Genomic DNA, 288,358 nt, shown 5'->3' on the forward strand with positions numbered 1-288,358 from the left:
CTCCGCTGCCCACTCCCTTCCACTGAGAAAATTGTCCATTTAATCCTACTCTCTGTTTGCTGACTTTTAGTTAGTTTGTAATCCAGAAAAGGACATCACCACCTATCCCATGACTTTTTAGTTTCCCTAGAAGCCTCTCATGTGGAACTTTGTCAAACACCTTCTAAAAATCCAAATACACTACATCTACTGGTTTACCTTTATCTACATGTTTATTAACTCCTTCATAAAAGTGAAGCAGATTTGTGAGGCAAGACTTGCCTTCCATTAAACCATGTCTTTCTACAGTTCTGTGATTTTGATATTTAGAACATTTTCCACTATTGTTCCTGGCACTGAAGTCAGGCTAACCAGTCTGTAGTTTCCCAGATAGCCCCTGGAGCCCTTTTTAAATATTGGGGTTACATTAGCCACCCTCAAGTCTTCAGGTACAATGGATGATTTTAATGACAGGTTACTAATTTTTATTAATAGGTCTGAAATTTCATTTTTTAGTTCCTTCAGAACCCTGGGGTGTATACAGTCCGAGCCAGATGATTTACTACTCTTCACTTTGTCAATCAGGCCTACCACATCTTCTAGGTTCACCGTGATTTGGTTCAGTCCATCTGAATCATTACCCATGAAAACCTTCTCTGATACAGGTATCTCCCCAACATCCTCTTCAGTAAACACAGAGGCAAAGAAATAATTTAATCTTTCCACAATGGCCTTAGCTTCTCTAAGTGCCCCTTTAACCCCTCAATCATCTAACGATCCAACTGACTCCCTCACAGGCTTTCTGCTACGGATATATTTTAAAATGTTTTTACTGTGAGTTTTTGAATCTACAGCCAACTTCTTTTCAAATTCTCTCTTAACCAGTCTTATCAATGTCTTATATTTAACTTGCCAATGCTTATGTATTATTCTATTTTCTTCTGTTGGATCCTTCTTCCAATTTTTGAATGAAGATCTTTTGGCTAAAATAGCTTCTTTCACCTCCTCTTTTAACCATGCCGGTAATCATTTTGCCTTGCTTCCACCTTTCTTAATGTGTGGAATACATCTGGACTGTTCTTCTAGGATGGTATTTTTTAACAATGACCATGCCTCTTGCACACGTTTTACCTTTGTAACTGCTTCTTTCAGTTTTTTCCTATTTTTCTCATTTTATCAAAGTTTCCCTTTTGAAAGTTTAGCATAAGAGCCATGGATTTGCTTACTGTCCCCCTTCCAGTCATTCATTAAAATTTAATCATATTATGATCACTATTGCCAAGTGGCCCTACCACCATTACCTCTCTCACCAAATCCTGTGCTCCACTGAGAATTAGATCTAAAATTGCTCCCTCTCTTACATTTTGGAGCCTTCTCTGCCTTCTGGACAGCATATGATTTCTGACTTGACGGTGACATCATTCTTGGTAGAGGGGAAATCCCCTATGGACAGAGGAGAGTCTGTCCCAGCTGGGGAGGAGGTTTCTCTGAGCCCTCTCAGTGTTTGGCTGCCGCCGGCTCATCATGATCAGGACCCGGATGTTGCAGAAGCAGTGGGAGAGATTGCCACTTTGCAGCCTGCTTCGGAGGGAGCATTTGGGTTCTCTTGGGTCACCGCTGAAGAAGGGACCTCTCTCTTGGAGAATGTTTGTACACCACCTGCTTCTTTACAGGATGATGGATTCTGTATTGGTGAGTCTGGAGTTTCTACTATTTCTCCAGGGTTCGTTGTCCCCGATAAACTGGCTTTGGAGGCTCTTTGGGACTTGATAGTATCCATGGGCCAGGATTGTGCTGCGTGTTCCTCAAAAGTGGATTCTGTTTCCTCCTGTTTGGATCTACATGTTTTTTCATGCAAAGCATCTCAATCTCAAATGTTTTCCAGATTTTCCTCTCTTGAAAAAAGGTCTCTAATATTGAGAATCTTCAACCTTCCTTTATACAAGAGAGGATCAGTGTACAGTGTAGAATTGAGTTTCTTGAGAACAAGTCTCATCAGCTTAACTTGAGATTCATAAATTCTCCCAAGGTTGTGGCCGAGCTTCCCGGAATGACTCTATGTTGTTATCTCCTTCAAGTCTTGAAAATAACCTGAGGAAACAATCCCTGCTTTAAATAAAGTTTACTTTATTTCATCTAGGAACACTCAACTTCCAGCTGCAGAGCTGACCTTATCCACTCTCCTTGAGACTTCTAACCTTGGTGGTCTCTTATTTCTCTGAATCAGATTTGAGTTACATTATGAAGTACTATTTTAAGAATATTGCTGTTTCTTTCATGGATTCAGCTGTTGGGGTTTTTCCTGACCTTCCCAGTGCCACCCAGGTTAGGAGGAAGGCTTTTTAGCCTTTGACAAGGATGTGCTAGCTCTTGGAGCTTCGTTTATGTTAAGGTTTCCTTGTAAATGCTTTATCAAATTAGCAAACGAGAGTTATATCTCTTTTGCTTCTGAACTGCTCCAAGCCTTTGTTAATTCCAGAAAGCCTTTAATTTCGAGTGCCTTTGACTCATCTTGATTTATGATGTTATTGTAGTCATGTAATGCTTTTTCCATAATATTTTTTGCCTTCTTTTTCTCCTCTCTTCCTTTTTTTGCCCCCCTTGATGGTGGATAAATTGAATATAAATTTGCTTTGCTATAATATACTATGTATTATCCTTTGGTATTGTGGGCGCATTTGTACTACTGATAGCCTTGATGTGCCTGAATATTTACGAACTTTAGTTTCTAGTGTTGTCATTTTGATAGCTTTGCAGATAACTGTAGTACACTAGAAAATTCTTATAAACGAGAAGATAGACATAAAATTGTCTGATCCCATTACTGCTCTAAGTACATTTTTTGTACTGTATGAAACTCCCACCTCAAATGGAGACACCTACGTGCAACCTCCCTTTAGGCAATGCAGCAATGATAGTATTTATTATGAAAGAGATGACGTAGCCACATTTTTGGAGTACTGTGAAGAGATATTTTTTGTAATATTATATCAAAATTATTCAATGAAAAGATGCTTATATTAGTATAAACATCCACACCAATAAGAACCTAAGCAAGGTTAACAATTATAAAACAATTGCTCTCCACTTAGTGCCAGATTCATTAAGGCTTTTGCTCCCATTTTGTGTCTATGGGAAAAACCCTTAATGAATTAGCATTCTGTGATAAAGCAGGTAAATAAATTACTTTAGAATACTAGATTAAAGATGAAGTAGATGGCTGTAATTTTCTCACAAGAAAAACAAGTCACCAAATGTTTCGGTATGTTTGTAAATATCTGAGTTATAAGTTCTGTTGGTACTCAGACATTCTCCTGAAAGATTTCCTTTTTACATTGCATTTTCAATCTTCCCCTAGGGCAGCACAGCTAAGAATGATAAAAACCTAGGGGACATGGGGCATGTTCATTTTTTTTCTAAATTCGTGCTTAGAGCTTGTTTTTCTAGAGGTATCTTGTTCTCATGCTGAGCAGTTTGCTGACTTTGCTATTACTTTTCCATATTGTCCTTGGTATACTTTAATGAATATGTATAGAGTCTGATAAGCACATTGAAGTACTAACTATAGTAACTCTACTAAAAAACAATAAACAAAAGTGTCAGATGAATGGAACATCATGTTCATTTTAGAGATGAAATGAGTATGGATTAAGCTCTTTATACTGAAAAATTACAAAAAAATAACGTCTTGTCTTGCCAGGGAATAGCATACATATTTATTGAACTAGAATACAGAATTTCACTTAGAAAGTTTGAGGTACTGTAGCATTTTACATAAAGACTCCTGATCAACATTGTAGTAATCAGTATAATTATTCTGCTTATGGCAGTATATTATATGGAATGGATATGCTGTATATTACTGGTTACAATAATGTCATTTTTACCAGCTGCTCTTACATTTTCAGTAATTATTAAAGAATAGCCATGGCGATATATTACACTGGTTCATTACACATTCCCCAATATAGTAATGGTACTAATTTGTATTATGACAATGCATGCTTTGGATCTTGTGTTACCCCAAGCTAGTTGTTGTATTAAGATCTCAGAAAGAAGCATATCTGGTAACGTTGAAGGATGCAAGAAACATATTATGGGCCTGATTCATCAAGGTATTTTTCCATAGACATAGAATGGGAGAAAAGCCTTAGTAAATCAGGCAGGTAGTTAGGATGGCAAAGGCGCAAATGGAAGAAAAGATAGCTAGTGAGAAAGCAAGATGTCAAGACTTTCCCAGTATGGCATTGGAAGGAGGAAGGACATAGGTGGGGTTGTAAGACTAAAAAGAAAAAAAGAAGGACTGTAGTGAAGGCGACAAAAGTGAAGGGATTGGAGAAGGACAGCCGGTTATTGGCAGAGGTACATATGGTAGTGGGGTTGAAGTCACACCATTTACAGAAAACGTGCTTTGTGTGGAATTAGCAGAACTGGAGATGGACAAAGTCATGGAGCCTGATGAAGATATATCCTAAGATATTGCGGGAGCTCAGAGAGGTTTGTGATTCTGCTGAATTATGCTCAGCAGATCTTAGTGATGGGAGTGGTTCTACAGGACTGGAGAAAGGCATAGATCGATATTTACCAAGCAAGAGAGACTGCAAGGTGGGATGCTAGGGTACATATGAGAGGTACAAACTAGGAGAAAAGAAAAGAAGTGATATATGTTTGGAGGTAAGGACCTTAGAACTGGCCTTAATAGTATAGGTGAGGTCTCGTCAACACCATGTGGGGTCTGGACCCCAGAGCAGATGTTTTTTACATTTTGGGTGTCTCAGTCAAGGCCTTGGCATTAGGGCAGGGCCTCTGCTGAGATCCCAGTGTCATGTTTGGGCCTATGTCGCGGTTCATGAGTTGGGCTGCAGCCTATGCCTAGGCAAGGCCCTGACTTTGGACATAGGCCAAGGCCCAGGCATTGAGGTCTAGCTCTGGGTCAGGTCCCTGCATCAGGCCTGGGTCCAGGCTGAGGGCCTGTCATCAGGACATGGTCTTTGGACTAGGTCATGGCACTGGGCCTGGGCTTGGGCCCTGGACTAGGCCAAGGCCCAGGCATCGGGACCCAGCCTCTGGACTGGGTCATGGCATCAGGCATCAAGAACTGGCCTCAGGGTCAAGTTCTGGCATCAGGCCTGGGCCCAGGCCATGTCCCCACCATCAGGACCTGGTAACTGGACTGAGTTGCAGCATTGGGCGGGTCCAGTCTCCATCCTGGGCCGAGACCCAGGCAACAGGAGCCTGGGCTTGGATCACAATGCTGGATCCTTGGAGCAGATAAGTTTTTTACATTTTGGGAGTCAAGGCCCAGCATTAGGCCAGGGTCTCAGCTGAGACCCCGGTGTCATGCTTGGACCTAGGTCACGATTCATGCGTTGGGCCGCAGCCTATGCCTAGGCAAAGCCCCGACTTTGGGCCTAGGTGTTGGCACAGGCCCTGGCGTTGACCTGGAGCCTAGATTGAGGCCCTTTCTTTGGGATTCAGGAGAATCCCTAGCTTTGGACATGGAATTAGGCCCTGCAGATCAGTTTTCTTTCAAAACGAAGCGAGAAATCCAATGAAATTTTGTCAGATTTTCATCTAATTTCCTATTCTGTTTCCCCCAAATACTCATCCCTAGTGTGGATAGCCACCTCATTTAGGGCCTCATTTTCTAAAGTATTGCAGGCCTGCGATACTTTAGGGAATGAGGGGCGGGTGGCCGAAATGGGGGGCGGGCCTGCGCTAGCTGGCAGCGATCGCACCGTCGCGGTGCAATCGCTGCCGGTTTCGCACCCAATAGCGCCACCATAGAAGGTGTAGCTATTGGGCGCGAACTCGGACGCGAAAAGGGCCTTACCTTTTCGTCGTCCGCAGCGTCTTCACAGAGTCGGCCCCGGTGAAGCCCCGACTCCTCCTCTTCCAGGGCCAACTCCACCCCCATTTTGGTATCGCACGCGATAAGGGACTTTTCACATGTGAAACGTCCCTTATCGCGTGCGATCCGGATGGAAAATGAGGCCCTTAGTTACCTTTGCTGTAGCACGTGACAGGCTACCAGAGCTCCTTTATTCGTGCTGCTCCCAACACATAAGTTAAGTCTCATCCAGTGCTCTTATTCAGCCTGGAATAAAATAGAGGCTTGAAGAGCTCAAAGACAGAAAAGGTGAGGTATGTGTCGCTGCACGAACCGGGTCCCAGCTATCCATGCCCTGCATGCTGCTATAAATTACCATACTCCAGGACTCGTGCTGTAGCTAGGAAGAAGAGCCATGCATGTTAAGAGCCACCACTGGTGTCTTCTTTTGCTGCAAGATGCTGAGAGCAGAGCCCAGGCGGTGGCCTGGATCAGAGCATCAGGCAGTGGTGACTTTTCCGTGGCACATTTGATCAGGTCTGATGGCGCACTGGTTGGGAAATTCAGCTCTGATCTCTTTATCCTTTCTTCATCTCACAATCTATACTCACAAATATGGCACTCTCTGTGAATGCTATTCTTTTTTTTTTTTTTATCTTGAGGACGTCTGTCCCAGCTAAGCAATTGTTTTTTCAGATTCTTTCATCTTCAGCTGCTACAGACACCTCACCATTTTTTCTTTAAAGCTCAGAACTTCTTACTGTAGGCATTTTTTTCTTGCAGTGCTCTCCTGGAGCAATTTAAGTGTCAGGATATTTATGTCACTGAAATCCCTCTTTTTTTTTTTACCGGAGTCTTCACTGTTATCCTTTCACATCAGTTCTCATAAAAATCTCTCTATTCAGATACAGTTCTGTGACCACATACATCAGCTTTCCATTGTGCCAGTAATGGTTTTACCTCACAGAAGTTAGTGACGCTTGGACAGTGGACTTTTAAATACTTTTTTTCCCCACAGCTGTTTTCATGCACTTGCTTTCTCAGAGGATCTTCCCTTTTCTCAGTCATACCCTGTGTATTAGCATTTTTCTTTCTCTATAACTCTGTACTCCCAACCCAGCTGAAAGGGGAAGCTGCCATCCCCGCAGGCTCTCCGCCCTCTCCGTTCTCCAAATTCCCCTCTCTGGTTCACGCACAGCTCATTATCATCACTGCCCCATTTCTTCCCACACAAGCATTCAATCCCCAGCTCCTCTCGTCGTCGCTCACATTGGATCCTCGGCAGCCTTCCTGCTGCTGCCCTCTGCTCCTTTCCGTCCCCCCGGATACGTGGCAGTGGCTCTTCTTCCCTATGGAGGCCCCCTTCTCTCTCCCATGCCTCTCCTCAGCTGCTCCCCAACTGGATGTGAGCCTCTCGGTGTTTATTTTTTGGGCCGCTAGTGTTCAGCTTAAAACCCGACCCCCTTGTACGTGAGAGGAAGCACGGTCTTCCCAGCACCATTCCCCCCTCCCCCCCAAGCCTCTTTCTGTCCTGCATCGGTTCTCTCTGTGCTTCCAGGTTTGCCATGATCTTTTCCATATTTTCTCTTGTCTCATAGGGGTGCACAGCACTGAACATATAGCAATATGTGACCTCTCAAAAGATAAGACACACAGAGGTCAGAAAAAATTAGAAACCTTTCAAAAACAAGAACAGATGAAAAGTTAGCTGTAATCTTTAAAAAAATTAAAAAAATCCATTCTGTGGCCCTCTCCCCCCCTTTGGATTGGCCACTAGATGTCCCTATCATCTACAAGAAATGCCACTTTTCAACTCCTCCTCTAGGCAGCCTGAGTGGGTGGAGCTTGTTAGTAACTAGGGGATGAGAGGAGAGAAGGTGTGGTTTGATGAGGAAGGAGCTCTGTTTAGTTTCTGCCTGAGGCCTTTACCACTCATTAGGTGTGCGTTTTTGTGAATGGAAATCCCTGCCAGGTGGGGTTACCCTGAGGGGTTATAGAGACACTGTTCCAGACTTTTGTCTAAATTGAGGATTTTTGAGACTAGAAGTGAGATCTTGGAGTTCTCTTGGAAAAGGTCATGCCTGACTCTAGATACCTGGGAACCGAAGACCTTTAGTGTCCTATCTGAAGTGACAGTGCTTACTCCAAAGAAGATTTTTGTGCTGAGTAACCTTTGATGCAGATTTTGCTTTGAGGAGGTTCTTTTTGCTAGCCCTCCTCATTGATTTCTTTTCTTTTTTTTTTTTTTTGCAGGGGAGGGGGGAATCTGTACTCCTAATTGAGAAGGGGCTGGGGTTCAGCCTAACATTTCCATCTCTCACCGAGATTGACATTTTTTAATAGATCCTTGACATGACTCAGAAATGCCCGGTCAATAAGGACTTAGAGTTCACAGCCTTGTTTTCTGACTGATTACTGAAGCAATCCATTTTCAGCAGGCGCTTTACCTGCCACTGCTGCTATCTCATTGCTGTAGCTTCGTTGTGCTGCGGTGTTAATGAACTGAGCCTTCATCAGGCTGCCTTCAGTGCCAGGAGTTTCCTTGCTGGATGCGGGAGCCCAGCAGCCCCGCCGCACTGCCAGCGATGTCGTCAGTCCATGAAAAGGACAAGCCTACATGTGAGTCCGCCATTGGTGGGCCACCGGTCATGACAAAGAGCTCTGCAACTCTTTGAATGCACCATGCACGTTAAGATTGTCTGTAAATGTATTGTTTTTAATAGATTTATTTTGGACTATTAACATGGTTTCTCCCCTAGCTTTTGTGGCGAGCGTTTCTACTATTCCAACCGTAGTAGGTATGGGCATATATAATGACTTGACCATAAGACAAATGCCCTGCTCTGTCTTTAGGCCTCGAGTGTTAATTCACCCTCATTGTTTAGATAAATCATAAAGCAAGGTTTTACCCTGTCACTTTTTGTCCCTCTATTAATGCAAGCTCAATGTGCAGTAAGGGAAATATTTTTATCCTATTTCTTGAAACTCATTTTGATTTATTACTGAATCCTGGCATCTTGAAGAGGTTGATATATTATTACATCTGTTATGTTTTCATCAGCCTAGGGTAGATAAGCTTGGAGGAGATTTTGTTCTTCGCTATCATTGCTAGGAAGTGAAGGGGTGTTAGTTCTTTTTTTATTCTTGTGCACTGTCAATTTATTTAATTTGATTTCATTCTTTACTTTGTTACACTTACGATTTGGCAACTTTTTCTTTACTGGAGATTTTAATTTACATTTTGATAGGTCTGACTGATTTTAGAGTTTACATTGGTTCTATCTGATCTTGGACCGGTGCAATTAATGGATAGTGCTACACATCGTACTGGTTTTAAATAAGAGCTACTTTGAGGCTGCTAGGAAGTCATATTTTAATTTGTATTTATAGTCTTCTTTAAATTGTTCAGGAGTTATTTCACATGATTAGAAAGCTCATATCACCTCCAAAGTGAGGTTAGGAATTTGTTGAATGTTTTTGCAACATTTTGTATTGAAAAAATCACTAAGCTTGGGAACTTTCAGGCCATCCTCATGATATTGAGCCTGAGCCTGATATTAAAAACGGCACTTAGCCGGCTAGGTGGTGCTGCTGAATAATGGGCTACAGTCAGCAGGTTTAGCCGGCTAAGTTTTTAGCTGGACAAGTAGGGGCAGGGAATGGGCGGAGCAGGAAGGAGTCAAGTTGGCTGATTTATCCAACCAGTTCTGGTTGGAACAAAGAGCTGCCCTAAATATAGCCAGTTAATCATAGCCAGCTAACTTTAAAATAGGCATATTGATGTGCCTGCATCACTGAATATACAGAGCTCGTTAGCCGATTATGTATAACCGAATAATTAGCAGAGCCGCACCTCGGCTAAAGATGGACCTCACTGTGATTTCTGATGTTGAGAATCAAGAAGTAGCTACAACTGAAGTTGAAACATTTTAAATGTTTATTAAAACTCATTTAGTGCATTAGATGTTTGCTCTTTCTGGGTTTTATGTACTCTTAATCTTTTTTTTTCTAGAGGGACTTATCCAGTTTGCCAATCTTTCATTAAAAGAGGATGTGGTACCTAATGACTTAAAACACATAGTGGGTCATTTATCATTGAATCTACCTGCCAGTTATAGGCCTATTTCTATTTTAACCTCTTTGGGAAAGATTTTAGAAAAACTGGTTTTATCACAGCTTTGGATGCCAATAACTTACTCAGCCCCCATCAGTGTGGCTTTCATAAAAGCCACAGAATGGAAATCATTTTGGCATCGGTGTCTAATAGGTTTCTTCTGAGATGGTAGATGGGTTATTTTCATGATGATTTTATTTATTTATTTATTTATTTAAGGGTTTTGTATACTGTCATTCGTGGAACACATCACGACGGTTTACATCATACGAAATCATTAAAACAATAGTCAAAATAAAATAATAATTAAAATACATTAATGTTTCTAGTATCAAATAAAATTAGTTAATAAAACAAAGTAAAAGAAAATAAAATTGCATTTCCTCGTACTAGTTGTTCCTTTTCTCAAGATGATCAGCATAGGCCTGCTCAAAGAGCCATGTCTTCAATGCTTTCTTAAAAGCTTTAAACTCTGATTCTATACGTAATTCAACCGGCATTGTGTTCCAGATACAGGGACCAGCAATCGAAATTGACCTATCTCGGACTAGTATAAGGTGGGCTGAGTTTACTGATGGAATTTGTAGTAGTCCTTTGATCGCTGATCTCAAAGATCTTTGTGGAATATGTAAACGAATTAATGTGTCAGTAGCATTTGATTCTGTAGATCATGCTATTTTATTATAGTAATTGTAATCTCTTGGATTGGGTATGGGAGTTTAAATCATTCCTTGCAAATCAACAACAGCAAATGAGGTTAAGTGCCTGGTAACCCATAGTTTGCCTCAAGGGTCTGCTTTGTAGGGATGTGCAATACAGGATATACAGGAAAAAAGGATTCATCAATTGTTAGTATTATTCATGGGTATTTCATATACCGGACATCAAAAATGCAATGTTAAAGACTATCATAATACTTGTAAGCATAGAACTAATTGGTTGCTCATACGCATAAACCTGGTCATGTATAATCATTGGTCTCAAAATGCTTTATCTAAGGTATTTATTTTGCAAATGAAATAAATTGAATGGGTTAGATCACTTCCCTCAAGCACTTCCTTTTTCACTTATGCAGAAGGAACAGTGGTTCATTCCACCTTGGAAACTTCAAGTGGCAACCCAATATAACTATATTTTGAATGATTTCTGCATGTTGCGTTTGTGCCTGTTCTCACCCTCGCTCCACCCTCTCTACCTTAGTGGCAACTCCCTTCGGATCTGACGGACAGAGCTGCCACGGCTTCTCATTGCTGCTTCTCCCCGGAATCCCCGGGCTGGCTTGACGCTGCGGATCCGCCATGTTTCTATGACATAAGGGCGCGCGCGCTCCAGAGTTTGTACCAGCAAGGGTACGAACCTCGGGGGCGTCCCCCGTAGTGACGTCATCCACTTCCAACTTAAAAAGTCTTTGATTGTAACTACGAATTGAGTTAGCAAGGGGATTGCTTGCGGGGATCATTCCGACCCGCTTCATTCTCTGCTGCTCTGCCTCCACAAACTTACCTAGGGGTACCCGCTCCTCAGGTACCCCTAGGTACCTCTCTTCTTGATTTCAGATTGCTAAGACGGGATCCAGTACTCGCTCCACGAGGGCCTACGTCCCTGAATGCTCAGAAGACTCCTTATTGCCTGGAAGCGATCGCAGATGTGAACACTGTGAGTTCTATTACAGATGGGAACTGGTACTTGCTCCACGAGGGCCTATGTTCCTAATCTCTGAAGACTTCCTTCTGTCTAAGACGTTATTGCAGGTACGGAGATCGTGAGTTATTATTGCAGATTGCAGATAGGAACCGGTACTCGCTCCACGAGGGCCCATGTTCCTAAAACCCTTCACTTTCTCTCTTCTATCTCAGAAGCTATCGCATACCTATATCTGGTACATTACTATTGCAGATTGCAGATAGGAACCGGTACTCGCTCCACGAGGGCCTATGTTCCTAAAACCCTCCAAGGACTATCTTCTATTCCAGAAGCCATCTCATACACAGATATTGTGAGTTCTTATTCCAGACTGCATATAGGAATCAGTACTTGCCTACGGCTCCTGTTCCTGAATATACTGAAGACTCTCTGTTGCATAGAAGTCATTACAGATATCTACAATTGTGAGTGTATCATCTACTACTGGTTATGTATCCAGCATACCCTGTCTACTCACTACCTATAGTTTCTCTCTACAGCTCAACAACCCAGAGATCACAGTTCCAGTATCTGAAGGACTTCAGCCCTGCCGGGCACCTCAGCTCACTACTGCCATCTCTGGTGGTTCTACTTCCTGTCTAATAAAGAACTGTGTTTGTCTCCATACTCCACCTAGCCGATGGTCCCTCCTGGGGGCACTGTCATCTGCCATCTGCCCAAGGATTCACCAATTTCTATTAAGTGTTTATTCTTTACACTACTAGAGCGGTATCATACAGACTGCCACTCTGTGGGAGCCAACCCACAACAGATCATTAACTCTGTCCTTGGAGTATTACATATTCTAAGCTCCTCTCATTGGGGGAACAGCATTAAACAGATTGCTAACTCCTAGCATCAGATCGCTAACATATTGCTGGTTCCACCTCCCTGGTGGGGTGCTCCATAGCAGATTGCTAGCTCCTCCCCTCTGGGGGAGTAGATCTACAACAGTTGCTACTCCTCCCCCCTGGAGGGGGGAGGAGTAGCAATCTGCAGCAGGGGTATACATTGCAAATTATGTCACTTATTTTGTGGCATCAAGAACTTCAATTCATTCATGGTAGTGACAAATCACTAGTACAAGCGGGTTGCCGCTTGAAGATTTTAAGATTGTGGCATATTAGTTCTGATATCAAAGATTTTTTGACAGTCTCTCAAGAATTGACAGTTTGGTTCTTAGCTAGAGGATATCTTTGTATTTCCTCAAAAGTCCTTTTAAATGAGCATGTTTTGCTCAGGAGGAATTGTTGCTGGATTACCGCCATCCAGATTATGGAGGGAATCTTGTGTGTGTATTACCGTATTCAGGACGTGCATATGAGGTGGTTTCTATCATCAAAAAATATTGGCATGTTTTGTCTGTCATGCAGAGTTTTATGATTGCCCCTGTTTTGTTTTTACCAGGGGCAAAAACATCAGAGACTTGGTCATCCATTCTAGTTTATTACCTCTTCAATATCATTCCTCTCAAGTGATTGGATACAGTTGATGTGGTCACTGTTCATTTTGTACCCAAAGAATGGATGAGATTGAGTGGATACAGCCTATATCCCAGAAAAAATTCCATCATAACTCTAGTAACATCATCTACATCGTTTGTCCATGCAATCTTGTTTTTGTGAATTGTGCAAACATAAAAATTAAAACAAGGTTTATAGAGCACCATAGTTGTTTAAGCACCTCTAAGTTACAAGATCCTATAGTATCCCATTGCATTGCTAACAAACATTCTTTTGGGGATTTAAAATGGAGTGTTATTGACCACGTAGAGATACTGGTACAAGGAAGGGACATCATCTCCATGCTTAATTGCTAAGAACAGCAATGGACTTTCTTGTTGACTTTTTTTGTGGCTCCTGAGGGATTAAATAAGGAAATGGATTTGCCCTCCTTGTTGTAGCAACATTGTCCTGATTGGATGAATTCTAAGACTGTTCAAACAGGTTTGCCTCCACAAATTACATCAGACGCCTCGGCATACAGAAGATGGCTGTCTAGATTAAGCATGTGGTATTGAAAGTTCCTTGACTCAGATGTTGTAATACATCAAAACACAGGCAGTGTTGGACTTGAAATTGTTTGTGATATCATCAGGAACTTCTGCATGGGAATGCAATTCAACCTTTTGCTTGAAGGTACGTTTTATTTGATTTAGGTGTATAACAACATTTTTTTTTTAAATGAAAGTATGGTAATAAAACATATGTCTTTTAAGAATTTGGATTGATCTATGATTGAATCATTGTGTGTGATATCAAAAAGTATTACTGTGATATGCAGTTACGATATCAGAACAATATCCTTGTGACACACAGCTGCGAGGTCATAATATGTAAAGCACTGATGAACTATTGGTGGTGTAATTTTCCTATTCATTATATAACATCTCATCACCCTTACTGAGAGTTTTATTTAAGAAAAATGAGGTTACATCTCTACAAGTCTTGTCTGACTGTTTAGATTCCATTTGTGATTAGTTTATGCAAAATAGATTGATTTTAAATGTTTCTAAGTCTGACGTATTTATGGGTTAGTTGGTCTCCTTCTCTGATAGATCTCAGTGGATTACAGATGGAATTTATCTTTTCTATTCAGATTTTTTGTGGGATTTAGGTGTTTTCCATGATGTCATACCTTTAGTTTAAATCTCAGCTGAATGCAGTGTTTAGAACAGCCGTTTTTTAAGCTGCATGTGGTGAGACTTTTGAAGTATATATTATCATTAAATGACTTTTGATCGGTAGCTCAGGCTTATATCCCTGACATCCCTAGATTATTGTAATGGACTTTATAATGGCTTTCCACAGTGTCACTTAAAATTCCTGCAGACGTTGCAAAATGCGGCAGCTCATCTGCTTATTAAATGTGCTTTTAGAGTCCATATGACTTCAGTTTGAAGCCAGTTGCACTGGTTGCCAGTAGTCTAAAGGGTTCATTTGAAAATTATTATTCTTGTTTTTAAAGTTATAAAAGGTCACAATATCTATCTGACAGGCCGATACAGTACAATGCGCACTGTTAACCCGCGTTTGGATGCACATTTTTGACGCACTATCTTTACCCCTTATTTTCAGTAAGGGGTAATAGCACGTCGAAAACATGCGGCCAACCCCCCCAAAACTAATAGCACCCGCAACATGCAAATGTTGATGGCCCACGCAATTCAGTAAGTAAAATGAGCAGCCAAGCCGCACATTTTACTTTCAGAAATTAGCGCCTACCCAAAGGCTCCGGGAAACTGTACAGAAAACTGCTTTTCTGTGCACCCTCCAACTTAATATCATCATGGCGATATTAAGTCAGAGGTCCCAAAAGTAAAAAATAATTTAAAATAATTAAAAAAAAAAATTTAAAATCAGCCCGTGACTCGCGGGTTGAAAACCGGATGCTCGATTTTGCTGGCGTCCAGTTTCCGAACCCATGGCTGTCAGCGGGTTTGAGAACCGACGCCGGCAAAATTGAGCATCGACTGTCAAACTCGCTGACAGCTGCTGCTCCTGTCAAAAAAGAGGTGCTAGGGACAAATCTTTTTACTGCGGGCCCTCATTTGAATACTAAATTGCACGCACAGGAGAGTGGCCTGTGCCCGCTCTCCCGTGACTTTTACTGTATCAGCCTGAGAGTTAGGTTGTACTTATGCTCTTTATTTATTTATTTACTTGCTTTTTTATACCAAAATTTAGCAAGCTGCCTTCACTTCGGTTTACAGATACAACAACTTAATACATTATGGTAACTAGGCAATAGAACATGGTATAACAGAGAACAGATTGGATAACGTTTAACAGCGTAACTTAAATATCTGTAGTTTAAACATGAGGCAGATTTTATAAATTTGCGCGAGCGTGTACTTTTGTTTGCGCACCAGGCGCGAACAAAAGTACGCTGGATTTTATAAGATACATGCGTAGCCGCCCCTTTTACGAAGCCCCGGGACTTACGCGCGTCCCGGGGCTGTGCGCGCACCGGCGGCCTATGCAAAATAGGCGCGCCGGCACACAGGGCATTTAAAATCCAGCTCAATGGTTTTAAATGATAAAATCTTGGGAAATGGTGTTCAAGTAGTATAATGATAGCGCGATGTATATATGGGAACTAGTTTTAGAAAGCTTATGAGAAAATATGGTAAAATTCTTGCCAGTGATCTATTGACTAACTGATTTCAAACATAGTCTTGGTATTGTTCTATCATAACCGAATGTGGTTATGAGCTAACTATCTTTGTCGATCTTTCCGTTCTACTGAAGAATTGTTGCTGTTCGGCCTTTCTTTGAAAGAGGCACATCTTCAGGTTTTTTGTGGTCAAACTTCCTTTATGGAATATTTAGACAAGCTTTTTGTGTTATAGTGAACTTTTAGATAATTTTAGAAATTTTAGATAATTTTAGAAATACCTAAGAAGGTAAAATACCCTATGGAACTTAATTAACTAGACTTTTTTATCATAATCTTTTAATAGTTCATTAAGGGAATGTATAACATTAGCATTCCCTGCTTTTAGTAAGAAGATATAATAAAAAGAAAAACTCAAAATATATATCTTCAACATGACATTTTTCCTTTGATTGATCTCTGATAAGAACTGAAAATCTCCAAGCATGTACAGACATGCCATTTTCCTTGTCATTTTAGTTTGCTGCTGCTCAGATATCCTAACTCATGCACTCCTTTTGATGTTGTAATTAATAATCAGCAGAGGTGATGTTTAGAGACAGATTGCCACTGGTGTGCGGTTTTTTTTTTAATTCTTTATTTTTACCTCTAGCTGATTGGTAGAAAGTAATGCATATATTAAATCACATATTTATTTAGTATTTAAACTAGACTGAGAGCAAAAAGCTGTGAAACCAAGATATGGAGATTCCAATCCCCCTTTCATCTTTCATCTTTCATCTTCACTATTCATTTTAGAGGCCTAATTTCCAAAAGCAATTTGGAAAATGCAAATAGGCTTTTTGAAAATTGCACACGGGGTCGTGTGCATAAAAGTTCACCTGGAAGTGATTTTATGCATGCTTTCATGTATTCTTGAAAGAGGTGTTCCTGGGGGGGCACAATTGGGGCAGGGAATCTACTGACATATATATTTTGGATTTTTAATAGCATGAACTTTAAAAGAATTCACCTGGAACTGAGAAGGGAAGGGCCATGTAAGATCCCTGATCGGGAGATCTGCCCCCCCCCCCCCCCCCCCAACATCACTGATGACAGCGCTGGACCGTTAAAAGGCACCAGAACCCCAGGCGTCGTGCGCCGTGCTTCGCGCGCCAAAGGGGCGTGCCAAAGGGGCACCCCCCTTTGTGTACCCCTTCGTGCAATCCATAGTGCTAGTTCTAGTTAATATCTTTGTAATTGTAGGTCTCTCATGTGTGTTTAATATGCATCCTGTTATACTTTTTGCTCAATTGTTAAATGTATTGCAAGTTGAACCTTGTAAACCGTTATGATGGCTTTACTGAATGACAGTATATAAAACTCAACAAACAAATAAATAAATAAATAAATGAGCATAAATGTGTGTGTGCACATGTATATCTGCTCTCCAAAAGGGGTAAATCTGTGTGCATATGCCGCACAGGGTTCCATGTACACCCAATAATTTTCAAAGTAGACTTACGTGCATGTCTGCTTTGAAAATTTCTCTGGCTACCACTCTCCTCTTCCTACTGCAGACTGGATTGGCTTGGAAAAGCATCAGCAGAAGACAGAGAAATGAGGGACGAGAGAGAGAGAGATCTGTTTGCAAACCTGGCTCCCATAGTTCTGCAGGTGACCCAGCAATTCTGGGGTCTAGGTTTGATTTTGCAGCCCTTACCATGGCAGTGGAATCATGGGACACCAGAGGCCCTGGTTATAGGGAGCGGATATCTCCGATTTTGGAACATTTGCACTGACTTCCAATTGAATATCAATTGCAATTAAAATATTTGTTTCTCAATTTTAAATGCCTTTCATAGGATGGGTGCTGGATATTGGAGAGAGTGGTTGTTAGTTTATAATCCTTCTCACCAACTACGCACTTCTCTAGGTGCTATTTTAATAGTACCTTCTTTTAAAGAGTGGAGACTTGTTAGCACCCTAAAGCATGTTTTTTCCTGCATGGCTCCATATCTTTGGAACCATTTACCATTTGATTTAAGTAATATGTCGAATTATTTAGACAGTAACTTTTAAACATGCGTGCGCGCACACGTGGATGTGTTTTTCATCCCGCACCTAGGGATGGAGCCATTTTATAATGTACGCACGTACATGCACGTCTGTTATAAAATAACCTGAATGTGGACACGTGCACGCAATTTTAAACGGACATGCGCCTGTGCGCGCAAATGCCGCTTCCACTGCTCAAGTGGGGGGATTTAAATAGACACTTGTGCCAACACCATTACCAGTTTTCCCAGTTTGTTCCTGGTTTCCCAGGTAAGGGATTAGGACTTCCAAGCATCCCTTGTTTAATAACCTCCCTTCTCTCCTGTTTGCCCCATCCCTTAAAACCCCAATGATCTATTTATCGTCATTTTATTACGTACACGTCCTCCATAGCAGAAGTAAAGTTACGCGGCAGGCGACCCCGGCACGCGGCTGTGCATGTGAGTGCACAATAATTTGAAGTTGAAATCCAGGAATGCTCATGCCCCGCCCAGACCACACCCCTGCCCTTTCCCCCTTTTGGAGCTTTTAATTTTTGCGCAGTGGGAGGTACACGGAAACTCGGGCGGCGTTTAAAATCCGCTCGGAACATGTTGGGCTGACATATTTGTGTATCTCCTGGTTTTGGTGCACGTTGGGCTTTTAAAATTCACCTTTTAGATTTTAGGAAGTCTGTAAAGACTTTTCATGCAGTCTTTTTCTTGATTGTATCTGTTAGGGTTTGTTTGTTTTTTTTGCATTATGATCAACAGTGAGTATTATATTTTGTGGCTGGTTTTATATCTAGTTATTTTATTTTCTTGTTTTAGTTTTCTATTTTAGTGTATTTTTCTTTAGAAGATTTTTATTTCAGTTTATTTAAATGTTGTTACTGATAAATAGTTTAATTTTAATTTACTATATTATACCTCATTTATGGGTCAATGTAATAAGATGTGCTGATGCTGAAGCTGCTGGGGGTTTGTGCACACATGTATGAATGTTTGTTTGCGTGCTTTCCTGTGTAAAGCCCTATACAGGGATGTAATAAGGGTTTTGTGCATGGGAAAAAGCATGTACAGATGAGCTTACAGACCCGTGGTTTTTCCTGTGCGAATGCATGCTAATGGCATGCAAAGGAGATGATTAGCTAATCATAGGCAATGCAGGGAGTTGCGCTAATGCTAGTGCGGATTTATTAATGCGGGTTTTTTACCGCCATGGTCAGGGCATGACAAGTGTCAGCGCCAAATCGGGGGGCCTATGTCGGCATCTGAGCATCCTGAAAACCACCTAGCTGAGCGCCTATCTCAGCGTCCAAGTTTCCAGCTTAGCTAGGTGCCTTTCTGGGTGCCTGACGGCATACATTCGTGACCAAGTAAAGCGCTTAGCTACTATTGCCGCTCGGGCACTGAGCTAGGCGCTTACTTGATTGTGAATGTATGGCATCAGGTGCCTAGATAGGCATCTAGCAACTATTGCCACTTGGGCTCTGAGCTAGACACTTACTTGGTCACACCCAGTGATCAAAACCCATGCACATAACGAGCGCCTGTTTTGCCACAGGTCTTATTACATCAGCCCCTTAGAGTTTACCTTTATGTATTTTTAGGACTTATTAACTGTTACAAATAGAGTAATATTCATGTGTATACCTACTGTAATGTATATAAAACCTTTTAACACTTGGGTGTGGGCAGAATTGGATTATAAATGGTGATAGTAGCATTTTCCAAGTCATCAGGGACTTTCAGAGCCTTTTCAATGTTTATCCCTATAGCTTTCAATGTGGATAAGACCTGGACCAGTTCTGCTGTCCCTGATTAAATGGAATCTGTACTTATCCCACCTCCAGAAGATATATCTTGTATGTTAGGAAAGGCAGACGTATGTGGATGGTGACCTCATCATCAGAAGCCTGGATGTTTTATATTTTTGTCTTATCTTTCATTCATTAAACCTGTTTTTTTCCTCTGAAAAGAACATAACCTTAATTCAATTGCAAACTATCTCCTAGAAAATTTTATATATCAGGCAAATAGTTTCTACTAGGTGTATGTAGCTTCATCTACCCTACAAACTCTTTGTAGAGTAATTATTGTTTGGATGGGAAGCAGCAGAGGGAAATTTTAGTTCTGAACCTGCTTCAAGTGACAGCTAAGCTTTGAAGGCTTCCAACATAAATGCTTATGGATTACAGGTAGTGGAGGTGGTTGAGGGGGTGAAGTCATTGAAACAGCAAGGAGTTCCTGATAACTCACAGCTGGGAGCTTTTGTGTGTGAGCCTTTCAAATAGAACACTCCACAGAGTTCCTCTCCATCTTCTCCACAACTACTCGAATGGCATCTAGAGTCCAGCTTTCTTGGTCAGGAGCTGGAGTTCCTGCACCAGATGCTGCCTCTGCAACAATTCAGGGTGAAGGTGATTGACCTGCTCACCAATCTTACCCAGCAATGGCTGGGCAGCATGAGGACCTGATCTTGAGGTCTTAGAATCAAAGGGGTAGAAGGCCTTAAGGTGAATGGGAGAGGAATTGCCAGCAGTGGAGCCTGGTGCCCATGGTGTCCATTAGAGGGGAAGTGATATTAGTTGTGTTGCTGCAGAGTCCTGGGATGATGGTTGTGGTTGCATTTGCCCTGCATTGGTCACAGCTGCTGTTCCCACTGGAGAAGACAGTGGCTCTTGAGGGTTCTCCTCTTCCTCCTCCTCCTTTAAGTTGCTTTTTTCAGGGAAAATAGATAAAAGGGTCTGTTCATTCATATATTGGTATTATCTTGTATATGGCTATTTGCATGTTTGATACAGTTAGAATGTCATAAAAGTCAGTTCAAGTGTGTGTAATAACCATATTTGCTGGTCAACTATCTGCTCTATGGGGGTAGCTAGCCCTTATAAACATTCCTTGACATATATTCCCTTCGTAAATACATCCTTATCAGCATTCAGCCAAGGTATAGATAAGTGATATGAAGCAATCTAGTAGTTGAGAGGTATATGTAGGAGTATGCCTAGGATTGCAAGCCTGCTAAGTACATTAAGATGGCACATGGCAATGGGTACTTGCTGGAAGGGAGACACTTATGTAACCTGGATAGGGCATAAGGATATGGTTCTGACACACTTAGCTTCAACTTTTGTTATATATCCTTAACATATGTTGGGTTTCATGACAGGGAAGGCCATGACTCAATGATTTTTAAGGCTGTATGTCTATTTATATCAGTGCTTCTAGGTAATTAAGACAGAATTAGGGCCTTGTTGAGCAACAGGGCTATGTTAAGCCTACCCTTACCTAATCCTCACCCCCACCCTCATCCATGTCCAGCAACCCAATTTCCATCCACCACCACCCATCTAACCGACCTATCCCTCCATCCCCCCAATTTCATACAGGGATGGTAACGTTAAAGCAAGTGTGTGAGTACCCATATACGTGTATATGGTGTGTGAGAAGACATATGTTGGAATTTCAATTCATGTGCGCAGTTGTATACGTATTGTTTAAAATATGCCTACCTCACATAGGTGTGCTCCTAATTTTAAGCTGTTACTTGAGCAAACATATTTTGTGTATCTTCATTAGGACTTTGTTGGCTTTAAGGCGCACTGGCAAGTGGATTTTAAAAGATGCTTACGCAAAGGACATTCCCAGTTTACCAACTGGTTTACCTGTTTGCCCAGTCTATCTGGAGGTCATCCAGACTCTCTGGTTATTCAGTCTGCACTCCCCCCAGTTGACCTGGACATCTCACCCTGTCGTGTTAGGTCTAAAAAGCAATTTCTACAGACTTCCACCTCATCAGGAGCAGCAGTCAATATATGCAGTTAACAAGTCACCACGTGCTGTGACCTCTGGTTTTAAAATACAGATTATGTGTGTAACTGTTGGCCCCGTGCTGGAATGCACATACCCTGCTGATGCTCTGCCTCTTTTTTAGCTCACGCACATGCTTGGGATCTATTTCATGTTTGGGGACTTGCCAGGTACTTGTGACTTGGAAACATGATGCTGGGCTTGATGGACCCTTGGTCTGGCCTAGCATGCCATGTCTTATGTGCTTATGTTCATATATGTGCATAATTAACAGCTTTTAAAATCGTCCCTTACACCACATGGGTAGGAAGCTCCATGATTAAATTTCAATTCCAAGCCTCTCCTGGCCTACCTCAGAGTTCTGAGCTTTCTCCAAACCCCATGTACTGGTTATAAGAGCGCCTTATTTCTCACTACCAGTGATATAAGTCATGGCATGTCCCTGGTGGTGAAATTTGGCTGTCTTGCTGGGGGCACCATCTTGGAATGAGCTAATCCTGGAAGAACAAAAAGTTTGCACACCCATGGAAAAACACACACACATACACTGGCTATTTGCAAATATGCACATATGAGTTCCCTTATGTGGAAACATTTATGCAAATAGCAAATGTACATGCATATGTTTTCTATAATAGAGATGCAAAGTTTGTAATTTGCACAGATGCATGCATATAGATTATGTAATAGTAGCATACATTTTTGCGGTCCCATATTTGTGCATATATGGGACTGCATGCAGTTCTTTGAAAGTTATCCTTTCTGGGTCCAGAATAACCCAAATTGATTTCCTTATTCAGGCTTTCCAGAAGCTTACATATTACTTCATTTTTTGTTTTTTTGTTGACATCTTATTATTGCACAGTTTCAGCCTGTTTCTAGTTCCATGGCAAGATTTGATTTTCCTAAATATGCTGAGGAAAATCCTGTATATACCAAAATAAACTCACATTGTTCAATTGAATTAAAAAAAAAATTATTTTCAAAAAAATTATATCAGACAAAAAAGTCTTTGAAAAACTTTTGAAGAAGGAAGTGGTAGTTTCATATAAATGTGTTATAGGTACCATCCAGGTTACCCACTTTTTTGTATTATAATCATAAACATACCACCATCCCCCATTTTTTTTTATATAGATCAAATAAGACTAAAAAATGATGAACACACAAAATTAGAACTGTGAAAAGTGTGAAAACATTGTCCCAACATTGTCCCAAAATACCATGGTTTCTTATATGCCAATGTGCTTAATGTTACTTAGCTGCACATCAATGCTGCTCGAAAAATTACTCTTACCATTCCTCTTACCATGTTTTAAAAGTTATACATACAACTTGATGCGAATCATGGGAGAAATTCCAGTTATTTGGTGAGCCTGGATCCCTGATGAAGGATTGAATCCAAAACTTGGCCATATTGGGGAAGAGGAAGTGCTACCATGTAATTTTTCAAGTGATGAGGAGATTCAAGAAACAGTAACATTAAGAACATTGGCATATAGGAAACCATGGTATTTTGGGACAATGTTTTCACACTTTTCACAACTCTAATTTTGTGTGTTCAACGTTTTTGAGTCTTATTTGATCTATATAAAAAAAAAAAAAACAGGGGATGGTGGTATGTTTATATTACAAAAAAGTGGGTAACCTGGATGGTACCTATAACACATTTATATAAAATTACCACTTCCTTCATTCAAAAATTTTTCCAAGATGTTTTTTGTCTGATATTTTTTTGAAAAAAAAATGTTTTTTGTTAAATTGAACAATGTGAGTTTATTTTGGTATATTGTGGTATTTACTCACATTTTGGCATTTTTTGTGTTAGAGGAAAATCCTGTGGCAGATCTGGAAAAATATGAAGAGGATCTGAAAGATCAGATGAAATTCATTTTCCATTTTCTAAGATCCAAAGCAGATTTCCAAAACAGTGCTGGTTGAGTACAAGGGGTCTTTTCTCCCACACGTGGGAAGGTTGCAACCTTTTGATGCTATAGACTATGACCAGTACATGAGTCGTCATTTATAGCTTCACCAAGTAGTTGATTTCATTTTCTCTTTAAGGGAGATCAGGGCTATGATTCCCTTTGAATTTGGTGTTGGTGAATGAGGGTGCACAAGCTAAATCTGTACCTGCATTAGCCTTCTAAGGCTAAAATTAAACATGAAACTCCTTGAATGTTGCAGTTAACTTTTAACATTATTGGCAGGATAATGCAAGTTGTCTGGTGATGCTATAGACCAGTGATTTCCAAACCTCTCCTGGGGTTACAAGTTATGAAAGGTTTGAATGCATTATCTCCATTGCATGCAAATCTATCTTAACCATATTCATTGTGCAGCTCCTGAAAATATGCCTGCCTGGTGTTCCCCAGAACAAGTTTGGGAACCACTGCTATTGACTATGACCCATCAAATCCTAAATGGCACTGGTTGATCCCAACTGTTTCGAAAGTGGGAAAAAAAAATGATTATGAAACAGGAAAGTTTAGGAATATTGTTATTCAAAGATTAATGGGTAAGTTAGTGATGCTGTACAGAAATACAGTGTGTTCACTTATAGGAACTTATTCTAGGAATTTATTCATTTTATGACCAGACGTCATTACTATCTGAAAGCCATTCAGTAACATGGGACATAAATTTTCTAAGTCATACTGAAGTGGCATCCACATCACTTAAAACATGACACTGGTGCCTTGAAGACACACTTAGCAGAGAGTGGTAGTGTAGCTGATCTATGGATAAATCAGACTTCAGTTTTTCAGCTATCTATCCAATATCTTTCATGAACACTAAAATAGATTAAAAAAAAAAAAAAAAAAAAGGTGCATTTTGATGATCCAAACCTCTAACTGCATTATATTGGAATATACAAGCTGTTTACTTTAGTAATTCCACTCTAGTAGAATCTTTACTGAGAAACAAATTGATCAGCGTATGCATATAAAAGTGTGTGCACAGCAATATTTGTTTAAAAATCATTCTTAAATGATTGTTGTTAGGGAAGAACTGCTCTGTTGGAAAGACAGAATTTGTGTGCATAAATTGATAAATATCACTTAACAAAGATGGAGCAAACACAAAATACTAAACAGTTTAGAATTTTTTATTGTAAAAATTGACAGGTGTGTGTACTTCCTCTATGAAAAAGGTTTTCATATACATTAGACAAGGAGCAATTGATGATTAACAGTTTACAGTACTCCTGTCTGCCTGAAAATTCACTAAACTAAATAACACCAGAAAACTGTCTTCCATTCTCTATTTTAGAGTTGATTCATCTTGGTAATATATGATATATTTCATAACAAACCCAAGTCTGACAGCATGATTGGAGCCACAAGCAAACACTTTGTTGCATAAGGCGAATGACATAAGAGATGTATCTTCCAAACCCAATTTAAACAATTTTAAATACTGATGTACCAGTGGAATTATCTGCAACCTGCTGCCAGGTAGTTGTATGTATTGGAGGGAGAGTGTAAGAACAATTTGATACACAGTCTTGCAGCTTCATGGGGTAATTCTCCTTTGACACCTATAGAGTAGTCAAAAAAAAAAAAAGAGGAATTCTGTTTGTTGTACAATATTTCAAAACTTGTTATACAGATTTGCACTATGAGTAAAAATATTTTAAACTGCATTATTTATCAGTTACATACTGGGTCATTTATGAGAGAGAGAGAACTAATGTAGAGGATCAATATTTACACCACTGTAAAATAGGGCACTTTTAACTCGGGGTGAGGTTTGGGGCGTGGGGTAGGTTTTGGGGGGGCAGTTTTACATACACAGTCAGAGGTACGAACAGCAAAGTTGACATCACTGAAGATTTTCTGTCACTTGGAGCGATGAAAGAAGAGTTGGCTTAGCCATCACCTTGTCACATTGCTTTACCTTGAGGTCGCTGGACAAGATCACTTCGAGGTCTCTCTCCCAGTCCGTCTACATCGGTCTTCTCCCCACATCATGTACAGCTCCTTTGGGTTTTTTGACAATGTATTAGTAATTGCAGGGCCTGCTTGATCTTGGATTCTACACTTTTTATGGTATTTCTGATATCATAGCCAAAATAGGGGGTCATTTATCAAAATGCACTAAGGCGTTTTCGCATGCGTGAAGGGCTTATCGCATGCAATAAGCCCCGTTAATGCATGTGATAGCACCATATCATATGGGAGAGACAGAGAGAGAGACAGACTAGCCATAATGTCCTCTTCCTAGATAGGTATTTGTATCCCTATGGGAGGCCAACCTAGTAACTCGAAGTGACGTTTACATATTAGTGTAGGGGGTTATGGGCCACTTTGACATTCAACGTGAGACATATGAACAGAACAGTGCTCTCTTGTGAAGATTTGATGACCTACGGAGAGAGGAAACTCACCCAAAGATGAGATTGGTGCAATGTTCTCTCCACCTAGCTTGATGTACTCTCTACCTGGGTAACATCTACTACTACCTGGGTAACATTTACCTCTGTAACATCTACCTGGGCAACATCCAGGACTACTACCTGGAGATAATACCCTTATTCAATAAACATACACATGATTAATGTGACTCCAACATTGCTCTAAGCTTCAAAGGCAAGAGGAAATGTGAAAAAAAGGATTTGCATTCACAAAAATATGGGGAGTAGCTTGCTTGTTATGGCGGTTACTACCCCAAACCAAATAAGCCTGATACTTTACTTTCAATGCATATCAGCATAGCTCTCTGCTTCAACGGCAGGGGAGAAAGACTGATACTTCACGCATATCCAGCATAGCTCTCTGCTTCAACAGCAGGGGAGAAAGTCTGATACTTCACGCATATCCAGCATAGCTCTCTGCTTCAAAGGCAGGGGAGAAAGTCTGATACTTCACTTTCAATGCATATCCAGCATAACTCTCTGCTTCAATGGCAGGAATGAATGAAGAAAAGTGGATCTATATACAGACAAGGACTAAATTATAGTCTGGGTAAACAAATAAGCATGGGTGTAGCTTGCTTATTGCGGTGGTTACTATCCCTAACTAATTAAGCTAGATATTTCACTTAGATGCAGTTCCAAAACTGCTCTCTACATTAATAGTGGGGGTGGAAGAGAAATAGAACCAAAAGGTTACTAAGAGCCAAGAGTAACAGATAAAAAGTGCAAAGCTTGCTGGGCAGACTGGATGGGCCGTTTGGTCTTCTACTGCCATCATTACTATGTTTTCTATGTTTCTATAAGTTTCCTCTCTCTGAAGATCATCAAATCTTCACAAGAGAGCACTGTTCTGTTTGTATGACTCACGTTGAATGTCAAAGTGGCCCCTAACCCCCTACATTAATATCTAAACCTCACCTCCAGTTACTAGGTGGGCCTCCTATAAGGATACAAATACCTATCTAGGGACAGGACATTATGGCTAGGCGCTCTCTCTCTCTCTCTCTCATTGTATGCAGGAAATACAACGGGTCTGGCACGTATCGCAGTGTGAAAATGTTATTGCAATTTGTACTAACTTAGCTCTTCACACAGGGGTAGATTTTCAAAAAGCGCGCCTTCGCATACTTTTGTTGGCGCATCAGGCGCAAACAAAAGTATGCTGGATTTTAGTAGATATGCACGTAGCCGCTAAAATCCTGGATCGGCGCGCACAAGGCTGCCGATTTCGTGTAGCCAGTGTGCGCCGAGCCGCGCAGCCTGCCGCCGTTCCCTCCAAGGCCGCTCCGAAATCGGAGCGGCCTCGGAGGGAACTCGCTTTCGCCCTCCCCTCACCTTCCCCTCCCTTCCTCTATCTAACCCACCCCCCGGCCCTATCTAGACCCCCCCTACCTTTGTTGGGGGATTTACACCTCCCGGAGGGAGAAGTAAATCCCCTGAAACCACGCCCCCCGGGCCCGCCCCCGAAACGCCGCATCCCGCCCCCAAAACTCTGCGCCGATCCGACACGCCCCCGACATGCCCCCCTCAAAAAACCCCGGGACTTACACGAGTCCCGGGGCTCTGCGCGCGCCGGTAGGCCTATGGAACATAGGCGCACCGCAGGGCTCTTAAAATCCGCCCTATAGGTATTAGTGCAAATTGCGATAAACTATTTGCATAAAACATGCCCCTTTTGGTATCACATTTTGATACATCCAGGCCATAGACCCTATAGCTCCTATGTAATATCTTCTGATTTTTTTTTATAATATGGCTGCCTTCAATATATAAGAGGAATAGAAAGTTGCTTTAAGAATTCCAAGAATGTCATCAGTAACATTTGTAATTAATGAGAATGATTACTGTTTGTTCTGTGAGTTTTGGTACCATCTCTTATAATGATAGAGACAATTGTCATTATATTCTTACTAGCAAGTGGTAACTAAACTTGTTGAAAAGAGCATAAGAGAGATAAAAACAAAAAAATCTCTTTTTTTTTTTTGTGTGAAATGGATGACAAAACACCTTTTTCTTTTCTGGGGGAGAGAGAAACTCTGTGTGTTGCCAGTTGGGCTTTGATACTTGATGTCTTAGATCTTTGCCAGTAAAAAAAAATTGGTAGTACTTACATGAGCTTAAAGTTGCATCATTTTAATATCTTACACAGATATGGTCTAAAGTTTTGAGTTCTAGATGTTGCCCAGATTGGAAACTGTCAATAATTCATCCTATCATTTTTTAGCATTTCAAGCTTACCGGTAAATGACTTTCTATTAATGATTTCAGTCTATGCAATACTGAAAACATGTTTTAAACAAAAGTGCAGCATTTCAGGAGATTTCAGAAACAAACAATGGTGAGAAGTGTGTGTGTGTGTAGGTATACAATATAAAATTCTATGGCACAATTGATAATGTAGAGAAGAAAACATGAAGGTTTATTCAAAATACTGAATAATACTTATAATACTGGAAATAGAAGCTCTGTTTGACCCTCCTAGTTATTAGAAATTAAACGTTTGGGTACTTTCCAGGTACCTGTGATTTGGTTGGCCATTTTTGGGCACAGGATACTGGGCTTCATGGACTCTTGATGTGACCCAGTATGTCATGTCTTATGTTCTTATGAAAGTTCGCACTTTGGGGTAGATTTTCAAAGGGGTACGCGTGTAAGATACGTGCGTACCCCCCGAAAACCTACCTCAAACCCCCTTGCGCACGCCAAGCTATTTTGCATAGGCTCGGCGGTGCACGCAAGCCCCGGGACGCGCGTGAGTCCTGGGGCTTGCATGGAGGGGCGTGCCGGGGGCGTGCCGGTAGTGACGTGGCGTTTCGGGGGCGTGAAACGAGCGATGTGGTGTTTCGGGGGCGGCGCCGCGGGCGTGGTTTCGGCCTGGGGCGTTCCAGGGGTGTGGCCGTGGCCTCCGGACCAGCCCCCGGACCGGAACATGGAGCGTGGCAGCCGACAAAGGTGTGTGTGTGTGGGGGGGGGGGGTTTAGATAGGGCTGGGGAGGTGGGTTAGGTAGGGGAAGGGAAGGTGCGGGGGGGGGGGGAGGGTGGAGGGAACGGAGGCAGGCTGCGCGGCTCGGCAGCCTTGCGCACGCCAACCCCGGATTTTAATGGATACGCGCGGCTACTCACGTATCTATTGAAATCCCGCGTACTCTTGTTCGCGCCTGGTGCACCTGGTGTGCGAACAAAAGTACGCGTGTGCGCAGATTTATAAAATCTGCCCCTCTGAGAATATCTAATCAGTTTTAGTATTTAGAAAGGTTACAGTAGCTGGAAGTCTGCATACTAGTCTTGGGATGATTTCTCAATATATACTTACAATTTCAATTGGAATGGAAAGGGAGAATAGCTAACTGCTACAAGCATTCATAATTTTATAAGTCTTAGAGCTAGGTTGTCTCCATTGTTACATTATGCACTGTGGGAGAAAAGGGGAATGTTCTGTTTATGTATTACGTCAATTCTAAAACTAGAGCAGCCACATTGCTGATGATGTTGCTTTTTTATTTACACTGATTGCTGTACATTGAAACAAAATATCCTACTTTGAAACACAGCATGTCATCACCAGCTTTGCCACAGTTTTTGCAAATTAGGAAGAGGGGCTGTGCTGGTGGATCTTTTTAAAATTAATGTTACAATTTAGTAATAGTTTAACAAAATATGGGAAACAATAGCTGTAACAGTAACAGGCATTTGGGGGTGAGAGTGAGTATGATTTTTCTTCTATAATATCATACATGGCATTGATGTTATTTTTCAATTTTCATGCAAGAGATTAAGAGGAAAAATAAAAGAAATAAAAATAGAAAAAATGCATGTTTAATTAGCATTTTAGTTGCAGTGACTACAGGCAAAGACACAAAATAAAAGACATTACATTATGATTCTATACCTTTGCTCCATTTATTTTTACCCAAGAAAGTTGCATGCACTAGATTTTATGCACCACAAGGTAATAAAATATTTACAGCATTTTACATGTGCTCTCAAAGGGATGACAGCAAACTTTCTGTTTTCAAAAAGAAAATAAATTACTTCTAACCTGGTCTTATTTATATGACATGAAAACTGAATCTTCTGAAATCAAAGATAAAGTCTACAAAGGACAAAGTTGAAGCATATTTATAATTTAATGCAAATAAATTGTACAGAACTTCAATTAGGCATTCCAGCAGCCATCACTTGCTGTATGTGAGAAGTGACAGGATCCTGCAATTGAAAGTTCAAATTGCCATTTGTTTCTAGTGTTCACTTCAGGAAACAGAGCAGCATTTTTTTTTTTTTTTTAATTCCAGCCTTAAAACTTTTCAAGTGCTAACTTTTTAAAATCACAATAATCATATGGCATTTTATTTAGATACATGAGATGTGGATGAAATACTGGATTATGGCACTAGAGCAGAGGGTCCCAAACCTGTCCTGGGAGGGTGTATTCATTGTGGGTCTCCTGCAAATCCGACTGGCAGGGGTCCTCCAGGACAGGTTTGGGAAGTCAGGCCATTGGAAAGTGTGTCCTAGATACTTTTAAGTGGTAGAAAGCAGGACCATCATGATAGCAAACTTGTAAATACTGTAAGGCTCATGTCGCTCTTTTGAGTGGGTTTCCGCTTTCCTTAAAGGTAAAGGTAGGATACCCAGTACACCAGGTTAAACAAACAGAAGGCAGTTGGGAAGAAGATTCTGGAGTAGGAGTCAATTTTGGCTACCCGGATGTGTATTCTCCCTTGTTTCCATGCCCCTGTTCGGCAATCCTCAAAGCAGCAGAAGAAACTGGCACAGTCCTTGCCGTCAAGGCACTCATAGCCATATTCCTCATCTCGCTCTTGGAGGTGCGTGGCATTATTCATTTGAACCGTAGCTGATCTTGGCCGGATATCAATTGTAGGTGCCTGTCATTAAGAAATATGAGGGTGAGGAGGAGAAGAAACGCAAAGTTACTATATTTTGAATATCTTGGCTTCACCTGGTAGCTGGTCTTTGAAATAATTATCAGGGAGTGACTATATTCTAGTGGCATGAGTTAGCTAAGAAGATCTTGCAGTCATATCTTGTGATGCATCACAATATTCCATGCAGTAGCACCATTTTTATTTTGTGCATTTCATATTGTAAATTTTGGTTATGTTACTACGCATCATACCTTGGTGGCCCTACCATAGTAGCCCTACTGTAACCTGCCCTGATTCCAGTTACCTATGTAATGCTGTTATAATTCTAAATCATATTTTGGTTGTTAACATTTCGTGTTAAAGAAGTATTAAAACTATAATTCAGCTATACTGTATATTAAAAATATTAAAATTATAGAGCCTGATATTCAGACATCAGCTTAGCTAAGTGGCATGTGTGAATATCCAGATACTATCCACGAATACCACGCAGATTTAGCCGGACAATTTAAGGCCAGGGAATGGGCAGATCTGGGAAGAATTGAGTTAGGCAGTTAAGTTATCTGGATAAGTTTATCTGGCTTTCTAGCAGAGCCACACAGTAGGTGAATATGGACCCCATTATTTTCATTTTGATTGCCTTTCAGATCTCTAAGAAACTGATGCTTGCGGTGCATACATGTAGGGAGTAATTTTCAAAAGCATTTCATGCATAAAACATTGGTTTATATGAATAAATAGTTTTTATAAAATTGTATGAAGATTGTGTGCATGTATAATCTGATTTTGAGCAACCTTTTATGCCAACAAAAAACAGACGTTCTGGAGGGTGAAGTTGGGATTTACAAGCCTAGTTTTGATTTTAAAAAGTGTGCAGATTAACCTGTAGAATTTAGGCCCTATAAAGAGCAGGTGTAACTTTGCTTGGCTGTCCCTGGGATTCAACATTCCGCTATAAATATATATAAATATGTAGCGGAATGATGGCCCATGGGAAAAAAGGGGCGGGGGTGTGTGCGATAGTGGGCAGCTGACGGCATCGTGGTGGTGCAGTTTCGCCTGCTGTGGAGCAGCCGTGACACCCACTATTGCCCCCATAGCACTACGGAAAAAGGTGGTGTATTTCCTGTGGTGCTGCTGGGCCATAACCCCGCCCAAATGCTGCCCCCACTCCTCCCCTTCCCCTGATTTAAATGGTATAGCCGCGATGCGGCTGGTATCGCATGCGTTAGGGCCTTATCAAGTGCAATAAGGCCCTAACGCACGAGATAATGGCACATCGCAGTTTAATAAATGACCCTGTGAGTTTGTACACTTTCTTAAGGATAGTTTTCAAAATGAACTTATGTGCAGAAGTTCATTTTGAAAACTTGTATAACTTATGTGTTTTGGCAAGGCATACATCATGCATATTGTTATAAAATGACCCTTATATTTTACAATATTTGAACATAGCTAAGGTAACCAGTTTCAGATCATTGTTTCACAGTTGCAAAAATCCCCATGTGTCATGCTTAAAATCCAAAAAGCACACAGGATATGTATTCTCATATTCTGCTGAACCTTCTGAATGCAAATGATTATAGGTTCTTATATATGTAGTGTCCTCTAGAATGTTTGCCAACTGGAAGCATCCAAAGTTATTACTGCCTTTCAGCAAGTCTATAAATATTTTAAATATTTCATCCAATTAAGGGAAGTGCATGGTCAAAAATTTAGTTTCTGTGTCTTTCTTACAGTGGTTTTTTTGTTTTTCATTTTCAGGTCCTTTAATTGTTTTTAATTTTTTTTTTCCATTCGTTTTTGGCAAAGAATTGCAGAGAGTGCACACTATTTGCAATTCTTTGCTGAAAACAAATGAAAATTAACATTTTCATTTTTGCCCCGCTTTCCATTTTCATTTCAAATGAATGGCCATCCCAAGCCTCTACTCTGTGAAATTCAGAGATGTGCAACAGGATAGACTGAAATATTATATTTGCAGCACACAACATCCTGCAGGTGGAATATTTCCAGGTAGTTATCACTGCAAGCAAAAGATGAATTCTGCAGAATTAAGACCCTGATGAATATCTGAGGGATCTAGACAATGCATGTCACAGAAGCCATTTCATATTTCCTCTGTTCCAAAGTGATATATAAGCATACATGTAAGAGAGGTAAATTTCTAAAGGCAAATTTACAGGGGATTTTCAACCATAGATCCAAAAGAGGAAAAATCGCTTTGCAACTTTGGCATCTGTATTTCTTGTCTGAGAAAACACTGACATATTCATATGAACTATGCAACTTTCCCCATTTCTCATGCTATTCTACAGATGGAGACCGAGCACTGGAGATTGTATGCATTTTTAAACCTTTTCAAAACTCTGAGCTTGCCACCGGTGCATGATCAGGTAATACCTATATAAATGATTTTTGGCATATGTGATGGAATTTATTTTTTATTCTCATTTTTGGTTTATGAATACAATTTCCAGTGAGATATGAGCTCTGAAAAGGTATAATGATGGATTTTGGTGCAAATGGTGATCAACAGAAGGGAATAAGAGAAAAGCATCTACAGTATGTTAGCTGTCTTTTGCCCTCTCTGGGTGGCTTTTGAAGGTAACAAGGCCAACAGGATAGTGCAAGAGGCTGTCTCAGCTGCTGAATTAATGCAATACACTTTGTTTGGAAAATCACTAGCATTACATTGCTTTATAGCGTGTATTAATGTAGAAGGCTTGACAAAGAAAATCTCATTTAAGCTTCTCTAGTTTATACTGAGCAGTCACATGCAGTGAATGTCCATTCCAAAACAGTTATACCTTCAATGCAAACATCCGAAGAAGCTTTAGTTTTGCAGACAGAATAGAAAATAATTGATTTTTTTTTTTTTTACATACGAGGAGAAAAGAAAACAAACCAAAACATATATTTTAAAAAGTTCATTTGAAAAAACAAATGGCATTTCAAAAATGATGACCAACATCATAGACCTTATGTTAAATCCAGCAATATGAATGACTTAATGCTACCTGCTCCCTTCTATTTTAATTTGCATTCCTAGGGGCAGATGCAAAAAAAGAACACTGCCTGGGGCAGCTTTCCTAGCATGGCCCCAGGCACCTCTTCTGGGGGGTGCCATGATATTTTTAAACTAGGGGTCACATTATCAAGAAGCGCTAGGGTCTCTTGCATGCCCCTAGCGTCTCTGTGATAGCGGGAGCCCACGAGCAGTTGGCTATCAGCAACTGTCTGCCGGTTAGGAAAACAGATGCTGAATTTATTGCACTTTTTTTTTTTTTTGCATTTCGGGTGATTAACTAATAGCCTCATCAACATGCATTTGCATGTGATAAGCGCTATTAGTTTCGCCATGAGTTGGACGCATGCTGAGGATTAGATAACGCCTACACAACCCGTGCCCAACTGCGGCTTAAACACTGCACTCGGCTGAGCGCACTGTATTGCAGCGGCCCCCATGAGATTAACCTGGTTTTGTGTCCTGTGGGGAAAAGTACAGTGTAGGCTGATAAAATGCTGCATATTCTTTTGGCAGTCAGGAGGTGCAGTTAAGCCATTCCACCAATTTATTATGGAGTTGCCAACAGAGCAGCTACAGGAACCTCTAACTTGTAGCCATTTGACTTGCCTTGTGTAGTGTCTTCTTTTAAATACAGATCATGTAAGGCCAGGTTTTAAAAGGGGGGCCCCCATGAGCAACAGCGTGGGTAGGATCTCAGGCAATGGGATGGGAGGATCCCCCTCCCTCAGAAATAATGGTAGGATGCAGGGAGTGCCTCCCCCTTGAGGCTTTAAGTAACGCAGTGGTTCTACGCCCACTCCCATCCAGACCTTCCACCTCTCCAGGCATCCTCTCAACTCAGACTTGGGATGCCAGTCCTGCAACTACCTGGAGAGAAAATACAGCATGAGGCCTGGAAGCCCTCCTGCTCAGTGGCCCTGCCGCCAACTCCCTCGTGGATTTCCAAACAGAAGCAGGGCTCTGCTAAGCCTGTCCGTGCTATGGGGCTGCTGCTGCTTTGCAGTATAAGTTGGCACTGCGGTAGGGATAGGCCCAGAGAGCAGCCGTGCCCCAGCACCAATGAAAATCTGGCGCGGAAGGCAGCTGCCGACATTACCTATGCCTAAGTCCAGGCCTGAGAATATGACAGAAGATGGACCGTATGGCCCATCCAGCCTGTCCATCCGTCCGCATTTCCTGCTCAGCTTTATAATCCATTTCTCTGGTCCTTACTTCTTCACTGCATTTTACCTCTAGATAAAAGTCATGTTGGAGACGGGGAAAAAGAGTTTGGCTGCTATTCCACATCTTGGAGATGATGCTGCAGAATTGCACTGTTACTGGCAAGCAACCTGGCCACTAGAACAACAGAAAGCTCTTAATGTAAGGAGTGCTGTCTTGTGCTTTCTCATTTATTGATGCCTTAAAAGCTTCTCTTCAGCCAGTAATAAAAATCACTTTGCGGAGATGAAACCTTTGCATCTCATGCATGCATTTCTCTAGGATTTAGAAATATATTGCAATCATGTGCCTGCACTCTGCCACTGCACATTTAAATTCTTCCTGTGATGTTAATGGACGGCTAACATCAGACTGACATCTGAAAATAAAGTGAAGTTTCTTTTCCTGAGCCCTATTTTTGCTGTGTGGAACAGGGGAAATATAAATGTTTAAAAAAAAAAAAAAAGAATTTGCATTTCCAGCAATCAACTAAGAAAATTGAGCCCAAAATCTGAGCTGCTCTGACTCAGGTACACTAGGCCTGTGCCCAGGGTGGCAAAAATCTGGGGCAGCAGCCTGGCTGAAGATTTGCTGCCTTCCTGCTGTGCTGACTCTCTCTCGGCAGAGAACAGCCCTCTGCTTCCTGATTCAGCCTCTCCCTCTCCAGGCAGCATGCGGGGAACTGGAGAGGAGGTGGGGGTGAGTCCGCAACAGACAGAGCGTTTTGGGGAGATTAGGAGGGGCTGAACAGAGATCACTGGAGGGTGGGAAGAGAGGCTGGGAGGCGATAGGACTCTCGGCTGGAGAGTATGTCTGTGTGTGTGTGTGTGTGTGAAAGAGAAGGGAAGAAGGGTAGGGGGGGGGGGGGCGGTGCTTGTGTGGGTGTAAGAAAGAAAGGATTAGTGCCAAGTGTGTGTATGCACGTGTATGTCATGTTGGGAGGGATGTCAGGGAGGAGATGCAAGGAGCAGCAGGACTGGAGCATGGTAGAGACGCTTCCCTCCTCATCTCCCCACCCAATGCATTTCAGATCCTCCCTTTTATACCCCCCTAGATCCTGGAATCTCCCTTCCTTCCTTCCTTCCAATTTCTTCCTACTCTCCAGATCCTGGAACCCACTCTCCAAACCTCCCTTTCCTCAATCCAAAAACCTCTCTCTCCCTCCCTCTTTCCCATCCCAGATTCCTAATCTTTCCCATCTCTCTACTCTTCTTTCCTTCTCACTCTCCTCACCCTTTGGCTTCAGCCTCTTTCTGATCTTCCTCTCTTCTTCTCCCATCCCTGTACTGGTACTGTGCTGGTACAATTTTCATCACCAATAAGAATAACATTAATTATACTGTAAAATTAATTTATTTTTATAATGTAATGTAAATGTTTGCAAATTTGTTTCAGAATTTTTAAATTTTTGTCACAGAATCTATCCCTGAGCTACCTTTAGACTTTCTGCTCCCTGTTGTCCAACTCCTGGGGGGAGATGGAGGTAACAGCACTAACAGTACTAGCTAGGGCCACCAAAAATCCCAAATTCATCTCCGACTACAGGAATTTGGGTCCCAATTTGCATCCCAAGTAGTAAAATGGCTGCAGCTACAGTGGCAGTCTCTCCAGGCTAACCATCAGCACCAAGGGTGCCTCACCAGCTTTGGGATAGCAAGGGATTCCCGTGCTGCTCTAGGCCAGATTGGGTAAAGTCAAGCGGGGGAAAGACCTGGATGCTATAAAGCAATAAAAACAATCATATTTACAATCTAAAATAATAAAGCATTATGCAGTTAAGCGCTGACACTTCTTTGCAAGTAGCTATTATGCTGCAATACGAGCATACCCTAATGCAATAACACTGTTCCCTGGCTTCTATCTCCATAGACGTTTATGCTAATTCTGCCATTTATCATCTCTACATAAAATGTAAAATGCTAAATTCACACATTAAGCATTATGAGGGCAAGAATTAGAGCCCAAGCAGATTTTCAAATAGAAACTCCCTATGGAGTGTGGGCGTACAACATGTTAAACATAATGGTGCTGGCCTCCCCCGAGACCGGTGCAAAAGTGACATCAATTTGGCCCAACCTCAGGGCTGCTGGCACCATTTTCAAAAGAATCACAGCATCTCTCCTGCCCCTTTCTTTCTCCAGGACTCTTATAAAAGGGGTCAGTGGGGGCTGGGGAACTTCTTGGCCCCAGCAAATGTTTTTCCGGGGGCGGAGGGAGATTGAAGGGGCCCAAGCAGCCGGGCAGGTATGGGCCCCACCAATTCCTTGGAAGGCAGAAGAAGAATTGGAAGCGCTCAGGCAGGCCCTGCGGGAGCCCTGGAAATTGACGGTGGAGGCCTGTGGGGGCTCAGGAGGCCATTTTATTTGTAATGAAACAAAAATATCCAGGTATTTTCATGCAAAACCCTTTATGTTTGGATGTGCCATTCATTTGAAACAAATGCACATTCCTAATAGAGTTGCTCTTATCTGTAACCCTTCTCCACTGCCTCCTGAATCCGTGCTTTCTACCTTGCTATGCCGTATGCCTGGAATAGTTTCCCTGAGTTGGTACATCATGCTCCATCTCTGGAAGTACTGAAACAACAGGCTGGCCGCCCACAGACTCTTCTTTGTTTTGTAGATTGTAAACTCCATGGAGGAGGGACTATCTCCTGGGTGTACGTCTAGAATTGCTTTGCAAATGGTAAAGAACAGTGGTAGTAGTTGCGGTGTTCAATCCAATATAAAATGCAATAATAAAACCCACCAGAAGAGTACATGCAGGGATTTGAAAATGCAAATCCCATGCAACTATCCCTCTTCTGACCTAACCTTACCCTGTTTTTGCTACGCAAACTGTGGGGGGTGGGGTGTGTGTGTGTGTGTGAAAGTTTCAAACTCACAATTTCTGTGGATAAAATATTCTTTACCTGCAGAAATGCCTTTCCCATAGTGCTTGATCTATATTGGCGATAATCAACTCCAGTCCTGGAATTCCACAAACAGGCCTGGTGCTCAGAATGTCCACCATGAATGTGCATGAGATATGTTTGCATATAATGGAGGCAGTGCATGCAGATATACCTCATGCATATCCATTGCAGACCTACTGTTAAAATCGGACCTGTTTGTGGCATTCCATGTCCAAATTTTCCTACCCCTGAGCTATATATTTGTATTCTTTCTTTATTTGTTTAGATTAGGTGCAAACACTGTAGAAAATGCTCATCCTTATTGGTCAAACCTGAGCAAAATTTGTCACATCACACAATTCAGATGTGGCTTTGACTCATCAACACTCTGGGATTTTATCTGGGGGCTAATTTAACATGTGTACCACATATACAGTATGTAAGTTGTTTCAAACAGGATTTTACAAATTATGGCTCTTGCAAAACTTCAAATTTATGCTTCTAAGGAATGATTTGAGAGTACTTATTCAGGCCTTTTTGTTATTCACAATGGACTATGGCAATTCTTGTAGGTTTATCGACGTTCTGCTTAGGAGTGATGCAGCTACTCTAGCACGCTGCTGCTCGTCTCATCACTTCTACTCAATGGGATGAACACATTTTAATAGTTCTGGTCCAGCTGCATTGCCTACTAGGGATGTGAATCGTTTTCCATATCGTCTTAACGATAGAAATCGTGTGGCAGGGCAAGAAAATCGTCTTAGGCACGATTTTTTTGTTAAAAAATCGTTAAAAATCGTTTTTTTCCGATTAGTGCGCACTAACTGGGAGTTAGTGCGCACTAACTGAAAATGATACAATTTGACACTTTTCAGGTCAGTTAAGGTCAGTTTAGGAATGAATATGTATTCCTATTGGCTGCCCTCTTATTTATTCATGTTACCAAGTTTCCTACTGACAGTATATGGGGGATGGGAAATGGAAACAGTTGGTAGCTTGACAAAACAAGTAATGTGATCAGTCAATGTGACTAGAACTTGTGCCCTAACCCTGATACCAGGGGTATTGTGATCTTCCTGCACACAGTGCCCTATCCCTATTAATACCAGGAGTGTTGTGATCTTCCTGCACACAGTGCCCTATCCCTAATACCAGGGGTGTTGTGATCTTCCTGCACACAGTGCCCTATTCCTGATACTGGGGGTGTTGTGATCTTCCTGCACACAGTGCCCTATTCCTGATACCGGGGGTGTTGTGATCTTCTTGCACACATCCCGGTATCAGGGATAGGGCACTGCATGCAGGAAGATCACAACACTCCTGGTATTAATAGGGATAGGGCACTGCATGCAGGAAGATCACAACACTCCTGGTATTAATAGGGATAGGGCACTGCATGCAGGAAGATCACAACACCCCTGGTATCAGGGATAGGGCACTGTGTGCAGGAAGATCACAATACCCCGGAGGAGTGAGGGTCAGGCAGCTCCCCCCTGTCTGTGAAGCCAGCCTCTCACTAGTGATGCAGGGAGGGAGCTGTCTCAGACTTCACCATCCTCCCCCCCCCCCTCACCCACACACCATTCACTAGCTGGGACATGGGGGAAGTCAGGAGTGAGGGTCAGGCAGCTCCCCCCTGTCTGTGAAGCCAGCCTCTCACTAGTAATGCAGGGAGGGAGCTGTCTCAGACTTCACCATCCTCCCCCCCCCCCTCACCCACACACCATTCACTAGCTGGGACATGGGGGAAGTCAGGAGTGAGGGTCAGGCAGCTCCCCCCTGTCTGTGAAGCCAGCCTCTCACTAGTAATGCAGGGAGGGAGCTGTCTCAGACTTCACCATCCTCCCCCCCCCCCCTCACCCACACACCATTCACTAGCTGGGACATGGGGGAAGTCAGGAGTGAGGGTCAGGCAGCTCCCCCCTGTCTGTGAAGCCAGCCTCTCACTAGTAATGCAGGGAGGGAGCTGTCTCAGACTTCACCATCCTCCCCCCCCCCCCCCTCACCCACACACCATTCACTAGCTGGGACATGGGGGAAGTCAGGAGTGAGGGTCAGGCAGCTCCCCCCTGTCTGTGAAGCCAGCCTCTCACTAGTAATGCAGGGAGGGAGCTGTCTCAGACTTCACCATCCTCCCCCCCCCCCCCTCACCCACACACCATTCACTAGCTGGGACATGGGGGAAGTCAGGAGTGAGGGTCAGGCAGCTCCCCCCTGTCTGTGAAGCCAGCCTCTCACTAGTAATGCAGGGAGGGAGCTGTCTCAGACTTCACCATCCTCCCCCCCCCCCTCACCCACACACCATTCACTAGCTGGGACATGGGGGAAGTCAGGAGTGAGGGTCAGGCAGCTCCCCCCTGTCTGTGAAGCCAGCCTCTCACTAGTAATGCAGGGAGGGAGCTGTCTCAGACTTCACCATCCTCCCCCCCCCCCTCACCCACACACCATTCACTAGCTGGGACATGGGGGAAGTCAGGAGTGAGGGTCAGGCAGCTCCCCCCTGTCTGTGAAGCCAGCCTCTCACTAGTAATGCAGGGAGGGAGCTGTCTCAGACTGGTATCAGGGTTAGGGCACTGTGTGCAGGAAGATCACAACACTCCTGGTATTAATAGGGATAGGGCACTGTAAGAGATGACTGTAGTAGATTGAATAAAGATCTGATGTTTCTGCTCTCCTCACACCAAACAAAAACAACACACAAGCAGAGAAGCCCTTCTTACAAAGCTGAGCTAGTGAGTTAAGTAGGAGGAAAAGTAAACATACTTGTGCCAGTGTGGCTACTTAAAAAATACACTTACCAACAATCAATTACATATATTTGAACTGTGTACAGTTCCAGCCAGGACCACCTTTCTAAAATGCACAGTGATTGGCAAATTCAACATGCACTAGCATTTCAGGTGCCTGCTAACAAAAATAATAAACAAACAAGTTCTAGTCACGTGAGTGCTGATCATTACATTACTTTTTTTGTCAAGCTTCCAACTGTTTCCATTTCACATCCCCCCAACCATTACCTCAGTATTAGCCTTGGTAACATCAATAGATAAGAGCACAGCCAGCCAATAGGAATACATACATACATATTCATTCCTAAGTGACCTTTACTGACCTGGGAAGTGTGAACACTTTGTTTCATTTTCTGTTGGTGTTCGTTAGTTTCCAGTTCCATTTCCCATCCCCCCAACCATCACCTCAGTGGTAACCTTGGTAACATCAATAGATAAGAGGGCAGCCAGCCAATAGGAACACATATTCATTCCTAACTGACCTTCAGTGACCTGGAAAGTGTTTATTTGTATCATTTTCAGTTAGTGCGCACTAAATCGAGTTAGTGCGCACTAACACGATTTAACGATTTTTAACGATAAATCGTTAGAATTTCTATTGTATCGTGTTCTATAACGATTTAAGACGATATAAACATTATCGGACGATAATTTTAATCGTTGAAAAACGATTCACATCCCTATTGCCTACCTGTAGAACAATGTATTAAATTTAAAATATTGGTGCTAGTTTTTAATGTAATTTGGAGGTCTGCTCCCTTTCCATGTTTCTATAAAGATAGTGTCTTTAGAATCTGTTGACAATGTATCATCCTTCTTGAACGCTTCATGCTATAAATTTATTAACTATTCCTTCGATAAAGCAGATCTGGTTAGTAAAAACCCAGACCTGTGCATTTTCTATTATAGGGCCCACTCTGTGGCATTCCCTGCCCGGTGACTTTTGTCACTGTGTGGCTTTTGTTCGTGTAACAAACTGCCCCACAGACATAGTCCTATAAATTACTGGACAGCAAAGACTGCTGTTGCCTTTTTAAATGTTGGCAGCTGTTCTTCCTTTAAGCAGTTACACACATGCTGTGAGGGAACTTAACACCAAGTGGCCTACGCAGTGGTAGCCAACTCTGCTCCTGAAGAATCTCAAACAGGTCTGGTTTCAGGCTGTGTACAATGAATATGTATACGAGACATTTGTATGCACTGCCTCCATTGCATGCAAATATATCTCATGCATATGCATTGTGGACTGCATTCTAAGCCCTGAAATGTAATGCTTGTCTAGGATCAGGTGTTAACTGTTTAACATGCACATTATTTCAAGGACTCGGCTAATAGGATACATTACTGATGAGGAAGATGGGGCTGTTAGAAGAGAGATGTTGTGAGAGGAGTGGTTTTGAAAGGGGGGGGGGGAAGAGAGAGAGAAAAAGAGAGTGGGTCAGAGAGAGTAAAGATACCAACACATACCTCAGCACTTAAAATTTGTTTCCATGTTTATGCATGGATCAGAAAATGTTTGTTTTAAACCAACAGTTCACCAATGACAACTGTTTTTCAAATATTGTTTTAGACTGCATAATATATAAGGCTAATTATTGTAGCTATTGCAAATAAAGGCCTATCCCAGAAGTTCTAAGTTGAACTGCACGTGTTCTCACTCTCTTCCATGGTTTCAGATGGCATGAACAGTCTGCAAGACAGGAGCTGCAGTGGAGACCAGGCTTCAGCAGCTGAGCCATAAATCCCTCGCAGAAGGCACTGAATGGTAACTAGGAGGCCTACTCATGAAAAAGGCTTTCCCGCTCAAAGAGAGATCTCGCTCCAGCGCTTTCACCTTGGATTCCTGGCCATCTGAGATGGCTGCTCCAACCTGGCATGGACATAGAAGATGTCGCAGAAGGTGGGAGTAGTTTCAGGGTGTAGGGCATATGGAGGCATTCTCAGTCACTTGAACTTGCTTTGCTAGTGTGTACGGCGATGAACATTGCCTTCATTATTTTGTTCTTATTCAGTCTAAAGACAACAATAGGCATCCTAGCATGAACAGCTAACAATGTACTGCTGCTGCCCCAATGCTATAGGGTGACTGCAGAGAGAGTATGGTCAGATGCCAATGTCTGGCTCAGATTTCCTTCTCTGGTGACAAAGGCTAAGGAACTTTCTGGTACCAGTCCTTCTCCTCCTTGGCAGACTTCAGACATACATACATTGGCTCAGTTTTTCCTCTCCTCTTTTGCACTCTGCACTGACAACCAGCCCTATGTGCTAGGCATATAGGCTTGCAATGGGGGCTGAGCAATGGGGACAATGGTGATACTATTTTTTGAGGCAGCCTCACATTATTTAGTACATAGATGCTATTGGCAAAGAGATGCTACAGTTTATTGGCTAGCATCCACTCTAAGGTCTACTTTTGTGGGAGAGAACAAACATTTAGTGCATGGGCCATTAAGTGGCATTTTTGCATGCATGGCAAATTTTGAACTCTCTCACACAAGTGCCTTAAACCTATCCAAGAAGATCGGAAAACTGACATCACATGCCCAGGACTGGAGTTTGAGTTTTATAAAGCAATCAGGCTTAGATGGAAATTAACTATTTTACAAGCATTTAGGTAATAAGCACTCGTCATATCACTCTATAATTGGAATTTTTACCAGCTGTTTGTGTATTGGGACAAGAAATAGAGATTTGAGAATGGTGTTATGGAAGGCTAAGGCTTTATGTAGGTTTGCTTTGCAATTAGTCTAACTAACATACACAGAGGGAGGATAACTTTCAAACAACTGCGTGTGGCAGCATATTTGGCCCTGCATAGTTTTATCATAGTATTTTATGAACATGGGCATATCACATACTTATATATTATAAAAAATCACATAGGTTTACTCTACAGCATACATGCTTATGTAGGCCAACATGTGAATGCACTGAAAATGTGTACCTTACTCACCTATTTTAAATATATACATGTTTATATTTTATGTGTGAAGGTAAATGAGGACTAACTAGCATGAGTTCCAATTTACACATGTAAGTCGGCCAATTTTAAAACATGTGAGCATCAAGGTAATTAACCGGTTTCTTAGTCCACCAGTTCGTCCAGTCCTTCTCCAGGTCATCATGAGCTTTCTGGTTCTTAGCCTGAACTCTGCCCAATCTTCCCAGTCAGCACTACACAATAAATGTTTAATATCACTTATACCAGATAATTAGCAAATGTAAAAATATGCAGTTGGAAAATGTACGTGTCTTCTAAATAGAAACCAAAGAGGGTAACTTTAAAGTGAATGCACCCAGATATGCCTACATGCATGTACTTTATATCATCCCCTCAAGCGCACAGGCATGATATAAAATACACCTAGCGAACATATGTGTGCTCCTAATGTTAAATATTTATTTATTTGTTTGTTTGCTTATTTATCGGTTTTTATATACCGTTGTTTGGAACAAGCCTTCACAGCGGTTTACAGACGTAACAACTTATTACATATAACAGAGCTAAAAAATTGAAAAATTGAAAACATTATAAGTGGGTTACAGACGTAACAGCTTATTACAAATAACAGAGCGCAGGATTGGAGAACATTATAATAGTATGGGGGGAGGGGAGAGGGAATGTTAAGTTAACTCAAGGAAATGTTATTTGCGTATTTTCCTTAGGACATGGCTTTCACACTCACAAGTAGGCACATTTTAAAACATGCACGTGTGAGGAAAATTCCCAGTTTTACCAATTAGTCCATTTGTGCCCAGTGCATCTCTAGGTCATGCAGACCCCTCTGGCACTCCCCTCCAGTTTACCCTGAGCCCTCACCCGGTCAGTTTTTGGCTATAAAGAGTTTTATCCTAATAAAGAGCAGAAGTAAATGTGCGCAGGCAGCAGCCCTGACATGCACTGCGTTTGCAGGTTATAAAATTGAGATTTATCCGCGTAAACGATGGTTCCACCCCTGACCGCCCCAGTCGGGCCCAATGTGCTCTTTTTTTGATATGAACAAAGTTTTTTGTGCGCTGGCATTTATGCGTGTATGTGCAATGTTTATAAAATAGCATCACTTTGAAAATTCACCTTTATCTGTGTAAGTATTGGCCTCAGTCCAGAAGGACATAAGACCGCCCTTTGTTTACATACATATATGTGTGTGTGCAAACATGAATATATATGCATATTTTCTACTTGCATAAAATATGGAATATGTGAGCAGTGGCTACTCAAGCGCATATATGCTAATTTTTACATGCATAATATTTTGAAAATTCACTTTTTAGTCTATAAACTTTGGTCCTGAAAGTTTTGCAAGTTTTAAATACTGATTTGTGTGCAATTTGCTAGACTATTATTTATTATTATTTAAATTCTTTTACTATACCGATACTCAAGATGAGGTCTTATCATACCGGTTTACAATAGAACAAGGGGAAACCAATTAACAACTATGTAGAAGGTAAAGTTACATTAAACAGGGAGCGAAAACATGGGAGATGGAAGACAGGAAAGATATTATAACGATAACAACTGGAAAGTGAAACAATAATCAACGAAAAACAATAGGGTAGCGAGGCATAAACATAATATATCCTGTGGAAGGTGGAGACAAGGGGAGGTAAGCAGTGGGGTGGTGGTGTCAGGGCAGGGACTGGAGCGGGGGGGAGGAGTTAGGGAAGGGGTCGGAGGGTGAGAGTCAATGTTGGTTGATAGATGTTACTTCAATGGTAGGCTTGTGTGAACAGCCAGGTTTTCAGTTTTTTTCTGAAGGAGAGATGGCATTGTTCCTGGCGTACATCTGGGGGGAGCGAATTGCAATGGAGCGGACCCGCTGTTAAAAGTGCTCGTTTATGAATAGAGTTGTGGATCGAGGATTTGTTAAGGGGGGCCTTGAGCGAACCTTTGTAGGCGGATCTGATCGGCCTTGCGGAAGTATGTAATTCGAGAGGGATGGCGAGTTGGAGTGTGGATTCCTGGTAGACGGATTTGTGGATGATAGTGAGAGCCTTGAAGAGTATTCTATATTGGATGGGTAGCCAGTGTAGGATTTTTAGGATTGGAGTGATATGGTCCTTACGACATGTGTTTGTAAGGATCCTGGCCACTGCGTTTTGCAGCATCTGTAGAGGTTTAGTAGAGGAGGTGGGGAGACCGAGTAATAGAGCATTGCAATAGTCGATCTTTGAAAACAGTATGGCTTGAAGCACTGAACGGAAATCCTGGAAGTGTAAGAGCGGTCTTAGTTGCTTCAAGACCTGTAGCTTAAAGAAGCATTCTTTGGTTGTATTGGTAATGAACTTTTTGAAATTCATTCTAGAGTCAAGGGTGGCCCCAAGGTCTCTAACCTGGCTTGCTAGTGGAGTAATTGTATTATTAGCGAAGAGGTTGTTATCGCTAGGGGAGATAACCAGGAGCTCTGTTTTGGACGTATTAAGGACCAGGTTGAGACTCGAGAGAAGAAGGTTGATGGCGTTTAAGCAGTTGTTCCAAAAATTTAGAGTAGAGGAGATGGGGTCCGAGATGGGGATTATGGATTTGCACATCGTCCGCGTATATAAAATGGGTGAGGTTGAGGCTATTGAGCAGCTGGCATAAAGGGAGTAGATAAATATTGAACAGGGTGGGGGAAAGTGAAGAACCCTGAGGTACTCCTTGTTTTGAAGGTATAGGGTGGGATTCTTTGTCATTTATTTTAACTTTGTAGTGCCTGTTGTTCAGAAACCATAGCAGTGCAGAGCCAGAGATGCCTATTTCAGTAAGACGGTTGATGAGGATAAAATGGTTTATCGTGTCGAACACCGCTGAAATATCGAGTAGGACTAGGAAGTAGGATTGTCCCTTGTCTAGGCCCATCAGGATGTTGTCCGTTAAAGAAAGAAGGAAGGATTCTGTGTTTAGGCGTTTCCTGAATCCGAATTGAGATGGGTAGAGAATATTGTGCGAGTCAAGGTAGTCTGTGAGTCGGATGTTGACAAGCTTTTCCATTAGCTTGGCTATAAAAGGTAAGTTTGCAATGGGGCGGAAATTTGCAGGGTTAGCTGGGTCCAGGTTGGGTTTTTTTAGTAAGGATTTCAGGGAAGCAATCTTTAAAGAGTCTGGGACAGATCCTTGATTGAGGGAGCAATTTATGATGTCAGCCAGAGGTTTAGCAATGGTGTTAGGAATGGTGAGAAGGAGTTTGGTCGGTATTTGGTCCAATGGGTGAGAAGAAGGCCGAGGGGAAGAGCAGGGTGAGACCCAGGCCGGAAGAGCAGGACGGCGGCTCAGGAGAGAAAGGGTGAGCCTGGAGCGGTTTCAGCCCTTTAAAGGGCTCTGGGGAGGCATCATGGCTTCCGGGGAGGGCTTACCGGTTCCCTTCGATTTTGCTTTCACTTCCTCCTGCGTCCGAATTCTAAGGCCTTTTTTAATTTTTTTTTCTTTTGTTTGCTATTGCCTCGGGGGCCTCGCGAGAGGCTGGTTTGAGGTCCACCTCCCCTGGCCCCGATAGGCCGACGCTGACCGCGCGGGAAGGGCCGACCCAGGCCGAGGGGAAGAGCAGGGGACGGCGACTCAGGAGAGAAAAAAGAGAGACTAAACCACTCAAGACAGAATAATGTTAATGTCAGGTTTCAAGGTGAACTTACTCTAAGGCTCTGCTTGAAAAGTTCCTTTGCCAAAGACACAGAATGGGAGAAAAGAGTTAATGATTCAGGCCCTAAGCAAATCAATACTTTTGAACAACAAAACTGACAAAATTGGTCATATTTACTTTCTTGACAAAATTATGAGCTCCTTTCCAATAGCAGATCATAAATGTCTGAAAAAAATAACTAAAGAAAGAATAAGGTCATGAAAAAGCAAAGGGTGAGCCTACAGTCAAAGTCAAAATAGGCAGACTGATGGGCAGACTAGGCAAGCTATAACGGCCTTTTTCTGCCATTATGTTTCTATGTAGTTAAACTGCTTTTATAAAGATACACGGAACACTTAAAAATGTGCTTATTATGAGGATAACTTTAAAACCTATGAAAATTTGCGTGCTCATTTAAATAATGTAAGAGAAAGGGCTATTTCCATTGGAGGGCCCCAACTGTGGAACTCCCTACCACAGGAACTAAGGATGGAATCAGACATTAAAATATTTGAAAAGGGTATTAAAACTTGGCTAGTCGAACAAGCCTTCCAAGATTTTAACTAAATGATTTTATACCCCTTTTAATATTTATATTTAGTTATCTTATTACTGTTCTTACTGTTCTGCATCTTTAACTGTTTAAATTTTTATTGTTAATTATTTTACTACTTTAATTGTTTTTATTTATTATGAAACTTTATATTTATTTCTTTCATTTTAATTTTGGAAATGCAAATATTTTTAAATGAATATTTGTTAACAAATGTAAACGGATGTGATATGTTCTCATGAAACATCGGTATATAAAAATAAAAAAATAAATAGTATTTTATAAACTGTGCAACGGGTTGCTGCACATTTCATAAGCTACTGTGTAGTTCAGCTCTGAAAGTGCACGCATATATTTCAATATGCGCCAATATTTGCAATGTATGTTTTACAAACATATGCAAATATATTTTATGAGCACAAAAAATATGTATGCACAAAACCCTGATTTATACTAGGACGTCCATATATATTAAAATGTGTGCATGCTTAAAATCACCAGTTAGCCAATATCTCGGCCAGTGCATCCAGTCTATTTCCAGTTCACCAAGACCCTCCTAGAACTTCACCCTGAACTCCGCACAAGAACCCGCAACAGTTTGCTGAACCTCTTTTAAAGAAAGAGATGCTTGTCACTGGCAAAATCCATGCCAGATTCACAGAAATCTGCAGTGGATCTGAACTGCATATGGTATAGATTTCCATGGATGTATCTAAGATTTCTGTGGATGTACATTTCATCTTGAGTTCCGCATGAAAAAAAAATCTGTTGAATTTTTCCCAGGGATCTTAGGAGATGAGTTTGACTAAGGCAAGTCTGCACATCCCTATAACACATCCCTGCAATTCTACAATCACAAAAATAAGGAAAAGGACTCAAATGAACCATCCTAACTTTTTCTTTTTTTACCCATTTCTCGGTGTTGCAGTTTAAGCAATCACATCCCTAACATGGTGCTTGTGACCTTTTTCTTGGTAGAATCTCACAAAGATTTGTTATTGCCTTGTCTTTCCTGATGTTCCCCTATCCAGGGACTAGCTAGGCCTGCCCCTACTTACTTTCTCGGATCTGAGTTCAGGCTTTCTCAGGCCCGTGTTGCTGAGGTAGTGTCAGTCTATAAGTTTATTTCTTCCCTGGGACCTTAAGAGAAACTATGTTATTACTGTTTAGAAAATTAAAATAGATTTTGAACACCTCCCCCCCCCCAAGGAGGAAAATACTCCCTGAAATATGTTTGAAAAGGTCTGCTGCAGATACAGAATAAACCTAACATAGTTTATTCCACTCAATAATACTTCTACACCTTATAAAGGGTGGAAAATGGAAACAGAAAGAGTGAAAAAGGAAGAACTTTGCCACAAAATATATTTCACATTTCAAAAAATAGGGCTAAGCAAAGTACATAGGAGGAAGAGGAATACTAATTTTCTCTCTCTGAATAACTATTTGTTTTCATTTTGATATGTATCTTTTCACTGGATTTTTAACAAACTAAGGGGGTCATTTTCTAAGGAGTTACCGCAGGAGATAAATTCGCAAATCGCGCTAACAGCCGTTAACGCGATTTGCGAATGCAAATTCTTAAGGTAGTATTCAGGGGGCGGAGCATATGTAAAGTTATCGTGTGCGGCGAAACAGCCGCAGTGGTAGCGCGGCCAATAGCTACAACCCTTTCATTCGCGATATGTTGTGCGCTACAGGCCGGTAAAGGGTTATCGTGGGTCACGATATTCCCAGACAGCCTGTTTCAGTATCCTGGAGAGAGAGAGAGAGAGAGAGAGAGAGAAAGAGAGAGAGAGACTTGCTATTATATCTACTCCCTAGACAGGTATTTGTATCCCTATGAGAGGCTCACCTAGTAACTCGAGGTGGGGATTAGGTATGAGTGTAGGGGGTTGGAGGCCACTTTCACATTCCACATGAGACGTACAAACAGAACAGTGGTCACTTGTGAAGATTTGATGGCCTTCGGAGTGAGGAAACTCACCCCAAGATGAGATTTGGGCAATGTTCTCTCAAACTAGCTTGATGGACACTACCTGGGCAACAACAAGCTAGGTTGAGAGAACGTTGCCCAAATCTCATCTTGGAGTGAGTTTCCTCACTCCAAAGGCCATCAAATCTTCACAAGTGACCACTGTTCTGTTCGTACGTCTCATGTGGAATGTGAAAGTGGCCCCCAACCCCCTACACTCATACCTAATCCCCACCTCGAGTTACTAGGTGAGCCTCTCATAGGGATACAAATACCTGTCTAGGGAGTAGATATAATAGCAAGTCTCTCTCTCTCTCCCTCTCTCTCTCCCCCTCTCCCCCCGCCTGCAGGATACTGAAACAGGCTGTCTATTTCTCTACCAGGACAGCCATGCAAATGGTGTATGTAGTTTCTACAAAGTTTTTGGGAAAAACTTTAACCATACATCACTGAGGCATAGATAAAAGCTTTGCAAATTCACGTTGGCAAAGCTATTTCTGCACATAGTTTTACACTGTGTTTGCAATCAGTGAGCAGCTTTGAATAATTTTGCATTACAACAATTCATTAACTATGAATTCACATTAAGTTTTACAAGAGTAAAACTAAGCATGACATTTTGCAATTTGTAAAGCAACTAGCTACATTTTTCATGCTGAAATGGCAAATAGTGTGTGCTATCGCAAATAACACCTTGAGAATACTCAGAAAGATAGCTTATAAATGCTGTTAAAGAACATGCATTATTTGCATTTTAGCATGTAAAGTGGTATTTGTAAAATTTTGTTCTGTTTAGTACATCTGCCTCCTAGGAAGGTAGAAAAGGCCAAACCATCCTCCCCTCAATTCCCCACCCCCACTCCAACAAAAAGCAAACCAACTTGGTATGCCTGAACTGTTAAACATCTCATGCAATAAGGCAAATAGTAATTTTGCTGATAAAACCACAAAACATAAGCAATAGGGATTTGCAGAGGGGAAAATTCTGTTTCAGTACAATTCTGTTATGTTTATTGTTTTTATTTTTTGTACACTGCACTGGTCTGATTTCTGGAGTGCAGTATATAAGGTTTTATAAATAAATAAAAAATAATTTATTCATTTTGCAGGTCACAATCATTCAGTTGGTTCTTTTCAAACAAAAAAATTACCTGTTTTATTTGTTCATTCATTTCCCATTTAAGTCAATGAGGGAAGCAATGCAGTCTATTTTGGGTTCCCAAATTGTGGTTTTCTAAATATTTCTAATGAAACTTGTGGAAGACGTCATCAAAAGAGTGAAAGCACTCCAACTCATCAACTGAATCAAAAGTGGCATGAATATACCAAGGACCACAATGGGTCAAACCCACTATCAGCAGTGGCAGGAATTCTCCTAGACACCATCAGAGCAGAGCAGCAACAAGCATGGCCAGAACATGTTAAAGCTCCAAAAGTGGGACAAAGGACACCAACAATAGTGGCATGAAACCCCAAGGCTGCACAAGAAGAGAAAACTTTCACCAAGTGTGGCATGAACAGCACAAGGCACCATGAAGGAGGAAGAAAGCATTGATAAAGATCATAGCAGCTGAAAGAGTGGCATGAAGACCCCAAAGCATTATAAGAGGTGCAAAGCAGCCATCCATAGTGGCAAAAACACCCCAGGCCCTAAATGAGGGGCAAAGGGCACCAACAAAAATGGTAAAAAGCCCTAGGCAGGAAGAAGTCAGAAGAAATTCCTGGACGAGGCCTGATGTCATTTCTATATGGCATCATTAGGGGAAGGGATTGTCTGTTCAGACTTGGACTTTCCATTTGCTGTGTCTAATCTCATACGTCTCAGTATTATCTGCCTCCCCCACCTCCTCACTAGAGGTGACAAATTATCTTCAGCGACTAGCTGTTCAATATCCTGTGATTCAGGGAATCTTGGACACAGTTTTTCTGAATCAGTTTTTGCAAATACTGCCTCCATTACCTAAGAAACAGTAATAATAGAGGAGCATGGTCCTGGTTCTGGGTACTGAATTTTTGCAGCCCCCCATCTTTTACTATAATATAATCCATTAAAGTTAAATACTGGATAAGACTAATAGTCATAAGAACGATAAGGGAAAGGAATTTGAAGAAAATGTCCAAGAGGCATGAAACTGTTAAAAATAATTGAAAAAGTCATAAACCATCAGTTTACCAGGACAAGACCAAGAGTCAGCAAGTACTGTAAGGGAAGTGTAAGGAACTGTGTATGCATGATCCCCTCTTGCCATGACACAGCCTTGGTGGTAGAGTCCTGAGACCCTTGCCAGCAGTGGGTGAGCGAGTCTTGGCACAGGCTAGATTATGACTGAGTCCAAAAATCTATACAAAGACCAGGCAAGGACAAGGCTGATGGCTTGAAAGAAAGTTGAGGCTGAATCATAATGGAAGACTGCAGCAGAGCCACAGGCAAAGACTGAAGCAAAGCTGAAGGCTGAGAAGATGGAACCAGGCATAAGCTGAAGGCAGGAACCTGGTTGAAGGGCTTGAGCAAATCAGAAGACTGGAAACAGAAGGAGCAGGTACTAGGAGACCTTCTTGCTGAGGCAACAAATCCAAGTCCAGGCAGGCTAAGTAGTCTTGAGCATGTGACATGACCATCGGGGTGGGTACCCGACCCTCCTGTTAACATGAGCTGAATCATGCATACCAGTGCACACACACGCCCTAAGTGTCTGTTCACCAGATCCTAATGTGACATACATCAGAGTGTCTAATAGAAGCTCCCTGCCGCACAGTGAACATCCGCCACTGAGGCATCTGGGAAGGTAGCTGGATTCAAACAGGAAGGAAAAGGAATTTTGAAAGAACCTTAAAGACAACTGGAGCAGAGATGGAACCATTCAAAAGTACCAGAAGTGTCTTGGTGCTGCAGCAGATGTAACTGCAGCAGTGGCACTAAATATTAAAATCGCAAATTGTAGGTGCAGAGTAATGCAGCAAGAAGAGTGGCACTGCTTAGCAAGCAGAGTTGTGACTCTTTGTAGTGGCACACACTGGCTACTGGTTGGCCATCTTATGTAGTATACTACAGTTCCACAGTATAATACTACACCCAGCAACTCTCACAGTGTGTGCAAAAATGTCCCTCATACGCTGTATATGTGCACTGATTCTTTGTGCACACTTTCAGCCTGTGAGGCAGGGAAGATATAGACAAGGCTTAGAATGATGTTCACTGCAATCTGCTTCTGAAGTTAATAGTAGGTGCTACAAGACAGCATAATACAGATTGAGACAGAAAGAGAGAATGTCATCAATCCTCCCTCCCCAAAGCATATAGTGTGGGTCAGATATTGCAAACAGCATACCGACATCAAAACCCCAGGGTGCAGAGTGCAGGTGGGGATATTCCAAACAGCACTGGTATCAAAACTGGTATCGCAAACCGCATAGAGGAATCAAACCCGCCAAGGCCCTGTATTTGAGCCAATACCACTGCCTTCTTTTTGAAAGCTTGGCTTTTCTTCCCCTCTAACTTCTGAATGCACAACCTCTCTGTAAAATTTAACAGAGCAAATGGAGTTTCTCTGTACATGCTCAGACTTTTCAGTGGGAGGACATCAGCATCACTTAAACCAGATGTGATAGCTATAGGCTACTTAAAAAAAAAAAAGCTTCCTCTTTTGGTCCTCCATCCTGCCTTTTCCCTTAGGTCTCCCACCTGACTTCTATGTCAGAGGCAAGGGTGTGTTGCTAAAGTTACCCATTAGTCTCTGCAGCTTTCTGACTAGAGCAGTTTTCAATGGGAAGCATAAATGAATGAAATTCAAATTTTTGTTTAAACTCATGGGCACACTTCATTCATTTTGAAGGTCCAGAAATGAAACAAAAATGGTCTCATTCTTTTCATTTTACCAATTTGTTTCAAACAAATGTATATCCCCATAAACATTGCTGAATAAATGAAAGGGGCTTTAAACTATTGACTTTATTACTTAAATCTGCAGCTCGGGAGGTATATGTGGCCCTCTAGGTCCATCAGTAGGGCTTTTTAAAAATAATGAGCACACAATTTACAACACAGAATAAAATGATGTTTAAAAGTGTTTTAATATAAAAATGGGGCCAAGTGGGACTTTTGTTCAATACTTATTGCGGCTCTCTGAGTGCAGCTGTTGGCTACTGCCTTACAAATGTCAATCAGCACATCAATACATAGTTACCAGAAAATGAAAGTTCCTAATGATTGACGTGGTTTCTAGGGCTATCAATGCACAAGGCATCAATTGCATGGACCCTGAAACTAAGAAATCAATTACTAGACTCCCAGACATCTTTAATGGGTCACTTACTCATTTATGTGCCTGGATAAGCTCATGTCATTCTTTTCCTTTTTTTTTTTTTTTTAGAGGAAAAACTAGCAGAAAATCTCAGGCAGAAACTCGAAATCAAATGTTCACTTGAAAACAGTGTTGAAATCTGCTGCCAAAAGGAGGATATTTTGCAGCCTTGATTATGAAACAGTACTTACTGGATTTTTCTTCTTTTTTTCTTTCTCTTTGCTTGGCTTTCTGTTGCTCACAAAATAGTGCAGAGTCCCATATTCCATCAAGGCAGCAAAAACAAAAATAAAGCAAACGGAGACAAACAAGTCCATCGCAGTCACGTAGGAGACCTTGGGGAGAGACTTACGAGCAATGGTACTGAGTGTGGTCATCGTCAAAACAGTTGTAATGCCTGGAGGGAAAACAGGATTGACAAGGATGAATGGCAACTGAATTCATAACATGTACAATTTAAACAACAGTTCCCCACTTTCCAACGAATGTACCTAACTCCATGGTACATTGAGATACTAAGTCATTCTTCTCTTCCATCTCCCCCTTCCTATGCAGTCTGAGTCCTAGAGAATATGTAAAATAGAAATATGAAAAGACCTGACAGGAACAGAATAACCCCTCACGATGTCATGAATAAGGATAAGTAAACTTTCGATCTTCTTAGCACCCTTCTCTCTCACATCTGTATTCTTCCATCTATCAGACAAAAGCTTTCCTTTTTGTCTTTTCAAATCTCTCCTTCTCTCAAGACCTCTGTGCCTCTGAATTCATCATATTCATGCTGCCTCCACTTACCTGTTACAAATTACTTTAAATGTGCCCCCATCCTCCCCACCTAGCCTTCCAGTCTTCCACCCTGCACTCCAGTCTCCCCAGCAAACGATCCTGTTTTCACCTCACTCTTTCAACTGGTCCTCTCTCAATTCTCGGTACTATTTTGCCCTTATTTTCTCAATGTCCTTACACTGTACCTCAAGCAACTCCAAATTTCAAAGTTATCCCACCTTGCCCCTCTGATCCACCCTATCAACCCAAATTCCTCTTTTGTACCTCTGGAGTCTCCCTTCCTTCCACATTCTCCTCACTGCATTTTGTCAGCAATACCTCTCCAGCCTCATCTGCCATCTACAAATCCAACACATTCTGTCTTGACTTCTATTGAAGAGAAACTTAAGTCATGCAAACCTTTTTTGCTATAAACCACATTTCAACAGATACAAAGCACTAAGTCACATCTTTACAGGTAAAAAAAAAATAAATAGGCCAATACAGGTCCAGGTAAAAGCTGAGTGTCTCAAAGTGCTAATAAGTAGGGGTTTTACAATATTTTTTGTTCCCTTAGGAATGCCTCATGCTATCATTCTTTTAACATTCTTCTTCCCACTATATCCCTTGTACCTCCAAAATGTAATGAACTGTGTTTCCTTGCTACTAGATCATTATTCTCCAGTCTATCTGACTCTCTCTCTCTTTTTTTCCTCTGGGCTTATATCCCTGGGATATAAGAGCAAAATGCTTCCCTTCCATTACTAATGCTCTCTTCCATATTGGGCACCATCGCAGCTGTCTGCACAGCAAGACACAATGCCTATCCCACTTCTATTTTCACCAGTTTCTACAATTTGCCTGGCCTCCAATATAACTTATTCATTCTGCAGTTTATGAATCTATAGCAAACACCAAAGTTCATAACTGACAGAACTTCTCTGAGCCCAACAAGAGGTCAACAACCCATATCAAAGTAGGTACTAAAAAAATGAATGGTTTACCCAAAGACGTTCTGGCTGGAACAGCATCTTTGTTTATCCAGAAGGACACCCAGGACAAGACAACAATGAGAGTGCAGGGAATGTAGGTTTGAATTGTAAAATATCCCATCCTCCTGCTCAGATCAAAGTAGACTGACATTACCACATAATCTCCTGGGGAATAAAACAAAAGGAATGTCTTAAGCACTGAAATATTAGCTATAAAAATAACAGTAGCTCTATCTAGAATTATTAAATTTGATAGGGATATGCCTTTGTTAAAAGCAAATGGTAAAAATGCAGTGAATGAGGCCATTTTCAGTTTGTTCTATTTGGAATGAACTAAAAATGGCCTCCCATGAAAATACCCCATCATTTTTTGGTATCTGTTTTTATGACACAAAATAAATTAAAGGGCCAGCCACACAACATAATAACTCTGCTCGCACTTGAGTCAGGCACTAAAGTGACATCTCTTCTGACTGCTCTCTCTATGTGATTGGCGCCATTTTTAAAAGTCAAGTCTCAGGCAAGAGTGAGTTAGTTTCACTCCTGCCATTTTCCTTCCTTTTATCCAGATCTGCAGGAAGGGAGTAAGTGAGGGCCAGGGAGTGAGGTCCTTCATTGTCCTGATTTTTTCATTAAATATTCTTTACAATGTTAATCCAAACTGCATGTGTCAACTTCTTCCAGGTCCCATACAGACAACTTACTGCATATCTTCACAAACAAAATTTATGATGTCCAAAATTTATGATGTCCCACAACTGAAAAAAATAGGAAATTGACCAGTGTGTACTTATCTTATTTTCTAATAAGGTAGTGAAATATCTCGTTTTTATCAAACCACTTCCAGTTCATAGAAGTTCCTTTAAACAGAAAAGTTCCTGACAATGATCTGTTTCACAATTTGAAAACTATTTATGTTTCAGCACCTGGCCACTTAGACAAGGCAAGGCTTGGATATTTAGACTGGGGCAAGACCTGAATACTTAGACAAGGCAAGGCTTGGAAAATTGGAAACCAACAGTGCTTCCATGGGGCAGACACCAAGGGCACACTTAGTGCTGGTCCTATCAGATAATTGTAGGGGCATGTCTGATTCTCCCAAGAAACAGGACATATATATTAGAACTCCCGGGAAAACCAACAGCCTTTGCAGCCTGATGTTAGGTTCATGGTTTAGATATACCAGGGTTGCAAGGTCAAACTGTGTAGACCCTGTCAGAATGCTCTCCCCACACTCCTCACCATGGGCAGCCTCCAGACATCCCCAAAGTCCACAGGGGTCCCAGACCCAATTTAGAGAGGCACAGCCTTGAGCAACCATGAGTTCAAGAACAGGAACTTGGATTGACGAGATATCTGACATAGAATTTGCTGATGCAAAGGCAGACACTGGAGCTCTGATAACAGATCTTACGCCATTGGTGCAGAAACAGGAACTTGGAGGAAGAGGCGACACAGAGTTCACCAGTGTGGAGGCAGGCATTGGAGCTATGGTAACAGCTGGTTCTGATCTCACTGATGCAGGAACAGTCTTGGCTTGGCTGTCCTACAGCTTACTGGAATTCTAGTAAAATTGTCTTGTTTCCTAGGAGAGTCAGACATGCCCCGGCAGTCATCCAACTAGACCAGCATTGGGTGTTCTCTTTATTCCCAGCAGTATATAAAGTATGCTCAGAAGGCACACAGTGTTGGTTCAACAGCCATCTTGGTATCTGTCCTGTAGAGGTTTCCTAATTTTCAAGCCTTGTTCTAATCTGTTTTCAAGATTCCTGCACTTATATTTGTGTGCAGCACTTCTGCACATAAAGCTTCCTGACTCATAGTTCATTCCCCAGTGTCCTGCTTGTGTTCAGTTCCAGTGTTCCTGTTCTGTGTGCCTCTCCTGGTGATTCTCCAGCTCCTGACCTTGCCATTGTGTCTCTACCCTGGCTCTCCACAAAGCATCTTCCCTTGTACCTGATCCTTTTGGAAATAGGGTCATGTCTACTGCCTCTCCTTAGCTTACATTTGCCTGCCGCCTGCTCTGTACCTCAAAGATGAATTCTTCATGTCTGGAAGGATACTCGCAACACAAAGCTTCTTCTGAGGATTCTTCACAAGTGTGCTGTAACCTGGTTTACTTTCCTAGGTGTTTGTAGATGCTCCTCCCCTTGACCCCGGGTTACCTTTCGTAAATCTTGAAATAACGTATTTAATTTAATACCCTTGTAAGGCTTCTCTTTTCCAGCTGAACCAGCTTCCAAGTTTCTAGGTCCTTGTTATTATGTAACTTTTGGCTTCTCTGCTTTGTCTCCGCTAATTATAAAAAAAGTTGTTCCTTATGTTACGTTATGTTATACTGATTTACCCCTGTTCGATGTAAACCGACCTGATAGGGTATTCAACCTTGAAGGCCGGTATAGAAAAATGTTAAATAAATAAATAAATAAAATAGGTGCTCTGTTCTTGTAGATGATTGTGACTGCTTCACTCAGCTCAGACACTGTGGGTACTATGAGGGCTACTGTGTCCAGTCAGGAGATCATGAGCATCATGGCCTTGCTTATCAGAAATGACAGTTTGATGGAGTTTCTCAAAGTGAAGGCAAAAAACAACAAAGGGACAACCTTATACCGTGGAAAGATTTTATTGATATATTCTATTAGAGAGCCCGACTCCGGTCGAGTTTTGCCAAATGAGGCTGCATCAGGGGCTCAAGTTCCATTTAGTGATTATGAAACTACATAAACATTCTTTTCATGTAGTAACAAGGATGTCAAGCATTGACCTTAGTTTTGCGAGCCACTCACTCTGCTTTATAAGCGTAGTATGTCAGTCTGGATACTGAATTTTTGACGTCCCCGATTGGGAATGTGTAAACAATTACTTCCAAGATAGAAATTCACCCAAGGCAGAATTCACTGCTTGAAGTACATCAAAGTGATCCTTTCTTCAAAGTGATCGAGTGTTTGTGCTCTGGCCACCTCAGCTTGTGACAATCTGGTGATTCTTCCTACCTTGTCTGCTTTGTACTCATTCCTCTGGGGTGACCCAATTCTTTTATTACCAGTAGTTTGAGATTCCTCTGCCCCCGATGACATGGCACTCTCAGATACAGCTCCCCGTTGAGGGAATCCTTCCATGAAGTTCCCAAGACCCCTCCCCCCGCCATATGAGTCAATGCAAGTGGATACAACTCACTTGTGGGAACTGGGCTTAGGGAAGGAAATGGTTCCTGCAGTGGGGGGGGGGAGGTGTTTCCTCATAGACACTGGGTGAGGAGTTCAGGCTAGGAGGGTCTGGGCACCCTAAAAGACCTGCATCTTCTTCTTCTCACTCTCCCAGTTGCAAGCATACATGTGTACAAGTATTGACCAATGTCTCCAGGGAGACAGGTTGATTTACCCAAGCTAACTCATCCTTAATTTCTTCACGTAATTCCAAGCAGAACTGGTGCCAGATGGCTTGCTCTTTCCATTTGGTGTCTCCTTATAGCAGATGGAACTTGGTTGCTTAAGACAGAACCGAAGCTGTGCCTTATTTTAGCTGTAGGAGCCTCTGTTCTGCAGAGCTTTTCTGCTAGGAATCTGCAAACATTTACTTAAACTCATCATAAAATCTCTCCCGGGTAAACTCCAGATTTTGTTCTATGAGTTCAAAAAGATTCCAGTGTAGTGGTCTGGCAAAAAATTACCACTGGAAAAAGCAATTTAAAAATCCCTTTGAACACACAAGTACTTTTTTTTTCTTCCTTCTTCTGGCTGCTTCCTTGTAGCAACTCCAGCCAGTATGAGCTGGGAGCAGAATAAAAGGGGATCTGGTAGGGATGTACATTTGTTTTCAATGAATGTGTAATCTGCATGGATCTGCAAAATGAATAGCAATCTCTCCAAAAATGAAACATATCATTAGTTGGAAGAGAGAGAGAGACTAGCTATAATGCCCTCGTACTAGGTAGGTATTTATACCCCTATATGATATGAGGCCCATCTAGTTACTCCAGGTGAAGTGTAGGGGTTAGGGGCTATTTTGACATGCAGAGTGTGATGTACGAACTGAACAGTGCATTCTTGTGAAGATTTGATGACCTTCGGAGTGAGGAAACTCACCCAAAGATGAGATTTGTGCAATGTTCTCTAAACCTAGCTTGATGTTGCCCAGGTAGAGAGTCCATACGCAGAGTGGAGGAGTAGCCTAGTGGTTAGAGCAGTGGGCTATAAACCAGAAGATCAGGGTTTGAGTCCCACTGTCGCTCCTTGTAACTTTGGGCAAGTCACTTTACCCTCCATTGCCTCAGGTACAAACTTAGATTATAAGCCCTCTGGGGATAGGGAATCTGCTATGAAAAGTGGAATCTAAATAAAAAAATATATTTATAGTAAAGGAACTGGTGGAAAATTGTTGTTTCTGGTAGGCTAGGCACATTTTATAACCTTTTGGTGAGTACACTAGGACATTATTGGTGTTTCTGGTAATTACAGACATTATACAACCATTTTTTATTATAGAAACAAACCATTAAGCTCATTAAAACGGGCAAGGTGTGCCGGACAGAGCTGTCTATTCCGTGCAGTCACAGCTGCTCATGGGCCCGTTAAAATGGGCGAGATGTTCATGGCATGTCAGTCAGAGCTCTCTTCCACACAGTCGGAGCTGCTCCCTTCTGTGCATTCGCGGCGCAGGCGTGGCACGTCTGTGAAAGCTGTCTCATCCGCGCAAGTGCACACGTAGGTGAGAGCTGCTCTCTACTGTGCATTTGTGGCACATCAGTCACTGCTCAATTATATAGCTGATGATTAGGTAAGGGGTGCTTTTGGGAGGCTTGGAATGCATTATGGGTATTTCCATTATTTCCTATGGAAAAAACAGTCTTGACTTACAACCAACTTGAGTTACAACCAGTCCTCTGGAATCAATTGAGTTTGTAAGTCAAGGGTCCACTGTATTTCTACCTTAAGCAAGCATAGCAAACAGTGCACTTTCTTCTTGGGTTCTATCTGAGAAGGTTGTTTGCTAGACTACCTCCGCTCTGCCATCCTGTCTTGCCCCTATCAAAACCACAGGGACCAAGCTACCTCCGCTCTGCCATCCTGTCTTGCACCTATCAACTTTCTGCCACTCTGCCTTGCTGCCATACACCAGATTCTACTCTTTGTGGTGTTCTTTACACTATCATGGTTCCTCAGTGGTTTTTTCTGACACCCTTTCTGCTTGCTATGTTCCCTTTCATTGTGCTGTAGGATGTTGATGCCACTTGCTTGCCACTTTGCCTGTCATGCTGCCTTCGAGGGTTCATGCAACTATTATCGGTGCTCTCTTTTGAAGCTGTGGTGTGTTTTTGACACTCTCGCTCTGCTTTGCACTTCTGTTAAAGCACTCTTGCCACTCCTAGTACCCCTTTGCCCCTTTACAGTGCCTTAGGCTATTCATGCCACTTTGCCACAGTCTAAGTACCTTGGACCTCTTTTCTCGTTGTGATGATTGCTCCCCAGAAGTTTCATCAGAATTGATAAGAAAACACTAATTCTGCAGCCAAAAATACTTCCCCCATTGACTTTAATGGCAAAACGAAAAACGAATGAAACTAATAAACAAATTGGTTTTCTCCCCTATGAAACTAATGAAACAAATTTGGGTCCCAGCAAATCAAAAAATGAAATGAAACAAATGTTTTCCTTCTGCACATCCCTAGGATCTGGCAACCTTTTCAGGATGTGAACTCTCCTAGGCACAGATGACCCAGTTCTCCGTTGAGCTTGAAATAAAATACAAACATTCATTTACAAGACACAGGTGTCTTTACAAGACATCTTGAACCAGGTCCAATCAGAGGTGTAGCTAGGGTCTCCGGCTCCCGGGGGCCAATTTATGTTTATTTATTTAAATCGTATATTTGCAACTTCTTTGCAAAAAAGCATTCAGTGTTACCTCCTCTGCGGGGGACCCTCACTTTTCCTCGCCCTTTCATCCACCAGCGCACCACCACATGGGGCCTCTTTACTGGGGAGGGATGGGATCCCCGCCAGCGCATCACCACAGGGCGTCACCATACAAGGTGAGTTCTAACTTTTCTGCAGCCCTGTGCAAACACGAACTGGGCTGGCTCCTCCTCATTCTGTTTTTTTTTTTTAAACATTTAATTTGTATTCTTTAATTAATTGGAGCCAGTGCAAGGGTATTAAGCACCCTAAGTGAATCTTACAGCGTTGTGCCCAGCCTTCCCCTACCAAGGACCATCCAATGCTTTTTACTTATAGCAACATTAATCTGGGTTTAAGCATATCCCTGACTCGATTAGCAGGTGGTTACAGCATATGTGTTTGTTTATACACACACACACACACACACACACATATATATGTTATGTACTCTGTATCTAAAATAAATAAATGTGGATAGAGTTACAAGCTCCATCCTGGTATTCCCTTAAATTATCCTCTTTCTACATGCACACTTTTCTGTGCGACTACAAGTATGCACATACTCCTGCTGTTCTGAAAATGCGCTCACTGCGTACTCAGAGTCCATTCAGCCTAGGCAGGCTAAAGAAAAGCAGAGGCTTCTGGGGATTTCCTTCTCCATGTTGGTTTTCTATTCAGGCATACTTCTCATTTCCCTCTTGTGCCACTTACAAATGGCAAAGTGGCACACCCAAGTACCAGAGGTGAAGACAGAACGGTGGAAAGTGATTATGGCAAATGGGCTACATGTGTAAACTAACAACTAACCTTGTGTGTGTTGTTATCCCTCTAGATCCCCCCTAAAGTAAATGAGACTCATAGGCAGACACACACTCTCTAATTGATAAATAATAACAGCATAACTAAGTTTCACTAGGTAGCCATTAGCTCTATAGTGGAGCTGCAAGAATGGCTTCATTATAAAGAAAAGAAACCTTATGATAATAAGACTACACAGGCTACTTGCACATGTATACGCCAATTGTACATGCACAACCCCTCTTATGTCTTTGAAAATGACTATCTTAAAGTGCACAAAATGGTATTAGTCTGTGCTCAATGGTTGGTTTTAGTGCTCACGAAAACCATTTAGGGACAATTTTCAAATATCTGTGGCTAGCTGCAAATTTCAAGGGTACTTTTGCAGAAGGACTTTGCACCATTTCTCAAAAGGAAAGAGTGCGTCTACATTTCCTATTGAAAATTGCCAAGGGAAATTGTACCCACAGAGATTTGCATCTGTTTTTTTTCTGTGGGTGCTTTTCCCTGTATATAGTTTTGAAAATGCAAAACTACATGCATTCAGGGCTAGGACAAGGGATTTAGGTGCTCTGGCACAACCTTCAATCTTGCGCCCTCCTCCTTACACACCTACCTAGCAGCAGCAGCTCGAGCACGGCATCCACCTCTCCCTCTGCCAAGTTCTGTATCCCCTTCTCTTTGCCTCCTGTCCACCGTGCCCAACAACTGTTCTCTCTAATCCCCCCTGTCCAGCTCTCTTCCTTTCTTACCCCCTCCAGCATCCTCCTCTTTCACCCCTTCCCTCCCTGCTCAGCAGAGCAGCGTCCCCACAATCTCTTGGCCCCATTTAAACAGTGTCCAACATCGTTTCTCTCTCCTCTTCCACCTGACCAGAATCCTTTCTCTCTCTTTCTCAAACCCTACACTTACCAAGCACTTTTCTCACCCATCCAGCACCTTCTCTCTCTCCAAAATTTCCCCACCCGCCCAGCTTCCTGTCTGTCTCTCCCCCCACACCCCCACATCGCCCTGGAATCTATGCCCTTGTTTCTTGTGGTGCTCTGCCTTAAAAGTGGGCAGGCAGCACCTGGAATATTTTGTGCTCCCCCCCCCCCCCCAAAAAAAAAAAAAAGACCCCCAGCTTGTTTGCCTAATGGGAGAAGTGGTCCTGCATGTATTCCACGCGCTCTCCCTGTCTCCAGGGCTATCTCCTCTCAATGAAAGTAAAAGCACATGAGGTCCAGAATGCAAGTACCTTACTCACAGGTAGGCTGGGCAATGTTCACAGCCCTTTACCTTGATGTAAATGCCTTTTAATCATTTCTCACAGTGCTCACTGAAATGAAGCAAAAGGAAATTTCATCTGTTTTTTCTTTAGTTTTATATAAAACAAGTTCAAGGGCGCACAGTTAGCTGCTGAGCAGTTCGGCAAGTTAGCCGGGATATTGGGTGGTGTAGCAGCGCTAGCTTAAAGTTATCCATATAAGTTTATGCGGTTAACTTTAGGACAGCCCTGTGGCCAGACCAGAGTGAGCCAAATAAATTATCCAGCTAACTCGACTCCTCCCCAATTTACCCATTCCCTGCCCCTGACTTATCCAGCTAAAGTCACTGATCCAGCTAAGTGATGCTCACTCACCATAGCTGGATATTCAGCAGTGCCACTTAGCTGGATAAATCTATCAGGCAACCAGGCTCCTAGTGGTTTCTGGGTTATTTTCAAATGGAAGCACATCATTACTAGCAACCAAGTGAAGAATGCTCATTAGCATGCATGAAATGAGTTGTAATCTCAGGGCCATTCTCATGTAAAAGTGTCCACATTATTCACAAGCAGAATCATAGTTTGTATGTAATCTTTTAAAAGTGAACGCCTCAACCCGGGAACAAAAAAAGATGAGGGCATGTGAATTGCCTTGCCAAGACTGTACTTGCAAATATAGGATAAATACATTTATCTGGCTAACTTTACAAGGATATTCAGCGTCCAGGGGTGCTGCTGAATAACCCCAGTTTACCTTAAAATTATCTGGATACATTTATCCAGCTAACCTGGGCCTGTTTTTCGGCTGTCCTAAAGTTATCCAGCAAAACAATGCTGCAGAATTCTTTTGGCTGACTGCTCTTACATTGATCTAATTGGCAAGGCTTATTCTCAGGAATATCTGCACTCAAGTATGGATCAGAATTAGTTATATATACTTGGCATGGCTTATTCTCAGGTATAGCACTCATATATGCAGCAGAATTAGTTACACTTGGTATGGCTTATTCTCAGTTATAGCTCTCAAATATGCAGCAGAATAATTGACATGGCTTATTCTCAGTTATAGCACTCAAATATGCAGTAGCGCTGTGTGCATCCATTGAAAACAAAAATGCAAACGTGTTGAAATGAACCTGGTGGTTTGTAGTCCACTGCTCTAACCACTAGGCTACTTCTCCACTCTGATTAGCATTCACACTGCCCTAATAATATGCACATCTATTTCATATATATTCCTTAGGCTTATCCTAAATATTTGCATGGTTTCTGGCTCTCAAGGACCTATTTCTAGGGGTGTGCTGAAAATAATGTTTTTTGCCTTCATGTTGTTGGGTTTGTGTCATTATCCAGCTGGGAATGTAGGTTTTGTGGAGTTATAGGAGAGGGTCAGAGGAGTGATTAGGGTGAAACTGAGGCCTGAATTCACATGTCCTTTACACAGATCAGGAGAAAGTTCGAGCCCTTGAAGATCAGACTAGTTTGATCACCCATGCTCCAGAAGAAAAACGAAAAAACAAGACTTGCTGCAAACATTCAGATATCTAAGAAGCTTCAATAAAGTAAGTATGAAGTTCTAAAAGAATATATTTTTCTCTGAAAGTATGATGGACACTTGAAACAGATTTGAGATGAAAGAAGCCAAAACAGCAATGGAAATTAAGCATGCATGAGATATACACAGTATGTTCTATGTAAGACATTATAAACTAGTCTTTATTTTGTCATTGTATTTGTTGAAATGTGAACCGAAGTGATTAGTAACTTTGTTACCTGAACTGCGGTATATTAAACTGTTAAATAAAAATAAAAATGATCAATATACAAAGCCATTTATATGGATAACTCACAAGTTATCCATCTCAATGGTAATTTTTTAAATATTTGACCACTTATAGCCAGATAAGTAATTGGATACAAAAAGAAGTGTTCTGAGGCTATTTGGGGGGCATGACTAACATTCAGCTAACAGCTGATTTTCAGTTGTAAATTGTTAAGATACCCTGTTAAGTAACACTGTGAAATAGTAGTCAAATCACAAGAGGATGGTAGAAATTGCAAGAAGCCCTTGCAAAATTGGGAGACTGGGCATGCAAATGGCAAACGAAATTTAATGTGGACAAGTGCAAATTGATGCTCTTAGGGAAGAGTAACCCAAATTATAGCTACACAATGCAAGATTCCACATTAGGAGTCACCACTCAGGAAAAGGATCTAGATGCCATAATTGAAAATACATTGAAATCCTCTGCTCAGTGTGCAGCGGCAGCCAAGAAAACAAATAGTAGAGATGTGCATTGTTTTTAGATTTCAGATCGAGCTATGGGTCGGGCGCTTCCTGGGAAACTTCGTTTTCCAGCTGGTTGGTATTTCTTTGGCGATTGTCTAAAAAAAAACAAAACACCCCAACCCTTCAAATTTACTTAATTACAATCCCCCCCCATCCCGACCCCCCCCCCCCCCCCGCAAGACTTATTTAAAGTCCTGGTGGTCCAGCGTGGTCCCGGGAGCAATCTCTCCCTCTCGGGCAGTTGGCTGCCACTAATCAGAATCGCGCCGGTGGCCCTTTGCCCTTACCATGTGACAGGGGCTACCGGTGCCATTGGTCGGCCCCTGTCACATGGAAGGAGCAATGGATGGCCCACACCATTTTCTAAGTTGTTTTACTTCTTGGTCAGATCCTGCTCTTTGGATGGCTCTGCTTGGGGCGGGGCTGAGGAGGGGGGACTAGAGGAAGGGCCTGTGAGTCCCGTGTTTGCAGGACTGATGCAAACCTTGAGCCTCTTGGAGCATAGAATGTGGTTCTGGGGTGCATGTTAGGATGGCTATACGGAGTGTGCGTGTGTATATGTTTATGTCTGAAGGTTGTATGACAGCTGGGGGGAGGGGTCAGGGAGGGCAGGGGAGAAACCAAGGAAGACCAACTGAAGAAGTAGGGATGGCCACAGGAGCCAATAAGAATGGAATGTCTTTTTGTGCAGGCCGCGGCTCAGGCTGGGAAACGCCAGACCTACTGTATATTCCAGGATTACTATATCATTTGATAGGAGGATGGTACCCAACTTAGACAGCTGAAATGGCCACATTAATGCTAAACGTGATTGTTCCTAAGCTATTATATAAGCTGCATACGCTCCCTATTTGGCTATCTACTGCTGATTTACGGCGGCTACAGTCCATTTTCCAAAGTTTTATATGGGCTGGTAAGAGAGCACACATTAAGTACCAGGTCCTAATGAGCTCTAAGGAAGGGGAGGGGACTTGGACTCCCAGACTTCCGGAGATATAATGTTGCCTGCTAGATGCATTTTGTGGGAGAATGGATTTTAGATTCCTACTCTTATTGTCAGCGGGGCTTGCTTACTAATATGTTTGCCCCATGGTCTCCTTTATATCTTCTGCAAGCCAGTTCGCAGATGATTCAGACCATGGACACCCCAAAAGTGCTTATTCAACCTTGCTGGTGGGCTTGGCGGTGGCTACGGTGACAATGCAACATGGAGGGCTCCTACTCTTTATTGCTGCCACTAGTGGGGAAATAAAGACTTTTTGCCTGGACTCAATTGTAGTGCTATATTCCAAGTTGGGCCCGTAATGGTTTGCCATTTATTTTCCATCTCTGTGAAGAAGACAGCCCAGTGGTACAGGAGTTTGCCTCCATGGCTCACGCAAACCACATACCGTCGAAGCATTTCTTTGCATATCTGCAGATGTGACATTATCTCCACTCCTTTCGCTGGACACGAGCGATTTCAGCAAGAATCCTCCTTTGCTACAAACATATTTGACACCGCATACTCTCGCAACTCTATTAAGGGCTGGAACACCTTGAGCAGGCAATACGCTACAATCGAGTTCTTAGACACACTCGCTGCGTACTGGTCGGTGGTATGGACGGAGCCAGTCACTAAGCCCTATATACAATTCCGTTTTAAGACTTTGCACTGTCATATCCCAGATTTGGGACTGCGCGAATTACAGTTCAGAATCCTTCATCATACTATCTGTGATGATGTGCGTCGATTTAAAATGGGCCATCTGCCCACACCACTATGTATTAAATATATGCAAGAGCCAGGTACATATTTAATCGACTTTTCACCTGCTCCAGCCTGGAGTCTTTTTGGGCTACCGTATTGGAGTTCATCGAGAAATGTATTAATAGACAGCTCCCGAAATCAGGTAGACTCCTTAAAGTGGTGCTGAAAGGGACCTTAACACCATGCTTTGTTTCCCATGATCGTTTCGGAAGACTTGCTATTCTTTTAGCTTGCAGAGAGATTCTGGTGGGATGGACTGACCTTGCGTACCTCAAGTGACTGCCTGGTATCGTCGGATGGCAGCTCTCATGCAGCTGGAGTGGATGGACAGTGTAAAGAGTTGCACGAAACCTGATAAGGGATACTGTGAGAGTTGGTCCCGATGCTTCCATCTTTCATCTGCGGATATACAAACTGGCCTGGTGGCGGCCGGATACTGGGTGAACTGTCTGTAGTGTGAGTGGCCTGGCTCTCTGGGCTTGTGCCACAAATCCCCATTTTCCTGAGTTCAGAGGAGGAAGTATTTGGGGTCTGCAGTGAGGGCTCTGGTCATGTATTATCTGTTCCTGTGCTGTGTACAGAGTTGTTGATCTCCTGGGGATGGGGGAAATGGGGGTTAGGGAGTGGATAGTTAGGGTGTGTGGCTTGAAAGTTAGATGGATGAATGATGGCCGGAAGTGTTGGGTTGTCTGTGAGTGAGTTGGTGGATGAATGGGGGTGCTTTCACTGGTTTAAAAATTAAGATTGCAGGCTGATGATTCTGTCAGAGCGGCGGGGGGGACGGGACGGGACGGACGATGACACATGATGGTTGTTTCAATTTTCTAACTGAATACTCGCTGTCTCTGGTTTTGTATTTGTATGCTAATGTTCTGCCTATGAGCTGCATATCTCCTCAATACAAATGATTCTGCTAAAAAAAAAAAAAAAAAAGAACTGGGTAGGGTTGCAGAGTCCAGCAGCATCACAAGATTTAAATGTTTATAGAACCATAGTAAGGGTGATAAGCAGCCTAGAAATGTTTAAATAAATAAATAAATAATAACATAAATGAAGACGGGGTGGGCGGGAGGGCCAGCATCGAACTCTGGGACATTTTTATTGTATGGTAGGGGATGTAAAGTAGGGTGTGCAAGGCCTGATAGGTTTTCTGTGAAACTTGGAGGGCAGGAAGGAAAGAATCGGGTCGCAGGCCCTTTTACTTCTATTTTCTTTTTTTGAACACTGCTACTTAGCTGGATATCTTTTGAAGGTATCCGGTTAAGTGGCAAGTTTTCCTGACCACAAGAGGCCGAATAACTAAAACATCTAACCGGATATATTCAAACATAGGTTTTTTTTTTTCAGTTATCTGGCTAACTTTAGTTGGATAACTTGTCCACTAACTGGCTTATTGATTATTGGCCTGAGCGATATCAGTGACGGGGGTCAGGACCACAGCGTAGTAAACAAGCACGAATGAGGGGACGGGATGAGCCAAGTGATTCGCCAAGTGATTCTTAATTGCTGACAACTTATACGTTTCTAATTTGTTTGTTGACCTTTATTTCTACATGTCTAAGTGCACAAACATTGTAACAGCACAACTTCATTCAGGAAATTAAGTATCGGGAAAAAAAATAGATCACAATTCCCATTCGTTTTCACCTATTCTGCTCTTTTACAGTAGATCCTCTTCTTTAGATGTTTGCTTAGTCACAGAGAGGTAATTTTTGGAAAGTGCATGTAACTGCTAAGTGCCCACAGACCTTGACGATCATTTTGAAAGGGATGCTATGTGATTAGTTTACTTCTGAAACTGCTTTGCACCTGCGATTTCAGCCAACGGAAAATGGCTGAAAACAATGTGCGTAGCTTTTCAAATCAAATCAGTTCACATTGTTTCCTTAGCCTACCCTTTTCCCTTCCCTTAGGAATGCATCCCTTCAATCTGGCTAGATGTGCTTGCACTCTGTAAGCCTGTGCATGCTTTCAGATGGGCTGAGGAAAGCGATTTTCAGACAGGTCAATTTATCTGGGTAATCTGTTTACCAAGGTAAATGTTGCTTTGCAAAAGGAACTCACTGTTTTTATCCATGATCATTAATAATGGATGCTGCCACCCTTTTGAAAATTTGCTTACTGTGCATAGAGGCAATTTACGCATATATATGATAATTATACATTCACAACCCCCCCATGCAAGTCTTCAAAAATTCATCCTTTAATGTCACTTGTCAATATTTAAACAGGATATATCTTCTGTCAAACCTCCTCCTTAAACTGTCATAGCTCCAGCTTAGTGAGGTGAAGTGAGGTTTGACAGAAGATATATCCTGTTTGATGATTTGTTGAATATAATAGGGATGTGAATCGTTTTAGGACGATTAAAATTATCGTCCGATAATTTTAATATCGTCTTAAACCGTTATGGAACACAATACAATAGAGATTCTAACGATTTATCGTTATAAATCGTTAGAATCGTGAGCCGGCACACTAAAACCCCCTAAAACCCACCCCCGACCCTTTAAATTAAATCCCCCACCCTCCCGAACCCCCCCCAAATGAGTTAACCTGCGGGTCCAGCGGCGGTCCGGAACGGCAGCGGTCCGGAATGGGCTCCTGCTCCTGAATCTTGTTGTCTTCAGCCGGCGCCATTTTCCAAAATGGCGCCGAAAAATGGCGGCGGCCATAGACGAACACGATTGGACGGCAGGAGGTCCTTCCGGACCCCCGCTGGACTTTTGGCAAGTCTCGTGGGGGTCAGGAGGCCCCCCACAAGCTGGCCAAAAGTTCCTGGAGGTCCAGCGGGGGTCAGGGAGCGATTTCCCGCCGCGAATCGTTTTCGTACGGAAAATGGCGCCGGCAGGAGATCGACTGCAGGAGGTTGTTCAGCGAGGCGCCGGAACCCTCGCTGAACGACCTCCTGCAGTCGATCTCCTGCCGGCGCCATTTTCCGTACGAAAATGATTCGCGGCGGGAAATCGCTCCCTGACCCCCGCTGGACCTCCAGGAACTTTTGGCCAGCTTGTGGGGGGCCTCCTGACCCCCACGAGACTTGCCAAAAGTCCAGCGGGGGTCCGGAAGGACCTCCTGCCGTCCAATCGTGTTCGTCTATGGCCGCCGCCATTTTTCGGCGCCATTTTGGAAAATGGCGCCGGCTGAAGACAACAAGATTCAGGAGCAGGAGCCCGTTCCGGACCGCTGCCGTTCCGGACCGCCGCTGGACCCGCAGGTTATTTAACTCATTTGGGGGGGGTTCGGGAGGGTGGGGGATTTAATTTAAAGGGTCGGGGGTGGGTTTTAGGGGGTTTTAATGTGCCGGTTTGCGATTTTTAGATTTTTAGATTTTTCACGATTTTTCACGATATTTTACCCCCCCAAACGGCAACAATACGATTCCCTCCCCCTCCCAGCCGAAATCGATCGTTAAGACGATCGAGGACACGATTCACATCCCTAGAATATAATGCTAATTTTGAAACAATAAAGATTTAAATCATCTACCTTGATTGATTAATGTGAGCTACGTTTTAGTGACTGTCAGTTTGCAGTGTCCTGATTGTATATTGTGAGGACAGTTTCAAATGCTGGGTTGGGTGTTTGTTTTGAATTTTTAGAGGAACAGCAAAGGTATGTTTTTCTTTGGAAAATTGCATAAATTGCATGTGTTATACTTGCCACAATTGAAGCATATCCTATTTGATTTATTAGTTTAGCCCTCATAGAGTTCTATGGCTCATTAAAGTCTATGGAGCCAAAGGATTCAAAGGGAGGTCATGCAGAAGTCTCCATAGCAACCAGCCCTTGTCTGTGACTCATGTGTGACCTCAGAGCTTTGTCAGGATGTTTTGGCAAGGAGCCAGAATACCAATATATCAGAGTGAAGCATTTTTATAATTTAGCCTATTGCTGCTCTGTGGATACAGTGATCTTGGGCTCTGAGCATGTGCAAGGGGAGGACTCAGCACTGTGTATTTCTTCTTGGATTTTGTCTGTGAAGAGCTTGATTCTGGTTATGCTTTCACAGAGTGTTCAACTGTACTTTGGCTTTTGTTAAACTCTAGAAATGTATTGTCACACCGACTGAGAAAGGAAGGCTTGTGACAGGCTGCTAGCACTGACAATTTGGCACAGCACTTTCTTTCTCCTAGGGGAGGGTAAAGGGTAGGCGGAGTGGGACAGATTGGGGTCCCCTTGCAGTGGACCAGCTGTGCTACAGTGCCAATACAGAGTGGTTTTTTTTCTCTGTCTGGGTTTGCAGAGTGCAGCAAGAAAGCGGGCAGATGGCCACTATGTTTGCGGACCCCGTGGTTGTGGGTAGTACACAGAACAGAGCCATTTCAGCTGTGTTGTGTGTGCACTAGTGAAGAGGATGACAATGCATTGTCTCTGTGTAGTTCATACTTAAGACACAGAGTGATACAGTCAGTGGTGTTGTCTACTAATACCATAGACAGTCAGTTCCATTCACAGTAAAAAAAAAAAAAAAAAAAAAAGATAAAAAAAAAAAAATCCCTAACATCCAAATACCCGGTAGGCACTGCAGTAGCAAATTAAATCACATCATGTCTGAAAAAGACAAAGGCTGAGAGAAGAACGTAGGTGGCAAAGGAGGCCGAAAAACAGGGATTCCCCCATCTAAAATAAGGAGGGATTTTTTTTTTCCAAATTGTAAATGGCAGGAGAGGCAGGCAGTTCCAGCCAGGAGAAGCTGAAATTTGGAGAGGATGTGTCACCACCACCACCACCTGTTTCTCTCCCTGTTCTTTCATAGGGGAGGAAAAGGGCAGGCTGCAGCAGCAGGGCAGAGGGGGAGAAGTGCAAACCCCCAACCCACCAGCAGCGCAATCTTCCTTAGCGCTGAAGAGGCAGCAGAAGCAGAATTGGCATCAGCATAAGCAGAATCTCATTTTAAAGGATTCCCTGGAGAAGAAATGGGGAAAGCTTTTAGCTGAAAACAGTTTTTTGTAGCCAGCATCTTAGCCTCCACTTCAGCCTACTCTTAGACATTTAAGTACTTCAAGCCCATGTTCCTGCTTTTTGCTAATGTATCAGAACAGCCAACACATGGGGGTCAATCTTCATATGGCAACTGCGTTTTTTTCTCCTTTAAATCAGATATATCTTTTTCACACTTTAAAACTTGTGTCCCTTGTTCATTAATTTTCTCTGTATTTACACTTATCACAGCTGACAATGATCTATTCATAGTGGTAATATTATTATCCAAATTTGAAATTGCTTTCCACAAATCAGATAAAGTAACATTGTCTGGGGGCAAGTCCATGACAATGCTACGGGTAAGAACTGGTTTAGGATCAATAGTTAACACACTTAATAAAGATTTTTCAATCCCTTGATTTTCTGCTTGGGATACCAAGCTTACTTCTAAAGGATTAATTCCTACCAGTTCAGTCGCCAATTCAGTGGATGGACTCTTACTTGGCTGTGGTGGTAAAACAGGGCCTTCTCCAGGACTTAGGGAAGCCAACGATGACCTCCCCGACACATCCTCATTAACAACCCTTTGTCTTACGACATGCTGATCCATTGGGCCGGTGCGTTGTTGGGGCACTGGTGTTGACGTCAGTGTCCTTGCTTTTCTCTTCTTCCCCCATCCACGAATAAGAGTTTTCAAGACACAGACTTCCTGGCCAAACTCCCAAACTCACCCGGACTAAGCCGGACCAAGCCGCGCGCCCCTTTGGCGTCGCGCCGGTGTCGTCACAGCGCCGCGCCATGGACTGATTTAAAAGCCATGGCCAACACCCCCTGTGACGTATGCGGCAGCGTCCCTCTCTGCCGCAGATGTAAAATTTCAAGGGCTTCTTTAGGCAACAGGAACCTGCAAGTTCCGCCACAGATGGCAACAAAAGAAAGTCCTTTTTCTCCGCCGGGTCTCTCGGGGAGAGGTGGCCGACAGCCCTTCCTTCTGCTACTCTCTCCCCCAGGTACATCTTTTTAAAGGCTATAGCATTGGGTTTCCTAAATTCCTGCAATAAGAAGCAACCAGGCTTTATGACATATTGTTGAAAAGGTTATTTGGAGACACGATGTGTTGAGTTGTAGGAGGTACTTTAGGATCATGTGGAGTGTAAATTCATTTTTTATGATAATAATACACTTTTGGAATTAAAATTGTAAGGTATTATTAGGTGGGATATGGTATTGATGAATACCAATGTATTTGATAACGTTGACAGGGACATTACAAATAAAGTTTATTGAGGGATTCCTCTGGACTTTATGGCAGTGGTTAAATAATGTGATAATGGGTTTAAGGGCATTTAAAAAAAATATATGATGTAATCATGTATATGTTTGCAATATTTCAAAGTATAGGTATTTGTATAATTTTGCTGCATTAGATTCCATACATTTGTTAATGGTAGCAGCAGAGTTGTCTATAAAGTTCACTGAAGTTCCCCGGATGGAGCCTCTACATCATAAAAAATAGAGCATAACAATTGGTTGAAGGGAGTTCAAAACGTGCGTGTGAGGCGAGTCACATACACAACGTAATAGTGGGGCGATGGCCAGAGAGAAGATACTCTGAACAGATCGTTTGTGGACTGAATGTCAGCATGAAATATTGATGTGCCGGTTAGAGAATTTATCGACACAGTAAGTGAATTATAGGGGACTTTTTGTGAAGAATAGTTTTAAATAATAGGCACGTATATATATTCAACAGATTTGTTTAGATAATCCAGGGGATATGTGATATATTTCAGATCTGTGCAAAATGAAAAATGGTGATGCATCAAGCACAAGCAGTAGAAAATTCATCTGTTAGAAGATGTCAAGTACAGAAACCGTCAGAGGAATATCATTGGTCTGGTATGATGATGTATGAATGTTAAGCTGTGAATGTGCACGTATTATAACTCTCTCATAGTAGTTAATTCCAGTACTATGTATCAATGAAAAATTTTGAAAATTATTTCTGACATATTTGTTATTAAATTTACAACAATGATATACAAGTAGCTATGATAATGTTTATTGCATTATAGATGTAAAAAATAACAGCATCGTGTGGTGGATCACTATCACATTGTTCAATGTTACAACTAAGGCATTAAAGAATAACACATTGAGAAGTAAAACGTGTGATGTCCCTGAGGAAGCCCTAGCAGCAGGGTGAAATGAGGTGCTCGTTGGACCAACACAACAAGAACATCTGAGGACAGTACAATATAAATATAGAAATATGTTTCTTCCCTAAGAAGATATAAAAAAATTTGTTGTACAAATGTTAGTATTTTTGAAGGAAAGTACATAGTGGAGAAACCTAAGAAATAATCTATATTGTATAGACAGCAGTATGTTTGGAAAATAATATAGAGTGTTATTATTACATTAATATCATTATCATTACACTTGTGCAAGGGAAGTTTTAATATGATGGTTTTTATATTTTGGATGAATGAATGAGTGGTTAAGATATATGGATGGTATGATTGTATTGATTGGAGGTTCAAGCAAGATTGAGTATGAGGGGATAATATTTTTACTGCTATAGAAATTTGTGGATATAGGTGATATAGGATAGTGGTCTACTGGATGTTATGTGAAGTATTGATGTAAAATAGCTTCTTTAAAATAAAATTGATAGTATGGCATTAATTACTGCCTTATTACCTCTGATTCGTTAGATATTGTCTCCCCTGAAGAGAAAATCCAAGCTTAAACAGTCATATAGTATCCTCCAAGGATAGCCTTTGCCCTCTCCCTGCATGTTTGTCACTTTCTACCAATTTACTTGGTTCCCTTTGCCCCCCTCATTTTGGAGCCTTGAGGTACTCTTGCAATTCTAGGTGACAGCTTTACACCTCTTGATGCTTTAGTTTCCTCATGCCACTCTGCTAGTTGGTTTCACCCTCTATAATTGCTTTGAAGGATTGCCTGCCTCTTCTGATACTTTATTCCCCTTCTTTGCTTCAGTGTTTACTGAAGAGGATGTTGGGGAGATACCTGTACCAGAAAACGTTTTCATGGGTAATGATTCAGATGGCCTGAACCAAATCACGGTGAACCTAGAAGATGTGGTAGGCCTGATTGACAAACTGAAGAGAAGTAAATCACCTGGACCGGATGGTATACACCCCAGAGATCTGAAGGAACTCAAAAATGAAATTTCAGACCTATTAGTAAAAATTTGTAACCTATCATTAAAATCATCCATTGTACCTGAAGACTGGAGGATAGCTAATGTAACCCCAATATTTAAAAAGGGCTCCAAGGACAATCCAGGAAACTACAGACTGGTTAGCCTGACTTCAGTACCAGGAAAAATAGTGGAAAGTGTTCTAAACATCAAAATCATAGAACATATAGAAAGACATGGCTTAATGGAACAAAGTCAGCATGGCTTTACCCAGGGCAAGTCTTGCCTCACAAATCTGCTTCACTTTTTTGAAGGAGTTAATAAACATGTGGATAAAGGTGAACCAGTAGATGAAGTGTACTTGGATTTTCAGAAGGCATTTGACAAAGATCCTCATGAGAGGCTTCTAGGAAAAGTAAAAAGTCATGGGATAGGAGGCGATGTCCTTTCGTGGATTGCAAACTGGCTAAAAGACAGGAAACAGAGAATGGATTAAATGGACAATTTTCTCAGTGGAAGGGAGTGGACAGTGGAGTGCCTCAGGGATCTGTATTGGGACCCTTACTTTTCAATATATTTATAAATGATCTGGAAAGAAATACGATGAGTGAGCTAATTAAATTTGCAGATGATACAAAATTGTTCAGAGTAGTTAAATCACAACAGATTGTGATAAATTGCAGGAAGACCTTGTGAGACTGGAAAATTGGGCATCAAAATGACAGATGAAATTTATTGTGGATAAGTGCAAGGTGATGTATATAGGGAAAAATAACCCATGCTATAGTTACACAATGTTAGGTTCCATATTAGGTGCTACCACCCAAAAAACATTTCTAGGCATCATAGTGGATAAAACATTGAAATCATCGGTTCAGTGTGCTGTGGCAGTCAAAAAAGCAAACATAATGTTGGGAATTATTAGAAAGGGAATGGTGAATAAAATGGAAAATGTCATAATGCCTCTGTATCGCTCCATGGTGAGACCGCACCTTGAATACTGTGTACAATTCTGGTCACCGCATCTCAAAAAAGATATAATTGCGATGGAGAAGGTACAGAGAAGGGCTACCAAATGATAAGGGAATGGAACAACTCCCTATGAGGAAAGACTAAAGAGGTTAGGACTTTTCAGCTTGGAGAAGAGTCGGCTGAGGGGGGATATGATAGAGGTGTTTAAAATCATGAGAGATCTAGAATGGGTAGATGTGAATCGGTTATTTACTCTGTCAGATAATAAAAAGACTAGGGGGCACTCCATGAAGTTAGCATGTGGCACATTTAAAACTAATCAGAGAAAGTTCTTTTTCACTCAACGCACAATTAAACTCTGGAATTTGTTGCCAAAGGATGTGGTTAGTGCACTGAGGGTAGATTTTCAAAGGGGTACACACGTACCCCCCGAAAACCTACCCCAAACCCCCCTGGACACGCCGAGCCTATTTTGCATAGGCTCCGCGGCGCGCGCAAGCCCCGGGACGCGCGTAACTCCCGGGGCTTGCATGGAGGGGTGTGTCGGGGGCGTGACGTGAGTGACACAGTGTTTCGGGGGTGGGCCCGGGGGCGTGGCGCCGGCCTGGGGCGTGGTCGAGGCCTCCGGACCAGCCCCCGGGTCGGGTGATGGCGTGCGCAGATTTACGCCTGCTTTCTGCAGGTGTATATCTGCCAACAAAGGTAGGGGGGGTTTAGATAGGGCCGGGGGGGGGGGGGGGGCTGGGTTAGGTAGGGGAAGGTGAGGGGAGGTGGAAGGAAAGTTCCTTCCGAGGCCGCTCCGATTTCGGAGCGGCCTCAGAGGGAACAGGCAGCGCGCGTGCAGGTTGCACAAATGTGCACCCCCTTGCGCGCGCTGACCCCGGATTTTATAAGATACGTGCGGCTACGAGCATATCTTATAAAATCCAGCGTACTTTTGTTCGCGCCTGGTGCACGAACAAAAGTACTCCCGCGCTTACATTTATAAAATCTACCCCTAAGTGCAGTTAGTATAGCTGTGTTTAAAAAAGGATTGGATAAGTTCTTGGAGGAGAAGTCCATTACCTGCTATTAAGTTCACTTAGAGAATAGCCACTGCCATTAGCAATGGTAACATGGAATAGACTTAGTTTTTGGGTACTTGCCAGGTTCTTATGGCCTGGATTGGCCACTGTTGGAAATAGGATGCTGGGCTTGATGGACCCTTGGTCTGACCCAGTATGGCATGTTCTTATGTTCCTCATGGTTGCTTCGGCTATTCATACCACATATGGTGACACTTTGCCCTTCTCATACAACCTTAAACAGATTATACCAAACTTGTTAGCCCCTCTCTTTTAAGTCTTGGGTTGTTCCTCCCACTCTAGCTTTCCTCTTTATTGATTAGACTGGTGAGTTGTGTCCGCAGATCAGAATAAGAATGTCAAAGAATACATGTTTCTCCTCCCACGCCACCTGTTTCATGGTTCCTCATTTTTTTTCTACCCCTTCAGACCCAGTCCGGTTCTTCCACCCTGTTTGTTGATAATATGTGTGGTTCATCCACAAAAGCCCTCAGGAAGAAATATAAGCAGAAGAAAAAAATATAGAGAAAAGTCACCATTCACATGTTCTGAATGTGGTTAGAATTTCAGTCTGGCAGATTTAATTTATGCAAAACTAGAAATCAGACTATAGAACAACCAGATTTTTTCTAAACAGAGGATTACTCACCATTTTTCTAGGAAAAACACACCACACTTAATAGATAAACCATTTAGATGTCCTGCATGTGATAACAGGCTCCTTCAGAAAGCCCACTTTACAAGAAAATCAATATTACACCCAGCAATTAGATGAAGTTACAGAAGAAAATGTAATCAAAGCTAATTTCCAGAAAATGATACTTATCACAGTTCATTTTCTTGTTCAGATTCTGACAATTGTCAAATGTGCTTAAACAGAATGACTGGCATCTCTCCTGCCACTCTGCCTTACTGATATGTCCCTCATGCTACACCTTTGGGATCTTTGTGCCACTTAGCATGGGCTGCCATACCCAGACTTTAAACCCTGGGGCTCTCTCTGCCACTATGCCTTCCTGCCACACCCCACCCATTACACCTTGAGGTGTTCTTGCCTGGAGGCTTCTGTGCACCTATCGTGTTCTTTTGAAATCTTTATGCTATTCTTTCTGATGCTTGGTCCTTTTATCAGTGCTTTGGGATTTTTTTCTGACACCTTTTATGCTTCAGTCCCCCAGCATGGTGCCTTAGCATGCTGATGTTACTTTTGGTGCCACTTTGCCTCTCGTGATGCTGTTTAAGGGTTCATCTCACTATTGCTGGCCTTGACGAGTTCCTCCTCCTTCTGCTGCTTCTTGGCTTCTCTTGTGGTGTCTTAGAGTTAGGGATGTGCATTTGTTTAAAACAAAAATGCAAAACGTGACAAATAAGGCTGATTTGTTTCATTGGGTGGGCCCCCAGAACGAATTAGGAGCTCTTTTTGCCATCTTTGGTTCCACTTTGTCACAGTCTATGTACCTTGAAGTTTGTTCCCTCTTTTTATCATTTCTTCCACAAGTTTCATGAGAATTGATGTCTGGAGCCAAAATAGGCTGCATTGCTTCTTCCATTGACTTTAATGGAAATTGAATGAACTAATGAAATGAATAAACAATTTATTTCCTTCATTTGGAAACTAATGAAATAAATTTGGGTCCCGACAAAACAAATGAACAAACTGAAATTATTTTTTTTTCCCCTATACATCCCTACTTTGTGTAGGTTGTTTGAAAATTGCCCCTTAACATTATGAGAATTCATATGTTACAGCACAAAAAGGATATGTGCAGACTGTTTCTGTTGCACAGAAGTGTACGCTTATACAAAGAGGGCATTTCAAGAAAGTTCTGGGATGGGATTTGAAAGTCCAAACAATTTTGCATTTTATATACAGAATACTTGTATATTTCAACAAATATGCATGCATGCTCTAATCAAATCACAAAAAATTCAATCTGACTTCTTTTTAATTTACATTCTTTATTTTTTATTTTCCATAATTAAAAAAAAATCAAGAGAAACTTGATATAAGAACAATGATATGCTCACTGGCCTAGGCCCTGGTGTTAGGATCTGGCCTTTGTTGGATATCCAACGGATCAGGTATGGGTTTTTATTTACAATTTTGGGGACCTTGGCTGAGGCCCTGGCATTGGCCCATGCCCCCATTGAGACCCCAGCTTCACACTCGGGCCTAGACCATGGACCCTGTCTTGGGCCTTGGTAAAGGCCCTAGGCGAGGCCCCGGCTTCGGGCCTAAGTCTAGGCCTTATGCATTAGTTTAAAATGACACAAACAAATAAGGTTCATTTCATTTTGGATGGCCCCGATTCACTTCGGGGCCTTTCCGAATGAAAAGAATTAGCCCTATTCATCACATTTTGTACTTTTGCTTTAAATGACTGCACATTCCTACAGAGTGGTAGAATGGAGGCAAGCCTTGAGCAATCAGTAATAGCAAACACGGAGAAACCCGTTGGTCCTTTCCAAGGGTTTGAGTATGTTAGCTATGGCTTCAGCATCCTCATTAGATTTCCTTGCTATTTATTAAATTGTTGTGGCCATTAAGATCCAAATATGTTTCTGTCATCTCTTGGCTACATGTTGATAATGGGAGGATGGTTGAACAGAGAGTCATGCATGCCAGTTATTACATTGAGTATTCCTGTGTAAAATGGATAAACTGGAAAGTATAATTAGGAAACATTTCTAATTATATTAATGGCATATATCTCACTATTAAATATTTCTGTTAGCATACTAAAGAGAATTCCCAAATTGCATTCTGTAATGCTTCTCTAACGGTTAAATGAAGCATAATGCAAATTTATATATGCAGTAAACCCACAGATATCCTTATATTAAGCAACTTAAACCCATTTCCTTTATTCTCTTCTTCTGAGTCAAATGGGTAGGCAACAATATGGAGAAGTACAAGAAATGAATTCATAAACTGTAATAAGTCTTTTTTGAGGACATCCGGTGCATATCATTAGCAATCACAACCATCAAGTAACTCTAATATCAAGAGAATCAGTTCCCAACAAGGTTAAAAATGTTAGCATGACAAACCGGATTGGATTGGTGGTTGATTTTCACTCATCAGCACCTAATTACCACTTGAAATTATCTATTTGCAGTCAACTACTTCTAAAGCTAAAGTTTTCCATCAGCCGCTTGTCATATCTACTCGACAAGCTTCCATCTGTGTAAACTGCTGATATGAACTAAATTGGAACAATCAGTCATCAATCCTGGATTCATCTCTCAGGTTCCAAAATATGCACCACCTGCTGTTATTTCAATGATTCCCACATTTAAGTTCATCAAATAAGGCAAAGTATGCAGTACAGAAAGTATAATATTAACTGCACATCCCAAGTGTTAGGACCATATATTTTTATAACATATATTTATGTAAAATGTAATAAACAAAGATAAAAAAAATACAGCTGTCACTTATTTGGGATAATTTTGTAACATTGTGCATAAGTTACCTGGCAAATACACACATGGGTTACAACAATTTTCATAAGTCCACTTTGAAAATTAGCCATCCAAATCCACGCAACACCCCCCCCCCCCCCCGCACACACACACACATCTATTAAAATGTATACAGAGTTTTTTTCTTGAAAATGTACATACATACTAAAATCAAAAGTATGTGCTTAAAATCAAACTGTACCCTAACCCAGCCCTTGGGAAGGCCTCCGCTCAGTTCAGGTAAACTTACATGTGAATATGGCATACACATAAGATTACCTACACATGTGCACAGGTAATTTTGCAAAAGGCAACTTCTGCATGTAAAACACGGTTTTATCCACAGAAGTACCTTTGAAAATGACTCTCGCCTAGTATTTATGTAATGCAATGCCAGCATCTTGATATTAACAAGCAATACATAAGAAAAAAACACCACATGACACCTACAGCCCACTTCCGATATGCTGCCTGGGAAGGATAATTTTATACCTGTGCATGCTCGGATAAAGTCTACATGTGCTTTACACTTTATCCTGAATTTTCATAGTAAACTTATACATACAAATTTGCTTTGAAAACCTGCAAACAATTGCCCAATACACACACACATTAACTCGTACAAAGTTACACTTGGCTCTTTGGAGGGTATACCTTGTGCAGGCCAACTTATGCAGAGGGAAGGTAACTTTCAAACCAGCATAGAGGGCGCCCACTGGCACATGTGCGTCAGCGCCCACCCAGGGATGCGGCCATTTAATAACGTGCGCATGCATATGTTATAAAATAGCCTGACTCAGTGCAGATGTGTGCCTGATTTTAAGTAGATGGGCAAATCCTGCTGCTACTGTGTAAGTCAGGGGATTTTAAAAGTGGTGTGTGCCCTCGCCATTCTCAGTTTCACCAGTTTTTCCACCACTTCACTTAGTTAAGGGCTAGCTCCTCCAAACCCTACTAGTTTAATAGACTTCTCTCTGCAGTTAGCCCAGACTGTTAAAACCCCCTTTCTTTTTCTTTTTTACTTACACAGCCTCCATAGCAGAAGTAAACTCCCTCAGCACTGGATCTGGGCATGTGCTCAGTTACATAAGGATTTGCATGCACAGCTCTAATACTCACCCTAGAACATCCATTCCCCGCCCAGACTCCACCCAGACCATGTCCCTTTTTGAATCACAGCGAGACGTGCATGCTGAGGGAGATAAGCAAATATCTGGGTGGTTTGAAAAATACGGTGTGTGTGTGTGTGTGTGTGTGTGTGCAAGCCTGACTTGTTCTCACATGTCCTAGTTGATGCGCTTTTCACAAAATACGCATACTTTTACCCTGGAACATATGCGCATATGTATGCTTTCACATAACTAACAACTCAAACTCAGACGTGCATAATGTGGTCACATGTAACTTGCTGTTCTGTATAGCTATAAACATCAGCATTGCAAGGTCCTTTATTGCTAGAAGACAATGATACATCATCATCTGAAAAGAAATCTTGGGAACAATTGTTGGCATCTAGGAAGCGCCAAGTCCGGTCAGAGTTACATTCTGCTACCTTACTCCAGTATATTAAATCTGAGATGATTCCTCGAGGTTTGCGTATAAACTTGGAGCCATCTATATACGCGGATAACACCAAATTTGTTAAAAGGTGGATACAAATCCTTAATAAATGCTCTTTGGATATCATGTTGCTGTTGGTAGAGACTAAAAATCAAGTAGCAGAGACGGTAAGAATTGAATGTGAAGAAATCAAAAGTAGTTTGCAAAAATCTGAAGCCCTAGAGACGTATGATCAACAATTACATGAAATTAATAAAAAATTGGATAAATTCCGCCATGACTTAAAATTAGCTAAGATTGATAAATTTAAGCATGATGAGAAGGATTATGGAACTGGCCAAATCTATCCTTGGCAGAGGAAAGGTAACAATCCCCCTAAAAAAGTGGCATTTGCTGGGTCTTCAGAAGATTCGTCCTCATCTGAATCTGAAGAAGTCATACAAAGAAATGATGTGCCAAAAACTAATCAGTATCAACATTCGAGGAGAGGTAATTACCGTCCTCCCTATCGATCACAGGGCCGACGGTTTTTTCGGCAAACTCGTCATCCTATGGCACCAGACATAGAGCAGAGACCTTAGACCCTATCCCAGTCCAAGAATCCAATGTAGTTAATTTGCCTCAATTACAAATTTCTAAAGCTCAACAATCGGTTTTAGATAAGGGGCTTTCTTTTGTTCCGTTTCACATATATGATGCTTTTTCTTGTCGCAAACATCTATATAAATTTTTCAGGAAATTACAGCTTACTTTGTTTTTCTCAAAATGTGAAGCAAGTGTGGATATGTCAACTCAATAGTACATCCAAAATCACAATGGATGCCTTCTGGCCAAATTGATGCGTCTATAAAAACATTCATGGATCTTGTTTTATGGGACTTAGAGATAATTGAAAAGAATAGAGATGTTCCACGGTTCAATCTTAGGCGTGAAGAATTTTTGGCTTTGCAATCATTGAGAAAAGACCATTCTATAATAATTAAAAAAGCCAATAAAGGTGGATCAGTGGTCATTTTAGATCGAGATAAATATCTATCAATGGTCCTGTCCCATATACAGGATCCTAAGAACTATCAAGTCTTAATGCAAGATCCCACTCCTGATTTGCAAAATAAAATTGAGGAAATTGTTGAAGATGGATATATCTCTGGTTTTTTAACATCTTGTGAGGCAAGGTTTTTGCGAGTATAATACCCAGTTTCCCCTACGATATATATGGTTCCAAAAATGCATAAAGACGCTGTGAATCCCCCTGGCCGACCTATTGTTACTACAATAGGTTCATTGTTGGAACCTCTTTCAACCATCATTGATGTGGTGATTCATCCCACTGTAACAAAAGCTATGTCATATTGTAAGGACACAAAACACATGCTGCAAAAGTTACAGAATATGCACAATATTGAACAGGCTATTTTAGTGACATTTGATATTCAATCATTGTATACATGTATCCTGCAGTTAGATACTTTAAAAATCTTGTTTCAAGTGTTAGAAAGAAGAGAACGACTTCATCGGATACCAACTGAATTTCTACACAAGATTGCAGAACTAGCATTGTGTGATAATTATTTCGTTTTCCAAGAAGTTTGGTATAAGCAGATATGCGGGACGGCCATGGGAGCAACCATGGCTCCAAGTTTTTGAGGAAGAAAAAGTCTATCCAGCAGCACAATTTCATCATGTATCAAACTAGATTAGGTATATTGATGATATTTTTTGCCTATGGCATGCAGATGAAGTGAGTCTTCTGAGTTTCCATCAATGGTTAAATACCCTCAATGTAAATTTACAATTTACCATCTCTTATCATCACACTTCTATTAATTTTCTGGATTTACAGATTACGAAGAGAGAAGGGAGTTTGTCAACTTCACTGTATCGAAAAAAGAGTGAAAGAAACACTTTATTACATTACACTAGTTTCCATCCCTACCACCTTCGGACCAATTTACCCGGTGGGGACAGTTTTTACGTCTAAGAAAGCTATGCGACACTAAACCAGAATTTATAGTACAGGCGGAACAGCTCAAAAAAAATTGCTCTTGCTTGGTTACCCCTATAAATGTATTAAAAGAGCATATAAATGTGCATACCACGCTGAACGGCAATGGTTATTGTTGGAGAATGTTCCAGCTCAAGATGAGACCGCATTAGTATGTACTATACCATATTCGTTAAAAGCAGGCCAAATAGCTGCTCTTATCCGCCATTATTGGCCAGTATTAAAAATTCATCAAGTGTTTGAGAAACCTCCTATAATAACATATAGCCGTGGGAAAAATGTAGGAGATATGGTTACTCATTCTTTTATGTCCCCAATACCAGAAGGAAATCCAGTTGTAAATATTGGTCATTGGCAATGTAATCAATGCACTATGTTTAGGCAAACCATCGTTGGTCTGAATTGGACAGATAAATTTGGGAAGATACATTTGTCACGCTATTATACTGACTGTTCATCCACACGAGTAATCTACCTTATATTATGTCCATGTAATCTTTATTATATAGGACGGACAAAACGTACTATACGTGTACGACTCATTGAACACCGAAGCTGCATCACTACGGGAAAAATGTTAGCACCTATGGTGGCCCACTGTGTGGAAAAAAACCATTCTTTTCAGGATCTACAATGGCGTGTTTTGGATTGTGTTCCTTTAAATCCACGAGGTGGTGACCCAAATGCGGGATTAAATCTCCGTGAATAACAATGGATATTTTGGATGCATACGGTGACACCCATGGGTTTAAATAGTGTGATAGAATGGAATTCCCTTATTTAAAAAGCTGGGGAGGGGAGGAGCGATGTGACTGTGACGTAAGCAACCATATTGGGTATATGTAACATCCAGAGGTGACCGGAAAGGAATTGTGGAAAAACGCCGAGATCCGCCATGCCGTTGTGATAGTAAGGACTGTTCGGAGTAATCTGAGTAACAAGGTTGGTAACCGTATATTTTAAATAATGGATTTAATTTTTGTTTTTGACACAGAAGGAGCCCTTGATAAAGGACGTTTATAGGGTCGAAACACAGTACCATGTTGGGCAGAGAGACCGCAATTGGCTAACAGCATGATAAATTCGGGCATGGAAACAATAAGTTGCTGACAGCTTCATGTGAAATAATACATGGACAACTTTCCAGATAAGTTAACATTTAATTTATGAACTGTAATGAACTGTAATGAAAAGGAAAATTGATGGTAATTTTAATCTCACGGATGAAGTATTCACGGAGCACACAAAAAATAATTAAAAAAATTTTTTTGGGACTGACCAATGATTAAACGTAAGGCAGAGTGATAAAAAAAAGCTGTAAAGCAGTACACAATGATGCCTATTATGATGGTCAGTTAGTAAGCGTCAATATATTGATCTGATGACTGGGAAATTAGTGGTTGGTTTTTGAGTGTTGAGTGCTTTCACATGACAACATGCAATGCACTGAAAGAGAGTATCTCATTACATTGAATGCTCATGCTTTTGCAATATATGTAAAACTATATGCATGTCTATTTTACAAGCAAAAGTAAAGTAGGATTGTGTAAAATCCAATTTACAAACTTAAGTCAGCATATTTTAAAAACATGCACGAGTAAATGAAATTAGCCAGTTTAACAATTACTCCTCCAGTTAACCAATCCTTCTTTAGGTTATCGAGACCCTCCTGGCTCTACATCCTGACCCACCTCTAGTTCACCCAGACCTCCCACCCAGCCAATACTATACAATAAACAAGTCTGATATCAATTACATAAGATTAGGTGGTGTAAATTTATGTAAGTTGCCAAATGTAAAATAGCAACTTATGCATATAACTGTTGAACCTGCCCTAGAACTCCCCAGAACACGTGTGTGTAGTGGGGAGTGGATCAAATAACCACAATGCGAGTTACAGAATACTGTTGTTACTACAAATGTTTATTCAAATATGTACACACACAAGATCAAATGCTAAATGTTGATTATACTATCAATGAGAACCATTGAGAAAGTTAGAAAATTAGAAACAGTGTCTCACATTATTAACATCATGAAACATGTTATTTTGTGACTATACAATAATGAATCTAACCACATGAGATAATACACTTTGAATGCAGTTTAACGATCCCAAATATAAGAATACAAAGCTACATAGTCAAAATTGTACATGGGCAAAGAATTGCTATAATATCCAGTAACGTACAGACTCTCTGATTACTGCAAATTGGATGCTACTTTCAGAAACTCAAAATTAACCAACATGAAATTGTTATGTAATGTAACATTCATTCATAATGTGCTAACAGAATACTAAAAGAAGGTGTTCCTATTGGGTATGCTGTGATACTATAACAGTAACATATTATAGTAACTTGATACTATAACAGTAACATGTTTCATAATGTTAATAATTGGGCCGATACAGTATGGAGAGCTCGGCCGAGCGCACCTTTAGCCCCAGTTTGGCCGCACGTTTTTGACGCACTATTTTTTACCCCTTATATAGTAATAGAGATGTGAATCAGAACCGGAATCGGTTCCGATTCACATTGTTAATTTTTTTTTGTGAGGCCCGATCGCGGTTTTGTTTATCGGCTGTGCCCGAGCCGATAAACAAAAAAAACCCACCCGACCCTTTAAAACTGTTCCCTTAGCTTCCCCCACCCTACTGAACCCCCCCAAAACTTTCTACAAGTACCTGGTGGTCCAGTGGAAGTCCTGGGAGCGATCTCCCGCTCTTGGGGCCGTCGGCTGCCACTAATAAAAATGGTGCCGATGGCCCTTTGCCCTTACCATGTGACAGGGTATCCGTGCCATTGGCCAGGCCCTGTCACATGGAAGGAGTAATGGACGGCCGGCGCCATCTTGGGTAATAGAGCGTCGAAAACGCATGGCCAAACCCCCCAAAACTAATAGCACCCGCAACATGCAAATGCATGTTGATGGGCCTATTAGTTATTCCCGCGCGATACAGAAATTAATGCCTGCCCAAAGGCAGAAATTAATTTCGGCCAGCACAGGAAAAGTGTACAGAAAAGCAGAAAAACTGCTTTTCTGTACACCCTCTGACTTAATATCATAGCGATATTAAGTCGGAGGCCCCAAAATTAAAAAAAATTTAAAAATAAAAAAAAAATGTAAAATCTGCCTGTGGCCCGCGGGTTGGAAGACGGACGCTCAATTTAACTGGCGTTCATTTTCCGAACCCGTGGCTGTCAGCGGGTTCGAGAACCGATGCCCGTAAAATTGAGCGTCGGCTGTCAAACCCGCTGACAGCCGCCGCTTCTGTCAAAAAGGAGGCGCTAGGGACGCGCTAGTGTCCCTAGCGCCTCCTTTTACCGCAGGGCCCTCATTTAAATACTTGATCGCGCGCCCAGGAGAGTGGCCTGGGCGCTCGCCTCGGAGCGCCGACTCTCCCGCAGTTTTTACTGTATCAGCCCGAATGTGAAACACTGTTTCTAATTTTCTAACTTTAGCAATGGATCAGTAGACCAACTTTGTATTAGGTATATTTAAGTTCTCATTGTTAGTATATCAACATTTAGCATTTGATCTTGTGTGTTCCATATTTGAATAAACATTTGTAGTAACAACAGTATTCTGAAACTGGCATTGTAGTTACTTGATCCTTTAAGTGCTTTTGTCCCACTCCATCAGGAGTGTATTGTTTGTATAACAAGCACTGGTTAGTAGTACATATTGCCTAACTTTGTTTCTATATACACATGAAACAAAGTGCATGCATACGTTTGACTTTTATAAAATAGCAATTACTCAAGTTCAGGTTACTTACACGATTATATGCTAATATTTATGGATTTAACTCCTTCAAAAGTAGCTCCTTACTTTTTAAAAGAAACACATCTGGAGACTTTGATGCTGCCAGGTGATGTCTCCCAGGCCTGCACCGCATAAAAACGCGGCGTGCAGAAAGTGAGTGGGAGTGTGTGAGGAGGAGGAGGTTTCCCCATACCTGGCTGGCTGTCACATCTGGGGACTTCAATGCTGCCAGCTGATGTCACCCAGGTCTGTACTGCAGAAAATCATGGGATAGTGGTATCCCTGTGCACGTTTTGGGGTTTGTTTTTTTTTAAGTGACCTTGATCTCTTCACTGTTTCATGGCTCCTTGTTTGTGATGGAAATAAGAGGAAAGGTAATCTGAAATTAGTCCCACCCTCATCTCAGTCTACGTTATCAACTGACCCAACTAATTTTGGAGGCCTTCAAATTTACCAATCAAGGGGGGTCATTTACTAAGCATTTGTCCCATAGACACAGAATGGGAAGAAACGTTTAGTAAATAGACTCCAAGATTTGGGACATAGTGAACTAGGAGCCTATGGGAACGCAGACTTCATTCAATATGAGACTTTGGTCTCTCTAAGTCCCTTATGCCATATCCTCCACAGCTGCCCAATTTATCTCCACTGAGACCTGGTACCCCCTCTGGATGGGAGGTCCCAGTTGGTACCTTTGTCACATTCTCCTGTTGCTATGTCTAATCCTGCTATAACAACTTTGGATTCATTGAAGAGAGCAGTGTCATGCCTGAAGTCTGCTCTTTCTTCAAGAAATGATTCTGTTTTAGGATCATTAGGGAATTCGAGTGTGCAAGTTAATGATCACGCTGAGAAGATCTTGGAGCAAGCTGAGCAAATAGCTAAGGTGACTGAAATGTGATAATCAGTTATTACATAGGGAAACTGAAAGTATGGGTAATTACACCAAACGATTCAATATGAGATTTCTGAATTTTCCACATTGTTCTTTGATTCCTCCCTAGAGATAATTAATAGAACTGAATGGTTCTAAACGAGATGGAAGCAATGATAGAAATTTAGACTTTCTGAGAATCTCCAAAGAGGCTATCCCTGAGATTTCTAAGGCATACTATCTTCCTGAGATTAAAACCAGTATCTCTCAGACGTTATTGAGAAACCTAAAGATGTTTTCCTTGATTTAACTACATTTCTTGGAGAATCCAACTTGATTATCCAGGATAGGGCTACTTTATTAGTAATATTTTCTCCTGAGTATGATAAGCAATGGACTTTAAAATCATTTTCTTGTTTCAAAGTGTCTGCTTTCTTGGGACATAAGATTGCTATATTTCCAAATGTAGTAAAAGAGACACATGCACACAGGAAATTGTTCTTGATTAAAAAACCTAGGGTCTTGGCTTTGGGTGCCACATTTTGTTGAGATTCCCCTGCAAGCGTCTTGTTAAACTGCAGGGAAATTGCTCTCTCTTTTACGATCCTATTAAATTAGAAAACATATTTCTTACAGAATAGGAATTTTCCAGTTGTCATCACTGCTGCTAATTGAAGCTAGGATGAGCCTATATGAGGTAATTGCTGGATTTTTCTGTTTTTTTTTCTTTTTGATCTCTTCTCTTAATGTGTTTGGAATTGAATTGATAATGTGTTCCATTTTTCATTATTAAATGCTATGGATTTCTTGATTCAAGATTTTCTTGAAATGTTATGTATAAATTCTATAAAGAAAGCAAACAAATAAAGAAACACCTTCACTCTGCTTGGTTAAACTTATGTGCAAACATGATATATGTACATATGTTTGCCTGCATACTGGGCTGGCAATTTTATAAAAGATTATTTCTGTGCATAAACCACTGTTTTAACCACAGAATTCTCTTTTAAAATGATCTTCTTTGAGTGTCTTTTTCAAACATCTCATGTTACACCAGTTTTCAAGGCAGATAAGCTTGTAAGTCTGCTCTGAATATTATCCCACCAAATTTACCCTGCATGACTTACACCTGCTATTTGGTACAAAAATAACAGGTTAAGTTACCTGTGCATACAATCACATTTTAAGAAGTCTACATGTAAGTCCAAACCCTACCTCAGCTCCACCCCAGGAAGGACCCTCTGCTCAATCCCGGTGAACTTGACAAATATATGTAAGTTTTCCTGCATATCAGGTGGGCAATTTCACAAAAGGCCATTTCTGTGCATATAACACACTTTTACTAGGGTTGTCAACTGGCTTCAGATTTTCACGTTGATCCAGTCCTGGTTTTACCCCATTGCATGCAAGGAACTACCCTATTGCAGTTCCTATGAAAAGCAAGACTTCAAATCCCCATGTACAATGGGATAAATCCAGGACTGGGTCAACCTGCCCTGAAAATCTGGAGCCAGTCGGCAACCCTCACTTTTCCCTGCAGAAGCTCCTAATGAAAATTACCCACATGATGCAGGATTTACTTTAACCTTTATTGATATTAAAGGAGTATATGAAACACTCTGAGATTGACAGATATACGTTAAAGTGTTACAGAAAATGCTACGGATCACGGGCAAGTCTAAAAACAAAAATTCTAGGGTAATTAGCAGGGTTTTAGGGCTCAGAGTTAGAAGTGTAAAAGGGAGACAGGTTATGTAGGGGTTTTAGGAAGTCCGTTCCTTTACTGGAGCAGACTGGGAGAGAACTGGGAAAAAGCCCTACTGTGTTGCCGTGCGCATCTACTGACCCTCCCCCCCCCTCCACTTACACGTGCAAGAGGGCATTCACGCACACATGCGCATGCCGATATAAAATTGTGCACGCATATGCGCGAGTCGACGTGCGCATGCTATAAAATTGGCGTGTCCATGTGCGCGCGCCGGCAACCGTGCTCACATGGACGCCTGTGCGGAGGTTTGAAAGTTGCCGTCTTACTCTGCAAAGGAATCAAATTCCAGATAGTTGGATCCACCTTTTAAAGGTGTCCACCACATTAATTTTCAGAAGTGTCAAGTAAATGATGTTGGAATAATCTCAAATTGTGGGCTGGAATATAATCTTCCAGGCCAGGTCTTCTTTCCCTTGGAGCTTTTCTTTTTTTGAGTAAATTGACTTATTTTCTTGACCGTAGTTGATGGATACTGTCCAGATTGATACATTTCACTGTTTGCTTACCCCCCTATCTAGAGTTCCTAGGGATTATCATTACTTCCAATTCATTTTCATTCCCTAAAGCTTGGGCACTGTGTAAAAACATCTATACAAGCTGCTGTTTCATTCCAATTTATTTTAACAAGTAACAGATTTTTGGCAATAAAACTGAGTTATTTTGTTAAACCTTAGATCCAAAAGCACAGCTTAATTACATACCTATGCTGTAATGTATACTTAAAGGTAGGACTACCACATAGCGGATAAGTAGCTTATTTTATTACAGAATATCATCATGGCATGGCTGTGGCCTCAAATTTTAAGAAAGCATAATAGCATAATCTTTTTTAATAGCATGGGCTGAAACTATGAATTCATGCAAAATCTAAAAGTATCACAGAATAACTCAATCTGGAATGGGGGAAATGAGAATACAAAGTGTTTGCTTTTTAACAAATGTTTCCCCCATTAGCCTGCATTGTTGCAAAAATATGACCACGCTCAAGTCCAGCACACCTTGTACCTTACGTTCAGCGGGAAATGTGCCCAGGTAGTTTCCTTTTGAAAATTAACTACAAGGTACATGTGCTAAAAGTCCCCATGTGCTTTGCAAGTACTATTTTTGTGTGCAGCCACACGGAAGGAAAGCTGTCTGCTGCTTTTCTTCCCTTGACCTAAATATACCCCCAGGAATGCTTACTTTTTATCAGGCTAAAATTATGCAGGTTATGAAACCTGCTTTTGTTGCTGTGTGAGAGGCAGGGAAATGCACGATCAAAATGTTCCTTTCAGTTTGTCGTTGGGGGAGCCAATTCATTTTGGCTCATTTTGCTTAGTGTTTCAGCCATTTGTTTTGTTTCATTTGTTCCATTTATTTTCAGGAAGTAGTGTGCCCCCTTAGCAAATAAGGCACACTGTTTAGCCAATTTTATTTTAGCGTGGCTACATGACCCACGCATCCTCCATCCTGCACCCCATGTAAAAAAAAAACCAAAACCCTCACTGGGCTCTAGTGTTTGTTCCCTCCTCCCCACCAACCCAGTACAAAAAAATTCCTGGAATCTAGTGCCCCAGCCCACCAAGCTGGTACAAACAATTATTGGCATCTAGTGCCCATCCCCGCAAACCTAGTACCGAAGATCTTAGAAATCAAGTGCCCTTGAGGCTTACTACTGTATCCCTGTAGTCGAGTGTGAGCAGAAGTGATCCCTGCTTCCACCTGCTCTACCCATGACATTTTACAAAATGTCACTGGCTGATGTCATATGCTACTTTGACACTGTGTACGTGGGTGTGTGTGTGGGGTGAGTGTGTGTGTGTCAAATTAGCCCTTGACAGCAGCCAACCTCATACACTCCCTAGAAGGAGGACAGGAGAGATGGTTCAGAAATGTTTTTAATTTTTCAGCAGGTGGGAGGGGGATGTCCCCATCTCATGTCACTCTCGCTCGGTGTCTCTGTTTATTTTGATTTATGAACATCTAATAAAAAGAAGATTTAAACTAAAAGAGGTTTGGGCAAGTTCCTGGAAGAAAAGTCCATAAACCATTATTATTTATTTCTTTGAAAACATTTATTACTCGCCCTTCCTATGTTCAGAGTGGGGTACAATATAAACGCACACAGACAAATGAAAGGAGGGAACAGGACAATGCATAAATCTTAGGAGAAGGGGGAAAAAACAAACAAGCACTTAGGGACTAAGTTCATTTGCGGTTGGGGCCAGAGGTGAGGGGAGTGGAGGACTAAGTAGCACCCTCCAAGGAGGGGCATGTTGGCATAGTCCATTCTCATTTAGGTTGGGGAATGCTTTCTTGAAGAGGAAATATTTTAGGGCTTTCTTAAATAAATTTATTTCTCAGACACATCTTACTCCCTTATGTAGGCTGTTCCATAGGAGTGGTCCTGCAGAGAAGAATGCGTGTTCTCTGGTTTCCTCAAAGTGGGTGAGCTTTGGAGGTGGAGCATCTAGGAGCATTTGGTTAGCTAATCTGAGTGGTCGGGAGGGGGCGTGGATTTTTATTGTTGAGGAGAGCCATGAAGAGGTTAAGTTGTGTATCGAGAATCGAATGATCATATCAAGCCTATATTGTATTCGGTAGAAGATAGGGAGCCAGTGAAGAGATGTGATCGTGTATGGGAGTACTGGTAAGGAGTCTTGCTGCTGAGTTTTGTATGATCTGTAATGGATGGGTAGCATATAAACGTAGCTGTCAGGAGGGAGTAGTAGAGACTGAAGGACTGACCTGAATTCTGAATTTTCGAGAAGGGGCTTAAGGTGACAGAGTAAGCGTAGTTGGTAAAATTTCTTATATGGTTGTGCATGGAGAGAGAGGGGTCAAAAGTGACTCCCAAATTTCATACAATTTGGGACATAGAGATGGAATGGGAATCAGAATAGATATGGTTGGGAGTGTTAACAACTGGGTGGCGTAATAACACAATGATTTCTATTTTAGATATATTGAGAGCTAATTTATTGCTGGGCAGCCATTTTTGGATTGTTGTAAGACAGTTGGTGAGGAAAGATTGTCAGGGCCCATGTTTCCTTGACAGGAAAAATAATTGAATATCATCAGCTTAAATTTTATAGTGAACTCCAAGGTCATTGAGGGTACTGCATAATGGAGTTAGGTAAAGGTTAAATAGTGCAGCACAGAGGGCAGAACCTGGGCACTCCAGAGCTCAGAGCCATCAAGGAGGAAGTAAAAGAGTCAGTTTGGACTTGGTGGGTCCTGTTGTTAAGGTATGAAGAGAACCAGGCCAGCACCGAGCCAGTTATCCCAAAGGAGCACAGTTTTGAGAGTAGGATAGAGTGATTGATCATGTTGAATGCAGCAGAGATGTCAAGTAGACATAGGAGGAACGAGGAGCCATGGTCAAAACCACGACTCACCGCATCAAAGCTGGATAGTAGCAGTAATTCGGTGCTGTGATGCTTCCTGAATACGACCTAGTATTGGTTATGGTTGATGTGGGGAAATTCACTGCTTAGCCCCGGGATAAGTAGCATGTAATCTATTAACATTTTAGGGATCCTGCCAGGTACTTGTGACCTGGATTGGCTGCTGTTGGAAACAGGATACTGGGATTTATGGACCTTTGGTCTGACCCATACGGCAAATCTTATGTTCCTATGATGTAAAATCAGTGGTTATGCTTTAACCACTGTCTTTATACTGCTTTCAAAGTATATACATACATTTGTAAAAGTGACAACTCCTTACCCCCTCTCCCATGCAACCCACAGCCTCTTCATTCTCTTCACTCGCTTTTCTGCCCTCCCACATCCCATCACTTACTCTCCTTCCCCTCCCTCTGATCTCTTTACTCACTCCTCTCCATTCCCTCATTTACTCTTAGTCCTCGCTCTCACAAGTGTGGCCACCAGCAGTAGAGGTAGCAGGGTCCAGAATGACAGGGTGATGACCACTCAGGAGTGGCAGAAGCAATGGGGCAATGCCTGTCAGCCCCATTGCCTGTCAGCCTGTCAGCCCCATTGCCTGTCAGCCCCATTTGCCTGTCAGCCTGTCAATGCCTGTCAGCCCCATTGACAGGCATTGACCCCTTGTCTATTTTCTCTCACAGCCTCTTAAACTGTGCTGGGAAATTGCTCAAAAATCAAAGATGATAACTTTTAAACAGGTATACAGGTGCATATGTGTGTGCAAATCCAGCTTCCACCACATAAGTGGGAGGATTTTGAAAGGGGTGCATGTCCACACCATTGCCAGTTTCATCGGTTTGTTCCCAAATTCACCCAGGCAAAGGGTTGGGCTTCCAAATCCCCCTAGTTTAATAGCCTCCCTTTTCCCCTGTTAGCCTTGACTCTTAAAACCCCACTGCCATACCTAGGTTTTTTTTTGTGTTTTATGACTTACCTGCCACCTTAAAGTCATGTGGCTGCCCTTGTCTCAAGGTTAGCAGCTCCAATGCTCTGTTTTTCCCTGCTTCTTCCATAGGCTGGGAGGGGGCATAAATGATCCATGCAACTACTGGCTCTATTCTGCTTCTGCAGGGGAGCCAGAATGCTGGCTCTGCTCTGCTTTCTGAGGTTCCAGAAAATAGGTAGCAGAACGCCATTCTGGGTTGTTCTGCCATAAATTAAGCCCTCACCAATGAACACACAAAGGGGCTGAAGGAGCATGAATTTGAAAGTGCATGCAGTAGGGCCATTCCTCAAGGGCACGGTTCAAGCCTTGACAATTGGCGCAATTGCTCCCAAGTTTCAAACTTGTGCTAATTCCTTTGTATCTGTTCCTTGCTCTGTGCTGCCTGCTTCAGTATCACCCTTTCCTCTTCTGTTCCCTGCAATACAGGAGAAGAAATGGGGAAAGGGGAGTAAGAGGGGAGGGCCAGGATTGGGGAGCAGAGCAGCTCTCTGTGTGTGTCCCAGACTTGCCTCCTCTTTTCCCTTCATGCTGCCTGGAAGAGAGGGACTGCAGAAGAGCACCCCTGCCGCTGCTCTGCCTCTTAAGCCTTCCTGGCCGTTCCCCAAAAATTAAACTTCCATCTCCAACAGCCCCAAATACCACCCCAGAAAGGCTCCTTAGAAAGTTTCCAGGCAGCACAGGGACCTCCAAACACACTGTTACTAGAAACACACAGGTGCATTTTAACAGGCCAGCGTGCGCAAATACCGGGAGCTACATGTGTGGCCAGGCCTGTACATGCCAAGCACATTTTAGAAACAGCCTGGCCACACGCACATCGGGAGATATGCATGTATTCAGATGAAGTAAGTTCCAAAATATAAAAAAAAGGTATGGAAAGGGGGTTTTAGGGGTTTGGGAGGAGAAGGGAAAAAGGAGGCAGAGCAGGAAGGGGTATAGGGAAGACTTGACCAGGACTCAGAAGACACAGGAAGCAGGAACATTATAAGAGACCAGGAACAACACAAGAATGAAGACATGGAGGATCTCCAATGAAGAAACCAGGAAGAACCTTGTGAAGACAACAGGAAGCAATCAGAAGAGACCTTTCATGGCTGCAGGAAGGATGTCATCAGAAGGTGCCGCAGGGCTTTTCCCACTGCAGTCCCTTTAAAACTGGAGCTGAGGTACGTGCGCACGTCTACGGAGACGCTGGGTGCTCTGAGGTTGGTGGTGATCCAGACTGCAAGAAGACCAACAGTGGCAGCAGCAACTCTCCACTGCATGGACCAGTGGCATCTCTCCTGCCATGGAGAAAGGCAGCCAAGCAGAGGTGGCATTGGGCCATGTGGTGCTCCAGCTGTGCAGAGAGGTGAGATGGCGACCGGGAAGCCAGGAGGTGAGTGAGCCCCTCACAGGCCCTGGCCACAAGCGGAATCACAACATTTAACTACAATAATAATATCTTTAACATTTGTCAACTAAAGTGTGGTTATAATTGTTGTAAGGATCTAATGATTGTTTGTAGATTCATGCTTTTAGCAGAGGAAGGCTGTGTCAAAGGAATCTGATTTTTCTGATTGGGTGACCAGAGAATTAGATGGACGAGCACTTGAATTAATTTATCTAGATTTTAGCATGGTTCATTTTGGTCACGAACAAAATGAAAAGCCTGGAACTGTGTCCCAAGATGGTGGAAAAGATAACAAATTGGTTGGTTGACAGACAACAGCAAGTAATGGTAAACTGAACCTACTCTGTGGAGAAAGGAGTGGTAAGTGAAGTGCCCAAAGGATCAGTTCTGGGGCATGTTCTGTTTAATACCTTCATGAACATATAGCAGAAGGATTCAAAGGAAAGGTTTATCGTTTAGTGGATGACATTAAGATATACAATAGAGTGAACACACCTGGAGTAGACAGAATGAAAAGTAATCTAAGAAAACTTGAAGAATGGTTGAAGGTTTGGCAGCAGGGATTCAATGCCAAGTGCAGGGTCATGCTTTTGGAGTGCAGAAATCCCAAGGAGTTCTATGTGACCGCGAGGAGAAAGACTGATGTGCATGAACCTGGAAAGAGACCCTGGGTGATAGTGCAGGCAGCAAAGCAATGTGATAAGGCAGTAGCTAAGACCAGAGGATTGCTGTACTGCATGGAGAGAGACATGACCAGCAGGAAAAGGGAGGTGATAATGCCACTGTACAGGTCTTTGGTGAGGCCTCACCTGGAGAACTGTATTCAAGTCTGGAGACCGTATCTCAAAAAGGATAGAGATAGTATGGAAGTGGTCCAGAGAAAGGCAACAAAACATGGTGTGAGCTTTGTACCAGAAAACTTATGAAAGGAGACTGAAGGACGTAAATATGCATATTCTTCAGGAGAGGAGAGACAGGGGAGATATAATACAGACTTTTAAATACCTGAAAGGTATTAATAATGCACAAGAATCAAACCTTTTCCAATGTAAAGAAAGCAGTAAAATAAGGGTCATGATATGAAACTCCAAGGGGGTAGGTAGACAAGAACAATGTCTGGAAATATTTCTTTACAGAAAGAGTGGCAGATGAAAGAATTGCCCTCCCCCAAGAGGAAATGAAAAGGGTGTAAGATAAACAAAGATGATTCCTAGTGGCTAAAGGATGAAAATGAAGAAAAGAGGTAACCTGTGTTAACTGGGATCGTCTGCATGGAGCAGCAGTTACTACCATAACTTAGGAAAAAAAACAAACTTGCTGGGCAGACTGGATGGGCCTTTTTCTGTCATTAATTACTCTATTACTATTGATCTTAGCTATTTCTAATTTTTACATTTTATATATGTTAATGTACATCAAAGGTTGAGTTAATTATTTTTATTTACTTTGCTATTGTTACACATGCTTAATATAGAGGGTCTTCTCGTTTGTTGTAATCATTGAGGGGCATGTTCAATGATCCAATGGATGAAAAATCTAATTAATGAATGAATTAAGATAGAGAACATTGTTGTTGTTATTGCATCTCTTCCTATTGGAGATTTATGGATTAGATGAAATAATAATCCACTTACAGAGAAAAGAAACAAAATGGATTTCTTGATTGATTTACTGTTTTTTTTGAAGCATGGAAAATCTGTATATTAATCACTGGGAGTAGTTCCTGCACTCTATATTGTGATGTGTCTAGCAATTGTAATGCCAAACTTAAATGTATTGATGCACATTCAAGCAATTACTGCAGAATGGACTGCTAGCAGCAGATTCACTATTAGCGTTTTCTGCCTTGATCATTACTATCACTGTGGAGTCCATATTCAAAAGATTTGTGTAGTTAAAAACAGTTTTTCATTGCATAAATCCTATGTTAGAAATTCCTGCCCACACACACACTCACACTCACACACTCTCTTTCTCTCTCTCTTCCAGTTAAAATCTTTCCACACAAAATCACTGTGCACACATATTTAGCTAGAGAAAAAAGCCCAGGTTAGGGCTTATAAGAGACTTCACAATATAATGTAAATAGTTATACGAACTGCTCGGTTATCTTACTCTATTTCTCTACCCAGTTATACAATCCCTGTTGTAATGTAACTTTAAGAACTCTTTGCACTTGTCAATGTTCCGTTTCTGTGTTCACAGCCCCTGTTATATGTAAACCGGCATGATGTGATTTTTAATCACGAATGCCGGTATAGAAAAACTCTAAATAAATAAAATAAATAAATATCTGGGTTGGGAATTTTATAATTTAGCCAGCTAACACAATTTTCAGTTCTAATCAGCTAAATTTGTCCCTTCCCTCTCCTAACTACAACCACAAAAATCACTGCCTTAAATCTAGCTGCACAAGTTTTGTGCAATTAGCTTAAATTTGATATTCAGAAGTTTAGCCAGTCTAATTATTGATTTATTTAATAATGTATTAACCACTCCATCACCATTTCTAGGTAGTGTATACATTTCCATTCACAAAAGCAAATAAAAGCATTAAAAACAGGCAATTATTTTAAAACAGGAAACTCAAATTAAATAAACAATAATACAAATCAATTTAAAAACCAAAGAGAACTGAGCCAAGTTTACTGATATATTGAAAAGAACCTGGGCAGACCCACTGATATGAGTGTATTGAATGCAATCGACCCCAGGACCGATCCTGCAAGCAAGCCATTAATCATTCTTCTTTCTCAGGTGTTAACTCCATTTACTATCACCCTCTATCCTCAACCAGTTTCTAATCCATGAGACCAATTTTGGGCTCACCCCCAGGTTGCTCAGTTGAATTATTTCCCTCCTATGTAGGACAGTATCAAAATCTTTGTTGAAATCCAAAGATACTATTAGTCAGTGATTACCTATGGTCATAAAAGCAAACTTTTCAAAATGATTAGGGGTGCTAAACTCAACACAAAATAGGATTTCAAGACTCAGAGGTAAAGGAGGAGAAATCAGAATTGCTTATGTGATTAATTAACAGATAATTCTCTACTCCCTGTGCTTAAAAAAAATAGAAAAATATTTAAATTTCATTGGTAGGGGTTATTTGGGGCAAAACAGCATGCAGTAAGATGGCTGCTCTTAGGAACTACACTTGCCAGAAACCATATCAGCCAGCTCTTAGATGGGTTTCATTAGGGAGCAGCTGGAGGCAGGGTAGAGTCATCTATGCTTGCAGCAGTAGGCTGGCAGGTGAAATATATGAGGCATCTTGCCAGAGAAGTAGAGAGAAGGAACAACTGCCTCAATGTCGTTTAAGGCTTCTGAGAAGGCAGAAACAGAGCCAGGGGGATATGTCTGCATTCTTTGGCTGAGTCCATTTCACAATTCTAGAGATAGATTTTTACCTACCTAGAAACTGACTTATTTGGGGGAAATATAATACCTATGGGTCTTGTAACAATTTAAAAGAAGCAGTAGAAAAGGTTACGTTTGCACAGCACAAGTCAGGAAAAAGCAGAAGAGATACAGACCACAGTAAATGTAAGAGCCTTAGATTAGTGCCTACAGATCTTACAGAACCTTAATTAAATGAGCAGCAAAGTTAAAAGCAGAAAAGTTTGTGTTTTTCTCTATTTGGTTTAAGTTATTGACTAAAAGTAATTTCACTTAAAGAAATTAGGTTTACATGCTAGTAGAAAGCCTGAGAAACATACACATAAAAATCATAGGGAAAGTTGTCCTGGACTATGCTTCATCTTGCATGAGCGATAAATGGCTGAATTTTGTTCTGACACTTGTAACACTGTTGCTGTGGCTGAAGTTATGCTGTTAAAAAGTTTAACATTTGGGAATTGGTAATAGAAAGTTCTATGGGAAGCTGTTGCAAACTGTGGCTTTGTAAACTACAAATGTACATTTCAGCCTAGAGTGCGCAGTGTAACTATTAGCATTAATGTGTGCTGGACAGCATGTGTTTACAATCTAAGACTGGAATCCTTGCTTTAGCTAGAGCCTTAGAAACTTTGGAATGAAATCTATTTTGTTTGTATATGTGAGCTCAGAATTCCTAGGGTTACTGAGTCCTTCCTACCTTGTACTTTAAAAAAACTGTAGTACAATGCTGTTTTTTTATCCTTATGAGAAATGCTGAATTGAAAATGCTAAGGGGCAGATTTTCAAAGGCTACACGCGTAACCCGAGAAAATCTGCCCCGTGTGCACCAGGCCTATTTTGCATAGGCTCAGCAGCACACACAAGCCCCGGGACGTGCGTATGTCCTGGGGCTCGCAAAAAGGGGCAGACTGGGGGCGTGGCCGCAGTCCGGGGGTGGTCCGGGGGCATTCTGGGGCGTGGCAGGGGGGCATGGTCAAGTGCTCCAGCACAGTGGCCTGTGCCGGGGCATGGCGCACTGGCACCCTGCCAGTGCACGCAAGTTATGCCTGCCTTGGGCAGACATAACATTTGGAGTAAAAGTAGGAGGGATTTAGTTAGGGATGGGGTGAGTTAGATAGGGGAAGGTGGAGGGAACGGGGAAAGCCATCGGGGCTCCCATTGGGCTCGGTGCACGCAAAAAACACCCCCTTGCACGCGCCGAGCCCGGATTTCATAACATGCGCGTGGCAGCGCGTGCATGATATAAAATCGAGCATAGATTTGTTCGCACTGGGTTGCGCAAACAAATCTATACCCGCGCGTAGATTTTAAGATCTGGTCCTAAGAGTAGAGTGTTATATCTTTAGACATTCTTTAATATATGCTTAGAACCACAGCTGAATGTGAGGTAACAGATAGCAAATAAAAGAGAAAAACATAAGAATTAAACTGTGGCTGTGTGAGTCATTATTATGGGATGAGGGCCTAAATGTAAGACTTCTTAAAGGACATATCCTAGAACTGTTAATAAAAGGTTGACATGTGAAGAAGGTATCTATGTCACAGGGTCAAAGTTACTGTCCCATTATACTGAGAATGAGCATTATGAGGGGAAGCCTACTGATTTAAAGGGACACTCCACCTCTTTGAAGGTGTAATCCCCAAGAATGTAGAAATCACTTAGTTTGACCAAAAGTTTGCCCCCAGAGTCCTGGATCACATCAGCTGGTGAACCTTGATCATCACAATTAATAAATAACTGAACATAGTACTCCAGGTGAGGCCTCACCAAGGACCTGTAAAAGAGCATTCTCACCTCCTTTTTTTTTTAATTTTATTGGTTATTCCTCTCTCTCTATGCAGCCCAGCATTCATCTCTCTTTAGTTATTACCTGTTTCACTGCCTTCAGATCAGGGTAATAGAGGTCAATTTTCAAAAGCCACTTAGATGGATAACTCAGAAGTTACTCAGCTACTTAGCCATCTAAATTATAGCTGGATATGTAGCTATCTATTTGTAATTTAGACAGATAAAAGGGGGCATTTCAGGGGAGGGGCTGAGATATTTGGCTAACCTAACCAAATATTGGATATATCTGGTTAGGTTAGCTGGATAACTTTGGACCTGTTTCTGTGTGGCCAGATAACTAGCTACTGAAATTGATATTGTCAAAGATATCCAAGATCATAAGGGCCATATAACTATAGTTTGACAAGACTCAAGGTATCTAACATGATGCCTTCTGCTTCTCCTCATTCATTCAATCTGGGCAGTGATCAATAGATACTATGGAAAATAATTTTATATGATTTTCTCTGGGTGTTCAATGGCTAAAATAATATCATGTACAGCATGGTACTGTATTCGATGAAATGCTATAATCGGAAGAGTATCCTGCCCCCCCCCCCCCCCCCCAATACATACACATGTACAAACACTCTACCATGATGTCATTGCCTATAACACAGTACCAACCACCAATGAATGGAAAATGAGTCATGTGATTTTACAATGGTTTTGCCATGGCACTATGTAAATTACCATGAGTGAATAACATTGTTTCTACTTCCAGCCAATGTGATATGTTACAGCGTCTATGTGGCACATTACAATTAACTGTTAGTTCACATGGATCAGTACTGTATAGGTCATTGCATCAGATCACTTTCCTTTCCTCCTTCATCAAGGCTTTTCAAATTAATCTCTCAATATGTCGCATCCCCTGAATACCAATTATCTGAGGGTACGAGCCTTGCATGGTTATTGCCAATTCTGATGACTTTCTTAATTCTAAATTTCCTTTAATAAAAAGTGCTGTATAAATTGTTGGCTGTTCCTAGATGCCACAGCTTCCAGGCAACTCCTCGTTGGTCAATGGAACTTGAACATTGCCATGGTAACACAAAGAAATGCAATAGCATAGCAAAAGATTGCCAGCACATTTCAGCTGCCAGAACTTTCAGTTATGCACATTTGGGTTGTGCAGATCGTGTCTTGTTAAAGAAGAGGCTTATAAATATTGGCAATTTCCATCTTTTTCATGAATATTTACAACTGCAGGTTGAGTTTTGCTTGGCAAGTGTGCATTCATTCTGCATTCAGATTTACAAAGTTGAATAAATTATTGATTATAACTTTTAAAACACAACACAAGTAAAACATCAGTATGCTATTTGTAATGGCTGAAGTCTTGAGAATATTGTGAATAAATTTACAAGTGCCTCATGAAACTAGAGATGCAAGGTATGTTGAATATAGCAGGTTACAGAATCATATGCAATATGGGCCGGATTTTAAGAGAAACGCGTGGGCGTAGATTTGTGCGCGCAACCCGGCACACACAAATCTACACCCGATTTTATAACATGTGCATGCAGCCACGTGCATTTATAAAATCTGAGGTCGGCGCGAGCAAGGGAGTGCACACTTGTGCACCTTGCACATGCCGAGCCATAGGGGAGCCCCGATGGCTTTCCCTGTTCCCTCCAAGGACCGCTCCGAAATCGGAGCGGTCCTTGGAGTGAACTTTCCTTCCGCCCCCCCCCCCCACCTTCCCCTCCCTTCCCCACCCCATACCTTTGTTTTTAAAGTTGCGCCTGCCTCCAGGCAGGCGTAAGTTGCACGTGCGATCCCCCGTCACAGCCGCTGTTCTGGAGGCCTCGGTCCCGCCCCTGGATCGTCCCGCCCCGCCCACTCCCCTCCCCTTTTTTCAAGCCCTGAGACATGCGCGTGTTGCCGGACCTATGCAAATAGGCTCGGCTCATGCAGGAGCGGGTATTCGCGGTTACATACGTAATAGGGATGTGAATCGGTACCAGACTTGGGGGCAGATTTTAAATACTTGCGCGAGTGTGTACTTTTGTTCGCGCAGCAGGCACGAACAAAAGTACGCTGGATTTTATAAGATACACGCGTAGCCGCGCGTATCTTATAAAATCCGGGGTCGGCGCGCACAAGGGGGTGCACATTTGTGCAACGTGTGCGCGCCGACCCCAGCGCGGCCTGCCTGTTCCCTCCGAGGCCGCTCTGATTTCGGAGTGCTCAACAGATTGTTTAATCTTTGATACAAAAATGTGCAGACAGAGTCATGCATTTGTGAAGAAGAAATTCAAGGGAGAACTAGTATTCTGGACCCAGTAACATCCATATCCAGCTGCTGTGTGGCTTGTCAAGTTAGCTACTTATACTTATCCGGCTCACTTAAATATGAATTTTACAAAAGTTGTGTGTGTAAAAATGAGCACATGCATGCACAAATAGTGCAGAAATGCACAACTGCTATTTTACAAACCTCAAATGTACATGCTGAAGCAATGGTGTGCAAATAAATTTGCTCACATAAAAAAGGGGCGGGGACAACATTTACACATAAAAAGTGCTATTTAAAAACCGGCTGTTACCTGCGCATATGTGTGCCTGCTAATTATCAGGTGCAAGTCAGAATACAATTCTGTATAGGCAAATACTGACTGGGTGAGGGCTCTGGGTAAACTGGGGGGAATGCGGGCTGCAGAACCAGGGGAGACTAGGCAAATTGGTGGACTAATTAGTTTAACCCATAATTTCCTTCACATGTGCGTGTTACAAAATTTGATAATTTATATGCGTGAAAGTCAAGTGCTAAGAGAAATTTGTGAGTTAAATTTCCTCATGTCAATGATTAAAATTAGGAGCACAAATACATTTGCACAGCAGATGTCTGCCACTTATCCAGATAAGTCTTAAAAAGTGCTACATAACTAGCATTTGAAGATTTATCTGGCTGTCTATCTTACGTATCTGCCTATATAACATTTTTCTTTATTTGGCTATCTTACTTAGGGGGGTCATTTTCAAAGGCTTATCACATGTTGAGTAGATTTACACATATTTTATATAGTGTGCATGCATGATATAAAATACAAGTCCATGCACATACACGTCCATATAGCTGCATGTACAGGCACACTTGTGCATGTTTTAAAATTATCCTCCTTGTCTGTGTATTCAGTAGCACAGCTTCACCACTGAATATATCTGGCAATCCTAAAGGTCTATGGGACAACCAGGCAAGTTATCTGGTTAACCCAGCTCTTCCCAGTTACAGCTCCGGAATGCCCCTGACTTTCCAGCCAAATTTTAGCCGGATAAGGGTCCAAATATTCATTCAGCTGGATAACATCTGAGTTATCCGGTTAAATGCATCAGAATATAGAACTTAGTATTTTTCAGTGTGTAAAATTCACCTATACAGGCATGCATCGTCAACTGGTTTCAAATAGCTTGTAGAGAAAAGGAAACCTGTATGCCATTATAATTAAAAAGGCTTGCAAGGAAATTGTTAGAATTACAAGCGCTATTTAGCAATGCTGAAAACTATCCAAAGCATTTTGAAAACACAGGAACCTCATGAGCCATTCCATACTGAATGCTTTTGGACATTTCTCCTAGACTGGCTGGAACTATAGCCAAATGATTAAAGCACCAAATCACGCGCCAAAAATCTCCTGCAATATCATTTTGAATTCCAGCTTTGCCATTGACTTTGACCTTGGATAAGTTACGTTAGTTCCCCCTTGCTGTAGCTTACTTGACTATAAATGAATATTGCAACGTTGTTTCTGCTCCATCCATTCTCTTTAGAAGTGTTGTGAAATCCAGACACATGCTGTGATACACTCAAGAGTCATCTGCTCTGATGTGTCAGAAATGCGATTGTAATCTGCTTTTACAAAGGTCAGCATTTAAAGTAGTAGTGCCGTCAAAAAAAACAATTTTAGATACTTCAGCAGTTACAGCAAACAAAATCATTAAGATCCCCTTTTTAGTGATTTTATTTAATTTCTGAGAAGATATATTTACTAGAGTTTTTGAAAACACCTCTTACTTAGTCACACCTGCCTTTATGAACCTAAAATAAATGGGCTAACATATAAAGGAGCATATTTTAAAAGGGATTTCACATTTACAAGTAGTTTTCACTTGGGTAAGAAGCATGTACATGACTACATGCAATCTTATAAATGTAGAGAATATTACATATTTTCTATTTCACGCTCACATTTTACTAGGATGATGGAGGAGGAAAGGAATAGATTTAGGGGTGTTCCAGGATAGGGTTCAAAACTATACACGAGGTAGTTGCTATTTTATTATTTGAAATAGATGTCTATACATTTTTGAACTTATTTATACACTTTTACACCTGCTAATTTCATAGGATAAGTGAACTTGGACATGTCTGTTGCCTGCAGTTTTTGGGTGGAAGATCTGGGTGAACTAGTGGGGGCTTAGAGAGAAGTGCTAGAGGGTCTAGGTATACTGGCGATGGACGGGGAACTGGTGATTTAAAGTACATGTGCAACCATTTTCAAAATGCTGTAGATACATATTTCATAAAATGCATGCTTCTGCATATAAATTGGGATTATTACTTGTGCACATATTTTCATGAATCTAAAATATATGTGCATATGTTTATAAAATAGGTAGGGAAAGAATGTGCTTTCTTGCATTGGAAATATTTGTGCATACAGAAACATATGCATGTACTTTCATCGCAGAACTATGCAATAGTTTATAAACTGTACAGCTTCTGCTGCACAGTTTATAAAATATTAGCATTATTTTCCACATGCCCACTTATGCATGTAAGTGCTGTACCATGGCTAAGTTTGAAATGTAGGCTCAGAGAGGACAATTTTCAAACATCTTCACACTGCCGAGTGTATGCATATAAAGGGAGTTTGTGGATAATGGATATGGTATTTTAGAATCTGCATGGACCCATCTGCTCTGGTTTAAAAATCCACATATCTCCTCCTCCAAAAATATGCACATACTTTTCGGTCTGTGCACGGGTTCATGCACACTCATGAACCTTTGTACACCCACATTTTTCTACGCATGCACATGCACTTCTAGTTTTGTTAAGATGGGATCATTCCAAAATGCCCCCCCTCCCCCTGCAAGACATTCTAATTTCACTTCCAGGGGAGTCACCTGGCTGGCCTCTCTGGTGCTAAGGAATGAGGAACTCCTGTTCCCCATCTGAGGAGTGTGCCAGAATGCCGAAACAATACAGGGGACCTGCAGAGAACTTAATCACAGAGACTGTCTGAGGGAAATAGGAGGCTGGAAGCATGGGAGAGGCTTAGATAGGGGAAGGGAGGGAAAGGTGGGGGATCCAAAAAAAAGTTCCCTCCGAGGCCGCTCCGATTTCGGAGCGGCCTCGGAGGGAATGGGGTAAGCCATCAGGGCTCCCCTTGGGCTCGGCGCACACAAGGTGCACGTTTCCCCCCCCCCCCTTGCGTGCGCCAACTCTGGATTTTATAACATGCGCGCGGCAACGCGTGCATGTTATAAAATCGGGTGTACATTTGTGCGCACCGGGTAGCACGCACAAATATACCCCGCGCGCATAGGAATTAAAATCGGCCCCAAAGTCTATTCCGTGTTACTGTTGCTAGTAATAGCAGTACAGTAACAGTAGCAACAGTAACAACAGTAATAGCAGGTAATGGACTTCTCCTCCAAGAACTTATCCAATCCTTTTTTAAACACAGTTATACTAACTGCACTAATCACATCCTCTGGCAACAAATTCCAGAGTTTAATTGTGTGTTGAGTGAAAAAGAACTTTCTCCGATTAGTTTTAAATGTGCTACTTGCTAACTTCATGGAATGCCCCCTAGTCTTTCTAATATCTGAAAGAGTAAATAACCAATTCACATCTACCCGTTCTAGACCTTTCATGATTTTAAACACCTCTATCATATCCCCCCTCAGTCATCTCTTCTCTAAGCTGAAAAGTCCTAACCTCTTTAGTCTTTCCTCATAGGGGAGTTGTTCCATTCCCCTTATCATTTTGGTAGCCCTTCTCTGTACCTTCTCCATCACAATTATATCTTTTTTGAGATGCGGCGACCAGAATTGTACACAGTATTCAAGGTGCGGTCTCATCATGGAGCGATACAGAGGCATTATGACATTTTCCGTTTTATTCACCATTCCCTTCCTAATAATTCCCAACATTCTGTTTGCTTTTTTGACTGCTGCAGCACACTGAACCGACGATTTCAATGTGTTATCCACTATGACACCTAGATCTCTTTCTTGGGTGATAGCACCTAATATGGAAGCATTAGTTTTAGTTCGATTTCTCAAAATATCAACTTGCCTGCTTCCACCCTCCGTTGTTCTCTCTCTTGGTCCTATTTTCACATCTCCATGTTTTGCTCTAGCATTTTTTAATATTCATATATATTGACTATGATAAAAATGAAACAGACAGATCCATATCATAAGAGACAGACCGAACCAGTCCAGGTTATATACCATTATATCCATGGACTTGTCGTCTTGATTTTCTCAGTGGGGCAAAATCCATGACAAGTTCAGCCTATGTCTTGTGATATGAAATTGTGTGTTCACAATACATTTTTATACTTCTTGAATCAAAAGGTGTATTAATTTTATCCTGGTCATGCCCACATTTAGGGGTGTGTTTTGAAAACATTTACATGTGTAAAATTAGCACATGCATGAGTAAGTAGCTTGTAGTAGCATACATGCTATTTTATGAACACAAAAGTACACACGTGTTTGTGTTGCACGATAAACAATGTGGTTCAGCAGTGTTCTGGGCTGGGGCCAAAAGGTACGCATGCCAATTGCTATTTTATAAGAGACTGCATAGTTAATTTTGGCAACTTATTCACAAAATTATACATCTGCTAATTAACTTTCCCATTTGATGTCAGACTCTGCTATTGTGTACCATTGGTTGGGTGGAGGGTAAGGGTGAATAATGGGGAGTTCAGAGTGAAGAATTAGGAGGGTCTCAATGACCTAGAGCAGTGGTTCTCAACCTTTTTTTGGCCGGGACACACCTGACAAATGGTTCTCACATGCGTGACACACTGAACATGTGACCATCACGGGGCTAAATGTAAACATGCACTCTGCATCCTCAGGAATCCCCTCAACCCTCAGCAATGAGTGCAGAGCAGATCTAGGGCATAACCCGTACAACTCACCATACAAAAAAGATATTCTGGTTCTGATGACATCTCAGTAAATGCAAAACAAACTCCCTTTACTACCAGGCACAATAGCCTTCCTTATGAAAAGACAGTAATTTACCACTAATGCATATCCTATTGAGAAAACACATCAAATAAGATTGATACAAATGCCTTCATGCTAGTAAAATACCTCACCTCGGTCACACACCCAGAACTGACCTTCACCAAGTACAGAAAACCCACAAATTATAAATATGGAGACAGAAACCGGAATAGAAAACAAAAAAAGCCACTCTGCATGCAGTGTGAACCTGGAGAAATGGAAAGAGAAATATAGCACCTAACAGACTCAGGATTTGCAATAATGCACACAAACTAACCCACACAAAGTTACACCTGTATTATGGAACACATGCAAACAGTAACAACCCTATCTAAGAAATACAACTATTAAACCAGGCCCTAAACACTAAAACATTTCCTATTGGGAAAACAGAATTAGCCAAGCTGCTATAGAGCCCCACACAGAAATAATTGTAAAGCTATACTAAAAATGTTACAAAACAGCTGCTGAACAGAATAATATTCAATTAAATACTCATAAAAATTATTAAAACATGTCCAAATATCAATAAAATATTTCAAAACAGCAGACATCGCATAATACCCAATAATTAAAATGGCAGTCAATCAAGAAAAATAAATTTAAAAAGCCACCTTTACTTACCCTCTCCAGCAACTCTCCTACTCCTTTCCCTTCCAGGCCAATAGCACTCACCAGAAACAGCAAGGGCTGCTGAAGCTCTGTCCTCAATCTTCTTCCTTAGCACCCACAACACACACACCCCCAATTAGACCCCACGACCAGTCTCGGTCTCTTTCACACCAGTCATCTTCCTGACCAGTCTCTCTCTCACACAGAAACACATCACCACCCTGACCAGTCTCGCTCTCTCAATCACACTCATGTTCTCTTATATACAAGCTCTCAATCACACACAAAAGCTCTCACACCCATTCACACCAGCTCTTACCCAGGCTTCCATTCACACCCCTACACACAAGCTCTCACCCAAGCACCCATTCACACCCACAAGCTCTCACCCAGGCTTCCATTCACACCTACAGACACAAGCTTTCACCCAGGCTTCCATTCACACCCACAAGCTCTCACTCAAGCACCCATTCACACCAGCTCTCATCCAGGCTTCCATTCACACCCACACACACGAGCTCTCACCCATGCATCCATTCACACCCTCAGACACAAGCTCTCACCCAGGCATCCATTCACACCCTCAGACATAAGCTCTCACCCAGGCATCCATTCACACCCTCAGACATAAGCTCTCACCCAGGCATCCATTCACACCCTCAGACACAAGCTCTCACCCAGGCATCCATTCACACCCTCAGACATAAGCTCTCACCCAGGCATCCATTCACACCCTCAGACACAAGCTCTCAGCCATGCATTCATTCACAACCAATGACACAAGCTCTCACCCAGGCATCCATTCACACACAGACACACCAGCTCTCACCCAGGCATTCATTCACACCCTCAAACACAAGCTCTCACCCAGGCACCCATTCACACCCTCAGACACAAGCTCTCACCCAGGCATCCATTCACACACAGACACACCAGCTCTCACCAAAAATAACTTCTTCCTTCACTGCAGGGATGGGGTCCAGTTCCGCCGCAGCTTTAATCCAGCGGGCCTTCTTTTTTCGGTGCCACGGGGATGGGTGCCTCAGTCGGAGGTCGGGTTTCCTCTTCGCCGCTGGGGGTCAGGTTTTCCTCTTCACAGCTACGGGGATGAGCTCCCGTAGCGGCCTTGTACCATCGGAGTTGGGTTTTCCTCTTCACCGCTACGAGGATGGGCTCCCGTAGCGGCCTTGCACCGTCGGGGTCAGGTTTTCCTCTTCACCGCTACGGGGATGGGCTCCCATAGCGGCCTTGCACCGTCGGGGTCAGGTTTTCCTCTTCACCGCTACGGGGATGGGCTCCCGTAGCGGCCTTGCTTCGTCGGGGTTCTACACTGCTATTCCTCCCACCCCACTCCCGGGCAGTGCCATGCCTGCCTCACCGGACAATCAAAGGCTTCCTCCCTTCTTCCTACTTCCACTGGCAGGTAGAAGGGAGGAGGCTTCCGATTGGCCTGCGCGGGGGAAGGCAGAAAGAAGGAGGCTTCCCATTGGGCAGTGCGGGTAGGAAGAAAGGCTTTCAATTGGCCTGTGGGGACTGGAAAAAGGGAGAAGGAAAGTACAACGGGGCAGTGGGACCCGGGGAGACGCGACACACCTGCCGGTGTTTGACGACACACTAGTGTGTCGCGACACACCAGTTGAGAAGCGCTGACCTAGAGGAGAACTGTGTGAAGGTTTCGGAGAACTAGTGATTTCAATTATGCATGTATGTTTTAAAATATCACCAATATCCAATGACGGTAGAAAGATGTCCAACCGCCCTAGGCGGTGATGTCATCACGTGATCTCTCTACACCCTCCAGCAATGTGCCTCAAACATGCTATGTCTTATCTGACTTTTCAAAACTGCCTCTTTCTAGTGCACTAGGCCACCGCTTATCCCGCCTAATGCTTCTGCTGGCCCTGCCAATATCCACATATAAACAGGGTTTTAGATAAGGAAGTCACAACTTTTTGGCATACAAAGTGGGGCGGATTTTAAAAGGAGCGCGAATAGCCTACTTTTGTTTGCACTCCAGGCGCAAACAAAAGTACGCTGGATTTTAGTAGATACGCGCGGAGCCGCTAAAAACCTGGATTGGCGCGCGCAAGGCTATGGATTTTGTATAGCCGGCGCGCGTCGAGCCGCGCAGCCTACCCCCGTTCCCTCCCCTCACCTTCCCCTCCCTTCCCCTACCTAACCCACCCGCCCGGCCCTGTCTAAACCCCCCCCCTTACCTTTGTCGGGGGATTTACGCCTCCCGGAGGGAGGCATAAATCCCCGCGCATCAGCGGGCCTCCTGCGCGCCGGGACGCGACCTGGGGGCGGGTCCGGAGAGCGCGGCCACGCCCCCGGGCCGGCCCCCGGAACGCTCCCGACACGCCCCGAAAACGCCGCGCGGTTCGGGCCCGCCCCCCGACACGCCCCCTCCGAAAATCCCGGGACTTACGCGAGTCCCGGGGCTCTGCGCGCGCCGGTAGGCCTATGTAAAATAGGCTTCCCGGCGCGCAGGGCCCTGCTCGCCTAAATCCGCCCGGTTTTCGGCGGATTTAGGCGAGCAGGGCTCTGAAAATCCGCCCCAATATATGCATGCATGTTTTTAAAATAGGCAGGACTAGTCCATGCTTTCAATGCATTGAAGATATTTGCACATTAGCAAGCATATCTTAGTGGGTAGATATATATGTTTTATAGTGTGTACATACCTGATATGCACAGTTTATAAAATACCGTAGTAGATCTCTACGTATATGGTGCTGTGTGAGTTATTTGAAAGTTGTCTTCTTAATGTATTAATGTCCTTTCTCCAAGTCCACACTTCATCATCTTATGCTATATCTCTAATTTACAAGTTTTAGTATGATGCAGAGGGCACTAATGAGAGTCTGCCCAGCAGGATCTTGATTAATTCATATCAATTGGCATAACTAAGAATTTAAATCATTCCAAAGGAAACCTCTGAGTACTCAGGAATTAAATTAAAAAGGAAGAAAGAACATCATAATATAATAATTCAGTTGGTAGTTCTAACAAACACGTTTTTTTTTTTTTAGAACTTCTGCTTTAAAGGAAGCAGTGTGATGCATTTCTTACTCTGAATCTGCAGGTTTCAGTGTATTTATTTTAATTATTTTTAAAATGGCGCAATTACCTGCCTGTACTCTTCCCTTTCACATAGCCGTTTATCCTTGCATTATTTCGCTGCCTTGTCTTCATTATGATGTAACTGAAGTGGTCGCACACTCGCTGTCCTTAATATTTCAGGAAACCCCAAAAGATGAGGCAGGTTAATCAAGGCTGGCCAGGAGCAAATGCAGCCTTGCTAGCTGGATGAAGTTTTATCCTCAAATTGAAACATCGTTTATTTTTTTAAATGGGTTCTTTATGTCTCTTAGGGTCACCGGTTTTTGTGCTATCGGCAAGGGAGCAGTTATGTCAGAAAGTAATGTGGAAGAAACGGCTTCATGGCAGCACATTCTACTCTGTTACTTTAACCTGTGTAGGCAGTCGGCTACCAAGAATTCTGCACCTAGAGTTGACTTTTAAATCTGATGGACAATTATTCTATAATCTCGCACTCAAACTATAAAATAATACATTTTCCTTGGTCATAAATTACATTTAACCTCAAGCCTATGGAGTGAATTTTAAAAGGAGTTACGCAAGTAAAAGAAGCAGATATCCTAGCAGTTTTCAAAAAGCCCATTTATGCCTGTAAAATCTATTTACGTGCCTACATTTAGCCCCATGGAGTGAATTTTCAAAGGAGTTCTGAGCATAAAAGTAGCAATTTTCCAAAGACCATTTAAATGTGTTAAACCTTTTTGAAAATTACCTCCTTAGCTATCTGGTTTTGCTTATATGAGCTGCATTTGGGTTTCGTTTCCTAGGAGCTGTAGGTGCTATTTCAGCTGGGATCAGTTTTTCCTTCCTTTCTAGGTTTGACTTGCTGTCAAAAGAAAGCTTGAGTCGGTAGATAAAGATAATTCACATTGCTCACGCACTGACACTTGCTGATTAGCAGCAAGGGATGTTTGGCATGTCATCTGGTTATTCTCCCAGTGAGGACACTAGAGTGTCTGTGAAGAAGGAGCTGAGAAAGACATCACAAAGTGAAAAATGAAGGCTTTTATGAGGGTAATTTTTAGGAACTGTAAAGATGCAAAAGGGCACCGGCAGTGGCAAGAGTTCTCTAAGACACCATTAGAGGAGCAAAGCAGCAGCAAGAATGGCAAGAACACCCCAAGGCTGTAAAAGAGCAGCACCAATAACAATGCATTATCCCTGAATGTAGCATGAGAGAGGCAAAATGGCATCCAGAGTGGCATGAACATCCATAGGTATCATGAAGGTGGAATGAAGCACCGTAAGTGGCAAGAAAATCCCCCAAGGCACCAATAGAGGGATAAATCAGCACAAAGAGTGGCATGAGCATCCCAAAACCCCATGAAAGGTGGAAAGCAGCCATCTAGCGTGACAAGAATACCCCAAAGTGTAAGTCAGATGAATGACAGCAAGGCTGAGTGACAGCAAGACCTCCCAAGGTGGTATATCAGGGGTATGGCAGCAAGGCACAGTGGCAACAAGATGCCCAAGGTACTTCCAGTCATCCTGCTAATTGCATAGAATTTCTGGGAAACTAGGTAAAAGCAGAATGATTTTCAAGAAGATCAACTTTTCCATCAACTCTGCCTGATTTTCCTGGGAGTTTGTTTGAACACCATCAGTATATTCTACATCCTGCACTTCCTCACTGGAGGAAAAGATGTTACCAACTAAAGTTCGCATATTTTCTTTGGCTACTAGTTCTTCAGTATCAGGAAATCAGCTTTTGAAAACGCTGCCTCCATTACCTCAGAAGCAATAATCATGGAGGAGTGTGCTGCTGGTTTTGGATGCTTTTAATACAAAACTCTCACCATCCTACACAACACGCTTTACAAAGACATCCCTCCCTGGCTCGAAGAACCGCCACGTTTCTGACCCTCTAACCGCCCCACCAGAACCTCCCTTGCAGGCACCCTTCTCACCCCATCCCTCAAAACTGCACATCTTGCCCTCACGAGAGAAAGAGCCTTCTCCATTGCTGGCCCCTCCCTCTGGAACTCCCTTCCCACTGATCTCCATCTAGAACCATTCTTACGCAACTTTAAAAAAGGCATCAAGACATGGCTTTTCAAACAGGCCTTCCCAGATACTAACCAAACCTAGACAAGGCCCACCCTACCTCGCAGATCTCGCTTTACAATATATTTATGTATATAGCTAGCCAAGTTACTTTATGTTCTCTCCCAGTGATGTAAATATTGTAAGTTTCTATAGCTATTTTGGTTCCTCTCCACTCTCTCCTCTTTACTTCATTTCAGTTCTCTACTCTTAGTCCCTCTCGTTCCCAGCCCTTCTCCTCTCCCCTTTTCTTGCCTGCTCCCCTCGCCCCACCCCCCCGTTAAATGTAATTTTCCTTTCTTTGAGTTAATTGTAAACCGGCGTGATGTGTTCTATGAATGTCGGTATATTAAAAGTTCATAAATAAATAATAAATAATTATGTTTCGGGGGCCCACAAATGAAATGAAAATGGTATCATTTGTTGCATTTTACCCATTCCATTGAAACAAATGCAAATCCATTGTAAATTAAATGTCTGAAAACTGCTCACCTTGTACTCAGTTAACAGTATACATGGTGATCAACAAGGGGCTTACTTTTAGCTGCAAAATCAGTAAAGGGCCTCAGAGTCTGGGAAGGCAATATGATGCATAGCTTTCCATTTTCAAAACTACGTGGATTATTTTTTAGGGAAAAGGCATCTTTAGAAAAAGAAAATCTCTACAGGTACTTTCTCCCTAGGAAATTTTCAAAGGGAGAACACATGCTTATGTTCCCTTTAGAAAAGGTGCAAAGTTCAAGGAGGAAATAACCCACGGCATTTGTAACAATGCAGGAACTTTTGAAAACTGCCCCTATGTGGTCATCTGGATATGGAATTCTTCACAATTCTATTTAAAGGTGAATTTTAAAAGCCAGGCATGTGCCAAATCAGGAGATGTACATGCATGTAGGACATGTGCATGTCCACCCAATTTTAAAAGCTGCCCACATGCTAATACAATTCCCAATGCGCTAATGTCTCACGTAGGACAAAAAGGGGCAGAATGTGGGCACGGTGTGGGCGGGGACTGGGAGTTCAAAATAGAATTCAAAAGGTACATACCGGTATATAAGAGAGACCTAATATTTTATAGAGCGATTTAATCACTGAGCAATAAAGACTCAAGCTTCTAACACAGGAGAAGATGTTAACATGAACATAAGAACATAAGAAAATGCCATACTGGGTCAGACCAAGGGTCCATCAAGCCCAGCATCCTGTTTCTAACAGTGGCCAATCCAGGCCATATGAACCTGGCAAGTACCCAAAAACTAAGTCTATTCCATGTTACCATTGCTAGTAATAGCAGTGGCTATTCTCTAAGTGAACTTAATAGCAGGTAATGGACTTCTCCTCCAAGAACTTATCCAATCCTTTTTTAAACACCGCTATACTAACTGCACTAACCACATCCTCTGGCAACAAATTCCAGAGTTTAATTGTGCGTTGAGTAAAAAAGAACTTTCTCCGATTAGTTTTAAATGTGCCCCATGCTAACTTCATGGAGTGCCCCCTAGTCTTTCTACTATCCGAAAGAGTAAATAACCGATTCACATCTACCCGTTCTAGACCTCTCATGATTTTAAACACCTCTATCATATCCCCCTCAGTCTCTTCTCCAAGCTGAAAAGTCCTAACCTCTTTAGTCTTTCCTCATAGGGGAGCTGTTCCATTCCCCTTATCATTTTGGTCGCCCTTCTCTGTACCTTCTCCATCGCAACTATATCTTTTTTGAGATGCGGCTAGATCACTTTAAATACTGACCTTCAGGACCTATGTTCTTCATCAGTTACCTAGCAATTGTCTGCATATGAAGTTTTAGAGATAAGTAAATCTTAATCAGTTAGTGTGATTTGAGACTGAGACATAGCCTTTTCATAAAGATTTGGCATGCCTCCTCGAGGACTCCTACCAACTTGTTTCTGTGCAAAAATCCTTAGGGCCAGATTTTAAAACCTGCACATGGGTGTAGATTTGTTCGCGCAACCTGGCGCGAACAAATCTACACCTGATTTTATAACATGCGCGCGCTGCCTATCTAACCCACCCCCCAGCCCTAACTAACCCCCCCCCCCGATCTTTATTGCAGAAGTTACGCCTGCCGGCTCTCCATCCCCCGGCCCAGTGGCTGTTCCGGAGGCCTCGGTCCCACCTCCGGAATGCCCCCGGGCCAGCGCCCCTCCCCCACCCCTGGAACACCAAATTTTTCAAGCCCCGGGACTTACACGCGTCCCGGGGCTTGCGCGCACCACCGAGCCTATGCAAGATAGGCTCGGCGTGCATAGGGAGAGGCGGGGGAGGTTTTCGGGGGTTGCACGCATATTTGAAATACAATTACAATTTGAAAATCTACCCCTTCGGGTGTAATTTTCAAATTGCTCACATTTGTACATACTTTCCCTTTGAAAATTACCATGGGTATCAAGTGCCTGCAGACTTTTGCACCTGCTTTTTCTGAGGGTAAAATTTCCATGGAAAATAATGCATGTCAATTTGAAAATATCATCTACATGTGATACTTTCCAATACCGTAAAAATCCAGCAAAAATTATGTATGCTATGGACCTCACATACACTTTTAGCTGGATTGAGTAAAGGCAATTTTCAGGCAGCCAGTCCTGGATGGGGAGAGTTTTATTTTATTTTTTTGTTTTTTATGTTTGTTTTGCCAGTTTGGAATGGAATTGGTTTTTGTGTTGCTAAAGTGGGGCTGGGATGTTGATTATGATTCTTTTTAGGGTTGTATTGATTTAAATGTGATGTTATGTAAGTTGGGTACTTATTTTGTTCGTGATCTCATAAATGTAATTTGATGTAAGTTTTATTATTCAGTTCCTATTGATTAAAGATTATAATTCAGTTGGAACTTGCTAATTGCTTTCGAAGAGGGAATATAAAACTTTTCTAGCTTTGAAAGTTATGACATACGATTCATAATTATTCCCACCATTGAGACATTGGCTTTCATTACTTAGTGCTTCTTTATTAGATAAGCAAAGTGTAGTAGGAACAGTTTAGTGGAGGTGTCCTGTTTATCCTAAAGGTCAATAATTTGTACACCTTAGCACTGATCAAAATCTTCCATGCATTAAGTGTCAACATATTTCAAGAAATTTAGTGCATATTTTACTAATAATTTGTACTCTATTATTTTGTTTTATAACTAGCACTAATATAGCACTGGTTTGGTGCATTCGTTTATATTTAGTATTTTGTGAAAACAAATACTGTGTCACTGAAAAAAAGGCAGTAATTGTAGGAAAATGGTTTCTTTTTGTGAATAAAAACATATATACTAAAAAAAAAACTCATCTGAAAGACAATTTAAGAAGGACTGTAATTTATTCCATTTAAACTGTCTCTCTGCATGAAAAGAAAATTAAACCAACTTTGGGGAAAATATTGCAGGGGCTCCTGTGTCCTTCCCACATGACCTACGGATTTATAGCCTGCCTGATTCGTGGAACGCAGATGCTATTTTCCTCAAAGAATGCATTGCAATTTTAATACTGCTCCTTGATAATAGCCTTTTCCAGCAAAATATGTGGCAGGACCATTTTCTGTGTTGCTCAGCAGAATGAAGCTAGGTTGTGATCTTATTTTCTCACCTGTCTTTTCTGAATTGGAGTAAATACTGCTATGATTCACTGAATCCTAAGTTTGTATCCTGGGATTGGGGGGGGGGGGGGTGTTGGAGGGACTCTATTGATATGTATTTATAGATCTGAGGAGCAGCTTGTATGGGTTTCCAAGGTTAAACACATTTTACTCCTGGTTACTTGGTAATCCTGTAATATGATGAACACTGAAGTATTTCATTATGGTCCTTCCTTATCTTTAATTCACCATTCTCTCAAGACATCTGGTTCCCTTCAGGTTCGCTGCTTCATTACATGGCTGGCAGGTGTTTTTTTTAAAGCATTATAAGGGACACAGAAACATTGCACTACTATCCCCATAGACAAGACATTCTGCTTCCAAATTTTCTACCTACCTATCCAGAGTGACAACTCTGGGATTCTACAAAACCCATTAAAACTTCAGTGGAATCACTTAATTCCTATTCCAATGAAGGCTTTCTGCCTTCAAATCTCTGATCATGTCTTTATTTTTCTGGAGAGCAGAACTGTTAGTTTTGTGGAGCCTTAAGAACATAAGGATTGCCATGCTGGGTCACCTTTAAGGGTCTCCATTTACTTCCCTGCCCACCCGCCAATCCCCTCAAATACACATAAATATTTCTCTCTCTCTCTCACTGCTGACTCTATACTTCCTATATAACTGTGAGTACATTATGGGGGCCTATACAATAAACTCTAGCGTGCATATTAAAGCCTTATGTGCATGCTAAAATCAGCATGCTGTACAGAAAGCCTTTACTATGCACAATGAAGGACTCCAGAAGACATTAGCAAGAACACACTAAAATGTGCTTGCCTATGCATGCAAATGAATAGACATCATATGCAAATGATGAGCTTGCAGGTACTTGATAAATAACATGGTATGCTTACACTCTGCTTTATTAAACCAATCACTGGCAAACTGAATGCAATTAAATCAGATCAGATGGCTATTGTTTGTTTATAAATATTGTGCTGTTTAGTTTATATAATTTATTTTACTCTTCGATTGTGTTGTTTTGTATTATGCTTGGTATAGTTTTTTTTTATTATTATATTTTACTCACTTTTTTATTTTATTAATATTAACTTTGCTTTTATAATTAAACTGTATATCACCTTGAGCCTTGGGTAAGACAATCAAATCTAGATAGATAAATAAATAACTTGTTACTATGCACACTATTGAGAAGTCTCGGTTAACTGCAAACAGAGGGCCTAAAAAATGAAGGCCAGTTACAGGAGATGACCCTGTATAATTGTTCCTCCTAGGCCTCTGAGGACAAAGACATTTGACCACACTTCTCTTTGCCAGAAAAAAATCATAGCTAACACACACACTTTTCAATAATTTCTACACACATAGACATATTCCTATCACAAGTAGACCTTCTCAAACACAGGTCACAGAGACTTTTAAGGCATTGCACCAAATCTCACAAGGTAAAAGTCAAAAAGAGGTTTCATACTGGTGAGGAAACTGACAGGAGGGATTCTCAGGATCATTGCTATCATTACTGTGAGCACTGAGGCATTCACAGACTTCTTCCTGGACAGTAGTGCTTGGGGGGTGCCACTGCCCAGCACCAGACCCTTGTTAGTTACTAAAGCAGGGGCAGGGCTGTCTTGAAGACTGGATCCCCCCAGGGCAATTGACTAACTAGTGAGCACCCCAGTCCTTTCACGCACTGCTTTCACAAACTAAGGGGTCATTCATCAAATTGTGTTAGAGCCTTATTGCAGGCCATTAGGGCCCTAACGCCCACAATAAAGCCATAACGCATGCGATAAATGATGCATCGTGAGATACATATGCAAATTATAAAACTTTTTCCATTGGAGGAATTTATGAAAATGAGGGGGGCGCTTAACATTACGTGCTGTACCGTAATGCACACTATCTCGGGATTTAACGTTGGAAATAACTACACCTTTTTACCTGGCGTTATGCCCATGATAGTTGTGTGTTGTGGCCACTACAGGATTTGCGATAAATATCGCAAATCCCTTTTCAGAGATGGAGAGGGGGAGGGGGAGAGAGAGAGAGCGCCTCTGGGGAGGCACACATATTAGTCAACTTTTTATACCATAGTAAGAGGGGCCAACTAGTAACTTGTGGTAATGTTTTGGTGGTCATTTAGTTTTTGGTGGCCAGTTTTACATGCACAGTCAGAGGTACAAACAGCACAGTAGACATCAGCGAAGATTTTATGTGATTTGGAGTGATGACAGGTACAGAAAAATGAGTGAAGCCAGGTCGAGAGTACAATGTACAAATCCCATCTTTGTGTATCTGTCATCACTCTAAATCACATAAAATCTTCACTGATGGTAACTGTGCTGATCGTACTTCTGACTTTGTATGTAAAACCGGCCACCAAAAACTAAATGACCGCCAAAACATTACTGCAAGTTACTAGTTGGCCTTCTTACAGTGGTATAAATAGTTTACTCATATGAGAGCCTTATAAAGAGTCTCTTTCTTTCTCTCACCAGCGGCACTGTAAAAGGCTGTCTGGGCACTTCTCAGCTTGCAATGTGAAAATATCACAGGTGCAATAAATTTAATGCACATTGCACTAAAATACCTATGTGATGCGGTAAAATAGCACGTGTTGTGGGATCTGGAAACTTGCCCTAACCATGCCTCTTTTACTTTTTTTTTTTTTTTATCGCGGATGCTATTTTTGTGAAATTTATAGCAAAATGATGAATCCAGGTCTGCTTTAGCAAGTTCCTTGGAAAACATCATTGGCAAGGGCTACCATATAGGAAGAACATCAGAGAACGGAGGTAGAGCTGTGATTTCAAGCCCTAAATAGATATGGGAGCCATACAAAGAAAACAGAGGAAAAAAAAAAAGTGCTGCATGTAATGCCACTTTATCAGAAAATACAAATTATTATTCATATTTTTGCAGTTGACATCTAGCTGAAGGTATCATATAAAACAGAGCATCAGGAAAACCTAGGATGTCTCATCCTCTGCCTGAAGCCAGTCCCTGTACTGTTTCCGAACAGTGTGCACTATTCAGAAATAGTGCACACTCTTTCCGCAATGTAAAGAAACAGAAAAAAAAAAAGAAAGCAACAATAATGAAAATCCAACCCCCAAATGACATGACACAACAGAAAATGACATTTTTTGGCCTGCAAACCCCTAGTAATGTACTTATTAATGTCCACCCTAGTTTGAGTGCCTGTGATAACAAAGATGGGTCAGAACTGAATAAATGAAATGCAATAACTTTTGTGCGTAATTTTCTAACAGTCCACATAGGGCTGAGGTCCACGTGTAGAAAGTCCATGTGGACTTCAGTCCGAATTTTCAAAGCATGTTTAAGTCCGAAAATGAATGGGTGTGCCCGAGCCCTTCGCAGGGCAGCTGGAATGCGTACATCGCCACGCACACTTTCGAAAATCTAAATGTATGGCTGTAAATGATTTCCCTGCCCCTAGGACTGCCTCTTTCAGTCTGCATGAAATCACTGCCGGGTGTACTTTTACAAGCATAATCCCCAGCAGATTCGGGTCTTTTAGAATATAAACTAATATTTACATGTGCATTACAGTCCTTTCTCATAGCCAGTCTAACCAATTACAATACAGTAGAATCATTTTTTCTGGAAACGCAAATGTCCAATGATAAATTGTATGTTTCAATTATTCTGCTAACTTCTTACACTTATATTTTTTGAACCAAGAAAACATTGCAGAAACATTTATTGTTTTTCTGTAAAGCTGGCAAATGGCATAATCTATTCATATATGTACAAAGTTGGGCAAAATCCAAGCATATCGCATCTCTTTGTCCAAATTTAGATCCCATTTAAATGTTTGCTTTGGAAAAACGATGTCATTACTAAGCACAGATCCTGCTTATAATTAGCCTGCATTACGAGACTGAACCAAAAAGGATTACAACAACTGCATAACACATACAACAATGGCTATAGAACCTTTGCCCAGTCCTTAAATATAACCATTTTTTATTAATGCCTATCAGGCACTTCAAAGCAGATTGCATGCAGGTACAGTAGGTACCTTGAATCTTTTCAAAATGATCACAGAAGCAAGGACTGAACAGGAGGCATGACAGCTGTCTTTCCACATCAGCAAGGAATAGAACTCTGTCCTATGAACTATGATAGCCTTGAGGGTAACTTTCAAATAACTCTGCATGGTCACATACATGCGTGTATATGGCCAGGCAGAGATGTACAATAGCATTTTATAAGCTGTGATGTAAGATATGCATCTATTATAAAATATGCATATGCCTACCACACAACATATGTGCATATACTCTAAATACTTATGTGCAAACATATGCATGGCCCCTTCAAGAATATGGTAAACCTTTCCCACCTCCACTTTCCTCTGCTTTGGGGGGAGCAAGGTCACTGGAAGAACATGATCTGTAGGTGGGACCTGCTCTTCAGATGTGTTATCCTCTCACATGAATTCATCTTCAGGGCTGTATATCCAGGAAGGTAGAATAGGAACTCTATTGTTGCTGGCAATTAAATCATTTAGGAATATAGATAGAAGAGTTGGCTGATGGATATGAGGATCATGTGGTAACTTGGCCAGCCTGGTGTGAAGGTAGCAGACCTCATACACCACATAAACAGGATTTTAGTGCGAGGGAGGAGCCAGTTGTTGTGGTTCTTGTGGATACCAATGAAATAGGGAGGTGCAGGAGGGAGGTGCTTGATGCTAAATTTAAGCTACCAGGTAGGAAACTAAATCCAGAACCTTAAGGGTGGCATTTTCAGAAATGATCCCAGTTCCATTCGCAACGTCCAAGAGGCAAGCTGAAGGCTTATTAAGAACTGGGAACATTTTTGTGAAAGGGGAGCCTATTTTAGCAGGATGGCTCCACCTTAACCAAAATGTGACATGGCTTCTGGCACAAACAATTAAAAAGGAGACAGAGCAGCTTTTAAATTAGATCATAAAGGAAAGCCGATAGTCACTTAGGAGCACATGGTTCGGAGCAGGTTATCCAGAAAAAATACCAAAGGAAAGGAATGTAAAGTGTCCTGACAGTGAATATGTGAATAAGCTAATTCCAAATTATCTAAATCAACTCATAATAAGTGGGTCATGAAAAGAATATATTTAGGTGTCTGTATGCAAATATCAGAAGTCTAAAAATAAGACAGGAGAGTTAGCGTGCCTGACACTAGATGAAGATATAGACATAATAGGCTTCTTAGAGACTGGGTGGCAAAAGGATAACCAATGGGACATGGTGAAACCAAGGTACAAAACATATCAAAATAAAAGAGCAGATAGAAGTAATGGTGGTATTCTTCCATATGTTAAAGATTCCATAGGGTCAAGGAGCATTCTGCAGGAAATAAATTGCTCTCTGCAATCTTTATGGATAGAAAGGAGAGGAGTAGCAGTAGAGGATTACTACCATTCCCCTGACGACCAGGATAGTGAAACTGATTGTGAAATGTTAAAGATGAGATGGGCTAACAAACATAGACACAAAATAAAATTGGGGATTTCAATTACTAATTGAAAGAAAATTAAATTAAATTACTAATTTAAAGAAAAAAATTATTAAAGGAAAATAAAACATTTAGTAATAAAGGACTTGGACCTATGATTAAATGTGATCTGGTGTGACAATACATAAAGCGAAAATTGCTTGTATGCCTACGGGTGTTATGATGGTCCTTCATATAAATAAAGACACATGAAATGTTATATATTGAATATTGCACATTGAAGAAAAAATTGAGATTTCATAATGTCTTAGAGTGAGGGATTTCAATTATTTCAATATCTCATTAGGGTATGTCAATGAGGTAAAGTTTCTGAATGTTATAAATAACTGCCTCCTGTACCAATTGGTGCTAGAACCAAAGAGAGAGTGTGTGACTTTACATCTAGTTCTCAGTGGAATGCAGCACCGTACTCATCAGTGAAGATTTTAAGTGAGGAAAAGTACACAAAGATGAGATTTGTACATTGCAGTCTCGATCTAGTTTGATGCACTCTCTACCTACCTGCTATCTAGCTAGGGTGAGAGTATATTGTAACAAATCTCATCTTTGTGTCCCTTTCCTCATTCCAAATCACATCAAAGCTTCACTGATGTGCACTGTGCTGTTCGTACCTCTGATTGTACATGTAAAACTGCTCCCCAAGCTCTAAACCACCACCAAAACCTCACCTCACGTTACAAGTTGACCCTCCTACAGTGGTATAAACAGTTGACCACCCTTGAGTGTCTTTCTCTTTCCCTCCCTCTCTCTCTGTATTCCCTCTCCCCTCTTCTGCCCAAAACAGGATTTGTAATATTTATCACGAATCCTGTTTCAGGCATAACACCAGTAAAAAAGGTGTAGTTAAAACATGCATTGCACTATTGCACGCAATGTTGAACACCCCTCATTTTCATAAACTCCTCCCTTTTGACTAAATTTTAAAATTTTCATACGCATCTCACAATGCATTTTTTTTTATCACAGGCATTATGGTATTATCATGGGCATTAGGGCTCTAATGATAACGATTTGATAAATAACCCTGTTAGAATGTCAAAACATATGGGGGTAGGTTTTCGGGGGTTATGCCCGTATCTTACCCCTATTTTGCATAGGCTCAGCGACGTGCGCAAATGTCCCAAGGCTTTCAAAAATGGGCGGTCCGGGGGCATGGCGGCGATCTGGGCCAGTCCGGGGGGGGGGGGGGGTTCCCGAGTCCTCCGGCACAGTGGGCAGGTATAACTTTTGAAACAAAGATAGGGGGAGGGACTTAGTTAGGGCTGGGGGGTGGATTGGATAAGAGAAGGGAGGGGAAGGTGGGGGTGGGCTGAAAAAAAGGTTCCCTCCAAGGCTGCTCTGATTTTGGAGTGGCCTTGGAGGGAACGGGGAAAGCCATCAGGGCTCCCCTCGGACTTGGCGAGGGGAGCCCTGATGGGTGCACATGTGTGCACCCCCTTGCACATGCCAACCCCAGATTTTATAACATGCGTGCGGTAGCACGCGCATGTTATAAAATCGGATGTACATTTGTGCGTGCCGGGTAGCATACACAAATGTACCCCACGCATGTAATATTTAAAATCGTCCCCACTATCTTTAATTACAGATTCTAATTGCAAAGATGATGGAGCACCACAAGATTCAACCTTGGACTCAATATTCTCAAGTCTTTGGTAAAGTTCCAACAATTTAGAGGAGGTCTCTATTGAATATGTACATAACTTAGCAACAGTGAGTGTGAGAGAAGTTTCCATATGAGTCATTATTTTCCAGATGTCTTTCAAGGAGACATCCTCCAGTTCCTGAGATATGTTATCTGGTTTAGCTCCATCTCAAAAAAGATATAATTGCGATGGAGAAGGTACAGCGAAGGGCTACCAAAATGAAAAGGGGAATGGAACAACTCCCCTACGAGGAAAGACTAAAGAGGTTAGGACTTTTCAGCTTGGAGAAGAGGCGACTGAGGGGGGATATGATAGAGATGTTTAAAATCATGAGAGGTCTAGAACGGGTAGATGTGAATCGGTTATTTACTCTTTCGGATAGTAGAAAGACTAGGGGGCACTCCATGAAGTTAGCATGGGGTACATTTAAAACTAATCGGAGAAAGTTCTTTTTTACTCAGCGCAAAATTAAACTCTGGAATTTGTTGCCAGAGAATGTGGTTAGTGCGGTTAGTATAGCTGTGTTTAAAAAAGGATTGGATAAGTTCTTGGAGGAGAAGTCCATTACCTGCTATTAAGTTCACTTAGAGAATAGCCACTGCCATTAGCAATGGTAACATGGAATATACTTAGTTTTTGGGTACTTGCCAGGTTCTTATGGCCTGGATTGGCCACTGTTGGAAACAGGATGCTGGGCTTGATGGACCCTTGGTCTGACCCAGTATGGCATTTTCTTATGTTTTTATGAAGATTTGGAAGCTTAGAAACACTCAAAAGTTTCCTGAAAAATAGGCTCTGTAGAGATGAGGTCCAAATTAACAGTCACAGGGGATCCAGGATGAGGATTAATTAAAACAGCTGGTATCTCTTCTATATCACCAGGTAGCATGGAACCAACAGCACCCAGGTTAACAGAGATACTATCCTCTACCTCCGCCAGTGACTGTAGATGGGACAAAGTAGATGGAGGCAGACCCTTGGACTTACAGAAATCTCCCCAGACCCATCAAAGCCAATTACCTGAGGGGATGTAGGAACAGTATGATGTATATGGTCATCCATGGGTTCTCTAACAGGAGTTGACACCATCGGGAAAGTGATTATCTTCCCCTTTCTTTTCCTTCCCATGTTTAGGAAAGTGGAGACAAGGGGCATGCCCCTTTGGTACACTGTCGGCGATGCGCCACACACCAGCTGGTTTTGAGGTCTCTGCCCGGGTGCTGTGGAAGATGTCAGCATGATGCAACAACCCAATTTCTCCGCCTCCTGGAAAAACAGAAGGCCATGGGCAGAATAGAAGGCAGGAATCCTCAATGAAATGCCACATGCCAGCTGGTTTTGATGGCTCTTCTTGGGTGCTGTGGATGATGTCAGCTTGATATGATAACCCAATCTCTCAACCTCCCAGAAAAACCTTGGAAGTCTGTGGGCAGAATAGAAGGCGCCTTTACCTTCTATTTTGGATCTACCCCAGGATATAGGAGATGAACAATAACCATCCAATATCACTATGTTTGATATCTGGAAGGTGGTATCTAAACTTGCCTAATTCGGTATGGTTCGGAAGAACCGAAAAACGAATTAATTTTTTACAAAATTTAGTAAAAATTCATTTTTTGGGTTAGTGTGCGCTAACTCCTGTTAGCGCACACTAATCTGAAAATCGGAGCCCCCGAAAAAAAACCCCAAACCACGGGAAAAATGAAATTCCTGTGGGGGGGGGGCCCAAAAACGAAGCCCAACAAGATAGTAAAATCCGAAGCACATCTCTAGTAGTGAATATCTCAATATAAAAATTGAACTCTCAAGTATCTGCTTTATAAGCAGTGGAAATTGTTCCTGTTAAAGATAGCATAGAGCTACATGTCAGATTGAGAGGTGGAAAATTTTATGAGAAGAATTTAAGTTTCTTGAATTTTCCAGTAACCAGATTGATTCACTGTTGGAATTATTTAAGAAGTATATTGTTGATATCTTGCTTATTCCATTAGAAAGACATCTCGCTCTTTCAAAAAACATTTACTTGCCAAAACCAGAAGGGTTGAAGCTCTGATGGAAGGGGAAGTGTATTCTCTTCAAAGTACCTCCCTATCTACCTTACTTGAGTCATCTATTGATGGCATTACCTCTAGAGCAACCCTTTTGGTTACCTTTATAGCAGAGTATGACAGAAATCTGATTTTTAATAAATTTTGACAGTACAGAACTAGATTGTTTAGTGGACAACAATTGTATTTCCAGATATGTCATGGATTACACAATTTCATAGAAAGCAGTTCCTACAGCTAAAACAGAAGGTTGTGAAGATAGCTGGGACATTTTTTCTTAAGTATTCTTCTAAGTGTTTGATTGTGTTGGTGTTTCCCACATAATGTGGGCTAGAGTGCTGATAAAAAATGCAAAAATTGTATTTATATATTTCTTATTTTTTTCCTTGGTATACCACTATTCTTGTCCTTTTTTCATTTGGTTGTAATTGATTTAAATTCATTAAAATATAAATTAAAAAAGAAGGCAGGAATTCTCCTACTCCCCTTTTCTTATTCTTTAGACAGTTATCAATCCACAATAGTACAAGCATCTCCCACAATGGCTAAATGGTGCTGTGAAAGAGGCTATGAAAGCCGAAATGTTATCCTTTAATAAATTCAACATCTCACAATGCACTGCTACATTAAGCAAGTAAGTAAAACATGACAACACTTCCATAAGAATCCTATCAGACATGTATGAATTTGAATGGATTAAATTATCGCAATGTCTAGTATTATAATAATCCGATTTGGTCACATTTGCATTCTTGTTACAATTAATCTCAGAAAAGCAATGTTCTAGTTATTACATAGCTGCACTTACCTGACGTGGTCTTTACAACTTCTGTCGTATTTCTTAATCCAACAAACGAAAACTGATAAAGTCTCCAAGATCTGGTATCTCCAACTTCCACTGAACTGCGCTTCCATAGATAAATAATCTCTTCTTTCGGATAGCCATCTTCAATTCAATTAAAAAAAGATTGTATATTATCAATATTATGTATTCATTTTAAGCATTTTTAATATCTTTCATGAACATGCAAAACTAATATCACGGTTTCATGACAATTTTTGTTTTCTGATAGAACAAGTAGGGAACACATGCAGTGGCATGGCTTCAGAAATGTTTTCCAGTATATATTTTATAGATGGTGCATAGTATGGGGTTTGGAGTGTGGCTTTGAGGGGAGAGTGCTTTGATGTATCTAAAGAATTGTGGTAAATCAAGTTAATAAAACTAAATTAAGGGTACAGGTGTATGAGATGGGGTGTGTAGTACAGAGTGTGTCTGAGGTTGGGTGGGATTGTATGTACAGGGATGTCTCTGTGTGTAGCCATGGATGGATGGGTGTGGGAGGCTGAGGTGTGTAGGGATTTGGAGATATATATTTGGGGGAATAGGACAGTGTTTAGTGTGGGAGATATCTGAGGGATAGATGTGTGGGGTTTAGTTGTATGATTTTGATTGCGAAGGGTTTGTGGATGGATTGTGTTATCGAAGTTATGGGTCTGTCTTTTTGGGGGGATGACATAGAAACATAGAAAAAACAGCAGAAAAGGACCAATGGTCCATCCAGTCTGCCCAGCAAGCTTTCCATAGTACGATTTACTGTGCCGTGCAGGTTACCCCCATGTATCAAACAGTGGCTTGGGTTGGTTGTCTCTGAATCCAAATTCCTCTTTCCCTCCACCACCCCCACCCCCCACTGTCGAAGCAGAGAGCAATGTTGCAGTTGTAAGCTAACAGATTAAAAAAAATGGCAACTATATAAAAAATATATCACACACTCTAACACAACATATCATATATAGTGATATATAAATTCATTAGAAAATATTTTATTATTGTATACATAACATTTTATCAAAAAGCTTCAAAAAACATTCAATTTCTATTCATCATCGGATACATAGAGTAAATAACAAATATTCACCATAAAAACTCATTCACACATTGTCATGCTATTAAAAATGTTTTCCTTTAGAAAATCTATATAACAATGCAGTTGTCTTACTCCCTCTTTACAACATTGTATTTCTTTTGTAGTTCTATTTCACAAATCCATACTCTCTCTATCCAGTTTGATAAATATTAAATTTGGTCCATTACACTATCTGCTCAGAGAGACCAAAACAGGCTTCAGATACTCTCTCAATTTATATGCCCCAAAAGGGCGTTACATTGTATATAGGAACCTCCGTTTTCAGTTTTTATTCTAGTTTGTCTGGGAATTTCAATGTTATGACAAAACATATTATTTGAAAAATGACTTTGATATAACATACAGGAGAAAAGTAATTTTTCCACTGATTTCATTTTGTTCTAACCTTGAAATGCCTTAGGCAAAATAACATAACAACTAAAAAAAGAAGGTCCCTAATCATCAAGCATTTTCTTAGTCAATACCTAAGTTGTGGAATTTGTTGCCAGAGGATGAGGACCATAGTTGGATTTAGAAAAAAGGCCTAAGCAAGCTTCTGGAGGACAGGTTCATTAACAACTATTAACCAGGAAGACATGAGGATTGCCACTTCTAAGGAAAAAGCAGCAAGAAAGGGTCCACCATGTATTTCCAAGTGACCCGGATCTGCCACTGGCATAGATAGCTTTCTGGGCTTCATAGACCTTTGCTTTGGCCTAGCATGGCATTTCTTATATCAGTTCAGCATGAACGATTTTTCATGGTAAAATATAAAAATACATGACTTACAGCTTGAAAACTCCAGTGGGCAGGAATGTTCATCCATTGGAAAGTTGTGCAGTTGTAACTGGCATTCAGCATCTATTGTCAACCTACAGAGAAACATTTTTCAAAATTTTTAATTTGCACTGGGGAGTAAGTAGAAGCAACGGGGTTCTACTAGCAGCCCTTTTGGCAAAACATACAAAATAAGTTGTTATACCAGGCATTAAGAGGCTGATGCAGGAAAGGTTAGCACTTGCCACATTGGTGAGTATGCACTGAAATTAGTACCCATCTGCATGTACTTTATTTTTTTTTTTTAGATTTATATTTTTAGATCTATTTAGATGGAAAAGATGCACAAGAAATGACGCGGTGAAAGTTTATCCACAGGCCTCTGAGATACAACACATCTTCCTGTACTACTCTTTGGAAAAGTAAAAGACAACATACTGTGTCATCCTTTGCCAAGATAACCACTACTATCTTACTTACGAGTTAACACTCAACCATTATACTTAGTAGCTAATGCTATGTTTTTATACCCTGGTTTAAGTTTCAATGTACTTACATCCTTTAGGGCCCCATTTACGCCCGACTTGGATAGTTCACAGGTTATTAGCGACACCCTATTAGACGCTTTATTTTATGTAACGCCTATTAACACTGTTTTTGCTGTTCTATTTGGGGTAGATTTTTTAAAAAAGCACGTTCGCGTACTTTTGTTTGCACACCAGGCGCAAACAAAAGTACGCTGGATTTTAGAAGATACGCGCGTATCTTCTAAAATCCTGGATTGGCGCGCACTAGGCTGCCGATTTTGGGCAGCCGGTGCGCGCCGAGCCGCGCAGCCTGTCACCGTTCCCTCCGAGGCCGCTCCGAAATTGGAGCGGCCTCGGAGGGAACTTTCTTTCGCCCTCCCCTCACCTTCCCCTCCCTTCCCCTACCTAACCCACCCCCCCGGCCCTATCTAAACCCCCCCTACCTTTATCCACGGATTTACGCCTCCCGGAGGGAGACGTAAATCCACGCGCTCCAGCGGGCTGCTGGCGCGCCGAGACTCGAGCCAGGGGCGGTTCCGGAGGGCGCGGCCACGCCCCCGAAATGCCCCGGGCTGAAACCACGCCCCCGGTCCCGCCCCCGAAACGCCGCCCCCTGCCCCCGAAACGCCATGTCATCGGGTCCCGCCCCCTCGACATGCCCCCTTCCAAAAACCCCGGGACCTACGCGCGTCCCGGGGCTCTGCGCGCGCTGGCGGCCTATGGAAAATAGGCGCGCCGGCGTGCAAGGCCCTGCTCGCGTAAATCCGGGCGGATTTACGCGAGCAGGGCTTTTAAAATCCGCCCATTTATTTTTATTTATCAGACGCCTTGTTTAATGTAACGCCTTAGCCGCAATTGTTCTGTTATAATGGAAACCGATATAATTTGATATTTTTTCAAGAATGTCGGTATAGAAAAATTCTAAATAAATAAATAAATAAATAAATACTCACTGTTTTTGTTTTTTTAATTTCCCACAAACATCCACAGTTATGTACACCATGAAAATGGCTTTGCAAACAAAAGGACAACACAGGACAGTGTAGAAAGCACAATGGTTTCACTGTCTGGGTTACGAAGACTTCTTTGAATTCTTTCAGCCTGACTATGGAGTTTTCACAACCCCTTCCCCATGCCCCTGCTGCATATGTTTCTCCTATTCTCACTGCTGCACAGCCTCATCCCTTCCCTGTTCTCCAATGGGCCCTCTTAGCCTCTTGTTGACAATATCGGCACAGAAGCCTCTTGGCTCCTGTCCGGCAGCTTCTGCTGAGGAGCACTGGAGGAGATCCCAGGAGTGGGGATTTTTTTTGGCAGCCGTGATCCTTTTAGAAAACAAAGAAATAAACAAAGCAAAACAAAACTGTAATCTTTTTCACTTCATTTTAGAAATGAAAAGAAAGAAAAGCGCAAGTATGTGCCGTGAATGTGAAAAGCTTCACTGCACGTTGTCTATGTTCTGCGTGGTCTTGGAGGACTCCCTCAGTCTGCAACAGGGAGATGTTGCACGGAACGCAAGGCTGCAGGAATTAAGCAGCAAGTCCTCCACAGAAGGCAAGGCATGGGACAGTTTTCAAATCTGCATGCATACCTTTTCTCCTTTTTCTCCACCTGCAGGAAAAACTGCAGGTATTTGTCGCCACCAGTTAAGCACATGTGAAATTTCAAAAGAAAGGTGTGAAAGTGGCAGACCTCAGGTATCACCTAGATAGGACTTTAGACAGTAGGGATGTGCAATCGTTTTTGCCGAATTGGAAAATTTCAAAGAAATAGTGCAATTCGGCATGGGTGGGAGGACCCAAATGCCAAGAAAGATTTTTCCCCGAACTTCAGGGAAAATTTGTTGTTCGGGTTAGCGAGTGGGGGGGGGGGGGGGCACATTTATTTAAATAAAAACAAAAAAACCACCCCAACCTTTCAAATTTAGTTAATTACAGCCCCCCACCCTCCCGATCCCCCAAAAACTTGCCTAAAGACCCTGGTGGTCCAGCGGGGGTCCCGGGAGTGATCTCCTGCTCTTGGGCCATCGGCTGCCAGTAAACAAACTAGGCTGAGAGAACACTGCACAAATCTCATCTTAGAGTGAGTTTCCTCAGTCCGAAGGTCATCAAATCTTCACAAGAGACCACTGTTCTGCTTGTACATCTCACATTGAATGTCAAAGTGGCCCCTAACCCCTACACTAATACCTAAACCTCACCTCGAGTTACTAGGTGGGCCTCCCATAGGGATATAAATACCTATCTAGTGTGAAGGGATTATGGCCACTCTCAGTCTCCCTCGCTCTCTTTCTCTCTCTTCCCCCCTCTCCCTCTCCCCCCCCCCCCCCAAGGGCCCTGACAGCTAGGCTGGCTCTCCAGGAGCTAAAAATGGCATTTGCAAGCAAAGTGCCCTATTGCATAGCTTTATGAAAAATGTAAACTCCTCCCTTTTTTCTGATTTGCATTGCACCGTGCGTTATGGTGCTTTCACAGGCGTTAAAGTCATTTTTGCATGCGTTAAGGCATTTTCGTATGCATTAAAGGGGCTTATAGCAAGTTGATAAATGACCCTGTAAATTTGAAGGGTTGGGGTGCGTTTTTTTTTCGGCGAAAATTGCCGAGAAACAAAAAAAAACAAAATGATGCACATCCCTATTAGACAGTGCTGTGAAGGAGCCGGCTGTTATGGTACATGTGGGCACAAATGAGATAGGAAGATGTGGGAGGGAGGTTCTGGAAGCCAAACTTAGGCTCTTAGGTAGAAAGCTGAAATCCAGAACCTACAGGGTAGCCTTCTCTGAAATGCTCCCTATCCCATGCATGGGACCCCAGAGGCTGGTAGAGCTCCGGAGTCTCAATGCGTGGATGAGACTATGGTACAGGGAAGGCAGCTTTACTTTTGTTAGGAACTGGGCAGCATTTTGGGGAAGGAGGAGTCTATTCCAAAAGTATGGGCTCCACCTTAACTAAGGTGGAGCCAGGCTGCTGGCAGAACCTTTAAAAAGAAGTTAGAGCAGCTTTTAAACTAGATGATGGGGGAAAGCCAACATTCACTCAGCAGCGCATGGTTCGGAAGGAGCTATCAAGGATATCATCCATCCCTGGATACTTGCTAGAAACAGTATCCAAGCAGTACAGAAAGATTTCCAGTATCTGGGGAAGGAGATTAAATCCATGGTAAAGAATATTGCCTTTTCTGATATATTACCTGTTCACAGAAAGGGAATGGAAAGGATAAGCCAGACTGAAAATTTCAATACATGGCTCAAAACCCAGTGTTAAGAAAGTGGATTTGCATACATTGGAAGCTGGGGTCTTGTATGGAGTAGTAAAAGACTATATAATAAGGATAGCCTACATTTGATAGTGGCAGGAAAGAAGATCTTAAGTGAGAAATTCCAGTGATACATCATCATGCATTTAAACTACAGGATGGGGGTGGCAGAAGGTGGCCAATGAAATTGGAACGCCACCCGTAAGCAACTTCAAACTAACTTCAAACCTTTTCAGTTGGAAAAAAATCGGTAGTCCTAGGGGTCACAAAATGAAACTCCAGAGGAGACAACTAAGAACCAACACCAGAAAATACTTCTTCATGGAGAGCATAGTGGATGCCAGTAATGCTCTTCCAGAGGAGGTAGTAAAGATGAAAACAGTCAAAGTGGCATGGGATAAACACTGTGAATCCCTAAAGGCTAGAGAATGGAAATGAAGAAAAGATTGCATGGGTGTAACTTGATGGGGGTGATACTACCCTTACCCAATAAGCCTGCATACTGTTGATGCCAGGAGCAGCAGAAGGCACCTTAGAGGACCGGTCCCAGCTTCCTTAAACTTCCCAGCAAGGGATTCTGGTCCAAGGGAGTTTCCTTTTCCCAGGGGATAAGAAGTCAGGCCAAGAGGGTTGGGGAGGACCCCAGAGAAGAGAAGAAAATCGAGGGAAAAGCTAGCGCTGTTCAGGTTTGAAGCACATTCTGAATTTTGCTTTAAAACTACTGCAAGTAAGCAAGACTGTTTTAATTTATTTTTCCCTGTAATCAATAAAGGCTTATGAGAGAATCACCAGAGTCCAACCTGAGTCTGTCCTCTGGCAGCCAAAAGACTGCTAATGGTATCATAGGTCTTTGGGGAGACCTCATTTGGAGTACTCTGTGTGTACAATTCTAGAGAGTGCGCCTTCAAAAGGATATAAACCGTATAGAACTGGTTCAGAAGGCAACTACTAAAATGGTCAACAGTCCTCGGTATAAAGCATATGGAGACAAAGATCTAAGCATATACTGTATACCCTGGAGGAAAGGAGGGAAACAAGAAATATGATAGAGGCATTTAAATATATCCAAGGAATAAATGCACGGGAGGTGGTCGTCCTTCAAATGAAAGGAGGCTCTGGTACAAGGCGAGGGTGAAACTGGATAGATTCAAGAGTTTTCTAAGGAAATATTTCTTTACTGAAGAGTGGTAGACCCATGGAAGAGCCTTCCCATGGAGGTGGTGGAGTCAAGAACAGTTTCAAATTCAAAAGAGCACGGGGCATGTGCAGAGGATCTCTGAGGCAGAGAAAACCGAGCAGAACTGCATGCTCTTTATAGGCCATCATGTTCTCTGTTTCTCTAAAAATGCTATGCTAGTGTGGTGGGTTCTACCATAAACTCTTCTCCTGAAACTAACACCACCCCCCCCCCCAGTTTGAGTGGTTTCAAATGTCTAGGGAATGTAATTGTAGGACAGCAACACAAGCTCTGAAATATGCTTGTCAGTATAAATGTGGTTTGTGGTGCTGAAATGCTTAAATATTTCCCTTTCTGTCTATATTCTATCAGGCTTTTAACGTGAGCATCATGGTGGAAGTGCAATAATTAATATAAATGGAGTTTGGTATGCAAATCTATTTTGTGAAGGGTTTCAGCTGCATGGATCTAACTAGTCATTAGTCAATCCAGTTGCATAGTTCCGATTTCAATTTTTTTTTTGTTAGTGAAACATAGCAGTCAAATAATACAATTCACTAAAATCCTGTAAAATGTTAAGCAATGTAGAACCCGAGGGGAGATTTTCAACAATTGGGTAGTTATCTCATATGTTCAAATGTATAAAGATTTATACTTAACCCTAACATGATGAATTCATAGAGTATTTTACAGCATTTTAAATGCATTCAAATATTTAAAAAAATGCATTTAAAATGCAAATGACCTTTCCTCTATATTATGGTAGGTTTGGCAGTTATGGTTGAATAACCTGTCTTCAGTCAAGTTACAAAAAGAAACATTTTCTATCCATCCACCCTTCCATCCTGCTCCCCCCCCTCCCAAAAAAGAACGTTACTATAAACAGATATAAATACCTTAATGTATACAAAACTCTGCCATCATTCCAGATTCTTAGCATCCGATTGGGTGTGGTGATCCAATGAGCATCAGCCTTTTTGGAATTTCGGAAAAAGGTATCGGGAATCCAGATCTTACCAACCATGTTGCTGTTCAGTCGAAGTACTTTCATAGTGCTGTTAAACTTCAGACGTCTGTCATACCAGGTTTGAGCAAAAAAAATGTCAATGGTATATTCCTGTTATATTAAACACAGAAATATTGAAAAAATATGATGTCAGAAAGTTATGCAACTCAGAGAATTATTTTCAGCTTTTTTCCCCTTTCTATAGCCCTCCTCTTAATACAAGTCTGCTACAGTTAGTTGACTGATGAGGACAAAAAACCATAATGTTTAAGATTTCCCCTAAAAGTGTGTGTGTATATATATATATATATATATATACACATATACATATAACATATGTATATATAACATTAACATATACATATAACATATGTATATATAACATTAACATATACATATAAACATAAACATAACATATACATATAAACATAAACATTAACATATAAACATATAACATTATGGTTATATATATATATATATATTTATTTATTTATTTATTTTATTTATTTATTTATGTTCTTTTTATATATATATATAATATAATTTTTTAAACCACAATATCAGGTTTGTGCTAAAGGCAATGTACACTGAGTGGCACCACAAATGCCAAGCATGATGATTTAGTTCTTAAAAGCCTTTTGACCAAAAAAGAGTTGTTTGCTTGATTGATGACAGCAGAGGTTAAAGGGGCCTGACAAAAACAGACAGATCTCGGCTCATCTCAGAAATATTTCCTCTATTCAAAGAAAACGTTAGGATAGTTGAACAGAATGAAGTCACATTACATTAAAAAATGATGACTTATGATGACAGCTTTTCTTGGCACTTAGTGACCACCAACTGGAAGACTTGAAGGCTGCGGGCAAGAACAGATGTCCTTCAGTCAGCAGGCCATTATTAGCAAAGAAGGAACGCCTGATCCGGAGGTCATTATTTCCATTCAAAGATGTAAAGTTACATAATCAAGCCATCTTTTTAAATTCATTTTTCTCTTAAAAAATACCTATCTGCTCCCCCTAAAGTAGGCAGTAAAATGTTGATTCACAATGCAGCTTCCTGATAGGTTTAAAGGTGAATTTTCAAAACAGTACATGTGTGAAAATGAGCATTCTCGCATGGAAGTATCCTGTACTCTTGTATTCCAGATTTTATAAATGTCTAAAACCCATTCCCATTTTCACCTTTGCACACACACAGATATACATGTAAAAAAGGCGCTTTCTTGGGGTATTCCTAGGCGGGGCACATGTACATTTTCCAGCTTACTCGCATATTTTTACACCTGCTAATTATCTGGCATAAGTGATCTTAAACACGTTTATTGCATAGTACTGACTGGGTGAAGGTCTGGTTGAATTGGGGGGGGGGGGGGATTCAGGCTGTAGAACCAGGAAGGTTTTGATAACCTGGAGAAGAGCTGGGCGAACTGGCGGACTAATTGGTAAACTCGTTAATATTCTTTACATGTGCATGTTTTAAAATTGGTCAACTTATGTGTGTCAATGCCAATTCACATAAGCAAGCCCATTTACTTTCATGCGTAAAATACGCGCATGTATATTTTAACATAGATGGGTATATTGGCCTAATTACAGACCTATGCTGAGGGGTAAACATTGACATTTTATAATATGCATGCATGTGATATATGCATGTCATAAAACATTATGGTAAAACTATGTGCAGCCACATAAACTTTGCGTACAAGTTTTTTTTTAAGTTATCCTCCCTGCATACAACACTGCTTATCTTTAGTACAGATAAATTAAGTTCTGATAAACTGGATCCTATTTATTATGGATTTTGGTAATAAAGGGACAAAATGAAAGAAGCAGAATTCTCAGAAGAATCCAGAGAGACAGATAACTGTGAACCGTTCACCCACTTGTAATAAAATTAGGAATACTGTGCAAACCAGTCTCAGTCATTGGTTATGAATTGTACATCAACTGTAGCGGAGTTACATGATTTGAAGTGTCATAGTTTTAATTAGCAATAGATTACTTGTGCTTGAGTTTTTATAAACGTTCCATCTGACATATTTCACTTATGCCTTGCACTTTATAACTTTTCTTGTAGGACTTTTCATAGTCTTCTATAATAGCTAAAGGCAAGTCCCTGGTTTACCTAAATGACAGATATCATGAACATTTTGACATGATACAATTATTATATACGTACATACACAGACATATAGTCTAGAGTGGGTTATTATAGATAAATATTAAAAAAGAAAGAAAGAAAAAAGAGACAATTCCTTTCTATGCCTCTGAACCTTTTAGACAGAATGACAGTAGCAGCACGTTTTAAAAAGATATCATGTTAACCTGCTAGACACTTGTATTATAAATAATGACACTGTTTTGATGCTTATAAAATGTGAACAAATTTATAGATGAGCAGTCACTGTTAAGTGCTTATCATTGCTATATACAGTGTGATTTTTATTTTCAGTTTAATATAGTTGGATGGTATGCTAATTTTGAGACCTTTTTATTGCATACTCAAATAATCAAAGAAAATCTTCACAGATGTTAAGTGCTTTAGATCCAATTTGCAATCTGTCTAGGCTGGATTCTAAAAATAATAAGGGCTGGCTTCTCATTAGCTGCATATATTCTGAAAAGTGTGATTTCTTGAAGCTATGCACATTTTGAAATCTATAAATTGGTGAATCAGTTCATAGGTTCCATAACAATGCTCTGGAACCTAGCTAAGATATGGTCTGCTTCATCTCGCCAGAATGTCCAATATACCTGCATAATTTTTTGAGAGACTGGATAGGAAAGGATGAAGATCAGAAGCAGAAAGTAGAGTAAGGCAGATTGTTGAGAGAGAAACCATGATCTCAGGTTGTGTGTCCAAGTGTAAAGGGGCATGTGCTTTAAATCCCCAGAAAACCTTAAAACAGTGGTTCCCAGCCCTGTCCTGGGGAGACCCCCCCAGCCAGTCGAGTTTTCAGGATATCCGCAATGAATATGCATGAGAAAAATGTTGCATGTTAGGGAAGGCAGTGCATGCAAACTTTCTCTCATTGCATATTCATTGTGGATATCCTGAAAACCCGACTGGCTGGGAGGGCCCCCAGGACAGGCTTGGGAACCACTGCCTTAAAAGGTCAGTACGAGGCATCTATCGCTAGGATATTAAGTCGAGGGTGTACAGAAAAGCAGTATTTTCTGCTTTTCTGTAAATGTTTCAGGGTTGCTCAGAATTTAACGCCTGCCCTTGGTCAGGCGTTAATTTCTGATAGTAAAATGTGTGGCTTGGCCGCACATTTTACTTTCAGTATCCCAGGCGACTAATAGGCTCATCAACATCCATTTGCATGTGATGAGCGTTATTAGTTTTTGGGGGGTTGGCCGCGCGTTTTCGACATGCTATTACCCCTTACAGGCCATACTGTATCGGCTTGTATGAGACATTGGTGTCACTTGATCCAGATGATACTGCATTCAGTCCTTGCTGGAGCAGGGCAGTGAAGAAACAGATTGATCTTTTTCTGTCTGACTTTGCATAGGGCACAGTTTATAGTGAAGACTGCAGAGAAAGAATAGAAAAGTAACCTTGTTAGTTTCTTCTTTGACAGGTTTATTTTGTGTGTGTATGCAAAAGGAATCATTCAGCAATGCAGAATTGTACACTATGAATGTGTGTGAGAGACATTTTTGCATTCAGTTGAGGGATAGCGAGACAGCAGAAAGTTTGAGCCAGTGGTCAGCTGCTAACTCTGCATATGGATAGCCAGACAGGAGGCTTGTACCACCTGCAAGCTGCTAACACTATTTACCACTAAATTCAACTTGATTGAGAGTTTGTGTGACAGATAAAAAACTCAGTTGGAATTAGAGTGGTACTGGTGAGTGGTGAAGTACATCAAAAAAGCATATTATGACATTAAAACCCCAGCAGGTACTTCCAATTCCATCAAGCCACTGTGAGCAAAGGTGAGAGGAGGGAATGGTAGCAGGCAGAGGATTGGGTATTGCTGCACAGCCAGTTCAGCTTGTCAGAAGTACGAGTGAGAAAAAAAGGGAGTCCTCCTTTCTACTTAAGATACTTTTTTGCCTTAGAAAAGTGGAGTGAAAGCCAACTCCATCCATAACAAATTAATAATGGGGGAGTATATGCCACTGCGACCTATTCTTTTTCCTCTTGCTTTGGAGCAGAGGGAAAAGACGGGAGAACCATCTGAGGCTGACATTAGTGGGAGGGGAAGAGGCAAGGGCAGGAGCTACAGAAGTGCAACCCAGCAGCATGCTCTTCTATGATTAAATCTTCTGAGGAAAGCTACTTCCTAGGAAGACTCATGTCTCAGATTCCATGAATCAGAGGACATTAAAGAGCTAATAGCCAAAGAGAATTTGGGAGCTCTAGTCAGTAGCATCTTAGCCTCCAGTGAGATGGTAGGGGAGATGGATGATGCTGAAGGTGTTGAGAGCAAACCCCAGGAAGAACAGGTTCTGCAGTTAGAAGGCGCGAGCGATGCTTCTGTCTTCTTCCTTCATGGTGCACCATTAACTCAACTCTAGTGTTATCAGCAGCAGGAATCCAAGGGGAGATCATGAAGACATCCATGGTGTGAAGGCACTTTAAAGAGAGAGGGGTCCTACATTTTGCTCAGTGCTTTCAGTGTAGTAAGGCCATCAGTTGAGGAAAGGCACTGGGGCATCTGGCAAATGCTGGTATGCAGCATCATTTACAGTAACATCACCTGCTAGCATTGGCATCAGGAGAGGGTAGCAGTACTAGCCTCTGCCACTCAAAACAGAAGCAGTAATAACAGAATTGAAAAGGGAATGACTTGTTCAGTTTGACCCCATAGCCCTTTCCACCTATCAGGTGGCAGGCAAGCAGTTTCCAGCCACCTGTTTGCTGTGGCAAGTCACCATAGAACAGATGGGATGGATTTCTGTATCACTTTCCCAGGGAAAGTAGCAGGCAGAATCTAAAGTAGTTATGAGGTACATCAGAGAAACGATTTCCCTGGCTGACCAGCCTCTGCAGATATTAGAGAAGCTGGTCTTTAAGTGTCTGCTGCATCTCTTAGCCTCAAAATGTCCTTTAGGACTACATTCTCTAGGCAGGTTATCCCTCCCCACCCATACAATCAGTGCTGTAGTTGCATGCAAGCACAGATGGCCAAGCCAGAGGGGAGTAGCAAAGCAACAAGCTGGTGAGATCAAGGACAAGCCAGAAGTCAGGGCAGGCAGAGATCCAGCAGAATTCACATCCAATCCAAGAGTCAGGGCAGGCAGAGATCCAGCAGAATTCACATCCAATCCAAGAGTCAGGCAGACAGCAATCCAAAAGAAACCTTATCTGTTCCGAGAGTCAGGTCAGGCCGCAATCCAAAACATAATTTAGACAGTCCAAACCAAAACCAGGGAGGCGATCTAGGAGAAGACGGTGACAGACTATGAGAGACCCACAAGGAGCGCGACCTGTTGCTGAGGAAAGGCATAGCAGGCAGGGATGGCCTTAAGTAGGTAGAAACACTGACGTCTTCAGGGGAACCGTGGGAACTTTTCCACCACGGTCCCTAGGAAGCCGCCGGCAGGGTTGGACTTCCGCATGCTGAGTGGCGGCCTTAGGCTGCAGGGAAGCCCTGTGCTGGCGGCAGATCTCCGCCGCTGTAGGAGAGGACAGGGTCGGACCAGGGCTGCATTGGGCGAGTGTGGCCGGCCGCAGAACACTGGTGCATGTAACAAGGACTGATTCTGAATATATGGCCTCTTTTAGAGCCTGGAAGATATTTCCAGCTTCGGTGGACCACTGGACCTTCTCTGGGGCCTTTTTCCTCCAGCCACATGAAGGACTCTGCCTTCTCTGAAAAGTTGGTATAAATCTTCTGTATAAACCTGTGAGGATTATGGATGCTCTTATTTTAGTGGGCCTGACACCTGGGTGGTCCACCTCGGTCTTCCAGGCCTAAGGGTGAATTTCCCCCTTCCCAAGGATGTAGTCAAGATATTGGGCTTCTTGCCCTCCTAGGTGAACTCAATGTGAACTGGTTTCACATTTTTCAAAACTTTGGCAGTCCTGGCCTATCACTACATGGTAAGAAAGCCATGGAAGAATTCCCACTTCCATTCTCCTCTGGCCACATAGAGGCTTATGGGATACTGCCAATGGTACCATAGATGCATGCCAGGGTCATGGTTATTTTGTAGTCAATTTGGCTCCACTTCACAAACTCTCTTCAGGTGATGTCTTTACTCTCCCAGAGTCTACTAATGTCCAGGTTGGAGAGCCTTCTCTTTTGATGAGAACAACAAAAGCAGAGAACCCTGGTCTGGGAAAGCCCACAAAATTACTTGGGCCATGAGATTAATGTCCATGGGCTCATTTTCCTGGTGGACACAATCTCGGGCAAAATGGACCATTTCCCCACAGCTGAAATATGGTGGAACATTCCTGGTTGGGAGTGAGGAGTCAAACTTGTTAAGACTAAGGGTTCATCTTGAACTCTTGTTTTATGATTCCAGTGTCCTTCAGCCAGGTAGAGTTGATTTTCCTGCAGATGTAATAGGCCTCTGCAACTTCTATTGACATTTCCAAAGTAAGGTTTGATTGTCAGCATACCCACTGCCACATAGGTGACCCTAGCCCATCTAAGAACTGTTCCAACAATACTGCCTGGTCTATTTCCAGCCTGGTCTTCCTTTCTGGATATAGCCACACTTCCACCCTGCATCATTAAGTCTGTGGAAAAGTTCCTAGTGCTTTCTCCAGGCTGAATAATTCCCTGTCAAAATTGTTGTTGATAGGTTTGAGGGGGTAAGCACCGTCCTCTTCAGGACAGCTGTTTTAACCTTCACATACATGGCCCTTCCTTCCAGGTTGGTGGCTTAAAATGCAGATTGACTACTACCTGTAAATAAGTTACCAAGGGACATAGTACAGGAATCTTCTTGCCAGCCTGCCAGATGAGCAGTTCATTCAAAGTTCCTCAAAAAGCCATCGGGTTCCTCCCCCAAGGCCAGTATTACTGGTGATAAGAGAGGTGACCTGGTTACTGCTGTTTGTATGGCCTTGTATTCTGAATTAGTAGTTTTTGCTCTTGCAGTGCCTGCTGCTGGCCAATTTGACTCTACATGGTAGCTTGTAGTTGTTGCTACCAGGCAGCAACAAGTTATACAATGTATTCAATGTCTCTTGCCTCTCAAACTGTGCTCTGCAAGTAGCAAAGCTTTGTGCATCTCCGGAGGAAGGATAGAGAGAGAAACAAAAATCCTTCTGGCCTGCTGGGCCCTTACAAACTGAATAGACCTTGTCTATGCATGTGGGGCTACTCTCCTTAACCTGTTGTACCTTAGTTTTGGCTATTGGAACCACCAGACCCCAGGAAAAAGAAAAAAAAATCCCAATTTTTATTTTTCCTTTGTTGTGGGTCCCTGTCTGTGCTTCATGGTTAGATCAGGACATCCCACTGCTGCCACCATATGTGGATGCCTGGAAGCAACCAGAGTTTGGGAAACAACCAAGAGAACAAAAAGAGGCCAAACTCTGGATGGTTCCACACAAACAACAGTTTATTTGCAGACAAGGCAAAAGTACAGCTTAAAGACTGATTACCTCAGCAGTCTCTCGTATCAACCAGTCAGATATAGGTAGTCCTTGCATAGGTTTGGCTTCCTATTTTCTCCCTCTCTAACTCTTCTGGGCCTTGACTTCTTATCCTATTATTGAGGAGAGCCTCCTTCAGCCCAGAATCCCTTGTGGGGTTGGTTCTTAAGGAAGACAGGCCTAGATAGCAATGGCAGGTCCTTCAAGGTGTTCTGCGGAAGTTTCCTATATACTCCTTCACACATGCCTTCTGTCTTCTTTCCTCTTTTCTCTAGAATAAACTCATTTGTAGTGTTCACAATATCTTATCACTGCTGGTTTCAAATCTAAAGTGACAGTTCTTTTCTTTCATTTAATCTTTAATTTCCACTATTCCTATTGTTTCTACTTTTCTACATCAATAAATCTATTCTTTGTAATGTGCTGTACTGAACAGTGTGATGTATGTAATATAAATAAATAAACTTAATAGCTCTCCAAAAGTACTAATGATTGTGAGTTATGAAACTCACATGGGTCCCTTCTTTAGAAGTCACTGATGATTTCTGAAAAAGGAACCTATTAGGTTTGAAGAGTGGAAACACATGGTCATCTCTAAATAATATTTGTGTTGGTTTAATAAAAGATATCACAACTTGCAAAAAATCCAGAAAATAATGAAACATTTTAAGTTTTTATATTTTAACCATCATTAATTCAAAGACACTGCTTGTTGAGCTTTTATTCTTAAGCTACACAATTATTTTATCAATTTGTAACAGATCTACCCATAAAATGGTGAAATAGCTTTGACCAAATTTTCTCTCTACTTAGAGTGAGATGCACTAAAACTTGTCACATAGGCACAAAAAGACCAACTTTACGAAGGCTTTTTTCTCATTCTGGGTTTATGGCGAAACAAGTTCAATGAACCAGACCCCCAAATAGGGGAAAAAATCTTTTTGTACATCTGTTCCTTAGCTGTAAGAATTTGGAGGAGGGAAGTTACATAGAAAAGGGTGACTTGCTTAAAACTGCTCTGTGGTCCCCAGTTGGTTAAACGTGCTACACTCTATTACTATTCCTTTCTAAATTTCTACCAACAATTCTCACATTCTATCAGCCTTATTTATTATGGTTAGTATTCTCCATTGCAAGGATCCATCTCAAAGAGGAACCTATGTATTGAGCAACATAAAGTAAATTTAATGGGGGAAACGCCAAGCATGTTTCACTGACGCACAAAGTTACAGTCAGACTGATTAAAGACCTATCAGGTACCTCTTTTCCCTGTCCCAGTTCTACATTTAAGATTTCTGCAAGGTGATGGAGGGCGTCATTATAAACGAGAAACAATGGTGGCAGCAAGAGTAACATTTTAACTACGTCTTAGGCCACGCATCTACAGCCCCATTGGACCCCTATTTGAACAAGGAGCCATTTCAAGAAACAAATAGCTAAAGCATTGAAAAAAAAAGAGATTTTTACATTATGAAAAGACCAGCACCGCATTAATAAATTAAACAGTAAATGCATATCAAAGTTTGAATTATACCCACCATGTTAATGGCATTCACGGGGCCGATGCTATTTACATACATGTCTGTGTGAATTACTGTTGCTTTGACTGTGAACAAAACAATAAGAATTGTTGCTGTAATTGAAAGCCAACATCTAGACTATAAGAATCAGAAACATGACAGTCTGTTTAATAAATTTTATTCAGAATTGTATCTGTTTTATATTCAGCTAAATGTTATGGAACAAATCAATGTAATAGTATAAGTGATCTGTGTAATTAGATAGGACTATGGTATAGTTCTTGTTTAATTTTCCTCATAAGCTTTGAAACCAGTTGATAAAACTGCCTAAAACTTCAAATTGAACTGTCTTCAGTAATTTTATAATACATTTTAAAACTGGTCTCAAAGGAATTTGTGTAAGCTAAACAAACTGAATGAGGACTGTACTTTATATTCTTGGACTATTAAAAGCTTTTCTGAGAAGCCTAAGGCCATCCAGTACTTCCCATCAAGCAGTAGGCCATCTTGAAACCTGTTTTAAGATCTATAGATAGAATTATTGTTTTGTTTAAATTCCATGATGGCAAATATATTTTTTTTTTAGTTATAATTTCTCAAACTGTGATTTGAAGGTGCACAAAAAGCAACCACCTTATTATAGGTTTCATGGCTGATTTATCTCAAAAGACAATTTTCATAATATTAGTGAAATCAACCTGAGTGATGCAACCTGATATAAGGCCCATACATTCTTCAGAGATAAACAGCCATATATGAGTACAATAGACTACAAAACTATAAAGGCACAAATAGCTGACTGCCTTATAAGGCATCCATCTCCTTGGAAATGTTAATGCTCACTGATTAACCCTCTGCCATTGTCTTCCAAAATGAAGCAATGTGGATGTTCTGGTAGTCCACTTCAATTTGCAGAAATAAAGGTTAATAATTAAGCTGCATGAGATACCTTTTATTGCACTAATCTAATACATTGGTGTCTCGCTTTAGAGAGTCGCATTCTCTTCAAAGCAAAAAAAAACAAACAAAAACCCAAGAATGATTGTTAGACATATGCTATTAAATGGAACATAACAAAAGTGTTTGTTTTAATGGTTGTAAATAAATGTTTAGTGAGAGGTTGTAAACCATGTGGGAAGAATGAATCTGTCTTCCTACCCAAGTTACTGCATGGAGAACTCTCAAAGGGGAGATTGCCTAAGGAATAAATGATAGTAGTGCTGAATGCTTGTATCTTAACACCTTCATTAGTATAAAGATTTCATTGCTACCCAAATATTATTTTTGGTTTTATTTCTATTAAATGCAGTGAGCTTGAGAATACATTTTGACAATGGGGTAGAGGTGCAATTTTCAAAATATTTTACTTGTGCTGCAAAAGGACAGTGTGATGGGGAGTTTCCCTTTGAAAATTGGTTTATAGCACCACTGCATACATTTTAATAAATGCCCCTACAAGTAGCAAAAAACTTAGGTCATGATAATTGTACTGGTACTTAAAGCAGAATTTCAACATGGCTGACTTGAAAGTTTTTTTTACGTTAACATGCTTCTCCCGTAAGTTTATTGTGTTGGTTTCCAGAAAGAAGAAAAGCTCCTACAGAGTTGTAGGCTCTTCTTTGATAGATTCTTTAAGGCAGTGCTTCCCAACCCAGTCCTCCAGACAAAACTAGCCGATCAGGTTTTTAGGATTTCCACAATGAAGATGCATGCGATAGAGTTGCAAGTACTGCCTTCTTTGTATACAATCTATCTCATGCATATGCATTGGGGATATCCTGAAAACCAGATGTGTCCCAAGGCCTGGGTTGAGAACCCCTGCTTTAGGGGGGGGGGGGGGGGGTGTCAGGGAGCACCTACAAATCCTTAATCTGTATGTAATGCTATGGTTCCAGAGAGAAAAACTTTAATATAGTGCTTTACATGCTAGGGATATGCAACTGAAAAAGTTTCATTTGATTTCCTTGGTTTCATTGTCTTTTGTTTTGTCTTATGTTGTTTCATTTTAGCATGCACTAAATTTCCAGGTATGCATTAAAACCCATTTAGTATACGTTAAGATGATTTAATGTACACTAAATTGATTCAGTGCAAGGTAATTCAATTTAGTGCAAATTAATTGTTTTAATGAACACTTTAAAAGTGAGTGCACACTAAATAAATGATCATGTATCAAATGAAAACAAAAGAAATGACAGCATATCCCTACTACATATAAGGGAAAATATTTCAACATATTGTAGGGGACTTTCAGAATGAGTAGGTTATCAAAAGGGATCAATATTCAAAAGATAAATGGTTATAATTGGCTTTTAACTGAATAAATCTAACTATTTAAACATTCCCCCCCCCCCCTCCTCTTTCCAACTAAAATCTCTCCACACAAAATCACTATGCGCACAGATCTAGTGGAATCAAAAAGGGGAATCTGATCAGGATGTGCCCACATTTCTCAAAATCTACTTCAAGAGTAAAAATGGCAGTTTCTGCCCCCTAAGTTGCTCTTGGGAGCACAACTTTTACTTTTTTGTGTGCAAAACAGAATTTATGTAAGTTTTTTTCTTTCAAACTCATGCAAAGCAGCTCATTAGCTATGCAGTGTTAAAATACATTCACCAAAGGCCTTTACCGTTTTTGCACAACGGATAACTACATCTCAATGAGGTACAGCGACAGTATCTTTTTTTTTTTGTGGACTGGTCCATGGGAAATTTCCGGGTGTAAATTTTCTACAATGCTTATCAGCATATGAATCTTAGTAGAAAACGTACTTGTGGCGAATTGTGACTTCAGCATGCTTCCAAATAAATGGCTGTCCTAGATCTAATCACATAGCTTGAGTATGGTTAGACTGAACTAGATCTGTAACTGCAACTTTACCTGGATAGCTGTGGCTGAATAGATGAATAGAATTAATCAGTAAAAATTAAAACTGGTTAACGTCACCATTCAGTGGTTCCTTGAATATCTACCCTAGATTGGGTGACCCAATACCCCCTTCAGCTAGGGATTGCATTGCCAAATAACTACCTATGTTCTCAGCCCTGGATCTGTGTCTAACGGCGGCAAAATCCTAAATCTGTCTGTGTGTTCTACTACGCAGTAAAATATCTGAAACCAGTAATAAATGTGCTGGGCTGAAAAAAGCAGACTGTGTGGTGTTACAAATAGATTGCGCTTTCTGGAAGACAGGTTTTTACACCATGTTGCCCTGTTCATAATTTATGGGCCTTATTCTATAAAACTTTTCCTCCTCAGGCACAGGATGCAGCAAACGTTCTTTTTGCATAAGACCTTATGCATCCAGTTGCTAATGAAACCCAATGGTGGTGGGTGGGGGTGAGAGAGGCGAGGAAAGAAAGCCGCGTGAACCGGGGATACTCTGCAGGACTGTAAGAGATGATTTGCATTAAAATGCCATCCTGCAACCAAAAACCTGGGAGAGAGAGATTATGCATTTCCTTAAGTACCATGTATCAGTCTCCCTGGGGGGACATTTCTGCAAAATACTTTGGGAGTTCTGTTGTCATTGATCAATTGCACATGCATTTAGTGATGCCAACAGAAATACTGTGCAGTCCTGATTTAACTTTTCTTTTTTTTTTCTCTTTTTGTGATGTCTTTAAAATTGGTTTCAAATCCTTTTTCAGTGCATGCCATGGAAGCAAAGAGGGTACATTTTACTGGCCAAAACCAATTTCCGAATTCAATGTGTCAAAACGTTAAGTGAGGACCACACCGTGTTTTACACAGCAGAAGGGAATCCAGCACATGTATGTATTATTAGAACAAATATCCTGTATGCTTTGTATTTTTTTTTATTATTTTACTCACTAAATTCTCTTTGGAAAAGTAAAAAAAAAAAAAAAAAAAGGACTCCAATATTCTCAGTGACCATACATAACCACCCCTCCCCCTCCCCCTCTATCATCTTTAGCATCCCCCCACCAACAATAAAAATAGAACAGAAAAAATCACACCTCCTATATCGGGCCTCAGTTTGTTGTCATATCCCTCCAACAATCCATTTAAAATACGAGTTACATCATTCTCATGGACTTTGCGGTTTAAAACCCATGTTCTATTTGATGCAGCATCTTCATAATCATCTTCTTTTTGACTAGAGCTGTATGAAAAAAAAAAGGAGACACCATTAGATGAGTGAGCTTTGCGTTTCCCAGTTTTACTTTCTCTCTCTCCAAAAACTGTTTACTTAAAATTTTATTCTACCTTCATCCACTCAGTTTAACTGTAAAAGCTGACAGTAGTCAACTGCAGGTCAGCTGCAATTTACTTTCAGTCTTAAATACTCTAAGCCTTACCCTGCTGGTTTTATAATAATTAACCACTACTCATTCATTCCACAGTATTGGCTATTGTTCCTGCCAGTCTGTGAGTACTATTGAGACTTTTTTCTTCCTTGGACAGGAGCACTAGCTCAGTCCTCACTCTCGGTGGAAAATTCAGCTCTACTCTCACAGATTCCAAACTGTCATGGGATTTTTAAGAACATAAGAACATAAGAAATTGCCATGCTGGGTCAGACCATGGGTCCATCAAGCCCAGCATCCTGTTTCCAACAGAGGCCAAACCAGGCCACAAGAACCTGGCAATTACCCAAACACTAAGAAGATCCCATGCTACTGATGCAATTAATAACTTGGCTATTACCTAAGTAAACTTGATTAATAACCATTAATGGACTTCTCCTCCAAGAACTTATCCAAACCTTCTTTGAACCCAGCTACACTAACTGCACTAACCACATCCTCTGGCAACAAATTCCAGAGCTTTATTGTGCGTTGAGTGAAAAAGAATTTTCTCCGATTTGTCTTAAATGTGCTACTTGCTAATTTCATGGAATGCCCCCCTAGTCCTTCTATTATTCAAAAGTGTAAATAACCAATTCACATCTACTCGTTCAAGACCTCTCATGATCTTAAGGACCTCTATCATATCCCCCTCAGCCTTCTCTTCTCCAAGCTGAACAGCCCTAACCACGTCAGCCTTTCCTCATAGGGGAGCTGTTCCATCCCCTTTATCATTTTGGTTGCCCTTCTCTGTACCTTCTCCATTAGAACTATATCATTTTTGAGATGCGGCACCCAGAATTGTACACAGTATTCAAGGTGCGGTCTCACCATGGAGCGATATAGAGGCATTATGACATTTTACGTTTTATTAACCATTTCCTTCCTAATAATTCCTAACATTTTGTTTGCTTTTTTGACTGCTATAGCACACTGAGCTGACGATTTTAAAGTATTATCCACTATGATGCCTAGGACTTTTTCCTGGGTGGTAGCTCCTAATATGGAATCAAACATTGTGTAACAGCAAGGGTTATTTTTCCCTATATGCAACACCTTGCACTTGTCCACATTAAATTTCATCTGTCATTTGGATGCCCAATCTTCCAGTCTTGCAAGGTCTTCCTGTAATGTATCACAATCCGCTTGTGATTTAACTACTCTGAATAATTTTGTATCAACCGCAAATTTGATAATGTCACTCGTATTCCTTTCCAGATCATTTATATATTATATTGAAAAGCACCGGTCCAAGTACAGATCCCTGAGGCACTCCACTGTTTACCCTTTTCCACTGAGAAAATTGACCATTTAATCCTACTCTCTGTTTCCTGTCTTTTAACCAGTTTGTAATCCACGAAAGGACACCGCCTCCTATCCCATGACTTTTTAGCTTCTTTAGAAGCCTCTCATGAGGGACTTTGTCAAACGCCTTCTGAAAATCCAAGTACACTACATCTACCGGTTCACCTTTATCCACATGTTTATCAACCCCTTCAAAAAAATGAAGCAGATTTGTTAGGCAAGACTTCCCTTGGGTAAATCCATGTTGACAGTGTTCCATTAAACCATGTCTTTCTATATGCTCCACGATTTTGATCTTGAGAATAGTTTCTACTATTTTTCACAGCACTGAAGTCAGGTTCACTGGTCTATAGTTACCCGGATCGCCCCTGGAGTCTTTTCTAAATATTGGGGTTACATTGGCCACCCTCCAGTCTTCAGGTACAATGGATGATTTTAATGATAGGTTACAAATTTTAACTAATAGATCAGAAATTTCATTTTTGAGTTCCTTCAGTACCCTAGGATGCATACCATCCGGTCCAGGTGATTTGCTACTCTTTAGTTTGTCAATCTGGCCTACTACATTTCCAGGTTCACAGGGATTTTGTTCAGTTTATCTGACTCATCACCCCTGAAAACCATCTCTGGAACTGGTATCTCCACAACATCCTCATTAGTAAACACGGAAGCAAAGAATTCATTTAATCTTTCTGCAATGGCCTTATCTTCCCTAAGAGCACCTTTAACCCCTCTGTCATCTAATGGTCCAACCGACTCCATCACAGGTTTCTTGCTTCGGATATATTTTTAAAAGTTTTTATTATGAGTTTTTGCCTCTATAGCCAACTTCATTTCAAATTCTCTCTTCGCCTGTCTTATCAATGTTTTACACTTAACTTGACAATGCTTATGTTTTATTCTATTTTCTTCAGATGGATCCTTCTTCCAATTTTTGAAGGATTTTTTTTGGCTAAAATAGCCTCTTTCACCTCACCTTTTAACCATGATGGTAATCATTTTGCCTTCCTTCCACCTTTCTTAATGTGTGGAATACATATGGACTGCGCTTCTAGGATTGTATTTTTAAACAATGTTGAACAATTTTAATCTTTGCAGCTGCACCTTTCAGTTTTTTTCTAACTATTTACCTCATTTTATCAAAGTTTCCCTTTTGAAAGTTTAGTGTTAGAGCTGAAGATTTACTTATTGTCCCCCTTCTAGTTATTAGTTTAAATTTGATCATGTTATGATCACTGTTGCCAAGTGGCCCCACCACTGTTACCTCTCTCACCAAATCCTGCGTTCCACTAAGAACTAAATCTAAAATAGCTCCCTCTCTTGTTGGTTCCTGAACCAATTGCTCCATATCAATGCTCTGGTGATGTCATGGGTTTCAATAATCCCAATGCAGGATGGACATTCGCTTAATAAGCTTCAGTGAGCACTCATAATCCCCTTGTCTGAAACAGAATAATCAGGGACAATTTTTTCCTGTATTGTCCTTTTCTTTTGGAATGTTCTTAATGATGTTAAATGCAGCTTCACTGCAGCCACTTCACTGGTTGCTAATGAAGCTGTATCCACTGTAGCTGCACTAAGGTGTCAGGGCTAGTTTAAGTCAGTTAAAACTCAGCCTGGGTTACCCCAAACTGACTAGACCTGCTTTTTGTAGCAATAAACCAATATCCCAAATACTGTCCCACACCATCCATCACCAACCTGCATCACCTCACTTTCTTTTATTTAGTATATCCTGTATTTACACCTGTCAAAATATTCAAGGAGAATACTGGGACTTTGTACTTGAAAAAAAAAAAACCCAAAAAGCTTAAAATTTTCATCACTTCTTTGTAGATCTGATTTTATTTCTTGGACTGATTTCCTTTTCATCTTCAGTAAAATGTATTTTTCTTTGGAACGCCACGTGTGGAGTTTGGATTATTTCATTTTTTTTTTAATCTGAGTGTGATCACCTTGGATCTTACAGGTTAACCTCACCTTCATAGAAGTGCGGTCACTTGCAAAAAGGAAGGAGGTTACATAAAGGTAAATCAAGATCAGACAGATATGGGTATCAATGACCATCTCTATCAGCTGACTAGCAGCGTAAAATTCTAGATTTATCTTTGAGCAATATAAGTTTTCAGGTTAATCGATGCTCCATTTGCTGGTTAAAAATAAACACATCAAAGGTTGAACTAGCACAAGTTTGAAACTTGTGAGCATGTAGCACCAATTGTTAATGGTTTTCCTTTGACAACTGGCACTACTCACAAGTTTCATCTCTTTTATATATAGAAACATAGAAATGACGGCAGAAGACCAAATGGCCCATCCAGTCTGCCCAGCAAGCTTTCACACTTTTTTTTTTTTAATCTTTCATACTTATCTGTTACTCTTGGCCGTTAATAACGTTTTGGTTCTATTTCCCTTCCACCCCCACCATTAATGTAACCTTTGGTTCTATTTCCCTTCCAACCCCACCATTAATGTAGAGAGCAGTGCTGGAACTGCTTCTAAGAGAAGTATCTAGCTTAATTGGTTAGGGGTAGTAACCACCGCAATAAGCAAGTTACTTCCACGCATATTTGTTTACCCAGCCTGTGCAATTCAGTCCTTGTTGGTTGTTATCTGAATATAAATCCACTTTTCTTCATTCTCCCTGCCATTGAAGCAGAGAGCTACTCTGGATATGTAGTGAAAGTGAAGTATCAGGCTTAATTGATTTGGGGTATTAACGTCATAACAAGCAAGCTACACCCTTGCTTATTTGTTTACCCAGACTGTGTAATTCAGTCCTTGTTGGTTGTTGTCTGAATATAAAATCATCTTTTTCTTCGTTCCCCCCTGCCGTTGAAGCAGAGAGCTACACTGGATATGGATATGCATTGAAAGTGAAGTATCAGGCTTGTTTGGTTTGGAGTAGTAACCGCCATAATAAGCAAGTTACTCCATGATTTTTTGTGAATGCAAATCCTTTTTTCCACATTTCCTCTTGCCGTTGAAGCATAGAGTACTGTTGGGGTCGCATTAACCATGTGTATGTCTATTGAATTAAAAAAAAAAAAAAAAAAAATATATATATATATATAGTTACACCAGCTATATTGTTATTCCTGTGACTGTTATACTTTATTCTGATCACAACAGTTATATTGATATATTTTGTTTCACCAGTTACATTGTTATATCTGTGGTTACTCATATTGTAATATGTTGTTTTACATGTAAACCAGAGTGAAGGCCTCTAGCTAAACTTCGTTATATAAAAAAAGTACATAAAAATAAATAAAAAATATTATCTCTAGGTATTTGCCTTTCCCACAAGCCACCCTCTCTTCATTCACATCCTCTGGACTTTATGGATCCACAGGGGCAGATTTTCAAAGGGCTATGTGCGTAACCCCCGAAAAGCTGCCCCTTCCACCCCCTGCGCGCGCCGAGCCTATGTTTCATAGGCTCGGCGGCACGAGCAAGCCCCAGGACATGCGTACGTCCCGGGGCTTTACTGGAGGGGGGCATGTCAGGGGCATGTCGGGGGGCGTGTTGCGGCCGGCGTGTCATCGGGGGCGTTCCGGGGGGTGTGGCCACAGCCTACAGACCAGCCCCCAGACCGGAACATGGCACGCTGGCAGCCGGCGGGCAGGCGTAACTTTTGAAGTAATGGTAGGGGGAGAATTAGTTAAGGCTGGGGCGTGGGTTAGTTAGGGGAAGGAAAGGGAAGGTGGGGGACTCCGGAAAGAAAGTTTTGGCGCGGCCTTGAAGGGAACGGAGGCAGGCTGCGCTGCTCGGTGCGCGCAGGCTGCTGATTTTGCACGGCCTTGCGCGCACCTACCCCGGATTTTAAAAGATATGCGCGGCTATGCACGTATCAATTAAAATCCGGTATACTCTTGTTTGCATCGGGTACGCGAACAAAAGTACGCGCTTGCGTACTTTTTAAAAATCTGCCCCACAGTGTTTATCCCATGCTCCTTTGAAGTCCTTAACAGTTTTGGTCTTCACCACTTCCTCCGGAAGGGCGTTCCAGGCATCCACCACCCTCTCTGTGAAAAAATACTTCCTGACATTGGTTCTGTGTCTTCCTCCTTCGTGACCCCTGGTTCTGCTGATTTTTTTCTAACAGAAAAGGTTTGTCGTATTTGGATCATTAAAACCTTTCAAGTATCTGAAAGTCTGTATCATATCACCTCTGTTCCTCCTTTCCTCCAGGGTTTACATATTTAGATTCTTCAATCTCTCCTCATAAGTCATTCAATGAAGACCTGCCACCTTTTTGGTCGCCCTTCTCTGGGCTGCCTCCATCCTGTCTCTGTCCCTTCAGAGATACGGTCTCCAGAACTGAGCACAGTACTCCAGGTGAGGCCTCACCAAGGCCCTGTACAAGGGGATAATCACTTCCCTTTTCTTACTCAATATTCCTCTGTCTATGCAGCCCAGCATTCTTCTGACTTTAGCTATCGCCTTGTCACATTGTTTCCCCGACTTCAGATCGTTTGACACTATCACCCCAAGGTCTCTCTCCTGCTCTGTGCACATCAGCCCTTCACCCCCCATCGAATACAATTTGTTCAGATTTCCACACCCCATATGCATGACTTTGCACTTCTTGGCATTGAATCTCAGCTGCCATATATTTGACCACTCTTCCAGCTTCCTTAAATCCCGTCTCATTCTCTCCACTCTTTCCGTGTATTTCTGCGTGTTTGATATTATGCAATTTTTTTTATAATAAGTACAAATTAGGGATGTGCATTCCTTTAAAACAAATAAGGAATCTGAACTGAATAAGGCATATTTTTTTCATTCATGGATAACAGAAAAAAATGACCAGTGCCCCCAGAAATAACAAAAATGTTTGTTTGCCTTCATTTTCAGATCCCATTAAATTCTATGGGGCAAGCAAACTACTGGAAGTTTATTTTTTGTATTTATTTTCTCCTCAAAGCAAACCAGTATCCAGTGATTTCACAGTGAAGGCTCTATTTTGAAAGGCCCAAATGTGTAAAAAACAGGGGTTATGCACGTGGCCAGGCCTTGCACGCACCACGGGCATTTTAGAATGGGCCCGGCCATGCGTATAGCCCCCATTATGCACAAAAGAGCCGGACCAATAAAAAGGGATGGGCCAGGGGGCAGGGGCCGGCCGGGACAGCAGCCATTAGATCCTGTCCCAGAGAAGCACTCACTGGCATCCAGTTGGCATGCAGAAGATGCTTCTGCTCGGGAAGAGCAGTAAGTATTAAAATTTGAAAAAATGGGGAAAGCTAAGTTTAGGAAAGTTCCATCCTTAATTGGAGTTGACTGGGAAGGAACTGGCCAAAGGCCTGATTGCATCTCTGAGCGTTCTTTTGAAATTTCTCCCCTCCTATGCATGTTATAAAATGATCGCATCCATGTGCACGCGCCAGGAACTGCATGCTCATGGACACATGCGTGGATCTTTTAAAATCGACCCTTGAGCATAGAGGGACTAGAGCCAGGATGGGAAGGGACAAGAAAAAAAAAACCAAAGAAACAGGATCAATCAAGTTCAAGCATTTTTTAAATTAAATTATTCTAGCTGGCATATGCATGGATTGACAGTGATGTCCTCAGTTTTTCAACCTGAAATTGAAAGAAAGTTTGCCAGGAACCATTTACTTCAAGTAAGTACAGAGTAAAGATATGCATGTCTGAAGCTCCTGTTAGTCAAAATAAAATTTGAAATCCTTTCAGGAAAAGAAGCTAGGAGAACTTAAAAGTGAGGTGAGCTTTGGCTCTGCTGATTCTATCACACACTGTGTTTCACTTGGTTATTTCACTGAATTAGCAAAAGGGTCTGAGATCTCTGTGTACCTTGCAGTATAGTAATTTTACTTTTCACTGCACTGCAGAGAGTACTGTGCATCCAGAAAGAGAGATTTATTGTAAAAGCTGCAGTGGTAATATCTCGGTCTGAATATCCAGTGATCACTATGCATTTGTACACTGACTGAGCCTGGCATCAATTTTTGGCCCTATGATTTTCTTGGATTGGAAAAATGAGTCATACTATAAACAATGTGTATATGCGCTCTTTTTCCATAAATCGTGTCATTTCTTTAAAATGTAGTAGGCACTCACTAGCAGTGAAGCAGTTAATAAACAGTATGGCATGCTTTTGAACAAAAGAGTGTTCACCAGTGTGCATGGTAGTCTCTCGTGTGTGTATGTGTGTGTGTGTGTATGAATACGAGTATGAAGAGTACACTAACATTAAATATTGTAAAAATACAAATCTCTTTCCTTAGGAATGCATAGTGATTGCATGTCTGCATCAAACTGAATTCCATCATGTCTCAGGGAATGGGATCAAGAGGTAAGCACTCTATTACCAACAGCAATGGTAAAGGCAAAGCTAGAGATTTTTTTTTTTTTTATCAGGGAGAAGCCACAAGCCCAGGCAGCATCAAGCAAGAAGAAGCTAAAGCTGGAAGTGCATCTGCTGCCTGCTCCCACTGTTAGCTCTATTCTTATGAAGCAGGAGTAGGAGAAGGCAGAATCACTGGAGGATAAAATTGGCAATGGAAGGGCAAGGGCAGGAAGAATGGGGCAGCCAAAATCAGAATAGTGCTCCTTCTTGAGACCTCCTGAGCAATGTCTGCAGCAGCTCCTGCAAGAAATACTAATTTAGATGAATTATCTGAGGGCTTCTCAATGGATATAGATCTTCTAGTAGCTGAGGAGAACTTTAGAAGTTACTAGCATGTTATCCTCTAGACAGCAGGGACAGGAAATAGAAAGTGATAGTACTGGAGCATAGAGCATTCCCTAGGGAAAGGAGATAGTGAAAAGTATGAGAAATGCCTCTGGTCTTTTGTCTCTCTGTAAATCATCAATCCCAACCCCAGCAGCAGCATCCAAGCCTAAAGAGAGAGATAGAGGAGGGTTCCACAAGAAATCTGTGGTGTGGAGGTACTTCAGAGCTATGGAGACCCTGGATTTTGTAAAGTACATTACAATTATAAGACCATCAATAGAGGAAAGGTACTGAGGCATCTTACAAACAGTATCATGCTGCATCATGTAAAAAGAGAAAATCCATTATTGTTGGCTTCAGGGGAAGATGCTATTACTGGCCTAGGAACCGCATCTACAACTCGAAGAAGCAGTAGCAGCTGAAGCAGCAAGAATGTCATAGAAAAGGGAAGTTAGCCTCACAAATTGAGCCCCCAGTCCTTTCGTTCCCTGAGGTGACAGGCTAATAGTCTCCAACTCCACATAAGTGGCAAGCCACCATGGAATAGATGCGGTGCTTGACCGCAACACTGTCCTGCAGTAAGCAGCATCAAAGTTAGTAACATGCTCCATTGGGGAAATGATTGTTCTGGATGCCTAGCCCTTATGGATTATGGAAAATGTGGGATTTAAGTAGCTGCTGCAACTGTTAGCCCCCAGTTGCAAAGTACTCCCCTGGATAAAAATCTGTAGACAGGCTATTCCTGCCTTGCATGCTCACAGAAATGTCTGCATGTGGGCAGAGCTAGCCAAGGTGAAGAGGGGAAGCGTGCATTTCACCAGAGACATCTGGACTAGCCGAAGCATTACACATGGCTTTCTCTGATGGCATGCCGGTGGTGTCCGGCTTAAGCAGAGACGAGAAACAGCTCTAAAAGGGAGAGAGCAGCAGGTTGCAGCTACTGATATCCAACACCCAGGTGATGGATATCAACCATGCCTTAATGAAAAATCTTAGAAGCAATAAGGAATGATGGAAGGCTGGCAGCTAAAGCAGAGTGAAGGACTGTTATTCCCGGTAGTGGACAATGAGGGCTACGAGGGGGATATGTTTCCTTGCATGCTTGATGCATCTGGCAATAAAAGACACCCTGGGACTAAGAGGAATATTACAGTTTAGTCCTGAAAGAAGTTTGTTTTACAATATGTATTTTTGTTGTATGTCTTGAAAATTTCATCTTGGGTTTTAGGAAACTGGCAAATAAGAAATCTAACAACTAGTACATACAAGATACAATTTTACCTCTGCGGTGGGATTTTAAACAGGAGGTACAGTAATATAGAGGGACATTTTCACTGGAGTGTGAACAGTGGGCAACACAATCATCAGAAGCAGGAAGCAGTGGCGGTGCCGTTCCACAGCTCATTCTGGATGTAGGCACCAGGATAAATTGCACCGAGCACAAGATGCAGAGGTTAGTGGAGCTATGGATAATACTTCATGATTTGGCTCTAGAAGGTGAGATAAATGTAGATCACCCTCTATAATGCATCATATTTGAGTCCTGAAGTCCTTTAAGGATGCCATGGTGCATCTTAGATTCTCAAGATCCACCAAGTGTGAGGCCATTCCCACACTCAACATTCTTGGGAATAAGTTAGAGGCTTTCCAGCAGGAGCAGGGACTGACATAAAAGATGTTGGGGTATGTGGATGCCTTGTAGCAGCGCATGTAAGACAGGCTGAAACTTCTCACACAGAAAGATAATTATAGTTAGTTACCAGTAGGGATGTACATTCATTTGAAATTACGTCAATGACATTGTCCTATATCATTTCATTTCATGCTGTTTTCAAAAAGAAATGACAGAAAACAAACATAAAATTTTGTTTTTCTATCATTTTAGTGCACACTATTCTAAAATAGTGTACACTATTCTGAATAATGAGCACCATTTAGAAATAGTGCATACTATTTGCACACTATATGCCTTTTTTAATCTGCTGTATCAGTGTGTGTGTGTCCTCAATATTAGGTGACTAACTGCACTAGAGAAAGTGCAGAGAACGGCGACCAAAATGATAAGGGGCATGGAACAGCTGCCCTATGAGGAAAGGCTAAAGAAGTTAGGGCTGTTGAGTTTGGAAAAGAGATGACTGAAGAGAGATATGATAGAAGTCTACAAAATCATGAAAGGACTTGAACAAGTTCATTTAAATTTGTTATTTTATTCTCTCAGATAACAGAAGGACCAGGGAGCACTTCATGAAGTTAGCAAGTAGCTCATTTAAAACAAACTGAAAAAATTCTTTTTCACTCAGTGCAGAGTTAAGCTCTGGAATTCACTGCCAGAGGATGTGGTTACAGCAGTTATTGTAACTGGGTTTTAAAAAGTTTTGGATAAGTTCCTAGAGGATAAATCCATAAACTGTTATGACAGTAATTAAAAAACAATAGTAGATTGTGATCTATCTTAATGTTTGGTTACTTGCCAAGTATTTGTGACTTGGATTGGCCACTGTTGGAAATAGGATACTGGGCTTGATGGACCCTTCATCTTGCTACCCTACCACTAACTGTAAGCCTTGGGGTGTTGATACTACTCTTTTTCCTGTGTTGCTCTGCACTTATAGTTTATTGTTTTAAACACCAGTGTTCTATCTGCCCCAACTTCTCTTGGTGCCTTTGGGTGATGGGTGTTTCTGTCTCTTCTCCTGCTCTCTTCAAATTTCTTACGGTACTTAACTGACTATTGGTTATTCCAATCCAATGCCTCACATAGGTTTTTCACCTCTCACGGTTCTTGGGGGTCTCACTCTTCATGCAACTGTTATTTATTTATTTCTGTATGTATTTACATAAATTATTATTCACCTATACTGGACCTGACATACTAGATGAAGTGCAATAAAAACATTTAAACAAATAAAATAAAATAATAATGCAAAACAACAGCTGACTTGTTTCATATAGAAATGCTAAAGCATCAACCCCCACCATTCTAACCAGTAGAGAATGCGTCCCGAAATAGCAGCGTCTTCAGTTGTTTATGAAACAAGGAAATATCATCCAGTTCTTAAAACAAATTGGGTAAGCTATTCCATAAAGTAGGCCAAGAATATAAAATGCAGGCTTCCTAGTTTCACAAAGGTGGCCAATTTTCAGTAGAGAAATCAGTAATAGCTTGTCTTGAGAAGGACAGATAATTGGGGCCATCCAATTTGAAAGCCTTATTTATTTATTTAACATTTTTATATACCGATAGCCGTTTACACATCGTACCGGTTTACATGGAACAAAATGGAAAGCCACAAAGGGCATGTCCTTTACATGTCTAGACCTGCTGAGCAGCAGAAATTTGAAGGATCTGAAGAGCTTTTAGCCAACTAGAAGGAAGTCCTGCTTACAGAGAATTGCAGTAATCTAAGATTGTGAGCACAAAGTTCTGTATAATTGTACGAAAATCATTTTTATCTAAACTATAAGTGGTGTAATAATCATAATTTAAAATAAGGACACTTTAAAACTGAATTAATTTGTGGCTCCAGAAAAAACCAAACATCAAATAACAACCCCCCCCCCCCCCCAAATTAAGGTGAATTTTAAAAGCCCAGCATGTGCCAAAACCAGTAGATACACACATAAGTTGGGTTTGTGCACGCTGAGTGGATTTTATAAGCCGCCAGAATGCATTTGTACATGCCGCTGTTTGTAAAAAGAAAAAATTTCCAAACAGGGGTGGGGCATGGATTTAGTCTGGGCAAGTCATGAGTGTTCCGGGGTTTTATCATGAAATTAGCACTTACATATTTACGTGCACTGGCGTGCGTCAGGGCCCCTGCTATGGATGACATGTAAGTAATAAAACAAAAAAAAGGAGAAACATCAGTGGGTTTAAGGGCTGTGGTTAACAGGGGGGAAGGGAGGCTATTAAATTGGGGGGGGGGGGGGGGAGGAGTTTGAAAGTCATATCCCTTAACTGAGCAAACTGGGAATGAACTTGGAAAACTATCAATGGCTTTGGCGCACGCCCCTTTTAAAATCTCCTAATTTATGTAGTAGAAGTAGGATTTACATGCAGACGCCCACGTAAAATTGAGCGCACATGTGCACGCAGCAAGGCTAAAAAGTTTAAAAGTTACCGTCCTTATGAACAGCTTCCTTAAATTCAAGTTTTTTGATTCCTAGCCACAGACTGAAAATTGTTACCCAAACTGGAGATTAAATTGGGTTGCCGAGAGAAAAATTGAACCTCAGTTTTAGAGAGGTTTAAAGTAAATCATTTTTACATAGCCAGCCATCCACAAGGGTCATGCAACTTGCAATATAAGCAATTGAAAATGACAAACTATCATTCGGGAGAAAAAAAAACAATTGTATGTCATCTGCATACATTTTAAATTTGATTTTTAGATGAACCAGCATGAAACAAAGTATATATTGAAAAGATTTGCTGAAATTACTAACCTTTGGGGAATGTTGAATTCTAGCAGAAACCATGCAGATCGTTCACCATTAAACTGTACCTAATGCTCTCTCCCCCAAAGACAGGATTCAAACCATTGATAAATTGTCCCTCCAATACCGAACTTATTCAGTTGTTCAGCAACAGAGAGTGGCTGATTATTGCATCATAAGTGGCCATAATCTCTAGAAATACTGCTATAATTATCTTACCAGAAGCAAACTCTTGCAGATCCTGCCAATAAAAGTTTCTGTGCTGTGTTTTACCCAAAACCTACATCAAAGAGTGGGTAACACAATATGAGAGGAGATAAAATACTGGAGCTGGGAAAGGACAAGATTCTCTAACAATTTACCCATTGTGGTACGATTAGAGATAGACCGATGATTGTCAGGGCCCTCAACAGGACTGGCTGAACTTCAGGGCCTTCAGGACTGGCTGAACTGTTAGTGCTCTTCGCCCCTCTTTTGGAGCCTTTGGCGAGCTTTTGTTACTCTTCAGGTTGCCTTGTTCCTCTCGTGGTGCCTCAGAGCTTTGATGCCGCTCTTTAGGCTCAATCAACTTGTCACAGTGCCACTCTTGATGCCACTGTATTTATTTATTTAATTTATAGTCTGCCCAATTCCCAGCACATCTGTTACAATGAATTGACAAAAGGACAAAAAACCCCCAAAAAACAAGACATACAACACCAATGGTACAGAATACAATGTAAAATAGGCACAACCTTTGACACAGTTTTGGTGTTTTGGAGTAATTTCAGCTTGTAAGTTTCTCAAACGTTTAATAGAAAATGGAGCCCAAAGATAGGATGCGTTGCTTCCCCCACTGACTTTAATGGAAAATGAATGAACAGATGACATGAATGCAAAAAAAATAAATGTTTGAAATGAACCTAATGAATGATTGAGGTATACAAAATAAATTAAGGCACGAAACCCATATTTTTTCCCATGCAAATCCCTTGTACAAATCTATGTCAAAGTTTGCTCTGCTGAGGGAAGGTAAGAGTGAAAAGCAGGAAGAAATGTCAAACTCTTCTGCATTTTCTTTGCTGTTACAAGAGTTTATACAACAAAAATAGAGACCACTGGTGCTCATATTATGCCCATCTAAGTTTCCTTCTAACTCGGAATGATACACTTTAACAGACAAAACATCCACCCTGCTGAGTTATTTATATGCATGCACATCTCTAGTCTCCTGTAAATAGGTCACTCTCATTGACTGTTGTTCTCCTCTTGGTATTAGTTTCTTACATGAGTGACTCAAAAAGACTTTTTTTGTTTAAGAAAAAAATATATCATACTGTTTCTACTTAAGCATCACTTCCACCAGAATAGCAGCTTGTACATACGACATGGCAATGAATTTTGCTGTTGTCTTCAGAAGATAACTAACTGATGTACGGTATTTCTCATAGCTGAAAGTGAATAATTAGGTTTATAGTACTCCTACAAGCTACCAGGCATGCGTCTCCACACTCAACTGAATGATATTTAATCAAGGATCACATTACCCACTTGCAGTCTTTTTCATATAATTATTGTTATTTTCCTTGCAAATAATTTTTGTGTAGTTTCCAAATGTATGCAGCTGCCTTGCTTAATGCCATTATTACTGCTGGTATGTTATTCAGTTCGATAGTGCTAGGAATAAAGAACATTTTCAACCATGCCCCCTAGTCCTACAGTGAAATAATACTTCACAGAGATGTAGAGATACATTTTTTACATTCTGGTACAGAATAGGACAAAGACAGATCATTTAGAACTGCAACTAACAAAGACACAGAGTGTAGGAGAGACATATATAAACAGACATATATAAACAGAACCATGATGCCAGCACTTTTATGGTGCTTCCAGTTTCAGTTCCCTAATTTTAATTCAACTGTAATTGGTTCTACTATACCAGAATAACAAGGCCAATAAGATATGCTGAGTCAGGAGAAGATAAAGAAGACTGCTTTGATCCAAGTAGAATATGGCCTACTTGAACATAAGAAGCCCAACTTTCAAAACAATTCACAGTACAGCATTTGCATGTGTAACTGGATGCACAGACATTAGTAGGGATGTGCATTTGTTTCAAATGAATGTGTAAAATAAAACACATGAATGTATTTTCATTTCATACATAGACCCTGAAAATGAATAGAGGGAGTTCCACAAATGAGACATTCATTTATGTTTTCCATTCAAATCTATGGTCCATTGAAGTCTATGGCTGTATCCTGCAGAGCAAAATGAAATCCCTGGTAACTATAGCAAACAATGCTGTGTGACTCACAGCCTTATCAGAGCCAAGGCAGGACAAGTTGTCAAGGAAACCACACAGAGGATAACTCACAATGCAGCATCTTTTTAATAGCTTAAAGCTGCTATGTGGACACTGACCTACTCCCTTTGTCAACTGAGCATGTGAAAGAAGTTCTGTATTTCCTCTCTAGCAGTTGGTAGAGAAAGATGTGTTTGAAGAAGCCTTCTCAGAGTATATTTTGAAAAACAAGAAGCCTTCTCATAGTTTAAAAAGAAAAGTTAGAAGATTTTGGATTTGGCATTGGTACAGGGCTGCTTCTAATCTTCTTCATGCTGAACAAGTCTCACTCACTGTGCCAGAAGGTCAGAGACAGTGGTACTATTGATATTTCTATTTTTTCTCTTTACTGTAGGAGCATCAGGGTAGGAGACAGTGTGGAAATTGTAGCATTGCTAGTGATTTTTTTGTCTCTACCTGTTTGGACACGAGTGATGTGAGAGCACATTGGCAAACTGAAGAGAAGAAGAGTCTTATCAGTCTGCCAGTCTTTTTGGGCTGTTAATGTTTAACAGGATTTTTGTAAGTGGATTGAAAAAGGAGTCAATCAGCAGTGAGTGGACATAGTACACATTATGTGTCTGTGTGAGTATGTGTAAAACACTCTTTCTCCACACTGTGAATTGGGTACAGTTGCATTAACAATAATTTATTTGTAATATTCAAGCTTCCAGTAGGCAATGAATGTCAACACATTATATTCTTTCAGGAAAAGGAAAGAATGGCAAGCTTGGTGGCTTTGGCAGGGTCAGAGGAATTAGTGGAGAACCAGTTCAGCCTACAGCAAGATCAAAAAATACAGTCCTGTCTCTAAATTGAAGATAATTTTATTTTAGCTGCAGAATTGTAGGAAAGGAAGGCAACTCAAGGCTGAAACAATTTAAATTTGGAGAACATATGCCACTGCCACCTGTTCCTCTCTCTTGTTTTTGAGCAGAGGTATAAAGCAGAAGAGATATCAAAGGCTGGCATTAGCAGGGTAGGGTCATGGTCAGGGGCAGCAGACATGAAACATCCAAAAAACAGTAAGTAGCATGCTCCTCTACATTACTGCTTCTGAGACAATGGAAGCAGTATTTTCATCTACTGATTCTGAGGAAGAATCTTCTTTTGATTCTCTGAATCAGAAATTGAAGAGCTAATAGCTGAAGAAAATTTGGAATGATTAGTAAGTAACATCTTTGTCTCCACTATGGTGATGAGGTAGATAGATGATGATACTGACAGTGATGAGAGCAAAATCCAGAAAGAGCAAGCAATGCAGGTAGAGATCATGAGTGATATACCTCAGGATTCACCCTTAACTTCAATTCCAGTGCTAGACTCATCTTCCAAAGATATAGAGAAGAGATTGTAGAAGTCATCCCTGATATGGAGGCAGTATAAACAGTGAAAATGGACATAAGTTTGCTCAGTGTATTCACTGAAGTAAGAATATCAGTTGAGGGAAGCAAGTGGAACATCTGATAAATACCTGGATGCAGCATCACCTGCAGAAGCAGCACTCACTAATATCAGCATCAGAGAAGGGTGGTAGTATTATTCTGAGGATGCCTTCTGCAAGTCCAAGTGAAAGCAAGAGGAGCATGATTCAGAAGGGGAAGACTTTTCCACAAGCTGATCCCATGGACCCTTCCAGAAGTCAGGTGGCAGCCCAGAACTGAGGCAGTGTTCCATAGTACTGTCTCAGGGAAAGAGGCAGACAGCATCCAAATTAGTAATGAGGAGCATTAGGGAAATGATTGCCTTGGATGACCAGACCCTGCAGGTAGCAGACAATGTAGGCTTTAAACATATGCTGCATGAATTAGTCCCCATATACAAAATCCTCTCCAGATCTACATTTAGTAGGCAGATTATCCGCACTCTGTACAACTAGTGCCGAAGACACTTCCAGGTACAGAAAGCTAAGGCTGAGAGAATTAGAGTGCATATCAGCAGTGCAAATGCTATTCATGCTTACCTCTCCCTGATGGCACACTGGTGGGACCTAACTGAAGCAGGGGCAGAGACAGTAGCTCTAGTGGGGACTGAATATTAGGGTACAAGTGGAATGTGATGCAAAACCAGGTGATGGATAGCCCCCATAAATTGTATATTGGCCATAAGAAAAATGCTGGAGGGTTGGAAGCTAGGCCGGAAAGGCAGGAGTCTTTAAAGAGGTTTCTTTCTTTATGACAGACTGTGAAAATATGATAAAGGCAATGAAATATGTGTATTCATTGCTTTGGACACATGCTGCACCTGGTAGTGAGAGATATGTTGGGGCTGGGATCCAAGGACCATAGAAATCTATTACTGTTGCAAGAAAATAGTGAGCAAATCCACTGGTGTGAAAAATGGGTAGCTTCTCTGTGACAAGCAGGAAGAATGTGGGTTGCCTCATAATTGTCTTTTTCAAGATTTTGGCATCAACTGGAACTCCACCTATATGAAGCTGTAGAAGTTACTGGAGTAGCAGAAATGCCTTCATTATCTGTCTCTGTCTCTGAGGTATAATGATTGGGCAATGATGAAGCAGCTATAAAAACCCTGTATAAATACCACCTTAGGAGTATTAATGATAGTCTGCCTACCTGACAGGTGTCTTGCTATCTCTCTGCCTACCAGCTATGCCCTTTAAATAGCATCTTATGGATCTTACTGCTACTCTGCCTATATGTCATGCCCCAGATATACAATATGCCTACCTGCCATGCTTTTAGGAGTTTTTGTGCCACTATGTAGTTTTCTGTTTGGATTTCAGGCTAGTTCTCCTACCCTGCTTCTTTGTTGGTTACACTTGGGTTTTTTTGTCCCTAGAAAAAAAAATTGATAAAAGAAAAAAAAATTCTAGTTTCTCTTCCCAGCCCATCTCTTTTCTGGTTTTCCATTTTGATGTCAAGCCTGTTTAGGCCTTTGTGCTTTTATGATTGACCACACTCTATGCTTTGGGGTTATGACACATGTGCTCTTTACAATGGACTGTACTTTGCCTTGGTGGTTTAGATACCTTTATACTGTTTGCAATGGGTCACACTCCATGCCTTTGGGGGTTTAAATATCTTTGTGTGCTTTTTGATTTAACACATTCCATGCCTTAGGAGTTTAGACATATTTGTGTTATTTGCAATGGATTTCACTCCAAGCCTTGAGGGTTTGATGCCTTAATTCTATTTGTAATTCTCCATATTTGAGAGTTTGTTGATTTGTGCTGTTTGCAATTTCCCGCACTGCATGACTTGGGGCTTTGATGCCTTTATATTGTTTATGATTAACTGCACTGTACACATTGGAGGTTTTGACAACTTTCTAGTTTATAATTCTCAATATTCTATGCCTGGTTTTTTTTGACACCTTTATGCAATTTTTGATTTCCTGCACTGTAGTCTTGGTGGTTTTTATCACATTTTGCTGTTTGGGGGTCAGGGCTTGTAGTCATGTATTAGTGGTACAATCCTGAAAAACAGAACACTCCAAAATATTTCAACAATTATTTACTAAATGTATTTACTAAATGTATAAATTATATACTATAATGTATAAAAGAATATTTATATAACTAGCATAGGGGAATACTGTCACAGCCTAATCAGGCTACCATATTATTTAGCCACTGATAAATTCCTGGGTACAATGAGATAAAAAATGAAAATGAAGTTCCTTAAACATAAGATATGCCATAATGAGTCAGACCAAAAGTTTATCAAGCCCAGCATCCTGTGTCCAACAATCTTCAATCCAGGTCAAAAAATTACCATTCCTTGTTGCTCACTACCAGAGATAATGTCTAACTGGATAATAAAGTTTTAAGAACATTTCCTGCAGAATTTTATCCAAGCCCTTTTTAAACCTAATTATGCTAGATTATTTGACCACATCCTCTGACAATTCTACAGCTTGACTGAGTGCTGTCTGAAAAATATCTTCCCCTGATTTGTTTCATATCTGCAGTTAGTATCATGTACTCATTGTACTGGCCCCCTACTTTAGTGCTATTTGAAAGGGTAAATAACCATCCTTTATTTACCTTTTCCTATCCACTTATGATTTTTTAAACCTTTATCATACCTTCTTAGTCACCTCTTCTCCAAACTGAGGAACCCTAACCTGTAGGGAAGTGCATTTGTTTGAAACAAATGGGTAAAATTGGATGAATATGCCTGTTCTTGTTTCTTTTCAAATGAACCAAACATAAGGGGCAAAAAAGAAATTGTTTATGTATTTTTGTTTTTGGCATACACATAGGGGCAGATTTTAAAACCTGCACGTGGGCGCAGATTTGTTCGCGCAACACGGTGCGAACAAATCTACGCCCAATTTTATAACATGCGCGTGCAGCCGCGCGCATGTTATAAAATCCGGGGTCGGCGCGCACAAGGGGGCACACAAGGGCGTGCACAAGGGGGTGCTGAGCCGTGCAGACTACCTCTATTCCTTCCACCCCCCCACCTTCCCCTCCCTTCCCCTACCTAACCCACTCCCCAGCCCTACCTAGAACCCCCCTTACCTTTGTTGAAGAAGTTACGCGCGCTGGCCAAATGCCGGCCCCGATCCCGGGCATAGTGGCAAATGGTCGCTGTGCCTGGAGGCTCAGGCCATGCCACGCCCCACCCCAGAACGCCCATGCCCCACCCCTTTTTGCAAGACCCAGAACATACGTGCATCCCGGGGCTTGAGCGCGCCGCTGAGCCTATGCAAAATAGGCTCAGTATGCACAGGGGGGTGGGTTTAAGGGTTACGCATGTAACACTTTTAAAATCCACCCCATAGTGCCCTAAAAATGAAAAAAATCCTCCTCCCCCCACCAAAAAATGAATGGAAGATCCCAAAATGAAAAAGTTGAACGTGCACATCTATTAATGTCCTGGGCCACTGGTGCAGTTGTAGATACATTAATCTTCCTCCCCCCACCGGCTGAACCCTGGTGTCTCCAGTGGCTCTGGCAATGTGAGAATGAGAAAAGGAGCAGTCTGGGACACAGCAGAGCAGCCTGGGAAACGTGGATTCTTATTTTCAAACTATAATTTTTTTTGTTTATAGCACTCTTGGACTCTTTGGGACAGATTTTAAAATGTATGCGCGCGCTACCATGCACATGTTATAAAATCCAGGCTCGGCGCATGCAAGGGGATGCACACATGTGCACCTTGCACGTGCTGAGCCTGAGGGGAGCCCCAATGGCTGTCCCTGTTCCTTCCAAGGCCACTCCCTTCCCCTATCTAAACCCCCCTAGCCCTACCTAAATCCCCCCCCCCACCTTATTTTATTTCTTATGCCATCTGCCAGCGAGCTAACCTCCGGCACGGCTGGAACGGAGGAGGGCTCGGGACATGCCCCAGACTACCCCCAGACCACCGTCACACTCCCCGGACCGCCCCATGACCCACGGACACGCCCCGGCAATGCCCCCGGACCACCGTCACACCTTCGGACCGCCCACATTTGAAAGCCCTGGGGCTTGCGCGAGCCACTGAGCCTATACAAAATAGGCTCAGCGTGTGCAGGGGCAGATTTTTTCAGGTTATGCGCGTAACCTTTGAAAATCTGCCCCTATGTGTTTATTTGCTGCCTAAATCACCATTATCCATACTTCCCACCAGAGAAGAGACAAGGAAGCATAGGGTGAAAATAAGAATCCAAGACAGTATTGAGAAAAGTAGGAACAGCATCATTAAAATCATAATCAGTCTTTTTGTCCATGGTGAATCTCCTAATTGTTCTTTTCCCATTTTAATCAATGGCCTGCTCTAAAAGTCATTCCCCTTGGAAAGTAGGATATCCTCTCTCAAGTTCCAGTATGAAACAAGCGCTGGAAAAAATGTCATAATCCCTAGATAAAAAATAATTCAATAAAATCTCAGGGGTAAATTTTAAAAGATGTGCGGCGCTTCCATGTGTGCGCACATGGATGTGTGCATGCTTCCCGGCACACACGTCCATGTGCGCACTCTTCCTGGTGTGCCTATTTTATAACATGTGCACGCCGGTGCGCGCATGTTACAAAATCTGTGGGCCACGCACATGCACGCCGGATTTTATAATCCATGTGCGCATGTGCGGACAGTGCGCGAAGGGGGTGGAGGCTAATTTTATAAAAGTACACACGGCGATGAGAACGGGCCTCTCCCTGTTCCCTCCCAGTCCTTCATTGAAGCATCCCAATTTATTTATAAATGTTTGTAAATGCACATGGTCAAGAAAAGATCCAGCAGTAGGATATATCAATTGGTCATGAATGTGAAGTCCTTCAAAAAATGTTTAGCAATTGCCAATCACTTGCAAATTCATGATCTTAAAAATCCGGCACTAATAATATCAGTAAATCACAACTGAGTCCCCTGACATGGCTTCATCGGAAGGGACTGCTGTTGGAAATAAAAAGATACACATGCATGAGCCAATATATGCAAAGATAGACCAATATCACTGAAAATGCTAATAGCAAGAACCCTCATACCTGAAAGGATAGTCAGTATGTAAATAGCCACAAAAGGAGCAGTGTTTCTAGCACTATTCAAAAGAAAGAACTTCCGACAAACAGAAAAGAAGCTATGGAAAGTCGCAAACAGGTCACGTGACAGTGAAGAGCCAATTATATAGCAATAATAGGTGACCATAATTGCTGATAAAAATTCAAAAATTAATTAGAAAGGTACATGGAAAGGCATAATAAAAAAAAACAAAAGATGTAACAAAAATAGAAGGGAACTTAGAAAAAAAAAGATCATACAATTTCATGGCTCAAAGTGAATTAACAGTAAATATTCAGTATTGTTCATGTTGTAGCAGTAATCTATCCAGGCCACCACTTCTACCGCAAGCCGCAAGATTAATGTCAATGACAAAAAATCACAACTCAGAGACTTCTTGGTGTGCTATAAGCCGATGTGCTACAAGAGGAACATTTTCTTTAATTCCATAAATGCTACTGCAATGATCATGGATCCGTGTCCTTATCATGCGTGAAATTTTACCCACATATAAAATACTACAAGAACACCTGATCACATAGACAGGGGGGTGAAGAGCAAGCGTGGAACACCAGAGGCGCATTGCGCTGGAGCGCTGCGCAACTTGTTGTGCTCACGAAGGAGTGTGACAAAGGAGCTCCTTTGTGTGCTCCTTCATGTGCGATGAGTGTGGAAGTGCTACAGATTGCTGATAATGATGTGTTTCATTCTGAGGTTTACTCAGTTCCAGTAATTTCAGGTAGAGGTATCTACGGTGATCTTTCTGCTTCTACTCAAAAAATTTCTTCCTGTATATTTTCCAATTACTGTTTCAGTATCCAATTCTGTACCTTCCGATGTGAAAATTATGTTGATTAATGCTCAGTCTGTTAGAGAAAAAAATGTTCAATTACTATATGATCTGATAGAGATGGAAAAACCTGATTTTTTTTGTATAGTTGAGACCTGGCTTTTAGACTGATTTAGTCACTCTAAATCAGATGTGCCCCATGGGCTATTCGTTTATTTCACAACCACGTGTTAAAGGTAGAGGTGGGGGGTTGCTTATAATCTTCAAAGAAATCAGGAACCTTAAGTCTCAAAATCTTAATGGAATTGCATCTCGAGAATTACTTCTTGTTTATACATCGTTTTTCCATCTGTCTTGTTTATTGTCCACCTAAATTATTACATTCCAATTTATCTTTATTGTTTGAACAACTGCTGCTGGCCCACACTAATTTGAATAATATGTTAATACTAGGTGATTTCAATCTACCGTTTAATCACATTTCAGAAGATAATCAGATACAATTATTTAATGAAATCTTAGTGTCTCTGGGATGGTCTCAATTGATTCAGTGCCCTACTCATCGATTAGGAAATATTTTAGATTTGGTTTATATTAACAATTTTTCTAAATTTCAATCTATGAGCTCTCCAGTTATTAAAGATGTCCCATGGTCTGATCATTCACTCATTAGTTTTTCTTTAATTGGTTCTAATGAAGTCAGCATTTGTACTACACCCTCTATACACTCCAAGAGATATTTCATTGATATTTCTAAATTTAAAGAGGCTCTTGTTCCCATCCCAGAATCTCTCAAGGTTAATGACCTTGATAGTTATCTAGAGGCCTGGTCAAAACATGTAATCACTGTACTTGATAATATTGTTCCAATGAAACAATGTATTCATGTGAAAAAGAAGTTTCAACCATGGCTAACACCTTCATTAATCTCCCTACGACAACTTCTAAGAAGAAGTGAGAGAAAATGGTTTAAAAAATCCCTCTCCTGAGAATGTAGTTAACTTTAGAGCTTTATTAGCTAAATATCAGTTAGAAACTCTCAAAGCTAAAAAAGAATATTATTCAGGAAAAATAAAGAAACTGGAAAATAGTCCCAAAGCTCTGTTTCATCTCGTACACAATTTGACTAAGGATCATAAGGTAAATAGACCCTGTGCTGAATCTTTATCAGCTGACATGTTCTCAAAATAGTTTTCTTTAAAAATTGAGAATCTTTCATTGATTTTCAATTATGTCATCCCTTGGTTTTCCAATGATGCTCCCACTAGTTGTCCGGTTTGGACAACTTTTGAGACTGTCTCTTTGATGGAAGTTTCTAATATTGTTCCACATATGAACAATACAATTTGTCCAGTGACAAAAATTCCAGTGTCAATTTTTAAAGCTATCTTTGATGTCTTGTGTTCATCCATTACCTCTATCATGATTATTTCACTTAATTCAGGAGTGATTCTGCCCAACAGTTTGAAATCTGCATTAGTTAAACCCCTAATAAAAAAGTCACACCTAGATGCTAACAATGTAGCAAATTATAGACCAATTTCTTCAATACCATTTGTAGCTAAGATCATTGAAGGTGCTGTGTTAAAACAGCTTACTGATTTTCTTGAAAATAATGAGTTTCTCAACCCACATCAATTTGGGTTTCGTTGCTGTATGAACACTAAGCTTCTTCTCATTTCTCTCATTAATTCTATTAAATGAAATCTTGATGGAGGTCAGCAATACATTCTGGTTTCATAGGATATATCTTCAGTCTTTGACACGATCGATCATGATATCCTACTTTTTCGCCTTCGTGAATGTGGTATCTCTGGATTGTTTCTTTCATGGTTTACTGATTATCTTAATGGTCATTCTCAATCTTTCAAATTCAGTCATCAGTCTACTTCCTCTCAACCATTAAAATCTGGAGTCCCACAAGGGACTCCATTGTCAGCAATGCTTTTCAATTTATATCTCACCCCTATTACCAAATTATTGACAAGTATCACAGATAGGTTTAAAATTTATGTTGTCGACATACAGTTTTACATTAAAGTGCAAACCTCTTGGCAGAAAACAACTGATCACCTTCAACTCTGTTTAATTACAATAAAACAATGGCAGCATCAAAATAAACTTTCTCTTAACACAAACAAAACAGAATTTCTATTGATACATTGACCTCACTCTGTGCCTCAAAAAAATACCATTACTTTTGACAATCTTTCTTTCTTACTTAATAAACCTGTTAAAAGTCTTGGAGTCTTGCTCGATGAAACTCTATCCTTTAAACCTCAAATTAAGGCAATTGTTAAATCCGTGTTTTACAAACTTCATCTGATCTCGGGATTATGCCATCTGCTCTATGATTATGATCTGCATACTGTTGCACGATCTATCATTTTTCCACATATAAACTATTGCAATAGTCTGCTACCAGGGCTGCCCAAAGTTACTTTACAACCTCTGCAGCTACTACTCAATGCAGCTGCTAGACCTGTATCTAATACAGGGCTAGCAGTTGCATTGAGTATATTTGAGCATATTTCACCAGTTCTTCACACCTTGAAATGGTTATCCATCTCTGAGCAAATTGGGTACAAGATCGCCATGATAGTATTTAAATTACTTAGCCCAGATTCACCACCTTGGACTAATGCGCTATTACGTATTTACAAACCCACTCGTGGGTTGAGATCTTCTCAACTTGGTTTACTTGATATACCCTCTGTTCGTCTTGTGCATCTTTCCCATACTAGAGAAACATCATTCTCTGTAGCTGCTCCAGTTTTGTGGAATCTCCTCCCATTTGAATTGCATATACAAGATAATCTAAAAAAAGTTGACGTTTATTAAAAGACTTCCTGCTTCAACATGCTTATAGCGTGTTCTAAATAAATGATGAGTTACATATAGAAGATAGCCTTCTTCCTTCAATATGCTTATGGCTTGTTCCAAAAATATAATGATGGAATTACACAGTTAGTGAATATTAACAATACTATCATCCTCCGACAAATGTCTCTACTGTCTTATTTTTTTTAATGTATGTTTGCCATCTGTATTGTACGTTATCAAATTATTTTGTGTATGATTTTACTGTGAATCACCTAGACCTATTTTGTGACAGGCGATCAACAAATTTTAATAAAATGAAATGAAAATGAAAATAGACAACCTGTAAAGAATCATAGTCTGAGGAGAAATTGAGTATATATGTAGTATCTATTACCAAATGAGTGAAATCTGATAAGGTCAGGGAAAAGTTAGAAGTACGACAAATGCTGCAAGGCTTATATCTGGTTTGGTCTGATGCAAGTGTGTTAGTCAAGGGTAGATCTGAAGAAACTAGCATATCTGATAAGTTGTGACCCTGATAAAATGCAAACCTAGGAATTTCAGAAAAAGTCTTCAGGGGGGTAGGAAAGGCCAGTGACTTAAAACATTCTTACATATCTGGCCAACACATCCTAAATAGGGGAAAATGCAAGTCAATATGTTCAAAATTTTCTTTATATATTGGACAAATAAAAGATCATGGTTTTTAAATAAGGCACATTTAAAGGCTTGCTCATCACCTGACAAGAGGAAAACAAATAAAACAATCTAAAAAATAATCCTAAATAAATACTATTCAAAGGGCCAGAGGGTGGTAACTTGTATACAACAATAGAGCATTTCTATCAGTATGTTTCTTATAGATTACTGTCATTAAAATGCCATCCTATACTCTAACCAAAATGTCAAAGAAAGAAACCTGGGTGGTGCTTATAAAATGTGCAAACAGGAGACTGGGATAAAAATAAAGTTGGATTTCTGAGTCACACCAGATTAGAAAATATATCAATAAATCTGAGCCAAGTAATGATAAATGGCCAAAATGAAGAGTCATCAGAGAGTTCCTCACCCAATCTAGGTTTGACATTATATCTAAGATCTGACTTTTTCAAGCAAGAATTGTTTTAAAAATTACTTTGGACTTTGGTTTTTCAAATTGTGCAAGCAAAGGAGAGTTTTGGATCCCTGAAACAGAGGAAATATTGCAACGTCGGAATCATTTAGAGATTTCTCATAAATATAATCAATTATTTTCAGTTTACAGGATTGTGTTTGTTCAAGTTTTTCCAAGATAGAATTATCTACCTTTCAACCACCAGATGCCACATGAGGGTAAGTATTTTAAATGCATTAAAAACATTTTTTTTAAAAAGTATACTTGAAAGGCACAATAGACATTTAAATTGCATAACCTATGATTAAATTCTTTACGCTTGTTATATGTTAATACAGTTCACAGCATATATTATGATGGTCATAAATTTGTAATATTCATATTTTTGTGTAATGAACATAGCAGCACTTGAGTAAGATCTCTTTTCTTTGCATCTTAAAATTCAGCAATAATAGTATCAGTAAGTCATAACTGAATCCCTCAATGGGGCCATATTTCACTGAGCGGAAAAAAGCCAACACGAATTTAGCAAAGGAAAGTCTTGCATTACCAATCAACTAGATGTTTTTGAAGGTATTATTTTTCATGTGGTCCATGTAATGTATTTGGATTTTCAGAAGGCATTTCACAAAGTACCTTATTCCTCAGGAAATTAAATGTCATGGGATAGTAATCAATGTCCTATTGTAAGATTGTTAACTAGTAAAGACATAGATGCAGAGAGCTGCACTAAATAGTCAATTTTTCCAAAGGAGAAAGATAAATAGTGGAGTGCCCCAGGGATTTGAACAGACACAGGTAATGTTTAACATATTTGTAAATGATTAGGAAAAGAGAGCAACATGGGAGGTGATCCAATTTTAAATGACACAAAATAATTCAACATTGTTTAAACAAGAGAAGATTGCGAAAAACATAGGAGTATGGTGCAATGCAAATCTGAAAAAGAGGAGGAGTGGGCTTTACCATTTTGGGAAGCCCTATCACTGATGAGAGAGAGAGATAGAGAGAGAACAGAACAGTGCTCTCTTGTGATATTTGATGAACCTCGGAGTGAGGAAACTCACCCAAAGATGAGATTTGTGCAATGTTCTCTCAACCTAGCTTGATGGACTCTCTAACTGGGTAACATCAAGCTAGGTTGAGAGAGAGCATTGCACAAATCTCATCTTTGGGTGAGTTTCCTCACTCCGAGGGTCATCAAATCTTCACAAGAGAGCACTGTTCTGTTCGTATGTCTCACATTGAATGTCAAAGTGGCCCCTAATCCCGTACACTAATACCTAAACCTCACCTCGAGTTACTAGGCGGGCTTCCCATAGAGATATAAATACCTATTTAGGGTTAGGGCATTAAGGCTAGGTTCTCTCTCTCTCTCTCCCTCTCCATGTATGTAGGAAATAGCACATATCTCAAAGTGCAAAAAGGTATCACAATTAGCAGTAACTTAGCTCTTCACATAGGTATTAGCACAAATTGCAATAAAACACACCCCTTTTTCTATCACATGCGGTATTTAGTGCATTTTGATAAATCCAGGCCTTAGCTGGATAAGTAGCAATATTTAGACTTATCTGGCTGACTTACTGGGAGATGCATCAATCCGCGGTAGAGCTCCAACACATGTTAAACAAAGTGTATTGTCTGATAGAGCACTACCTTATTGATAATCACATGATATGTGTGATATTTTGCATGGCCCTGCCCACGTTTCCTCCCCTATTACATCGAGCTGTTTTGCATGCAATGTGCATGCATACATTATGCAACTGCATGCAAAGCAAGCTCATTACTAGTCAATTTCATGTTAATGCTTTATTGCAGCCGATTTAGAACGTGGTCAGCAGTGATAAAGCATCACCACCCTCATGGGAGATTATTAAATGTAATACTGGAACTCTGGGATCCTAACGAGAGTCCAAAGGCTCCCACATTACATTTAAAGGCCTAAGCAAGTAAAGGAAAAGTCCCATGCCAAAAAGACAAAGTTGAGCGGAGGTCAAGGCTCACACCAGGCTCACCACTCGAGGGTAAAGAGAACAGGACAGTGAATCTATACAGCTATATTATCAATTTACCCAGGAGAAAGTTTAGACTGATGGATCTAGGCACCTAGGTCCATGGTTGGCTACCTGATACCTTTGAAAATCATCTTCTAACATAAAGATTAGGGGCTTACAGCCTTGGATTTTCATCATCTTCATTAGGGAAAAGTTTTAAATAATTTTTCTGGTAAATATTTTTACAGTAAACTATAGAATGATGATATTATCTATCATTATAATAAAACGATCCAGACTTTATCCTGACAAGAAAGGTAATGTTCAAAGCCATTTACACAAATAAATAGTGATTTGCATGTATGAATCCGCTAACAATTGCCCTCCCTCAATATGCCTACAAGTCTGAACATTATTCTACAACATAAGTATTTTTAGGCACATTTACAGGAGCCATTCCCAGGGGTGATTTAATGTTGAGGGAAGAAGATAGCACATGGAGATTGCATTTCCAACTCTAAAAATGTTATTTTGCAGATGAAAAGTATGAGCATGTGTCCATGGGTGCTTTATAGCTCTGATAGGTTTCAAAGTGTACTTTCCCTTTGAAAATTGGTGAAAAGTCCACAGGCAAAAAGGAACTGCAGACTTTATTTCTTGGATTTAAAACCCACTATTCCTGTTGCGGTCTCCACCGCTTCCCCTCTACCCGCTCTGCACGGCGCTTACCTACAGTGCTGGAAACGCCGCTCCCGCGGCTCTGCCGACCCTTCAGGGCGTCCGCCATTACCGGCTCATCTCCCTGCCGCCGCGCGCGCGTGAGGACGTGCACTATGGACGCATAGCCGCCGGAAGTCTGGCCACGCCCGGCTTAACGACGCCACGCCCCAAGCCCGATTTAACCGGCGTTCGGTTACCATCTCATTGCCTTGCAACGAGGGTCGCTACTGGATAGTAGTTCTAAGTTGCGCTTCGCTTGTTCTACGTTCCTGATTTGACTTCAGCCTGTTCCTGACTCCGCTTCTGCCTGCTGCCTGCCGCCTGCCATTGACTTCAGCCTGTTCCTGACTCCGCTTCTGCCTGCCGCCTGCCATTGACTTCAGCCTGTTCCTGACTCCGCTTTTGCCTGCCGCCTGCCATTGACTCCAGCCTGTTCCTGACTCCGCTTCTGCTCGCCGCCGGCCACCGACTTTGCTCGTGCCTGATTCCGCTCCAGCCGGCTGCCAGCCTGACTTGGGTTCGTCTCCGTTCCTGCTCACAGCTTGCTTCAGTTCTCAGCACGCTACAGACTCCGTTCCTGCTCACAGTCTGCTTCAGTTCTCAGCACGCTACAGACTCCGTTCCTGCTCACGGCTTGCTTCAGTTCTCAGCACACTACAGACTTCGTTCCTGCCCACGGATTGCTTCAGCTTACTTCAGTGCTCGGCACGCTAGAGACTCTGTATCTGCTCACCATCTGCTCCAGCACCGCTGGACCCAACTAGCCCACAGTCTACCGGACTACCTTACCCTACTCTCTGCCCAGGCCTTCTTCTACTATAGAGACTTACACTGTGCTCCTAAGTCCCAAGGTTCTAGGACCCTACGGGCTCCTCCTGGGGGGTTCCTGGTTCCCGGGTGAAGACCTCTGCCTGTGGCTCCACCTCCCGACCTGCCCCATCTTGGGGTAGTTCGGCCTAAGGGTTCACACCTGGTCTGCAGCTTCCCAGACTGCAACAATTCCATACTTCCAAGTGGAGAGCAACAAAAGGGGTTAAACATGGGGAGGTTAATTTTCAGACTTTATTTAGCTGGGTAAATAGGCTAACTTTAAATTGCAGACCTTGCCTACAAGTAAAAGTGCATACAGGGATCAACAATGTTCTACTTTTAGCTGCAGGAAAAGTAGATGGGATCAGAGGTAGGGAAGTATTTTTGCATTTTCAAAGCTATTGAGTAGTACATTTTCAAATGAATTGTGCACATAAAACTCCTTATATGCGTGTATATACAAAACAGGCTAAGTATACAAAGTTTGTGCTAATAAAGTGGGCATATTTGGAGCATGTTGGGGTGTAGGTTAAATAAATATCCATGTGTACTTTGCTATTTTATAATGAACATATATGAAAACATCATCAGGAATGCACAAACACTTTTACACTTACATAAGAAATGCCATATTGGGTCAGACCAAGGGTCCATCAAGCCCAGCATCCTGTTTCCAACAGTGGCCAATCCAAGTCAAAGTACCCGACAAGTACCCAAATATTAAGATAGATCACAATTTACTATTGATTATTAATTACCATAATATCAGTTTATGGAGTTAACCTCTAGGAACTTATCCAAACCTTTTTTAAACCCAGTAACACTAACTGCTGAAACCACATTCCCTGGCAATGAATTCCAGAGCTTAACTACGCACTGAGTGAAAAAGAATTTTCTTCAATTTGTTTTAAATGAGCTACTTGCTAACTTCATGGAGTGTTCCCTGGCTCTTTTAATATCTGAGAGAGTAAATAACTGATTCACATTAACTTGTTCAAGTCCTTTCACGATTTTGTAGACTTCTATCATATCCCCCCTCAATCGTCTCTTCTCCAAATTGAACAGTCCTAACTTCTTTAGCCTTTCCTTATAGGGCAGCAGTTCCATACCCCATATTGTTTTGGTCATTCTCTGTACTTTCTCCAGTACAGCTATATACTTTTTGAGATGTGGTGACTAGAATTGCACACAGTATTCAAGGTGCAGTCTCACCATGGAGCGATGCGTTCCTAACATTCTGTTTGCTTTTTTGATCGCCACAGCACATTGGGCTGATGATTTCAATGTATTATTGACTATGATGCCTAGACCACTTTCCTGGGTGGTAACTCCTAACACTGTGTAACTACAGCAAGGGTAATTTTTCCCTATATGCATCATTTTGCACTTGTCCACGTTAAACTTCATCTTTCATTTGGAAGCCCAATCTTCCAGTCTCACAAGGTCTTCCTGCAATTCATCACAATATGCTTGAGATTTAACTACTCTGCATAATTTTGTGTTGTCCGTAAATTTGATCACCTCATTCATCGTGCCCCTTTCCAGATCATTTATAAATATATTAAAAAGCACCTGTCCAAGTACAAATCCCTGAGGCACTCCACTGTTTACCTTTTTCCACTGTGAAAACTGACCATTTAATCCTACTCTCTGTTTCCTGTCTTTTAACCAACTTGCAACCCACAAAAGGATATCACCTCCTAACCCTTGACTTTTTAATTTTCTTAGAAGCCTCACATGTGAGACGTTGTCGAATGCCTTCTGGAAATCCAAATATACCACATCCACCAGTTCACCTTTGTCCACATGTTTATTCACCCCTTCAAAAAATGTAGGAGATTTGTGAGGCAAGACTTCCCTTGCGTAAATGCATGTTGGCTGTGTCCTATCAAATCATGTCTATCTATATGTTTGTGATTTTATTCTTTTACATGTTCCACAATTTTTCCCAGCTCTGAAGTCAGGCTGTCTGTTCTATAGCTTCCTGGTTCACCCCTGGATCCCTTTTTAAATATAAGGGTTGCATTGGCTATCTTCCAATCTTCAGGTACAATGGATGATTTTAATAATAGTTTATACATTTTTACTAATAGTTTAAAATTTAATTTTTTAGTTCTTTCAGAACCCTGGGGTGTATACCATCTGGTCCAGGAGATTTACTACTCTTCTGTTTGTCAATCAGGCCTACCACATCTTTCAGGTTCACCATGATTTGTTTGTTGATCAGAATCATCGCCCATGAAAACTTTCTCCGGAACGTGTATCTCTCTAACATCCTCTTCAGTAAATACTGAATCAAATTAATCAATTAATCTTTCTACAATGGCCTTATATTTTCTATGCTCCTCTTTAACTCCTTGATCATCCAATGGTCCAAACGACTCCCTTGCAGGCTTTCTGCTTCGAATATATATTTTTAAGGTTTTTATTGTGAGTTTTTGCCTCTACAGCTAACTTCTTTTCAAATTTTCTCTTAGCCTGTCTTATCAATGTCTTACAAAAGCTTTGAGTAATACCTACTGAATATTAATGCCTCATACCAAGCGGAAGGCAAGAGTCAGGGAGATGTCAACTTCATCCCCTGTACTGACTGCCTCCCAGCCTCGGATACCAGCTTTCTTTGCCCCTACAACAGATATAGAACCGGTGGAATGGGCCGCTGGAGGTGTTGGTATGGAGCAATTACCCTCCTCCCTGGCCGAAACAACTCTAAGTCCCAGTGCCCCAAGTACTCCTCCTCCACCTTTACAGATTTCTTCAGATTTTTTAAAATTACAGTCTGATATGTAGGGGCAAGGAGAAGGAGCGTCAGCTGCAATTGGAGAATTAGAATCTGGAACACCAAAGAAATTATTTCTATATTTGGAAAAACCATCTTTAATAACAATGGAAAATTTGTGGGACGCAAATAAAGCTCTAGAAGCAGCTGTCTTAAACCTTACGAAGATAACGTTGGATTCTAACCAGCGTTTTAATAAGATTGAAACAACAATTTCCAAGTCAAATGCACAATCTGAATGTATAGAGAAGAGACTTGAGAATTTAGAAGTATGGCAGCAGACGTTTGCTAGAGCGGAGATAATTTATGATAAAAAGTTGGAAGTCTTGGAAAATTCATTTAAATATCTTAATTTAAGAATATTACATTTTCCAAAACATAATTTAATTTCCCCATATGATATGTTTAAAGAATATTTACTGTAAATTTTGAAAATTCCGCAACAAGCTATTCCCACCATTTCAAAGATATTTATTTTATTTATTTTATTTAAGTTTTTTATATACCAACATTCAAGACGATAGTCCCATCATGCTGGTTCACAAGAAACAGGAGTGCAGAATATAATAAATAAACTTAACAACTTGAACTTTAGTTCAGAAAAATCAGTTACATGTAACAAGGAAATATAGAACTTGGAATAAGAAGGAAAATGAATATAAGATATATTATGTTGAACCAAAAGGATCAGCATTACAACAGAATCGTAATATAGAATCCTCTTTGGATCTAACAGGAGTAATAGAGTCAACTATAGACACAGTTATATCTACTAGATCTGTATTATATGTATCTTTTTCCTTTGCCACAGATAGAGATAATGTGTTTAGATCATATATGAGAAATAGATTGAATATGTTTCATGGTAGTAGAATATGGATCTATCCAGACCTTTTTAAACAAACTCAGGATAGAAGGAGGACATTTTTAGAATTAAGACCGGAAGTAGAAAGGAAAGGTGGGAAAATGTTAAAATTTCCCTGTAAGTGTGAAGTGGAAATACAACAACAGAAAAATGTATTTTTTGAGGTTTCACAGTTACGTGTATTTTTGGATACTAGACCCCAAAAGAATGTGGCAGTAGAGCTTGTGGCTTAAATAAGAATAATGGGGTACATTTTAAAAGAGAGCATGTGCACGTACTTTTGTTCACGCATCAGACGCAAACAAAAGTAGGCTGGATTTTATAAGATACGCACGTAGCCGTGCGTATCTTATAAAATCCGGGGTCGGCAGGCGCAAGGGGGTGCACATTTGTGCAACTTGCACATGCCGAGCCCTGCGCGCGCTGCCCGTTCCCTCCGAGGCCGCTCCGAAATCAGAGCGGCCTCAGAGGGAACTTTCCTTCCACCCCCCCCCCGCCGCACCTTCCCCTCCCTTCCCCTACCTAACCCACCCTCCCGGCCCAAACTAGACCCCCCCTACCTTTATCAGAAAAGTTACTACTGCCTCCGGGCAGTAGTAACTTACGTGCACCGGTGCGGCAGGCCCCGACACAGGCTGCTGTGTCGGGGCACTCGGCAACACCCCTGGACCGCCCACACGCCCCCGAACACGCCCTGATCTGAAACCACACCCCCTAGCCGCCCCTTTTTGCAAGCTCCAGGACTTACGCTCGTCCCGGGGCTTGCGCACGCCGCCGAGCCTATGCAAAATAGGCTCGGCGCACGCAGGGGGGTTTTAAAAGGGTTACGCGCGTACCTTATGCACGTAACCCTTTTAAAATCCGGCCCAATATCTGTTTGTGATCTCAATTATTTCAATTGTTCATTTGGTGTAGGGTCAACCTCCCATATTTACCTCTGATAGTGCTCTGTTATGTAATCTTCATGAGTAAAAATATTTCCAATATTTCTTTTTACTAGCTATGAATATTAGATAATTATAAAATGGTTATAATTTATCCCAAAATTAGATTGATCTGTATTCATTTGTTAAAAATGTGTTTGTAATGTGAAAATGCATAAATAAAAAATTTAAAAAAAAAAAGAATCAGCATATATTCGATCCAGGGTATTTCTTCGTTCAGTCCCGTTTTATTCTTACTGACTGAAGGGACTACTCATCTCTTTTTCTTTCACATCACGTTTTCACCCGAATCTCTGGTAGGTGAAAACGTGATGTGAAAGAAAAAGAGATAAGTAGTCCTTTCAGTCAGTAAGAGTAAAACGGGACTGAACGAAGAAATATCCTGGATTGAATATATGCTGATTCTAGCCCCTGAAGCTACCTTTTGACTCAAAGCTCGATGACTGAACACTTGAACAGACAAGAAACTATGTAATCCTTTGAGATACGATACTGCCCTGACGCAGCATTTTCCGCGAAACGTATGTTTTTCCAGTGGGAATTCAGGAAAGCAACTTCAGACAGCTGTGTGATCTAAAAGGCAAATTTATTTGATAGAAATACAAAGGCAATATAAAAAGAGGAACAAGGAAAAAGAGGAAGTCGTCGTTCCCTGGAGACGTAAGTCTGTGACAACTGGGTATTCAGCTTGCTTCTCAGATGCGGAGCTCTCTGTCCGAAACTTTTAAACTTTTTCATTGTCCAATAGTAATATGTTGATGCGCATCCTGGGTGTGTTTTCTACTTCCAATATCCAATTATAATCGTTACGTTTTAGTCCAATCAGGTATCATCTCTGGGGAGTTGGCTTCTTCCGGTACTAGTCTTGCCAAAGCACATGGTTGTGAAATATGTTGCCAGCAAAGTCAGGAAATACATAGATCAGGCCTAAGGCCTATATACACGTACATGAGCGTTTCAAGCTTCTTCCGGTACAATTTGGAAGAACCATCATGCCAAGCTAAGTGATTTCTGTACTACAAGCAGCTTTCATAGAGCTTTAAACACTGGCAATAAACTGTGAAGCGCCAGAACTACAGTATTACAGAATTACATTGTTATCTACATAAGAACTGTAGAGTGATTTAGAGCGATTAAGAATAATCCTTGTTTGGCAACTTTTTAAAGTGCTGCTGAAAGCGTTTTTTTTGAATTGCCTCACCAGCAGTATTATGAGCTATATCACTTTAACTTAGAAGGCAATCTTGTCTTAAAATTCCTTGAGTCAATTGGGCAATGTAATTGAGACTGCAATTGGTTTCCAAAGGGATTGAATTTTCAACTCTTTATTGCAAATCAAGATAATTCCTGTTGATATGCCTGTTGCTCACTTTACAAATTCACACAAACACACAGTAAGTAAAAGCAGAAAATAATTTTTTTATTGAAAAAGAAAAAAAGGACATAAAAAAAGTTTTTCCAATAAAGAACAGATATAGTGGAGGTTTTTGACCTATGATTGTATCTACTGGTCTACACTCTGATAATTAATTCAGAAAAGATACCAGTGCTGAGGTCTTTTCCTCCAATTGTTAAAACTTCTGTAAAAGCATTGACAGCACGATTTAGATTTCAGTCACAGTTCATTCCAATATACACCAACTATTTTTTCTCTCTTGTAATTTACATTGGTGGATCCTTAAGTCTTTATTTGCAGCATTTTGTGAAACATGGTACCGTGTTGGGCATGAATTAACTTCAAAAAACAGGGAAGTAGTGCACATTTTTAATATTAAAAAAATTGTTTAAAAAATTGTTTAAAATATTGGACCAATGATTAAAAGAATACCCCTTTAATTTATCCATGCAGCATTACGTAAGGCTCTAAAAGATATCAAAGTGAGGGGATGATATGAAGGTCCCTTAAATCATTAATATAAATTGTGGTGGATACGTCTTTTTGTGTGTAATTGTCAAATCGTATTGCCCATTAAGGCTTTTTTTGATATTATTGTCCTTTCTTAAGTCTAGCAGAGGTAAAAAATAAGTGGCAATATATTTGCTTTTAAGAATAAGCTCCCTGTCACATTTGAAATGAGTGTTTAGAGTAAAATAACACATATCAAAGCCTTCTTTCTAAAAACATCTCTAGCAAGCAGCCTTTGCTTAATAGGGGAATTAAGACCCTTCACCCTTCAGCCAGTAATAAGAAATTTCAAAAACCTGCATCATATTTATAGGTAAATAAAAACAAGTGATGCTGGAACTCCATCCATGAACAGAATATGTATGGAAAGGAAAAAGAATAAAATCGTCCCCCTCAATCCCACCAAATACCTTAAAGTTGAATTTTCAAAGGGATTCTGCATGTAAAAATAACACATGCACATAGGTAGCATGTATACTTGTACATGGCATTTTAAAAATGTTGAGGGTTTGTCTATATTATTAAACAATGGAGCAGCACCAATTTCCTCATCAACTCTTTAGTAATTGGACCTATTTTATCCAAATCTCGAGACAAAATTGGTTTCATTTATACATTTTACCTGAGGAAAAAAGGGATTGTCCAGGGGATTTCTGGGGTGAGGTTCAGAATTACGATGGATAGTTGCTCTTTTGTAAGAAATGTACTGTAGGGTATGCACTGCCAAGCTTATTTGTACACTTTTACACCTGTTAATTGACTTGTGCAAATGAAATCAGACTTGTCTGTTATCTGTAGTTCCTGGGTGGGAGGTTTGGGTGAACTGGTGACAGTTCAAGCTGGTCTAAGTGCAATAGAGAAAGACTGGTATTGCCGAACTGGTGATTCCAAGCAGGCACACAAGTATTTTCAAAATGGTATACATGCACACTTTATAAAATGCATGTACTCATTTTTATTTATGACTGTTTATTCATGCAGTGTCATGATTATTTTATGTGTAAAATATACACGCATCTGGTTATAAAATGGGCAGAGAAAATATGTTTTTTTTTGCATTGGAAATATTCGTACATACTGAAACATTCCTGCATACTTTAGAAGCAGAAATATGTGGCATTTTATAAACTGTGCAGATCCCACCACCCAGTTCATAAAATACTAGCATTAATCTGCAGGCATCCACTTCACTTACAATATACAAATGCTGTACCATGAAAGATGTGTTCCCTGGTTGTAAGTCAAGCACCCTATAACTGCAGAACAAAACCTTTAGTTGAGAAAAGCGGTAAATCCTCCTGAACCGAAGCCGATCCCACCAAAATAGAAACCAATATAACGAGTAGGCAACTCCAGTTAGGTTTTCAGGATTTCCATATTGAATATGCATGAGATTGACATGTACTGCTTCATCATGGATATCCAGAAAAACAGACCTATTTGTGGCATCTGAGGACTGGCGTTGCGTACCTCTGCTATATAACAACTCCTAAATTACTGCAAAAACAAAAGAGAAAAGAGAGACTACAAAGAAAATCACTATGGAAAATAATCTCCACAACTACTCTTTTACCCCAGATGAAACCTTCCAATGAAAGGCAGAACTCAAAAAGCATAGCAACAGTGTCAAATAGCATCAGTTTTGGTGCTAAAGAAAAAGCAAGCTAAAATCAGAAGATACTGCAATGACAGGGATTTATGCTCATGAACCTGAACATTTATAAAAGTATGGTTGTGCGGACAGAAAACACCAGTCTAGCAAACACGGTATCTTGGCTACAACACTAGGGAAAAATCATAAAGTAGAGTTTTTACTTTAGTAGAATGAACAAAGGATGAAATCCTAAGTCCGTGCCAAGAAAAACTATTCAACCATGAATAGAATTCTGCATTTCTCTTTCAGACAATGAAAGTCTGGATTTCTTTCTTTATTGAGGATGCCATCTCCTGCGAGGGGACATCTCTGCCCATTCCAAATCTGCAGGAGGAGAAGACCGCACATTTTAGGCCGCCTGGCAAGACGATCAGCAAGTTCTTGGCATTCTTCAAGCTCCATGATGCAATAATCCTCATCAACGTATTTAAAATTTAGAGCAAATGGAAACCGTCATCTGTATCTTATTGCTTTATCTCTCAGTAAAGACGTCGGCGGACTAAATCTTTTCCTCCTTTCACAAGTATACTGAAAGAGTTTAATCTCTTATCCCTTAAATTCAATATATTCTTTACCTCTACGATTACGAAGGAGGATTTGCTTGCAGACTGCCAGCTCTATGAGCCCTGTCAAATTTAATAGGCCTTGCATCAATCTCAATGATTCTTACATCACTTAGAATCTTAGCAGTATCTTCAGTCTTTGTCAGTTTCTGGAACCCCCAAGACTCTGATATTGTTCCTTCCTTGAAGATTTTCAAGGTCATCCTGGCATTCTTTGCTGTCTTTAGTCACTTTTTCATGACTTTACTTTTTTTTTTTTTTTGCAGAATACCACAATAGAATCAAGTTGCTCCCTGCCATGAACTTCATTCTGGGAGACCCTCTCAATCCTTTTTTTTTTTTCTTTGAGGTTACTGACCACATTGCCAGTCCTGAGCATTCCGATTACTTTAACAAGCTCAGAGATAACTGCCTCTGCCACTGTAATTTCAGGGCCCTGCTTAGGCTCCATAGGGGATTGAGTAGCAGTAACATCAGAAGAAGTTTCCTGCTGCTCTACATAGCCTTCCATGGATTTGCTAAACTTTGACAATATGGTCACATAAGAAAGTTTTTGCTTCATCTTGTTTGCAAAAATAACTGTAAACCCACTGTAGGGCAACCTTATAATACCAAGCTTGCAGATCCAAGGTGTAGAGGAATCCAACAAGTCCACACCAAAAAGCTTATTAGGGCCACTGCATCCACAAAACAGTCAATTCGACAATAAACATAAAAAAATTGATAACAGCAGCATCATCTCAAAGCAGGGTGAAATGGTCCACATTAATTTCAGATATTCCCAAAAGGTCAATCCAAATATATGCACAATTTATCTGACTTAATGGATGGAAAAACTACCCTGAGAGACCATATATTAAAGACTCCTTCATTACTAAAGAACTCTCGTAACATGAATGGAAGAACAAATTTCCTATTGAAAAGTTTTAATCATTGGTCCTCTTGAAACAACATTATTTTTTTTAAAGATTTTTAGAAATTGCAATTAAAATAAATGCATCTTTTGTCTCAGAGGTGAATTTTAAAAGCCCAGTGCAAGCCAAAATCAAGAGATGCACGCAAAGTCAGACTTGCAGGCACCCACCGAATTTCAAAAGCCACCCTGATGCGCATGGATCCCCGTTTGCGCGCACATCTCAAACATTTTCAAAAAGGAGTGGCACATGGGCATGTCGGGGCATGGCCAAAACTTGCATGCCTGGGAGCGCACCCAGATCCCCTGCCACATACGTTTCCTTCTCCTATGGAGAAGGTATAAGTTTAAAAAGAAAAAGAAAGAACCATTTCTCAGGGTCTGGGATAACTGGAGGGGAGTACACACTATCAAACCGGTGGGGGGGGGGGGGGGGAGGACCTAGCTGTTAATTGGGTGAACTGGTGAAACTGGCAATGGCATAGACGCACGCCGCTTTTAAAATTCCCTGACTTACGCAGAAGAAGTGGGATTTATGCACATATTCATGCGCATGTTATGAAATGGCTTCGTATCTGGGTATATACCAATGTAGATTTATTTATTTATTTATTTATTTATTTATTATTTATTGTTTTTGTTATACCGAGTTTCATGATAGGCATCACATCAACCCGGTTTACAAATAACAAGGAGTGTAAAGCATAACGTAACGTAAAAAACAATATTTTCAATAAGAACCTTGAACTTTAAATACAGTGAATCAGAAAAAGGGAGAGGGAAAGTTACAAAAAACAAGGAAAATAAACTTGGGATGGAAGGGGAGAAATTGAACAGCACAATATTTACATTTCAGCCTATTGATACATTAGAATAGCAAGTGAAAAAATAAGTCTATAAAACGGTACATAGGTATTGTTTTTATGCTTATTTATTGTAAACCAATGTGATGGATTTCTGATACGTCGGTATATAAAAAAGTAATAAACTATAAACTATAAACATCCTCTGTCTGTACTTTCTCCAGTTCACAAATCTCTGCTAAAAGTGCATTGCTACATTGCACCCCGCACTTACTGACCTCACAGGTCTGCATAAGATGGTGTCCACTCCAGGACAGCACTGGAAGGGGCCAGATATGCACTTTCAACACAATTCAAACAAATTGGCTAAGTGCATCCATAAAACTCCACTCACCAAACCGAAACCTCTGTTCAGCTAACAAAGGTCTATTAAAAATTCCACCTGCTCGTCACAAACTTACCTCAACTTGGAAGAGAACCATATCCCTAGGAAGCCCCGAACTATGGAACTCCCTCCCAACTGAACTGAGAACACAACAAAATTTAAAAACCTTCAAAAAGAACTAAAAACCTGGATGTTCACCAAAGCCTACCAAACTTCCTATGACTCTATGCTACAACTTCCTTCCCTACCGGCCCAATATAAACATGCAGGACCAATCCAAAGCACGTATTTTAACCTGTACAATTTAACAACCAAACTATGTTTATAACGACTGAGATAACTAGGGTAACAAACTTATGATTCTTTGAACACTCTGTTAAACATCGAAACTTTGTAAACCGTTGTGATGGCGAAACCGAACGATGGTATATAAAACTCGATAAATAAAGTAAATAAAATTATCAAGATAACTTCATACCATTATGGCCTTCAGTGCTGCCAGCAGTCAGCTTCCTGCTACAACAGTACTTCAATGCCCAGCACAACTGCGTAGGACAAAAATGTATTCCATTGCCATCCGGAGTGGTAACATTTGGCATATTTCAGAAGGCAGGAATTTGGAAGGCAGGAGAGCAAAGATTAGGCCTTCATGTTGGAAACAGGCTCTCTACTACCCCCATACTTAAGTTTTAATTTAAAGTTACAGTTGCAACATGAAGCCTGAAAGAGGAAATGCTTCACACTAGTGGGCAGCAAATTGTTTACGACTGGATAGTCATGGCAATGCTGGTCAACTCATGCTCTTCATCTGGCAATGTGAAATTCCAGGAGAAAAGGGAGTGAGAGAGAGATGTTCGGAGATTTGCAACTTCAAATAAATGTAACCTCTGATCTAGTTGTACGCAGATAGTGATGTCAGAGGCCATATCTCAAACACAGTTTCAGGTGGTAAACTTTCCATGCTGTTAATATATCTTACATCAGGGTTTCCTGAGTGGGAGTAAGTTAACTTACATGGCCTTTTGCATGGCAGCAGTTAAGTCCCAGTTCACAGTTTTGTACACAGTGGTGATAATCACAGCACTAATGATGGTTAAAGTCATTATGTAGTAAGAAGCACACTGGAATCAGTTTAGTACAATTTTTGGTGTTACAAATGCTTCTGAATAAATTTGTGATTTCTAAAAGTCTTGTTTAAAGTTTAAGATGGTTAAGCCAATTAATTCAGTCTATAGGGATGTGAATTGTGTGCCCGATCGTTTTAACGATCGGGCTCGGCTGGAGGGAGAAAAAAATCTGATCGGTAGATGTGAATCGGAATCGGTTCTGATTCCGATTCACATCGCTAATTTTTTTTTAGTGAGGCCCAAGCCGATAAAAAAAAACCCCAGCCCGACCCTTTAAAATTGATGGTGCCGGCCATCCAGTGCTCCTACCATGTGACAGGGGCCGATTGGCCGGCCCCTGTCACATGGTAGGAGCACTGGATGGCCGGCGCCATCTTTAAAAATGGCGCCAGCCATCCAGTGCTCCTACCATGTGACAGGGGCCGATTGGCCGGCCCCTGTCACATGGTAAGGGCAAAGGGCTATCGGCGCCATTTTTATTAGTGGCAGCCGATGGCCCGAGAATGGGAGGTCGCTCCCGGGACCACCACTAGACCACCTGATAATTTTAAAATGTTTTGGGGGGATCGGGAGGGTGGGGGAAGCTAAGGGGCACTTTTAAAGGGTCGGGTGGGTTTTTTTTTTTATCGGGCCATCGGCGCCATTTTTATGAGTGGCAGCCGATGGCCCGAGAGCGGGCGATCGGTCCCGGGGCTTCCACTGGACCACCAGGTACATGTAAAAAGTTTTGGGGGGGTTTGGGAGGGTGGAGGAAGGTAAGGGATTAGTTTTAAAGGGTTGGGGTGGGTTTAGGGGTTGTTTTGGTGTGCCGGTTTTCCCACCCTCCCCCCCAAATAACTCCCTTTAGTTACTAATTGGTAACGATTTTTTCACGATAAATCGGGGGAATTTCTATTGTATCGCACTCTTTAACGATTTTTGACGATTTAAAAAAATATCAGACAATAATTAAATAGTCAAAAAATTATTCACATCCCTATCAGTCTATATCTGGATATTTCTCCTATCCCATTGGCACAGGGCAAGTTTCATCCTTCCCTCCCACTGTAGGTGAAGCATTAAAATTAAAATTCAGTTTTCTGTATCTTGTCAAATACACAATCTCATCTCAATCCTCTCCATGTAGTTTTCTTATGCTTTTTGGTCTCCTCATAGTACCTAAATGGCACATGTTATTCTCCTCCTTTTTAGTATCAGAGCAAAACTGCAGTTACTCCTCTCAAAATTTTTAATAGATGTTCCTGGGACCTGTTAGGGGGTCCATGCTAATTCCTTTCTCCCCTCTCTCCTTCTTTTTCTCTAGATGGCTGAAAGTCCTCCTTCTCTACAGATCCCAATGATCTTAGATTACACTTTGATGAAGGGAATCTCTCCCATTGTTATCAGAGTTAGAAAACAGAAAACCACTGAGTTCTTAGTTACTGGACACTTAGATCTTAAAGAGCTGGTATAAAAAATAAAAAAGGGAGAGGAAGAGTGGAGAGAAACCAATAAAAAGTAAAAGTTTCCATGGAGGCAATCAGGGAACAGCCATGGTAAGCGACCCTGCAAAAGGAACAGAAAATCCACATCCTAAAATGGTAGTCAGAGGAACTTGCCATATGCTCTCTTACACATGGGGGAGCTACCTACCCACATTTTTACTCTGTTAACTCCCCACACTAATGGGCAATTCTGCATGGTGACTGGTAGGGATCCAGCAGGATCTCTACATAAACATATGGAGACGTAAGTGACTCTACTGACTGGAAGCCAGTGCTGGGTCATTCATCAGCTCTCAGTGCCACCGTGATGACATTATATCACCAGAGGATGGGATTTTTTTTTTTTATTAACTTATCTCTAGGAGCCTTGACGACAATGTTGAAATTTAAACTGGTGAATGGTAAATGTTTGTCTCAGAAACAAATAGGGATATGCAGGCAAAAAATGTTCTGTTTGGTTTGTTTTTTCATTTCAATTTCATTTTTTTTATTCTTTTATTGGGCTTATTCATTTCATCAGATAGCACACACTAATTCACAAATTGCTGAAATGAATAATCTGAAATATATATTTTTTTGTTTTTCAGAGGCACTGCACATTTGTTTCAGGTAAAACAAACTGAAACAAAAAATGGGCTATTTTGCTTTGATTTCTCATTCCATTTTAAACAATGAATGGAGATGAGTGGTGCCAGGGTCTGGAGGTGTATGGCTTGCAAGGAATCATGCACTTCTGATATTTATTAACCAATCATGGCTATGTCTTTGAAGTCGTGGTAAAGCGAGATGAGTATGTCTTTGTTTCAGAGGCAGAGAGAACCAGGATGTGAGGTTTGTAGTTGTTGGAACATTAAGAGAAAACAATATGCAGAGAGAAGGGAGGTATGAAGCGGAAAAGAGTTTTGGCAGTGTATTTTAACTAGCTAATTAATAAAAGTTGTTTTTCCCCCTAGTGAAAATGAACTGAATTCAAGGTAGATTTTTTGTTGTTTTTGCTAGGAAGAGTTTGTTTGCTTTCGTTTATTATAATTTGTAGCTAATCTATACTCTAGATTTAGGTGCAGACTTTTTTATTATTAGGCAAACTAAGGCCTAGATTCATCATTCTGCTATAAATGCAGTGGAATGATGAGCCGCAGCTAGAAAAGGGGGTGGGGGAAGATAGTGTGCAGCCGGCTGCATCGCGTCAGTGAATTTTCACCTACTACCTTTGTGGCCATGCCGCACACTATCATCCCCATAGCGCCACTGAAAAAGGTAGTATTATTTCCAGCACTACTACCAGTGATAATATGTAAAACATTATCGCCCGCAGCGGTACTGGCATAACATTTTTTTCCCCGCCCTAACCCTGGCTCCTTTCCCTCATTTACATAATAAAGTCGCAATGCGGTAGTTACTGAGTTTTAATTAATGACCCTGTACGTGATAGGGAATAATCAGAAGAAGAACTATTGCAATGTTATTCAGAATAGAAAATGTTTTCTGGTCATCATGGGCTCTCCAAGTGACCAACAGCTATGTCATTGCTCAAGGACTGCTGAGAAATCCAGCTAAAACATTCAGCAAACACATGAAACTGAACTGAGAAATTACTAAATTTTAGTAGCCAATATTTTACTGGGGACATAAGAGACACTTTTAATTGAACTGAAAGGGGATCAGTGACTTCTTTTTAAAATTTGCAAAAAGCTAACTTTTCTATCTGTTCCTATTTACATTTCTAATAGAAAAAGTGTTTTTGGCTCTTATAGCATATAAGAAGTGAATTTTCAAAGGAGTTGCACATGTAAAAGCAATTTTCAAAAACTCATTCAATTGGGTTAAGTGCACTAAATGAAATTTAAAAGCCCCGGCTTTTTGACTAAGTCTCTTTTAGAAATGAGGGAGACACTCTCTCCTCTGAATAAAAAAAAAGTGCCAAGTTGGGTTAGTGTGCCCAATTCAGCAGGGGAAGCACAAAACTGGCTCCTCACTCTCCGAGAGCCAATTCAAAATGGCCACATTACTATTACTCCTAGCCCCCCAACCAAGAAAGACTAAGAGACCACCAATCATGGGCAACCTCAAAGGGAGGTGCTGCATAAGAATGGTGTCTCCCTCATAAGGGCAGGGATCTAGGGCCATCTAGTGGTCAATCAGGGGGTCACCACACATAATTTCATTGGAAAAAGTATCCACACAAAAGACCCTTACGTATGTAGATTTGCTAACTTTCTAGAGTAATTTTACACATACTAATTATTTTACAAGTGCTCATATTCCTCATTCCTTATCAAGCACTGTTCAAAGCAGATTACAATGTTTCATAACATTCCTATACATTTTGTTATCAAAACAAAAATCAACTATCTGATTTAAATGATAATAACTGTGTTTATGGTATAGTAATGACTTGATGGGAGATTTGGGTGAACTGAGGGGAGTTGCGGCTGAAGAAACAAGAGGGTCTCAAAGACCTGGAAGAAGGACTGAGTGAACTGGTGGACTAATTGGTAAAACTGGTAATTTTCTTGACATGTTCATGTTTTAAAATCTACCAATTAATGCATGTATTTCCCGATTTATGTTAGTAAGTCCTACTTTGTCATTCATAAAATATATATATATCTTTAAAATAGGTAGGAAAAGTATGCGCTTTCAATGGATTGATTATATGTTCTATCAATGCATTGCATGTGTTTGTGCATAAGCCTACATACACATGAATGTTGCAGGGTAGAAATGTGTACATTTTATAAAACTCCCATATATCATATGCACGGGCACAATTGTTAGTGGGCTCGTATGCACATATATGCCATGCACGTGTTTGAAAGTTATGCTCATACTTTTGAAAATACAAAAGTATGTGCATAAGCCAAAAGCTGTTCCTGACCCCCAAGCCTTGGGATGCCCCTTAGCTCAGCTGGAGAAAACCAATGTGCAAACATGACATATGCACATAAGTTTACCTACATAGGGAGGATAATTGTATAACTGCTCGCATGGGGCCTGATTTTTAAAAGCACATACATTCTTAAAAATGAGTTTTACATATCTAAATGCACTTTATTTATTTCTTTATTTCTTTTAGTTATTCATATTCCGCTACCAGTGTAAGTGGGCTTTTATCCGCGTTAAGTGGCTTTTGAAAATTGCTACGATAGTATGTTGCATTTACATGCGTAACTCCTTTGAAAATTCACCTGATGGGGCTGAAGTCTATGTGCAGAAAGTACACACAGATTTCAGCCCACATTTTCAAAGCAGGCTTGCGTTTACAAGTAATCTTTGAAAAACTGCAGGTGCACATGGAACCCTGCACAGCATACATCTACACATTTACCCCTGCTTGGGCTAATATTCAAATACTTTTGAAAATCAGACCCAAAGTTCAGGCAATAACTGGCCATTTCCATACAGCCTTGCCCATGGAAATATCTTTGAAAATGACCCTTCCTTCTTTTAAGGAGTAATACCAAACATGGGGAATGAAAAGTGTTGAAAATGTGCATAAAAATGAACAATATCTGTACAGGAATATTTTAGTTTTTTGTATACTTCATAGAACATTTGTTCTATGAAGCATGCCAACCATAACATGTCACAGGAGGGCAAGTTGCTCACAACCTATCCTGCGGTAACCTGAAGCTTACGATTCATTGTGTACCTGTTACAATGCCCCTCTGGATTACAGTATATTTGTCAAACTACGTGACCTCTACGTACCTGTCTTTTGGAACATAAAAGCTGTATTAAGACCAAGAAAATTCATGCCTCCATGGTATCTAATTTTTTTTTTTTTTAAAAGAACATGTGTTTGATGACTTCGGATGGGCTATTTTGGAAGTGATTGCAAATTATTGGACAGGGGGGAACTCAGGCAAAAATTCTAATGCGTTGTGAACAATACTGGATTTTTCGTTTGAATACTGCTTCCTGCTTCTGGACTGCTCCATTGTTTCTATTTCCTTCGCCCACCAAAGCCAGACCACATCCCTTTCTCTCTTCATACCCCCCCTCCCCAGCAGCCATACTGTTTACCTGCTGAATGGAGCACCATAATTTCTCCTCCATGTGGGCCTCTACAGTAGGTCCTGGCGGCACCAGTCACCTCTCCTGCAGCCACAAGTACTGCCAACAAAAGCTATTATTATTGGCAATGTGAAGTTTAGAGGAAATTTATCCATGTAGCATTACGTGCAGAGTTAGCACAGGAAGAGATAAGAGGGGTGGAGGAAGCTGCAAAAGATTGGAGGAGAGTAGAGGTAGTTGACAAGAAAAGAGATGCTATTGAAGGGGGAAACAAGCTGCAGTGAGAGGGTAAGTTAGGACAATAAGGCAAAAAAAGGTAGAGAAGAAAGAGGAGAGAAAAAAATGGAAAACTATAATAAAAAAAACCCCAGAAAAAATGAGAAAACAGAAACTGGAAATAAACTACAAATGATGTATGTGTATACTACAGATTAGGGAATTATTTTACTCTATAGGGATATTTTCAACTGTGTTTTATGTACCTAAATGGCTGTTAGAAAATATTCCAGTTGTAACCTAGTTACAAGCGGACTTTTACACAAACACATTTTTTCCCCAATTGCTTTCTCTTTAACACCATCTTTAATTTCCCCTCATTAAGGCCAGTTGGCGTACAGAATTGAAGGTCCTCATTTCTCTCCCAATTACCTTTATGAATAAGAATAGAATGTAAGCAGTAAGAAATAGCTGTGTTTGGTTTTTTTTTTAAGTTAATAATCTGATCGCAACATCATAAGATTTCTGTCTTTTCAAGGCACATTGTTGTTTGTTTTATTATAGATTGTGCATCTAAATACTAGCTTTTATGCTTGTAATGTTGTGACCCATTCCGAACACTGAAGGGGCGCAGCCTAAAAATAACTGCAAATAAATAATTAACTATATTGAATAGAGGCCATTCCATGGGGCCAAGTTGGGGCTGGATTTAATTGAATTATGCCTATCTTAATTCTAAGCGAGCTACAAGAAAGTCATAAAATATGAAAAAAAAACAACCCCATAAAAACATAGCACTGGGGATCTAATCATCTCGAGACTATACAACTAGCAACTAACTTTCAACTTGTGTAAGCCCATTCTCAAAGCAAACATTAGGTGTCCTTCTCTGGTAGAAGAGCCCAATGTACCGTGCTTTGCTTTTCTATTTTTCTATCTGTCTATATATCTGTCTATTTATATAATATTTTGCTTGAGATAGCATTGTTGTTTTTGACCTGTTCCCTGATTTTGATACGCTGCTCCTGATTTGTAATAAAACAAAAAGTACAGGAGGTAAGCTGTCCCCCTTACAGGAATTCACAATGCATCTTTGTTGTACTTAACTCAAACCAGTACTATTTTTCTAATACATCATGAAAGGTAGTAATTTTCTTTTCTTAGCTCTACAAAAGACATTTATGTATTTACTCACGTCAACTGTTGTTGGCTTTTAGTTCTTATGTTTAAAATAATGCTCTTGTTATCTGAGTGTAAAAATGTAAGATCTTAATGAGCTAAGGAATTGGTACCAGTCAAGCTGCTCAGACCCATTTTTCTTTACAGCCAACGTTCATGTCTGGTCATTTGCTGAGAAGTTTATCAAAATGAGTGGTGCACGAAATGCTATCCAGTCATGCAATAAAATATAGCAAGAATTCCCTGCTCCACCTCTCTCACACATCCTGTTCAAATGTATCCATCAGAAGCACATAAACTTATACTTGAATGAGTTATTGTCATTTTGTGAACAGATTAACACTTGAACACTTTAGAGAGCAATTTTCTAAACTATGTGGATGGATAGCTGCAAACGCCATAGGTTGTTGATTCCAAAGTGTACTTTACTCTGCATACAGGATGGTAGGAATGTGTATTTGTTTTTAATTAATGCAAAATAAGCAACGGACAATATATATATGACAAATATATATCCCAAAATTTGGGGATATTTTTGTTTCCATTGCATTAAAATTTGACTTAGCACCAGGCTGTGCCCAATGGCAAGGCCTAGCCCCGGGCCTAGTACTGGACAAGTGCCAGGGCTGGGGAGCTCCCACTCCAGCCATCTCTAATCCCTTTCCTGGCTCCAGCATTGAAATGGGTAGGTGTTATGTCAGTTACTCGGGCCCATGTCCCAGTGCAATAATGCTATCCTCATGGGGATGGTGCCAAAGTGAAGTCACTGCCAGTGCAGATGTATGGAAAGGGGGTAAGCAGGGTCTGGGGTAGGAGTTCCCCAACTCCGGCTTTTGACAAGAACCAAGCCCCAGACGTCTCAGGGCAGGCCCCAGGGCTAGGCCTCACTGCTGAGCCTAGCATAGTGCTAGGCCTCAGAATTGGGTCTGGCCTGGGGTTAGGTCTCCTTATCATGGCTAGGCCTCAGCACTGAGGTTAAGTCTCAGTGCTAGGCCCAGCCTGGGTCTTTCTTGGCATTGGGCCTGACCTGGGGCAATTTTTTGGCCCATAAAGGCCAACCAGGGCTGCCAGAGGTCCATTTTTAAACACTTTTTAGCAGTTTGGGTTTTCACTTTTATGGCAGTTTTTTGTTTTTAGTTTAATGGCGAACAAACTGAGCCTATATATATATATATATATAATAATCTGAATAGAAACAGAAAACCCTCCTTAAAGAAAAATGAACTGAACCAAAACATTTGGGGCTGCTTATCCCTACAGAATGGGTAATGTTCAGGCAGCCCTTTAACTTAAACAAGTAGATGCACTGGAAAATTTGCCAGTCTTTGCTTATGTGTGTAATTTCGCTTTCAAAATGTGTGGAAAATCTGTGGTCAACAAATGACTGCAACCATTCCCACCTTTTAAAATTGCCCTCCCTAAAGATTTGTTCAGGATCTGCATTGTTGCAACACTATAGAAAGCAAGGGACCATAAGCAGTTTCACAACTCTGAGGTCTAATGAATGTTTCACGTCCTGGTCACTAGGGATTTGTTCCTGGAAAAAGTGTTCACTTAACTTCAGCCTGAGGATTACTGCGACGAGTCACTGTGATGGAGGTTTATCTTAAGGGGGTTTGGTATATTGCTTTAAGTGATGATGTGAGGGAGAGTCAACAGGGGGAGCTTCCTTGGGGTCGGACTGTGTGATTTTCTCATTTGTAGAGTGACTGGGTAGTGGGGAGCGCCACAGCTCCTAGGGGGACAGCTGGTCTATTCAGTCCAGCAGAGCCAGGTATGGGAGACCAGTAAACCATTACTGGCTCCTGGGTGGTGTCTGTCTGGTGATAATCTTGGAGGAATACGGACCACAATGGCCTTGCAAATACTTTTTGTGAAGGAGGTGAATTCAGATGGGACTATGACTGCGATGAATTCCACATGAATACTAAAAATCCATCTGTTTTTTTTGGAGGAATAATGTTGTTGATATTGCTGCTAATCAATGCTGAAAGAGCCTATGGTCCCTGATTATTTCAGTGAATTCTGATAATGTTAAATCTCTGACTGCTGGAAACCCTAGAAATAAAAGAGTTAAGGTGAATTTTCAAAATGTTCCGCATGCAAAAATGAGCATATATGCACATAAGAAGACTCTACTCAATTAATCCGCATTTTATAAAAGTGGAAAATGCATGTGTATTTTCACTTTCATGTGCACATATATGGGGCCATCTAAGGGCGTTCTGGAGCAGGGCCAACATTTATGCATGAAGGTTTCTATTTAAAAAAACACACCTATACATTTTCCAACGTCCTTGCATAATTATACACCTTCTAATTATCTGGCGAAAGTTATATTAAACATGTTTACTGTGTAGAGCTAACTGGGTGGGAAGTACCCCCCCCCACCCTCCTCCTCCTCCCCCCAACCCAACACCCCCATCCTCCTTCTCCCCTCCAATACCATATACCTGACACCTTGTGAATAGCTGTAAATCTAAATAATGTTTACCTATGTTTATCTACTCTAAATTATTGTAAAGCCTGTTGCTATGTTACGTTACACTGTGAACCGGGGTGATGTTTTTAACGTGCCCCGGTATATAAAAAACTCTTAAATAAATAAATAAATAAAATAAATAAGTCTGGACAGACTGGGGGCAGTGGCGTGCGGTGACATTTATAGCAGGGGATTCAGTCTCGTCCCTCAGTCCACTTTCCCCTCCCACATGTGCTGCCCATTCGTCCTCCCTTCCCGCCGGTCTACAGCAGTCTCACTCCCTCAACTCGCTCTCCCCCTAGATTCAAAGGACACGTGGAACTCATACTGCATTAGGCCTGCAGTAACATTTAATGGGTGTGGGCTTGGCCCTAGAAAGCCATGAATACACAATTACAATACAATAAATCTCCCATACCAAAATGGCAATGAAAAGGCAACACTGCAAACTTCTGCTTCTCTTTGCTTTGTTAATATCTAAGGTTATTGTACCCCCGTTCCATGTAAACCGACATGATATGATTGTATCATGAATGCCGGTATAGAAAAGCACCAAATAAATAAAAATAAATAAATAAATATGGGAGAAAAATCTGTTGAAATAAATCACTTTTTTCCCCCACTGCTTTTCTCCCATTGTTGTTTGCTATAATAAATGCTGATAAATTCCTGTGGAAAATAAAATAAAAACTGAAAACAGAAGTCCCTAAAGATGCTTTTTGTAGGAGACTCTCCTTTAACCTCAGTTATTCTTTCAAGAGAGGCGTCCATCAGTCCATGTAAGAGGTCGGGGGTGCATTCAAAGGGGTCAGAGGGGAAAAGGTGTTTTCCCTATCCAGCTTGCTAAAATCTACCCTCGCCTCTGTGCTAGATCCCGCACACTATCTGCCTGACCATTTTTATTGTTGTGAACCCACAAGAGACTGGTGCTTAGCTCACAAACAGGGATCAGACACTCAATTTGTGTGCTCCGAAAAGGGATGACACGTATGACACAGAAAAAGCAATGCACTTCCTTATATTTACTCAAAACAGATTTGAAAAGGTGCTCCAAGTTGGCCAACATAAAATTAAACTAAACTAAAATGCTGTCCTTAGATGTCTAGTTCTAAAGTTTATTGCTATTCTCTTACCTGGGTTATTTTTCCTTTAACTTCTGGGTGCATCACATTTGGTAACATATAATCCCTCTGCTACGCATATGGAGGCGTTAAAATCCAAAAGAGCTGTATGCAGGGGGGGGGGGGGTGGGGTGATGGTGAAAGACTGATGTGCACAGACCAGGAGAGAGACCTTGGGGTGATAACGCCTGGTGATTTTAGGTAGATTTAGGAGATCTGAAGTAATGTGACAAGGTGGTAGCTAAAGACAGCAGGATGCCAGGCTGCATAGAGAGAGGAAGGAGGAGGTGATATTGCCCTTGTACAGGTCCTTGGTGAGGCCTCACCTGGAGTGCTGTGTTCATTCCTGGAGACCGTTATCTCATAAAGGATACGGACAGGATGGAAGTGGTCCAGAGGAAGGTGACCAAAATGGTGTGGCGTCTGATTTGCAAGACTTAGGAGGAGAGGATGAAGGATGAAAGGAGGTGCAGGGGAGATGATACAGACTTTCAGATACCTGGCAAGTAATAATGATGCACGGACATCAAAACTATTCTATCGAAAAGGAAACTGCACAACTAGGGGTCACCACTCAGTACCAATATCAGGAAACATTTCTTCATGGAGAAGGGTGGTGGATGCCTGGAATGCCCTCCCAGAAGAGATGGTGAGGACAATAACAGTGAATGAATGAATTCAGAAGGGCATGGGATAAATACTGCAGACATTTATTTAAAATGATTTATAGCCCACACCATTCAAAGTTTGAGGCGGGTAACAGTCTTACCCATATAAAAACAGTGATATGGTATGGACAGACAGATCCTAAAAAGCTTAAAGTTGGAAATGAAGAAACCGGGTAACCTATATTAACTTTAGATGTAACATTTCTGCAAGGAGGAAATCTGCATGGAGTGGCAGTAACTACTCTTAACAGAAGCATGGGGGCAACCCGCATGGCGTAACAGTTACTACCCTTTATAGAAACATGGGGGCAACTTGCATGGAGTAACAGTTACTACCCTTTATAGAAACATGGGGGTAACCTGCATGGAGCAGCAGTTACTACCCTTTACAGAAGCATGGGGGAAACCTGAACAGAGCGGCAGTTAATACTCTTTACAGAAGCATAGGGATAACTTGCATGGAGTGGCAGTTCCTACCCATAACAAAAGCATGGGAGAAACCTGCTTGGAGCAATAATTCCTATCCTTAACAGAAACATTGGGGTAACCTGCATGGAGAGGCAGTTACTTCTCTTTACAGAAACATGGGGGTAACCTGAGCAGAGCGGCAGTTCCTACCCTTAACAGAAACATTGGGGTAACCTGCATGGAGCGATAATTCCTACCCTTAACAAAGGCACGGGGTAACGCAGGCCTATTATGTTGTCCAGTTGCAGGGCTCCTTAATTCAACTGCTAGAACTGTTTGCCATAGTTTCTTAGCTTATATGCCCCACCCGAAGATCTACTGAGACAGATATTTTATTATTATTATTTAAAAGGATGTATTACTCGCGTCTCTCAATGTTCGGGGCGAGTTAGAAATGTTTTGAACAGTGTTATGTTTGCCGATTATTGCAAAAGCAAAGTGAAAGGGTTACAGGTTGCCTTAGGCCCGTGCGGAGTTGTCAGCTGAGAATCAGCAATGTGCTTTGTGGGATAAGTTTGATTATGTTGCGTCCACCAAAACTGAGCAGACGTTATCTTTTTAAAAAAATTCTTACTGTTCACTTGATCCCTGTCCTCCTGGGATCTTCTGACAGATAAAGCAGCAGTTTTTGGAGTATTTCATTTTATCGATAAATCTTTCACTTCCAGAAGGTTTTTGCTGCTCAGAAACTGAAACATTCTGTAGTCCGGCCTGATTTAATAAAAGGAGAAAACTGCGTTTACAGATCCGGCTTCCTGCAGGCCGATCTCAAATCTGCCTGTTTTGCTGTTCTTAAAACAGCTTTGTGATTTTTTTTGGAAGAACATTAGATTTTGAATATTCATCAGGCAGGCTTCCAAAAAAATCATAGTCCTGAAACAGCTCTGGTCTCTGACCAGGAGATTTTACTTTCGTATCTGCACAGGGGATATTCTTGTATTGTGATTTTCTTAGACATATCAGCCGCCTTTCATATAGCTAATCACAAGCTCCTATTAAACAGGCTTTCTGCCATAGGGACTGGCAGCTTAGCTTTCAATTGTTTTGGGGATTTCTTAACTCTTTGTACCAAACAGGTCGTTATTGGTGACCACGTTTCTTCCACTCGTTGGCTAAGTGGAGGAGTTCCACAAGGGTCAGCTTTTTCTCCTACATCATTTAATCTTATATGCCAACCCCTGTGCAATGTTTTTGTTAAGTGGAAGGCTGATTTTAAATATTATGCTGATGATATTCAGATCTTCTGTCCCAAAGGAAAAAATGATATGTCCGTACTGTTGAGGTTATCTAGTTCAGGGGTGAGCAAACGTTTTTAAGCCACAGCCCTCCCTTCCATTCAAGCAATCGGTTAGGGGTCCTCACACACACACACACATACACACACACACATACACATACATGCAAGAAAGATGGCCATACTGCCAACCAGTAGCTCCCATTTTGTTTCCTTCCAAGTTGCTGAATGGAGTAAGCTCTCACACAAACCTACAAGGGCACAGAGAGGCAGACACAGAGAGAAACAGATATCTCATACCCAGACAGACCAAGAAGCCCCACACTCAGAGCAAGAGAGAGTGAAACAGACTCACAGGCAAATATAGACATAGCTACCACATCCTCAGACAGAAACAGAGAGAGACAAAGATACCCCAAACCCAAACACCCACAGAGAGACAGAAACCTGACACCCAGATAGGCGCAGAGACTCAGACATAAGACACCTAGACAGAAAAGCACAGACAGACATCACCGGCCTCAGACGCACCACGGGGAGACACAGAGAGAGGCAGACAGAGCACGTCACACAGAGAGACACAGATCCACATACACACAAACCGAAGCCCACCAGACAAACAGAGGGATACACACACTACAATGGTAAGGGTTTTCCAATAAACTTAGGCCTAGCCAACATTTTTTAGTAGCTGAGAAAAATTCTGTCCTACCCTGCCTAACTTTATTTTCTTTTATTTACTATTTTCACTCATTTTTCCTTTTTTCTCTTTATGTTTTAGTTTGCTCATCCTTTTATTTTCTCGTTTTGATTTGCTTTATAAATTATTTTATTGATCTATATACTTGTTGGCCTTTATTCCCTCTTCCCCATCTCCTCCCTCATCACTCTCTCTGGCCTCTTTGCCCGTTCCCCTGCCCTTCCTCACCACTTCTTTTCCCCCAGCAGGCAACAGCTGTGCTCTCCTTCTCTGGTTGGGGGGGCCCCCTTCACCTGGACCGAGGTCGGAGGATGGCAGATCTTCCTGTTCTGCCAGAAAGCAAGCGACTTTTTTTTTTCTGCCAAATCAGAAGCAGCTCCTCCCCCCGGCCCATGAAAAGGGACGCCTAGCTCAGCCGCGGCACGCTTGTGATATCGCGGCGTTCTGGCAGTGCCCCGCCCTCCTGAGCTTGCAAGTGCCTCCAAGGCACCGAAACTTGACAGCTTCTCCATTTTTATCTTCCTTAAATTGGACAGCCAGTGGGCCCCCTTCCCCCTTTCAGGATTGCTCGAGCCCCCCCCCCAGTTTTCATCACACCTGATCTAGTTGCCTTAGAATATGTACAAAATAGGCTTAAGCGCACCTGTCTTTCACTGAATGAATCTAAATGCCAAGCCTTGCTGATTGCTAGGATTCCCATCAAGTCTGTAACCTGTGTGTGCAAGATTCAGGCTTTGCATCGGATATCCAGCTATCTTTAATACCACAGATTCAATCAGTTTTAAAACCATCTTTTGACAAACGTTAGGCTTGATTTACTAGGGCTTCGCTCTCATTCTGTGTCAATAGGGGAAATGCTTAGAAAATGAGGGCCTTTACTTGTTAAGGAAGTTGAAGTATGCGTTGCCCACCCAGGATTTCTGAACAGTTCTTCAGGCACTTGTTATCACTCCTCTGGACTAGAGCAATTCCCTTTATGTGGGCTTGACTAAAATTCACCTATAGGGGCTGCAGATGATCCAGTCCAGCTGATTGCTAATATTCCTCATTGTGAACTCATTACACCAGTTCTGAAATAATTGCATTGGCTGCCAATCCATTTTAAAATAACTTTTAAAGATCCTAGTTTTTGTTTTCAAAGCTGTGGGACTGGGTAGGCCTCAACAGTTAAAGGGGAAGCTCTTATTTTATACTCCTGAATGTTCTCTGCAGTTCAGGGTCCAGATTTATTGTCAGTTCCCTCTGTGAAAGAAGTAAGATTGTGGGCTACTAGAAGGCGGGCTTTTTATGTGATTGGTCCAATTCTTTGGACTGAAAAGCCTGTTGATCTTCCAACTACTTTAGATTTGAAGCTCTTTCATAAAGGGCTAAAAAGTCTTATTTGTTTACTCTGCCATTCACTTGATGTTCATATTATGTTTTACAGTCTGGCACCTAGGATGGTTATTTACTGAGATGGACGGACTTTAAGAAATTTTAAATAAATGATAATTAATAAATAACCTGCATGGAGCGGCAGTTACAACACTTAACAGAAGGCATGACGGTGACCTGCATGGATCAGAAGTTACTACCCTTAATCGAAGGTATGGGGGTAACTTGCATGGAGTGGCAGTTACTAACATAAGCAACTTACTGGGCAGATTAGATGGATCATTTTGTCTTTACCTGCCATCATTAATTACTATGTTACTGTAGGAGCTGAAAACATTTCAGTAAACTCTGTAAAATCTAGAAGAGCAATATTTCCTTGTGACCGAGCACCAAATCACAAAGAAATAATGTAACTCTATGCATGCCCAAGGGAATATTTCACCACAATATGCCATGGCGGAGAGAATAGCGCATTTCAACTAAACCCAGGAGAAATACCTCCTTCCTGGCTAATTATTTTCTTCTTTTACTTTTGGAATTCTCTTTTGACATGTATGTACCATATCTATACCAATATCTATTTGAAAGGGGGCAATTTTCAGACTGTCTGCTTTGGGACAAAGTCTGAAGATAACGTTTTACTCCTAGAATTTATGCCAACTTCCAGGGTCCACAAGCGAGCGTATTGATTTATTTAAAAAGATTTTTAGGCCGCTCACTCCACTGATTGTGGTGGCGAACAAAATAACGTACATAATCTGAAAAACAATATTTATTTATTTATGAGCATCAGCTAATTAATGCACATTAACAGAAGATGCTAATTGGCCGTGGGTGATTATTTTCCTTGCAAAATTTATCCACTCAGAAAGCAGGTACAAAAACTCTGCTGATACTTTATTGCTATCTCACGTTTCAAAGGGAAAGCACGCCGGTCATTTCTTTTTTGAAATTTGGTGAATCCTTTTGGCTACCTTGCTAATCTACATGGATATGCAGAACTGAAGGTCAACAAATGAGCTGTAGGTAATGCCTTTCTATCGGACTATCTTAATACATCTGTGACAAGCTTTCGAGATCTAATCACAGACACATTCAGTCCAATAAAAAGGCAGTGACTAAAATGTGTTTGCTGACCTTTAGTTCTAGGTCAACAAACCACTCCAGCTATGTAGATTAGCATGGCAGCCACAAGGCTTCACCAAATTTAAAAGAAAATGAAATGCGTGCTTTCCCCTTGAAACGTGACGCAGCAATAAAGTATCCGTGGATTTTTGCACCGCGCTTTCTGAGTGGGTACATTTTGCAAGGAAAATAATTCACACAGGGTCAATGTACTGAAGTGTGTTAACATCTTCTGTTAATGTGTATTAATTAGCTCATACTAATGATCCATATTTATGACATGCAACAAGTTTGTATTAATTAACAGATGTTAAAGTAATGCATTAATATAGATATTATTGCAAAAATGTAACTATACATCCTGAAGGTATAGTTAAGTTTTTTTTGTATTAATGGATCTGTGCTGACTTTCGTGAGTTTATCATGTGGTGTTTTTCTATGCACTAATAGGTATTTAGCTAGGTTGTTGTAATTTTGCATATCATTACCCAAAACTCTGGCAAGTTAATTTTCATATGTTAAAAATGCTACCTATATGTATAAACTAGAATGCTAACAACATTTATAGGGTTTGATTTTCAAAGCGCATTATGCACATAGCTATACATATAAACCTATGCTTGAAACCTGGTTTCATGAGTACTTTTACCTGCACTTCAAGTAGGAAAAAAAAGGCATTCCCAGGGGCAGATCTGTGGTGCAGATAGGATTTTTTGCATACTTTTGATTTTCAAAAGCATCAGTGGGAATCTTCATGTAGACAGTTTCACCTGCAGGCTGTAACTTTCTACAGGTAAATCTGCGTGGGGAATAGCTAAACCTGCAAATTTTCAAAGCGTGCTTTTCTGCATGTGTTCTCTTTGAAAGTGTGGTCTAAAGTCTATGGGTAAAACAAAGCTGCAAACCTTAGCCCTATACAGATTGAAAATTACTCTCTCTTTGCCTATTAACATTTGGAAAAGCAATAGCACACGTTACTGTAGTGGCCTCATAGATAATCTGGGGTTAATTTTCAAAAGCACACAAAACCCAGATTTTTGCATGTAAATGGCTTCTTGAAAATAGTCCCAGTGGGTATGGGTGCAAAAATACGCACAGAAATGATTCTGCCTGTATTTGTATGTGCAGGCTAGAGATGTGAATCGTGTCCTCGATCGTCTTAACGATCGATTTCGGCTGGGAGGGGGAGGGAATCGTATTGTTGCCATTTGGGGGGGTAAAATATCATGAAAAATCGTGAAAAATCGTAAAAATCGAAAAAACGTAAAATCGCAAAACCGGCACATTAAAACCCCCTAAAACCCACCCCCGACCCTTTAAATTAAATCCCCCACCCCCCCGAACCCCCCCCCCAAATGACTTAAATAACCTGCGGGTCCAGCGGCGGTCCGGAACGGCAGCGGTCCGGAACGGGCTCCTGCTACTGAATCTTGTTGTCTTCAGCCGGTGCCATTTTCCAAAATGGCGCCGAAAAATGGCGGCGGCCATAGACGAACACGATTGGACGGCAGGAGGTCCTTCCGGACCCCCGCTGGACTTTTGGCAAGTCTTGTGGGGGTCAGGAGGCCCCCCCCAAGCTGGCCAAAAGTTCCTGGAGGTCCAGCGGTGGTCAGGGAGCGATTTCCCCCCGCGAATCGTTTTCGTACGGAAAATGGCGCCGGCCATACGCGTATGGCCGGCGCCATTTTCCGTATGGAAAATGGCGCCGGCAGGAGATCGACTGCAGGAGGTCGTTCAGCGAGGGTTCCGGCGCCTCGCTGAACGACCTCCTGCAGTCGATCTCCTGCCGGCGCCATTTTCCGTATGAAAACGATTCGCGGCGGGAAATCGCTCCCTGACCCCCGCTGGACCTCCAGGAACTTTTGGCCAGCTTGGGGGGGGCCTCCTGACCCCCACAAGACTTGCCAAAAGTCCAGCGGGGGTCCGGAAGGACCTCCTGCCGTCCAATCGTGTTCGTCTATGGCCGCCGCCATTTTTCGGCGCCATTTTGGAAAATGGCGCCGGCCGAAGACAACAAGATTCAGTAGCAGGAGCCCGTTCCGGACCGCTGCCGTTCCGGACCACCGCTGGACCCGCAGGTTATTTAAGTCATTTGGGGGGGGGGGGTTCGGGAGGGGGGGGGATTTAATTTAAAGGGTCGGGGGTGGGTTTTAGGGGGTTTTAGTGTGCCAGCTCACGATTCTAACGATTTATAACGATAAATCGTTAGAATCTCTATTGTATTGTGTTCCATAACGGTTTAAGACGATATTAAAATTATCGGACGATAATTTTAATCGTCCTAAAACGATTCACATCCCTAGTGCAGGCATTCCAGGGGAAGAAACCGAGGTGGGATAGGTGTTTATGCACAGAGGTTTGATTTTTGAATGAGTGCAAGTAAATCCAAACATGCAGAGTTACACCTGCTCTTGAGCACTTGGAACTTTGGGTGCAGATGCTATGCCGGGTTCCGTGCAGGCCCATGAATTTTCAAAGCAGATTTTATGTGTTTACATTTGCTTTGAAAATTCCGGCTGAATCTGCAGGTGAACACATTCACAGACTTTGACCCTATATGGTGGGTTTGACAATTACCTTTTCTATGTGCATTATTTTCCAGCCTTGCCCAAAACACTCCCTGGGAATGCCTCTCCTAAACGTAGCTAAAGGTACATAGAAACATGACGGCAGAAAAAAGCTCAGCTCTAAATCCCTAGAATCCCTACACACGTATGTTTAATCAAATTGTGGAACAGACATTTCTGGACAGCCAACTTACACAGGTACATTTGTATTTTGGCTTTAAAAATGGTCCTCAAAATGCTATATTTATTAAAATGTGAATGAGAAACATCGATTTCGCCTTTCTTTCCGATTACACTTAACTTTCAAAGCAAACGTTGCGCACAGTGCAAAGAGCTCCTGGATCTCAGGAGAATGAATCCAGTCTCTGGAGATTAGGAGGGGCTGATGCAGGAGGTAGATAGAGGCATTGCAGAGCAGCCCCACCTCCACTCTGACAGCCCCTGTGCTGCTTTGGAGAAGCAACGTCTCCAGCAAGGAGACCATTGCCTGGAAGTGGCAGGAAGTGATCCTGTAGCCAGGACCTACCCTTGAGGTGATGACATTTCTTCTCAGTCCTAGAATGTGTCAAATGGGCTGTGTACCCAAGTAGGAACTACCATTATTAATGGTAATTCAATTATTAGAATTGCAGTTGGCTGAGTGGCTAGTGGACAGCGGAATCACTTGGCAACTTGTCTGCCCGCAGGAAAGTTAGCCGGCTTCCCGGGTCACCTACATAAAGAACGCTGCAGAGGAAGCCACGGCTGTGGTATATGCGCGGACCAGTGAGATAGGAAAGAGCAGGAAGAAAATTCTGGAAGTCAAATTTAGGATTTTTAGGCAACAGATTGAAATTAAGAACCTCCAGGGTCGCATTCTCAGAAATGTCCCCGGTTCCTCAGACAGGACTCCAGAGGCAGGCTGAACTCACGACTCTCAGTGCATAATTGAGACAATGGTATGTGGTTAGTGCAGTTAGTGTAGCTGGGTTCAAAAAAGGTTTGGATAAGTTCTTGGAGAAGAAGTCCATTAATGGCTATTAATCAATTTTACTTAGGGAATAGCCACTGCTATTAATTGCATCAGTAGCATGGGATCTTCTTAGTGTTTGGGTAATTGCCAGGTTCTTGTGGCCTGGTTTTGGCCTCTGTTGGAAACAGGATGCTGGGCTTGATGGACCCTTGGTCTGACCCAGCATGGCAATTTCTTATGTTCTTACAAGAAAAGAGGGCTTTATAATTTATTAAGAATTAGGGAACATTTTAGGGCATAGGGAGTCTATTGCTATGGGATGGGCTTCACCTTAACAAGATGGAACCCAGCAACTAGCATTAATGATTAAAAAGGAAATAGAGCAGCCTTTAAACGAAATCATTGGAACAAGGTGACAGTGGCTCAGGAATGCCTGGCTTGGAGTGAGGTATCTTCAAAGGATACTGTTAAAAGTTAGAATTTCCTGATGCAGAGCTAATGTAGCACAGGCGGATTTAAATGATGAGCAGACAATATGAATGCTTCGAAATCACCTGCATTTAAAATATAATATAGACATTTTTGACACAATATCTTCAGAAGCACATGGCACTGGCACATTCAGTTTATAGGGATGTGCTTTCGGATGATCCAAATGTGAAAATTCTGAATGATGCAATTTGTGGTTCGGGTCATCCAAACTGAATGGGCAGAGTCCTCCCAAAAATCCAAGCCCTTTTCAGTTTACTTGGTTAAGCACCATTAAAGCCTATGGGGAAACCAAGCAACACCATTTTTTTTTTAAATTTTACTTCAAGTCAGAAGCAGTAGGGAATGGTGCAAGGAAGGATCAGGATCAGTTTTGTTTCAGCGCTTTTCCAACCACCCTAACCCAGCTGGCAGCTGCATGGATCCACGTCGTCATTTGATTTAGGTGGACGTGAAGTTAGAGCACTTTGCTCAGTCATTTCTCTGTTGGATCTCAGAAAGGGGGGGAATGAAGATTCTCAAGCTCTTAGCTTGAAACAGTGTGCGAAGAGAAAGATGAGAAGCAAAGGGATTTTACTTACAGGAGAAAGCAAAGCATGCCTTTGCGGGTCACTGCCATTGGGCTTTGCTGTGGTTGCCTCTTACTTAGGGGCAGGATTAAATCTGTAATCTCTATGAATGGGTAACAATGTGTATCATCAAGGCAGGGCCTACCACTGCAGCTGGCACTGTGCCACCGATTGCAGGAAAGGTACATCAGAGACTGTACGTTTCATGCAGCCTGTGTGGGCTTTGCAGACTGTAATGACTTACAAACAGCTTTCTGCGTTCTCTCTGTAAAAGAACGACAGTGCAGTGTACCGATTCATGCCTTGGGGTCCATGTCTCTGTGCTTGCTGCCATATCCCTCATTCTATGCTTTGGGATGTCGATGCCTCTTTAGTGCCCTTTTCCTTCTTCTGGTGCCTTGGGATGATCATTCCACTGTTTGAACTATTTTGCCCTTCTTTCAGTGCTGTGGGGGTATTCAAGCCGCTCCGATGTCGTGAGGTACTTTTGCCTTTGCCGCTGATGCCTGTCAGCAAGTTACTTAAAACAGATGTAAAAACCCCAAAGTTAGAATAAAAATAGGATGTGTTGCTTCCCCTATTGACTTTAAGGGAAACAAATGAACTTGTGATCCGAAATGAATGAACCAAACAAATCTGGAAGCCTGGGGGGGGGGGGGGGGGGGGGGGAACCAAAGGTAGTGGCCTGGATTATAAACTGGTTGTGGGATGATTGACAGAAGGTAATGGTAAATGGGATTTACTCTGAGGAGAGAAACGTGATAAGTGGAGAGCCTTAAGGATTGCTTCTAGGGCTGGTTCTGTTCAATCTTGTTGGGCCTCATTTACTAAGCATTTATCCCCATAGACACAGAATGGGAGAAAAGTCTTAGTAAATCAGGCCTGTTGTTAATGATATTGCAAGGAAGTTAGAGGGAAAGTTTGCCGTTTTGTAGATGACACTAAGATCTACAACAGAGTGCACAATCCTGAAGGAGTACACAGAATGAAAGTGATCACAGAAAGCTTGAGGCATGGTCTAACACCTGGCAAATTAAAATTCAGTGCACGTTAGGGTGCAGAAATCAATGGTAGCAGCATGCTATAGGCGGTGAAGAACTGATGTGCACTGATCAGCAGAGGAATCTTGGCGTTATGTCGAATGACCCCAAAATAATGTGCAAAGGTGGTGGCCAGAGCTGGGAGGATGTTTGGATGCATAGGGGGAGAGGGATAACCAGTAGAAAAAGAGCAGTTAAAATGCCTCTTTACAGATCCCTGGTGAGGCCTCACCTATGTTGATTTTTGGAAGGTGCATCTCAGATAGGATAACGAGATGATAGATATAGTCTGGAGAAGGGCTGGGTTTCTAGCAAAAGATCTATGAGATGAGACTGAAGGAACTTAATATGTATTTGTTGGCAGAGCAGTAACATAGGGGGGATATGATACAGACTTTTAAATAAAGGTATTAATGCACAGGAAGCCAATGGAAAGGAAGCTGCAGAACTAGGGGGTCACAATATAAAGCTCAAAGGGATTAGATTCAGGAACAATGTCAGGAGGTGTTTTTTTCACAGAGTGGGTTGTGGGTGTCTGAAATGCCCTCCTGAAGAAAGTGGTGAAGACAAGGATAGGGTTAGACTTAAAAAAAGCATGGGATAAGGACAGAGGATCCCTGGTGGCAAGAAAATGGTAATGAAGCACTGGGCAATCTTTACTGAGCAACAGTTGTAGCTAGGGTGGCCAGCTGGCTCCAGATTTTCAGGACAGGTTGATCCAGTCCTGGTTTTACTCCCCTGCATGCAGGTACTTGTAGACTTGGCTTTCTAAGGGAATGCAATAAGGAAATCAGAATAAAAACCAGCATGAAATGGGGTAAAACTTAGCCGGTTGGCAACCCTAACTATAGCTAAAGGCAGAAGTGGTATGGCTGCATTGTGCTTCCTGGAAGGCATGGGGGTAACTTGCACAGAGACACAACAGGATTTGGGATTGGGTTCCACGTGGAAATTTGATCTACCATGGGTAGATGCACACAACATTTCGGATGGGCAGGCTAGATGATCTTTATTTGCCACAATTTACTATGTTTAATGGAAAACCCAAACTGAACCAAAAGTTTTTTTCCATGCCACCCTATCATTGTATTTCTTACCAAATTTATATAAAGCTCTAAACCCAGATAGATACCGCCCATCATTTAAAACTGTACAAAGATGATGGGAACAGGCTAACAATGATGCATAGTTTATAGGCAAGGGAACTGGTTCTGATGGGTGTTTTTCATGGCGATTTGGACACTTGGATCACAATAATGATACTGCCTGCGGGGCTTGCACTCCCTGTGGAGTTTCCCTTTGAAAACGTGGGCTGGTGTGCTCGCTGAAGGTGTAAAGCAGCTCTGGACTTTCAGCTGCATGGGAGCAGGTGTAAAGCATCAGGCATGTGCACTAGTTTAAAAAGAAATAGAAAAATGAAACGAATAGGGGCCAATTCATTTCTTTGATGGGGCTCTAAAACAAATGGAGGCAGTCCCACAAATTAAATGAATCTTCTTCCTTTCATTTGTCTGAATTTCAATGATTTCTATAAGCTATTATAATCAATGAACACACAGAAATCATAGGGAGAGCTACAGGTATGCAGTTAGAAATTGGTACAAAGTTTAGCGCAGTCAGGAGACCTGGGTAGGATGGACGTGCTGTCAACAGGGATGAGATATCACAGCAAAGCAATATGCCAGTTGAACCTATCGCAGCACACCAGGCACAGTGACACTGATCTTGAAGCCCGAACATGTCAGAGTTTGCTGTGCATGCATCCTGAAGACACTGTCTGGAAGTGTCTGCTATTTGAGCTCTCTCTGAGTACAAGGTTTCCTTTTCCCAGTCAACGTTTTTGCTGCTGCCCATTTTACAGTCAGTCACACAAAAGTGGAAAGCAGTGAGGCAGCGCTGCACCTGAAGTTCCGTGTTTCTGATCTGACGTATATTGCTTGCTGTTCCTTTTCTTATTTATTATTATTTTGCTTTGTGGTGACTGGAGGCAGACTTTTTGAGCTTGTGCAGAACTGGTTCTGATTTTGTCTCTGTCTGGGCAGTGGCTACAAGGGCAGCACTGAGGGCAAGGTAGAGACAATTATAACAGGCTGTGTTGTGAACCTGTCAGTGTTAGAGAACAAGTGCCAGCAGCGTGACACTCAATGCTGCAGTGTCTCTGTGTTGCCCGCACACACATATCAGCATGGCACTGGAAAGTCAGTGAGCATTATGATACTACTGCAAAATATTAAATCATTTAATCATCATATCCCAGTAATAGAATCAGTCCTGTCAGGGATATAAAAAGACAAAGCAGTGACAACCTAAATGTAGTGCTGACGTAGGATGCTATTGCCACTTTGCCATTTGAGATGCCATCAAGGACTCGTCACTGTTGCTGGTGCCCTCTTTTGGAGCCTTGAGGTGTTGTTCACACAGTTTACTTTCTTTTTGGTTTAATATACTGGGATGTTTTATCCCCAGAACAAAAATTTGAAAAAAAAAAGTCAATAAAAGACACTGGTTTTACTACGAGGGCACAGCAATACCTATAACATCCATAGTTCTTCCTTTCCTCCTAAAATCTTAGTCTGGTTGTCCTACTCCATTGAGAATGATTGATTATACTGGGGTGTTTATGTCCAGAGAAGCCCTCATTCTGAAGAATAAAATACAGCACAAGTCAAAAAATGCTCCTAACCATTTCGATGTCCTGAATGTGGTAACAGTTAGAGTAGTGCGAGAGGTTTCATTCAAAACCAGAAAATCAGGAGATGGAACAGGCTGATGTCAGTTAAATAATATCGGACACGGTTTCTAAAAAAAAACAAACCAAAAAAACAGTCTTCACCCCCTTCCAGGAAATCCCCATCACAATCATTAGAGAAACCATTGCCATGTACTGAATGTTATATAAGTTTCATTTGGAAAACCCATTTTACAAGAAAATCTAAATTCCATCCTGCACCTTGGAGGTCTTTATGCTACTCAGCCTTGCGTCCATGCCCCAGACCTAACACCTTGCCAAATGGAGGGGGGAGCACTGCTTTGCACCTCTTATGATGCTTTAGAGTCTTCAAGGCACTCTTTGTGCTGTTTGGACCCTTTATCAGTGCCTGCCTTGCAGGTTTCTCTGACATCTTTTCTGCTTTGTTCATCCTTCATGCTGCTTTAGGATACTAATGCCACATTGGGTGCCAGTTTGCCACTTGAGAGGCCATCTTGGATTCATGACACTCTTGCTGGTGCCCTCTTTTAGAGCCTTGGGGTATTCTTCACACTTTTTCTACTTCTTTGTTCCTCCCACAGTGACTTGGTGAAATTCTGCCAATGCTGGCAACTCATGAACCAACTCCTGTATCTGGGCATACTTTACATTTGATTTTTATAAATACCACTTCAGGTCTCCACCAGTCTTCCACAATCCTATGCTCCCACTTACCATGGACAGACCATTTTAACTAGTCATTAATATTAGAGAAAAACAAATCTATGACTATTCAATTTACAAAAAAAAGAGGACAGATTGGTACTGGTTTACTTTGGGATGAGTGGGTCCCATCACCATCTCAATTATCTTCCCTCGGGGTCTCTGATGCCGTGGACACTTTACTAGGCTCATTATCCCACGTCGCTCAGAAAATAGCTCCGATGAAAATGAGATCTTTGTGGAGAATTAAAAATGCTCCCTGGTGCACAAACAGAAGAAGAAAAAAAATCTTCGCCAACTGGATTGTCATTGGTGGAAAGCTAAATCTCTCAACGACCTTGAGCTTTATCAAACACACTAACAGGGTCGTTCTTTATTCTGTGATGTGTTGGTATCGCGGCACTATGATTCTAATTAGGGGGAGGAGTGTGGGCGGGGTTATGTCCCAGCAGCGCTGCGGGACATAATGTTTTTCACATTATCACTGGCAGCACCGCAGGAAAATAACTACACCTTTTCCCGAGGCACCATGGGGGCGATAGTGGGCGGCCAGCTGCCCACTATCACTCCCCCAGCCCCTTTTCGTTCACGCCTCATCATTCTGCTTTAAATATAGCAGAATAGGGGCTAATTAGATATAAAGCTATGGTAGCTGGAACCAAGAAATCTTTGATTACTAAAAAGATTCAATAACACTTTTGACTACAACACACAAAACACAGTACCTTCCCTCCCTTTACAATGCAATGAGCTTGCAGGTTTCTTCCGGAACAAAAATTCTTATATTTGCATGAAATTTTCTATCTACGTGTCTCAAGGAGGTAGGTGAACTGAGCTTTTCCATTGCTGGTCCAATATTATGGAACTCTCTTCCAAATGATGCACATTTACAAAAAAGTAAAAAACATTCCCCTTCTAGCAGGCCTTTGATACAGTTCTCAGATAAGTTTTTCTATGTCAGTTTGATTAAAACTTCCTTATGTTTTAATGCAGCTGGTGAATGTACAATCAGTATTGTCAGATGTTATCTTTTGTTGTAGCATCTGTCTTTTGCTATTGGAGTTTGTTTGGCTTTTGGATGGAGCGAATAATGTCTTTTAAATAAATAAAAATATATACTTTCAACTAGTTGTGGGCCGTACAGTGTTTGCATTCCTAAAGTCTTAATTTTTCAAAGCATGTAGTATTTTAAAAAGTGCAGGTCCACCAGTAGCTATGCTGGAGAAGCTGGAGTTGTAACAGTTAGTGAAACCTTTGCGAAGACCAAAATGATTGTTTTGAAACCACACAGATCTGCTTTTTGCAGATCTGAAGATGGGGCCTGTGTGTTCTTGAAGGTTCATGCACTACAAAATCATTTTTTGTTGGTCATTTAAAAAGGTATCACGATCTACTAAAGGGGCTTGTGCAATTAACATGCAAGGTAAAATGGTCCAGAAATCTATTAGCATGAGCACACTAAAATTAGCATGTATACACATTGTTATACACAAATGATGCTTTAGTGTGTGCAAGGTAAATAGCATTATACGCTCACCCTTTATGCTATTTATTAAGCACTCTTTAATGACTTGCTATTTAAATCCTGCCTCAGACCAACTTTCTACCATGAGGACCACTGAGAGGTTTTGAAAAATGAAGGCAATGAACAGGAGATGGTACTGTAAAACTGTAAGCGATTACACTCTGTTAACAAAATAAAGCGATAAGTCTGTCCTACATATGACTAAGAGAAAAATCTGTACCCACATGACTGAACATGAAAGCCGTACAGCAACTGAGAAACTGTAGGCACCTATTGCTCCACACTGCATCCAGATTTTACGTTCATTTCTGGACTTGAGATGGTGGGTGATCGAGCAGGTCATTCCTTCCATGCGAGAGGATGTCTGTCAGCTGAGGCTAAATTATTGGGAACAATATTGGATATATAAATTGGATACCATTTCACCACAGGGTTTAAACGCAGAGCTTGCTTGGTATTCACTGATTTAAAAATGTACCATGGACACAAATGATGTCATGTTTCATCATGTATTATAACTGGAGGTGACTTCCTCTTAAAAAATAAAATGACATTTGAACTTCCAGAGTGAGCCTTGAAATTTGCACTCAGCTTGACCAGGATGGCAAGGTTGGTGTGTGCGGTTGCTTTGTTGTGTTGTGCTATAAACTGGGATTCTATTTGAAGTGCATTTTTGTTCTTCTTTTTATAGTTATCTATTTGAAAAATGTATGCAACTTTAATCCGCTGATGCAGACATACCTCGAAACACAGCGCGAGTTGGGACATTTGTTTTGGATTATAACAACGAAGAGAGATAAGTCATTTTAAATACATTTTATTTGCAAAAACAAAAAAAAAATGGATGTGTGACTAATGATTATGTAGAAAGCAATGAAAATATACCAGGAGTGCTGATTATGTAGCCCAAGTAAAAAATGATCTTATTGATTTATTTTGTTAATAGAGTGTGATCACCAATAATCTTTCACATTTTGGTGAGACAGTAAAACTGCACCCTTGGGTCCTTTTCTTTGGCGATGTCCTTTCGTGGATTACAAACTGGTTAAAAGACAGGAAACAGAGAGTAGGATTAAATGGACAATTTTCTCAGTGGAAAAGGGTAAACAGTGGAGTGCCTCAGGGATCTGTACTTGGACCAATGCTTTTCAATATATTTATAAATGATCTGGAAAGGAATACGTTGAGTGAGGTAATCAAATTTGTGGATGACACAAAATTGTTCAGAGTAGTTAAATCACAAGCGGATTGTGATACATTACAGGAGGACCTTGCAAGACTGGAAGATTGGGCATCCAAATGGCAGATGAAATTTAATGTGGATAAGTGCAAAGTGATGCATATAGGGAAAAATAACCCTTGCTGGAGTTACACAATGTTAGGTTCCATACTAGGAGTTACCACCCAGGAAAAAGATCTAGGCATCATAGGCATCATAGTGAATAACACATTGAAATCGTCGGCTCAGTGTGCTGAGCAGTGAAAAAAGCAAACAGAATGTTGGGAATTATTAGGGAACGGTGAATAAAACGGAAAATGTCATAATGCCTCTGTATCACTCCATGGTGAGACCACACCTTGAATACTGTGTACAGTTCTGGTCGCTGCATCTCAAAAAAGATATAATTGCACTGGAGAAAGCACAGACAAGGGAGACCAAAATGATAAAGGGGATGGAACAACTCCCCTATGAGGGAAAGGCTAAAGAGGTTAGGGCTGTTCAGCCTGGAGAAGGCTGAGGAGGGATATGATAGAGGTCTTTAAAATCTCGAGATGTCTTGAACGAGTAGATGTGAATCGGTTATTTACACTTTCAGATAATAAAAGGACTAAGGGGCACTCCATGAAGTTAACAAGTAGCACATTTAAAACTAATCAGAGAAAATTCTTTTTCACTCAACGCACAAGTAAGCTCTGGAATTTATTGCCAGAGGATGTGGTTAATGCAGTTAGTATATCTGGGTTTAAAAAAGGATTGGATAAGTTCTTGGAGGAGAAGTCCATTACCTGCTATTAATTAAGTTGACTTAGAAAATAGTCACTGCTATTACTAGCAAGAGTAACATTGAATATACTTAGTTTTTGGGTACTTGCCAGGTTCTTGTGGCCTGGTTTGGCCACTGTTGGAAACAGGATGCTGGGCTTGATGGACCCTTGGTCTGATCCAGCATGGCAATTTTTATGTTCTTATATACTTTTTCAGAATTTCTCACACACACCCACACACACACACATTTTCACAAACAAAACAGACATCACCAAAGCTCATAAAAAAATAGCTACACACCTCACAATGTATAAGACACAGAGGTTTCATACTGGTGTTGAAATAGGCAGGCTCCAGGGTACTGGCATAATTGTCACAACCATAGTTGTCTTTGCTATGGTTAGTCTGGGCAGTGAGCACTGTAGGCTGAGGCTTGAGCATTAATCACAGGGTTTTTTTTATGTCAAACCCTACCCCTTGGCTAGCCACAGAAGCAGGTGGGGGCTCCTTCCAGTAACAAGTGGCAAGCATTTCAGCACACAATTTCTCCCGCCACCCAATATTAAAAAAAGGTTTTCAGAGGCCACCAGAAGGGCAGGGAACCCCATGAAGGAGGGGGATAGAATGATTGAGAAAGGTGACAGAGAAGATACACAATACACGAGCACTTCCAAAATAAACCTGCCTTTATTTAAACAAGAAAACATATTTCTACATAATGGGTTATCAAAGGAGAAAGGTCTTTGCTTTACTATCACTGACAATATCAGTGAGGTCAAAGAGACTAGAGGATAAACAGCAGTCTGAATATCAGAACCTTCTATGAGATGACCAATTTATTGTTTTGATTTGAGTACAGGGCTAATTTCTGTGAGCTTTGAGGCACTAGCAGACTGTGTGATGCAGCCTTGCAAGCTGGCTGTAGAAGAGATGCCAGTGCCCTTCTGAGTTTGGACAACCAGATTGCTCCCTTCTATGTAATCTTCTTTTGCCAACCACATCCTTTCCCATTGCTCTTTGAAGACCCTCTTACTGATAGAGAGGACGAAGGTTCTAAACACACACTTATGTCAGTTTTCTGCTCTCCTTAAACGCTGAACTCCTTTTACCTCCTCTCATGGAGTGTAGGAGCTCCCTTATTTCTTTCCTCAGTGCTGAGAAGCAACGTCCAGGTGTCGGGATTACTTTTGTATCCTTTGGAAGCAAGTAGGAGGAGCCAAGATAATGCTAAACTGAGCACGCTCAGTTTAGCATTATCACCTTATTTTGTTTTCCCTTGGTTAGTACCACACTATACACTTAATGCATTTTTTTAAATTTCCATGCATGCTAATAGTAAACAGTTTGTACCACAATCAAATTAAGGGGCCTATTTAAGCTTAGTGCAGGTGTTAATACAGGCTGGGGCGTGCACGTGAAAGTTTTTCTTCCCCCCCCCCCCCTTTTTTTTCCTTTGTTTATGTAAAATTAAACAATTACAAAATAAATTACAAAAATAAGAAAAAAAAGCTAACAAAAATAAAAATAAAACAGAAAAAAATGGCGTTGGGAACCAAGGCCCTGATCCCGGGCTTCTCGCCCACCCCTCCTTGCCTCGCTGCCAATAGGCTGGACCAGGCCAGGTCTGACATCCCCCTAATGCATTACCCCTCCTCCCAAAAGTCTTACCCCATCCATGGGGGTCACTAAGTCCAAAGGGGGCAGGATAACCTCCCCTGTCATGCCTACCTTGACAGGTCCCTATTCAAAATGTACTTATTTATTTATTTTAAAGCGTTTTGTATTCCACGGCCTCCAAAGTTCGGGGTGGGTAACAATAGTACAAGCATAAAATACACATATAGGAGACGAGCACACTTATGTATATATATATATATATATATATATATATATATATATATATATATACATATATATACATATAGGAGACGAGCACATATATATATATATATATATATGTATATATATGTGTGTGTGTGTGTGTGTGTGTGTGCTCGTCTCCTATATGTGTATTTTATGCTTGTACTATATATATATATATATATATATATATATATAGTACAAGCATAAAATACACATATAGGAGACAAGCACATATATATATATATATATATATATATATATATATATATATATATATGTGTGTGTGTGTGTGTGCTCGTCTCCTATATGTGTATTTTATGCTTGTACTATATATATATATATATATATATATATATTACAAGCATAAAATACACATATAGGAGACGAGCACATATATATATATATATATATATATATATGACACGATACAAAGACTGGGTCAGATAACAGCCAAACTAAGACCCAGCTGGCTCTGAGATCGGCAGCATTTTGTTGCATAGAGGGGCTCTTAGGCTGACAATATGCAGCGTTTTGCTGTACCAAGCACAGAAAGGGCCAATCCAGGGGCCTCTGTCTCCACAGAACACAATAGTGCTGGCCTCAAGGCAGACCAGTGCCATTTAAAACAGGGATTAGGAAAGGAAGGCAGGATTGTTTCTGACTCATTTGGAAATCAGCGATCCTCGTGGATGGGATAAGGTTTTTAGTGGGCTATGCCCATCCTATCCCAGTGCGCATTTCATTTTTGGTGGTGAGAAAGAGGGGATTGACTGCTAAAATGATAAACTAAGCAACATTAAAAATAAAGATATTTTATTTTCATTTTGTTGTTGAAATGAAAAAGGACATGTTATTGCAGTAAGAAGTGGCAATTTCTGGTGAGAAGCAGAAGCAGTACCAGATGCTAGCAGTAAGGAGTGGCAGTTTCTGGTGATAAGCAGAAGCAGTACTAGATGCTAGCAGTAAGGAGTGGCAGTTTCTGGTGATAAGCAGAAGCAGTACTAGATGCTAGCAATAAGGAGTGGCAGTTTCTGGTGATAAGCAGAAGCAGTACTAGATGCTAGCAGTAAGGAGTGGCAATTTCTGGTGATAAGCAGAAGCAGTACTAGATGCTAGCAGTAAGGAGTGGCAATTTCTGGTGATAAGCAGAAGCAGTACTAGATGCTAGCAATAATGAGTGGCAGTTTCTGGTGATAAGCAGAAGCAGTACTAGATGCTAGCAATAAGGAGTGGCAGTTTCTGGTGATAAGCAGAAGCAGTACCAGATGCTAGCAGTAAGGAGTGGCAGTTTCTGGTGAGAAGCAGAAGCAGTACCAGATGCTAGCAGTAAGGAGTGGCAGTTTCTGGTGATAAGCAGAAGCAGTACCAGATGCTAGCAGTCCACATGCTGCCTCTGTAGGATGCAGTCTATCGGATGCAGGCTGGAACATGGAGGATAGAAAGATGTGTCTGAACTTCCTCTCTTGCAAGTGATCTTGAGGTAATCACACTGCCTCTGCAGATGGATCCGAAGCAAGGCCCTCAGGACAGGACTCTAGACTCAAGAACAGAAAAAGGATGGATCAGCGAACAGCTGTCCGGCATAACCCCTTATGAAGTGGCTGAGAGGTGATGGAGAACTTCTCACAGATGAACTACTTATCAAGTGAGTCCGAAGAATGGAAAGTGCAAGGTGACATAGGATTCTGCATGGGATGCAACAAATTCTAGAGACTGCTGTGACATCCACTTTTTCTAGTCAAGGACTTGACACAGAAAAAAAGCCAATAAACTGGGCTGGCACCTCCTACCTCACTTCAAGGACTCGGTACTGTCTCTTCTGGGCTGGCACCTCCTACCTCACTTCAAGGACTCGGTACAGTCTCTTCTGGGCTGGCACCTCCTACCTCACTTCAAGGACTCGGTACAGTCTCTTCTGGGCTGGTACCTCCTACCCCACTTCAAGGACTCGGTACAGTCTCTTCTGGGCTGGCACCTCCTACCCCACTTCAAGGACTCGGTACAGTCTCTTCTGGACTGGTACCTCCTACCCCACTTCAAGGACTCGGTACAGTCTCTTCTGGACTGGTACCTCCTACCCCACTTCAAGGACTCGGTACAGTCTCTTCTGGGCTGGCACCTCCTACCTCACTTCAAGGACTCGGTACAGTCTCTTCTGGGCTGGCACCTCCTACCCCACTTCAAGGACTCGGTACAGTCTCTTCTGGGCTGGCACCTCCTACCTCACTTCAAGGACTCGGTACAGTCTCTTCTGGGCTGGCACCTCCTACCCCACTTCAAGGACTCGGTACAGTCTCTTCTGGACTGGTACCTCCTACCCCACTTCAAGGACTCGGTACAGTCTCTTCTGGGCTGGCACCTCCTACCTCACTTCAAGGACTCGGTACAGTCTCTTCTGGGCTGGCACCTCCTACCCCACTTCAAGGACTCGGTACAGTCTCTTCTGGGCTGGCACCTCCTACCCCACTTCAAGGACTCGGTACAGTCTCTTCTGGGCTGGCACCTCCTACCTCACTTCAAGGACTCGGTACAGTCTCTTCTGGGCTGGCACCTCCTACCCCACTTCAAGGACTTGGTACAGTCTCTTCTGGGCTGGCACCTCCTACCTCATTTCAAAGACTTCACATAACCTTTTCTGGACTGGCAGCATGGGCTTTACATGAGACAGGCATTCTTTGACATTGCAAGTGCTATTCCTTGAGCCTTTCACTAACATCCTAGGTTGTTTCTGAAGTGCTGACAGTAAATCTTTGTTTCCTTTTAGTGCCTAGCACTCTTCCTACTGCTGGTGTTCTACCCACAAAAAGATTTTCCCCTGGCGTAAAGAGAGCGTCTGAGTGTCTGAGATGAAGGTGAAGGTAGAAGATGGGGTTTTTGGAGCCTGAGGCACTTGGCATACAACATCCCCAATTTGCAACATGGCAAAGGTCACGTCACTGACCACTTGGGTGAGTTCAGACAGACCTTGCCTTAGATCTCAGAAAATGTGTGCATCAGTTGTGTTGAGAACTTGCACATCAGCCTCCAGATATTCGATTTCTCTTCTGACAGAAAACAGTCCACAGTGAACTATGCTAGCTTAAGTTTCTCTGGCCTCCCACAATTTATTGTGCAATGTGATACTGGGCCCCCATTCTGGTATGGGTGGCTCTTCCTAGCTTTCAGGGATAGGTTCTCACCTTTTCTTGTAGGCATAACAGCAGCCGCTGTCACTGTGCCTTATAGAGTGCTTTTGGAAGGTGACTGCGATGCTACAGAGCAGCAGCAGTGGTGGCACACTGTTACTCCGCACCTCCATCTCAACTGCTATCTATAGATGTGGCTGGCAATCTCAAAGTCTTTCTCCTCCTCCTCCTCATCTAGCTCATCTGCTATCTCTTATGTGCTTGATTATCCAGCTAGTAATGCCTGCTGGGTCTGGACCAAAGACGCATTGAGGAGGCTGGGTGGTGATGCTGCTACCTGTGAAATCGATAAACAGCTCATGTAGCTAACAGTCTAGATACAAGAGACTCTTCCCTCCCCCAGTATTTCCTGAAATGGGCTCCAGCCTTCCCCCATCCCCGCTAGCCATTTTGAAATCAGCATGGTATATTGTCATGCCCTCATGACCCTTCAGAAACCCATTCCTATTCTCAATAAGATCCCACCTATACAAAGTGTGTCCTTTTTTGGAAGTGTGCTATCACACAGTTTAGCTGCTGTAAAATGGTGCTCAATGTTTGTAGCTAGAAGGTTTGTTGGATGTAATTTGGTTTTCATCAGAAGGGTTACGATGTACAGACAATTGTGTCAAGAATGTATAGCCAATGAAAGAAAAGTAAACATATAGCATGAGAGTGAGTGTGTATGCTTGCCTTTACCTGTTCTGGGCTCTTCTATGTTCAGATCTTCAGGCAGCCCATCAAACAGATCTGGACTGATGGCATTAGGCAGCATTTCCTGCAGTTCAGTGAGACAGATTTGAAAGGCTTCCCTTCTCTTTATAGATGTTTATAGATGTGTCTGTCCATCTCTGCACTGTTGGACGTGACGATGCAGTGCCCCATTTTGTCCTTGGCAGCTTTGGTCCTCCTTAGGGACTCCTTGGCATACAGAATACTGTAATGCTGTATGATCCTTCCCCGGATGTAATGTCTAGGGGGTGGGAATAGACCAGCTGTGGTTCTCTCTATCTGTGCGCCGCTCCCTCTCCCCACTCTCGTCCCTTCCTCCCTCCATCCTTCCTCTCTCTCACATTCCATGCGCCTTCTTTTGGGCCTCTCAAGGCACCTCCCCTTGCGGCATCCGTGCTCTTCTCCCCCACTCCTCCCTAGCCCAGACATCCTCCTGAGCAGTCTCATACAGTATACCCCCTTAGTATGCCCACTCAGCCCCTACCTAGCACTCTTCTTTCCCATGCCCAGATACTCATCTCTTGGACACTGTAATCCTACAACAAAAACTAAAAGGACAAACAGCGAATGGCAGGAACAAACCACAAAACAGTAGCTCCTAGGCTTGGACCACCGACAATGTGGAAGGGGAAAAAAAGTCAGCAGCCAGAACTCTTCACTACCACTTTCCTCTTTCTTTTGTCTCGTTCCATTCCTCCCATCAAATAGGGTGGCCAACTCGCCCTAGATTTCAGGACAGGTTGATCTGATCAGAGTTTTACCCCATTCTGTGCAGGGCCTTGTAGCTTTTGTTTGCTCATTGTATTCCCTAAGAAAAGCAAGATGACAAGTTCCTGCATGGCAGTGGGATGGGCCACAAGTGGATCCGCCTGTCTGGAAAGTCTGGAGCCGGCTGGCAACCCTGCCTCCAGAATCCAGAGCTCACCTGCTACCTTACGGCACGGACAAGGAGTGCCAGGGGGCACATGCTTTCATATAAAAGGTAGAATATGTGATTCCGAGTTTCGTGAGGTTAAAGCCGTCTGTGTTCACTTAATACAGATGGTTGTAATGTACTGTGGACCACATTAAGTTAATGCAGACTGAGTAAATGCAGTGTACCATAGCTTCATGAATAGGCATTATTTATCTGTAGTAATAATGCTGTTTAACTACACAATAAAATGCTCTCTGCTTTAGTGAACAGACCCCTAAATCTTATTGCATTAATCATTAAGTGCCGTTCTAATGTGCGTGTTACTTTTTTTTTTTTTTTTGTAAGACCATGTTAAACTTTTCTTAGCACAAGTTTTGTTGCATTGGCCCCTAAGCCCTGATCTTTTAAAAATAAATACCTGCTTTCAAAGGCATTGGCTTTCACCCATACTTCCTATGCTGGTGATAATAGCTCTCTTTGAATTCTCGGCCACAAAGTACAAAACCTCTGAAATTACTCCGACATCAATGGGCCTTCGTTTATTTTCAGATGGAGACGGTGTCTCTTTAATGACACCTTGGGCACTTGCGTCATAGTTTGGAAATCGTTATCTCACTCGGTAATAAGTTATAACTCATTGACTTGTTGATTCATCACATATCAGTGACACTCACTCATAACTCATGAAATAAGAATAAGCATGCCATCCTGTACATATATGCATACATCTTGCTGAATTTTAGTGTACAATGCATGCCTTCACACACTGTTTGGATACTGGTATCATAATTATACATGCATGCAGAGATTATGTGGCTACTGTACATGGGCATTAATATACAGCAACATGCTGAGTTGCACAATTTATATGGATGCCCTCAAATGCTGCAAGCCTTGAGACAAAACCAAGTGCCTTCAACCATGGAGATGTTCATGTGAACTGAACATTAGTGCTCAAATACAGGCTAACATTCAGACCAAAATAAAAGCGCAAATCTTAAAGATAAAAAAATCATCTTGGCACCAAAGTCTATTTATATGTTTATTAAGACACCTTGCTTTCCATGCATGAAAAATGCAATGAATGAAGAGCCGAAGGGTTTGTCAGCCAATCACACTGCAGGTTGCACAAGAGGTTGGGACTGTCTTGATATCTACACAGACAGCATATGTTTGTCCCACTACTCAATACTGGAAAACGTTACATATTGCCTTGAAGAAATGGCTCCATTTTTCATGAAATGCAATTATTTGTGAACTTCTTTGAAATACATTCATCAAACAATAATTTGACCAGTTGCAAACAATTTCCAAAGTGTATTGACTGGCTACAATGAAAGCTTTTTCAACAAATCTGAAGCAGTTTTCATACACCTGCTTCAGATTCTTGAAAGATTAGAAAAACGGTTTCCTTGGATTGCTGATCCATCTAGGATTTTATTCTGAAAAATCCAAGGCATATTTTTCAAAACACACTTTGTATTTTTTCAAATTTCTTTTGAGCTTTTCTGAAATCTACTGACAAAAAATATTCAACAAATTTCCCTGGGATTAAGCTGAAATCTGCTTGGTTTGAGGTTCAACTTCAAATTGTTCACACATCTCCAATGAACTTAACATATCTCTTTTTATAGCTTTCCTTTCCACTGTTGTAATGCAGCTCTCTCTGAGCCTCTACCCATTATAGGTTACATTTAGAATTTGTGCAAATTAAAAAAAAAACATATTTGTAAAGTTTTCCCCCCAGGTTCATGCCATAACTATGTCTAGTGTCCCACAGTTCAGAGCATCTTACAGTCCTCTTGAAATACACAATTTGGTTTCAAGGACTGGGCAGAGAAGACATTTCCAATGTGCATCCATCTATAAAGGGAACATCACTGAGATTGACTAGTCCTATGATTCCCTGCTTTCACCCTGCTTTCCTGTTGTAATATGGCAGAACTTGAATGTGAAACAGGAAAAGAAATGTGAGCATCCAACTGTCCATTCTTATAGGTCACTTAAAAGGAGGGAATCCACTCAGCTTGAGTGCATCAGTGAACCTATAGAAAATCTTAGTTCAGGCTGTGAATAGCTAGATACTATGCCTTATTGTACAGCCTTCTCCTTATGCCTTTAATTGTTAAATGCACACACCACAGTTTTCACAAGAATGCATAGTTCAGCATAATCCATATCACTGCAGTGGAATTAAAGATTAAAGGAGTCTCTTACTGCTCTTCCTTTCTCACATTCAGGCGTAATATAAAAATGTTTATTACAAACATGTATACATTTGCTATTCAGTTATCATACAATAGCAACTATACATTTATAAATATATATATAAACTGTATACACACACAAACATATGCATTGTGAATAATATAATAGTAAATTAAATAAATATACCTAATTATTGTGCAGATGAAAGGCTTAAACTCTGCATATATGAACATCAGCATGCGGTATACGGGCTCATGCACTGGTTAAATTGTTCCTTCTGTTGCATTAAATCAAATGTAAAGGCTCAGTCTAGGTAAAGACTATAAATCTAGAAGGGGTCTGCTAGTCTGGTGGGGGGGTTTCAGAGCTGCCGTCCTGTCCGGGGCACTGTACATTCCGTGGCTTTCTGGTGTTTATCGCAGGGACGTGCAATGGCACCCAGCCACTGACTACAGCAAGTGTAAATACAGAAAGGCTGGAGAGTAAAAAGAGGACCTACAGCACAGCCATGATGTGTTGTTGTCTGTGCGTAAGGTGAAGGCATGCAAGCACTGCCGGCCAGCCATCGATGCCATTGCTGTACCCCAACCCCCCCTGGCTGGCAGGAATTAAAGCTTTGTGAGCCTGGACGGCCAATTCCTTATATAAAGGGGTCGGCGCCTAGCTCGGTCCATCCCGGGCATCCCATGTGAATGCCAGGGAAGGGGAAGATAACAACAGATGCCTGCAGCTAGCTACAAGATGATCCTAGGAGCGAGACCGCAGCCAGACGGAATAATGCCCGTCTCTCTCTGCAAAGCCAAAGCGAAGCGTTACAAGTCTTACCAGGGGACGAGGGCAAGCAGCAGGAGGGTCCCGAGCATCCATCGGGGGCTGGGCTGCTTCCGAGGACCCATTGCCAGCTCCTCTCTCGGCTTGCAGATGGGTGAGTGCCGGTCCTCCCCCCCCCCCACCCTCCACCCTAGCAGCAGGCACAAGGAGCGGGAGCAGACATCGTACCGAGCGGCGGGGAGGAAGATGCAGAGAGGGGGGGTAAGATAAGAACCGGATCCGATCCTGCAGCTACACACAAAAAAACAAAAGGCAAAGGAAGAGGCTTCTCAGGCAGCCCCGAATCGGGGTGAGACTTGCGTGACCGAAAAGGAGCGAGGAGCGTCCCCGGGAAGGAAAGCGCAGACGATCCCGTCAGCAAGGGGTGGGGGGGAAGCACCAAACTCTGGGGGATTCTGCCTGAATGCAGATTAAGGGAGGGGTCAAAGGGCAGCCGCTGTTACGTTGCTGCAGCGGGGATTTAACACATGCGTGCTGTCACCGGCGCGGAGGGGGGGGGGGGGGGCTCGCCTCTCCTTAACCTCCTCGCTGCCGGCGGGAGTTGGGCACTGGGTGCTTAAGGGCATCTTGTAAGGGGGAGATGGGGGTTACTTTGCAATAATTTTTTTTTTGTTCAAAACGTGATTTCTGTCTCTCGTTTCCAGTTTAACTAGAGACACATCACACATCCGACTGCTGCTGCTGCTACTCCATCCTTATTTTCAGCACAGCATTTACAGGTGGAACCTGACTGTTTGCACCTTATTGCGCGACCAAAATACTGTGCAATAAGGACAAATACAACTTGAGTATAAACACTGATGTTTTGGTCCATTGTAAAGTCTATGAGGCAAATGCACTAAAGTGTGTTAACATTTGCCATTTTTCATGCATGTGTGAACTCTCCATGGCACATGCTTAGCGGAGAATAATCCCATGGTGTGACCACACCTAGAGGACTGTGTGCAATTCTGATTGCGGCATCTTAAACAAGAAATAGTGGAACTAGAGAAGGTACCGAAAAATGATAAAGGCGATGGAATGGCTCCCCTATGAGGAAAGGCTAAAGAGGTTAAGGGGCTTTTCATCTTGGACAAGAGACAGATGAAGGGAGGTATGATAGAGGCCTATAAAATAATGAGTGGAGTGAAACTGGTAAATGCAAAGCAGTTCTTTACTCTTTCAAAAAAAAAATTTTTTTTTCAAAGGCTAGGGGGCACTCCATAAAGTTACTAAGAAGCACATTCAAAACAAATCATAGAAAATACTTTTTCACTCAACGCACAATGAAACTCCGAAATTCATTGCTGGTTTTAAAGAGGTTTGTATAAGTTCTTGGAGGAAAAGTCCATAAAGAGTTATTAACCAGACAGACTTGGGGAAAGCCACTGCTTATCCCTGGGCATAAGCAGCATGAACTCTGTACTATTTAGGATACGGCTAGCTACTTGTGACCTGGACTAGCCACTGTTGGAAACAGGATACTGGACTTCATGGATTCTTGGTCTGACCCAGTAAGCAAGTTCTTATAAGAGCATGGGAAGTGCCCTGCTGGGTTGGTTCAAGGTCTATCAAGCTCAGCATCCTGTCTCTGACAGTGGTTACTCTGGATCACAAATCCTCGGCAGATCTCCAATAGTTAATCTGGTTTTTTTTAATCTCACTCCCAGGGGTAACTGCTGGCTTTCCCAAGTCTACCTGCCTAATAACTGGTTATGGACTTTTCCTTCAGGATCTTGTCCAGACCTCTCTTGAACCCCACTATGTTAATTGCCTTGACCATATCTTCTGGCAATAGATTTCATAGTGTAATTCTGTGCTGAGTGAAAAAAATACTTTCTATAAATGTGTTTTAAATCTGCCGGTTGCTGGTTTCTTGTTCTTAAGTTGCCTTTCAGTCCTCCCTCTTCCCTGAGAATACTTCTTCTGCAAACAGGACACAAAGTCATGATTAGCGTATTATAATTCCCAGCCCCAGTCTGGAGAGGAGACAAACACACCCAACCCAAATCATGCAAGAGTGGCGGCTGGCCACTAACTGAGAAATCCTGAGGATCCAGTTTGGCAAGTGGAGCCCAAGCTGCTCGTTGCTGGTGGGAGTGAGTTGTGTCCATCCATAACAACATGGGCTTTGAGGAAACAGCAAGAGGAACAAGTGCTCCCTGCATTTACTGTCCCTGCGCCAGGGACATGCACTTTTGTTCTAGCTTGTAATGCAAGCCATTGATGGAGAGAAAAGGAGCAGTAGCCACTGGCACATTGAGTGCAAGTCTCTTACTGGGCCACCCCCATGCCGTGCAGCCTTGGAGTGGAAACCTGAGAAGCAGAAGTGGAAAGGTATAGGAAGAGCTGGAAGCTGAGAGACCAGAGGGCTGGAAGAAGGCTAGAAGAAGGAAATGATAGTGGGGGAGCTAGAGAGAGTGGAGAGAAAAAGAGAAGGAGTGGCAGCGAGTGAAGGAGGTATAAATACTGAAGACCTCAAGAGAGAGTGAGAGAAAAGTGGAAGAATCGTGAGGAAGTGGGAATGTGCGAGGGAAAGCTGGTGTGAAGACATGAAGGATTGGGGAGGGGAGAGGGAGTCAGGATCATGACTGGAGTCGTGGTAGAAAAGAAGAAAAAAAAGAGAGAGAGAGAGTGTGTGTGTGTGTGTGTGCGTGATAGACGGGTACTATCTCTCTGTTCTCTATCTCATTCTTTACCACCCTTACAGTGTCTTCCCTTTTGTCATCTATTTTTCTTTCCTGTTACGTTCCCTACATCTGCCTAATTTCCTTACTTTAATGCTACCCCCCTCCTTCCCCCTTATTCTCATCAGGTTACACTTTTCTCTTCCAGGTTTCTCTCGTCTTATGCCCCATCCACTGCTTGCTCATTCTCCCAGGACCCATGCCCACCCCTTCTGCAATATTCTAGCCTTAACTGTTTCTCTAGCCTCCTACCCAGAGAACTTCTCCTTCCCATCCCCTCCAGTTTCCTATCACCCATCCCTTTACCTTTATACCATCTGCCTATCTCCCCTCCACCACCGCAGTGAGAGAAAGCAGGAAGTCAGCAGTGCCCATGGGACACCAAAAGCAAGGATCACCAGTCCATGGGGCAGCTTCTCTGCTGCCCCTGTGCACTTTTTATCTAGACCGGAAGTGCTCCGGTGGGGTGAGAGGAAATCGAACTGCTATAGGGACACAAGCATAGGCATCACTAAGAAATGTCAAATATAACCTCAAACAATGGCTTGTTGCCCCTTTGCCACTCCAGATTTTGCATAAGACATATCAGGACCTTAAGGAGATACTTGATCATCCTTTTCTTCCTTAGCATATTCCCCTGATCATGATTCAATGCCTCACATCCTTCCCCCTCCCTACTCCCCCTTCCCTCCATCCTTCAGCCAGATTCTCATTGCTACCCTATGCCTTAGGGCCCCCGCCACGCCTTATCTATTATTCAGTCTCATAATGATTCTCCATTAGACGTATTATTTCATGTTACGCCCACAGCCGCCCCAGTTGTTGTTGCCCTATATATTATGTTATTCATTGACGAATTATTTTTTACTTTTGTTTGTTATTGTTGACTTGTTCTATGTTCATTGTTCAATGTTCTATGTAACGCCATAGCCGCGACTGCTCTGTTTAAATGGAAACCGATATGATTTGATATTTTGTTCAAGAATGTCGGTATAGAAAAAGTCTAAATAAATAAGTAAATAAATAAATAAATGATCCAATGTGATGTAGCTCAACCTGCCGATCCTCCTTCTCATTTCTCCGACCCGTTAAGCTGTTTCTGCTGCTCACAGTGGAAGTGCGCATCGCCTCCTACTACCGCGGGTTTCGTCTGGCAATAAGAGCAGCACAGTCTCCACAAATCCAACCGTGGGGGCCGGGGTCCCAGAGCCTCAGAAGATCACAGGCACTTGAACTCTGTTCCTACACACTCCATGACCCTGACCCGGTGAGCGGAGCAGAGGGCACCTGTGCTGCTGTCCTCGCCACTCCTTTCGGTCTGTGCCAGCTGAGCGAGGCTGACGCTTCCTTTAGACTGCTGTATATTTTTATTTATTTTTTTATTTAAAGGCATTTATATACCGACGTACGTTGGGAACATCTCGTCGGTTTACAGAGAATGAAACAAGCAACAGGCTTTACATGTAACAAGTAACCAGTAGAACAAGGAAAGCGAGGGAGGGGGGGAGGGGGGAGGCTATAGATGGCTATAGATGGAGGGGAAGGGTGAAAAGGGAAGAAGAGCATCTAGAGGGAGGGGTGAAATGAGGGAAGTGGAGGTGAGAGGCAGCCTAAATAGATAGGACTGTGGAGGGGGGGTGGAGAGGAATGGAGGTGAGGGAGTATGGAAGTGGGCCTGGGGAGGAGGGGAATGGAAAGTTGTGTCTGGATAAGAAAACGAAGAAAGGAGCAGGGTGCCAGGAGGGAATGAGCGCCAGCAAAGGAACTGGGGCTAATAAGGAAATGAAAGTTAGGGAAAGGTAAATGCGCCCTCAGGAGAAGGTGAGTAAAGAGGGTGGAAATAGGGGACTAGAGGGTGGGTAGGAAGAGCAAGGAGGGAAAAGGAGGTTGGGGAAAGAGAGACAGAGGGAGAATGGGAGGGCTGTGGAGTGATGAGAGTGAGAGGTAGGTTAGAGATGGAAAGAGGCGGTAGCAATAAAGGAAAGTGTACATGGGGGCAATCTGCATGGAGCGGCAGCTACTTCCCCTCACAGAAGGCACGGGGATTACTATCCTTAACCAATTAGCTTCCATGATTTTGATGTAACGGAGAGGAGAAAAAAAAGGGGAATAGGATTCAGATGACAGCCAACGCTAGGCCCTGACTTTTACGGCCCGGGGTACAGGTACACGGATATTAGGGAAAAAGCACAGGGCTGCTTCTACAGCTAAGTCCAAAAGCAAGGCCTGTTCAAGCATCATTGTCTGAATTATCAGGAAGGATGCTCACCCTGTAAAAAATGTTGTTCAGAGTAATTTTGGAGGGCTTGGTTATGATTGTTAATGTTACTACCCTTAACTTAAGGCTTAGGGCAACCTGCATGGAACGGAGGTTACTACCATAAGAAACTTGATGGGCAGACCGGATGGACCATTTTGGTCTTTTTCTGTCTTCATTATTATGTTACACACTGTATGAACGTCAGGCTTTAGTAATCGGGATGTGCATACATTTTTAATGAATGCAAAAAAATAATGCAATGAATAAGGCCATTTTTGGTTGGTTCTGAATGGAATGAACTGAAAATGGTCTCCTATGAAAATACAGCAAAATGTTTGAGTGTTTTGTATTTGTTGAAAAAACTAATGGGCTTCTCATGGCCCTCCAACCTCCGACCCTTCCTCCATAAAGTACTACCTGGGGCCTGGGCCTGCCGGAGCCTCCCACTCTTACCCCAAAAATGTAATCTAGTCTGGGAGTGAATAGGATTCACTCCTGCCTTTAGCATTGCTTTTAGCCAGATCCTCAGAAAGGGGGTAATGGAGGTGAGGAGGAAGGTCTCTGGCCCTGGCATATTTTAACAGAGGGTGGATGAGCCCTGGGAGGACCAGCTAGGTAGGCCCAGGTCCCAGAATCATTTTAGGGGCAGGAGTATGTTGGATGTTCTATGGTAGCCCTGGCTGTACCTAGCTCAGTCCAGCTGGGCAGGTCTGGGCCCCAGGGAAGATTTTACATGTGGGGAGGTTGATTGGAGGGTCACAGGGGGTCCAGATTGATTTTGCTTTAGGGAAGGGTTTGAAGTTTGTTTTTTCAGGTCAGGAAATGAACCAAACTCCCCTCCTGCCCCCCACCCCAAAAGAAAATACAACATTAAAAGGTAGATTTTAAAACACACGCATCCAATTTAAAAAAACACAGGTAGTTTTATCCTCCCAATAAAACTACCATTAAACGTATTTGATAGCACTATGAAGGGGATCCAAGATGGCTGCCATAGAGCTCGTGGTGTGAGCATAGAGATCTTTTCTCTTATACTTTGGAAGAAATATTTCCTGAAATGCCACATTCTGCCCAGAAAAGGCAAGCGAAAGAGCGAATCAACCCCGCGGTTCCTCTGGAATCCCCTTCCTTGGGTCCAATGGATACTCATGTCCAGCGGGGAATTCGGTCGGTGGCTCCATACTTGGAGAAGGAGGCAGAGGTGAACTCTGCAGCATCTTTATCCCCAATCGATAGGGTTCCTCTGACTAACCTTGCAGTATTCAGGGTCATTGAAACCTGATGGAGGGGGCTAATGCCGAAGTAGCAACTGCCCTCCAATCCATTGTGGGGTCAGGAGATGCCCAATACTTTGGAGTTTCTGCCAGTCAGGGCCCCGTAATCTCTGGCAACAGGTGGCCAGCTCACCTGTTGCCAGAGATTTTTCTATCACGAAGAAACATTCTCAAGTTTATACTTTGACTCCTCTTCAAGAACTGCCTGTGCCGTCTCTGGTTAGACCTTCATATATAACTTTAGATTCCATCTGGGACGCCATTGTTAATTTGGGAGCTTCTATTGCTATGCAGTTTAATCCTATTATTGATAGGATAAACTTCATTGAAAATCAAGTTTCCTTTCTGGAACAGTCCGAAGTTTCTATACAAGAAGAAATTGTAAAGATTAAACAGTCTTCTCAAGCCTTGAACTCTTCCCATGATCTTTTGATTAAGGAAAACTTATCTCTACAGTATAAAATTGAAAATCTTGAAAATGTGATTCATGATAGAAATCTCCGCTTTATTAATTTCCTAGACTGTCTCATGCTTAGGAAGTACTTAGTTGATCTTCTTAAAAGTTCCTGAGTCTGGGATCCCCCCCTTCCTCCATGTAAGAAGAAGAAACAACAGGAAGAAGTTCAAGGAACGGCCATTCTGATACCTAATTTGGATATTTCAGTGTTATTGGAAACTTCGGATTCTGATTTAGCCGAGGCAGCCCCAATGGTGGTTACCTTCGCTTTTGAACTTGACCGTGATTGGGTTTTGCGCCTCTTTTTCAAACATCGGCTTGAACCTTTTTCACTTTGGTAGTTAGAGTGTATCCAGATATCGCCAGGCAGACTCAAAAGAAGCGTTGCCAGCTTCTTCTAATGCGACCTAGAGCTTTGCAGATTGGGGCCTATTTATTTTTAAATTTCCTTGCAAATGCTTAATTAAGTATAAAGGATTAGCATATGCAATTTTTATTCCTTCTCAGCTATCAACCTTTTTATGTGATAAATTAGTGCCCCAACCTGGAGATACCGAGTCTGCTCCTCCTGTCTCTCCTTTAGAAGGTTGAGTTCCCTATTTGATGTATTATACCTGCTGTAACAATAAGAGGCTCTACTTTTTTCTTTATGTATCTAGTTATATTGCTTTAAATATTGGATTCTCTATAGTGGACCTATGGAGTAAAGTTATACAGTTGTTTATTTTGTTTATTTTGCATTAATTCTTCTACCTGGACATGAGAGTGAATTCTGGAGTCTATACTGGAAAGGACAGAATCTCAATATAAATCCTGCACCTCCAGTTCCGGAACACACTCTACATCATTATCAATTTCCCAACATTGGATTTAGGGTGTTGACCCTTAAAAATAACCATACAAAAAATATATCTATTCAAATTCTGTTGTCACCTCAGTAACAGCAACACAAACACTTACTGCTACTTTGTGAAGTTACAAAACATTTTGCAAAAAAGACACTTAGAACCTATATAGCAAACCTGCCATACCATAGCAGCACTAATTCCCAAAATTCAAATAGCAATAACCCTACTTCTGAAAAGGATGCACTGCAAATTGTACAGTAGGCTATAGAATACCAATCACTTCTTAGTGGGCAAAAAAGTAAACTGGCTTGCTAGAGCTCCTACACAGGAACGTAAAGCTAGAAGAATTCCTCACCTTGGACAAACACAAAGAAAACACTACAGATCCACACCTATTACAGCATAAAGGACCACAAATCAGAAACAGAAACATACAGACAAAACTGAAATAGAAACCCCAAGAAGCCAGACTGTGAGCAGTTATGTAACTCCAGACAAACATAAATGCATTTTGTCCTGTACTTTGCAAAATACAAAAATAGAAGGGACACAAATTTCCCAAAACAGACATATTCTTTTCTCTAATGAATTGTTTCTTTTCCACCTTTGGACAATTTTCTTTCTAATTGGGTTGGTCCTGGTCTCTCTTTTCCAATTTCCTGGTCTTGATCCTCTAATTTCTTTTCTAGATTTCCTATCCATTTTCATTTCTTCTCTCTCCTTCCCTTCCTTCTCTACGTCTGTGACACTTCTCTTGCCCTTTCATCTATTCATAGTTAGATTTTACAAATCATTTTCGCTGTCCTTCATCCCCTGATCTATAGCACCTAGGTAGAGAGTGAATCAAGCTAGGGCGAGAGTACAATGTACAAATCTCTTCTTAGAGCACCTTTCCTCATTCCAAATCACATCAAATGTTCACTGATGGGTACTGTGTTATGCTCAGGCTTATGAACCCTTGGGCTGATGGGAGGATGGTGTACCTTAGGAGGAAGATCTGTAGGTTCTCCCATCGGGTGGCGAGGCAGAACAGAAGATGCGACCAGCTGACCCTCGGCATTGGAGACTGAGGCGACTGTGGAAGCAGATGAAGAGTCGTGACGTCCAGGAGAAGAATGGAGTCTTCGCCACTGGAAGTCCGCGGTCCCCCCAGGAGGAGCCCACTGGGGGGACCACGGGGACTTAGGTGGCCCCTTGAAGATGATGGTCCAGAAGAAGTCTGAGGTCACGTGCCAGAGGGTCGTCGCTTACCAGTCCGAGGTCATATACCAAGGGATCGCCACTTGCCAGTCCGAAGTCACACACCAGGAATCACCGCTAGCCGATCCGAAGTCAGGAACCAGGAACACCAAGACAAGACAGGAACAAGGATCCGAAGTACAAGAACTCACCGCAGCAAGCAGACATGACTACGTGGGGCATTGCCAAGTCAAGGAATGGGCAGAGGAAGCTTCCCTTTATACTTCCTCTACTCTGGCCCATTAGAGACAACTGTGAGTGGTTAAGGCGCCTGGCCCCTTTAAATCTATGGAGGAGGTGCGGCCTCGTGCCTAAAGATGGAGGTGGCCATCTTGGATTTCCTCCGCGGAGGAAAGACTGCAGGACGCCGTGAGGGAGGAGCAGGGACGGCTCCCCACCTGGCGGCCAGACCGGGGACCAGCACCAGAGCGATGGGCACCGGCCCAGGGGTATTACTAGGAGCTGCCGCGGCAGGTCGCCTCCGCGGGTGAGGTAGGGGGCTGCGCCCATGGACAGCCATGGGCGCGGAACACAACATACTGTGCTGTTCGTACATCTGGCCGTGCATATAAAACTGGCCCCCAAACCACCACCAAAACCTCACCTCTCGTTACTAGTTGTTCCTCCTACAGTGGTATAAAGAGTTGCCTAGTATGAGACTCTTATAAAGAGGTTCTCTCTCTCTCTTTACTCTCATAGCACATATTGCAGAAACTAAAAAAATTACACTAACCAGACCCCCCCCCCCTTTTTTTTTTTTAATCACAGGCGTTATTCATGTGAAATTTATAGCAAAATGATGAATCTAGGCCTTAGGAGACTAACTTTAGGCATACAACCTTTTTTTTAATATTGTCTTTACTATTTTGCATTTTCCAGTGTTAAGTACAAAATGTAGTCAAGTGTATGCATGTAAGACAAATCTAAAAGGTAAAGGATATAAAGAGTTTGTAGTGAACATATTACCAATTACTGAAGAGGTAGTATCCTACTGCTATGAGTACTTTCATGTTTATCGTGCTACAAAACAGGAGGGGGGGTGAGCACAGAAACAAGTTTTAGTTTGGTTTGGATTTTCAGTTCATGTTCCTGATTCACTCAGTTTAGATCAGAAGCTCATTTATTTCATTTGCTTCAGTTAAATTCAATGGGGAATCAATGCCTCCTATTTTTGACTCTAACTTTGGGGTTATTCATCCAAGTGATTTGAAACTTGCTGGCTGTCACCTGCAGCAGAGGCAACAGCACATGAATATGCTGACTGGCATGAACACTCCATGGCACAAAAAGCGAGACAAAACAGCATAAACCGTAAAAGTAACACCTCAAGACATTAAAAGAGAGGCAAAGGGCACCAATCATGACATTAACACTCTAAGGTATAGATCAAGAGCAGGCAATCCTGGTCCTGGAGTGCCACAAATAAGTCTGGTTTTCAGGACATTCATAATTAATATGCACAAAATAGATTTGCATATTCTGGAAGAGGTGCATGCAAATATATCTCATTTATATTATTTGTGGACATCCTGAAAACCAGATCTGTTTGTGGAACTTCGGACCTGATATATCTACATCCAGCATAGATTGAGGGGGATGGAAGCAAGCACAGAGGTATGAAGAACCCAAGGCATAAAGTGAGGAGTAAGCAGCAAGAATAGTCGCATGAAGACCCTAAGGCATGGAGTGATGGAAGGCAGTAAGAAATGAAACACAGCAGGGCACTGAATCAAGAAAGCAATAAGGCAGTAAAGCAGGCCAGGGAGGAGCAGCAAGAAATAATTCATAAGTCATCCCGAGAGGAGAAATGGAGAAGAATATAAATATTTTCTCTTTTGTTTTGCTTTGTTTTTGTTTTTTTGGGGACCAAAACACCCCAATGGATCCAAGATAGTGCAAAGGTAGCTGGAAGCAGGCTGGGCAGTAGCAGCAAAAGTGGACTTGAAGCAGAAAAGAGGCAGGGCAGCAGAAGCAGGTCAGGCAGTAGCAATGTGAGTGACCACTGGCAACAACACAGCAAGGTGCAGGGACCAATCAGTGTGGGATTTGGTTTGATGTAGCCATGCATTTAATCCTCTTGCCACTCACATGGAAATTAAGGGAAACCCAACAGTGGGAGATTGATCTTCAGGAAAACCAACCTTTCCACCAACTCTGGGTAAACACCATCATCGGTGGTAACCACAATTTCACCCCTAGTGAAGGCGAACATAGAAAGGTAGAAAAAATGTGATATAAAGACAACATGTTCCAATGTTTATGAATAACTGAGGCAATATCAGATGCTTTATGGAAAACCATAGCACACACACTAGGTTTTGTTCTGCTTGTGGATAAGATAATAACTACAGCGTATAAGTAGACCTTACAGTAGTGATCAGATAAAATTTCCAATCAAAAATGTTGGTTACCAGTCACAATTTTATTTGTCTACATAGGAAACCCCTTAGTCCGAATACTGCACCTGTTATAGCCATTGATGGCAGGCCATTGGATCAAGCAAAGGTACAAAATAAAATTTGATTGCGGTTCAAGTTGTATTTTGGTGTTGTTAGATCTTTCTTAGACTCTCATCCATAAGTATTTGCCTGGCCCGAAATGATATTGGAGGTATCATCCTGGATTGGTATGTTTCCTATTTGACTAACAGATCACAAGAAGTTAAATATGGATCTCAAAGCTCTTCATGGTTTCCATTAAAAAGAGGTGTCCCTCAGGGGTCCTACTCTATTTATTTAACATTTATTTAAGACCTCTATGCAAACTTCTTTCAGGACTAGGCTTACATTATTACTTGTACATAGATGATATACAGTTTATTTTTCTTTTTCCTTGGACAGTAATACCACTTTGAGTTTACTTTCCATTTACTTGGCATCAATAAAAAGCTGGTTATCATGAACTTCAGCAAAACTGAGATGATCTAGCAGAGTAAAATTGCAGAAAAGGTTTTTGCAGAAATGTTGATTTTCAGGGACATGATATTCAGACTGAATGTCAAGTAAGGAATCTAGTATTTATCATTGAGCAGATTTATCATATGGGTAACCAGGACATACATCTCTCCCTGCATCCACCCTTTTATAACAGAGTCACCAAACACATAATAAACACACTAACTCCTGTGGAATCAAAACAGGCCGCAGAGTTAGTACAATACATAATTAGAAGCCTGAGCTGGCAATACACCAAAATGACTAACTCACAGTGATCATCTGCCACCACCCAGCAAGATGAATACCCTCAGGCCACCCGGCCTGCAGGCTACCGGTATTTCAATACCAAAACTCCCATGACTCCCGCCTTAGCCCAGCAAGGAGTCATGCATAGAACAACTGGACCCAATGTTTCCAACCACCACAATTCCAGACATGACTATCCGGTCAAGTCAGCAAACCATTCAGCATACCGCTGAGCTCAAAACCAGCTCGGGCAATCTCAATATTTTCCCCGCTGCAACAATGCAAACCCCATAACAAGCAATGCACAAAGAACATAAGGGCAGGTGGGCAGGATGCAGCTCCTGAGAAGACAGCAGGCAAGTGAACCTATGGCCTGCTGACATATGACCCCTTCCCATAGACTCCTCCCCGTTTCCCTACCGCCCTAGAGCTCAGCCACCAATCACATCCCCAACCAATCAATAGATTATTTTTAAACTAAACCTTATAACCCTCTGCCCTAACCGTCGAGGAAATGGTCATAACCCCTCAACTTCCCCCCTCCCCCCACCTCCATGTGCCACTCGAGGTGAGCCTGGCATCCACATTACCCTGTGCAACTAGGTACAGGACCTGCCCACCTTCTAAAATCATAGGTACAGGGGTCATTGAGGAAGCTGCACGTGTTGCGTAGGTAAAGTCATATCTCAATCTTGCCAACTTCTGAACCATGTTACAGGCTTTAATAATGCGAAGCATCAGTTACTACACTTCTCTTTATCTGCTCTACCTCAATATACTTTAAAGGCCCTGCGGATAATTAAAACTCCATGGCTAAGATATTGACAGGATCCACTAAATATGATCTTTACACTGGTTGCCAGTGAGTAAGAATCAGATTTATTACAAAATTCTTACCATGATTCATAATGAATCATTGAATGATGATTCTCTTTTCATTATTAACCCTGCTCAAAATTCATTTCCCTCTTAAAAGTCTGCATTTGAAGGGACAGTGTTTACTTGATTTTCCCAGTTTTAGACTAATTAGGCTTTCAGACTCAAGCGAAAGGCTGTTTTCAATAGCAGGAGCATTACTATGGAATCAGCCACCTCTAACCCAATGCAAACAGGCTTGCAGAAAATGTTTGAAAAACAAAGCCACATTCATTTAAATAGGCTTTTTATTCAGGTTGAATGAATATTATTATGGTAATCAAAAGTTTATTCATGCTATATAGCTCATCAGAACTGCTTTTTTCTGTTTTTGTTCATGTATTTTTTATAAATGTTTTTATTGGAAGCTGCTTTGGACATGGGATAATGCACCTATACATTTTTAAAATAAGTAAATAAAAATAAATAAACTGGTAGCCATTGATTTGAAGTTACAAATAAGCACATGGCAGTCTGAGATTTGGCATTCTTCAGGTACAGTCCTTCTGATTTTTGCTATAGCTCCAGTTGCACAACCCACTTATCGATTGGCCATCAGGGTTGATTGTCACTTGGTCCACTTCATGTTTTTCATCTTGTAGTCCAGATGTGGGATGTATGTATGGCTTCTGTTTTAGAGGTATCCCAGGCCTCCCAGTTCACTACCACACTTTTGCTGATGTGTTTAGTAAAAGTCAAGCAGATACCCTTCCTAGGCACCAGGAGAATGCCTGTGCCATTAAATTACTCTGGGGAAACTATGTCTCTATGTGGTTGGAAGAATCCACTATCAGATCCAGAAACCAAAGCCGTGTTCAAGTATATACAGGAACACTTGGCTTGTGTCTTTAATAAACCTTCAAAGTCTCTTGCAGGAGCCGAGTTCTTCATACAAAAGAAGAATTGATCCCTTGGGCCATACATTGATTACCAGGGTCGTAACAAAATTACTACATACATTTCTGAGCTCTTTGTCAGGCTTCAAGAAGCCAAGATTTCTCTAAATCGGATTGAGAGGGAGCTTAGAACTTTACCTGGATTAGAGAAGGGGATAAGTAGAAAACCACTTTTAATACCAGTAGTGACCATTATGAATACAGCATACTGCCATATTATTTGGACTCAAAACGCCTGATGTTTTTCAAGCTTTTGTTAATGATGTATTTCGGGATCCCCTCTCACAGTCTGTGGTAGTCTACCTTGATGACATCCTGGTTTTTTTTTCCTCTGGCAATTTCCTTATGTGGATTGGTAACTGACTGAAAAATGGCGTGACAATGACAAGTGAGGTAATCATATTTTACAGAAGACGGAGGAATTGGATGAGTACCTTATGAGACTGGATGATTGGAAAGCTAAAAAGGTAGATAAAATCTAATGTGGACAAGTGCAAAGTGATGCAACTAGGGACGAATAATCCAAACTTATAGGTACATGATGCTTGGATCTATATCAGTCATCACTATCCAGGAAAAGGCTGGTGATGCCTGGAGACATTCTGGACAATATTTTGAAATCCTCAGCTCAGGGTGCAGTGGTAGCTAGAAAAGCAAATAGAATGTTAGGTATTAGTAGGAATGATCAACAAATAAAACCAAAGACATCATAACGCTTCTGTATCTATCCATGGTGTGACTGCACCTTGATTATTATGTAGTGCAGTTCTGGTCACCACATCTCAAAAAAGATACAGCTGAACTCAATAAAGAACAGAGAAAGTGATGGACAAACTCGCATATGAGGACAGATTAAACAGGTCAGGGCTGTTCAGCCTGGAAAAGAAAAGACTGAAGATACGAGAGAGGACTATAAAATGAAGAGAGGTATAGAATCGGTAAATAGGGACTGGTTACTTATCTTTACTAGTAGTAATAGGATTAGGGGACACTCTATAAAACTACTAGGTAGCACATATAAAACAAATTGGAGAAAGTTGTTTTTTTTTTTCATTCAGGGCAAAATTTAAACTGTGGAATTTGTTGCAGGAGGATGTAATGAAAGCAGTTGGCATAGCTGGGTTTAAAAAGAGTCTAGACAAGTTCCTTGAAGAAAAGTTCACAATCTGATATTAGTCAATAGTCATGTAGACCTGGGAAGTTTACTAGTTATCCCTAGTTAAGTGGGTATGAACGAGAAGGACTAGGTATGTTCTTTAAAATCCCATCAGGACCTTGTATGGCCACAGTTGGAGAGAGGATGCTGGGCCTGATGGATCTTGGTCTGACCCAGTATGGCATTTCTTATGTTCTTATGTTAATAGAATAAAAAGCTCAAAGGCAAGGGATCAAGATATGAAGCCACTGAAGCTGCCACTACTGGGCATCTTTGTATAGTGCTAATAGAAGTGTACAATGTCCTACAGATATATCTACTCCATGAAGCTTACAATCTAGTCAAAGCGCAAGTAAAAGGCAAATAAGATGTCTCAAGAAGTTTGTGTATTACAGTAAAAATGGTTATAATTAAATGATGGGGCTTAATTGTATAGCGGCTGGCCAGCACCATTTTTGCTTAGAGACAGCACTGAGCCTGGAGCCTAGAGGGTGCTCTGGGTTCTCCTAGGCCACCAAGTGATAAAGGTATGCCATGGGGGGGGGGGGGGGGGGTAATAGAGTTCATTCTGGGGGTTGGAGCCCAGTGGGTTATGTTATTGAAAAGGGCAAGGGTTGGGAAGGCTGTTCTCCACATTAAATTCAACTTTGGGATTTTTTTTTGTTTAACATTAGGACCGCTTCTAGACGGGGCAGAAGAGATGGGGGTATTGATTGGGAGCATCGATCAGGCCGCTATGACTTTAACAAGACAGTGACTCAAGGTGGCTGCCATCGCACATCTTTTGGGGCCTTTTAACCCCATGGTACTTCTACCCATGATATTTTAGTGAGTACTGCAGCTAAGTAAATGACCCTTAAGTTTGAACATATTTGATTGAAGGGTTGCCCCTACAGTATAAGAATTATGGGGCACATATTCAGCTACTGAGCTGTTAGTTAAGTTAGCTGGATACCCCTATCTGGCTAACTTAACTGAGATATTCAGCGGCGCCGCAGTGCCACTGAATATATCCAGATATTTTAAAAGTTAGCTGTATATATCCAGCTAACTTTAGACCTGCCTACTGCAGGAGGGGTTTTTTTGTTCCACTTTTCACACTTTTTCAGCACTTCAAAGTGGATTATATTTATTTATTTATTTATTTATTTTTAATTTTTATATACCGAAGTTCTTGTAGGGACTACAAATCACTCCGGTTTACATAGAACAAAGAACTGCTCAACAGAGAGCGGAGCTTTACATGGAACTGTAGAACATATGGTACAGTATAACTGGATTATATTCAGGTATTGTAGGTATTTCCCTATCCCCAGAAGGCTTACAATCTAAGTTTGTACCTGAGGCAATGGAGGGTAAAGTAACTTGACCAATGTCACAAGGAGCAACAATGGGACTTGAACTCTGGTCTCCTGGTTTATAGCCCACTGCTCTAACCACTTAGCTTCTCCTCCAGCAGTTAAGCTCACCCATTAATATTGCTCCTTCCCGGAAAGCCAACCACTTGCTCCAGGAATGCCCCCAAGATATCTGGCTAAATTCTAGCTGGATAAAGAGTTATCTGACTGGAAATTATCTGGATAGGTCACCAACACATCACAGGTAAGCCATTTATATTTTTCAGTTATCCATCTAAATGACTTTTGAATAGATACTAAAATAAACCGAGTGTCAAAATGACGGAAAAACCACTAGGACAATCATAATAAGCACTACCGGTATTCAGAAGTATACCTTCATTGCTTTATGTTTAGGGAGCGGTCCAAAGTCTATTTTTTGTATATATTTTTTTCAAATAAAATTAATATGAGTCAAAGTTCAAGTTTACATATATTTTTTGCTGAATTCATTGTGGACATTCCTTTTTCTTCATTAGTGATTACCCATGCATCCATCACAGACATTTCTTTCTTCTCATTAGTAGTTATCCAACACGCGTGTTTTGTAAAACTTTCCATGTTTTTAAACTGTAGAAAAAGCACATTGTCAAAATATATTGCGCAATCAGCCTCTAGCTTAACACACAAATTGCCTCACATACCATTCAAGCATTTGGATAACAAGCCAGATGACATGTTTGAATCTCTCCACTGATAGAGGGCTTCACTGTCGGAGTTAAATGTGTTTCTAATGTCAAAAGACCAACTAACCAATCCCAAAAATCATTGTGGTGATGTCAGAAGTAACCATAGTAAAAATCTACCAAACAGGTATTAGATAACAGAGTACCATTCCACTTTGGCATTCAGACCATTTGGGACTAGTATTAAGTTTAAAGATCCATTATTGTTCACAGAAAGCTATTTTCTGTTGACATCCTTAATTCTCATGATGATAATAATGGAATTTGATGAATGACCCACCATTTAAGATCCAAGCATGCATGTGACATTTCTTTACAATGTGAAACCAACAGGGAATTTAATTTATCCTAGATCCTGTTAATAGCTTTGCTGCGGCATTCTGTAATAGTTGTAGTGGTTTTAAGTAACTTGCTGGAATACCTAGAAGTAAGGAGTTACAGTAAAAGTTAGAGAATATTAGAGATTGTAGTACTGTATGAAAGTCCGCCAAGGTTAATAGTGGTTTCAGTCTTTGTAGTATACACAGGTTAGCGTATCCTGTCTTAATCAATTTCCTGTTGTGCATTTTCACAGTGAGGTTCTCATCTAGCTGTACACCTAGATCCCATCCTTGATTAGAGGGGTTGATTTGAAAGTTGCCTAAGTCTAAGGCAGGTAGTTAAACAATCAATGTGTTTTGACTTAGTCAAATTATTTCTGTCTTTTTAGGGTTTAGTGTCAATTTAATTTGTGAAAGTTCATGTTGTATTGCTTTCATATCAGTAGATATTATCGCTGTTGTATTTTCGAATGATCTGGATAGTGATATGTAGAACTGTAGGTCATCTGCATACAAGAAGAAATTTCTTAATTTGTTAGTAGTTTACATATTGGGAGCATGTAAATTTAGAATAGTGTTGCTGAGAGGCTGAGCCTTGAGGAACACCTGTTTCGTATGGGAAGGTGTCAGATATCTGGTTGCCTAGCTTGACTTGAAAACTTCTGTTGGCTAGAAATGAAGAGAACTATTTGCTTACTGTACTGTCGATCCCAAAGTTTCTCAACTGATTAAATAGTAAATTATGATCGACTGTGTCAAAGGCTGCTGTTAAGTCGATTAGCACTAAACAGGTACCATTCTTAGATCAGGAGGCTGAGATTTAGTGGCCTCCACAAAACAATAAGCATATAGCATTAGGGATGTGAATTCGTTTGCAACGAAATAGGAAATAGAGATGATATTTCCTATTTTGTCGCGTTTCAGGGGGCGACAAAACAATAGGAAAACCCACGAAATTTTGTGTGGTTTTCTTATCATTTTTGGGGGGGGGGAGAAAGGGCACATTAAAAAAAAATCCCAAACCCACCCCAACCCTTCAAATTTAATTAATTGCAACCCCCCAATCTCCCGACCCCTCAAGACATGCCCAATCCCCCCCCCCCTCCCAAGACTTACTGAAAGTCCCTGGTGGTCCAGCGGGGTCCTGGGAACGATTTCCCCCTCTCGGGCCATCGGCTGCCACTAATTAAAATGGCACCGATGGCCCTTTGCCCTTACCATGTGACAGGGGCTATCGGTGCCATTGGTCGGCCCCTGTCACATTGTAGGAGCAATGGATGGCCCGTGCCATTATTCCCACCAGGGAATTTTGGCAAGTTTGGGGGGCTCGGATGGGTGGGGGGTTGCAATTAATTAAATTTGAAGGGTTGGGTTTGGTTTTTTTGTTGTTTTGTTTTTTTTTTATAACCCCGTTCTAATTAATTAAATTGGGTCGTGGCAGGTTTCGGATATCGTTTTGGCGGCAGCCAAATTAAGATCAGCCCGAATCGCGGGAAAACAAAATTTCCCACAGTGGGCTAATAACGAAGGCCAAACCAAAAGGTTCGGCCGAATCACATCTCTAGATAGCATAAACTTTCTGTGATCGTATGTGCCTGTGATTTCTGAGTAGGGTTAGTTAATGTGCCTCAGAATTGTATAACATCAGATTTATATTCATATGGGGAAAACTGAGGCACTGCTTGTCATTACTGTATAGAAAATGGAAATATATTTGAAGAATTTCATTGTTTTATGCTTGATATAACAAAGTTACACTGTAGAGGAGAATATTGGGATTCTTTTATTCTGATCTGGACAACACTGAATATTTAAATTGAGTATGGTAGTACCAAAGGACTACATTTTGGTATTGATTGATTTGTTATTCTGTGCAGTTGATTGGAGAACTTGAAAGAGAATTAGTCGTCTTTAGTCTAGCTTTTCCATCTTAACATAATTTTCACTCTGAATGTATTGCTAAGAGAGCAATTTGCACATTTATTCAGCCAATCATTTCAAACTGCTGAGTCATTTCACTTTTCAGTGCTTCCTGAAGGTGACTTCAGAACAAACATTAAAAACCAACAGTTCTGTTGCAAGATGTTTGATCTCCAGCTCGTTCTATGATAGCTTTTGTGAACGGATATCGGTATACATTAATATTCTCTTAAAGCATGTAATCATTGCCAAAACATAGCTGTGTCAGACTGCAAAATACAAAATGTCCTGTCCTATTTAACACTGAGACTATACCAGGAGAGAAGTTATTTCTAATTATTCTTTATTGGATCTTCTGCTTTTGCCGTGCAGAATGAGAAACAGAAGCAAATGAGCCATATAGGGAGGAAAACAAAACTAAATAAAAGCTTTCTCTGGAAAGCATGTTCACAGTTTTTAAGTTAGAATAACATGTGATTCTGATACATGCATTGCTGATAATCTGTCTCAGAGGTTGTTAATTTTTAATTAATTATAATTAATTATTACACAGCTACACCTAGTGATTACTTATGAGTTCAGTAACTTAGCAACAGCTTCTCCATTGTTCTCTGAATTAATCATGCCTCTCATAGGCAACCTATCTCCTAACCAATCACAGACAAGAATTTTCTCTTTTCATTTCAGTGATTTCTTTCTTTTTTTTTCTACTTACTAGAATATATTAATTATGCAAATTTTGACTTCTACCATTCTAATGAGCATTTGCAATGTGCAGCGATATTGCCTATTTTATTTATTTATTTGAAACTTTTATATACCAACGTTTGAAGGACATCACATCGGTTTACATGGAACAATTTGGGCAACAGTACAATGAACTCGGTAACTTAACTGTAATAAATTTAAGATTAAAAGTAGGTGGTACAGAACGAATCTAGATAATGATCATAAGAAAGACAAATGAGGACAAATTCACCTGGATAACTTGATATGAATATACTTATTAATATATACAAATTGGTGGAAGAGGGGGAGTGTTAGTGTGAGGGGGCTGGGGGAGGGAATTATGGAAAGGCCTGTTTGAAGAGCCAGGTTTTAAGTTTTTTTTTTAATTTACGTGGGCAAGGCTCCAGCCACAGTACAGGAGGCATGGAATTCCAATTAGCGGGTCCTGCAATAGATAGCGCTCTCTTTTTTGTGGCAGTGAGATGGGTGGTTTTGAAGAAGGTGTGTATAAAGTACCATTGTAGGTGGATCTGGTGGGTCTAGTGGGGGTATGGGAATGTAGGGAGTCATTGAGCCAGTGTATGTCCTGGTTATGCATTGTCTTGTGTAAGATAGTGAGGCTCTTGTAGCAGATTCTGAATGGGATTGGAAGCCAGTTAAGGATAGGGGTAATGTGGTCTGTACTGTGTGTGTTAGTGAGTATTCTGGCTGCGGCATTTTGTAGCATTTGGAGAGGTTTGATGGTTGATGTTGGGATGCCTAGAAGGAAGGAGTTACAATAGTCTAATTTGGAGAATATTAAGGCTTGAAGGACTGTGCGAAAGTCGTTAAAGTGGAGCAGAGTTTTAAGTTTTTTTATGACATAAAGTTTGTAGTAGCATTCCTTCATTGTATTGTTTATGAATTTTTTAAGGTTCAAATGGCTGTCTAGGATAACGCCAATTCTCAAACTTGTTGGGCGAAAAGAGTTGAGGGGGGAAGAGTGTTAATGTTTGTGGCAGTTGAAGTGTTGGGGTTGTGAGCGATAATGAGGAGTTCGGTTTTGGATGTGTTAAGGGCGAGGTTGAGATTAGAGAGGAGGAGGGTGATAAATTCGAGGCAGGTTTTCCAGATTTCAAGGGATTTGGAGATGGATTCTGTAATGGGGATAAGGATTTAGACATCGTCCACATAGATGAAATGGGTGAGTCCTAAACTGGATAGGAGTTGGCATAGGCATAGAGGTAGCATGTATATATTGAAAAAAGTGGAGGATAGGGAGGACCCTTGGGGAATGCCTCAAGTTAGGTTGATGGGTTTTGATTCGTTGATACCAATTTTGACTATGTATTTGTTTCATATTGTTTCTAAACTGAAATGATATAAAAGTTAACAAAAGCTCTTAAACATTTTTCATTTAGTTTGCATTACTTCAATTTTGTGTGCACTGTTTGAGTTAGTGTGTACTATTATAACTCACATAGTACGCACTAACTCTAAACCGATGCAATATGTATTTTATACAGGAATGTCGGTATAGAAAAGTTAAAAATAAATAAATAAATAACTCATATACAAGAAAATTTTAAAAGCCCTGCGCGCATGAATTACAAGGATTACACATGCGGCCGGGCCCTGTGCGCGCCATGTGCATTTTACAAAGAACCTGGCCACTCGTGTATCTCCTGAAATGCACCGAAGTGCCTGGCCCAAAGAAAGAGGCGGGCTGTGGGCATGGTCCCGGACCACTGCGAGGGGGTGGTCCAGGACAGTGCCATTAGCTGCTGTCCCAGGGAAGCGTGTACAAGCAGCCGGCTGGCAGGTGGAGTCTACTGCTGCTCCGAAGGAGCAGTAAGGGACAACATTTTTAAAAATTCTTATAGAAAGGGGGTAAAGGTCGGGGAGGAGAGGGGAAAAGGTAGGAAGGTTAGATAGCGGTATAGGGAAGTTCTCTCCTAGTCTGCTCTTTAATTGGAGTGGACTGGGAGGGAACTAGGGAAGCCCTGCTCGCGTCATTGTGCTTTGCTATTTAAAATCCCCCTCCCCCGCTCACATGAGTTGCGGGTCGCCTGCACATGTGCACGCAGATATTAAAATACAGTGCACAAGTGCCAGCGGATATAGTATTTTATAACATGTATGCGGCGACGTGCATGTTATAAAATTAGCGCATCCGTGTGCCGGGAACCATGCGCGGGTCTTAAAATCGATCCCATAGTGTGCACAAAATTAAAATAATGTGCACTAAATGAAAAATGAAAACAAATAAAAGCCTAACAAAACAAAAAAAGAGAGGGTGGGAAATGAAACAAAACGAAACAAAAGTTTTATTGATGCGCACCCCCTATGCGCAATTGTTAAAGGATTTTCAAAGGCTCAATCAATCCCTCTCTCAGTGAAGGTAATGCTCCCTCTGCAACCCCTAGCAATGAATACCATCATCACCACCACCATCACTTCAGCAGAGAGGTACCTGGGAAGTACAGTAGATTTAGAACAAGGAAGGAAAGGAGGAGGAAGGGAAACTTCTAGAATCCAAGCTGAAGGAGGCCAAGTGACAGCTGTATGAGGGATCTGCTGTATTAACAAAAGGCAGAGAGAGATTTGATGCCTGAGACTGGCTTTTTGATGGAAAACGTTGTGATACTATAAGACACTGAGACAGCCATTACCTTAAGGGAGAGAGCTGCAGAGTTGGGTAGCAGTACTGTAGCAGTCTGAGAAGAAGGAAAGTCACATAGGCTGAACACCGACTGCAGTTAAAAATGAGGGAAAAGGTGAAGGATCATGCACTCTTACAGCAACTGAGGCAGAGAAAAAGTTACTAAGACCGGATGTTGCTAGGTTACCTGGAAGGGGAAAGTGAAGTTGCTTTACTGTAACATGTGTTCTGAATGGACAGCATGACAAATCAGCCACAGACATGGGTGACATCATCCAATGGCCCCATGATGGAAAATGTGTGCCTTCATAGCTTAGAAAGACCGAGAAGAAGTCTTCCCGGGCACTCATTGGGGTTCCCATGCTGCCATTGCTGTGTGAGTATCCTCCGTCATTTCCATAGCTGAGCTTCAATGGAAAGACGAGGAGGGTGAGACTGCATGGCTAGTTTGTCCTGCTGTCCACAGAGAACGTCTCTTACAGGTAAGCAGCTTCACTTTTTCCATGGACAAGCATGTACAAACATAGTGACACAAGTGGGGACTCCAAAGCTGAGGGCTGAGTGGAATAAATACGTAGTAGTTGATAGAACTGTCTACAGCCTGAAAAGATATGAATAGAGGGAAAGATGAAGCTCCTATTTGGATATGTTTTGCAGATCTACTTGCCCTATGTTACTATCCTCCCGCTTAGACTATTGCAACCTGTTCCTCACAGGTCTCCCAGCAAGCCATCTTTCTCCACTGCAATCTGCCCTAAATTCAACTGCGTAATTTATCTTTCACCAAAGTTGCTATGCTCACAAAACCCCTCTTCTGAAGTCACTGCATTGCCTCTCTGGTGGCTCCTGCATACTGTTCAACTTCCTCTTTCTCACCTTCACTCTGCAACACCTCACTACCTCTCCTCTCTTATCTCTCTCTCTACACCCCCTCCTTGTGCACTCCGCTCGTCTGATAAGTCACTCCTATCTGTGCCCTTCTCCTTTACCCTACACTGTGTATGGATGACCAAGTGGCTGCTTTGCATATATCCTGAATTGAAGCTGAGTGAAGAAACAGAACTGAAGCAGTGGCTGCTCGAACTTCATGAGGCCTCACTTTCTGTGGCAGCTGAAGACCAGCAATAGCAAAACAGAAATAAATACATTTTGATAACCATTTTAAGAATGCTTGTTTCTTTATGGGAGGCCTTGCTTGGATACATCATATGAGAGAAACAACTGAGGAGATTTCCTGAAGGCTTTTGTTCTGTCCAAGTACAATCAGATGGACCCAAAAAGCAAATCGGAAGCCGATCCAGTTGGCTGTGATACAGTAAAGACAATGAGAATCGGACGATCAGAAGAAGCCCTTTATTTCAATGCCCGACTCTGGCCGAGTTTCGCTCATAGAGCTGCCTCAGGGGCAATTCAATTAGCAGGACTTAAAATATGCCTGCAGGGCTGCTGTCACACTGTCACAATATCATTAGTGTCTGCAGAACACTCTGACATTCTTTCTGCTAGTGACACTGCTAATTGAATTGCTCCTGAGGCAGCTCTATGAGCGAAACTCGGCCAGAGTCGGGCATTGAAATAAAGGGCTTCTTCTGATCGTCCGATTCTCATTGTCTTTACAAGTACAATCAGATACTTTTTCTGCAGCCTAAAACCTGAAGAGAGGGCTCAGTTCAAGTAGAATTAAGCTTTGGAGAAAAAAGTGAGCAGCACATTGGATTGATTTAAATAGAAATGAGCAACTACCTTAGGTACACATTTTTTATGTGTTCTTAAAAGTACACTATTTTTAAAAAATAGCATATAGGGAGCATACATTACTAATGAGGAGTTTTCACCCCTAAATTTTTTGTTTAGTTTGCGCACTAACCAGAAACTGAATTTTTCCTGAAATTTCGGGAAAAATTTGTTTAGTTTTCATGGTCCCCGAACCAGGACGATAGCACATCCCTAGTAACAAATACCTATTGATAAGCTTACATCTTGCTAATACTTTGGCTATGGCTACTAAAAATATTTATTTATTTTCCTAGCAGGCTGTAGCCTACATCATTTTCAGTTCTCTTGCCTTTAGCTGTTTCTATAGCTAGGCCTAAAAAGGGCAATCATAGTCCTTATGATGGCTACTTAGCATAACCTAAGCTAGGACTCAAGCCAGAGTTCTTGAAATTTACAGCAGATGTTATCTAGCTAAATGAAAATTTGGCCATGTATCTGGATAAATTCTAGCCAAATAAGGCCTGGTTGGTGCCATTTTGGAAAATGGGGCCAACCAGGCCTGGGGCTAGAGGGTCTTGGGCCCTTTCTAACATCAAATAGCCTTTATTTGAAGTAATGGGATGTGGAAGTGGGGCCGGGGGCCTCCTCTTGCATCCAATTAAATTTATTTTATTTGGGGTCTGGGGGAGGGGGATAAGGTGTAAGGGGGAGATTACGGCATGAGGGGGAAAGAACATAACCTTAAAACATTTTATGGAAGAGGGGTGGAGGGCTATCCTTTGGTAATGCTTAAGTCTATGTGAATGGGGTTTGGTTGGGGGCACACGGGTTATCATTGTGCAAACATTTTCATCTATGTTTATATATATATTAATTGATGGCCCCAGGATGGGTAGAGTGGTCAAGTTAAATGCCCGATCACTTTTTTTCTTTGAGGGGGTCAACTTCTTAAGCCACATGGTCCTATAAGGTGATGATAGCCCAATGTGTTGAGGCTGCCCTCGCACGATACAAACCTCTGTCACGTTGTTTGTCTTGCGGACTTTTACAAAACAACATGGTGATGCAACCACAATATTTTGTCAGGGAGGGGCTCAATATTGTGGCAACACCATCATCCCCCTGCAATATATTGCCCCTCCAGTGACAAAATATTGTGACTTAGTTAATCCAAGTCTAAATTTGAAAAAAATGGATTCAGACGTCCTTTGAAGAAATGTAGAATATGATATGCCTTCAGGTAGAACAGTACTTCCAGGGGTTCCAGAGATGGGTCGGGGGTAATCCTTTGGATATAGTGATGAATCAAAAGAAAAATAGAATCTTCATCAGAATCAGAACCAATGACTTGAAAATCCTTCAGGAGAGGAAAAATAGTGCCAAGCTGAGTATAAACCTTTTATTAAAGGTTTAGGACTATGAATGAAATGACACATATAACCTCTCCAAGATAGGCTGTGTGATGGTATCTGGTGTAGATGAAGGTGATAACGTAGTTATAAAAGGTTTAACAAAATCTGACATCTTTTGCACAAATGAGTGGCATTCAGGGAAAGGAAGCAAAGGAAACAGAGGCAGGTTCTTCATGGATAATGAGTTAGGCTCCTGGATGAGAATTACAGAAGAAAGTTTACGATAAGATACAGAATGAGCATGTCAATGCTGAGACAATGCATTGGTGTTGATAAGTTTTGGCATTGAAGTTGAAGTAGTAGATAGCTCCGAGGTTAATAGTGCATGTCCTTCCACACTGAAACTGGAAGGCACTGTGACATTTTACTGTGCCAACATTTCTTTGTCTCAGCTCTACTTGGTACTTGGCACCAAAAGAGAATGCCAGCTTCTCCGATTCACTTCAGTATAAGGGAGGCATTCTTCCTTACTAATCCAAGATCCTGTCCCTTATTTAAGGTAGATACTTATTTTTCTAAGGAGAACAACTGGTACTTTAATGTCATGTCCTGATAAGCTCAGGCCATCAAGAACATCCTGCTAGATAGCCCACATTGGGAAGAGTCATGTTTTAGGCCCAGGCATTTTATACACATATCACAATGGCATTGACTATCCAGTTTATGACATTTAGTGCACGTTGTGAATGATTTCTTACCCACTTTGATCTACTTCTCAGACATGACAGAAGATGAACCAAAGATTAAAAAAAATGTAACTCAAAGAAAAGAAAGGCATCACAGTTGAATTCCCACTGTGGGCACTTTAAGAGTTGGGTCGTTGGGTTCACATGCACCAAGAGGCAGTCAGGCATGCAGCAGCATAGAGGTGTTCTTGCCATGAGGCTCCGTCGGTGGTGTCTTGTGTTGCGCTCATGTGCTGGCGGCATCTGGGGTGAGCGAAGTGGCTCACAGGGCATACCACGATCCCCAAATGTAACAGCAGCATGGAATTTGTTGACCTTTTGGGATCCTGCCAGGTACTTATGACCTGGATTGGCCACTATTGGAAGCAGCATACTGGACTTGATGGACAATCTTATGTTCTTATGGACTTTTCTTCTAGGAACTTGCCCAAATCTTTTTTAAACCCAACTACACTAACATTTTGGAAAAAGTAAACAGCCAAATTGTGTTTATTCATTTTACTCCACTCATTACTTTATTGACCTCTATCATATCTCCCCTAAGCCATCTCTTCCTTAAGCTGAAGAGCCCTAACTTCTTTAGCTTTTCCTTCTAGGGGAATTATTCTATCCCCTTTAACATTTTTTCCCTTCTCTTTCCCTTTTCTAATTCCACAATATCTTTTTTTTAGATTCGGTGACCAGAATTTCACACAATACTCAAGGTGTGGTTGCACCATGGAGCAGTACAGATGTATTATGATATTCTCTGGTTTATTCTTTATCTTCATCAAAGTTTAATAATCTCAAATTCATTTATATATTGCTCTAAGCAATGCATAAGAAATATACATAATATGTCCAGCTGAACAAGAGACAACAAGAACAAAAATAAATCTAAATAAAATCAATACTAAACATAAAATTCACAAAATTCTCTATTCCTTTCCTAATAATTCTTAGCATTCTATTTTCTTTTCTTTGCCACTACTGCACACTGAGCAGAGGATTTCAACATATTAATATCCATGTTGATACCAAGATCCTTTTCCTTGGTGGCAATTCTCATTGTGTAGCTATGATTTGGGTTGTTCTTCCCTACATGTACCACTCTGCACTTGTTCACATTAAATGATATCTGCTGTTTGGATGCCCAGACTCCCAGTTTCGCAAGGTCCTCTTGCAATTTTTCACAATCCTCTTGTGATTTAACCACTTTGCATAATTTTGAATCATCAGCAAATTTGATCACCTCATTTGTTGTTCCTATTTCTAGGTTATTTATAAATGTGTTAAAAAGCAGTAGTCCCAGTACAGATCCCTGGAGCACTCCACTATTCACCATTCTCCATTGAGAAAATTGATAATTTAGTCCTACTTTCTGCTTTCTGTCTTTTAACCAGTTGCCAATCCACAATAGGACACTGTCCCCATCTCATGACTTTCTAATTTCCTCCAGAGTCTTACATGAGATACTTTGACAAACACTTTTTTTAAAATTGAGATACACTATACCAACTGGCTCTCCTTTATCCATATGTTTATTTATGCTTTCAAAAAAATGTAGCAGATCAGTAAGGCAAGATTTCCCTTGGCTAAATCCATGTTGGCTTTGACCCATTAACTATAGCTATCTATCTGCTCGGTAATTCTGTTCTTCGTAATAGTTTCAACCGTTTTTTTCCGGCTCTGGTATCAGGCTTACTTTTCTATAGCGGCTGCCCAGAGTTAGGCTGGAAACATGTGGGATCGCATTGTACTGTGTTCCCTGGCCTGCAAAAGGGATGATTGGGAGGGAGAGGGTGGGTAACATGAGGGATAGGAGTCGGGAAGGCCAGAATCCCACATTTTTTAAAATGTATTCCATGGGGAGAGAAGAAGAATGGGGGACGACCAGCAGTATTTTTAAGGGTCTTTTATAAAGGTTGGGGAGAGGGCTCTGTCAGCAGGGATTTCAATGGCAGTGGGGGAGTGGGGAATTGGGCCAGGAGGCCCCCAGTTTATGTCTTAGAACTTTAGTTAAAAACGGATCAGAACATCTCAGTGGGTTTATTTCAATCTCTGTTCTGTAGATCTAGAGTATGAATGTTACTTCTGTAAACCATTGTGACCTTTATTTGGAACAATGGTATATAAAATGTATTTTTATTTATCAATAGGAGCACCACTTAACCGGATGTCCTTTCAAGTATCTGGTTAGGCAGCAGACTGTCCAGCTACTCAAGACTGGATAACTTTATATCTAACCAGATGTATTTAAAATATGGATGGTTAGGATTAAATGTTAGGGATGTGAATCATTTTTGAACGATTCACATCCCTAACATTATACTATACTCTATAATAGGGGCCGATGAGTAAAGATGGCCGGCGCCATCTTTAAGATGGCGCCGGCCATCCAGTGCTCCTACCATGTGACAGGGGCCAGCCAATGGCACGGATACCCTGTCACATGGTAAGGGCGAAGGGGCATCGGCGCCATTTCTTTTTAGCGCAGCTGATGCCTGGGAATGGGAAATCGCTCCCCGAGGCCCCCCTGGACCACCAGGTAATTTTAAAAGGTTTGGGGGGGGGGGGTCGATTTAAAGGGTCGTGTGGGGTTTTTTTTAGCGGCGCGGGCCTCCCTAATAAAAAATTAGCGATGTGAATTGGAATCGGAAACGATTCCAATTCACATATCTTATCGATCAGATTCCCCCCCCCCCCCCAGCCGAACCTGATCGTTAAGACGATCTGGCACACGATTCACATCTCTATTAAATGTATTTGGCTACAATTAATTGGATAACTGCAAGCAGAGTTGTTCCGTGGGATGTTTATCCCACTGAATACCTAGCACAAGTTATTCTGCTAACCTTAGCCAGGTAACTTATCTGCTTGCTGGCTCAATGAATATTGGGTCCAATGAGTTTTACATCTAGACACATAAAAGTGTAAACAGAAAGGATTCTCCCCAGTTTTGGACATAAGTTCTTCTGCAGGGCTGTGGGAGTTCCAGTTCTTCCTCTTTGCTAAATCATTTTCCCAGGGTAAGTTTTAGAGAGAAGCTTGAGGCTTCTTCCTCATCACAAAACTCCCACTTAACAAGTCAGTTTCAGCCTGAGATCTGGCCCCAGATCAGAAAGATGCTGTCTTCCTATAGGCTTTCCTTCTCTGCTGCAAGAATCGCATATCTCAGACAATTTCTCTCTTTCACAACATGTGTTACCATGGTCACGAAGACTGCTATTTAAGACCCATAGTGATGCAAGCGGTGCTTTCTTTATCGAAACCTGGGAAAGCCATCCTCTCATACGATTGTGTACCATTTAGGGTATTTTAGCTCTAGCACCCAATAATGTTTCGTGTAATTGTGTAAGCGCAGTGTAGAAACTGGTGAGGTCAATATTCCACTGCTATCTGGTTAAGCAGGATAGCCAGCTAAATTTATCTTGCTAACTTGGCTGAGATATTCAGCAGTGTGGCCACATCATTGCATATGCTCAGCTATTTTAAAGTTAGCTGGATAAGTTTGGCTAATTATAGGACAGTCAGATAGCTGCCCTAGACTTATCCAGCTAAATAAACTGGATAAGGCTGAAAATAAGCACTTATATAACTAATTTAGCTGGAGAAGTAGCTCCTCCACAGAAGGCCCTGGCCCGCCCCTTACTTATCCAGCTAACACTCTAGCCAGATAAAATGTTAGCCAGCTAAGTGGCGCTGAATATTGATCTCTGGTATTTCTGTGAACAATTTTCTAAGGAGTACTGTCAGGAGATTTATTTATTTATTTATTTAAGAACTTTTACTATACCGATGTTCGTAGGGCACATCACGCCGGTTTACAAATAACTGAAGCAGGTAGAAAATACATTGAACAAAGGGAGGAGATACATTGTAAAGGGTGGAGAGGGACTCCTTGAAAAACATTTAAGTCAAACAATAGGATATTCTTTCATCTTTCCATAGACTGTAAAATACTATGCGGGTTTGGGCTCAGGTGAGAAACATTTGCAACTATATCTTTTTTTTTGTTTGTTTTAGTTCTGAAACAGAATATTTTGGATTATGTAAGAGAAATATAGACATTGAAAAAACTGAGTGAGGGGGCCACCCTGGTGGCTCGGTGGTAGTGGCTGTGTAGAACTATGCAGAGAGTCCAGGTTCAGGTCTTACACACCCTGAGCTGACCAGAACTGGGAATGCTGCAGGGCTCACAGTCCCTGAGGACAAGGAGTCATGACACAACAGTGACACCTAGCTGTCCCGTGATTCCAGGATCCTGGAAGGATCTCTGGTGCAGGTCTGCTGGCCAAGGGCATATAAAATAAGGGGAAACTCCCTGGGTAGTTGTGAATGGAAGCTCATGGCACCAAATCCTAGCTCTGATCCTAATTTGATCTGGAAGCCCAAAGCAGTAAGAGAAAAATACAGGGTTAAAAACTAAGAGAAAAAAAAAAGATCAGTGATCAAGATGAGTTAAGGAAAGCAAGGGTGAATAAACTAACTGAGCAAGAAAAGATACAAATCTCAGTGATTGGTCATATAAGAGAAAAAAATACTAATAATAATCCAAGCAGGAAGACAAAGAAACCAATTCTAAATAGGTCAAGGGAGTCTGCTGTAGCTTTATGTAAGTAAATGTTTTATTCAGATAATAGGGCACCAATATAAACATGATTAGGGAAGCAGTTTAATTTATGTGTATCTATGATCAGTTAAAAATATAATAGATATTGCTGTGTATAATATTCATCTATCATCCAGCTCCCTCTTTATATATATATGTATTAATGATATTGCCTCTGTAAATGTATTACTGATTTTTACTGACCTTACTGATAATGAAATTCAGAAATAGCAGCAGCTAAGTAATAAAAATGAAAAATGAAAATTAGCTGTGGAGCAGAAACAATGCTCTGTAACGCGATAGACAATCCACCTGCAGAGTGTAAGATTATTTCAGGCTTGATGTTCGTGAGATGCCTCTGAGCAGTTTGCAGAAAGCACAACTTGCATCGTCCATGATTAAAGGTGGTTGAAATACAAACTTTTAACTTGCAAGTAATCGCTATCTTTTGCTTTTTTCCTAAAAATATTTGCCATAGAATTTAAGAGTAGTGTTCTTGCTCAAGAAGGGATGTCAGCAGGTAAGTCTGAAGATGAATCGGGCCAGCCAGTAAAGCAGAACACCCATGTGTTAATGCTAAGATGCTTCTGCTAATAGGCAAACATAAGGATGTCGATATTCAGAGCCACTTAGCCAGTTAATTTGGCATCTAAATGCCACTATTTGAATATCTGGGCATAATGAGTGGCCACCCGCTTATTCGGCTAACTATATACCTGGCCAAACCGCCAGCTAAAGGGTAGATTTTAATAAAATACATGTGCGCCTCCAGCCCCACCCCTCCCCCGGACTGCTCCCTTTTCAGGCCCCGGCACTTAATCACGTACCAGGGTTTACGCATGTGGCTGGGCCCATTTGAAAATAGGCCCAGCGCGCATAAACTCCGGTATTTACGCACACCGCGGTTTAAAAATGTACCCTTAAATGAAGAGGGGGCATTCTGAGGTGGAGCTACTTATTCAATTGAGTAGGATAAATGCTGATTTTCTTCCTTATGTAGCTCACCCCTAGATTCATCAAAATGCGGTATTAATGCATTGATAATGCCCGCGTTCAGAGAGAGAGAGAGAGCGAGAGAGAGAGAGACTGTTTACAAGGCCCTCATAGTAGTGAAGTATTTGTATCTCTATAGGAGGGCCATCTAATGGGTCAAGGTAGTCTGTTGGTGGTGGTTTAGGGTTTAGGGACCAGAACATGGACTCTATAACAGGGTACCATCAAGCTAGAGTGAGATAACATAGTAAAAAATTTCATCTTTGTGAGACTTTCCTCACTCCAAAAGACGTCAAATCTTCACCAAGGTGTACTGAGCTGTTGATACATCTCACTCTACATGTGAAACTGGCTCCTAAAACATCACCAACACCTCCTATATGGATATAAATAGGTGCACACAGTGAGTCCCTCCCCAGAGGCTTGCTCTCTCTCTGTCTCTACTCCACTCCCCTCTTTCCTCTCCCCTCCCCCCCCCCCAGCCCAGAAATGGCCAAAATGCAAATCAAAAAATGTATCATGAATTGCATTATAGCCAATTCTGGCATATCGCACAGCCTAATGCCAAGAAAAAAGATGTAGTTATTTCCAGCATTAAAACCATGCAATAGCATGCGTTATTCTATCACACAGTGTGATATTGCCCCTCATTTTACTAACTCCCTCCCAAACTCAACCCTGATCCTGCCCCTCCACAAAATTTGCATTCATGCTGTGCACTATTATTCATAACACATGTGATATGGCGTTACACATGCATAAACGCTTTATCGCATCCATTAATGCCATAACACATTTTGAGGAATGACCCTATTAGTTAGAAGGATAAATTTAGGACATCTATTTGGACATCCTATAGTTAGCCAGATACGTTTATCTGGCTATCTATAAGAAAGCTGAGTATATTCAGCGACATGGTCACACAGCTGAATATCTCAGCCAAGGTAAGCCAGATAATTTTTTGTTGTTGTTGAATATTGTCATCATCATCTTTGTTTCCAGATATTTTTCCAGGGTGAAAACTTTTATTTCTGTTTTGGGTTTTTTTTGCATGAAAATCTTTTTCACTTTTTCCACCCATCTTGTATTTTACATGAATCAATAAAGTCAGCGTAAGAGGACAACTTTCAAAACCAGTTACCTGGATAAATAGTGATTTACCCGTATGAAATGATTTGGCTACAAATTGCCTTCCTTTCTCCAGTTAAAAGTAGGCACAGGCTTCCATAGTGGGCCCATGTTTAGCTGGATTAAATAGTAGCTTTCTGGGGTCATGTTTAAGTAGGTAGTGTAAAACAATACATATGCAACATATGCATAAGTATAGATACTATTTTTCCACCCTCAATGGCCCGTGCAAATGGCAGATACAAAGTGCACAGGCACTTTTAATGCTACTAAGTTTCAAAGGGCACCTGCTCTGTCTCCACAGATGTTTTTCTGATCACTAGTGCCCTGCTTCCACAGCCTTTTCTGTTTCTATTGCTAATGCACTAGCTCATGCTTTTTACACTGCATAAAGTTCTTTGTGGTCTGTATTACTGCCATCAGGTGGACAGTCTGCATGTTCACTGCTTATGCTGTATTCAGTGTAACTGGCTCTAGGGATGGGCACCAGAGTTAATTAACTCTGGCACAACCTACCCAGCGAAAGGTGCCATTTTGATGTACGGCAGCTAATTCAAGTGCTGTACATCAAACTGGTGCACTTCACTGAGGAGGATGCGCAGGATTTAACTAACTCTGGCACAATGACCCCAGTGGACAGCATCAGTTGGCAAAGAAGAGCTAAAGAAAGAAGACATTGAAGAGCAGCTCTGAAGTCTGGGCTCTGGCATCGGGCCTGGGTCTGACCTGAAGCCCTGGTGAGACAGAGGTTCTAATAAGGATCTTTTGGTAAAACAATTGATCTACCTGGAGGGGCTTCCAGAGATTTGTGCATTTTAGGTACTAAATACAAGACTGGGCATATTGGATGGGCTACTTCTAGCAAAAGATTTTCTTTGGTTGTTAACCAACCCGCTTGTAGGGCTCCCTCTAACAGTGGATAAATCAAACTCTTTATTTTAGCCATATGATCTTCAGATAGTTTCAGATAAAATGTCCTATCCTCTAATTGTCTCTCTGTCTCTGCTACATAAATTTACTCTATTTTGAATGACAATTGAACTGCCTTTGATGGTTGGTTTTATGACACAGGAATCGTCTGATCTCAATTGATGAAGAGCCTGTAGTTTGTCTTTAGTCAGATTATTCTGAACTTTAAAAGATGTTGATCCCATGTGAAGATTGACATTTCTGACTAACTCTGAGAAGGTATGTATAACTGGATCCACGGCTCCTGGTGGGACCCACTTTGATGGTCGTGAAATTACCAAGGGGTCATATGAACTAGTTGAAGGGGTGGAGGAAAAAACCAACTTTAACTGCAACTGCCTTACAAATTTCTAGAGAAATTTCTCTCCTTCAAAGGCTGAATATTTATTTGTGGGGGCAAAAGAGAGACCCTTATTTAACAGGATCTCCTGTGCAGTGGTCAATGCTGTTCCAGACAGGTTGATAACCCCTGATGGTGTGGTGAAATTTATTGCGTGTTTGCTGAGTCTTCATATACGGGCGCCACCCAACCTCCATCTCTCCATGTTGATTTCTGGTATCTTTGAATTTCACTCCTCTTTCCAAAAAAGGTCGGTCCTTATGTGAAATTGAGATGTTCTCATTGATGTCATTATTCGTTGATGTAGAATGATCGGTGCCTGTTGTGTCATCTCTTGACGAATCATCAGAAGACCCTGCAAATGTTACTCGTGGTTTTTTTGTGCAAATTTTTGGAAGACAACCATGAATATATATTGCCCCGTTTATAGTTGACTTCATCTCGAAGAAATTTTGTTAATTTGAATTGTTTGATCATTTCTTGAAATTTGCTCATTTGTAATTCTAGGTTGGTGAAAGTACGCTGATATTGATCTTCTGACTGCTGTTGTTGAATCTCCTGTAGAGCTAGATCCATATCTTCTTTAATCTGTACAGCTGTTGAATCAGCTTTCTCTATAATCAATATCATGAAATCCAATGAGCATTTCTTCAATATTTTATTCCAATTTTGAACAAATTCCTCATCTTCTGCATAAAGATGTGGCTCTTTTTGGATCCTTAATCCCCTAGGGATCCTCTGTGCCCTACAGTACTCAATGAGAGTCCCTGCATGTAATTCTGTCTGTATAAGTCTTTTATGTGAAGCGGTCACTGAATTCTATAGGTCTTGTTTTGTACTATCTTTATTCTCAAAAATGGAAGGAGCTGTCAACAGCGCTTGTAGTCTCACCTCTGAAAAGAACAAGGTTTGGTCCCATGAAAACCTTCTCCAGTATAGGTACCTCCCCAACATCTTCTTCAGTAAACACAGAAGCAAAGAAATCATTTAATCTACGAGTCAGGTTCACATTGACCTCTTTGAACAATCGATGTATATAGAAACATAGAAGCATAGAAACATAGAAATGACGACAGAAGAAGACCGAATGGCCCATCCAGTCTGCCCAGCAAGCTTCCCTCATTTTTTCTCTCATACTTATCTGTTTCTCTTAGCTCTTGGTTCTATTTCCCTTCCACCCCCACCATTAATGTAGAGAGCGGTGATGGAGCTGCATCCAAGTGGAATATCTAGCTTGATTAGTTAGAGGTAGTAGGGGTAGTAACCGGGTAGTATACTTTCAGACATGAGCATATGATGACCTATACAACAAAACCCGAAGTACAATCAGTGGAAGATCTTCTAACAATCCTAAAATTAGTAGATAGGTAGATCAAATTCTTTCCTGATAAGGTGTTTATGTGGTGTATGTTCAGATGTTGTCTTCTCAATCATTACGGCTGCTTGAACAACTCTATCCCTTATGTTAAATCCACAGGAAAAAGCAATCATAAGCATATTCTTAAATGTCTTATGTAGAATTAACACATGCCAATGTCTCCTAATGGAAGCAGCCACTTCTGTTGTTTTGTCGGTGTATTTAACACATATTAGATTAAAATGTGCTGGCCTCGATTTATACTGCTCTTTTTTAGGTCTTTTTGAATACAGACAAAAGATATCTACATTCTGTTATGCATCCCGTCCATGCCCGGCCAGTTCATGGGCCTGCTCACCTTATGGTTCCATGGCAGGTCCCGGGTCGGCCTCCCTAGCAGCAGCTGCAAGTGCTTCTAGGCCCTGGCATCCTGCGGCGGCAGTCGCCGGGCCTTCTACTGCGCACCAGGCCTCACGCTGGGGCTTGGCGTCATCGGCTCTGTTGACCACGCCACTACACAAACGGACCGCCTTGCCTCTTGTAGGGCCAAGGGTGGGTCCTAGTTCCACGGCACGCCCTGATTGATTCTCTGTTATAAGGAAGTCCCTACTAGTGCTTCCTTGCTTTGGTATGTGGAGCAGTGCCTAAGGTGAAAAGACCTTAATCAGAAGATTGCAGGTTCAAGTCCCACTTGTGGTGCTTCTAGAATTGATTCCTCATTTGAGGGTCCCAGCCCATAAATCCAAGAACACTTGTTTCCAACCTTGTGGGTTCCAGCTCCCACTTCAAGAACTCCAAGAACATCTATGATGATTTGGAACTGGCACATCTCTGTGAACTTGGGACATCTCTCTGCCTTGTTCAGCTGCTCATTCTGGACCTCATGCCTGTGGATCGGTTCTGTCTCTGTCTGGTCTTCCGTGTTCCTGCTGATGGCCGGAGACATAGCCCAGTAGGATGAAGATCGAGCACTGCTTCGGGTCGGCTTGTATGCTAGATTGTCACTGTGTTTGTACCTTGTTCCAGGATCCTTCTGTTCCTACTTTTCCAGGGTCCTCCTGTTCATCTCCCCAGGTAGTATCTCCGGACTATCTCACTGGTACTGACCTCGGCTTACTCCTTGACCTGCCTGTTCCTAGACTCATCTGCCTGCTTTCTGACCTCAGCCTGCCTGTGACCTCATCTGATCTCCGGTACCTGACCTCTGCTTTGCTGACTACTCCTTACTGACTCCTGGACTTTGACCTCTGCCTACTTGACCATGTCTCTAGATTCTGGCTCTGTTCCTAGCTTTGTCATCACCTATGCTCTTCTGGTCCTCCTTGTTCCATCTGACCTCCAGTCTCGAACCTGACCGTGCTCCCCTTCTGCCTGTGGGCACACCGGACTTCCATTCTCCTAAGAGACCCTGCGAGGCCCACCTAAGTCCAAGCGGCCCGGGTCCTTACGGGCTCCTCCTAGGGGAACCTCGGGCTTCCAGTGGTGAAGCTCTTCCTAACCTCTGTCTCCTCCAGTGCTCCGCCCCCTGGGGGATGTTGCTTCCTGGTCCCTACCAGGAGGCAGTTCTCCACTGCCTCAAGACAAGGGTCCACCCCTGAGCGCAACACATTCAAGAAATCTAGACATCAAGATACATGCCTGTCTTTTAAACTCTTCCTTATCAGAACAGATTCTATCTTTGCTGGATCTTTATATTACAGTCTATGTTACCCGTGAGTCTGAATGAAGATTTCAAATGACATTCTCAATTGAGTTTGCTAGATATCTGTTAGTCCCTGCACTGGAAGATGCAGGGACTAATGAACCTTACATACACCCCTAATGAACCTTACATACAGGACCCCCCTACCCCACCCTCTCCCCTTACTTCCATCACCTCTACCCCACCACCTCCCACTCCCCTTTCCCTACTCCTCCTCCTCCCAACCCAACAACCCCATCCTCCTCCTACCCCTCTATCTCCGCCTACTCACCTACCACATTATAAATAAAGAACCTATTCTCTCTTCAACCCTCCTTAAGAACTACCTCTCCTTACCCGCCCTTGATACCTATCAACTTGTGAATAGTTAAATAACCTTATCTCTCCTACTCTCCTCAACAGTTTATCATGTATCCTCCTCATAATCCACCTATCCTAAACTGAATTAGTTGTCATAATGTTTATATACTCTAATTTATTGTAAAGCTAAATAATGTTTATCTATACTTATCTACTCTAAATTATTGTAAAGCCTGTTGCTACGTTACGTTACAATGTGAACCGAGGTGATGTTTTTGACGTGCCCCGGTATATAAAAAATTCTTAAATAAATAAATAAATGTCTCTAAATTATATCTAAATGGGTTCAGACATGCCTAAAGTTAAGATGGCTGCCACGGTACAACTACATTTCCCAGACTCCCTAGAGATTTTTTTTCTAGGAGAAACTAAATATGGGTCAGAGTGAGTTAGTACTATACAGCTTTAGGTTAGTGGTGACCACTACAAAGGAAGAACCCTAGCATTAGGAAGGTCTCTCAGGGAGCAGCAGAGCACAGCTGATCCTGATAGAACCACACCTGAGGAGATGGAGGAGATTACTGATCAAGAGGAACTAAACTCTGAGGAATGACCTCAATCATAATTTAAATCTATTGTTTTAAGTAATCAGGAGAGAGATTTCCACAATTGCTAGTTGGTATCTTGCTTATGAAAAAACAAATGTTTCCCTCTTTAAATGGCCCAAGCTGCAAAACTCCTAGTAATTGAGAAACAAAAGCCTTAAGGCTCAGAAGAATTAAATGCAAGCTTCAGGAATTTCCACAGTAGTATCTGGAAGGAAAAGGTGTATTCTGGGGACCAATCCTCTATTTTTGAGTTGGGCAGAAGAAGACTTTTCAATGTGGAGCAGTGCAAGTAATTTTACATTCATCATTTGGGAAAAGAGGATCTATGTGAAATGGAGCCGTGCTTCAGATTGCATTTACAAAAGAAATCAGGGCTTGTCAGCTGGTTGCACAAGGATACAAGCAGCTTTGCCTTGATTAGGCAATTAGCAAAGTGAACCAGGGAAGTTGGCCTGCAGCTATTGCAAGAATATGTGACCTAGAAGAACCAACGTCTTGTAGTTATTTGTAGTTTGCACTTATGTGTGTAGTCATGTTTAAACCCAATTAAAAGACTGGGAACCTGGTGAAAAATAACGGTTTCTTACCTGAAATGTTCAAGCCCATTCAAAGAGACTAGAATAGAAATATTTTGGAAAAGGTTTGTTTCTTGCCTGAATCCTGGATGCTGAATACTAAGCTGAGAAATGTTGGTTGGGAATAACCAGCAATGCAAATCATAATCAATGTCACTTTGCTCTACTTACACTTTTTATAGAGCGCCTGGTTACCAATGTCTTGAAGGCTTCCCTTCTTTACAGGTCATAGGCTACTTAAGAAGAAGAACTGTTGGGATTTGAGGCCTACTCTTTGAAAAGCTCCATTTATACTCGAGGGGAATCTCTGCAGTGTAAAAGAAAGGAATGGGGATGGGGGTGTGGGGCACTGTAGACAGCAGAGTCTGCTGGTTTTCAGGCAAGGAGATAATTTGTTTCAATAAGCCTCCTAAGCATTTTTTTAGACTGGCAAAGAATTTGAGACTGGGGCTGGAGATTAATTGTCTCATACTGAGGCGGATGCTCAGAGGTCATGTGAAAGCTGGCAATGCAAACACTGATACCTCTTTATCGAAATAAAGAGAAGAGGTTTTAAGCACAGATTTGAGAGTAGTTAAAAGGGAGCCCATGGAAGGAGCTCCAGAGGAAGAGGGACATGATTTTGCAGCTGCATATCCACAAGGTGGTGCTGTGTACACTTAGGAAGATGCAAAAGCCGTGGGCTATTGCAAGAGTAGGGGGAGGAGGAAAGGCCAGAGATACAGAGGTGATTTTTGGAAATGCTTGACTCCATACTTATATTATTCCTAGTTACCCACACCCAAGTCAGAGGCAGCCAGGAGTAGCAGCACTGTAGACTAAATTGAATCCCAAGGAGCATGCATTCACTACACATACTTTATTTTAAAAGTGTATTTTGATCACTAGTCATTGGTCCACTTTGAGAGTGCAAGTGTCTTTTTTTATTATTTAAATGGATATTGAATTTGTTTATTAAATCAGTGTGGTCAAAGTTTGTGTTTGGATGTTTTCCAGGCCATATTGCCCTATAAGAGTCAGGAAAATTTACATGCCATCATGTGACCAGAAACAAATCAGATGTGGCATTTGTAGAGCACTATGCCCCTTATGAAGACAGAATTAAAAAACAGGCCAGATATGCATTGCTATTTCAAGTTCTCTTAGATTTCAAGTTAAGTTTTTAATTGCATATAAAAATATAAAAAGTAACTGTGTTCCATTGAACATGTCTTTCTATATACTCTATGATTTTGATCTTTAGAATAGTTCCACTATTTTTCCTGGCACTGAAGTCAGGCTCACTGGTCTACAGTTTCCTGGATTGCCCCTGGAGCCCTTTTTAAATATTGGGGTTACAGTAGTCACTCTTCAGCTTTAGGTATAATGGATGGTTTTAATGATAGGTTACAAATTTTAGCTAATAGATCTGAAATTTAATTTTTGAATTCCTTCAGAACCCTGGGGTGCATACCATCCAGTCCAGGTGATTTGCTACTCTTTAGTGTGTCAATCTGGCCTACTACATCTTCCAGGTTCACAGTGATTCGGTTCACTTCATCTCTCTTCTCACCCTTGAAAACCATCTCCGCACCGGTATGTCCCCAACATCCTCATTAGTAAACACAGAAGCAAATAATTCATTTAGTCTTTCTGCAATGACAGAACCACTCAAAATGTGATTGTATGGACTGATGATCCTTGAATTGTAAAGTAGATCCCATTATTGCCTGTGGACAAACAGAACATCTTGTACAAGTGACAAAATCCACTCCAGTGGGCTGAATGCCAGAACAGACACTCTTGTCACTGATCGGTCCTTCAGTAAAACCAGACCAAAATTTTTTTTTGGCTCATCAAAATGTAAACAGAGGTTGTTCAAAAATAGAGTGTACCATTAATATAGATCAACATTGTAAAATCACACTTCAAATGTCACTCATCCTCAGGGATCTGTATTAGGACCCTTACATTTCAATATATTTATAATTGATCTGGAAAGAAATACGACGAGTGAGGTAATCAAATTTGCAGATGATACAAAATTGTTCAGATTGTGATAAATTGCAGGAAGATCTTGTGAGACTGGAAAATTGGGCATCGAAATGGTACATGAAATTTAGTGTGGATAAGTGCAAGGTGATGCATATAGGGAAAATTAACCCATGCTATAATTACACAATGTTAGGTTCCATATTAGGTGCTACCACCCAAGAAAGAGATCTAGGCGACATAGTAGATAACACATTGAAATTGACGGTTCAGTGTGCTGCGGCAGCCAAAAAAGCAAACAGAATGTTGGGAATTATTAGAAAGGGAATGGTGAATAAAACGGAAAATGTCATAATGCCTCTGTAATCGCTCCATGGTGAGACTGCACCTTGAATACTGTGTACAATTATGGTTGCTGCATCTCATAAAAGATATAATTGCGATGGAAAAGGTACAGAGAAGGGCGACCAAATTGATAAGGGGAATGGAACAGCTCCCCTATGAGGAAAGACTAAAGAGATTAGGACTTTTCAGCTTGGAGAAGAGACAGCTGAGGGGGGATATGATAGAGGTGTTTAAAATCATGAGAGGTCTAGAACGGGTAGATATGAATCGGTTATTTACTCTTTCAGATAATAGAAAGACTAGGGGGCACCCCATGAAGTTAGCATGTGGCACATTTAAAACTAATCGGAGAAAGTTCTTTTTCACTCAACGCACAAACTCTGGAATTTGTTGCCAGAGGATGTGGTTAGTGCAGTTAGTATAGCTGTGTTTAAAAAAGGATAAGTTCTTGGAGGAGAAGTCCATTACCTGTTATTGAAGTTGACTTAGAAAATAACCACTGCTATTACTAGCAACAGTAACATGGCATAGACTTAGTTTTCGGGTTCTTGCCAGGTTCTTATGGCCTGGATTGGCCACTGTTGGAAACAGGATGCTGGACTTGATGGACCCTTGGTCTGACCCAGTGTGGCATGTTCTTATGTTCTTATTTGTGCTGAAAAAGGCAACACACAGACCATTCTCTGATGAGTTTCTCTCTGTTGGGACAAAAATAAAAGATCTCTATTAATGAGCAAAGCAAATTTGTAAGTTCATTTGATGCATGACTGGGTAACCCATTTCCCCCCCAAAAAAACCAAAGGCTCATATCCTGTTCTTGTGTCTTAAAATCCCCCAAAGATGAGCTTTGATGTCATCCTCAAAATCGAAAACCTCAGTTATCAACATTTCATCCACAGTCTTAACACCTATTCAGATTCAAGCATTGTCTAAAGGCTAATAATGGCAGATTTTTTCAGATATGAGCAGCTTTGGAACATTTTTATCTATTCCTTTGGCTTGTTCAAATTATTGGACACATTTTTTCCCATCACTTCTTTGGTAGCGAGTCTTGTTGCTTCTTATGTGTTTTTGGCTTGCTCCATTTGGTATTCGTGTTGGCTTCATCTATTTATTATTTACTTTATTCAATGTATTTTTTTTCTTTTACTTTGTAAGGTTTGAAATGTTTCTCTAAAACTTGGATGGAAAATGTATTTGCATTGTGGGGTGCTAAGGAGTGCGATTAATTATCCACAATGAATGAATTTGCTTAAAATCTCAGGTTACAGAAAGTGTCTCAGATTTTGGTGCTGATAAAGCAGAGAAGGAAAATGTAAGAGTCAATGAATCTTTCAGGAAAAATCTTAAATGCTTTGAATATTCCTTTTTTCTATGACTGCTTAAGAGTCAGGGAGAAAAACTGGATTAGCTTGACACGTTTATACTGTATGTATTGCCAGGGTGACCCTGAGGATCAGAACAGTGCTCTCTTGAGAAGATTTGATGACCTTCAGAGTGAGGAAACTCACCGCCAGGTTGAGAGAACATTGCACAAATCTCATCTTTGGGTGAGTTTCCTCACTCTGAAGGTCATCAAATCTTCACAAGAGAGCACTGTTCTGTTTGTACATCTCACTTTGAATGTCAAAGTGGCCCCTAACCCCTACACTAATACCTAAACCTCACATCAAGTTACTAGGTGGGCCTCCCATAGAGATATAAATACCTATCTAGTGTGAGGCTATTATGGCTAGTCTCTCTCTCTCTCTACTTTACACAAATGAAAAAGGTGTAGTTAAAGCCATGTGATACAGCTTCACAAAACTGTGTGCCCACCCCAATATCCTCCCCTTTTTCTCATTTGCATCGCACCAAGCGTTAATGGCATTTTTGCATGCGTTAAAGGTGTTTTTTGCATACGAAAATGCCTTAACGCATACCAAAACACCATATAGCACTTTGATAAATGACCCCCTTAACTGGATATGACTTATCCGGCTAAATTGCAAGGGATATTCAGCAGCATGCCTATGCTGCTAAATATCCATGGTCAAGGCACTACTTAGCTGGATAAGTTAAATCCAGCTAAGATAGATCAGCTCTATGGCTGATCTAATTTCTAATTAACTTAACTGGATAAGAATGAATATTGCTACTTATCTGGTCAAGTTAACTGGATAATAGCACTGCCCAGATCCACCCTCTGTTCGCCAACAGATTGACAGGCTAAAAAATAGCTGGATGATTATCTGGCTATGCAGTGCTAAATTCGCTTTCAATATCGGGCTGTACATTTGTTTTTGTTATAGTGATAAATGAGAAGGGGTGGGGGCTTTGTCCCCCATGGAAAAACTACAGAACCCAGCATGCATTGGCTTTGGCTGCCTTGTAAAACTATGGCTGTGCTGGATGTGGGCAAGAAAGGGAGATTAATGGGATGAAATCCTATACCTATGTTTGCTTCTAAATAAGAATGTCCAATATGTGGAAATGAAAACAAGTCTAAACAGATTTCTCATTTACACAAGAAGATGCTTAGGAAATCAAGAAGGAACTTTGTACATGTAAGATTGTTTTCATTTTCTTTTAATCAGTCGGTATGTACAAAGCACTAAGGTGCTGTCCCTCATTAAAACATGGCTGTTTCTGCATGGTCCATCTCATAAACAAAAAGAACCATTGACTGAGCATGCTTGGGATGACGTCATGGCCTGTGATGTCACCCATCATGACCGTCTCCACATGGTCCATGGCATATCAGATAAAATGTGTTTTGGTTCTGTTTTACTGCACTTGCACAGCTGTGATATCATTTCTTGGTCCCATTCTACAGCCACCATCTTGGATGTTTGCCATTTTCTTTCCCCAGGCAGAAATCACTATCTTGAATACATATTTCCGGTTCAGGTAATCAAAAAAGGGGAAGATAGGGGGCATGTCCCCCTCTGATGTCATAATAGAGGGATAGAAAAAGGTGTGTTTAAGGCGTGGCTATGGCATACTTCCTGTGATATTAACAAAAGGATGGAGCTAAAGCAGGATAAGGGGTAGGGGTTTGACTGGAAGTGAATGCTATTGTCTGGGAGGGAGGGAGAATTGTTGGGTAGGGCTTAAACCAGAAGTAAACCCTGATTGGCTGAGTTGACAAGATATATAGACATGAATTAATCAACCCTGTTCTCCTCTAATGCAAATCTTGAGTTACTGCTTTCAGATCCCCACCCTCCTTAATTTTTTGTTTAATCTTCTTTTCTATCTTCTTCTTTGCTTTTTCAGTTCCTTTTTGTCTTATACCTTACTAATTTTTCTGTTACACTTGTTCTCTTTTTGAAAGGTTTTTTTTTTTTTTTTTTTTTTTTTTTTTTCTTGCTTCCAATATAGAGTAGGCTGATCACATACTGTCAACAAAGAGTTGCTCTGAAATGTTGGTATAGATCTGAAAGAACATAGTCAGAAGAATGGGTGACTAACATACCACACAAGGAGTAATACATGGGGTATTTTTTCACTGTTACAGAAATCTGAAACAAACTATAGCATTGGATTTCAGTTCATATTTACAGTAATCTGAAACCCTTCTGAGCTATTTGCACATTATTTTAATTGATTCCCCCTAGAGCCAAAGGAGGTCAGATAAATAGAGAAAATTACACCTATCGCAACCGTTTTGTACAATAACATTTCATTATGCTCCAACCCTAGATACTGTCTATTTGTACATATTCATAATTTATGTATCTCCTGGCACAATCTTGACCTCATCCACACAGGGGATCTATTACCAGAATAGAATCCTTGACGATTTGCACTATTGCTGACAAGGTTTCAAGCTTGTACTAATTCAATCACTTTTTGTCTTTGTTATCATGTTCAATAAACGTGCATCCATTTTTCTGTGAAGTTACAGTTTCATGGATTTTACATAGGGAGTAGGGACCCTCCCTTTATAGATCCAAGGAAATGGATTGCTCGTGTGACTGAGGTAATCACGTAGATATGATTGTCCAGTATAATTAAAAGTATTCTTGGCACAATCTAAAATCCTAAAACAAATTCAATAACTTAACATTATAAAGGGACATGATGAAGGTTGTCCAGGATCCATGCTTCTCTTCCAGTCCCTCCCTCTTGTCCTCCACCTGGTCAATCACATCTTACCTTCTAACCTTACCAGTTCCCCTACTGATATTTCAAATCCCTAAGGGAAGAGATTTCAGTCTGAATGCTGGCCAGCCATTTCTGTTCCAAGTATGAGGAAACTAAAATGCAAACTGTACCTGCCATTCCAGATAGATTTTTTTTTTAATGATGATAAAGTTATGAATGTCTATGAAAGATGTGCAAATTAATAGAGATGTGAATCGTGTGATCGATCGTCTTAACGATCGATTTTGGCTGGGGGGGGGGAGGGAATCGGATCGTCGCGGTTTTGTTTTGTTTTAAAATCATGTAAATCGTAAATCGGGGGAGGGCGGGAAAACCGGCACACTAAAACAACCCTAAAACCCACCGACCCTTTAAAATAAATCCCCCACCCTCCCGAACCCCCCCCCCCAAATGTCTTAAATTACCTGGGGTCCAGTAGGGGGGTCCCGCTGTGATCTTCCACTCTCAGGCCACGGGTGCGTTAATAGAAATGGCGCCGGCGCTACCTTTGCCCTGTCATATGACATATGTCATATGACATATGACTTTTGGCCAGCTTGGGGGGGCCTCCTGACCCCCACAAGACTTGGCAAAAGTCCAGCGGGGGTCCGGAAGCGACCTCCTGCACTCGAATCGTATTTGCCGTATTGCAAAATGGCGCCGGCCGTACGGCCAGCACCATTTTGCAATACGGCAATATGGCCATACGGCCGGCGCCACTTTGCAATACGGCAAATACGATTTGAGTGCAGGAGATCACTTCCGGACCCCCGCTGGACTTTTGGCAAGTCTTGTGGGGGTCAGGAGGCCCCCCCAAGCTGGCCAAAAGTACCTGGGGGTCCAGCGGGGGGTCCGGGGAGCGATCTCCTGTGCTTGTGACGTCGGGGGACAGGAACCAAAATGGCGCCGGCGCTACCTTTGCCCTGTCATATGACAGGGCAAAGGTAGCGCCGGCGCCATTTCTATTAACGCACCCATGGCCCGAGAGTGGAAGATCACACCGGGACCCCCCCACTGGACCCCAGGTAATTTAAGACATTTGGGGGGGGGGGGTTCGGGAGGGTGGGGGATTTATTTTAAAGGGTCAGGGTGGGTTTTAGGGTTGTTTTGGTGTGCTGGTTTTCCCGCCCTCCCCCTTCCCCCGATTTACGATTTTTGACGATAAATCGGGGGAATTCCTATTGTATATCGCCTCTAACGATTTTTGACGATTTAAAATATATCAGACGATATTTTAAATCGTCAAAAAACGATTCACATCCCTACAAATTAACATTAGCCAGGCTTGAAGCCTTGACAAATGGTGCTACAGTGCTCACAGGCTTCAAACTTGCTCTAATTCAACCACCTCTTGTGTCTGTTAAAATGTGACCAACATGTGGTTCCCCAAGTCTCTAAATTCTGACGATCCCACAAAACTTGTGGTTGATAGTCATACAGTTGCTCTTAGTTGCAATGTTTTATTACTATTTTTATTATAATAATAATAATTATTATTAAGTTTCAGATATATTCTCATGAATACCTTGAAAATAAAGAGTTTGATAATCAAAATGTTTGTCCAAGTAACTATTCAACAAATTATCCAAAGAAATCCCACAATTTGAGTATTTCCCTCAGCTGTCTGGCTACATTTTGGGGTAGATTTTTAAAAAAAGCGTGTTCGCGTACTTTTGTTCGCGCACCAGGCGCAAACAAAAGTACGCTGGATTTTATAAGATATGCGTGTAGCCGCGCGTATCTTCTAAAATCCTGGATCGGCGCGCGCAAGGCTGCCAATTTTGGGCAGCCGGCGCGCGCCGAGCCGCGCAGCCTGTCTCCATTCCCTCCGAGGCCGCTCCGAAATCGGAGCGGCCTCGGAGGGAACTGTCTTTTGCCCTCCCCTCACCTTACCCTCCCTTCCCCTACCTAACCCACCCCCCCGGCCCTATCTAAACCCCCCCCCCTACCTTTATCCACGGATTTACGCCTCCCGGAGGGAGACGTAAATCCACGCACGCCAGCGGGCTGCTGGCGCGCCAAGACCCGACCCGGGGGCGGTTCTGGAGGGCACGGCCACGCCCCCGGAATGCCCCGGGCCGAAAGCACGCCCCCCGGGCCCGCCCCCAAAACGCCCCCCCCCGCCCCCGAAATGCCGCATCATCCAGTCCCGCCCCCCGACATGCCCCCAACACGCCCCCTTCGAAAAACCCTGGGACCTACACGCGTCCCGGGGCTCTGCGCGCGCCGGCAACCTATGGAAAATAGGCGCGCCGGCGTGCAAGGCCCTGCTCGCATAAATCCAGGCGGATTTACGCGAGCAGGGCTTTTAAAATCCGCCCGTTTGTCTATTACCTGCATACAATTTAATCAGTTTAAAAAAAAGGCAGTGATATAGGCATTTTGGGGTTATGTTAAATATTAGCGGTTGAGAGCTAAAGTTAACCCAGTAGGCTTAGTAACAAAACAACCTGTCCTAAAATTATCCAGATAACCTTATCTGAATTTATTCAGCAGAACAATTAGGCGGTTATGTTCCCTTAAATAGCCAGGTAAAATTATTGAGGTAATTATACCTGGTAACTTAGCTGCTCCAGCTCTCTGAATATGAACCTAAAAAAATAGCATCTCACATTTCAACTCTACAGAAAAATGGAAATAAATAATAGCAAGAAAAAAAAAATGAGAACAATTTTCAGTAAGCTGGCGGTATACAAACATTTTTAAATAAATAAATAAATATTTCCCACGGGTCGGGCCTTTGAAATTCTGGGGGAACCTGAATTTCAGGTTAGTGCGCACTGACTCCCATGAGCACGTGCTAACTCAAAAACAAATTTTTCTCAAAGTTTCAGGAAAATTCCGGTTGGGTTTCGGGGTCCCCGAACCAGGACGAATAAGGCAATTTCATTGAAATTGCATAATTCATCCTGAACGAAAGCATGTCCCTATTCTGTGCAGTTCTTCTGACTCCATCTAAAAAGAGACATAAAAAATCCAGAAATGGGACAGAGAATGGTGACAAAAATGATAAAAGGGATGAAACGGCTCCCTTATGAAGAAAGGCTAAGTAGGTTAGGGCTCTTCAGCTTGGAGAAGAGACGACTGAGAAGAGATGTGATACAAATTTGTAAAATCATGAGTGGAGAGGTACAGGTAAAGAGGAAATGTTATTTACCCTTTCAAATAGTATTAAAGTAAGGGAACACTTCATGAAACTAGTAATCAGCAGATTTAACATAAATCATCGAAAGTCTTTTTCATTCAGCATACAATGAAGCCGAGGACATGTCCAAGGTGACTAGCATAGCAGGGTTTAAACGAGGTTTGCTCAAGTTCCCAGAGAAAAAGTCCAAAAACTGTGATCAACCAGGTAAACGGGAAAGCCATTGATTATCCCTAGGAGGCAACAACCCGAAATAGATACACTTTGTGGATTTACTGGGTTCTTGTGACCCAAATTGGCCACTGTTGGTGAGAGGATGCTGGGCTCAATGGACCTTGTTCTGACCCAGCTTGGCATTTATGTTCATTGAGTACACTACAGCCAGCATAATAAAATATACATCAGTAAAAACTGCAAAAACAACAGGATGAACAATGAGCCAAAGCACACTGATCAGTATTCAATAAAGTCAAGAAATATGTCAGTAACGAGTCACTGTTAAAAGAACAATCAAAAACAATTAGTATAATCATGGCCAAGAATTAAAGCTAGGTTGTCAGATCCTTCTTTTTTTTTTTTTTTTTTAATTGAGCTTTAATCATTTATATGGTACAAAACAAAAAAGTTCAAAAAAAATTTAGAAAGAAATAATCCAGAATTGCATACACATCTTAATTAGAACACAGTCCACATAAATGGAGACAGTAGCTTCCCTGACACAAACAGTACAAATGAAATGGACTTATCTGAGATAAAAGTTTCCAAGAGTGCTTGATGAAAAAAAATAAATGTATTCCACTGATGCTCAACTAGGCATTTACAGGGGAATTTCAGAAAAAAATGAAGTTTCTATAGATAAGACCCAAGACTTCAAATTCAAAAATAGTTTTCTCCTAAGCTGTATCTCCCTGAAAACACCAGGGAACACCTGCATAGTAGCATGATCACAAACCAAGGAACTTTTATATTTGAAATACTACTGAAGATAAAGCTTCTTATCTTGAAGTAACACAAAAGATACTACAATAGTGGAATGAGTAGAAATATATTAAGATAGCTGCAAGAAGAGAGATACATCTGTGCTATTAAACAAAGCTAAGACATCAGTTTCACTTTCTGTCACAGCTACAACTTATCTCTTCTGGTATATAATAAAAATTAGATAAAAAATAAGATTTATCAGGAGAAAATTAAAGAATTTTAACCAAATTTTTTAAACAATTCTAAACCAGACAATAAACAAGTTTTAGAAAAAGATCAATAGATGTAAATTCTTAGATTTTAATCTATTTTCCATTTGTTCAAATTTATAGTGGAGGGTCAAATTATCATTTATATTTGATCAATTGGTGGTAAGATTAGATTGAACACCTAAATTAGTATCAATCTGTGCTAGTCTATTATCTACCTCCCTTAATTTTGAAGACTCATCTGATGAAAAATGGCAGAGTTATGAAATAAAGTTAGAAACTGATGACTCTATGCAAACAACTATCCTCCAGACATCATTCAATGTAATGTCAGATAGTTCCGATGCCATCATTCCCCAAGTCACTAAACTAGGGAGTAGGCCTGGAGATGGTATTGCAGAAACAGTTCCAGTAGCTATCACATGAAAATAAATAATTTCCAAGATAGGCCCTACCTCAATCTCGGTCACTGAAGGTTTTCACTTTTCCATTTGGTTCAGCCAACAAGCTAGAAGATAGGTCCTCGGTTGCAGATCTTCCATTAATGCCCAAGGGATTAGTAGGAAAAGATTTTACCTCTGGGCTTAGAGTTGCATTGTCTAATTCTGTGCTCAAATTCCCTTGCAGCAATGAACTGAATTTTATCACATGCTGATCCGTAGGACCCTTGATGGGGGTTGAGCACTGAGATGAAGACATTTTTCCTTTTCTTTTTTTTTCCCATGTTACACATGGAAAAATCAGGCATAAGGGATATGCGGCTTAGGTGCACTGGTGGCAGCTCGCCACGTTATGAAGGCCCTGGAGGTGAGGTGCCTCAGTCTTTGGGTTGGCCGGATGACACCTGCGGTACTCCTGGACAGGTTCAGAGAATGGGATGAGCTGCTGTCCCATGACTCTCCCCTGCTCATTGTGAAGGCTCCAGAGGTCGGGTGATTCAGACTTCGGGTTGGCCAGATGACACCTGTAGTACTTCCGGGCAGGATCAGTGAATCGGGTGAGCTGCTGTCCCATGACTCCCTCCTGCTCATTGTGTTATGAAGGCCTTGGAGGTCAGGTGCCTCTGTCTTTGGGGTGGCCAGTTGATACCTGTGGTACTTCTGGGCAGGATCAGGGAATCGGGTAGGCTGCTGTGTCAGATCTATCTTGAATGTGCTTAGGCTCAAGCCTAAGTTCTTGAGAGAGCTTGTTCCATAAATAGGGGTGGCAGAAGATAATGTTCCAGTTGTGGCATTTACATGATTTGAGTGTTGCCACTACCACAAAAATCTTGTCCAATATGAGGAAATACATATTTTTTGTTTTGTTTTTTGCTTTGTGTTTTGTTTGTTTCATCGATTTCAAATGAAAAAAAAAAAACAATAAAAAGAAACAAAAATAAAACAAAAAAAAATAGTATGGCTGCTGCAAAAAAATGATCTCCCAGGCCTCCCCCAATCCTCAATTGCTCCCAGACCCTCTTACTCCAATAATGTCTTCATTTCATTTTAAATCGTCATGGGGTAGGAGCAATACCCGGTTACTCCACTGCAGCCACTTTTGCAAATGATACTGGCAGGTAAAGTCTGGGGTTATTTTGTTTGAAAGAAATAAAAAATGCTGCTGGCCTTGATCTGCTGGCATCTAACAGCAGCTGTAGAGGGACAGGGGAGACTCAGGATAAGATTTAAAACAAAAGGAATAGACCATTAAGCTATGAGGGACTGGGGAGGCCAGAGAGAGATTTATTTATTTTATTGTTTTACAACAGCACCAGCAGCAATAGCAGGGGTGGCCATTCATTTTTTTTTTTAATGAAATAAATACAAATTAGAAAATTACTGAAATTGAATTCATTTTTCTTTCATTTATTTTAAAAAGGAAAAAAAGGAAATTTTATCAAAATTGAAAACAAATTCAGATTCCTAGAAAGAAACCCTCCCCCAACAGAACCCTTCCACCCTTATTAGGAAATCTTGTCCCCTAGTATATAAACTCACTCCCCATCAGATTAAATTTTAAAAAAAAAAACAACACACAACCCAGATTCCTCTGTCCCACTGGATCCCCCTCTTGCCCTAGGACATCCTCAGGTCTCCAGGGGCAGGAGCAACGCCCAATCACTCGTGCCCCATTGCACCAAAATCCAAAAACGTGGCAGCTGATTTGAAGCTTCCCTTTGCCCTGCAAACTTACCCCTCGATTCATCATTCTGCTATAAAAAAAAAAAAAAAGGGGTGGGGGTGATAGTGGGCAGCTGGCTGCATTGCAGTGGTGCGGTTTCGCCCACCGCAGTACAGCTACGCTGCACACTATTGCCCCCATAGCACCACGAGAAAATGTGGTGCTATTTCCTGCTGTGCTGCCGGCGATAATGTGGAAAACAGAACCGAGTGACTAAGATTGACCCTGTTAATGCCTTTTAGCAAATTTCAAGTTAACCGAGGGGAGGGGACTATAGCGTGTTACAAATGTATGTCAAATAATGTTTTTTTTAATGTACTTTAGTAGTAGACCCTGTAGAGGTCTGTGTATTAAAATGTGCAAATGCTTTTGCAAGTGTTGATGTGTTAAAAATGCAGTTAGTGTGTGCAAGTGTGTTAATTAGCTCATGAGAGTTTCAACACAAGAAGCTATGCTTATGAGGTAATGGGATGAAAACAGCTCATTACTACTATGGATATGCAAGTACATTTTCTTGTTTCAGTTTGTTTTATTCATTTTCAGATCATTTTTCAATTCTTGGAATTCTTTAAAATGTATTTTTGTTTATTTTAAGCAATTATGCACACTATTTGAAAATAGAGCACACTGCTGAACCGAATGAACCTAAAAATGTGGCCAAGTTTTAGAGGGGATTGTGCATTAGTTTTGGGGAAAAATAAACCAAAACTCAAATGCCTGATTTGGTTTCGATTACTATTCATTTTAAAATGAAAGCACATCCCTACTTATTATATATTAGTGCATTTTTAAAAATAATGCATATTAAAATTTGCAAAACTGAACCCAGGACAATTAATGCAAAAAAATATAACAAAACACAGGGAAGATGTGATTGTTTTTATGATAACCTCTGCATTAATATGCTAAATTTCATGCATGTAAATTAATGTAAAATTCATTTGCATGTCATTAACATGAACCATTAATGCAATCTGATTAATATCCATTAATGGCTGATGTTGATGCAATTCTGTACATTGGCCTTGGAGATGCAACAGTTCTGCCAACTTTTCCCTAAAAATGACTACTGCATCAGTCCTTTCAGCTTCTTCCATGCTTCCCAAAATCCACACAGTGCTTCTTCTATTTCTGTTATCCATATCTTCAGTGGGTGTTTTTGCAATTGCATCCAGTCTTGATTCTTTCACACTATATATTCTGTGCCATCTCAATCTTGATGTATTTCCCTGTAGCCATATTACTGTTAGCCTCTGATGTCTAATGCAGTACTTACAGGAAAATAATTTTCTTGGAAGCCTTCCTTTTATCTATCCATTCTGTAGTCTGCTTTAAGGTTCACCCTCACTCCCTCCTTCTTCTGCATCATTTTTGATGAAGATTTGAAAACTGCAATTGTGATTTCACCTTCTTTGGGTGAATTCTCTACAGAAGAACCTGTGAAATGATATGCACTGTGTGCGTCTATTTCATTTTATGGCATCAGATCCTAGACCCCCTGCTCTAAGCTCTGAAACTGTAGCACTGTGTTCTTATTTTTCTAGCACAAATAAAGCTGCATATTATGTTACCGGAAAATATACATAAAGATAGTAGATAATAATCAAGTAACCTACACAGAGTAAACTAGCTTCATGGGAGATATGGAAACAGTAATTTTACCCTACTGTGTCAGAAGCAATAAACAACTTAATTTTCCACTTCCTTTAAGTAAAGGGATCTCCTCAGGGAGCATGAAACGGCATGCGTTGTGCGTAAAGTGCGCACTTGTGTAATTCAGATCTAAGGCTCAGTTTTCAAAAGGGGGAAAATTACATACTCAGCAATTGGTTGAGCAGTGCAATTATCCTCATCTTTTGAGCTCTTTTTTTTATTTTAGCTGAATTTACAATTTTAGCAACAGATGCATTCATTTCAATGTAGAAATAGAACATGTACAAAAAAATTAAGGGATCAATTCACCTGAAAAGAAAGTTTTGGCTAATTGCTATTTAAGCATGCAAGGCAAATATCTTAAAAGCTTTTCCAAGTTTGAAAAGCAGCTCCTCTGGAGTCCACACAATGATAAATAAATAGGTTGATAATCAGGAGGCTGACATTCAATGGGTTTCTTTGGCTAATATAAGGAGATAGTTAAACAAACCCTGGTGTTTAAAATTCCCTTCCTCCTCTTTCACTGGCTACATTTTGACCAGAGTGACCTCCTCACACTGGGCTGACAGTCAGTAGAGCTGACAGCTCCCGACAGGTAGTATTCAATTATTCACTTCACTCAGTTCTGAATGGGGATTGGTCTCTTCATCCAAGAAGTGACATGAATACATGAATTCTAAGCAATGGGAGCTGTCAGCTCTATCAGCACTTAGTATTCAACCCAGCAAGAAGAGGTAAGACACTCTCCTCCTCACGGGGCTTCAAGTTCAAGGCCACCTTTGGAGGTTTGGGGATAGGAGTGATGGTGGGGAAAGAGTGGTAAACCATTTTGTTATGGTAGAGGATTGGGGTGGGAGGAGTATCACTTTGCCCAGCCTTTTTTGAAATCATGGTATGGGAGAAAGGATTAGATATTTCCATGGTCTGGATGCTCTATGACACTTTTTTTCAATACGGTCTTTCACTCTTAGTAGTTTCTACAATTCTGAATGTTTTGTGTATGATAATTTACCCTATTCCCTTTTTGCAAGGCTTTGCCCTATTTTTCAGTTGCTCAAATTAAGAATAAATTGTTGGTATCAGTTTACGTTTGAAAGATCATTATTACCTATAATACAGTTCCCACAATGCTGCTTGAGGGCACAGACTGACTACTACTATAGCAGCAACCTTCCTTGTTCCTATATTTACCAGGAATTTATGCTGAAAGGAAAACTGATTCTTGATATGTTTCCCTAAATTTTTAACTGTATTTGAGATACAGTTTCTTCAATTTCTTTTTCTGGATTCTGGCTGTGTGAAGGAGGTGTGAAAGGAGAGACAACCATCTTCATGGGTAAGCTCCTTCCCCTCCTGCTCTGCACTGACACATGCCAGGGCCAAGGTTTCTTCAGCCCATTTCTTCCTAGTGACATCATCTTCAGGAGCTGACTATCCTCAAGAAGCTTGCTGGAAACCATGAGGGCTCCAAGGCTGAAGAAGTGGGTGAGAGGAGGACAAGACACCTCCACCTGAAGGTTATTTTCCCCTTCTCCTGTACCATTCTAAGCAACTCTCTGTACCACCCTAAGGACTTTTTGGCTACCACTTCTTAGTGACATCATCTTCAAGAGATGACTGGCCCCAAGAAACCCATTGGATGTATGCCCTCCCCTAGCAGGCCTGGTGCCAAAAGATTACACCAAAGAGTGTGCCCCTTTGCATGCCTCTTCATGTGCACCTCCCAGGTATAAACTGCTGCCCCTGTGGGGTGAAGACTGCAGTCATGTCCAAGGTTGATGTTGAGTATTGTCGTGATGACCAGGGCAGCAAGCTCTCAGATGTTGACCACAGAAGTGCAATTTAGTGCCCTCCTCCCTACTAGGTCTCCCAGAAAGAAAGGGGGTCCACAACACACCTAGCAAAATCTCTCAAAGTTAAGAGGGGAGGCAAGGATAAATGAACTAAGGAATGAACTTCTCTTTTATATATATTTAGCTATTGTATCTACTGTCGTTCCAAATGAAGATCACAATGGTTTACAACATGACATACATAACTTGTGATCGATATGTACATTAAGTTAATGTGAACATGTAACATATATATTATAGATCAACACATACATTGACAAATGTAATCAGGGGTGGTATAGATCTGCCGGGATATTCTAGTAACTTAGTGGATGTAGTAGGGATGAAGTATGGTATTTAGTTCAATTGTTATGTTCATTTTTTTTTTTTAAATTGAAAGTTTTATTCTGGTTCACATCGCAAAAATACAGGTAACAAAATACCAGAACTAGCAATTATAATATAAAAATCCTTCCACATTGAAACAAGCATATCGCAGAATGTAACAAGAGAACATACCAAATAACCAAAAATTCTCAGTGAAAATAAAAGGCACACATATCACTCACCATTCTCCCCCCAAGTAACAAATGCATGGGAGTAGATCATAATTAGTAATCTACAAGTGTGTACTGAACCTAATCATTTCAACAGAATCAACATTACCCAAATTCAGGAGCAACCCATCTCTCCCCCCAACCCTCTAATATAGATCAACATGGAGCACATATATAAAGAAATATAGCAATATAAAAGGCCCATCAGAGAAAAGTGAAAGTAGAAAAGCATTCACTAGGTTTAGCCTATGGACTGTCACCTCAGGATATAGGGAGCCCAAACCTGTTCAAACTTATGCATAGAATTGTTTTTAGTGGCAGTAATCTTATTCAAACAATAAACTTGTTCCAATCTATTTTTTGTATCACTTAACTGTGGAATCTGAGTATCACGCCAGAACTTGGCGATATCACATTGAGCAGCAATGCAAAAGTGACAGACTGGTAGCCTCATATATGTATTTCCTTGAGAAATGGGAACATTAAGTATAGGATGTTGGGGGAGCACAATTACCTTAGAAGGAAGGACAACCTGCATCCATTTAACCACCTCCCCCCAATAAGCTTGGATAAATTTGCAGTCCCACCATAGATGGAAAAAGCATCCCACCCCTTGGCAACCCTTCCAAAACACAGTAGAAATAGTGGGATTCATCTTATGTAGGCATCAGATACCAATGAAATAGGTTTAACCGATAAATCCCTCTTTAAAACAAAATAGAGTTTAGAAAGAACACCTTTAACTCCATCTGCAATTTTACATTGGGACTCATAATATGAGACTCCCTGGGCCAAATGAGCCCCTAAATTGCTGAACAAAATGCCGGATTTGAAAATAAGGAAAAACTGCAGTATCGGGGAGTCCATATTCAATTTGAAGTCCAGAAAGCTAAGCAACCCAGATAAATCCCACACGTTTCCCAATGAGAAATGCCATATGATTCCCAAGCTCGGAAAGCAGAGTTCATCAGGCCGGGCAGGAAATGAGTATTGTGAAATTAGGAAGCGCCATAATGATAATCCCTAGACCCCACTAAAAAAGAACACCACTTGCTCCAGATCTTTAAAGAAAGAGACAGTGAAGGAGAAATGCTGGAGGAAAGTCTCCAGATGTTTTTAGGCTGCCAAATCAAAAAAGATAGAGGGAGTTTCCCCAGAGTTGCTTGCGCTAGGATAACCCAAGGTTTCAGATTGTGTAACTGATGCCAATCTACTATGGCACGGAGGTGGGAAACTGCATAGTACCAGTCAGATTAGGTATTCCCAAACCTACCCTCAATTTAGATAAAATTAAAACCAGCCTTGCTACCCTGCCAAATAAATCTCATCGATCTATTCTGCCAAGCCTTCAGCATAGTGATAGGTACTCCTGTAGGTAAAGTCTAAAAAAGATAACTAATTTGGGGCAAAACATTCATCTTAACTGTCGCTATTGTGCCCACCTAAGAAATATGCTAGCGATCCCATTTCTCAAGATCTTTATAAATCTTGGCCATTAATGGAGGGTTATTTACCTGGAGAAGATCCTCCTCGTGACCTATAAAAAACCCCTAAATATTTAATCTTATGACTAGAAAATTTAAATGGACATTTTCCCTTAAAAACCCCTTCCCAATCATCAGGGACTATAATGTTCAATATTTCTGATTTATCCCTTTTAATCCTAAATCCAGAAAGAGAACTGAAATTTTTCATTTCCTGCACTGTAGCTGGCAGAGATGTTAGGGGTTTTGTCAAAGTAAAGAGAACATCATCAGCAAATAAGAATAGTTTGGAGGAAAAAGCCTCAATCGTGATATCCGAAATATCAGAATTAGCCCGGATCCTAGTGGCAAACGGCTCCAAAACAATGGCAAAAAAAAAAAATAGGGGACAAAGGACCACCTTGTTGCATGCCTCTGCCCACTAAAAACAATCTGAATAGCCCCCAATGATCTTAATTCAGGCCCTGGGATTGGCATATAATTGCCTAAGCCAATTGAGAAAAGAATCACCAAACTGCATTTTCCCCAAAGTTTTAAATAAAAATGGCCAATGAACCAAATCAATTGCTTTGTCTGCATCTACAGTGAGAAAAAGAGAAGAGATGTTCTGTGTTTTCACCCAGCACATTATGTCCACTATTTTGCGGACGTTATCCATGACCACGCAGCCCAGTATAAAACCAGCAAGGTCTGCGTGAATAAGATTAGCAATAAACTATTCAACCGGGTGGCTAGAAGCTATTCCAGGAGCTTCAGATCTTGATTAATTAAGGATATGGGACGAT

General features: G+C 41.4%; 1 protein-coding gene across 1 annotated transcript; it reads right to left on the reverse strand.

Annotated features, from left to right (window-relative positions):
* Positions 1 to 30,214: 30,214 nt before the first annotated feature.
* On the reverse strand, positions 30,215 to 230,563 carry GABRG2 (gamma-aminobutyric acid type A receptor gamma2 subunit). The gene is made up of 9 exons (XM_029584016.1): positions 230,137 to 230,563; positions 150,071 to 150,216; positions 146,109 to 146,176; positions 136,892 to 137,112; positions 131,049 to 131,131; positions 129,158 to 129,295; positions 55,970 to 56,122; positions 54,392 to 54,597; positions 30,215 to 30,856 (listed from the first exon to the last, which is right to left on the reverse strand). The coding sequence occupies exons 1-9, from the start codon at positions 230,205 to 230,207 to the stop codon at positions 30,581 to 30,583; spliced, it is 1,362 nt and encodes a 453-aa protein (XP_029439876.1). The 5' UTR covers positions 230,208 to 230,563; the 3' UTR covers positions 30,215 to 30,580.
* Positions 230,564 to 288,358: the final 57,795 nt, after the last annotated feature.

Source organism: Rhinatrema bivittatum, chromosome 18, assembly GCF_901001135.1.
Source record: "Rhinatrema bivittatum chromosome 18, aRhiBiv1.1, whole genome shotgun sequence".
In the NCBI taxonomy this organism is placed as follows: domain Eukaryota; kingdom Metazoa; phylum Chordata; class Amphibia; order Gymnophiona; family Rhinatrematidae; genus Rhinatrema; species Rhinatrema bivittatum.

Bases quoted from the DNA above. Each gene is read 5' to 3' on its own strand.
- GABRG2 (XM_029584016.1), bottom strand. From the start codon at position 230,207: ATGGGTCCTCGGAAGCAGCCCAGCCCCCGATGGATGCTCGGGACCCTC. The intron at 129,296-131,048 runs GTAAGTCATGTA...ATTGAATTGAAG, and splicing joins CCCACTGGAGTTTTCAAGCT to ATGGCTATCCGAAAGAAGAG. The intron at 30,857-54,391 runs GTAAGTACTGTT...TCTTAATGACAG, and splicing joins AAAAAAAGAAGAAAAATCCA to GCACCTACAATTGATATCCG.